Source organism: Odocoileus virginianus, unplaced genomic scaffold, assembly GCF_023699985.2.
Source record: "Odocoileus virginianus isolate 20LAN1187 ecotype Illinois unplaced genomic scaffold, Ovbor_1.2 Unplaced_Scaffold_6, whole genome shotgun sequence".
In the NCBI taxonomy this organism is placed as follows: domain Eukaryota; kingdom Metazoa; phylum Chordata; class Mammalia; order Artiodactyla; family Cervidae; genus Odocoileus; species Odocoileus virginianus.
Genome location: NW_027224268.1, coordinates 716 through 289,073, shown reverse-complemented (window position 1 = coordinate 289,073; position 288,358 = coordinate 716). Strand labels below are relative to the sequence as shown.

Sequence of the window (288,358 nt, the reverse complement as noted above, 5' to 3'; positions counted from 1 at the left end):
TCTGAGCCAACAGGAAGCTGTGGCTCAGAAGCTGTGGGGTCTCAGAGGAAAGAAAACAAGTGTAGCCAGCAACCCACTAGCATTTTCCACAAACTAATTAGACCTAGTCACTGTAGTGATTAGAACCTCAGAATAGGCTAAAGGAATGCTTTCTGAAGAAAAAAACCTTAAAGTATAAGCTCACTGCCAAATGCACATTATGAGTTCTTGTTAAATGATGAAAACTGCCTTTTAATTAATAGGAGAATTGGTAATTCGTTTTAAGAAGTAGTAACACTCCCTTGTTTAGGGACTGAAAAAGTTTGTCTCTGAGAGAATGTGCAATTCAAATCGATTCCCCTTTGTCTTATTCCTTTTGAGTATTTATTTGACTGCCCATACACTCTGATTGCCCATTTGAAAATATTTGGCAAAGTTACCACAGTAGTAGAGCTACTGTGGGCAAGAATCCCTGAGAAGAAATGGAGTATCCCTCATAGTCAACAAGAAAGCCCGAAATGCAGTACTTGGGTGCAATCTCAAAAATGACACAATGATCTCGGTTTCCAAAGCAAACCATTCAATATCACAGTAATCCAAGTCCATGCCCCAACCACTGATGGAGAAGAAGCTGAAGTTGTAAGTTGTTTTCATAACTTTTATTTGTACATGCTGCACCAATAGCCGGTTCACACATTCATTTATTTTTTCCAGCTGTAGTGAGGTGTAATTAAGAAAAAATTGTAATATATTTACAGTGTACAATGTGATGATTTGATGTACACATATACTATGAAATGATTAACATGATCAAGTTCATTAATACACCTATCACCTTTTTATGGTTACTTCCCCACCTTTTTTCTTAAGAATGCTAACATCTATTCTCTTAGCAGAGTTCAAATATACAATACAGAATTATTAACTATAGTCATCATGCTAGACATTAGATCCTCAGAATTTATTTATCTTATGATTTAAAGTTTATACCCTTTGACCAGTATCTCTTCATTTCCCTCAACCCTGAGCTTCTGGCAACCATGGCTGAACTGTTTCTGTGAGTTTTTTGTTTTTTACATTTCACATATAAGTGATACCATACAGCATTTATTTTATTTGTCTGGTTTATTTCACTTGGTATAATGCCCTCCAGTTTCACCATTGTTGTTGCAAGTGGCAGAATTTCCTTCTTTTTCATGGAAGTGTAATATTCCATTGTATATATATACATTGCATTTTCCTTATCTGCTTATCCATTAATGGACACTTGGGTTGCTTCCATAGCTTGGCTACTGTAAATAATGCTGCCGTGAACATGTGGGCACAGATACCTCCTCAAGACAGTGATTTCCTTTCTTTTGTATTTATATCCATAAGTGGGATTACTGGATCATGTGCTAGTTCTATTTTTTCCAGGGGCTTCCATACTGTTTTCCACAGTGACTGTGCCAGTTTACATTCTCATCAACAAAGCACAAGGGTTCCCTTTCCTCTATATCCTTGCCAACACTTATATCCTGTCTCTTTGATAGGTGACATCCTTATTTATTCACTTACGCATCTGTTCTTCACTTACCTATTGAGCAGGTACCAGAGCTGGGCACTGTCTTAGATATTAAGGATCCCAAGAAGGACAAGATAGACAAGGTCTCTCCCTCATAGAACCTGCATTCCTATGGAGAAGAAATTCAACAAGCAGATATATGAATGGATAGATTTTATACATATTTATTACATATATATTAATCATAACATCTATAGATAACAATAATATATATTATATCACAGATAAGGCCGATTTCATGACTTTTCCTGCCTCAACAACAGCCCTATATAAACATCCACATTCTACCTCTTTCAGCATTCAGTACTTTAGGAAAATTCTTGCTATTGGTGAACAAAAGGGCTAGAGCACAATAGAAGGAAACAAAGTTCATTAATGATTGGAAGACACATACAAGTGTCATATATTTCCATTTTCAAATTATTTTAGAATCCCATCCTCCTCGCCACCCGAGACAAGACACCAGGGCCCCAAGTTGTTGCTAGTTGAGTTGTTTCTCCTCTTCCCGTCACATGAACACAAATATATAGAATTCTAAAGGCCGTGAGAGATCATCTTCTCTCACCATGTTACTTTACAAATGAGAAGAGTTAGGTTTAGAAACAGGAAGCAATTTGCCTGAGATTACAGAAGTAGTTGGGGGAAGAGCTGGACTGGATTTCCATTTTAGTTTTACATCCCTGGGAGAGCACAATAGAGAGTAACAATCTATTATATAATACTAACGAGAAAACACCAGTGGACTCAGCTACATAAAAGACAACTTTGAGGTTGTAAACTAGAAAATTGAAAAGCCTATTGAAAGTCATTTTCTTTCTTTCTCTCCATGCCTCTTTTAAGGAAGGAGACAGATTTTCTTCACAAAGTTGAATGACTTTCTGACATGGTAGGGAAACTGAATCTAAGCTGAAAATTGAGAAAACAAGACACTTGAGAAAAAAATTAAAATCAGTATAGTCCCCCTAAACACAAGTCAGCTGGTGTTTTTCTAAACTCTACCTTCATAATGATTGAAATATTCAACACTTCATAAGATAGGTAAGAGGAAGTAAACAAAATTTAAAAGCAAACAAATAGTACACCAATGTTCATTGCAGCACTGTTTACAATAGCCAGGACATGGAAGCAACCTAGATGTCCATCAGCAGACGAATGGATAAGAAAGCTGTGGTACATATACACCATGGAATATTACTCAGCCATTAAAAAGAATACATTTGAATCAGTTCTAATGAGGTGGATGAAACTGGAGCCTATTATACAGAGTGAAGTAAGCCAGAAAGAAAAACACCAATATAGTATACTAACACATATATATGGAATTTAGAAAGATGGTAATGATAACCCTGTATGCGAGACAGCAAGAGAGACACAGATGTATTGAACAGTCTTCTGGACGCTGTGGGAGAGGGTGAGGGAGGGATGACATGGCAGGATGGCATTGAAACATGTAAATTATCATATGTGAAACAAATCGCCAGTCCAGGTTCAATGCATGAGACAGGGTGCTCAGGGCTAGTGCGTTGGGAAGACCCTGAGGGATGGGATGGGGAGGGAGGTGAGAGAGGGGTTCAGGATGGGGAACACATGTACACCCATGGCTGATGCATGTCAATGTATGGCAAAACCAATACAAAGTTGTAAAGTAAAATAAATAAATTAATTTTTAAAAAAGCAAACAAATAAAAAACAACTAATAAGTTATATAAGAGAAAGTCAACAAATTTCTAAGCAACACATGAGAAAACTTTCCCAAAGATAAGAAAGGGCAAATTAAAATATCAGGATATTATTATTATTTTACCTGTGAACATAGTGTTTCTAATGATAATTTGCGGTGCTTGTGAGGGTTGGTAAGACAGGAACACTCATGCATCCCAGGTTAGTGGTCTGTCTATTTGGACAACCATTCTGGAAGGTACTTCTCCAGGAAAAGATACCAGGAGTCCTGAAATGTTCCTGTCCTTTGACTCAGAAATGCACTCTTAGGCAATGATCCTTAGGAGATAATCAGAGATTCAACTAAAGATTTATATGCAAGGATATTCATCACTGTGCCCTCCATGATGGCAATACATACATATTTTTAATACATATATATACATTTATATAACAGACTAAACATCCAACAAAAAAGCCATGAGTAAATGAAGTATGATATCTATATTGCATGGATTTTTCTATGATTATTAGTGATATGGGAGAAAATGTTCACAATATAAAGTTAGATCAGAGATTCTCAACTGGGGGTGACTCTGCCTACCAAGGGACATTTGGCCATGTCTGGAGTCATTTTTGGTCACTAAAGCTGGGGGAGGGGCACCACTGGCAGCTAGTGAGTTGAGGCCAGGGATGCTGCTTAACAGCCCAGAACCCTCTCCCACCACGACAAAGAATTATCCTGTCAATAGTGCCACAGTTGAGAAACTCTGTCGGACAGCTAAGACATGCACAGTATTATGAATGCTGACAAATTTCAAGCTTTAAGAGGATAAAACGAGGACATCACCTGGTGGTAAAATGAGAGGTTTATTTTCTTCTTTACACTTTACTTTCTTAAACATTCTACCATGAACATGTATTATTCATACAGTCAATTTAAATTTTTAAAATACTCCCTCAAAAGCTCTCTGCAGCCTCTTACATCAAATAAAACTCTTCACCTCTACCCTCAGGATCATGCATAATTTGGCCCTGCCTGACCTCTGGAAACCTTACTCCTCCCCACTTTTCATGAAGAACTCTCCACTTTAATTAGACAGATTTCTCCCACATCCCACAATACACCCTGCTCATTTGCTCATCTCCTTGATCACCTGTGACACGGGATAATTGCCCACCTCATGGGACTGTTGAGAGGATCAAATGAGATAAAATGTGCAGAAGTATTTTATAATTGTTGAGTCCACAGATGTTAGTTTTCACTCTGTCACCAGGCCCACCTTCCCTCCAGCTGAACTAAACCCATCCATGATTCAGTTTCTAACCCATGAATCTCTTTTTCTATCAAGTATCTCCTGGTTTCCTCCAGGCTGTTTTGGGAAACAGTGAACCCTACAACTTCGCCACCCTAAGAAAAGAAAGGTTGAAATGAAAGCATAGTTTCCCAAAGTATGTTCATTGGAACACTAGTCTCATGAGACATCAGTCAAGGTTAAGTCAGGAAACAAATGGTACTTCAAATTGGGCAACTGGAGGGAAGTTTAACAATGGGCTAGTCACAAAGATAGGGGCAACATGTAGGGAAACCATCCCCAGGGGAAAGACTGTGGAATGATTTACTGAGAGGGAAACAGCCCTAGGGAGAAGGTTCCAGATAGGAACTGGGAGTTCTGTCCACAGACACAGCCAACTGTAAGTGACCCAGTATAGTGAGACCCAGAGAATAAATGCCATAACTCTATTCTCCTTCCTCCCTCTAATCACATATAGGTGGGCCTTACTGGCCAAGCTAACCCAGACATTAAGGTGTTTATCAATCAGGGTTCTCCAGAGAAGCAGAAACAATATTGAGAAACAGAGACTAATTTTAAGAAATTGGCTCATGTGGTTGGGGTCAGAGGTGGGGCGTGGTTAATACCAAAACCTTCCTCAGGAAACCTCAATATTTGCTCTTAATGCTTTCAACTGATTAGGTGAGGCCCACCCACACTATGGAAAGTAATCTGCTTTACTTAGAGTGCATGGATTATAGAAGTTAGCCACATCTACACAATACCTTCAGTAACATCTCGATTCACTGTAACCATGAGAGGGGTCAAGGCGGACCTGCTGATATGTTCATACCGGTCAGCCTCCCTTGTAGCACGAACCAGAGTGAAGGAGTGTTGAGGGCAGACCTGGAGGAGCAAAGAGGAGACTGAAGCTCTCCAGCACAGTTTTAACAGCCGTCTTGTAAGCAAAACTGCCACATGGTTAAAAAAAAAATTGAGAAACACTGAGTTAAACAAAGTTAAACCAATTATATTCCTGGTCAAATGACTATTACATTTTACCAGGAATGTAGAGGGGAGGCACTGTGAACAGGAGAGGTGGGATGTGCAAAGGCTTACGCGTTAATAGATGGGTATAAATATGCACTTAAGGATGCCAATGGGCTTATGGAGCTGGAGTAGGATGCCCAAGTGGAGGAGGGCAGGCAAGGGGGCCATTAAGTGGAGAAGTTTACAGGCTGAGGACTTTAGCATATATAATTAGGAGGTTTAATTTTATTCAAGAGGTAATTGAGAGTTATTCTGGGCTCCTTAGAATGGGAGTGACCTAATCCAAATAAAAGCCGAAAAAAGCATTTGTGTTGCTATGTGTAGGATGCACGGGAATAAAGACAAGAAACTAAGATGCCAGAAAGGAGGCAGCTGGTGCACTGTGGATCTAAGGTAGCCCTTGAATATTAGAGATTATGGTGGGAATGAAAACGAAGCAGGAGAGCCAGGAAAGTCTCCAGAGGAAAAAAAATGCTTAGCTAAAGGCTTGAAGTAGAAAGGAAAGGAGGGAGATACTTTGAAAGTTGGAAAATAATTGCAGTGTTATTTTATCATAATTAAAGATATAAGATACCCATGCAGTCCATCCAGCTCCAATCAGCAACCAGTTCTCTCATCCCCAATAAAAATTAGAAGATGCTTCATGAGAAAGGTCGAAATAACACAACCCCCAGCCATTCTATTGCTCCACTGGAGGACCAATTCTTATAAAAATATAATAACTGAGACCAAAGTTGCAGAAGCTTCTTGAGGAAAAATCTCAGAAGAGAAGAAACTCATAACAGGAAATAATTAGTGTAATTGAAGAAAACTGTAGAAGGATTGTGTTAATAGATGCAATAAGAGAGTGTCTTTCATGATTGCAATTGATGAGGACCTACACACTCCAGTGGGTTTCCTGGTGGCTCAGACAGTAAAGAATCTGCCTGCAATGCAGGAGACCTGGGTTCGATTCCTGGGTTGGGAAGATCCCCTGGAGAAGGGAATGGCTATCCACTCCAGTATTCTTGCCTGGAGAATTCCATGGACAGAGGAGCCTGGGAGTTGCAAAGAGTATGACACAATTGAGCAACTAACACTTCCCACACTCCAGCAGGCAAAAAATTAGGCACCATGGAAGAAAGGCAATGTGCATTTTTCCCCACAAAGTATTTTGGTCTCCCATGCTGGCCCCTGAGGCTTTCATGGAAATACATAAAGCTCTGTCCCATTCTCCATCACAGCCTCTGATGAGGACAGAGGTAAAACCCTACTCTTTCCAACCACCCAACCTGCCACAGTGGATAGGGAGGACCCGGGAAGGAGGTTCTTGCATCTACCGTGGCCCAGAAAAATAGCCATTGTTCTTAGAGTTGGATGGTACAAACCCTGGCTGTGCCTCTTAACACGAGCAAATGCTCTCACGTCTCAGAACCTGCTTCCTCACCTTTAGAATGGAGATAACTTAAGAGTGATAACATGATTACATAAGATAATGTAACTGAAAACATTTCATGGACTGAAAAATGCAATCCAGTTTATCATTACTCACTGGGATCAGTTTGCTATGAGTGGTCACCCCAACTTCCATTGGCAGCACCTTGAGCAGCAAAAGGCGTGTGGAGCTTGAGATTTGTGTACTGAGAGCCACAGCAAGATGCCACCCACGGATTCTCTAGGGTCCCCTGTGAGTGGGAGAAAAGTACCAGTGACCCAAGCTGCGTTTCCTCCCTTATTCCTACCTGGTTTCCATGGAAATCCCTAGTCATACTTTCAAAAGATTCATTTGACCTGCCATCCTGACATGAGAGACACAAAAATAGGCTTTAATATAGTTTGAATTAAGCATTTCCATTAATTGCTATTATAGAATTTTTCTGCCATTTAATAAAGAAAAAAGCAAACAGCAGTAATTTTCACCAAAGGTCAGTGATCAAGAACATACAGGTGTTTTCTCCTCTCTCAGAACGGCTTGAACTTGCCTGATAAAATACCATCTCCCCTGAGTAAGAAGTTACTGTTTTCTCAGAAGATGTGGCAGAAAACTAGAAAATGTCAACTGTGATGGAAGTTCTCTTTACAGAGGGCCTTAGACTAAGAAGAAATCATGAGCTCTGTCCTCTTGCCTCATCAATCACTAAAGATTAAGAGGGGTCCGAGACTCAGTCATTACCAAAGATATCAAGGTAGTCCAGTCAGCGAGCTATGTTAGCAACGCCAAGGGTTCTATAAAATTGAGAGTACATTTCAGACTCTCACAGAGTCTGTGCATGTGGTGACCACACAGAGAGCCCACTGAGCACAGACAATGGGGAGGCTAGGCACCAGGCGGAACCCTCCCTGCATCAGCTTACTGAATTCTCATAAAAATCTCCCCCCCTCATTTTTTTAATCTGTCGCAGTTTTATTCAAAATCACCCAAAACTGGAAACAACCCAGATATCCTTCAATGGGTAAATGTAAAACAAACTGCAGCAGATCCATTCAATGGAATACAACACGTCCATAAAAAGCAACATGTGTGAATCTCAGACATACTCAAAGAAGCCAGTCTCCAGAGGTTATATCCTCTATGGTGGTCTATATATGTGACCTGGAAAAGCAGAGGAACCAGAGATCAAATTGCCAACATCCGCTGGATCATAGAAAAAGCAAGGGAATTTCAGAAAAACATCTACTTCTGCTTCATTGACTATACTAAAGCCTTTGAGTGTGTGAATCACAACAAACTGTGGAAAATTCTGAAAAGAAATGAGAATACCAGACCACCTTACCTGCCTCCTGAGAAACCTGTATGCAGGTCAAGAAGCAACAGTTAGAACCGGACATGGAACAATGGACTGGTTCCAAATTGGGAAAGGAGTACGTCAAGGTTGTATGTTGTCACCCTGCTTATTTAACTTATATGCAGAGTACATCATGCGAAATGCCAGGCTGGATGAAAGCACAAATTGGAATCAAGATTGCCTCTTGATGAGGGTGAAAAAGGAGAGTGAAAAAGCTGGCTTAAAACTCAACATTCAAAAAACTAAGATCATGGCATCCAGTCCCATCACTTCATGGCAAACAGATGGGGGAAAATGGAAACAGTGATAGACTATTTTCTTAGGCTCCAAAATCACTGCAGATGGTGACTACAGCCATGAAATTAAAAGATGTTTGCTCCTTGGAAGAAAAGCTATGACAAATCTAGACAGCATATTTAAAAAGCAGAGACATCACTTTTCCAACAAAGGTCCATATAGTCAAAGCTATGATTTTTTCAGTAGTCATGTATGGATGTGAGAGTTGGACCATAAAGAAGGTCAGAGCTGAAGAATTGATGCTTTTGAACTGTGGTGGTGGAGAAGACTCTTGAGAGTCCCTTGGACAGCAAGGAGATCAAACCAATCAATCCTAAAGGAAATCAACCTTGAATATTCATTGAAAGGACTGATGCTGAAGCTGAAGTTCTAATACTTTGGCCACCTGATGTGAAGAACTGACTCATTGGAAAAGACCTGATGCTGGGAAAGATTGAAGGCAGGAGGAGAAGGGGGAGACAGAGGATGAGATGGTTGGATGGCATCACTGACTCAATGGATATGAATTTGAGCAAGCTCCAGGAGATGGTGAAGGACAGGGAAGCCTGGCACGCTGCAGTCCACAAAGTCACAAGAAGTCAGACACGACTGTGCAACTAAACAGCCACAAGGGGGAAAGGCAAATCTATAGAGATGGAGAACAGAGAATTGTTTACCAGAGGTTGGGGTGGGGCAAAGGGGTGGCATAGGGAATTTTGGGGGTGACATAATTGCTCTGTTTCCTGATTGTGGAGATAGTTACACAAATGTGTTAAAACACAGAACGTTATGTAGAAGAAAGTTCATTTCATGGTATGTTAACTTAAACATTTCAGAAACTGAAACAAAATATACCCAAATAAGCTTCTCTTTAAGAAGAATGCTTTCAAAGGTATTTTCCACCTGGGTTTCTTCCAGATAGGTTTCTTCTGTTTTGTGGGGCCTCCCCACACTAGCCCTAGCATTTGTGGGTCTCTTTATTCATGGAGAAAGTGAGATCAGTTTCCCTCGATCCTAAAATGACACCCATGGGTAGGCACTTCGTGGAAGTGGTGGAGGGGTGGGTTTGGAGAGGTGGGTTTGGAGAGAAGAGGTATTTGGCCTCCACTGGGTTCTGAACCCATACAGGGCTGTTGTGCTTTTGTTTGAAAACCTACGGGTTAGAATAGATGGTCTTGACCCAGATCCTTGCACAACTCGGGGGTTGGAACAACTCTGGACTTCAGTGTCTACTGATAGGGCCCACTCATTCATCCGTCAGGCACATGCCCCTGTGGACCCTGGAGGCCAGCCAGGCCAGTCCATAGCTCCAGCCTTCTGGGCCGAGGCCTGAGCAAAGAACCTCTGAGGCCCAACGTCAGACATGCCCTGAGACAGAGACCAATGCCATCTTTTGTCAAAAGCTGGAGGAGAACTTGCCATGTACAGTGGTGCTCAAAAAAAAAAAAAAAAATTTTTTTTAAATTTTATACAACTGAATGCTTCCTTTGAAAACTATCTTATGCATAAGTACAATCTAGAAAACCAGAGGTGGGTCCTGGTGGCTGAAGGTGGATGCAGGGTTGGCTTGGGGCCCCAGGGCTTCTGGAGCACTGCTTGAAGTCTACTTACCCAAGAGGTTGCACTTACTGTGAGAAGCATGAGAGGCTCCATGATGCTTAAGGCTGGCTTCAGGTTCAAAAGAATCAGACAGGGTTGTGGCAGACTCATTCCTGGGTTAGTTGGCCATGGGGAGGACTGCAGGACTCCAGGTTTGCCATATGCACTGGGCGCTGGTCCACTTGACCTGGGCACCACGTGGTTCAGCCCCTGTCACTCACTGGGTAGACTTATCTTCACTATCTTACATTTAATAAGCTGAATCTTTAAAAATATGAATAAGATTAAGAGCTACAGCACTCTTCCTTTTTCGTTGCCCTTACAAAAGGCATCACCTGGTTTTTCTGTATCAAAAGAAAAATGTTTAAGCAGAGATCTTGGTGGAGGATCAGTGGGATCAGAGGATCAGAGGATCAGCCCCTCTGACCCCAGGGCTGGCAGAATGGGTCACGGTGGAATATTCAGACAGACCTCCTTCTCCTAGATGTCAGGGATCATGCCCATGGGGGAGTTGACCATGGTCATGGTGTTCTTGCTAAACAGCTGGAACTCATAGTAGATGAGCTGTTCCTCAAAGCCATTTTTGGGCTCGAGGATGAGCCGGCAGGACTTGGTCCATGTGTGGGCGTCCAGCAGGGACATGGCCTGGTACTTCATGAGACAGGTGAGGCACAGGGTGGCAGAGCGGCTCAGCCAGCAGCACACTGCGGCAGGGTGCGGCCCTGCTTCCTCTCCACCTTGTGATGTCTGCCGTGGGGTCGAAGTCACAGAGCTGCGAAGTGGGTGTGTCGGCCACAGGCACCTGCGTGTAGTGGATGTCCTCAGATAAGGTGCTCACCGTCTCTCCTGAGAGGGTGATGACTGCGCTGATGTGGATGCTGGAGAGCATGAGCATGTTGTTGGCGGCCACCCTGCAGCTGCTGTACAGGCTGCTCCTGACAGTGAGAGGCCGCTGACCGAGGGCTGCGGGAACTGAAACAGGAAAGCCCATGGGGGTGCTGTCATCCGACTGGTGGGTCAGCAGCCAGTGAGACATAAAGGCTGCATCTTCCTGCTAGGCTGTGTCCACGGAAAACACTCTCACCTAAGCGGGAGGGTAAGTTCGCTTAGATAGCAACTTTAGGTGAGGGTCTCCGGGTGAGAGAAGACCAGACACGAACAGGGAGCCACTATCCCCGCCGCCCGCAGCTCCAGTTTCCATAGCACTGATCCCTTGTCGCAGAGAGGAATGGGCCGTACTGGGTCTCCAGAGAAACGCCGGCCTCGTTTCCCTGTCCTGGAGCTGCTGGGCCTGAATTCATCCGCCTTGGTTACCCGCCCTGCGATCATGCGGGGGACCGCAGCGGTCAGTCGAGAAGCGCGTCGCAGCCCACCCCTTCTCGCCCATTCCATCTCCATGGCAATGCTGAATTCTCACAAAAATCTCTTTAAGTGTGATTCTTTGCCTCCATTCTACAAGGAAGGAATCAGAGGTTGAGAGTTAAGTAAAATAGCTGACGCCCACCAAGAGAATAAGGACCAAAGCTACCATACTGGTGTGGGCAGGTAGCATGAGAATTCCAAGGTCAAAGTAGCCTGTCCATAAATTCAGGGTTATTATCACCAGCATCTCAAAGTTCTTGCATTTAACTCTTCCTGCTCACATAGACCCTCAAAAACATCCTCCTACCGCAAAGTATCAATAAAAGCCTTCAAAAGATGCCTCTCCTGGGCCCATGGACTATCTTGTCAGTCAGCCAGCACCTACCATTTTCACAGTCCTTTCTCCTGGAGAAAGGAATGGCTACCCACTCCAGTGTTCTCACCTGGAGAATCCCATGGTCAGAGGAGCCTGGCGGGCTTCAGTCCATAGGGTCAAAAAGAGTTCAAGAGACGACTGAGGGACTAACACACATTCCTGGCATCGATGTCTTTCCTAATGCAACCACTAGGGGGAGACTCAAAGCCGACATGGCTGATGAACATCTTGCCAGTTTTGAAAATGTCACTGTGGTCCTGGGTGCCACAGAGAAATGGGGACACTGGCTCTTGTCCTTTCACAGTGATGCCCGTTGTCACATGGACCTTGAAGCAGCTCACCCAGTGTCTGATTCTCCCCTTTCTCATGAAGATTCAAAACCTGACCCTCCTTTTAGCTTTCCCCAGTCCCCTCCACTGTACCTCAGGCACAAAAGAAAGCCAAAAGAGGATAGAATATCGAAGTCAGCTTTTACTAGGGTATTTTCCAGAGCATCTTTCATAATTAAAACTTATATAAATCAAGAATAACTTTCCTGTAGCACTGACAAAGAATAGCATCATGTAGTTCTGTTTATCCAGAGAAGGCAATGGCACCCCACTCCAGTACTGTTGCCTGGAAAATCCCATGGACGGAGGAGCCTGGTGAGCTACAGTCCACGGGGTCGCGAAGAGTCAGACACAACTGAGCGACTTCACTTTCACTTTCCACTTTCATGCATTGGAGAAGGAAATGGCAGCCCACTCCAGTGTTCCTGCCTGGAGAATCCCAGGGACGGGGGAGCCTGGTGGGCTGCCGTCTATGGGGTCGCACAGAGTCGGACACGACTGAAGTGACCTAGCAGCAGTTTGGAGAAATAAAGACAGATTACCCACCCCGACGCCCAAGTGTATCACAGAGAGTCAGATGCTGGGAGCACTAGTTTTAAGAAGACATCATTGTGCATGAACATAGGGATGGAAAAGGAGGAGGAAGTGAATGAGGGAATATCACAGTGATGAAGGGAGAGTTTAGATGACAGAACAAGAAACAGATCTTTAGCTCTATACTTGAGTGGAGACTCATAGTCAAGAGACCAAAAAGCCATGTCTTTTTGTTTCATGGAAGTTTTCAAAGACTATAGAGAAAATGGGAAGAGAACATTTTATATTTTCATGAACCACTTCCAGAGAGTTCTTAGGAGACTGCTGCAAGGCATTATAGAAAGACTGAGAACAATAAAGATGTCTGAAGAAGATGCACCCAAGTAGTGTGAATCACAACAAACTGTGGAAAATTCTGAAAGAGATAGGAATACCAGACCACCTGACCTGCCTCCTGAGAAATCTGTACACAGGTCAAGAAGCAAACAGTTAGAACTGGACATGGAACAACAGACTGGTTCAAAATCAGGAAAGGAGTATGTCAAGGCTGTATATTGTCACCCTGTTTATTTAACTTATATGCAGAGTACATCATGAGAAACGCTGGACTGGATGAAGCACAAGCTGGAATCAAGATTGCCGGGAGAAATATCAATAACCTCAAATATGCAGATGACACCACCCTTATGGCAGAAAGTGAAGAACTAAAGAGCCTCTTGATGAAAGTGAAAGAGGAGAGTGAAAAAGTTGGCTTAAAGCTCAACATTCAGAAAACTAAGATCATGGCATCTGGTCCCATCACTTCATGGCAAATAGATGGGGAAACAATGGAAACAGTGAGAGACTTTATTTTTTGGGGCTCCAAAATCACTGTAGATGGTGACTGCAGCCATGAAATTAAAAGATGCTTGCTCCTTGGAAGAAAAGTTATGACCAACCTAGACAGCATATTAAAAAGCAGAGACATTACTTTGCCAACAAAGGTCACCATCCAGTCAAAGCTATGATTTTTCCAGTAGTCATGTATGGATGTGAGAGTTGGACTATAAAGAAAGCTGAGCGCCAAAAATTGATGCTTTTGAACTGTGGTGTTGGAGAAGACTCTTGAGAGTCCCTTGGACTGCAAGGAAATCCAATTAGTCCATCCTAAAGGAAATCAGTCCTGAATTTTCATTGGAAGGACTGATGCTGAAGCTGAAACTCCAATACTTTGGCCACCTGATGCAAAGAACTGACTCATTGGAAAAGACCCTGATGCTGGGAAAGATTGAAGGCAGGAGGAGAAGGGGAGGACAGAGGATGAGATGGTTGGATGGCATCACTGACTCAATGGACATGAGTTTGAAGCTCTGGGAGTTGGTGATGGACAGGGAAGCCTGGTGTGCTGCAGTCCATGGGGTTGCAAAGAGTCAGACATGACTGAGTGACTGAACTGAACTGAAAGAAGATGCTCTTTTAAGCTTTGCTAGCATTAATGTACTCCCCCCTTTGGCTTTTCTTTTCCTCCAAGAGACTGAGTACAGGTATGAATTGCTGTCAATTATGTTTTTCTGCCACACACTGCTTTTGAAGACAACATTGCTCAGAGACTGAACCATATGTATTCCCAGTTGCACTCAGGTCATACAAAGTAACAAAGAACCCCCTCTCTTTTCAGGAAAAAAAAAATGGCCCTCAAGCATATCATACCTATAAACAGATATCAACCAAGATCAACAACTTTTAAACCTCAGTTTGATGTGAACTGGGATATATGCCATTTATGTTGAGTACCATCTAGAACTGGGACTATCTTCCTTCATACCAGTAGGTGTGTTTAAGATACTCAGACCAGGACTTTCCTGGTGGTCCAGTGGCTAAGATTCCATGCTCCTAATGCAGGGAACCTGGATTTGATCCTTGGCCAGGGAACTAGATCCCACATGAAGCAACTAGTAGATTGTGAGTTTCACAACTAAGACCCAGCACAGCCAAATAAACATATAAATAATAATAATAAAAAGATATTCAGACTCATTCAAATATTCTGAATTTTTCATAGCAAAAGCTGGCAAGAGATTTGTGCTTTCTGGGTAGTTTTAGATACATACATCTTCATATCCTTTTTCTTCACTTATTCTCCTCTTTGGGTCACAAAGTCAAATTTTATAGATTTCACTCCACTCTACTGCTGAATCCATCCCATTTTTCCTGTTTAAAAATAGTATCACAATCATTTCATATGACTGCTCATAGCAGTTCCTAGTGGATTAAAACAACTAGTTCATAGTGGATTAAAACAACTACTATTTATTTAGCTCATGATTCTGGGAGCTGGCTAGTTATTCTGATCAGAGCTAGCTCAGTAGATCCCTGCTGGACTTGTGTGTGCTTCCGGAGGCAGCTGGTGGACAGCTAATGACTGGATGGTCTAACGTGGTCTCGTTCATGTGTTTGGTGGTTGGCAGGCTGGAGTGACAGCCCATGTGCTTTTCATCACTCAGCAGGATCGCCTGGGTCACAAGGTCCCAGGACAGACAAAAGTAGAAGCCGCATGACCTCTTGATGCCTTACCTTGGAAGTCACTTGATGTCACTAGTCACAGCAAGTCCCCAGGTCAGCCTCAGTTTTAAGGACCAGGAAATAGACTCCATCTCTTGCTGAAATGAGCTGAAAAGTACTGAGGCCATTTTTTACAATGTGTTCTACTATTGCTATTTCTGAATTCACTGTGGCTTACTGCAGAGAGACACTGTAGCTAAAGCTGCATGCCATCTTCTTGCCATTTACTATAGGGGAATTTGTACAAGAGCCATTTACTGGCTGCTCCTGAATTGGGAGCAGTATTTTGGCAAAGTTCCTACCAAGAGTACTAAAAGGTAACCAGCCACATGGTGTGTATGTTTGGTAGTAAAAGCCCTGTGGATCTGCTAAATTCCATTAGCGTCACTAGCAGTGCTGTATGGCCTGCAGAGTGAATGTTCCCTTTTATGTATCTTCATTAACCGGTTAATCAAGTGGCAAAATGGCCCTTAGAGGAGGACTCTGCTATAGCAGAGTGGGACGGAAGACATATAGACGAGACATATGGAAAAGTTTGAATCCAGAGAATGGAGACAGAGATGGTCAAGGTCCCCCAGTGCAGAATGGGGATGAGGTTGGGAGGGAAAGGTTTCTTTACTAGTTACAGAGTGATAGAATGTCCTAGAAATTTGAGAGGGCAGCTACTAACAGATAGTATGCACATGAAATGAAAATTCCAATCACCTCACAACTTTGTCTAGTCCCTTTTTTTCTAGCCTAACTTCTCCCTGCCCACCTCCCCCATTCTCAACTCCAATTAATTGATCCTCATTGCAATTTGCTAATTGATGTCTTCTTTATCTTAATACCCTGCCAGTGCTTGACACACAGAGGTAGTCAGCAAGAATGAAGATGGCAAGACTCAGACCCCTGAAATTAGTGAGTTGATCCATTTCCTCTTTTCCCTGAAGTTTTCCCTAGGTCTGAGTGACGAGATAGTGCAGATCAGTATCATTCCCAAATTCATTGATTCTTCTATAACTAACTTCTTATAAGGTGGTGCTCAACAAAATCTTGTTGGATAGAAAGATGGATGAACAGACATTAAGAATCAACGCCAAGAGTGGGAAGAAATTCTGAGGACTGAATACAGCAGCAGTCAGAGTTGGAGCCTGGGACAGACAGGAAGGTTGTTGAGAGGCTTTCATTGAGGAAGAGACATGGGAACGATAAAAACATTCCCCCAGCTGCTCTAGAGCAGCCAGCTCACACAACAGCAAACCTGGTATTTTTATCCTCAGGATGTCTCCAAAAAGATCTAGCCTCATGATCTTGGGTTGTTTTAGTTTTCAACCTTGACTTCGCTAGGTAATATTTTAAAATACAAGTTTCTTTTGAGCAATTTTCTGCATAATCCTGTGACTACTCAGTGAGTTCTCGCCAAAGTTTTACCCTCATTTCCACATCTATGTCATCTACAACATCAACAACATTTGTATGCTATAATAGAAGTATAAGATCATGTAGCTTAAAGACATCTGTAGGCCACAGAGTTTTAGAAATGCAAATCTGTAGTATCAAAATTTTAAAGGATAAAACCTGTAACCATGTTTTTCTCTGCATATGCAGTCCAACAACATTATAAAAATCCCGTCACACAAAACAAACTGCAGCATCAAAAGATAACTTTAATAAAGAAAACAGTGTTCTATAATTCTGTGTTTAATTATGTCATCCCAAATTCAATTTTGGATTGAAAGCCACCTAACTGACTTTGAAACTGTATATTTCAGGAATAGTCTTTTCAAAATTATACTCAAATAAAGAAGTTAATAAAATAGACTTTTTTAAAAAAAAAAAAAGCAAAAGCTGCCCATATCTGGTATTTTCCTTCCGTAGAGTCTGACATTTGATAGCATATCTTATTATTTTATTTCAATGCAGTATTCAGGGAAAGCTTTTGAAACCATTTTGATTACCCTGACAGCTGAAATAAGATTTTTACAAGAACAGCATATTTGAAGCCAAAGATCTGGTTGACACAATGAATGCAATGATGAAAATCATTTTACAGCAGCCCAGCTTAGCATATTGGCTTCATTTAAAATTTATATCACACAGGTTAAAAAAATTTTTTTTCCTCTAAAAGAAAACAGTAGCTTTCAATTCTTTCTGATGGCCAAGAAAAGTCCTAAAGCTTTGGAGATTTGAATAGCTATTAGAGTCCCAGGAATCCATTATCCAGCATCTTAAAATTATTTTCAGAGGTTTTGAAAAGGAAAGATATCTTGGAAGCTGCACAATTAAGAAATTAGTCAATTATCAGAATAGCAGACCCCCGCAGAGACTTAATAAATTGTGCTTGAACATGTGTAATGTTCCCAGTAAAAATCCACCCTCTCAAAACTGTGTTCTAATAGGCATTGAGACAGCAGTGGTTGCAGATTCAAACTGGCAATCAGATTCAAGACACACTGCAGGCTTTCATCTCTATTTACATCCCTTCATAGAAGGTTAGAGGACAGGAAACAGCATCTTCATTTCATCTGGTACCTGCGGTAAGCAGAATCATGGCACCCCAAAGATGTCCATGACCTAATTCCCAGAACCTGTGAATATGTTATGTTAAATGGAGAAAGAGAATTAAAATTGTAGATGGAATGAATGTTGATAATCAGCTGACCTTAAAATAGGGAGATTATTCTGGATTGTCCAGATGGGCCTAATGCAATCACAGGAATCCTTAAAAGTAGAAGAGGGAGGCAGAAGAGATTAGAGTGATGCACTATGAGATGGACTCAACCTGCTGTTGTTGACTTTAAAGATGGAGAGACAACAAGCCAAGGAATGTAGGAGGCTAGGAAATGGATCCTCCACTAAAGCCTAGAAAAGAAGAGAGACCTGCTGACACCTTGATCCTAGCTCCATGAGATCCATGACAGACTTCTATATCCTATAAAACTTTACAGTAATACCTTTACATTGTTTTAAGGTACTAAGTTTGTAGTCACTTGGTACAACAGTGATAGGAAACTCACAGGACACTCATCAGGTATCCAACTGACCCATGTAGGAAATGCAAAGCTGCCACAGAACAACATCCAAGATGTGGATAGGTCACCTGGACACAAAGGCACCACACGTACAGCTTCCCAACAACTTTCATATGGTGCCTGTGATAAAAGCCCCAGTCGTGCACACCAGTGCCCAGCAGCCCCAGTCAGGAGCAGTTCCCCCAGACCAAGGCCTCATGACAAACGAAACAGACACAACATCCCACATTCATTGATCACTGCAGTCCGTAGGGACACAGGACTCTGAAGTCCTTCTGACAGGCAGACCTGGATCAACTCAGGGCTAAAATGAACATTTCCTCAAAGTTATGATCCCAATGTCATGATATTTACTACATTTCAGATTGTTCAAATCTGGAACATAGGGTACCCTTCCCACAGACATCAAAGACAGGGGACTTGCTTTCCCTGGACCCAAACAGTGCAGAGAAGGACACATCAATGTTTCAGTGCTCACTAATTCAGTGTTCAGTTCAGTTCAGTTGCTCAGTCATGTCTGACTCTTTGCAACCCCATGGACTGCAGCACGCCAGGCTTCCCTGTCCATCACCAATGTCCCAGAGCTTACTTAAACTCATGTCCATTGAGTCGGTGATGCCATTCAACCATCTTATCCTCTGTTGTCCCTTTCTCCACTTGCCTTCAATCTTTCCCAGCATCAGGGTCTTTTCCAATGAGTCAGTTCTTCCCATCAGGTGGCAAAAGTGTTGGAGCTTCAGCTTCAGTCCTTCCAATGAATATTCAGGACTGATTTCCTTTAGGATGGACTGGTTGGATCTCCTTGCAGTCCAAGGGACTCTCAAGAGTCTTCTCCAACACCACAGTTCAAAAGCATCAATTCTTCAGTGCTCAGCTTTCTTTATGGTCCAACTCTCACATCCATACATGACCACTGGAAAAACCATAGCTTTGAACTAGACAGACCTTTGTTGGCAAAGTAACATCTCTGCTTTTTAATATGCTGTCTAGGTTGGTCATAACTTTTCTTCCAAGGAGCAAGCATCTTTTAATTTCATGGCTGCAATCACCATCTGCAGTGATTTTGGAGCCCCCCAAAATAAAATCTGTCACTGTTTCCATTGTTTCCCCATCTATTTGCCATGAAGTGATGGGATCAGATGCCATGATCTTAGTTTTCTGAATGTTGAGTTTTAAGCCAACTTTTTCACTCTTCTCTTTCACAAGAGGCTCTTTAGTTCCTCTTCTCTTTCTGCCATAAGGGTGGTGTCATCTGCATATCTGAGGTTACTGATATTTCTCCTGGCAATCTTGATTTCAGCTTGTGCTTCATCCAGCCCAGCATTTCATATGATGTACTCTGCATACAAGTTAAATAAGCAGGGTGACAATATACAGCCTTGACGTACTCCTTTCCCAATTTGGAACCAGTCTGTTGTTCCATGTCCAGTTCTAACTGTTGCTTCTTGACCTGCATACAGATTTCTCAGGAGGTAGGTCAGGTGGTCTGGTATTCCCATCTCTTGAAGAATTTTCCACAGTTTGTTGTGATCCACACAGTCAAAGGCTTTGGTGTAGTCAATAAAGCAGATGTTTTTCTGGAACTCTCTTGCTTTTTCAATGATCCAGTGGATGTTGGCAATTTGATCTCTGGTTCCTCTGCCTTTTCTAAATCCAGCTTGAACATCTGGAAGTTCACGGTTCATGTACTGTTGAAGCCTGGCTTGGAGAATTTTGAGCATTACTTTGCTAGCATGTGAGATGAGTGCAATTGTGCAGTAGTTTGAGCATTCTTTGGCATTGCCTTTCTTTGGGATTGGAATGAAAACTGACCTTTTCCAGTCCTGTGGCTACTGCTGAGTTTTCCAAATTTGCTGGCATATTGAGTGCAGCACTTAACGGTGACTTTACTGAACCTCAAAGAATGAGAATCAACTGTATTTAAATTACCAAAATGATGCAGGAATAGAGCTGGGAAGAATGACATGCAGCCTGAAGATACATTTTTGTCAAGAAAGAGAGACCAATGCATCTGGAGTCAAGCAAAACAACGCAGAGTAGCAGATGGTAATGTCTGATGCAAAGCTGGAGAGTTGGAGGAGGAAGGAAGAAAATTCTGGAAGAATCAGTAAAGAGCAATTTAACGTAAGGAATGTGCTAATATCAGAAATGGGAGACATTAGGGGCAAGTCTGTGATAGAAATTTTTTTTCTTGCTTACTGACCAGCTTTAAACCTCAGCCTGTCTGTGGTCACCCTCTCCTTCTATCTGTCTGGGGGCCCAGGTTCTTTACACTCCACACAACAACAACAGCAGGTCAACCCTCTTCTCAGCCTCTAAGTTGGGAAAAAGAAAAGGTCAGCTGCTGAGTACACAAGCATAATTCTATCTCATGACTCAATATGTCACAAAATAGAATCCATTCTCCTTTGCTATTTCTAAATAAACACCTCTATTATGTCCATAGAAGACAAAGGTTACCTAGTGAGAGAAATCACTCATGAGAGAAAAAAAATACAATTTTGAACAAGGCTTTCAGGTGACCTATACAGACGTATGAAAATAGGACTAAAATCTATACTAGATGATGAATTTGAAAAGATGAAAACATAATCAAATTGCAGTAACATTTCTTAATTTAATTTAACCTTAGAAGGGCCTGGTCAATGGTCTCTTAAAATTAATTTCACCCAGTGATTCTTCAGGGAACAGAGAGAAAGAGAAATTATACTTAAATACATGCATGCATATTTATAAACATACTGTAGCTTATCTTTTTTTTCTACCAACAAATATTTCCAGATTGCTCATTAAGGCTTCTCAGCTTAAAAAAAAAAAAAAAAAGTCTTTGGCAAAGAGGCTTCATTCTGAAAAACTGGAGGGCTAGTGTTTAATCTTGAAGTACTTCTGAAAAAAATCCTTCACCAAAAAGTGTAACATTTACTCTGCCCTCATAATTATGCCAACTTGTAATGAGTTTTCTTTCGGGTTTTAGCAATTCTCTGATTATTGATTAAAAATTCACCAAAAGGTTAATATCCAACAATAACTTCAAAAAATTACCCAGACTCCCTTTCCTAAACTTATTTTTGGTTTGTTATTCAATTCCACTTAAAAAAAATGTTAAAGTGGAAATCAATAATGTACCAATTTGACAAGGTTCTTCCATCTTTAGGAACAAGAAAAACTTAATAAATTGTTAGCATTAACCAGAAAAGGAAATGAGTGCGTGCATGCACTGCTCACTCACGTCTGACTGTGAACCATGAATTGTAGCCCACCAGTCTCCTCTGTCCATGGAATTTTCCAGTCAAGAATACTGGAGTGGGTTGCCATTTCCTACTCCAAGGGATCTTCCCAACCCAGAAATTGAACCTGCATCTCTTGTATCTCCTGCACGAGCAAGCGAATTCTTTACACTGTTCTAACACTTGGGTCAATTGATGGGAACAATTGACTCATTGGAAAAGACTCTGATGCTGGAAAAGATTGAAGGCAAAAGGAGAAGGGGGTGGCAGAGGATGAGATGGTTAGATAGCATCACTGACTCAATGGACATGAATTTCAGCAAACTCCAGGAGACACTGTTCATGGGGTTCTCAGTATCTCAGAATCAAGGTAAATTGGAAGTGGTCAAACAGGAGATGGCAAGAGTGAACATTGACATTTTAGGAATCAGTGAACTAAAATGGACTGGAATGGGAGAATTTAATTCAGATGACCATTATATCTACTACTGTGGGCAAGAATCCCTTAGAAGAAATGGAGTAGCCCTCACAGTCAACAAGAGTCCAAAATGCAGTACTTGGGTGCAATCTCAAAAATGACAGAATGATCTCTGTTCATTTCCAAGGCAAATCATTCAATATCACAGTAATCCAAGTCTATGCCCCAACCAGTAATGCTGAAGAAGCTGAAGTTGAACGGTTCTATGAAGACCTATAAGACCTTCTAGAACTAACACCCAAAAAAGATGTCCTTTTCATCATATAGGGACTGGAATGTAAAAGTAGGAAGTCAAGATATACCTGGAGTAACAGGCAAATTTGGCCTTGGAGTACAAAATGAAGCAGGGCAAAGGCTAACAGAGTTTTGCCAAGAGAATGCACTGGTCATAGCAAACACCCTCTTCCAACAACACAAGAGAAGACTACACATGTGGACATCACCAGATGGTTAATACCAAAATCAGATTGATTATATTCTTTGCAGCCGAAGATGGAGAAGCTCTATACAGTCAGCAAAAACCACAAGACCAGGAGCTGCCTGTGGCTCAGATCATGAACTCCTTAGTACAAAATTCAGACTTGAATTGAAGAAAGGAAAAAAAAAATTGAAGAAAGTAGGGAAAACCACTAGACCATTCAGGTATGACTAAATCAAATCCCTTATGATTATACAGTGGAAGTGACAAATAGATTCAAGGGATTAGATCTGATAGACAGAGTGCCTGAAGAAGAACTATGGACAGAGGTTCATGACATTGTACAGGAGGCAGTGATCAAGACCATCCCCAAGAAAAAGAAATGCAAAAAGGCAAAATGGTTGTCTGAGGAGGCCTTACAAATAGCTGAGAAAAGAAGAGAAGCTAAAGGCAAAGGAGAAAAGGAAAGATATACCCATTTGAATGCAGAGTTCCAAAGAATAGCAAGGAGAGATAAGAAAGCCTTCCTCAGCAATCAATGCAAGGAAATAGAGGAAAACAATAGAATGGGAAAGACTAGAGATCTCTTCAAGAAAATTAGAGATACCAAGGGAACATTTCATGCAAAGATGGGTTCGATAAAGGACAGAAATGGTATGGACCTAACAGAAGCAGAAGATATTAAGAATACACAGAAGAACTGTACAAAAAAGATCTTCATGACCCAGATAACCATGATGGTGTGATCACTCACCTAGAGCCAGACATCCTGGAATATGAAGTCAAGCGGGCCTTAGGAAGCATCACTACGAACAAAGCTAGAGGAAGTGATGGAATTCCAGTTGAGCTATTTCAAATCCTAAAAGATAATGCTGTGAAAGTGCTACACTCAATATGCCAGCAAATTTGGAAAACTCAGCAGTGGCCACAGGACTGGAAAAGGTCAGTTTTCATTCCAATCCCAAAGAAAGGCAATGCCAAAGAATGCTCAAACTACTGCACAATTGCACTCATCTCACACGCTAGTAAAGTAATGCTTAAAATTCTCCAAGCCAGGCTTCAGCAATACGTGAACCGTGAACTTCCAGATGTTCAAGCTGGTTTTAGAAAAGGCAGAGGAACCAGAGATCAAATTACCAACATCTGTTGGATCATCGAAAAAGCAAGAGAGTTCCAGAAAAACATCTATTTCTGCTTTATTGACCATGCCAAAGCCTTTGACTGTGTGGATCACAATAAACTGTGGAAAATTCTGAAAGAGATAGGAATACCAGACCACCTGACCTGCCTCTTGAGAAACCTGTATGCAGGTCAGAAAGCAACAGTTAGAGCTGGACATGGAACAACAGACTGGTTCCAAATAGGAAAAGGAGTACATCAAGGCTGTATATTGTCACCCTGCTTATTTAACTTATATGCAGAGTACATCATGAGAAACACTGGGCTGGAGGAAGCACAAGCTGGAATCAAGATTGCCAGGAGAAATATCAATAACCTCAGATATGCAGATGACACCACCCTTATGGCAGAAAGTGAAGAAGAACTAAAGAGCCTCTTGATGAAAGTGAAAGAGGAGAGTGAAAAAGTTGGCTTAAAGCTCAGCATTCAGAAAACTAAGATCATGGCATCCGGTCCCATCACTTCATGGGAAATAGATGGGGAAACAGTGGAAACAGTGGCTGACTTTATTTTTCTGGGCACCCAAATCACTGCAGATGGTGATTGCACCCATAAAATTAAAAGACTCTTATTCCTTGGAAGGAAAGTTATGACCAGCCTAGACAGCATATTAAAAAGCAGAGTATTACTTTGCCAACAAAGGTCTGTCTAGTCAAGGCTATGGTTTTTCCAGTGGATGTGAGAGTTGGACTAAAAAGAAAGCTGAGTGCTGAAGAATTGATGCTTTTGAACTGTGGTGTTGGAGAAGACTCTTGAGAGTCCCTTGGACTGCAAGGAGATCCAACCAGTCCATCCTAAAGGAGATCAGTCCTGGGTGTTCATCAGAAGGACTGATGTTGAAGCTGAAACTCCAATACTTTGGCCACCTGATGCGAAGAGCTGACTCATTTGAAAAGACTCTGATGCTGGGAAAGATTTAGGGCAAGAGGTGAAGGGGATGACAGAGGATGAGATGGTTGGATGGCATCACCGACTCTATGGACACGGGTTTGGGTGGACTCCAGAAGTTGGTGATGGACAGGGAGTCCTGGTGTGCTGCGGTTCATGGGGTCTCAAAGAGTCACACACGACTGAGCGACTGAACTGAACTGAACTGAGCAGAAAACTGTTTTTCCCAATCACTATCAAGTGACTATCATCTTTCATCTGGACTATTGCTAAACTGCCCATTTAATTATTATTAATTATTCTGCCTACTTAATTTGTTCTCCTCACTGCATTCTTTTTTTTTTTTTTCTGAAAAATAGTCACAAGTTTCCCTTGTTTAAAATCTACCAATGCCTTCACATTTCTCTACAAATGAAAATCCAAATTCCTGGTGGTCAAGGGGTTTGTTTTGTTTTGGGTTTTTTTGTTTGTTTCTTTTGCACTGCAAATGCAAGATCTCAGGTCCTGGACTAGGGATTGAACCTTTATGCCCCCTGCAAGTCCCCTGATGGTCAAGGTTCAAAAACAGTACTATACAATGGAAATATACTGGGAACCATGTATTGAATTTTAAATTTTACAGCAGCCATGTATTTTCAGAAAGTTTCGACATGGTAAAAATAATTTTAATTCTATATTCAATTTTAGTCAATCTATCCAAAATATGATCATCTCAATATGTAATCAACAATTCAAGTACATTTTAAATGTTACCACTATAAAAATATAGTTATGTGTGGTGATGAATGTGTTAATGAACCTTATTGTGGTAATCATTTTGACACATATACATGTTTCAAATCATCGCACTGTACACCTTAAATTTACATGATGTTACTTATCAGTTATATTTCAAAGCTGAGGAAAATATTGAAACATTATTGAAATATATTACATTCAGGTTTTCATACTAAGTGTTTGAAGTCCGATGTGTATTTTACTCTACAGTGCATCTCAAATTGGACAAGCCACATTTCACATGCTCCACAGCCTCAAGTGGCTAGGGGCTGCAATACTGGACAATACAGCTTACAAGATCAAGACTATGCCAGGGCTTCCCTGGTGGCTCAGATGGTAAAGAATCTGCCTGCAATGCAGGAGACCTGGGTTCGATCCCTGGGTCAGGAAGATCCCCTGGAGAAGGGAATGGCTACCCACTCCAGTATTCTTGCCTGGAGAATTCTATGGACAGAGGAGCCTGGCAGGCTATAGTCCATGAGGTTGCAAAGAGTCGGGCAATACTGAGCGACCAACACACTCAGTCTTCTCAGGCTGTGGACCTGTTTAACCTTCAGGTCCTCAAAATCCAATTCTTCGAATTTTCCTAGTCCTTTATACATGCTGAGTTTTCATACAACAAAAAATTTGAAAGAACACAACAAAACTTTTTTTTAATGGGCAAAAGATTCGTATGACATTTCACCAATGCAAATACACAAACGGCCAATAAACAAATGAAAGCTACTCAACAGTCATTAGGAAAATTCAAATCAAAATCAAGATGAGATACCACTTCACATCCACTAGAATGAGTATAATTAAAAAATAGATAATAACAAGTATAGATGAGAATGTGAATAAGCTGGGACTCTCATATACTGCTGGTAGGATTGTACAATTTTGTGCTTGCTTTGGGAAATAGTCCGACAGTTCCTTAAAATGTTGAGTATAGTCACCATCAGTTCAGTTCAGTCACTCAGTCATGTCTGACTCTTTGTGACCCCATGAATCGCAGCACGCCAGGCCTCCCTGTCCATCACCAACTCTCGGAGTTTACTCAAACTCATGTCCATCGAGTCGGTGATGCCATCCAGCCATCTCATCCTCTGTCGTCCCCTTCTCCTCCTGCCCCCAGTCCCTCCCAGCATCAGGGTCTTTTCCAGTGAGTCAACTCACAAGACCCTACAATTCCACTTCCAAGTATTTACCTAAGAGAAGTAAATGAAGATATATGTCTACACAAGACACATGTCCATACAGACATAGAAATAACCTGTTAGGTAGGAAGTTAGGCCATGAGCAAGAGGGGTGGCCTAGCTGAAAAGGATGCAAGCTGATCTCTAAACCCCATCCCAGACACACCCAGGAGAGCTCACAGATATGCTACAAAAATAACCACAGAGACTTTTCCAGCTCCTGCACATGCACCCTAGGCACACAGTGGATACAAACTAACCACAGGGGCTTCTCCAACTCCAGCACATGTGCCCTTGAGATGCACAGCTGTGTCCTCAAGTAACCTTAGGCAGCTAGGAGCCCATTAAGGGTTCATAAATATTCTATACATACATACATCTGATTATAACAGACTGAATTATGGGAAAGACATGTGCAATAGAGCCTGTTGTTATGTAACTTGCAACTGTCAATCAAAACTCTCAGTCCATGCCCACCTAAATGAATATGTAAAAGCCCTATTTTGCATGTGCCCAGACACACCCCCTTTCCTGATTGGCCTTGAGCATAATATGCCCATTTGCATTTTGCACAGGGCAGAAACAAGAGAGGGAGACAGGAAGTATAAAAAGGAAAGCCAAGAAACACTGCCACTCATTTGGAGTTGGCCTACTCACATGTTTTGGGAGTGCTTAACAGAAGACTTGTTCACTAGGACTGTAACCAGTTTTTTGGTTTTTTTTTTAAATCACTGCTATTATGATATATGAGTTGAGATGTCCTGTCAGAGATATAATTAGTCTGTCATTCAAGGCCTCATAAGACAAGAGAGAGGGGAATAAACTAACCTGACAAACCCTAAAGGTCTGTCAACAAGCAAAAGGGTAAAGTATTTTATGTGTGTCTGTGCATATGTATGTGCACATACATGTCTGTGCATATGTCTGTGCATGTATGCATGCTTAGTTCCTTTAGCAGAGTCCAATACTTTGTCACCCCTCCCCCCAGGCTATAACCTGGGTTACCATTTGCTCACTCCAGGGATTCTTTGCAACCCAGGAATCAAATCTGAGTCTTATTTCCCCTGTACTGGTATATGGAATTTTTACCACTATACTACCAGGGAAGCCTACATGAAGCAATGCGTGTGCTGTGCTAAGTCATTTCAGTCATGTCTGACTCTTTATGACCCAATGGGTCATAGCTTACCAGACTCATCTGTCCATGTGATTTTTCTAGGCAAGAATACTGACTGGAGTGGGTTGTTCCCTTGTCCAGGGGATCTTCCTGACCCAGGGATTGAATCTGAGTCTCTTACATCTCCAGCATATTGGCAGGCAGCATATTGGCAGGCTACATATAGTCCATGGGGTCACAAGAGTTGGACACGACCTAGTGACTAAACCACCACACAGAGATGGAGAGTAAATAAATAGTTGCCTGGGGGCATGAGGATGGAGAGTGACTGCAAATGGGCACAGGGACTTTTTGGGAATAAGGGAACCATTCTAAAACTGGGTTATCGTGATGGTGGAACAACTGTATAAAATTATTAAAAATCAGGTGGTGCTAGTGGTAAAGAACTGGCCTGCCAATGCAGGAGATGTAAGAGACATGGGTTTGATCCCTGGGTCAGAGAAGATCCCCTGGAGGAGGGCATGGCAACCCACTCCAGTATTCTTGCCTGGAGAATCCCATGGACAGAGGAACCTGGTGGGCTACAGTCCATAGGGTCACACAGAGTCAGACATGACTGAAGCAATTTAGCACACATAAAATGAGTGAATTTTATGACATAAAATATTTATCTCAATAAATTTATTTTAAGTAAAATATCCACACAAAATTAAAAAATAAATCTGAGGTAGTGCATTGGGCAGTCCTGAGGATCTGTCTCTTGCTTCCACAGTGTTTGAATGGAACAGATGCAGAGATGCCCCTTCCTCCAACGCCTGTCCACCCTCCAATATCCTGGGCCTCCAACACCTTCTTTTGAGCTTCACTCCTCACTGATCAACCATGAGCTTCCAGATTCATCAGAGTGATGCCACCCAGGTAGAGGCTGCTGTCAACTGCCCAGTCAACATGTATCTGCATGCCTCCTACACCCACCTTTCTGGGCTTATTTCCACCACGATGTTGTGGCTCTGGAGTGCATGGGCCACCTTCACAAGGAATTTGAAACAGGCTGGAAACTGGTCCCTGGGGCCCTTTGCTGCAGAGCGTCCACCTAGACAAACCTCTCCTCTTCTGGAGCAACAAAATACAAAGAAACTATAAGGAACTAAAAATAACTGCAAGCATGTGCAGTTGGGGCAAATTATGAACAATAAGAGAAAAAGACTAAAAACCCAACTGCTACTTCTCAAGAATTGGAAGCAAAAACAGGGTGTCAGGAGCAAAAACAAGGTACTGCACATGATCCCTGTACTCAGCATCCCTGGACCCATCCCTACCCTTATTCCATTTGAGAGGCCAGCTCACTTCCCTGTCAGAGAGCCAGTAAGACAACCTGTTACTAGTTTTCCCTCCCTCATGCTTAGCCCTAACCCAAAAGGAGCAGGGTAAAACCCAGGGCGCTATGGAAGCCATCAAGCTCGGGGAAAAGTACCCGAAACCGGCCTTCATGGACCTGCAGGCCCGGGGCTCTGCCAGCGCAGCCCCCACCTTCTGGACTTCCTGGACAGCAGGAAGCCCCCCTGGTGTCAGGGCTTCTGCCTGAAGCCCCTTTCTACAGCTGCTAGGCAGCTTGTTAACCATGCTGGAGACTTGCCTAAGCCTTGCACCAAGTGGAAACAACAAAGCTTTTTGTAGCAAAACAAACAAAAAAAACACTTGAATGTTTACATCCTGCTGTAAAATTTTCATACCTTTTATATTCCCAGCCTCCTCCCAGCAGATCTAAGGTGCAGGCAGGGAAGAACCATTCATGCCTTGCTCCTGGTTGTAGCCCCATCATCCACGCTATGCCTTTCACAGAGCAGGGCTCAAACAGCTGTTGACTATACTGAATAAATTGCTTAGGCAATTTCAAAAAAAATTACAGACACTCAAAGTTCTTAAAAATCCTACTCAGCAATAAAACACACTCAACAACATGGATGAACATTATGAAAGAAGCCAGAAACCACTGAGTACATACTATATGATTCCACTTATAAAGTTCTAGAACAGGGAAAACTAGAAATCTGAACAGTGGTTACCTGGGTGACCAGGGGGCAGGCATTGAGCGGGAAGGGGTATAAGAGAACTCGCAAAGGTGATGGCAGTTATATAGGTGTTCAGTTCAGGTCAGTCACTCAGTCATGTCTGACTCTTTGCGAGCCCAAGGACTGCAGCACACAGGGTTTCCCCGTCCATCACCAACTCCTGGAGCTTACTCAAACTCATGTCCATTGCGGCAGTCATGCCATCCTCTGTCGTCCCCTTCTCCTGCTGTCTTCAAGATCTGTTCAAATGAGTCAGATCTTCGCATCAGGTGGCCAAAGTATTGGAGTTTCAGCTTCAGCATCCGTATTTCCAATGAACATTCAGGACTGATCTCCTCTAGGATTGACTGGTTGAATCTCCTTGCAGTCCAAGGGACTTCTCAAGAGTCTTCTCCAACACCACAGTACAAAAGCATCAATTCTTTGGCACTCAGTTTTCTCACATCCATACATGACTACTGGAAAAACCATAGCTTTGACTAGATGGACCTTTGTTGGTAAAGTAATGTCTCTGCTTTTTAATATGCTGTCTAGGTTGGTCATAACTTTTCTTCCAAGGAGCAAGTGTCTTTTAATTTCATGGCTGCAGTCATCATCTGCAGATTTTGGAGTCCCAAGAAAATAAAGTCTGTCACTGTTTCCGTTGTTTCTCCATCTTATTTGTCATGAAGTGATGGGACCGGATACCATGATCTTAGTTTTCTGAATGCTGAGCTTTAAGCCAACTTTTTCACTCTCCTCTTTCACTTTCACCAAGAGGCTCTTTAGTTCTTCTTCACTTTCTGCCATGAGGGTGGTGTCATCTGCATATCTGAGGTTACTGATATTTCTCTTGGCAATCTTGATTCCAGCTTGTGCTTCCTCCAGCCCAGTGTTTCTCATGATGTACTCTGCATATAAGTTAAATAAGCAGGGTGACAATATACAGCCTTGATGTACTCCTTTTCCTGTTTGGAACCAGTCTGTTGTTTCATGTCCAGTTCTAACTGTTGCTTCCTGACCTGCATACAGGTTTCTCAAGAGGCAGGTTAGGTGGTCTAGTATTTCCATCTCTTTCAGATTTTTCCAGTTTATTGTGATCCACACAGGTAAAGGCTTTGGCATAGTCAATAAAGCAGAAATAGATGTTTTTCTGGAACTCTCTTGTTTTTTCGATGATCCAGTGGATGTTGGCAATTTGATCTCTGGTTCCTCTGTCTTTTCTAAAACCAGCTTGAACATCTGGAAGTTCACGGTTCATGTATTGCTGAAGCCTGGCTTGAAGAATTTTGAGCATTACTTTACTAGCGTGTGAGATGAGTGCAATTGTGCAGTAGTTTGAGCATTCTTTGGGATTGCTTTTCTTTGGAATTGGAATGAAAACTGACCTTTTCCAGTCCTGTGGCCACTGCTGAGTTTTCCAAATTTGCTGGCATATTGAGTGTAGCACTTTCACAGCATCATCTTTCAGGATTTGAAATGTCTCAACTAGAATTCCATCACCTCCACTAGCTTTGTTCGTAGTGATGCTTCCTAAGGCCCACTTGACTTCATATTCCAGGATGTCTGGCTCTAGGTGAGTGATTACACCATCGTGATTATCTGGGTCATGAAGATCTTTTTTGTACAGTTCTTCTGTGTATTCTTGCCACCTCTTCTTAATATCTTCTGCTTCTGTTAGGTCCATACCATTTCTATCCTTTATCGAACCCATCTTTGCATGAAATGTTCCCTTGGTATCTCTAATTTTCTTGAAGAGATCTCTAGTCTTTCCCATTCTATTGTTTTCCTCTATTTCTTTGCATTGATTACTGAGGAAGGCTTTCTTATCTCTCCTTGCTATTCTTTGGAACTCTGCATTCAAATGGGTATATATTTCCTTTTCTCCTTTGCCTTTAGCTTCTCTTCTTTTCTCAGCTATTTGTAAGGCCTCCTCAGACAACCATTTTGCCTTTTTGCATTTCTTTTCCATGGGGATGGTCTTGATCCCTGTCTCCTGTACAATGTCACAAACCTCCGTCCATAGTTCATCAGGCACTCTGTCTATCAGATCTAGTCCCTTGAATCTATTTCTCACTTCACTGTATAGTCATAAGGGATTTGATTTAGGTCATACCTGAATGGTCTAGTGGTTTTTCCCCCTACTTTCTTCAATTTCAGTCTGAATTTTGCAATAAGGAGTTCATGATCTGAGCCACAGTCAGCTCCCAGTCTTGTTTTTGCTGACTGTATAGAGCTTCTCCATCTTTGGCTGCAAAGAATATAATCAATCTGATTTTGGTGTTGACCATCTGGTGATGTCCATGTGTAGAGTCTTCTCTTGTGTTGTTGGAAGAGGGTGTTTGCTATGACCAGTGCATTCTCTTGGCAAAACTCTATTAGCTTTTGCCCTGCTTCATTCTGTACTCCATGGCCAAATTTGCCTGTTACTCCAGGTGTTTCTTGACTTCCTACTTTTGCATTCCAGTCCCCTATAATGAAAAGGACATCTTTTTTGGGTGTTAGTTCTAAAAGGTCTTGTAGTTCTTCATAGAACCATTCAACTTCAGCTTCTTCAGCATTAATGGTTGGGGCATAGGCTTGGGTTACTGTGATATTGAATGGTTTGCCTTGGAAATGAACACAGATCATTCTGTCATTTTTGAGACTGCATCCAAGTACTGCATTTCAGAATCTTTTGTTGACCATGATGGCTACTCCATTTCTTCTAAGGGATTCCTGTGCACGGTAGTAGATATAATGGTCATCTGAGTTAAATTCACCCATTTAGTCCATTTTAGTTAGCTGATTCCTAGAATGTCAACGTTCACTCTTGCCATCTCCTGTTTGACCACTTCCAATTTGCCTTGATTCATGGACCTAACATTCCAGGTTCCTATGCAATATTGCTCTTTACAGCATCAGACCTTGCTTCTATCACCAGTCACATCCACAACTGGGTGTTGTTTTTGCTTTGGCTCCGTCTCTTCATTCTTTCTGGAGTTATTTCTCCACTGATCTCCAGTAGCATATTGGGCACCTACCAACCTGGGGAGTTCCTCTTTCAGTATCCTATCATTTTGCCTTTTCATACTGTTCATGGGGTTCTCAAGGCAAGAATACTGAAGTGGTTTGCCATTCCCTTCTCCAGTGGACCACAATTCTGTCAGACCTCTCCACCATGACCCATCCGTCTTGGGTGGCCCCACACGGCATGGCTTAGTTTCATTGAGTTAGACAAGGCTGTGGTCCTGTGATCAGATTGGCTAGTTTTCTGTGATTGTGGTTTCAGTGTGTCTGCCCTCTGATGCCCTCTCGCAACACCTACCGTCTTACTTGGGTTTCTCTTACCTTGGACGTGGGGTATCTCTTACAGCTGCTCCAGCAAAGCGCAGCCGCTGCTCCTTACCTTGGACGAGGGGTATCTCCTCAGGGCTGCCCCTCCTGACCTTGAACGTGGAATAGCTCCTCTCGGCCCTCCTGCGCCCACGCAGCCGACGCTCCCTGGACGTGGGGTAGCTCGTCTCAGCTGCTCCTGTGCCGTCTCACCCTGGCGCTCTTGGTCGCCGCCCCAACCTTGGGCGAGAGGTAGCTCCTCACCGCCATGCTTCTGCGGGTCCGTCGCCATCAAAGGCTTTGGCGTAGTCAATAATACAAAAGTAGATATTTTTCTGAACTCTCTTGCTTTTTTGATGATCCAACAGATGTTGGCAATTTGATCTCTGGTTCCTCTGCCTTTTCTAAATCCAGCTTGAACATCTGGAAGTTCACGGTTCACGTACTATTGAAGCCTGGCTTGGAGAATTTTGAGCATTACTTTGCTAGTGTGTGAGATGAGTGCAATTGTGCAGTAGTTTGAACATTCTTTGGCATTGCTTTTCTTTGGAATTGGAATGAAAACTGACCTTTTCCAGTCCTGTGGCCACTGCTGAGTTTTCCAAATTTGCTGGCATATTGAGTGTAGCACTTTCACAGCATTATCTTTTAGGATTTGAAATAGCTCAACTGGAATTCCATCACCTCCACTAGCTTTGTTTGTAGTGATGCTTCCTAAGGCCCACTTGATTTCACATTCCAGGATGTCTGGCTCTAGGTGAGTGATCACACCATCATAGTTATCTGGGTCATGAAGATCTTTTTTGTATAGTTCTTATTTGTATTGTTGCCACCTCTTCTTAATATCTTCTACTTCTCTTAGGTCCATACCTTTTCTGTAGTTTATTGTGCTCATCTTTGCATGAAATGTTTCCTTGGCAGCTCTAACTTTCTTGAAGAGACCTCTAGTCTTTCCCATTCTGTTGTTTTCCTCTATTTCTTTGCACTGATCACTGAGGAAGGTTTTCTTATCTCTCCTTGCTATTCTTTAGAACTCTGCATTCAAATGGGTATATCTTTCCTTTTCTCCTTTGCCTTATAGGTGTACATTTGTCAAAATTCAAAGCACACACTTAAAATCAGTACATGTTGCATACAAATTATATATCAATTATAAAATCTGAATACCACTGGTTAAAAAGTAAAATTAAAATTTATTTAATAAATAAAGCCTCCTAGTTCTTTAGTAGGAAATGGAAGGTTTTCCATGTCCTAGTCACTGCATGGCACTACAAACTCACTTCACAGAAAGTTGCCCCACTGCCCTCCCCAAACTGCACCCCCCAAGTCCATCCCCACAAACCCTGGGCTCCAGACTTATTAAACGACTGACATTTCCCCAAACACATCATGTCCATCCATTTCTCTGTGCCCTCCTCTCCTGAACCTCCTCTCCCTTCCCTGACAGCTGGGCACCTACTGATTTTGCAAAACTTCAGAAAATTGAGTCATGGTTTCCTGGATCTGTGGGCACTAGAGATCTTTTGGGGGTGATGGAGCCATTCTCAAATTGGGTTGTGGTGGTAACTGCAACTGTAAACTGACTGAAATTCATTGAATCGTACACTTAAAGCAAGTGGCTCTAATAGTATAGTATGTAAATTAAGCCCCAGTCAAGGTATTTGTTTTTAAAATATGCAACATATGTAAATCAAACCATCACACTATATACTTTAAAGTTATAATGTGATGTCTCTATGTCAATTTCTCATTAAAACTGGAAAAGAAAAAATTAAGCTCAAAGATAATCCCTCTGTAAAGACCTTCCTATCCCCTCCCAAATCCTCAAACCAAATACCTCTTTTCTCTGTCACACCTCTCTGTACTCTGTACCTACTCCTGTTAAAGGCTTCTGTGCTTCAGTACACTTTTTTCTCTAAATCTCTCTATTCTCAGATGCTGAAGTCCCAAGGGTGCTGCCTTATCTAAGCTTTTGTCATCCATGCCTAAAACCACACCTGACACATAAAGCAACGTAACTGCTGCTCATTCCAGGCTCCTCTATCCATGGAATTTTCCAAGCAAGAATACTGGATTGGGTTGCCATTCCCTTATTGAAAGGGTCTTCCTGACCCAGGGACTGAACCCAGGTCTCCCACATTGCAAGCAGATTCTTTACCACCTGAGCCACCAGGGAAGCCCCAGATAAATGTGTTGCATTTTAACTTCATAATTCCTTGCACTATAAGCCTAAGAGTTGGGTCCTGGTTAAAACTGAATGTTTCCCTATTTTGACAGTTATGGCTTTCAATCTTTTGAATGTATGAGTGTTGCTGGTAAAAACATGACAAATACCCCCAATGTGCATAGTTGTGATTCTTGCCCTTGGACTTGCACTTCAACCACCTAGATTCCCCCTACTCCTACCTGTATTTAAAATATTCAGTTCATTTACATGGACTTAAAAGTCTGCCAAGAACAGAATTTGGAGAACGCCATCCAATCTCATCAACTCCAATTCGCAGGCCCACAGTTTGGTTAGCAGCAGCCCTGTAGGCTTCAGAGTGTCTTAGAAACCATACTGTGTTCTGATTCTCAGCTTTCTTGTCCTAATGCGGTCATCAGTCAATTCAGTTCAGTCATTCAGTCGTGTCTGACTCTCTGTGACCCCATGAACTGCAGCACACCAGGTTTCCCTGTCCATCACCAACTCTGGAGCTTGCTCAAACTCATGTCCATCCAGTCGGTGATGCCATCCAACCATCTCATCCTCTGTCATCCCCTTCTCCTCTTGCCTTCAATCTTTCCCAGCATCAGGGTCTTTTCCAGTGAGTCAGTTCTTCACATCAGGTGGCCAAAGTATTGGAGTTTCAGCTTCAACATCAGTCCTTCCAATGAATATTCAGGACTGATTTCCTTTAGGATTGACTGGTTGGATCTCCTTGCAGTCCAAGGGACTCTCAAGAGTCTTCTCCAGCACCACAGTTCAAAAGCATCAATTCTTCGGCTCTCAGCTTTCTTTATAGTCCAACTCTCACATCCATACATGACCACTGGAAAACCATAGCCTTGACTAGATGGACCTTTGTTGGCAAAGTAATGTCTCTGCTTTTTAATATGCTGTCTAGGTCAGTCATAACTTTCCTTCCAAGGAGTAAGCGTCTTTTAATTTCATGGCTGCAGTCACCATCTACAGTGATTTTGGAGCCCAAGAAAATAAAGTCTCTCACTGTTTCCCCATCTATTTGCCATGAAGTGATGGGACCAGATGCCATGATCTTAGTTTTCTGAATGTTGAGTTTTAAGCTAACTTTTTCACTCCTCTTTCACTTTCATCTCTCTTTTTCAAGAGGCTCTTTAGTTCTTCTTCACTTTCTGCCATAAGGGTGGTGTCATCTGCATATCTGAGGTTATTGATATTTCTCGCAGCAATCTTGATTCCAGCTTGTGCTTCATCCAGCCCGGCATTTCGCATGATGTACTCTGCATAGAAGTTAAATAAGGAGAGTGCCAATATACAGCCTTGACATACTCCTCCTTTCCTGATTTGGAACCAGTCCATTGTTCCATGTCCAGGTCTAACTGTTGCTTCTTGACCTGCATACAGATTTCTCAGGAGGCAGGTAAGGTGGTCTGGTATTCCCATCTCTTTCAGAATTTTCCACAGTTTGTTGTGATCCATACAGTCAAAGGCTTTGGCATAGTCAATAAAGCAGAAGTAGATGTTTTTCTGGAACTCTCTTGCTTTTTCGATGATCCAATGGATGTTGGCAATTTGATCTCTGGTTCCTCTGCCTTTTCTAAATCCAGCTTGAACATCTGGAAGTTCACGGTTTACATACTGCTGAAGCCTGGCTTGGAGCATTTTGAGCATTACTTTGCTACCGTGTGAGATGAGTTCATACTAACTTCAATGGAAACCCCTGAAATTGAGTGTTGGCCCCAAATCTTCCCCACTCAGCAGGCACTGTTTCCAGGTTGTGTGAGATATCACAGGAAAGTGAGAAAACACTGGATTTTAGATCAGTGGCCCTGAGCACAAGCCCAGCCTCACTCATCATTACCAGGTGACCCCTGGAAGGTACCTACTATACAGTTCTAAGGTGTGGCCTCAGCTTCTGCAAGTTTAATAACTGCCTGTTCAAACTTACTGAGCAGCCCTGCACATCAAAAGAGGCAGAGTATGAGAATGTGCTTTCATTTAAAATGTTCCATCAGTCCAGAATTGCTAATCACTGCCTTCCTTGCTGGTTTTCTTTTGCACTTTGCCCTGATGGCTCAGTTAGTCCATTGGGATCTGTAAATTATCCCCCAGCTGCTGTAGAACAAAGAACCACTTGATACCCTTCAATCCAACTGGAGAAATGTACACGGAATAAAGTCTATATAAAGGGCACCTGGCTCAGCGCTCTACACGTTTATTCCCTGAGTGTCTCAGATGTTCTGCAACAGCTGATCATAGTAATCTGCTTTAAAATAAAGTGTGCTATTGCTAGGTCAGCACAAAATCTAAAGGATGGCATTTGTTCTCACCTTTAAGCTTTTCTTGTATTTTTTCCCCCAATTTTCCACAAAGAACACATACTTCTATACATTAGGGAAGAGAGTTTAAACAAAAAAAGAAAAGAAAAGGGGAAAACTTTTATGCCCATTCTATTTTAGACCAACCATATATAGGTAATACTTTCAAAATACTAAGTAGGAGACCCTATTAGAAAAATTTTATATACTGTCTTCTTGACAACTCTATGAAGTAGGTGTTATTATTTCTCTCCTTTTCACAGACGAGGAAACGGAGGCCCAAAGATGAAGTAATCTACCCAGAGTCACACAACTAGTAAGCAATGGAACTGGGATTTGAACCTAAGCACTTTGGTGTTGAAGTCATGCTTTCAACTAGTAGTCCAGAGGGAAAGACTGTGATTTACTGGTATTACCATCTACCACGACTTTAAGAGTCCAATACACAAGCAGGCTCCCTTGGGAGAAACCAGTGGTCTATTAGACTGTGGAATCCTGAAGGCAAAAATAATGTGTGATTCATCTGGTTTTCTGTACCAGTTAGCTTTTGCTGCATACCAAACACCCTGAAAACTTAAGTACTTAAAAACCACAACCAGCAGTTTCACTCATAATTCTGTGGGTTGGCATTTGGGCTGGATCTTTTTTTGCTGGTCTTCTGCCATGCTTAGTTGAGCCATGCCAGTTAACTGCTGGTCAGCTAGATGTCTCTGCCTCTGAAACTTGGCAGGCTGTCAGATGGGGCAGTAAGACCCCCTAGCCACAGGTGTCTGATCATACAGCAGTCTTGTCTGGGCTTCCTCACATGGGAGAGTGGCAGAGTCTCAAGAGTGGATAAACCTCAGTGAGCAAGAGTTTTTCAAGTTTCTGCTTGCATCACATTTGCTATTGACCTATTATCCAAAGCAAATCACATGGCCAAGCCCAGAGTCGGTGTGACAGGGGACCACTCAAAGGCATGGAGGCAGAGGAGTAACTCATCTGCGGTGATTTATGCAATCTACCAATATCTCCACAACCAGACACAGAATCTAGTAAAGAGTAGACATAAAATGAATGCTTATTGAACTGAATGCTATCTCTCTTTCATAAAAAATCAAAAGAAGACCAACAACCTCCCCCTTCTCTACACAAAAGACACCAGATCATGCAGGTGGAAGAGGCTGGCTGACACTTTCTCACAGAGGAACACCTCGCCCTGGATAATGGAGCCTACCACTTGACAGCCAGCTCATGGGGTGAGGGGTGTGTTCTTACTGGGAGGCTGCTTCCCTAAAGCTCTTAGAATCCCAGGCCTCATTCTCATCAATGGTTCCATCAAGCTTCCCAAGGGACCTTCCCTTCTCCACAGCTTCTGTGGTGTCTCTCAGGGACAAGTCTCTGAAGCTGCTCCAGTTTGCATCCCTGCTCACCCTCTAGTGGTTCCCTGAAGTTCTGCAGCCCTTTGAAGAAAAGGGCACAGGAAGAAACAATTGTGTGTGTTTTAGGTCAGTACTTTCCAATATGGGGCGATATTTTCCTCATGGGATACTTGGCACTGTCTAGACATTTTTGGTTGTCACCATTGGAGGAAGGGGACTGACATCCTAGTGGGTAGAGGTCAGGAATGCTGCTAAATATCCTATAATGCACAGGACAGCCCCCACAGTAAAGAATTATTCAGTTCAAAATCTCAATAGCCACAACTGGTAAAGAATCTGCCTGCAATGCAGGAGACCCTGGGTCAGGAAGATCCACTGGAGAAGGGATAAGCTACCCACTCCAGTATTCTTGGACTTCCCTCATGGCTCAGCTGGTAAAGAGTCCGCCTGCAATGTGGGAGACCTGGGTGTTCGATCCCTGGGTTGGGAAGATCCCCTGGAGAAGGGAATGGCTACCACTCCAGTATTCTGGCCTGAAGAATTCCATGGACTGTGTAGTCCATGGGGTCGCAAAGAGTCAGACACAACTGAGCAACTTTCACTTTCATTTCACGTTTGAGAAACCATGCCTAAGCTCAAAGGGAGCTCTTCTCCATCCTAAGGATGCACCCACTGTCCTGCCTGGGACTGTTACATGGCTGTATCCATCACCCACTCTGAGAAGAATCAATGTCTAAGCAATGCTAAATTCTCTGTGCAACTTAAATCTCAGAAACGGTTCACTGGGCACCCATAATTCCCCAGGTTAGACTGATAAACTAAGATCTAAATGGAAGGTTGGTTACATGCAACATGATCTTACTGTCTCTTTCTATTATCTATGCTCAATGCTACTGATTCTGCGGGTAATTTTCTCAAAAAAAGAAAGAGGAGTGCTTAAAGGTTTTTATTGTGAGCCACTTAATAGCCTCAGGAAAGAAAAATGGCTTCCTATGGAGAAGAGCATTGTGGGACTTCTGTGTGAACCATTCAAACCCTTTGATAAAATGCACATGAGTTGCAAGGAATAGATGACAGGCATTCAGTTTTAACAAAATGATACGTGTTCCGTGGAGGAAGAGAATTTCTTGCCGTCAGAGAGAACACCAAGAATCGAGGGAATAGAACTACACAGACATTGATTGCTTTGGCAGCTCCACGTACAAAAGGGACAGGAAATGAAAGCCTTGATTCTAGTCACCCATCTCACTATGACATTTTAGCAATGCTAATTAGAAGAAAGGCGCTGACATTTCCCCATCATGAAAGATAAACTAAAATTTACCCAGGAAATTTACTTCTGGTTCTCACAGAAGAATTCTAGAGTAAAGGTGCTTTTTATTAACCCTGGACTTCGTATCTTGCCTGTTCACTTTCTTGGACTCCTGTGTGCTAGGAACTAGAAACATCCTCTGTGGTCATTCCCCAGAGCTCCTCATTCAAGAGAAAGGCAGGGAAAGGAAGAAGGCAGTGAGGGTCCATGGCTCTAGCTGCTCTTTGATTTACTTTAAACCTTTTCTTTCTTCACTTCTTCCCAGGACCTGAGGCTTCTCAACACCCTCCTCCGCCTGCCCTGCATCTCCCTCTCCTCTCTTCTTCCTCCTGTTTCCCTCATCCCTGCCTCAGGACCCCAGAGCCCCTGGAGGGCACATGGGGACTAACAGGAATCTCAGGCAAGATGTGGAGGTATGACCCGTGTTGGGGGAAGGTACATAGCTCCCTCCACACCCCACTGAGTTTGTGGTGAAGCTCAAAACAGGATTTGGAACAAAAGGCCCTTTACCCTGGGTCATTCTCCTCAGGCCAGGCCAGTCCTGGGATTTAGACTCATCCAAGGAAGAGCCAAGCATCCTTCCCTAACCCCTTGCATGGAGAGCCCAGCTTCCCAAGTGGGCCATATCCTCTGCATCCTCTAAGCTGGCCTCTACTGTGATTGCCTAGACTTCTCCAGGTAAGCCTTGGAGCAGCAGGAAGGGATGCCCAGGACCAGGCCTTGGTGGAGGAGTTTCTCCAGCAAAGTTCCCCTGTGGATTCCTGATGAACATCCCACCGTTACTGGTTCTGATGCCAAAGTCCTCTCACTTCACAGGAGAAATTTTAAGGGACTGTGAAGCTGGGCTCTCCATCCAGGCTGGGAACCACCTTTGGTTGAATATCATTAATCTCCATTATGTCACAATGGAGTCAGAATCTGCATTGAGTGGTAACTATGGAGTGTAAGGCATAGAGACAGCTGACATGCTGGGATAAAAAATCCAAATGCACATTGAGAAAAAGATGGGCTTTTGAGTCATAAGTTTCTTTACTAAGTGCCTATTCTGTACTAGACACTGCACTAAGGACTATATATTCCTTGCCCCCAAAGGCTGTGTGACTTTGGGTAAGGTAGTTAATTTCTGTTTCTGTTTGCTTTACCAGATAGTGATAGCTACCTTGCAAAGTTGTTTTGAGGACTACTTGAAACAGCATGTGGAAAGTTTCCTGGCATGTGGAAGCTATCTTAGCTTAAGCTGCCATAACAAAATACCATGGACTGGGTGGCTGAAATAACAGAAACTTATTTTCTCACAGTTCTGGAAACTAGGAGGTCCAGTCCTGGCTGATGTGGTTCCCGGGGAGAGCTCTCTTGTTGAGCTGCAGGTCTTCACCTCCTCACTGTGTCTTCATATAGCCTCTCTTCAGTGCATGCGTGCAGAAAGGGAGGGCTCTCTTTCTTCCTCTCTTATAAAGCCACTAATCCCATCATGAGGCTCCTATCCTCATAGTCTAAAGTGAAAGTGAAAATGAAGTCGTGTCCGACTCTTTGTGACCCCATGGACTGTAGCCTACCAGGCTCCTCCATCCATCCATGGGATTTTCCAGGCAAGAGTACTGGAGTGGGTTGCCATTTCCTTCTCCAGGGGATCCTCCTGACCCAGGGATCAAACCTGGGTCTCCCGCATTGTAGGCAGACGCTTTACCATCTGAGCCACCAGGGAAGTCCACTCATAGTCTAATCTAACCCTAATTATCTCACAAAGACTCCTCTCTAAACACTATCACTTTGGGGGTTTAGGCTTCATATGGATTTGGGGGAGACAAACATTCAGTACATAACAGTAAGCAGTAGGTATTAAGTAAATGGTAGCTATTATTATCACTAAATTATTATTAATAAAACAGGTATTGACACTCAGGAAACAGCTACAATAGCATGACTTGGTCTAAGACAAAGGAAACCTGTCTCAAGCACTCACTCCCCTGAATCGGGACCAGCAGAAGTAAAGCATCAGTTTCTTTGTGTCCCTTCTCAGGCTCCCAGTGCTGGGGCAGCACCAAGCTATTTCTCCTTGCTCAATCTTGAGGCTTCTGGTAAAGCAGGGTCCCTCAGCACTGGTTGAGCACCACTGATCTGGGCAGACTGCAATTGTGGCTATTAACCATGATCACTTCAACCAACTACAGGGCATTCTCTGTGGTCCTCCCACATCTGAAGTGCTACATTCGTATTCACTTGGCTCCCTTCCAGTTGTGGAACATGCAATCCTGGTTGCTCTTCCTTATTCTGAGGATTCACAGCACCCAGAATCAAGATTCTCCCCTCTTGGTTGATTTCCAAAATATATAAATACCTCACACAACTCAATACCAGAAAAAGAAAAACCAATCCAATCAAAAAATGGATGGAATACCTAAAAAGACATTTCTCCAAAAAAGACATACAGATGGCCAACAGGCATATGAAAAGATGCTCAACATCAGTAATTATTAGAGAAATGCAAATCAAAATCACAATGAGGTATCACCTCACACCAGTTAGAATGGCCATCATCAAAAAGTCTACAAATAGTAAATACTAGAGAGGGTGTGGAGAAAATGGAACCCTCCTACAGTGTTGGTGAGAATGTAAATGGATATAGACATTATGGAAGACAATATGGAGGTTTCTCAAAAACAAGAAACAGAACTACCGTATGATCCAGCAATTCCACTCCTAGGTATATATCCAGAAAAGATAAAAATGCTAAATTGAAAAGATATATGCACCCGAATATTCATAGCAGCACTATTTACAATAGCCAAGACATGGAAATAACCTAAATGTCCATTGACAGATAAATGGATAAAGAAAATGTGGTTAATATATAGACAATGGACTATTACTCAGCCATGAACAGAAGGAAATATTGCCATTTGCAGTAACACAGATGGATCTAGAGAATATCATACTAAGTAAAGGAAGTCAGAGAAAGACAAATATTATATGATATCATTTATATGTGGAATCTAAAAAATAACACAAATGAATCTATTAGCAAATCATAAACAGACACAAACAGAAAAGAAACTTATGGTTACTAAAGGGGAAAGGGAGAGGGGAGAAGGATAGATTAGGAGTATCCTAATTATTTAACAGATGCACATTACTGTAATATAAAATAGATAAGCAACACAGAGTTACTGTATAGCAGAGGGAACAATGTTTAATAACTTGTAATAACCTATAGTGGAAAATAATCTGGATATATATATATATATGTGTATATATATATGTGTATATATATATATATATAAAACTATATACATGTGTGGGACTTCCCTCATAGCTCAGTTGGTAAAGAATCCACCTGCAATGCAGGAGACCCTGGTTCGATTCCTGGGTCAGGAAGATCTGCTAGAGAAGGGATAGGCTACCCACTCCAGTATTCTTGGGCTTCCCTTGTGGCTTAGCTGGTAAAGAATCCACTGCAATGCAGGAGACCTGGGTTCAATCCCTGGGTTGGGAAGATCACCTGGAGAAGGGAAAGGCTACCCACTCCAGTATTCTGGCCTGGAGAATTCTATGGACTGTATAGTTCATGGGGTTGCAAAGAGTCGAACATGACTGAGTGACTTTCACTTTCATATATATGTGTATATAAATATAACTTAATCACTTTGCTATACACCTGAAACTAACACAATGTTGTAAATCAACTATACTTCAATAAAAAAGAAAAAAATATGTGCAAGTAAGGAAAAGCAAAAAAACAAAAAGATTCTCCCCTCTTTAAATATCTAAGCAGAAGTCTCTACCCTCCACCTCCTCACATTCTTTGATAGCCAACCCAGTTACAGGTTGTGTTCAGGGCAGACTTCACACCTCCCAGTAAACTCTTCCTTTTCCATCCTGAAAAGGGTGGAAAGTATATTCATTTCTATCTTGGTGAATCTCAAGTTCAAGAAAATAAGTCAAAAATTAAGTTCTCAATTATTTCCTAAAATCATTTTCCAATGATTTTCAAAAGGATATTTCCTGATGGAAAGATAAATGCTATAAAATTTCAACAAATTCAGTTAAAGGGGAAATAAACATCCTCACGTGTTTTCATGGAATATGGACTTTCATAAGTTCTTGCGCTTAGCCACTCAGTTGTGTCTGACTCTTTGTGACCCCATGGACTGTAACCCCACCCAGACTCCTCTGTCCTTGTGATTCTCCTGGCTAGGACACTGGAGTGGGTTGCCATTTCCTGTTCCAGGTCATAAGTTCTTAGAGGTTATTTAATCAACATTCCCAGATGAAATATTAAATTCTGTGTCAATTACACCTTTTACCCCCAGCAAATGCAAGCAGAATGTCTGATGAAAAGAACATCAAGCTAAACCTCAAGGAATCTGGGCTCTGGACCAAACTCAGTGTCTACTGGGGGTTTCAGCTTCATCGTCATCAGGTTTCCTTTCATCATGAACATTCTGCATTGGTTCAAGAAACAGTTTCCTGAACTCTAAAGTAGCTACAACATTTAAACATGGTGTTCTGTTCTATGAGCCCCTTTTCCAAATGCCACTCTATTTCAAAGAGCAGAGAGAACCATCACAAACCGTTTAATCCAGCAAACACTGATACAGTGCCAACAGAATTCTTGATAGGTTCAAATACTTCAAAATTCCTTGAGTATCCACTGGCTTGAACCCTTAACCAAGCTTATATGAAATATACTTCTCTTATTTACCATTGCATTCTTAGGCATCAGTCTTCTGTTGAACCAAAGGGGGAAAGAGATAAAATTTCAATATAGACAGACTGAAGTTTACTTTCTTTGATATTGCCCCCTATTTTATCACCTGAATATTAAAGACTATAATATATAATCTTTGGGCTGAAAAGTAAAAATGGGACACAGAAGTGAAGGCTGTATGGATGAAATGTGACCTGTGCATTCCAATAAAATGTAAAGTAGAAGACGGTATGTGACATAAATCCTCTAATGCCTCTCCTGCAAGAATCTGGGAAACAAGAGTGTGATACTTCAGACTTCCATTTATCTTATCTGGAAAATGGGGATGAAATTATGGGTCTCAAAGGGAAGTTGTCACAATGAAAATACATTCAAATCAGGAGAATTTATTGAGCATCTAGTCTGTGTCCCATGCCATGCAGGGCCAAGAGGAAACAGAAGGGCAAGAAAGTCCCTGTGTTGACCATCACAGATTGCAGCCTCTGTTCTCTCAACACAAACAGGACTGAGCACATCTCTGCAGATGCCATGAAGGATCCATCTGACCAAAGAATTTGTGAAAATGTTACTGATCATCTCCACAGGAGATCGATTCCATTGCATAGCATACAATATTGTCCTACAAATATTTGGTTTTTATTCCTATAAATAACTCTTCCCACATCTCCTCTCTGAGCCATGTAATTCCACCATCTTCTTCTTCCACCTTACTTGTGTGAAGATTTTAGCCCTGTCCTGGCTTCTCTCTTCCATCTTGTGTCTCCCACCCAATACTGAGATCGTAAGCTTCTTGAAGTCAGTGTTTTATACTGAAGTAGCACAACCAAAAGCACTTTTATAAAAAAAAAAGAAAAAAAAAATCTTCCATTCTCTCCAAAACAACAGGCTGATGGTGGGTGGATGTGAAGAGCTGGAGGCACCCCAAATGCCTTATCCTCAGTAAAACGGCTTTCCCGTGTATGAGGAATACTGTTGGGTGAGCACACACAAGACTGGAGAAAGATGCCTGGACAGCAGAAGAAAGGAGAGGAATGGAGGAGGGTGAGTAGCCTGGAGCCGTAAGTGAGGTGGCTGGTGGTGTCTGGGCTGAATGGCTGAGAGGACAGACTTGGCAGGAGCTATTAATGGAGTTTTTGAGAGCCATAAATGTACACAGGCCCTGGCATGGAGTGCGGATTTGACAGAAGGAGGGGCGGTAGAAGTAAGGGCAACTGCCCTACTGTGAACTGTGAGGGCTTATGTACAGGTGGCAGCAGGGTGTGTTCTGAAACCAGAACAAAAAATATATTTTCAATCTAAAATTTTTAACATGACCGGATAACAATTCATAAATGTCTCCCACCCTAGAATGACCCTTTCATCCCTCTTTCAGTCTTCTTTGTACTTTTCAAGATTCAGATCAATTTCCATTCCACCCAAGAAGACTTCTCAGAATTTCTGGCCACAGCAGCTCTTTCCTTCTCTCAGCTTACAGGTATAATTTGTGTTGTTCAGCTGCTTTCTTTGGGTTCTCCCCATCCTGCCATCCATCCAATATACTATTGAATATTATCTAAGTAATCCTTAACCACAGTTTTCATACCTCTACTCAAAAAACTTCACTGGCTTCTCTCTGCCAACAGGAATTTAAAAATGGAAGGGGATCAGTCACTTACAATCATTGGCTCAGTACTTCTCATGTGTCAGCATTTTCCCAGAGCTTGAGTGAAAGTGGCAATGTGTCATAAATCATTCCTTTTTCATACTATTTTATAGCTTGTGATCCTGCCCTGCTCATCTGCATGCCAATTCAATAAAACTTCCAAAAATTCAGAGCCAGAGGGGACAAAATTTAAGGCAATAAATATATTACTGTTTTTCAAAACTATCATAACCTAACAATCAAAGGGTTATGCACTGTATCATCCCCAGAAATATCCATATGTTATTAAAAGGAGTCTAAAATCCCTTCTGGAAGGAATCATTCTGAAACTTCCATTGTTAGACCACTGTAATGCTACTTAAATATACCCAAACCTGTTGCCCTGATCCAGTCACACACTTCCCACTATATAATCTTCCTGAAAGTTTATCCTAACTTCCAGTGAATGTTCAAAGGGTTGGAACCAAAATTACAGCTGATTCAAGCTCTGTCTTCAACCCTGGCTATTCATCAGAATCCCCAGTGCTCCCTCCAGGTCAATTAAATCAGGACCTCAAGGGTTGGGCCAGACATCAGTATTCTGATTCTGATATGTGGCCAGGGTTCAAAGCACTGCTGCATCTTGCTCCCTCAGCAGAAAAGGGGGTCTTCCTAGGTCAGCTGGAGGGGGTTCAGGAGCCAAGTCAGTGCACCAGTTCTTGAGAAGGCTGGCCAGGGCAAAGAAGAATGCCAGCTTCGGAGAACCTGGGCACCACGCAGAGGACTGGGGCCAGGACACCCAAAAGGACCAGGACACCTACCCCCTCAAGAAGAAGGGAACCTTGGCCACACATGCTGCCTCCGTGAGGAACCAGCCACATTTCTACGGCCAGCTAGACATGCAGAATCTTTCTGGTATTCCGAGCATCACGTAGCAGTAAGGAGAATCAGTTAAACTTTCCTGCAACAATCTCTTGCTTCTAGAGAAAAAAAATCTATTTTATCTGTAATTCTGCAGAGAAATCCTGTTGTCCTCTGACTTAATTTAAACCACTATTAAATCACTTCTTCTCAATAGATTTTAAAGACAGAAAAGACATCTCAGAATGGCTATGTTTTAACACTGATTTTGGTACCAACCACTCCTGACTTTGGAACCAAGCTCTCAGAATGAATTTTCAGGGAGATTCAGGGTAAAGATCAGTGAACAAACACAACCTCAAACAATAAAATTGAAACAATTTGTCAGGCTCGCTTTAGTGCAATACTATAGGTGACACAGAGAGCTGGAGACCAGAGATGATACAACTCTTGTAATTAAAAATGACTCAAAGCTTCAGATAACATTATATTTTATCCCTGACAGGGTAACTTTCTCTCTCTACAACATTTAGTCTTTATAGCTTCCAGATATTTCTGCAACTTGAATCCAGTTATTGAAAAAGGACAACAGAGTCTTTACATCCAGAATGTAAATCTGCAGAGTGTTCAATGCTGCACAGTCCATCACCTCCTCCATAATATATAATAAAAACTAGCCTGGTCATATAAGTAAACCTCCTGGGCCCCATGACTAAGAGAAAAACAAAATCTTTGTGGCCCTCCTTGTCCCTGGATCCCAAGACCCTCAAACCCTTATTTCTGTCACACTCCTCCAACCACTCAAGCCACACCCCAAACACCCACCACACGGGCCTGTCCTCTCTCTTTAGCCTGCTGTGAGCATGGGCTCACCCCTGGGTCTCTTGCCCTCAAATTCAACTCCATTCTTCCCCAATGGGGAAACGTTCCTGCCCTGTTCTTCTTAGGAGGTCAGCGCTGGGCATATGAAATAGGGGTGTGCCTTACCCTGTGGGACCACTTTGTCACTGGCACTTTCATTCTCTTGCCCACCAGCCTCAGAACAAATGCAAGACATATGTCTAGATACAAAAGTAGGTACTTGTATGTATCTATATTTGTGTGTATGGATGTGAATGTGTATTACTATGAATCAGTGAAAGAAAATAGAGGATCCTCCCCCCAGCTTCCCTATTATCTCAGCCCATTCCTAGTGTGTAGCTGTGACAGAGAGTTAAAAGGAATAAGCATGCTCACACAAACCGAACAGACACCTCACTCCAGCACCCTGCGTCATTAAGCCAGCCTGCAGTTTTTGAGACCTCAAGGCTCCAGAGATAACAGAACTGAAACTCTGACAGGCCCAAACACTAGGCTGTCAACTTGCCATCATATGGAATGTGCAGGATGGCATGTGCTGGAAAGGGGTCCCAGACACACAAAACAGGAGGCAATTCCTTCTCCCCGCTACTGGCCTTGTCATGCGAGACATGGACAATCTGTCCACAGCTTTACCCACACCCTGGGACTCTCCTGCTTAGATCTTAGCATTTCCAAATCCAACTGTAAACGTCTGACTCTGTTACCGTGGAAATGAATGGTGGGAGTAAGAGAGGGATGTGGACGGAAAGTTGACTGCAAAGAGAAGGAAGGGAGGTATTGTCCTTTCCTAGACTCGGAAAAACTTGGGGCTGGAGGTTCTGGTTGGCTCATAATGACCTCAAATATGTGATCATCCAACCTATGATCAATGCCTTCTGAAGCAACCCATTCTATTCTCTTACTGCTTTAATCATCAAACCCATGAAAGTAAGTGTCGAGATGGTAAGTCTTACAGAGCATGGATCTTAGCCTGAGTTGTTCACTGATCCAGCTCCAGTGACTTAAACAGTACCTGGCACAGAGCTGTCACTAAACAAATACTTGTTAAATGAATGAGCGCCTCCCAGTGGTTCCCAACAATGATTCTATTTCTACTCTGCAAAATTCAGAAGACTGTTTTTCTTCACTATGATGGCCTGACACATTTTTTAAGACAACTATCATGTACCCACCACAACTATTTTCCTTTCCAAGTTTAAATCCCTGGTTCATTCAGCCATTTCTTATACAGTAGATCATGAGTCCCCCCAGGGAAGATTTATTGGATGCCTGTTGTGCAGTCACCACTGGAGAGAGGTGGGACCCTCAAAGAATTCTAGGTGTTATCTACTCCATTCATCAGAGGCTGACTCTCTCATCTACCACGTTGTTCTCCTTTGTCCATGAGGACAAAAACGAAAGGCTCTGGCAAATGACCAACATAAACCCAGGTCAACTGCAGTTTCTGCTCTGCCCCAATAAAGCTCTTTGGCTACTTCATCCCACAGGAGGAGGAGGAGGAGAGAGAGGAGGAAGACAAGGCAGAGGAGAAGGAAGAAATGAGGTTAACTTGGCACTATTTTCATGGCTACATGCAATGGTTCTCAACTTTGGCTTCATGTTGGAATCACTTGGGAAGCCTCAATAAAAGATGGACTCCTGGAAGCCCATCTCAGAGATTCTGACTGAATTGGTCTGGGATGGAGGCTGGGCACCAGAATTTTTCAAAGTTCCTCCAAGTGATTCTTTCGTGTAGCCAGGGCTGAGGGCCACTGTGCTTATGCAAACCCCTGGGGATCAACATATCTCTTTTAAAGAGCTTGAAATTTTTTTAAAGCTCATTTGAAGAGCTATCTAGCTCTTTACCCATTTTAAAAAATACAGTTTAGCTGGACCACAACCACACTCCTTCATGTACACATTGTCTATGGCTGCTTTTGTCCTTCAGGAGCAGAGTGAAGTAGTTGTGATGGAGACTATGTGGCCAGTAAAACCTAAAATATTTACTATCTGGCCCTTTAGAGACAAAATTTGCTGGCCTCTAGCTGAAAACCAATATCAAATTCAGTCTAGAGTTTGAGGAATTTATGGCTTTGCTCTTGGAAAATCAAGGCACTCTCAAGAGTCTTCTCCAGCACCACAATCTGAAAGCATCAATTCTTCAGTGCTCAGCCTTCTTTATGGTCCAGCTCTCACATAAAGAAGGCTGAGCACTGAAGAATTGATGCTTTCGAACTGTGGTGCTGGAGAAGACTCTTGAGAGTCCCTTGGACAGCAAGGAGATCAAACCAGTCAATCTTAAAGGAAATCAACCCTGAATATTCATTGGAAGGACTGATGCTAAAGTTGAAGCTCCAATACTTTAGCCACCTGATGCAAAGAGCTGACTCTTTGGAAAAGACCCTGATGCTGGGAAAGATTGAAGGCAGGAGGAGAAGGGGATGACAGAGGATGAGATGGTTGGATGGCATCACTGACTCAATGGACATGAGTTTGAGCAAGCTCTGGGAGATGGTGAAGGACAGGAAAGCCTGGTGTGCTGCAGTCCATGGGGTCACAAAGAGTTGGGTAAGACTTAGCGATTGAGCAACAACAACAAATAGTTTGAGGAATTTATGGCTTTTCTCTTGGAAAATCAAGGCACCATTATTTGTTTTTAATATTGGACCTTCCTACCTATTATGGCCCTGGACCCATTACTACTTCCCATAATTGAGAAACAATGCCAATATTTTGCCAGTGTCACCTATCGCAACTCTAAAGATGAGAAGCAATAAGTTTCATTCTGTTGTATGAATGTATATAGTATAAAACCTAACATTGCCTATGATTGCATTTGGTAATTCTCATTAACAGGTAGTTACTGACCAGAATGAGTATGCATTTTATACATGTTTACATATTTTCTATCTGAGCAGACTGTGTGCAGCCAAGCTTCCTACTCCATTCTCTAAATCTACAAGCTATGAAAACTTAAGCTTATAATATATAACACATATTTTATATACAACATGTACTATTTAGAATGTACCATATGGTATATGGGGCTTCCCTGGTGGCTAAATGGAAAAGAATTTGCCTGCAATGCAGGAGACACAGGGGACACGGGTTCAATCCCTGGAATGGGAGGATCTTCTGGAGAAGGGAATGGCTACCCACTCCAGTATTCTTGCCTGGAGAATTCCACGGACAGAGGAGCCTGGCGGGCTACAGTCCATGGGGTTGCAAAGAGTCAGACACAACTGAGCGACTAACACACACACACAGTATATACTAGGCAAGCTCTAGATGTGAGGCAGACAGCCCTGCTGTTGCATGGTCTCTTGGGTATTTCTGGATCCACTCTGCAGATGTCTCTAAAGCTTATGATCAATGATCCATGGGAAATGAGCCTTAAAATGAACGTGTTTCACTGAAACTTTAGGCATGAAGAATATACAGGAAGATACTCGTAAGAATATCTGTCCCACTCAATTGTCTCTAGATGATTTCCATATTGTGAATAATCTGAATCTCTAATATCATGCAACATGATCTGCTGATAGCACGGCCTGAATGTTTATGAGTAATTATGGCAATGCACTTCTGCCCCAGGTGAATTAGAATGAGTGATATCTTTCTCTATTATCTGCATAGTTGACACGAGCTTTCTCAGAGACTCATTTTCCATGGGACATTGGTAAGTCCTAGAAATTGCCAGAAACAGCCAGAGGAACTGCAGTGAGGCCTGGACCTGCCTCACTCCCAGACTTGCTGTGGTCTTAGGAGCTTGCCAGTTCAGAGGATGCAACGCTGAGCTGAGCTGAGCTGCTGGCACGCCTCAGAAATTAAGTGTGTAATCATGCTTCCTGCATCACAGTCACTCTTGTTTCAGTCAATAAGCCTGTAAAGAAAATGGAATCATTAACTAGAATAGTAAAATCAGAGGAAGCATTTTAATGCATTTACTATATGAAATGCTTTCACCACTGGAAAGTCCTTTGATGGAAGTGTAGAAAATTGCTGAGAATTTACAAAGGCAGAATGATCTTCAGAGCTACTCCTAAACATTATACCAATTTGCTTTGAATCACAAGTAATAAATGGCTGTACAGTGGGTCCCATGCACAAATACACAATTTATTAACATGTATTTTGACAAGACAATATGGGAAACCCATTTAGATTACCTTAAAGTCACAAACACAGACACCCAGGTGCACATTTACCTGGTCTTGGAGTGGCTGAGAAACCATCTCCCAGTTCTACCTCAGCTGAACTGACATCTCATTACTCAGCATTGAGTGGCCCCGCTTCCTGGTCTCTCAAGTGTAACTGTCAACATCATCACTGATTTCTGGAAATCCAATTCAAATGATCACAAAGAGCTGTTGCTGGACTTGTAGTCTCAAGTATGTGTTTTCTGTCATCTAATTATTTTCAAAAACAATCTACCTATGGTAGATTCTATCTGTCAGAATGTGCAATTAAACCAGAAGACCCCATTTTCACATGTAGCATAACATAGTACATCTAGTACATCAAGTTGCAGAAAAATAATTATTCTGATTACAGCCCCGGGCAGGGAAGATCATACTTTGTTCTTTCCCTTATAGAATGTCCCATATCTCAGGTAGCCATGGTAGAAAAGGATTTGACCCTAGCACATTACTTCTAAGCAGGGAACATCATGCTCTGTTTTTCTGCCTTGCAGAGTGGCCCATGTATCAGGTGAAAATGGTGGCGGTGGGATTTGATGTGGGCTAGACTGGCTCTAAGGCCACATTATTTGTGCTTCACAATAATGCTTACTAGTTAGGGTAAGAATGGGATAAATCTTTTAATAAGTCAGTTGGTCACCTGATACTCCCTCTGTTGGTCAAATCCAAAGTAAAACAGTCACCATATGACCCAGCAGTTCCACTCTGAGGTATACACCCAAGAGGAGTGAAAATGTAACACAATAGAATATTACTCAGCCATTAAAAACAATTCATTTGAATCAGTTCTAATGAGATGGATGAAACTGGAGCCCATTATACAGAGTGAAGTAAGCCAGAAAGATAAAGACCAATACAGTATACTAACACATATATATGGAACTTAAAAAGATGGTAACGATAACCCAATATGCAAAACAGAAAAAGAGACACAGATGTATAGAACAGACTTTGGGACTCTGTGGGAGAAGGCGAGGGTGGGATGTTCTGAGAGAATAGCATTGAAACAAGTGTACTATCAAGGGTGAAACAGATCACCAGCCCAGGTTGGATGCATGAGACAAGTGCTCAGGGCTGGTGCACTGGGAAGACCCAGAGGGATGGGATGGGGAGGGAGGCGGGAGGGGGGATCGGGATGGGGAACACATGTAAATCCATGGCTGATTCATGTCAATGTATGGCAAAAACCACTACAATATTGTAAAGTAATTAGCCTCCAACTATAAAAATAAATGGAAAAAAAAAAGAAAATGTAACTTCACACAAAAACTTGTGCATGAATATTCTTTCCAGAATTATTAGTAAGAGTCCAGCAGTGGAAACAACCCAAGTGTCCATCAACTGATAAATGGATAAACAAAATGCAGCATTTCCATACAATGCACTACTATTCTGCCACAGAAAGGAAGAAAATTCGGATACATGCTGCAATGTGGATGAACCTCAAAAATATTATGCTAAGTGAAAGAAGCCAGACACCAAAGACCACATGCCTGTAACTATGCTTATAGGAAATTTTCAGAAAAGGCAAATCTTTAGAGACAAAAAGTAGATTAGGGGCTGGGGGGACGGGGGTGGGGAATTGAGAGTGACTGCTAATGGGTATAGCGTTTCTTTGGGGGTGATGAAAACATCTGGATTAGATTGTGGTGATAGTTGATAATTTTGTGAACATACTAAAATCCACTGAACTGTAAACTGTGAAAAGGTGAGTATGGTACGTGAATTACACATCATATTTTAAGAAGGAAGGAAGGAAACCCGAGGAATAAGAGGCAATATCAAGGAAAAAGCAAACTTGGAATGGGGTGGGAAGATGGCTCTTCAAGGCTGAGATTCAGCCCTCACTGGAGAGAGTGTGGCTGCAGCCCACTGGGTGGCAGAGAAATTGGCCAGGTTGCCCTGGGCCACAGCTGATTTCTGAAACAAGCCAAGAGCCATGGCCAGGAGCTGTGGGCCAGGGCTGAGAAGCTGGAAATCCCCCCACAAGGAGCCAGCAGGACAAGATGGTGGGAAGAAAACTGGTCACTGGGTGCTAATGAAATTGGAAAGCTGCCCTTAGAGGTGCTGTTGAATTTGTAGGAAGCTGGCAAGGGCACTGGCTGGACTCTCCAGAAAGTCACTAGGGTGCTACCCACAGGAGATGCCACTGAGCTCATGGGGAAACCAGTCCTTCCATGGAGGGCCTGCCCCTGAGCCCCATGGCTGGGGCACCTGTAAAACTCGCCATGAAGCTGCTTGCAGGGGTGCCACCGAAAGTTGCTGGGCTGAGCTCCACCGGGGGTCCCACATGTCAGCCCAATACTGCAGGAACAAGAAGAAGCAAAGTACACACACAAACCAGGAAAAGAAGTCCCTTCCTCCTCCAGGTTCTCCCCAGGACCCTCTACCAACAGAGCTTAACCCAAGGCCAGCTGACAATAGAGCAACATTCCAGGACCACAACCAGGGCAACAAAGAGTGGATTTGGAGCTGAGAGGCAAGAGATTGATAATAGGCACAGGTCCTAATGGTTGTTCTTCAAAGATAAAAGTTCATATTCAAGTGCGTTTAGAAAACACTGCTTAATATGCCACCCTTAAAATACGTATTAGCATTTTAGCAGCACTGAGGCATGGGGAAGAGCCCTACTGAACTCTGCTCCACGTGGCATTTCCAAAACTCGTTTGATCACAACCATGTTTGTCCTGATAACTGACACACTGCAGAATCCTCCCTGGTAAGCCCTGGGTGTGGCATCGGGAGACCGGCGTGCAGTACCCAGAACAGGAGTGAAGCGGCACTGCTGGTGAGCAGCTTGTGTGCCTTCGCAGAATCACATGGAGCCCGTCTGCTATTGAAGGGACTCCTCTGGAACAGAGTGCACACAAATGGAGTCATCTGGCTGGGCTCCTTCGTGGCATTTCCATTGCTTTATTTACTGCACAAAAACCATAAGTTCTGCAGACTGTGGAAATACAGTTTATTTAGGTAACTAAAAATATCCCCTGAATGCCATTTGGCCATTGCTGTATTTCCCAACACCTCCTGCTCACCCAGAATTGGCTCTAAATTGTCCCTTGATGGTGCAATGGAAACAGGATGGGATTTAAAAGCTGGAATTGATGGCATTAGGGTCAGGGGCCTTTGAATGCTATAATCCTGCCTGACCACTCTCTCCATTTTCCCTTTTGGGGTTCCTGAGGGAACTAAAAACACAAAAAGGAATGAGTATAAATGAAAACACTTTATTATCTGCACACTGGAAGGGGCAGATTGCAGCTGGGGAAAGGTAAGCATAGGTGGGCTGGTGGGGGGAGAGCCCCTACATCATTCAGTCTCATGTTCAAAACCCAGTTCCACCCCTCTTTTGAACAAGGTAGGGAAGGAAAATATAATTTTTCCTCTACCCTTTCATATTTTCATCTGGGGCCCCATTAACCAAAGGCAGATTAGCAAGAGAAAATGAACAGGTTTGTTAACATGCATACATGGGAGAGATCTAGGGGAAAGTGAGTAACTCGCAGAGCTGGCTCAGAATTCAGGCTTGAACACAGGCTTGCATCAACTATACTTCAATTAGACAATAAAGAATTCAGGCTTAAATATCATCTTCGACTAAAGAGAGAGAAGGGTGTGGGGGGGAAGCCAGTTATGGGGAAGTAATAGGAAAAATACAGCGAATAAGAGTAAGCATTGATATGCAGATTTAAGCCAGTACGTCCTCTTTTGATAAGGGGACATAGGGGACAATTCAAGCTACCAGAAAGATTCAGATTATCTATATAGAATGTAGAGGATTTGAGTACTCTCTTGGGTTATTTGCTCTGGGAGAAGCCAGCTGCCATGTTGTAAGCTGGCCTATGCAAAGACTGATGTTGTCAGGAACTGATGGTGGCCTCTGACCAACAGCCATGAGTATCTGAGACCTCCTGACCACACCACATGAGTGGGCCATCTTGGAAGCAAATCCTCCAGCTTCAGTCAAGTCATCAAATGACTGAAGCCTCGGTGATAGCTTGGCTACGACCTCGTGAGAGACCCTGAGCCAGAACCACTGGCCAAACTACTCCCATATTCCTAACCCTTAGAAACCACATGATGATAAATTTTCATTTTAAGTCATTAAATTTTGAAGCAATGTGTTACACAGCAATAGATAACTAAGACTCTCCAAATGCTGCTGTTGCTGTTCAGTTGCTAAGTTGTGTCTGGTTCTTTGCGACCCCATGAACTGTAGCACGCCAGGCTTCCCTGTCCTTCACTATCTCCTGGAGTTTGCTCAAACTCATGTCCATTGAGTCAATGATGCCATCCAACCATCTCATCCTCTGTCGCCCCCTTCTTCTCCTGCCCTCAATCTTTCCCAGCATCAGGGTCTTTTCCAATGAGTCAGCTCTTCACATCAGGTGGCCAAAGTATTGGAGCTTCAGCATCAGTCCTTCCAATGAAAATATTCATTGGAATATTTTCAATATTCCAGGGTTGATTTCCTTTAGGATTGACTGGTTTGATCTCCTTGCAGTCCAAGGGACTCTCAAGAGTCTTCTCCAACACCACAGTTCAAAAGCATCAATTCTTTGGTGCTCAACCTTCTTTATAGTCCAACTCTCACATCCATACATGACTACTGGAAAAATCATAGTTTGACTGTACAGATCTTTGTCAGCAAAGTGATATAATTCTGAGGAAATGATTCTGAACTCTAGGATTCCATCTCATTTTTAAATACACACACACACACAAATAGTGTGCATATGTGCATGCTCAGCTGTATCTGACTCTTTGTGACCCCATGGACTGTAGCCTGCCAGACTCCTCTGTCCATGGAATTTTCTAGGCAAGAATACTGGAGTGGGTTGCCATTTCCTTCTCCAGGGAATCAAACCTGGGATCAAACTCTGCATCTCCTGCACTGGCAGGTGGATTCTTTACCACTGCACCACCTGGGAAGCCCTTAACACATACAGAAATAGCCTTGAGTACAATTCTCTGGTCATGATATCTGGTGAAACCAGGATTAAGATCTCCAAAATCTATTATATCACAACTACATTCCTTGCATTTATTCCCATATTCATTCATTCAGCAAATATTATCAAGCACTTACTATGTGCCAGGCAATGTTCTAGGCAGTGAGGATACAGCAATAAGCAAGACAGGTAAAAACCTCTGCCCTCATGGGACTTAGATACTTGTGGAGGAGAAACAACAATATATAGAATATTAGGCAGCAATAAGAACTAAGGAGATAGAACAAAGCAGTGAGTTTGATCAATTAAACTTCACTTCCGGCTCTCAGAGCAATCCAGGGCAGATTTCCTCTGTGAGGTGATTCAGAGAAAGGCTCTTTTTATCTTCTGGTTCTTCTGGCTCCACCTCTAAAGGGTCTCAGAATCCTCTAAAGATGACCAGCCAATGAGGACAGTAACAGAGGAGCAGGTACACTTGTATCTCAATCACCTCCAACCAAAAGTGGCCACATTCTTTCCATTCACAAACCACAGTGGCAAAATGTTATGCAGGCCCACGGAGATACAAAGCACTCTGGGAAATGTAGCCCCAACAAAAGCTCTTTGCTACAAAGGGGTGCCGAATCTGAAGTAGGGAGCCATTTTTCTCCAGTCCAGTCTCATTCATCTACTCCAGCTCCACCTGTTCTATCTATTGGGTCAGACTTAAGCCCAGGCCCTATCACACCAAGGGGGAAAAATGTCTCCTACCTTGATATTAAAATCCCATCACAGAAAATTCAATTCTTTTTCTGAGTCATTTCTCTATTATTTTAACATCTTGCCAAAAATGCAGTCTCCTGAAGTGGTGATGTATGTAGTTCTCAATCCTTAGAGCGGGTTATTGGATTTCCTTTTTTATTCCCTGAGATAAGAAATACCAGCTTAGCTGGGAACTCACGACTTTTAATGAGAGAAGAGAAGGGAGGCAGAGTGGACATGTGCCAATAACCACTCACAGCTCTGCTACGAGTGAGTAGTTGGGTTCTCCATCACAAACTTGAAACTACTCCTGGCATCTTCTTAACTGCCTGCCAACAGCACCTTTCCCAAGTCAAGGAAATACTTGACAAATGTGTATTAGCTGCATATAGTTCTTCTCAAAGAGAAAAAAATGAGCCCCAGTTAATTGCACAAGCAACTAAATGTCAGGAGTAATCATTGAGATGAGAGTGGTTCATCAAAGCAAGTCAGGAAAGAGGAGTCTATTTAAAAGCTAAATGGGGTTCTAAAAGGTAGATCCTGAAAAGTGTGACTTCCAGGCTGATTTTATTTTAATGCAAAGATCCACTCTTTCCTCTCACGCCCTATGATTATTTTATACAAATTGCATTATATCAATTGTTAGTGAAATACAGGTATAAGCTTCATTTTCGCTTCCTAGGACCAAAAATGACTTGGGAGTGGCTAAATTGTATTTTTTTAAAAAACATCTTTTAAACCTTCCTATGTTCTGGAAGTAACAGATGCAAACTCAGAGACACATTGCCTTAGGTGATACTCTCAGTGTTTCTAACTTCAACTTGCGACCTTCTATGCTAAAGAAATTTATTCACCCAAAACAATTTACTGGCTTCCCTTTGGAAAGGCTTATTTCTATAAAAGTGAATTAATTTGTTAACCCACAAGAATAAAGAAAAACTCCCTGGGTTTTTATTAGCAATCACATCTGTTTCAGTTCTGTCTTGGAAACAATGTGTAAAATGTCACTACACAGACAGAATGCTGCAGTCATTTTAACCCAGGCGACACTAGAATACATGCTGGTCTTGGTGTTTCTCTCTGTGACATTAGAATGAGACACTGCATGAGAATAATACTCTCATCCCAGTGATGCTTCTTCAAGTCATTCAAGGGCTCTTCCTTGGAAACCAGCTTGCAACCTGGTCAGGACTGTGTCTATCATTGACAAAGGCTTCAAGAAAGGGTACATCTAAAACATGAGGCTGATTTTCTTTAGGTGGCTTAAAAACCACCTTTGAAAAATGTATTGTTTTCTAGGATTTCTGTAAAAGAGTACCACAAACCTGATGACTTTAAACAGAGGAAATTTATTCTCTTCCAGGTCTGGAAGCTAGAAGTCCAAGATCAAGATGTTGGCAAGGCCATGCTCCCTCCAAAGTCTGTAGGAGAGAATCCTTCCTTGTCTCATCCAGTTTCCCATGGCCCCAGGTATTCCATGGTTTATGGCAGCAACACTCCAGTCTCTCTCTCCACCCTCACCTGGCCATCTTCTCCCTGGAGGTCTTGGTTCTTCACTCTCCATTTTCTTCTTGTTATAAGGATGCCAGTCCTAATGGATTGGGGCCTGCCCTAGTGACCTCGTCTTAACTTCGTTACATCACTGAAGACCCTCTGTCCACATATTCCACTCTATTTCCTCACATTCACAGGTACCAGGGATTAGGACTTACAATTCAACTTAGAAGGCACTCTAGAGAAGGGGTTCAAAACAACGTTGAAAGATCACAAAGCCCTCTAAACTACTGTGAAGGTCCTGCACTCAATATGCCAGCAAATTTGGAAAACACAGCAGTGGCCACAGGACTGGAAGAGGTCAGTTTTCATTCCAACCCCAAAGAAAGGCAATGCCAAAGAATGTTCAAACTACCACACAATTGCACTCATCTCACACGCTAGCAAAGTAATGCTTCAAAATTCTCCAAGCCAGGCTTCAACAGTATGTGAACCATGAACTTCCAGATGTTCAAGCTGGATTTAGAAAAGGCAGAGGAACCAGAGATTAAATTGCCAACATCTGCTGGATCATCAAAAAAGCAAGAGAATTCCAGAAAAACATCTACTTCTGCTTTACTGACTACGCTAAAGCCTCTGACTGTGTGGATCACAACAAACTGTGGAAAATTCTGAAAGAGATGGGAATACCAAACGACCTATTTCCTGAGAAATCTGTGTGCATATCAAGAAGCAACAGTTAGAACTGGGACATAGAACAACAGACTGGTTCCAAATCAGGAAAGGAGTATGTCAAGGCTATATATTGTCACCCTGCTTATTTAACTTATATGCAGAGTACATCATGCAAAATGCCAGGCTGGATGAAGCACAAGCTGGAATCAAGACTGCTGGGAGAAATATCAATAACCTCAGATATGCAGATGACACCACCCTTATGGCAGAAAGTGAGGAACTAAAGAGCCTCTTGATGAAAGTGAAAGTGAAAAAGTTGGCTTAAAACTCAACATTCAGAAAACTTAAGATCATGGCATCTGGTCCCATCACTTCATGGCAAATAGATGGGGAAACAATGGAAACAGTGAGAGACTTTATTTTCTTGGGCTCCAAAATCACTGCAGATGGTGACTGCAGCCATGAAATTAAAAGACGCTTGCTCCTTGGAAGAAAAGCTATGACCAACCTAGACAGCATATTAAAAAGCAGAGACATTACTTTGCCAACAAAGACTGTCTAATCAAGGCTATGGTTTTTCCAGTAGTTATGTATGGATGTGAGAGTTGGACTATAAAGAAAGCTGAGTGCCGAAGAACTGATGCTTTTGAACTGTGGTGTTGGAGAAGACTCTTGAGAGTTCCTTGGACTGCAAGGAGATCCAACCAGTCAATCCTAAAGGAAATCAGTCCTGAATATTCATTGGAAGGACTGATGCTGAAGCTGAAACTCCAATACTTTGGCCACCTGATGTGAAGAACTGACTCACTGGAAAAGACCCTGATGCTGGGAAAGATTGAAGGCAGGAAGAGAAGGGGACAACAGAGGATGAGATGGTTAGATGGCATCACCAACTTGATGGACATGAGTTTGAGCAAGCTCTGGGAGTTGGTGATGGACAGGGAAGCCTGGCATGCTGCAGTCCATGGGGTCGCAAAGAGTCGGACACGGCTGAGCAACTGAACTGAAGCTACTGCAAGGACTTTGCAAAATAATATTTATAGAGCCCAAAGCAAGAATACAAATGGAAGGCCACCTTCCATAATCCTAAAGAAATAGCACTTACAAACCAAGCTAGAGCCACAGCCTGGCCCACCATCCCACCTAACACCCCACAGCCCAGAGGCCACAGTTACCTCGGAGGGGCTCACAGAGCTGAGGCTGCCAGCAGCAGCCGTGCGGTTGAGTCCAGACAACAGAATGGTTCTCACTGGGCAGGGTGCAGTGGAAGCAAGACCCAGGGATGACTGGACCTGCCCCAAATCAACCAGGTCCCTGAGGAGCCAAGGGGAAGTTCTAAGCATTTTATGAAACTCCACCAGCTGAGCAGAAGGGAAGGAGGGAATGCAGTTATGTGCAAAACCCTGTTTGCCTAGTCACTCTTTTGGAATGACTGGGGCAGTCAAGTTTTAATGAAAGCAGCCACTCTTTTTCGGGTTTCCGGGGGCAGAGGCAGTGCTTCCCACCACCCACACACACACTTACAGGCTTTTAGCCAACCATTCTCTGGACCAGTGTGATGTGGGGGGTGGGGTGGTCTTTCTGGGGAGCCTAGGTCATCCAGTGCATCTCTCCCATAGTTCCCAGTAAAAAGTTACTGTACTTTTTCGATTGTTTTTAAAACTGCAAAATTCGTAAAACTTGTTTAAACTTTCAAACTTTATGAGTTCAAAAAATTCTATATGTCACCTTTCATTGCTTGTAATGTGTGGGGCCCAGAACAAGGGCCCCTCGTATCCTAGTCTAAGGGCAGCACTGAGGCCTGGTTGTTATTTGTTTAAAAGAAGAATCCTTGTTCCTTTATAAGCCCTAGTGTACATGCATGCTCAGTCATGTCCAACTCTTTGCGACCCCATGGACTATAGCCTGCCAGGCTCCTCTGTCCATGGGATTCTCCAGGCAAGAATACTGGAGTGAGTTGCCATGCCCTCCTCCAGAGGATCTTCCCAATCCAGGGATTGAACCTGGGTCTCCTGCATTGCAGGCAGATTCTTTACCACTAAGCTAACAGGGAAGCCCATAAGCCCCAGCTGCATGCTTTGTCACTCAGTCATGTCTGACTCTTTGCAACTCCATGGACTGCAGCCCACCAGGCTCCTCTGTCCACGGGGATTCTCCAGGCAAGAATACTGGAGTGGATTGTCATGCCCTCCTCCAGGGGATCTTCCCAAGCCAGGGACCGAACCCATGTCTCCTGCATTGCAGGTGGATTCTTTACCAGGGAAGCCCGTAAGCCCAGTGAAAGAAGTGAAAGTCGCTCAGTCATGTCCGACTCTTTGCGACCCCATGGACTGTAGTCCACGGAACTCTCCAGGCCAGAATACTGGAGTGGGTAGCCTTTCCCTTTTCCAGGGGATCTTCCCAACCCAGGGATTGAATCCAGGTCTTCTGCATTGCGGGCAGATTCTTTACCAGCTGAACCACAAGAGAAGCCCAAGAATACTGGAGTGAGTAGCCTTTCCCTTCTCCAGCGGATCTTCCCGACCCAGGAATTGAACCAGGGTCTCCTGCATTGCAGGCAGATTCTTTACCAACTGAGCTATCAGGGAAGCCCTAAGAGGGAGGTACAATTCCTGCAAGGCTCCCACATTGGGGAAAGGCAGCCCACACGCATCTCACCAGTAGGGGGCAAAGTGGTTACTGAGGCAAGTCTGACCCCGCTGACTGAACTGTCACTGGCCAATTCAGCCAGGTTCTTCTAAAAGCAAGACACCTGTTCCACTTGATTCTCGGGCAGGGCAACCCAGTTTGAAACACTTTAGTGGAGGCAGGAAAGTGCAGACTGGGCCAAAGTTGTGAGGTTATGAAATCTGAGGCTGATGGGCTTTTAGGAGACTTTCAGTTTTCCTTTGGTTCATCTTTTAACCAGTCCCACCATCCTGCTTTCTGCTCCCAGACTCGTTTCTCTCCCCCCCCACCCTGCCCCCACCAATTCCCACCAGTTCTTGGGCCCAGAGGCCTTTTGGGCTTGCCACCTACTATCAGGGAAGTACACTGTCTGATAAACGCATTTATGCTGACATGTTAGTACATTTAAACATTTTTCTTTCCAAGGTTATTGACTTTTAAAGTGAAACATGGGAAGAGGGGCAATGCTTAACCCAAAGGGAAAACTCTGGTAATTGAATTGTAGATGTCAGAAGATATATTATGCTTATATTGGGAATTTTCCCAGTACTTCTCCCTTCACGGCATATAAGTCATTACCAACTCTACTGAAAGTAAAGCTTGTCCTTGTTTTATTATTATTATTTCAGTGTTTATATGAAATATTAACTAATTATATTATCAAATAAGTTTATTCATATAATGAATTTATTAGGCTCAGTTGGTAAGCCATTCTAAAACTCTAACTCTTTGGACATACACAGTGTCCAAACACACTGTATACACACATATGTATACTGTATACATACACAGTATAAGAGCAGAAACAATAGTTCTTCCTGTCTAATAAAACCTTGCATTTCTAGTTTATACTTGGACATCTGATCCTGGGAGCAACCCTGGATAAGGTATGCTGGATAGTTAGTATGGTCTGTTATTCCCATTTTACAGAAGAGGAAATTGAGGCTTAGGGAACATAAGTGTCTTGCCGAAGTTCATGTAATTAAATGAAGGGAAGAGGTGAGGTAGGGCTCAAACTGATCTTTTCACTTCAAGCCTGGGAGATAAATATTAGCATACAGATAAGAAGGGAGAAATGAGAAAATGTGATGCCGATAGACAACTCCTAAAAAGCAGGCATCACAGTGAGAACTCTGTAGACAGGATTTTCAGAGGTGTAATAATATCTCACAAAGAAATTGAGGTATCCTCCTGAACTTTATCTGAAAGGAAAATCTGCAGTTACAATAAACCTACAAACTAGAAGAGCTCATAAAGTTCTCCAGCTTTGTTAGTGAAAATAGATCTGTCTTTCCTTTGTGGTTTAGTGGGTTAAGAATCTGCCTGCAGTGCGGGAGACCTGGGTTCAATCCCTGGGTTGGGAAGATCCCCTGGAGAAGAGAAAGGCTACCCACTCCAGTATTCTGGGCCTGGAGAATTCCATGGACTGTATAGTCCATGGGGTCGCAAAGAGTCGGACACAACTGAGCGACTTTCACTTCACTTCACTTAAGTGGCACAGGCCATGTCCTCCACTCTCAACTCAAAGTACTCTAGGACAATCAGAAAAAAATGGATATGGAATCTGATTACTTTTTTAAAAAAGAGAAAATCAAAAAGAAATGTGAAAGTAGCTTGCTGGGAACCGTCTATAGAGTAGCTCCTCTTAGAGACAGAAAGTGAGAAGAAAGTTACTGTCATTTGACACACATTAGCTTAGACCAGGCCCAAAGGATACTCTAGCTCCTTTTGAAAGGTACATTTCACCTGTAGTGCCATCAGCCACAAGATTAGAGTCTGATTGTTATGAGATTTTTGTAGTTCACCTCACTAATGATGCAGAGTTTATTTCTTCTCTCCCTTCAATCTGAGCTCACCCAAGAGTAAATGAAGCCTAGACCACAGGAGGCCTTGCATGTTCCCACTTGCTCTGCAACTGCCATGAGAACACACCCCTGATAACCTGCTGGAGGATGAGAGATACATGGAACACAGCCACAGTCAACCTGGCTGAGGTCAGTCTAAATCAGCTGATAGCCAGCTGACCCCTTGACAAGAGAGCAAGCCCCAGAGCTCTGAGATATGAGCGAGTCAGGTCATGATCAGCCAAGCCTAGCCTACAGGAACCTACAGCCAGCCAAGCCACAGATGTATGAGAAGCCCAGCCAAGAGCAGGAGAGCCACCTACCAAACGACCCCAAATCAGGAGCAATAGCTCTTGTTATTGCTCAAAGACTAAGGTTTGTTTGTCATGTGGCATTACTGGAATAGTAGATAACTGATACACAGTCCTAGCTTTTTGGCTCCACTCTTGTTGAAGGAGAGTCTAGAGAGCCAAAGACAGCTTCATGATACCTGACCACTCAATAGTTTCATGGGGCAGCCAACCAATCCACTTCTTGTAGCATCTTCCCTCTGTCCCTGAAAAGGATGCAAACCTGTCAGTAACTTTGTAGGTTAAGCTCTCTTGGTATCTTTCAGGAGTAGACCAGCCCTGACCACATGAATCATGGAGATACAAAAGAATGAGCAAAGCCTGCGCTTGTTAAGGATATTTGGTGGTAGCACAGCATGGTTTCATTTATGTGAACAGTTACAATAAAATATATATGTATGTATATATCCTTACATATACATGTGAGTATATATATGTATATATTATGTATATATACATACATGTGTATACATACATGTGCGTGTATACATACGTGTATATGTATATACATAATATATGTATGTATACGTACGTGTATATGTATATACATATATATACATAATATATATGCATGTATACATGTATGTTGGATCCTTACAGAAAAGGATCGGAAAGGACCTTACATACTGAGGCTCCAGAAAGGTTTTCTCCAAGGAGACTAGGTTGTATTACAGGTTAATATTCTTCTTTTGCTTGCCCGTAATATCTAATAATTTCCTGAAATAAATCTGAATTTGTTTAATTTTAACAAAGAGAAACATAAACCATGAAAGAAACAATAAAACTTTAAAAGAAAAAGAACAAATATTTAAATTTATTTTCAGGGATTGAGTGGATTATTATCATTTATAGTTTAAATCAATTATGCAGAATTGTCAGATGAAAATTAGCTGAGATTTTAAAAGCAGAAATCATGGAAAAATTCTGAAAAGCAGACAAAATTACTTGCAGACATATAAATAGTTGCCAGGTGCACCCAAATTAGCAATGATTTAAAAAACAAGAGAAAGAGACTGGGTATAAACTTTTTCCAATGAATTTCTGCCTAGAGCAAGAGTGAGCAAACTTTTTCTGTAAAGGGACTAATATTAAGAAAATATTTGAGGCTTTGTGGGCCAGACTGCCTGTTACAACTACTCTGCCATTGTTACACAAAAGTAGCCACAGACACTCTGTGAATGAATGAGCATGAGTGTATCCCAATAAAACTTTATTTATAAAGGCAAGTGGCACACCAGATCTGGCCCACTGCCATAGTTTGCCTATCTTTGGCATAGACAACTGCTGGCATAACAGTAGTAGCTAATGATCATATTGACAATAACTTACTACGTCATAGGGATGAAGTGTTCTCTGCGTCAGCAGGCCCTGTTCACCTTTGCCTGTTGTCAAATCCTTCTCCTTCTTTATGCCTCAACAACCTCTTCAAGAAGCCTGAGACCGTTTATCTGAGAAGGATGTTCTAATCACCTATTTATTGATATTTGTCCTTCTCCTCCACTAGGCTAAAAGTACCTAACAGCAAGATTATGCCTAAATAACTTTTATATCCCCACAGCCTTGTGGAGAACCTGGACCATAGTAGATGCTTAATAAATGAATGTGAAGTAAATGATTCAGCAAAACAACAGTCACATCAAGACAACGAGAAGACAAGCCACATACTGGGAAAAAACATTTGCAAAAGATATCTCTGATAAAGACTGCTACCCAAAATATACAAAGATCTCTTAAAGCCCAACAATAAGAAAATGAACAATTCAGTTAAAAAATGGGCACTAGATCTGAATAGACACCTCATAAAAGAAGATATACAGATGGCAAACAAGCATATGAAAAGATGCTCAACATCATATGTCATCAGGGAATTGCAAATTAAAACAACAGTGAGATACCACTATATACCTATTAGAATGGCCAAAATCCAGAATACCAACCACACCAAATGCTGATGAGGAAATGAAGCAAAAGGAACTCTCATTTATTGCTGGTGGACTTACAAAATGATACAGCCACTTTGCAGACAGTTTGGCAGTTTCTTATAAAACTAAACATACTCTCCAAATAATTCAGCAATAGTCTTTGGTATTTACCCAAAGACTTATGTCCAGACATACCTTATGTCCACCCAAAAACCTGAATACAGATATTTGTAGCAACTTTATTTATAATTGCCCAAACTTAGAAGCAGCCAAGATGTCCTTCAGTAGGTGAATGGATAAACTGTGGAAAATCCAAACAGTGGAATAATATTTAGCACTAAAAAGAAATGAGCTGTTAAGCAAAGAAAAGATATGGATTGAGGCTTAAATGCATATTACTAAGTGAAGGATGCCAGTCTGAAAAGGCTACATACTATATGACTCCAACTATATTATATTCTGAAAAAGGCAAAACTGTGGAGATGGTAAAAATATGAGTGGCTTCCAGGAGCTGGGGGCAAGGGGAAAGGATGAATAGGTGGAACACAGAACATTTTTAGGGCCGTGAAAATACCCTGCATGATATTATAACAATGGATACATGTTGTCAAAATCCATAGAATGCACCACACCAACAGTGAACCTCAATGTAAACTACGGGCTTTGGGTGATGATGATGTGTCAGTGCAGGTTCAGTGATTGTAACAAACGTACCTCTCTGGTGGGGGATGTTGAAAGTAGGGGAGGCTGGGCGTGTGTGGGGAAAGGGGTGTATGGGAAATCTCTGTACTTTTCTCTCAATTTTGCTGTGAACCTAAAACCAGTTTAAAAAATAAAATCTACTTAAAACACACACACAATTACATCATCATTGCAAGTGCTGTCTCAGCCTCTTCTGCGGTCCTTTAGGAGATGTTTAAAGCTAATTACGCATAGGCAATGGTTTTTAAGACTGACTCCAAAAGAAAAAGTAACAAAAGAAAAAAACTAATAAATTGGACTTTAGTCAAATTTAAAACTTTAGTGCTGCACATCAAGAAAGTCAAAAGACAACCCACAGAACTGGAAAATATTTTTTACAAATCATGTATCTAACAACGGACTGTTATGTAGAATATGTAAAGAACTCTCACAACTCAAGAATAAAAAGGCAAATATGTCAATTTTAAAGTGGGAAAAGGATTCAAATAGACATTTCTTGAAAGTGTACAAATAAGTATTTCCTAGTCCAAGAGTGAAATACTTCAATAATAATGACTGTCAGTACTATTAATTTTATGTTGCTGCTGCTAAGTCGCTTCAGTTGTGTCCGACTCTGTGCGACTCCATAGACAGCAGCCCACCAGGCTCCCCCGTCCCTGGGATTCTCTAGGCAAGAACACTGGAGTGGGTTGCCATTTCCTTCTCCAATGCATGAAAGTGAAAAGTGAAAGTGAAGTCGCTCAGTCGTGTCTGACTCTTCGCAACCCCATGGACTGCAGCCTACCAGGCTCCTCCGTCCATGGGATTTTCCAGGCAAGAGTACTGGAGTGGGGTGCCATTGCCTTCAAGCAATTATTAAATTCTCCCAAATAAATAAATAGGGAAAGGGACTGACAAGAAAAGTGACTACTGAGAGAATGCATTAAGTGAATACCTTTAGGAAAACCCTTATAATGGTTTATCCCCACCAATGTTATACAGTTTTAATAATGATTAGATTATATGTGATTCTAATTTCTGCAGAATTGTTCAATGGACATTCAGTCATAACATTAATCAAAGCAAGCTTTAAGAATTTAATTTTTTAAAACCATTACAGATATAAAAACACAGTGGGGAACTTTCAGGCCAACTTCTGCAGAAAAGTTTGACACTGAAAAGGTAAGTGGGAAAGCAAAGCCTCAAGATGCTTTAGTCCGATGGCCTGTAATTACTAACACAAATACTTGTCTTCAATTCCAAGGCCATTCCAATCCAGAGAAACTGAGCCAGAGTCCTGGATACAGAGAAAGGGGGGCCTGCGGTAGGCAGGAGTAGGACCTACCTGTCTCTCCCTTCCCCCACACCACTGCCACCAAACCTCTGTGAATGGCATGGATCTGGGCCAAAGCAGGAGGGGAAATGCACCCCAATATTAAATCAAGATTGGAGGAGCCAACTCTGGGGAACAATCATCTATTTAAAATTTTGGATGTTTTTAAAAATATCTGAAATTAAAGTTACCACCTGGGATCCCTTCTTAGCCATCTGTAATCCTTTTTGGACTAAGACAGGTTTAAACTGATATTTAAAATAAAATTTTCCTTTATCTATTTTTTAATGTTAGAAATGATAATATCAAATATTATCAAATGATAATACCGAATTTCAACTTTTCCTACCCACTTTGTAGGTTGTCGGTTCCATTTTGCAACAGGCATTCAACAATTAGTTTTTTATCAACCTCCATAGCAAAGTGAATAAATACAGAATTGTAAAAAAGAGCACTCTCTTGTTTTTACTGAGTCTGTCTCCAAAGTCCCTTGATTTAAACAGAAAAAGAATTTATTTCCTTTAAAAAGAAATAGCACTTTGAATAATCAAAAATAAGGAATGTCAGAATGGGAGAAAATAATTGCAAATGAAGCAACTGACAAAGGATTAATCTCCAAAATATATAAGCAGCTCATGCAGCTCAATATCAGAAAAACAAACAACCCAATCAAAAAATGGGCAGAAGACCTAAACAGATATTTCTCCAAAGAAGACATACAGATGGCTAATAAACACATGAAAAAATGCTCAACATTGCTTATTATTAGAGAAATGCAAATCAAAACTACAATGAGGTATCACCTCACACCAGTCAGAATGGCCATCATCAAAAAATCTACAAACAATAAATGCTGGAGAGGATGTGGAGAAAAGGGAACCCTCTTACACTGTTGGTGGGAATGTAAACTGATACAGTCACTATGGAGAACAGTATGGAGATTTCTTTAAAAACTAGGAATAAAACTACCATATGACCCAACAATCCCACTACTGGGCATATACTCTGAGAAAACCACAATTCTAAAAGACACATGTACCCCAATGTTCATTGCAGCACTATTTACAATAGCCAGGACATGGAAGCAACCTAGATGTCCATCGACAGATGAATGGATAAAGAAGTTGTGGTACATATATACAATGGAATATTACTCAGCCATGAAAAAAAACAAATTTGAGTCAGTTCTAGTGAGGTGGATGAACCTAGAGCCTGTTATACAGAGTGAAGTTAAGTCAGAAAGAGAAAAACAAATATTGTATATTAACACATATATATGGAATCTAGAAAAATGGTACTGATGAACCTATTTGTAGGGCAGCAGTAGAGACACAGACATAGAGAACAGACTTGTGGACACAGCAGGGGAAGGAGAGGGTGGGACAAATTGAAAGAACAGCACTGAAACATCTACACTGCCATATGGAAACTATGGGAATTTGCTGTATGATGCAGGAGCTCAACCCAATGCTCTGTGATAACCTAGAGGAGTGGGATGGGGTAGGAGGTGGGAGGGAGGTCCAAGAGGGAGGGAATATACATATACCTATGGCTGATTTGTGTTGATGTATGGCAGAAACCAAAACAACATTGTAAAGCAATTATCCCCCAATTAAAAATAAATTTTTAAAACTAAGGAATGTAAAAGTTATACTAAATCCAGTCAATCAAGTCAATCAATAGTCAAGCTTTTTTCCAGCTAATTAAAAAGTAGAAAAGAATCTGGTTTCCATTCCATTATAATTATATTCCTTTCAACAAAAGTGTGATAAGCTAAGAGATCATGACAAAATGCTATTACTTAATTCTAATATTTTCAGTCATTCCAAATGTGTTCAATTCTATTCTATACATTCCCAAAAGTCTTGTTTTTCTCTCAACACTTTAATTATTATTGGGAACTTCATAATTCCTAAAGTATTAGTTTCTGACTTAAGTGTACATTTTGCAAATATATTTTGTTCATATTAACTAGAGAAGAAAAACAATCCTATTACAATCACTTAGAACAATAACAAAAGAATACACAAAGATGCTCTTAGGAAAACTTGTCAAAGACTTGGAAATGGGCGAAAGATAACTGAATGTCCTTTCAATGGAGGGAGTGTTGAGTATTTTCCAGCCAACCTTCCCAGGATTATTTAATTTAATTCAACAGGAGTGTGCACTTTTGACTGACTGTCATTACATTGACTGGGCTATTTTACAACTCTACAAGGGTAGAATTTGTAGGAAACTGTAAATAATGCAAATTAATTGCTCTCCACTGAAATCCCAGTTAATTTTGTCTAGTAGAAATATAATGAATTTCTGTCCCATAGAAAGAATAATCTCAAACATTATGTTTTGTTGCCATATAGGATAGCACTATATCCATCTATATGTAAAACAAGCCATGTATCTAATTTTACATTTTCTAGTAGCACATTTAAACAGGTAAGAGGTAAAATTCATTTTAATATATTTTAAGTCAATATATCCAAAATATTATCATTTCAACAAGTAATCAACTTTTAAAATCCAGAAATATTTTATATTCTTTTTTACACTAAGTCTTCAAAATCTAGTGTGCAGTATTTTACAAGTACAGCACATCTCAATGCATACTAGCCACAATTCCAGTGCTCAACAGCCCATTATAGTTAGTGGCAACCATATTGGATGCCGCAGCTATAGTTTTTCTTTGTCTGCATAGGTCTGGATGGTTTAACTATCACATCTTCCCATGCAACTATTTGCTAAAACACTTTTGGCATTAACTCTAGATACTTCTTCAGCACCTGCTATGTGCCTGGCTGTTCATTGCTCACTAGGGCAAATATAAAAACTGTGTAATGGATTTCCTCTGCCCTTAAAGAGTAAGGTGATTATTATTTAATTATTATAAAAATAATTATATAAATGAATTCTTGAATTTAGAGGATAATAGAGAAGCAAGAAATCAATACAGATAGGCATAGTTGAGGATGAGGAGATTTGGAAGGGAAGAAGGGTGTTCTTCCCTTCCAAAAGGATATTCAAGGCTTAATAAAACAGGATGAGAAAGGAAAGGGGTATATTGGAACTTAGACAAAACAGGAAGTTACTGGCCTGATTTTGTCAAAGTATTTATTTGGTTTAGATCATGGTTTTCATAATATATCCTTGCTCTTTGGTGGATAAATTAAAGTAACTTCAGAATGAAAACAGATGTTCTATGTTGTACAATCTCAACTGTGTTCTACATATGCGTTTTAAAATATAGTAGGAAAACACCCAAAAATGGCCCTTGGATGACTAGATTGATTATGGTGGGGTATAGGATGATTCTGCTTCTTTGAAGTTTGTTACCCCTTTCATTTTTTTTCAATAATCATATGAAATTTTTGTAATTAGAAAAAATATGTATTATTTTGGAAAAAATGTATTCTGGAAAAATGTTGCACTTATTTGATGACTCCAGAAATTCTGAAACTAGACTAACAAATAGGTATGTCTAACCACTTGGTGGCGCTAGTGGTAAAGAATCCGTCTGCCAACACAGGAGACGCAAGAGAGGCAGGTTTGAGCCCTAGGTCAGAAAGGTTCCCCCCCTCCCAGAGTAGGAAATGGCAACCTACTTCAGTATTCTTGCCTGGAAAATTCCATGGACAGAGGAGCCTGGTGGGCTACAGCCCATGGGGTCACAAGAGTCGGACACGACTGAGCGACTGAGCACACACACACAACCACTCCAGTATGATCTCCTGAGGTTTTAGAAACTCGAACAAGAGTCCAGGGCTTTTCATATCACATATTTCATAACAAATGGCTATTGGACTGATATACAGTGGAGTAAGCTTTCCTCCATTTTCCATTAATTTTGTCTTGCAGCTATGAGAAAAGTCAAGCACTGCTCAAGTTAATAAGTGGCCATGTAGGGTTGATTTTACTTTTGGAAAAGCAGCTTGCTAAAGGTGGCCACCTCATTGTTTAATAAGGTTAATAGCTAATGGTTTTTACTGCGATGGTTGTACACTTGATCACTCAGCGTCTACTGGTCACGCAACTGATGGGGATGTTAAACACAGCTTTCAATCTTTAACCCTCAGCTTTACGATTTAGCTTATGGAACAAACTGTTGTCATATTTTCCAGTCAACTTGATCAAACAGCTCTTGAAGAATCACTGGATTATTTGCTTTCACTCTGTCCACCTTACCTCTAGCACCGTCATTATGTCTTATCCTTATTTGCTTTTGATATTTACTAATTACTATTAACCATTGCCCTTTGTCTACTCTGTTCTCTCATTCTGACTCTTTCCACCTACTCAGCTATTTCTCGTCCTTCCCACACAGTCTCCTGCTTTAGCCCAGTAGTTTCAAGTTGACTTCTTGAAATACGCCTGGCACATTTTCAAAGTGTTAGGACACTTGGTAGACTTACAATGAGATGGCTGTTTAAGTGTGATAACTCCTTATCAATCAATGAAGTTAGCAATCTTTACTGATCAACCACTGTATTTATGGTTTTATGGCACTATACAGATTTTTTTTTTAAAGCAAATGTGGCCCTAAAGAAGTCCTGAATAGCTTGCTTGTACTCATGGAATCAAGCAGAGAAAAGCATGAACTATAGAAAATAGCATATAAATATATGCATGTCTTCACTGTAATGCTCTTTATGCTATTGAAAACACTAGAAACAATCTAATTATCCAACAGGGGAATGGGGGGGAATTACGTATTTATGTGTGTGTGCGTGCATATATACATATATAAAAACAATGAAATATCATGCAACTATTTGAATAGTGATTGATATCATTTGAGTTACTAAGAATAGCCTTTTAACATGATTTGCTTTTACATCCATGATCCCACTCACTTTCCTGTCTCTGGATCTTTAATGGTCCTCTGTTACCTGGATGAGATACCTTTTCTCTCCCCTCCCTGCCAATCTCCCCATCTCCAAAACCAAGTGCTACACATGCATCAACAAGCATTTATTGTGCACTGTGCCAGTTGGCACTTGCTCTCATGGGGCTCATGGTCAAATAATTACACAAATAAATATATGGTTACATCTGGAATGACTGCTGTGAAGTACAGTAAGTACCCTACATATGAATGAGTCTCCTCTCAAGAATGTGTTTGTAAGTCCAATTTGTAAGTCAAAATTAGCCTAGGTACCCAACTAACACAATTGGCTATATAGTACTGTGCTGTAATAGGTTTATAATACTTTTCACACAAATAATACATTAAAAACAAACACAAAAACTAGATAAAACATTTATCTTACAGAACAGTACCTTGAAAAGTTCTGTACAGCACAACAGCTGGCACATAGGGGCTGGCATCGAGTGAACAGGCAGAAGAGTTCCTGACTGGAGGAGGGAGAGGAGGTGGGAGACGGTACAGGTGAAGGACTGTCAGCAGTAGGAGACGGAGGGCAAGGCCAAGTTCACTTACATCTGACGTGACTGGACATGTGAACCCAAGTTCACATCTTTGAGAGTTTCCAACTCCAAGGTTTGTGTGTAGGGGATTTTCTGGTAAAGCAACAGATGGAAAAGACAGTAATCTAGGGAAGGCTTCCCTGGAGAAGTGACACTTGAGCTGGGACCTAAAGAAAAAGTAAGATTTATGAAGCAGTGGGGGTAGACAGCAAGGGGAGCAATGTGTGCACGGATTCTGTTACAGAAAATGCATGGTGTTTTCAGAGAACTGAAAATAGGTCAGTGTGGCCACAAAATAGGGAATAATAAGGAAATACTTTGAAACAAAGTAGAGAAGTAGACAACACTGCAACTATATAAGACTTCCTGGTGTATATTTAACAGAGCAATGGGAAGTTACTGAAGGACTTGAAAGTTGAGAAGTAGAAAGGCGATGTCATCAAACTTGAACTCTGAAAAGATCATACTGGCTTCAATGCAGAGACTGGATTGGAAAGAACACTGGGTAAACACTGGGAGACCAGTTATGAGCCTAGGACATTGATCTGGGTGAAAGTTCTAGCTTGATCTAGGAAGCTGGCTGTGGAGATGGAAGAGAAGGATCTGAGAGGTGTCTAGAGGACACAGTCAGTAGGGCTTGATAATAGACCAGAATGGAAAATGAAGGGAAGAAGTGGCCAGGATGACTCCTGGGTTTCTGGCTTGTAGAACTGGATAGACAGTAGTGTCATTCATTAGAAGATGAGGTTCAGGATTGAAGATCACAAGTTTGGTTAAGTTTGGCCCTCCCATTATTGGCTTATAGATAGTTTACTGAAGTCATGGGCATAGATGAAACTGTCTAGGAGGAAAGGATATAGTGAGAAGAGAGGAGGGTCTGAACTGAGTCTTAAGGAACTCCAATATCAGATGGAAGATGCAACTGCAGAGGCAGAGAAAAACAAAAAGTTAGACAAGCAAAACCACAAGAGTGGTGTCTCAAAACCAAGAGTGCCAAAAGCCTTCCACAATCTTTCCAAACTGTGGTGATTTGTCAGCCCCAAAACTTTAGTTAAACATTTTTATAGCACCTTTTCACTTTATATTCCTTTCCACATATACATTATGGCTATTTGTGCACATATCATAATACCACCATTAGAGTGGAGGATCCTTAAAGGCAGAGGCTGTGCCTTTTTTAATCTTTGTGTCCACAACAAATAGCACAGTGTTGATTATATGGTATGTTCAATAATTATCTGTTAAAAGAATGAATGGACACGAACCTATGGTCACCTTATCTTCGACAAAGGAGGCAAGGATATACAATGAAAAAAGACAACCTCTTTAACAAGTGGTGCTGGGAAATACTGGTCAACCACCTGTAAAAGAATGAAACTAGAACACTTTCTAACACCATACACAAAAATAAACTCAAAATGGATTAAAGATCTAAACGTAAGACCAGAAACTATAAAACTCCTAGAGGAGAACATAGGCAAAACACTCTCCGACATAAATCACAGCAGGATCCTCTATGACCCACATCCCAGAATATTAGAAACAAAAGCAAAAATAAACAAATGGGACCTAATGAAACTTAAAAGCTTTTGCACAACAAAGGAAACTATAAGCAAGGTGAAAAGACAGCCCTCAGATTGGGAGAAAATAATAGCAAACGAAGCAACAGACAAAGGATTAATCTCAAAAATATACAAGCAAGTCCTCCAGCTCAACTCCAGAAAAATAAATGACCCAATCAAAAAATGGGCCAAAGAACTAAACAGACATTTCTCCAAGGAAGACATACAGATGGCTAACAAACACATGAAAAGATGCTCAACATCACTCATTATCAGAGAAATGCAAATCAAAACCACAAGGAGGTACCATTACACACCAGTCAGGATGGCTGCTATCCAAAAGTCTACAAGCAATAAATGCTGGAGAGGGTGTGGAGAAAAGGGAACCCTCTTACACTGTTGGTGGGAATGCAAACTAGTACAGCCGCTATGGAAAACAATGTGGAGATTTCTTAAAAAGCTGGAAATAGAACTGCCATATGACCCAGCAATCCCACTTCTGGGCATATACACCAAGGAAACCAGATTTGAAAGAGACACGTGCACCCCAATGTTCATTGAAGCACTGTTTATAATTGCCAGGACATGGAAGCAACCTAGATGCCCATCAGCAGATGAATAGATAAGGAAGCTGTGGTACATATACACCATGAAATATTACTCAGCCATTAAAAAGAATTCATTTGAACCAGTTCTAATGAGATGGATGAAACTGGAGCCCATTATACAGAGCGAAGTAAGCCAGAAAGATAAAGACCATTAGAGTATACTAACGCATATATATATATGGAATTTAGAAAGATGGTAACAATAACCCTATATGCAAAACAGAAAAAGAGACACAGATGTATAGAATAGACTTTTGGACTCTGTGGGAGAAGGCGAGGGTGGGATGTTTCAAGAGAACAGCATCGAAACATGTATATTATCTAGGGTGAAACAGATCACCAGCCCAGGTTGGATGTATGAGACAAGTGCTCGGACCTGGTGCACTGGGAAGGCCCAGAGGGATCGGGTGGAGAGGGAGGTTGGGGGGGGGATCGGGATGGGGAATACATGTAAATCCATGGCTGATTCATGTCAATGTATCACAAAACCCACTACAATATTGTAAAGTAATTAGCCTCCAACTAATAAAAATAAATGAAAAAAATAAAAGAATGAATGGATTGTGAGATGGTAAGTCATTAAAAATTTAGTCAAAGAACTATTGTGACATCCAATGATGTTAATGGCTCCTTCAAAACTGAGGTCTTAGAGATGTACAATATTGCACTCTACGGAAAGGATCTAAGATAGATGAGATGGCTTAGAATGTATAGCATTTTCAACAATACTCAGTAATGCCAGAGAAGTCAAAGTAAAGCCAAATCTGTAGTCTACCTATAATGACTATAGTTACGGTCCACAACATTTTTTGAAATGGACTTCTCCAATGTTGTTGGGACCAATAATCATTTTCAAATTCGCACTGATAAGCTACAGTGAAAACTGGATCTAATAGTCACATGGTCAATTTACATAACATTCCCTTCATTAAGAAACTTCAAAACTTGTGGTGGGAGCGGATTTCAGAAGTCATTTGGGGGGTTGCGGGGTGGGGTGGGGGCATCGTTCAAATCACTGGGAATCTATATCCAAAGCACTGACGTCATTAGACTAAACTATAAGAAGTTGTCAACAGGTTTTCATGCAAATAATCTGTTTCTTTCTCTGTACTCCCAGCCTTCTCTCCCCACTACTTAAGTCTCATTCAACCATTCAGAAACAAAGTCCAATCAACCAGTGTGGCTGGAGCACTTATGGACAGCTCCATGAAACAAGAAGGACCTGAGTGGGACCTTAAAGGATGGACAAAGCTTTGGTAGGCAGTATATGAGGAAGAGTCAAGCACATTTTTGCTGAGCGGTGGGGCTGAGAAGGAGTCTGAGGGGCCTGGTGTTCAAGAGACCCTAACCTGGCCACAGTAGTGAGTTCAGCTAGGAGGCAGGGCCATCGATGGTCACATTAAGAAGGTTCTCAAATGCCTGATGCCTGAGTTTAAATGTTATTCTGAGCTGGTGGAGAATCTGTATTGCAACTGGATATGAAGGGGGGTGGGAGGAGGAGAATGTCAGCATCACACATGGAACTCTTTCTTTTTTTTTTTTTTTCATTTATTTTTATTAAAATAAATGAGGAGGCTAATTACTTCACAACATTGGAGTGGGTTTTGTCATACATTGACATGAATCAGCCATGGAGTTAACTCTTTCAAACTACACACAGTCTCGCTTCACCGCAGCTGCACGCTATTGCTGTAAGAACACAGCATTCAACTCAAACTCTCAAAGGCCCAGAAAAACTTGCTAGCTGTGATAAGAAATTAACCCACTCACCCCGGGGCTTTGCATTCACCTTTCTGTTCCCTCATTCTGATGGCCTCGGGAGCTTCTCCCTCATCCTCTTTAGCTGAAAACAACTCAAGAGTCTTTTTCTTTGTATTTCCATGACAGAGTGGAGACAGACATTTGCCAAAATTACATTAGCAATCACTAAGATAAATCAAACAAAAAAGGTAAGAATAAGACAAAAAGTCAATCTTCTCAAGTAAGGATTTGAAGTCTAGAATTACCTAAGCTAGATAATGTCACTGAAGCAGTATGCTTGAAGTGTCCTACTGTGAAAGGAGCATCTTCCACACAGGAACTCTGATCCCTACATAAGGGAATTCAATTCAATACAGAGCATATAGGGCTTCCCAGTTGGCTCAGTGGTAAAAAAAAAATCCACCTACAATGAAGGAGGCGTAGGAGATGCAGGTTCAATCCCTGAGTTGGGAAGATCCCCTGGAGGAGGGCATGGCAACCCACTCCAGTATTCTTGCCTGGGAAATTCCATGGACAGAGGAGCCTGGTGGGCTACAGTCCGTGGGGCAACAGAGTCAGACATGACTGACGTGACTGAGCAAGCGCATACAACTCTCACTAAAACCCCCTCTCCTCTCCAACTCTCAGCATCCCCAAACTCCCAGGAGCTTTTCCCTATCGAACCTGAGAAGTTACTCTGTCATCTGTGCTGTCCACTCCCACCATCCTTCTCCCTTGACCACTTCTCTTTTCCATAAACCATCCCATGTATCACTCCACCACACCAAATACCACAAAGTCTGTGCTACAAACTCTGTTTTAGGCAAAAAAAGACCAAAGGCTATGCCTAAATGTCACGCTTTCATCTGAAACCATTCTTCCAATTCCTTACCTGACCCTAAGCTCTGTGGTCATCAAGCTCTGCATGTTCTTCAGCACCCAGGAAAACTGTCAATATTCACAAATCCAACCTTATTCTTTTTCAAGCCTCCTTTATCTGCTTGAGGCCTGTTGCTAAGCTCCAGGTTCCTGACAGAGGAACATACATACTTCACACCCAAAGAAGAATACCCAGTAAACAACATTTATCATGTCCATAAAACTACTTGGTCTGCCATCCTTGAAATGACCCTCTCAGCCTACTCCTCTTCCTCTGCTTCCAGCTTCCCCGCTCTTAGCATGTACCTGGAGAAGATGTTCTCATACAATTTCACAATATAACACTTTCTTAACTTTATTAGAAGACTAAGATAAATTCTGAAAGAAAGCTGGCAAATATTAAGAGGAAGGAAAAAGAGAAAATTAGGTAACAACTAGTGCCAAAGGTCTGTTTTAAAAAGGTCCTAAAAGTGTTTACGAACTTCCCTTTCAGTAGACTTATTTGGCAAAATATATTAAAAGTTCTATGAGTACAATGCCCTCAAGAACTCTTAGTATTCACCTGGAAGTGAGGACCAAGCATAATGTCCTGCTTGAGTGTCCTGCGGAAGACTGTAAGTACTTGTGGCCTAGTTGAAAAGAGAAATCCATTCCTGTGGATCATTTCCAAATTTGGCCACCAAAAATTTCCTTTTTCTTGTATACACATGGCTCTCCTCCCATCAAGAGGTGGACCCATTTTCTCTTGGACTGATCTTGTAATTTGCTTTGGCCAGTAGAATGAGGCAGAAGTGACTTCTAGTACTCCTAAGAACTACAAGAACTTTAAGACCTTAAGAAGAGTTGTAATTTCGGCTTTAGCCTTTCGGGGAATCAGTTGACAGGTTAAAAATCTCAGGCTAGGCCACTAAATGAGAAGAAAGAGGCCCAGCTATTCAACCCCCAACCACTCCAGCTGAATACAGGAACATCATATCTAGCAGAAGAACTACCCAGCAAAGCTCAGGCAACTCAGAAAACCCATGAGAAATACTAAATTGCTATGGTCTTCAGCCACTTAAGTTTTGAGGGAATCTATTATACTGCCATAGAAAACTGAGATCTGTTTATCAATTCAACCCACTTCAGTCAAGGATATCAACATATCTGGATCCCAGATAACCTCTTAGTGTTCCTAGTTTTTATGTTTGAACTGTCCTTTTGTTATTGGAGTGTTCTATATTGATCTCAACCACGCAGGAAGCCTGGCGTGCTGCAGTGTATGGGGTCGCAAAGAGTCGGACACAACTGAGCAACTGTACTGATGCATTCCAAAGAGTTTCAGTTTCAAATATTATGCCCCATTGTTTCCATAAGAACAGTCAAAGTTATTAGAGCTTACTTTGAGTTCACAAGCTCTGACCATTTTATCTATATTACTCCTTTAATATAATTAATCCTCTAACTTACTCTTCGATTCCGAAGATACTTTGGAGTTTATTATTGAACTGAATTTTAAATTTTACTTTCAAAGCGTCCTGTGCCTATATTTGCTGTGATAATTTCCTCTTGAATGTGTTTTGCAAGTTTATTCATGCTTTTCAAATGTAAATCAATGATGTGAGAGCAACGTGTATTCAGACAATAGCATTCATCAGATGTCACCAGTGAAATGAAAAGATTCTCCAGGGATTCAACTCTAGTCCTTCTCTCTTCCTTACATTATAGAATCTCAGCATGGCTTTATCAATGTCAATGACTTAAAGTAGCATTTGTAAAATAATGACTCACAAATCTAGACTTTCCATTTGGACTTCTCTCCTTAGATTCAGATATCATTCCAACTGCCTATCAGGTACCTCTACTCAGATGCTCTAAGGCTTCATAAACTCGCCATTCTCAAAATGGAATTCATTGTCCCCCAAACTTATCCTTCCTTCTTTAATCCTTCACTCAATGAATGATAGCAGCATTCTTCCAGAAATCTGGTGTCAAGAAGGAAAAAAATTCCCCTCTACCTTTATAGGTTCTTCTGACTGGTTTAAGAACTAAATTGACATGAGGCAGATTAATAGGAGAAAATTGAACAGAAGTTTGATAGCATTTATACGTGGAAGAGACAGAGGAAAACTGAGCACCTAATCAAAATGGCTGAAACTCTTAAATTTTGTGCTATCTTCAGCTAAAGATAAAAGATGTTGGGGGTAAGCATTTTGGACATCAAAGGGGAGAAAGGCAATTGACATGGAGATGGAAAAGCAAACATTTTATAAACAAAGGTTTGTTAGGCCATGCAGAGACATAGGGACAGAGAGAAGAATTTTTACAGATTTGCTTCATTCCTCCCTGTCTACATACGTGGTTCATACTATAGTTGTCTATAGAGATAGTTTTCTTCCTGGAACAAGTCCTCTATCTATGATCTTTAGGCAGCTAGAGGGAAGGTCAAAAGTTCCTCCTGAGTCTTTTGAGCCTTGATTGTTTTCAACTCAAAATGATCCACATGCCAAAGAGATATTTGGGGGTAGCAAGTTTTGTTCCCCCCCACAAATGTGGGTCTCCCCCAGCAGACCAGAAGCCCTAAGATCCATTCATCCCTACATCTCCATACTCTAACATATGATCTAATATATTGTAGTGCCCTGTGTTTCTTTTCAATTAATAATTGAATGAACAATATTTCCACCTGGTTCTATTAACCCCATAAGAAATATCACCCCTGTCTAAGCCAACCAAATGTGCCAATATTTTCAGCACCATCTAGTCATGTTCAAGGTAAGACTTCATGAGGAACCTTGTTACCACAAGCAGGAGGAGTAGGAGCCAAATGAGCCACCACTGGCCACATATGCTTGGGAAAATCTTGGCCTCTACATGCCATGACACATAGCCTTCTTTACATGGGCTTGCCAAGTGGCACTAGTGGTAAAGAACCAGTCTGCCAATGGAGGAGACTTAAAAGACACAGGTTCAATCCTTGGATGGGAGGAGATCCCCTGGAGGAGGGCATGGCAACCCACTCTAGTATTCTTACCTGGAGAATTCCATGGACAGAGGAGCCTGGCAGGCTACAGTCCATGCGGGTTGCAAAGAGTCAGACGTGACTGAAGTGACTTAGCACTCACACGCACCAGGACTGACAGAATACCTTTGAACCGGTTGCATGATGGACCCACTGCCTCAGTGCCTGAGCCCTACTGAATCCAAGCTCCTTTCTGAGCAAAACACATCACCTTCCTAATTACAGGAATGAAACCTCTTCCCAGTCACTCATATTGCCATGCCCCCAAGATATTCTTGTAGTTCACAGTTGTGTAATATCAAATGCCTCTATCTTATGGAAAACAAGTTTTTTTAAAACATTTTTTTTCCCTGATTACAGAAGTCCAGCCAGTTCTAAGTAGTTTAATGACAACTCAGTTCAAATCTATGTCCTTTTTAATGCACCGTGTTGCAGATGTTAATCCCTCTTTCCTTTTGGGTCACATATACAAACCCATGTCCTTCCTGGTTCATAATGCCCCTCTTCCTCTCTCTGTAGGCTCCTGGAGGTCCCACCTGCTTCAAACCCAAAACAGTCTGGGTCACAGGTGTTTTCAGTCTGTCTTGCTAGCCTAAATGTCTTTCACTTTCTTGGAAAGATCATGACTGACAGTTTTGCGAAAAATATTTTTAACATTTATGTCTGTAATAACTGCTTTTTTATTCAAGACTAATAGCATCTTAAATAATTATTTGATCTGGCAATTTCTTTATGAAATCAAGCACAATTTCAGATATATATGAAATATCCTCTGGGTTTATCATTCTAGACTCTAAAAAGTAACTATTTTTTTCATTCAAAAACATTTGCCTTTCTGGAGTTTGGGGTGATTATAGTGGGTTCATTCAAAATATTCTATTAATACAGCACTTCCCATTTCATAACATCTGAATAAAAAAGCAATTTAATTTCCCTGAAAACAATTTTTGGCATTAAAATTCATTATATCTATTTACATAATTGTAGCGAAAGCTCAATGAAAACCACCAATCTATTTAACATCTTCTGCTTGATGAAGCACATTAGAACATGAATATACAGTCAAAAGACAGGTTTCTTTTATTACCAAGCTGTGTTACGCTATTTCTATAACAAATCTTACCACCCTCTACCCATCCTTTGTCTTTCTGTACGTAATTTATAAAACTATGCTATTATAAGTTGAACTAGGGAGGGAGATTTAACATTTGTGAAATGTGGATTATAAATAAATCAATGCCAATGTGCTATCAGCAAAGGTCTTAACATATGTACTTTACTTAATAAAGTAAAATAAACGTATTAATAGTTTATAAGAGAATGGATAACACTCAAACATCAGAAAAAAATAATTCAGTCTGGCAAATCTTTTCACTTAAGTCTGAAAGTAATGTTTGGATTTATAAATTTAACACAATCCCTATCAAAATTCTAGCTGCCTTTTTTTGTGTGTGTTTTTGCAGAAATTAACAAACTGATCTTAAAATTCATATGGAAATGCAAGGGACCCATAATAACCGAACAATCTGAAAAAGAAAAACAAAGCTGGAGAACTCACATTTCCCGATTTCAAATTTTATTACAAAGTTACAGTAATCAAGATAGCATGGTACTGGCATAAGGGCAGATATATAGATTAATGGAATACAATTTAGAGCCTAGAAATATGCCCTTACAGTTATGGTCAACTGATTTTTTATAAGGGTTCCCAGACAATATGCAAAAGAATTAAGTTGGACCCCTACCTCACACTACACAGAAAAATTAACTTAAAATGGATCCCTAAGAGATAAAACACTTAGAAGAGATCATAGGAGTACATCTTCATGACTTTGGGTTAGAAATGATTTCTCATATGACACTAAAAACACAAATGACAAAAGAAAAAAGTAACAAATGGGACGTCATCAAGATTAACAATTTTGTGCTTCAAAGGAGACCATTAAAAAAGTGAAACAACCCACAAAATGGGAGAAAAACATTTGCAAATCACATATCTGTTATCTAAAATATGTAAAAATCTCTTACCACTCAATAATAAAAAGACTAGAAACTTATCTAAAAAATGGGCAAAGGATTTGAATAGACATTTCTCCAATGGAGACATACAAATAAGCAATAAGCACATGACAAGATATTCAACATCATCAGTCATAAGGGAAATGTAAATCAAAACCACAGTAAGATATCACTTCATACCCACTAGGATGGTTATAATCAAAAAGATGGACAATAACAAGTGTTGTAGAGGATGTAGAAAAACCAGAACTTTCTCACACTGCTGGTGGGAATGCACAATGGGAATGCTTTGGAAAAAGTTTTACTGTTCTTCAAAGAGTTAAACATTGTGTTACAATATGACCCAGTCATTTTACTCTTGGGTATATACCCAACAAAAATGAAAACATATTTCCACATAAAAACTTGCACACAAATGTTCATAACAACACTATATCAAAATAAGCAAAAAGTGGAAATATTCTAGATGTCCATCACCTGATGAATGGTTTAAAATTTGATGAATCCATTTTTTCAGTGTTCTTGGACCCAATTCCAATGTGTGTCAGTTTCCCACACAACACCACACAAGTCTTGGACACCAGCAGTGTGCTCGAAAACTCAACTCAATTCCATCACTATCTGCTCAGAGATAGCCTCAGAGTCCACAGGTTAGAGGTTCAGTCCTACAAGAAGCCTCCTGTCCTCCATTCCAAACACCATCTGCAACCCCAGGTTATCTGTGCTTCTGAGCAACTGACTATAAATCAGACATCTCCATGACTTCCTCCTTGGATTCAATTACTTTGGTAGAGTGGCTCACAAAACTCAGAGAAACGTTTTATTTACTAGAGCATCAGGATATCATAAAAGGATAGAATTCAGGAATAGCCAGATGGAAGAGTTGCATAGGGTGGGGGACGAAGAAAGGGCACGGAGCTTCCCTGCCCTCTCCAAGTGCCCTCCTACTCTCCCCAAATCTCCATGTGTTCACCAACCCAGAAGCTCCTCAAACCCAATCCTTTTGGGGTTTTAAGGAGGCTTCATTACATAGGCAGGAAACCATTAACTAAAAGATTTAACTCAATCATTGGCCATTGGCAATTGATTCAGCCTCCAGCCCTACTCCCTTCCCAAGAGATCAGGGGTGGGACTGAAAGTTCCAACTCTCTAATCAAGTAGTTGGCTCCACTGGCACCAGTCCCCATCCTTAGGTGCTTTCCAAGTCATTTAATTAACATAACAAAGACCCTTTGCTACTCTCATCTGTTAGGAAATGTCAAGGGTCTTAAGAGCTCTGCAAGAAAACAGCTGAAGACCAAACACGTAGTTCTCCTAACTCAGCATATCATATCCGTGCAATGGAATATAATTCAGCAATAAAAAGAATGAAATACTGAATAGTAGAAACATGCAAGGGCTAATGAAAAATCCACTCAGAAAATACCACATACTACATGATTCCATTTATACAAAATATCCCGAATAGGCAAACCTATAGAGACAGAAAGCAAATTAGTGATTTAGTGCCGGGAAGGACAGATGGGGTGAGTAATGGGAAGTGACTATTAGTACAACCCAGATTTCTTCTAGAGGGAATGAAAACTAGATTGTGATTATGGTTGTGCAACATGGGAATATAAGCAAAAAATGAATTATACACTTTAGGTGAATTGTATGGTATGTGAATTGTATCTCAATCCAGCTGTTAAAAATAAAAAATTAAAGTAATCTTTATCCCATCTCATGTCAAAATTCATTATAAAATCTGAATTAGGAAATAACAATTAGGAAAGGTTTATGAACTTCCTTTTTTTCCCTTAATAGTTTTGATCTTTAGCTGAACATTTTGTAACTGAAGTGTCTGCTAAATTGATCCTATTCCTCTCCCCAGTGCTAATTTCATCAAATTTCCCTTCATTTGTTCTTTCCCCCGTTGAGATCAGTACTCTTGTACTTAAACGATGCAATCCCAAATGACTCACTTATCTCTTGAGTGGCAAGCAGCATTGCCACAAGAAACCATTTTTCTTTTGATTTAGAAGACTTGGCCAGTCTGCAATCTACATTCTGCTTCCTGATAGACTGCTCAGATAATATTTCTTTACTTTTGTCGGGAAAACTTGTGAAAGACTTTGAAATGGACCAAAAAAATTATTTTCTGGGTGTGCCACTGGTACAACTTTCCAGGTTATCTGATTCTGTAGAGGCTTGTGCCTTTCATTGTCTTTGAGATAGTTTACAACTCTATGCTCTATTTGTTGTTGTTTAGTCTCTAAGTCATGTCTGACTCTTTTGTGACCCCCATGGACTGTAGCCCACCAGGCTCCTCTGTCCATAGAATTTCCCAGGCAAGAATACTGGAGTGGGTTGCCATTTCCTTCTCCAGGGGATCTTCTTGATCCAGGGATCTAACTTGAGTCTCCTGTATTATAGGTGGATTCTTAACCGCTGAGCCACCAGGTAAGCCCTTTTATTGTGTCATAGCTGGCCATATAATGTTAGCACAATAGCTAATATACAATTGATGCTCAATAAATTTTTGTTAAATAATCTTTTTTCTCCTTTACTACATATCTGGAAGTCATATCTATCATCAGAGGAGTCCCCTGATGTAGTTAGTTTGTGTCTTCCTAAATCAGGTCTGTGTTTTTGGCACTGCCTTTCACCAAGAATACCACACACAGCAGATCTGGCCTCAATTCATGTGATTTGAGGACTTGCATTCTACACACAAACTCCATTATTTTCAGTCTCAGTAAAAAATGTCAAAATAAACAATTCTATAATTGAGTAACACACCGGTCAGCCCACTGCCCATCTCCCCAGTCATCACTAGCAGGCATGGGAGGATGGTACAATTTCCCATCTAAGAACTTCATTGTGCCTTTGTAAGTTAATTTCCAGTCTTCATGAAGCTAAAGGAGTTGTTATTAAGAGTATCAGTGATTCAGCCTTTTCTCACTCTTGTCAGGTTTAAGGCATAAAAAGAAGGCAAGGGGTGGATGCATAATAAAATGAGGTGCTAAGTCTATTATAAAAAAAGAAGAGCAGCTTTACAATTATGAGGCAGTAAAGAAAAGTCTCTCTTCCTCATCACCAAGTTTTCACTGTAATCTAGGAACTAAGGCTTGTCCTTAAATGATGTGTGTTTACTCATTCATTCATTCAATCAACATTGATTAAGCACCTGCTAGGGGTCCGGTACTGTTGGGCAATGTAGCAGATACCAAAGGTGCCCTGCAGAGAATTCCCTTATAAGCTAAAGGACTGTCCCAATGGCCACTAAAGGACTGCACTCACCTGAATATCCTGGAGGTGCCAGGATGGGAGTGGGTAGATAAAAGACCCCAACTTCCTACTCTTCAGGACACTGCACCACAGCCTCTCTCAAAGTCTCAGAGGGCTTGGGCCTCTGTGGCCCACAGTGGTTTCCTGCTCATCTGTGCATCTTTTGATTGCCTTTCCACCTTCCCTTTCTTCCTGGAATCAACTCCAAAACAAACTATCTGCACCCTAATCCTTGCCTTGGGGTCTGTTTGGGAGGAAACCCAAGCTAAGCCAGAAAATGTCTGTATCCACGTGTGTGTGTGTGTGTGTGTGTGTGTGTGGTTGTTACCAAACAAAACTTGGGTCCACTCTCCTGCAGCCCAGCAAAGCCAATCTACTGACACCAGGCTGTGGTGAAAGAAAGTACAGCATTTATTACAGGGCCAAGCAAGGAGAATGGGCAGCTTATGCTCAAAAGACCTGAACTCCTCAATGGCTTTCAGGAAAGGGTTTTTAAGGGCAATATTTGGGGTGAGGGTTGCAGCTCATGGAATTTCTTTTGATTGGTTAATGGTAAAGTAACAAGGTAATGTTTCTGGAATCTTAATCACAGCCTTCTGGTTTAAAGGTCCTTCCTTCACAGGTTGTAATTCCCTTTAGTACTCTTTGACCCTTCAGGAAAGCCTGATTCACCTACAAATCTACTTGTAAGGGGGTGCTGTGAAGGGCAATGAGGAACAGGATCATGAATGGAGGTGAATCCTCACCACAGCCCTCCTCCTCCCTTCTGAGGACACTCTGGTTAGAGGCAGCAGTGTGGGTATATCCAGGAGGACTGCATTTTAGTACAGATCTTCAGTTCAGGTCATGCTCAGCTATGGTTCACAATGGCACAGCCAGTCACAGCGCTTAGAGGATAACAAGAAGGGACCAAGGGAGCCTCCCCTATTTCTCAAATGCACCTGAGCAGTACTGCCCAACAGAAATAGAATGTGTACTTCAAATGCAAGCCACAGATGGAATTTAATGTTTCTTGTTAACATGTGAAATTTAAAAATTTTTTAAAGGTGAAAATAATTTTAATTTTGTTTCATTTAAATAATATATCCAAAATATTATTTCAACATGTAGTCAATATAAAAATTACTATTGAGATCTTTTCCTTTTTCTTCCTAAGTCTTTGAAACCTTGTGTGTATTTTACATTTACAACACATTTCAATCCAAACTAGGCACAATTCAAATGCTCAATAGCCACATGAAGTTCACGGCTACAGTACTGGATGTTGCTGGCCTAAGGGAAGGCGACCCTGAAAAAGAATAGGCCCTTAGATAATAACCCCTCATACACAATGTTTCATGTAGCAGCTCAACGTAGGCTCTCAGTAGCAATCGGAGACCATGACAAGCAGGAGTAAGCCATGGAAGAGGAATAAGGAATGAGCCAGAAGCCAACCCTCCTCAGAGAGATAATTGTGTGTGTAGGCAGCCCCACTGTCTGGGCCACATCTGCTGTGTCAAAACCCAATTTGGATTCCTACTTTCTACTGTGTCAGGAACAAGTTGTACTTCTTGGTCTCTTTATTTCCTGCTACTATTCCTTCTATAAGTTTCTTTTTTAAAATAAGAAAAAAAAATCTTGACTCATTCTGCTTGTTTGCTGTGAGCCATGAAGTTCCTTGCCTCTGACCTGGGGGTCTTATACCTTCTGCCAGCATTCACGGAACTATGTGTAGGCTAGCTTGTTAGGAAGGTAAACTCCCAGCCCCTCTACAGTTCTTGATATTATCATCCCATCCTTCAACATCTAAGGAAGTTTTGACTCCTCCAATTTGACTTACTAACCCGTAGAGCTCTTAACACTTCTTATTTCTACTTAGTCTTTACCATTTACCATAGAGAATATTTTGTTTTAATTTTCCATGTGTCTATTTTAACATCTCCAACTCGCCACCACCAATGTTGCTCTATGCACAATATTCCTTTAAATGTTTGCTTGCTGACTCATTGATTTCAAATGTAAAATGTGAAAGAGACATTTTGCACCTTGTGATGATGGAGTCCTCCCTGCTCCTTTCTACCATAAGATATGAGGATGATGCACATCCTCCTTTCCTCCCTCATATGCTCTCCTTCCCTCAACCATCCTCACATCCTTCAGCATCCCTTTCTCCTAGAGTCACTTACCACACTTTCCTTTTCATAACGCTAAAACCCATCAACTCAGTGAAATCCAGCCTACTGAATCTGGAGTTATGGGACACAGAAGCTAAAGAAGATCACTTTTTAAAATGATCAGTGAATGCGCAGCACACATTCATCTTCAGAATGCCTCAGGAAAAAAATTTTCCCTTCACCAAAGCAAATCCCTTTGGAAGGAGGCTGCACTATTCAGACTAAGGTTAACAGGCCTCCAGTCCTTTTCCTCATAGGAAAATGAATCATTATGGCATGAGTCCATCAGCAGACACAGGATGTTAACCATTTTATGGCAAGTAAAGTGGAAAGGAAAGTGAGTCGCTCCGTCGTGTCTGACTCTTTGCGACTCCATGAACTGTAGCCTACCAGGCTCCTCCATCCATGGGATTTTCCAAGCAAGGGTACTGGAGTGGGTTGCCATTTCCTTTTCCAGGGTATCTTCCCAACCAGGGATCGAACCCGGGTCTCCCACATTGCAAGCAGACACTTTACCATCTGAGCCACCAGGGAAGCAAGTAATTACAGCAGAAATTTTCAATTAATTTAAGCTACTCAACACTTAACACTTGAAAAGGTACAGAAATAATTTTTTATTCTCTAGATTTAAGTGATACTTGTCTTTCTTTCCTTCTTACCTCTTCTTTTTTCCCCTCCCCTTCTTCCTTTTTTTCAAGCCCACAGCATTAAACATGCATTTTTCAGAGCTTTTCAAATTGCAATGGACAAATGTGTAATGACCTAACTGCCTGGATGGAGTACATGGTAAGCAGCTCAGATTAATCTGTAATATCAAAATATTATAGATTTTCCTGGGTTTCCCTGGTGGCTCAGTAATAAAGAATCTGTCTGCCAATGCAGGAGATGCAGGTTTGATCCCTGGGTGGGGAAGATTCCCTGGAGAAGGAAATGGCAACCCACTCTAGTAGTCTTGCCTGGAAAATCCCATGGACAGAGGAGCCTGGTGGACTATAGTCCATGGGGTTGCAAAAGAGTCAGACACGACATAGAGACTAAACAACAACAAATAGGTTATCTCAGTGGCACAGAATTGCTCACAGACCATGAGATTCGTCTATAATCTGATTAAGGGTAAACATATCTATGTGAAATGGAGCACTGTTGTCTGTAAAGGGAGTGGGAAGTTAAGGTAGACTGAAGTGAAACTTCCCCTTACTCCCTGCCTTCATTATCAGGGTTAGAGGTAGGAAGAATACTGAACTTTAGAGAACTTCACTGTAGTGTGGTTCATCAACACTGTCATGGAGAGGTTGTACGCTGAAGTTCAAGATGGGTAAGCACTGAATATAGCACTAGCATGTTAAGGAATAGCTCCAAAGCCATGTTGCTATGGATGGAATTCCAGCTAAGCTATTTCAGAGGACAAGATGGTTGGATGGCATCACCAACTCCATGGACATGAGTGAACAAGCTCTGGGAGATGGTGAAGGACAGGGAAGCCTGGCGTGCTGCAGTCCATGGGGTCACAAAGAGTTGGACATGACTGAGCAACTGAACAACAACAACATGTTGCGATTACTGGGCGATTTTCAAATCATCTTTGGAAGGTGATTAGGGCCTTAGGTGAAGAATGGTACTCAATTTTTAGGAACCTAACAGGGAAATCATCTGCAGTTTGCCATTTATTTTGCCCACCCCATTCATAGGACCAGAGCTTCCCACACTGTCGTACCAGCTGAAGTGGAGAGAAAAGCTCCTCACATCCAGTACACTACTGGGAAGTCTGAATTCAAAAGTCCCAAGAAGAGATAGGGGTTTTATTATTCTACATGGAGGGTTAGCAATCCCAAGGCATGTGCCAAAAAGGAGACCTTCAATGGAGATGCTTTTAAAGAGAGAGCATTTGAGAGGTAGGAAAGCTAGAGAAGAAGGGGCCATTCACGTACTCCAATGGCTTGGACAGTGAGCACTTTACCTCTATGTATAATACAAAGGACCAAGCAAGCCTCAGGCACAGTTCAGTTCAGTCACTCAGTCGTGTCTGACTCTTTGCGACCCCATGGACTGCAGCATGCCAGGCCTCCCTGTCCATCACCAACTCCCGGAGTTTACTCAAACTCATGTCCATTGAGTCGGTGATGCCATCCAACCATCTCATCCTCTGTCGTCCCCTTCTCCTCCTGCCTTCAATCTTTTCCAGCATCAGGGTCTTTTCAAATAAGTCAGTTCTTCCCATCAGGTGGCCAAAGTATTGGAGTTTCAGCTTCAGCATCAGTCCTTCCAATGGCTATTCAGGACTGATTTCCTTTAGGATGGACTGGTTGGATCTCCTTGCAGTCCAAGAGACTCTCAAGAGTCTTCTCCAACACCACAGTTCAAAAGCATTAATTCTTCGGCACTCAGCTTTCTTTATAGTCCAACTCTCACATCCATACATGACTACTGGAAAAACCATAGCTTTGACTAGATGGACTTTTTTGGCAAAGTAATGTCTCTGCTTTTTAATATGCTGTCTAGGTTGGTCATAACTTTTCTTCCAAGGAGTAAGCATCTTTTAATTTCATGGCTGCAGTCACCATCTGCAGTGATTTTGGAGCCCAAGAAAATAAAGTCTGTCACTGTTTCCATTGTTTCCCCCATCTATTTGCCATGAAGTGATGGGACTGGATGCCATGATCTTAATTTTCTGAATGTTGAGCTTTAAGCCAACTTTTTCACTCTCCTCTTTCACTTTCATCAAGAGGTTCTTTAGTTCTTCTTCGCTTTCTGCCATAAGGGTGGTGTCATCTGCATATCTGAGATTATTGATATTTCTCCCGGCAATCTTGATTCCAGCTTGTGTTTCATCCAGTCCAGCATTTCTCATGATGTACTCTGCATATAAGTTAAATAAGCAGGGTGACAGTATACAGCCTTGACGTACTCCTTTCCCAATTTGGAACCAGTCTGTTATTCCATGTCCAGTTCTAACTATTGCTTCCTGATCTGCATACAGATTTCTCAAGAGGCAGGTCATGATCATGACAACATATTCTTTTTCAAATGTTAATTTGTTCCTCAATACAGGCAACTTGGCACACCTTGGAGATACTGTGGGTTCAGTTTCAGACAACCACAACAAATCAAATATCTCAATAAACAGAGTCACACCTGTTTTTTGGTTTCCCAATGCATGTAAAAGTTATGTTTAAGCTATACTATAGTCTATTAAGTGTGCAACAGTATGATATCTTAAAAAAAACTATATTCAATACATACCTCCATTACAAAATACTTCACTGCTAAAAATGCTAACCATCATCTGAACCTTCAGTTAATTTTAATCTTTTGCTGGTAGAGGGTCTTGCCTTGATGTTTATGGCTGCTGACTGATCAAGGTGGTGGTTGAAGACTGGGGTGGCTGTGGCAATTTCTTAAAATAAGACAACAATGAAGTCTGCCACATAGATTGACTCTTCCTTTCATGAACAATTTATCTGCTGCTGTCTTACACAGGTGCAATTCATGGTGCCCCAAACAATTCCAATAGTAACAAAGATCACTGATCACAGATCACCATAACAAATAATAATAATGAATGTTTGAAATATTTCAAGAATTACCAAAATGTGAACACAAAGACACAAAGTGAGCAAATGCTATTGGAAAAAATGGTGTCAACAGACTTGCTCAACAAAGGATTGCCACAAACCTTCAAATTATAAAATACACATTATTTGCAAAATACAATATAACAGGTATGCCTGTACATAGAATAGTGTTAAAAAGACATTATTCTGAGTCTCCCTTGTGGCTCAGTAATAAAGAATCTGCCTGCCAATGCAGGAGACACAGGTTCGATCCCTGGTCCAGGAAGATTCTACATGCCATGGGGCAACTAAGCCCATGTGCCACAACTACTGAGCCTGTGCTCTAGAGCCCAGGAACCACAACTACTGAGCCCACACACCTAGAGCCTGTGCTCCACAACAAAAGAAGCCACTGCAATGAGAAGCCCATGCACCACAACGAAAAGAGTAGCCCCTACTTGCTGCAACTAGAGAAAGCCCACATGCAGCAATGAAGACCCAGTACAGTCAAAAATAAATAAAAATAAAAATATACTATTCTTATTTTAGACATTAGAAAAAATGAGGCACATAGCCTAAGAGTGAAGTGGAAAATCAAGGAGAATGGAAATGCATACAGAGTGGGCAGTAGAAGTTTCCAGGTTTGTTAGCAAGAAAATCCATCAAACAATGTCAAACAGCAAACCAAAACAATGTCAAACAGCAGACAAAGCTAGAACTTCCACACCATTGGTGTAGCAGATGCCATCTGCAACCCACCCATATCCCTGTACTTACCACTTCCATGCACACCAATCTGGCTTCTAATGCCCGTGCCTGCAATTCTCTTCCATGAACTTTCTTTGGCTGCCAGAGCAGCCCTTTCCACTGGAGGTGTTGAGGGATTAACATCGCCCTGGGAATAACAAGAGTGGGTGGATGAATATACCAGCTCTCATACCTCTCAGGAGAGCTGACACTGAGGTATGTGTTTTATATTGGTTTCCCAGGATTTCCTCAGTGATACTGCACACAGGTTGACCACAGTCATAACTAGCATAATCACCCATCCTGTATTCGCTACCTTCTTTTCTCCAGCTCACTTCCCCACTCCCCAGCAGTGTTTCTTAGAATTAACTTACTAATTTGCACAGAATTTTGGTCTCAAGATCTTCTTCTTGAAGGGAACCCATACTAAGAAAACAGCCTATCCTATGAAACTAGAACAGTGACAAACCTGTATTGGTGTCATCTAATTCCAATAAATTCATGTAATAGAATTCATTCAAGAACTAGTCTGCCAAAGATCAACACGAATCAGCCATAGGTATACATGCTGATGTTTGGCAGAAACCAACACAATACTGTAAAGCATTATCCTTCAATTAAAATTAAAAAAAAAGAACTAGTCTGGAAAAGATTAGTTTCTATATCACCCATTTCCTGGGCTGTACTAGCTAGTGGAAAATCTGCAGAATGTGACCTGTATCTCACTCTCTCTCTTTCCTATATTCCAGGCCATACCCCACTAAGTTATTTCCAGGAATCTCTATAATGTGTCTCATGTATGCTGCAAACAAACCAGTCAGGACCCTGCCACTTGAGCTGGCTCTATCCCCTGCCCAATGTCCTCAGTAAGGGGTCACCATCCCCAAAGAGGCAAGAATATACAATGGAGAGAAGACAGTTTCTTCAGCAAGTGGTACTTGGAAAGTAGGACAGCCACATGTATATCAACAAAGTCAGAACACATTCTCACACCATACACAAAGATAAACTCAAAATGGCTTAAAGACTTAAGACACCATAAAACTCCTAGAAGAGAACATAGGCAAAACATTCTCTGACATAAACTGTACCAATGTTTTCTTAGATCAGTCTCCCAAGGCAATAGAAATAAAAGCAAAAATAAACAAATGGGACCTAATCAAACTTAAAAGCTTTTGCACAGCAAAGGAAACCATAAACAAAACAAAAAGACAACCTATGAACTGGGAGAAAATATTTGCAAATGATGTGACCAACAAGGGCTTAATTTCCAAAATATACAAACAGCTCATACAACTCAACAACAACAAAAAACAAACCAACCCAATTGAAAAATGGGCAGAAGACCTAGGGAGATATTCTCAAAGAAGACACACAGATGGCCAATAGGCACATGAAAAGATGCTCAACATCGCTAATTATTAGAGAAATGCAAATCAAATCTTTTTTTGTACAGTTCTTCTGTGTATTTTTTTTTCTTCTGTGTATTCTTGCCACCTCTTCTTAATATCTTCTGCTTCTGTTAGGTCCATACCATTTCTGTCCTTTATTGAGCCCATCTTTGCATGAAATATTCCTTTGGTATCTCTAATTTTCTTGAAGAGATCTCTAGTCTTTCTCATTCTATTGTTTTCCTCTATTTCTTTGCATTGATCACTGAGGAAGGCTTTCTTATCTCTCCTTGCTATTCTTTGGAACTCTGCATTCAAATGGGTATATCTTTCCTTTTCTCCTTTGCTTTTGGCTTCTCTTCTTTTCACAGCTATTTGTAAGGCTTCCTCAGACAGCCATTTTGCTTTTTTGCATTTCTTTTTCTTGGGGATGGTCTTGCTCCCTGTCTCCTGTACAATGTCACAAACCAAAAAGATCTTCATGACCCAGATAATCATGATGGTGTGATCACTCACCTAGAGCCAGACATCCTGGAATGTGAAGTCAAGTGGGCCTTAGGAAGCATCACTATGAACAAAGCTAGTGGAGGTGATAGAATTCCAGTTGAGCTATTTCAAATCCTAAAAGATGATGCTGTGAAAGTGCTGCACTCAATATGCCAGAAAATTTGGAAAACTCAGCAGTGGCCACAGGACTGGAAAAGGTCAGTTTTCATTCCAATCCCAAAGAAAGGCAATCCCAAAGAATGCTCAAACTACCGCACAACTGCACTCATCTCACACGCTAGCAAAGTAATGCTCAAAATTCTCCAAGCCAGGCTTCAGCAATACATGAACCGTGAATTTCAGATGTTCTAGAAAAGGCAGAGGAATCAGAGATCAAATTGCCAACATCCGCTGGATCATCCAAAAAGCAAGAGAGTTCCAGATAAAACATCTATTTCTGCTTTATTGACTATACCAAAGCCTTTGACTGTGTGGATCACAATAAACTGTGGAAAATTCTTCAAGAAATGGGAATACCAGACCACCTGACCTGCCTCTTGAGAAACCTGTATGCAGGTCAGGAAGCAACAGTTAGAACTGGACATGGAACAACAGACTAGTTCCAAATAGGAAAAGGAGTATGTCAAGGCTGTATACTGTCACCCTGCTTATTTAACTTATATGCAGAGTACATCATGAGAAACACTGGGCTGGAAGAAGCACAAGCTGGAATCAAGATTGCCAGGAGAAATATCAATAATCTCAGATATGCAGATGACACCACCCTTATGGCAGAAAGTGAAGAAGAACTAAAGAGCCTCTTGATGAAAGTGAAAGAGGAGAGTGAAAAAGTTGGCTTAAAGCTCAACATTCAGAAAATTAAGATCATGGCATCCAGTCCCATCACTTCATGGCAAATAGATGGAGAAAAATGGAAACAGTGGCAGACTATTTTGGGGGGCTCCAAAATCACTGCAGCCATGAAATAAAAAGACGCTTACTCCTTGGAAGGAAAGTTATGACCAACCTAGACAGCATATTAAAAAGCAGAGACATTACTTTGCCAACAAAGGTCCATCTAGTCAAGGCTATGGTTTTTCCAGTAGTCATGTATAGATGTGAGAGTTGGACTATAAAGAAAGCTGAGCGCCGAAGAATTGATGCTTTTGAACTGTGGTGTTGGAGAAGACTCTTGAGAGTCCCTTGGACTCTCAAGGTTGGATCACGAGATCCAACCAGTCCATCCTAAAGGAGATCAGTCCTCAATATTCATTGGAAGACTGATGCTGAAGCTGAAACTCTAATACTTTGGCCACCTGATGGGAAGAACTGACTCATTTGAAAAGACCCTGATGCTGGGAAAGATTGAAGGCAGGAGAAGGGGATGACAGAGGATGAGATGGTTGGATGGCATCACTGACTCAATGGACATGAGTTTGAGCAAACTCCAGGAGTTGGTGATGGACAGGGAGGCCTGGCATGCTGCAGTCATGAGGTCACAAAGAGTCAGACACGACTGAGTGACTGAACTGAACTGAAATCAAATCTACAATGAGGTACCACCTCTTACCAGTCAAAATGACCATCATAAAAAATTGGGCAAATAATAAATGCTGGAGAGGGTGTGGAGAAAAGGGAACCCTCCTACACTGTTGGTGGGAATGTAAATTGGTACAGCCACTATGGAAAACAGTATGGAGGTTCCTCAAAAAACTAAAAATAGAGTTGCCATATGATCCAGCAATCCCACTCCTGGGCATATATCCAGACAAAACTATAATTGAAAAAATACATGCACCCCTATGTTCATAGCAGCACTATTTACAATAGCCAAGACATGGAAATAACCTAAATGTCCACTGACAGATGAATGGATAAAGATACCTTACATATACAATGCAGGATGACTCAGCCAGGAGAAAGAATGAAATAATGCCATTTGCAGAACATGGATACAACTAGAGATTATCATACTAGGTAAAATAAGTCAGAAAGAGAAAGACAAATACAAATGCTATCACTTATATGTGGAATCTAAAAACTAACACAAATGAACATAGCTACGGAACAGAAAGACTCAGAGAGAACAGACTTGTAGGTGACAAGCAGGAGGGGAGAGGGGAGGACTGGGAGTGTGAGATTAGTAGATCCAAACTATTGTACGTAGGGCAGATAAACAACAAGGTAGGCTCAACTGTATAGCGCAGGGAACTATATTCAATATCCTTTGATAAACTGTACTGTAAAAGAATATGAAACATAATATATATGTATAAGCAAATTACTGTGCTGAAATTACCACAGCTTAAATTAATGGACTGCAAATCAAGTGTACTTCAATAAAATTTTTTTTAAAAATAAAATTAAAAAGAAAGGATCACCATCCCTTCCCTGGTGTTCTTATCACACTGAGGTTACACTGAGCTCCATAGGAAGGGAGAAGAATGCCCCCTGTCCTGTCTTAGTCATACTTTTGTCACTTGGGCACCTACATGGTATTGTGTTCCCGAGTCATGTAAGCTCTTTGTGAAAATGCCCCTCTGGCATCTGCTGCCTGCAGCCCCTTCAAGCAATTACCTCAATCATTGCCTGCAGCCCCTTCAAGCAATTACCTCAATCATGATCCCCTGGGGCCATTATGGAGAGCATCTCCAAGACTGGATCATGCTGCCCTCTCGAAAGTCTTTTTTCATAATCATCCCTCAGCTCTCTTGATCTCATTCCTCCCCAAACTTCTCTGCCTATAGCCTTTGGTGCCTCATTAGTTATCTCTTCCCAGAAATATATGAATTGCAGGACTGCTCACAGCTTGGGCCTCAGCAGGGATTCACACTTCATTTATTGTCTAACACAGACACATACATATCATCCACACTCTCTGTCTTCACTCAGTCCATCTCAAAAATCAGAGCTAAAATGACTTTGGGCCTGGAATCAATTGGATACAGTGATGAATTGGTCTGATAATTCCCATCATAAAACCAACTCTATAATGTGTGGTCACAGACTCAGTCACTTTTCATTCTGTTCCGTCTGAAATTCTATAACCTTTTCTAAACAACATAATGTACCTTTACTTTGCCCTGGAAAATTTGCAAAGACTATTATTGGTCCAAAGTCATGAACTGCTGACCTGATTAGATTTGAGTAGCTGATGGGAAAAAACAGAGGTCCAGGAGTTCTAAAGTATTTCAAGCAGAGTATAATTGGAATGTTAAGAAAAGATCAAGAGGTAACAAATTGAACATAAAAACACATGAAATCTGAAAGACGCTCAAATGCCACATCCTCTGTAAACCCCATCCTGTTCCCTTCACACACACACCCGTAGTCATGCACGAGCACAAGAGACCACTGGCTCACTTGAATAGGCACATAGCGCTTGGCTCAATGTGGACAGGGTAGCATCTGATTCTGAAATCAGACTCACTAGGATCAAATCTGTGACTTGGATGAATTACTTGACCTCTATGTGCTTCAGTTTCCTCATATGAAAATGAAGATATAGTCCTAATGAATTAACTATTTTTGAAGTGCTTAAAAGAGTAGCTCACAGAGTAAGCACTACATACATGGTATTTATTTTGCTATCTTCTGTTTTATTTTTCATTACCTGAACATTTGTCTTAACCTTTCTACCAGATTTTAGATGTCAGAGGACAGAAATCACATCTTCATATTAATATTTCTCTTGCATTTGCAAGATGCTTGACAATAAATGTCCACAGAATTTGACATGATTTAGTGTCCACCAAAACTGAGGCCTCCTCCAGGCCCACAGGGAATATTTTTATCACAGCATGATGCCACAATAATGAAATTAATTCAGCATAACAGAAGTAGATAGAAATGAAGTTTGAAATAATATGCAAATGTAGGACTAGGATGAAGGATTTACTGACACTAAACCCAAGTAACGGAAAGGACCAACTGATGCCACCAAGATCCCTCTAACAATCCCAGCAACGCTTGAGGGGATCCTGTTTCCTTGTATTTCTCACAAGATAAGCCAGAATCTTCAAACTGGATACTCATTACAAAACTAAGAGGAAGCAAATAATCTAAAAATTCATTAAAGTATAAGAAATGTGTGTATTTTGCATGTACCAAAGAGAATGAAGAGAAAGTGTTAGTTGCTCAGTCGTGCCCAACTCTTCACGACCCCATGGACTGCAGCCCACCAGGCTCCTCCATCCATGGGATTTTCTAGGCAAGGATACTGGAGTGGGTTGCCATTTCTTCCTCCAGGGATCTTCCTGACCCAGGGATCGAACCTGGGTCTCCTGCACTGCAGGCAGATTCTTTACTGACTGAGCTACCAGGGAAGCTACCGAAGAGAATAGGCTCATCCAAATTTATCAAAGTTCCTTCATACATTGGAAGGAATGAAATACATAAATTCCTACTGCTCCACCACCTGCAATAACAGGGACCATTTATTTCATACTTATTCTGGGCCAAGCTATTTAAACATATATGTTGGTACCTTCCAGGTGATAGATTAAATACATATCTAATTTTGTTCCTTCCACCGAATTACACTAAATTTTTTTTAAAAAAATCCCTTTTTGGTAAGTATGGGGAAAGAAGAGAAAATAAATTTTTGAAAGTTGGCCAAGCAAGGTACTGGAGGACCTCTTTAAAAATCCTACTCTTCAGAGTGAATTTGAGTGGATAGGCTAAGTAACTAAATTTATCCATTTCTGATTTCATTCACAGTGATATGTTCTATGGTGTGAAGCAAAGTTTTTGACGCCTCAATGGAAAAGTAATATTTAATGGCTTATCAGAAAATGTCAATTTAATTATGAGTGAAAGTAATTGTCTTTTTGTCAGCATCAATACATCATTTAAATATCTCTAGACGTCTGTGATTGCATAGGCAAAGTTCACAGCTTAGGGAACTATTAAAAATGTCCTTTGCTTGCTTGCTGAGTTGCTCAGTCATGTCCGACTCCTTGTGACCCCATGGATTGCAGCCCCCAAGGCTCCGTCCATGAGATTTCCCAGGCAAGAACACTGGAGTGGGTTGCCATTTCCTTCTCCAGGGATCTTCCTGACCCAGGGATCAAACCTGCATCTCCCGTGTCTCCTGCATTGCAGGCAGATTCTTTACCCACTGAGCCATCAGGGAAGCCAAAGATATAAGCTACTATGTCCAGCAAGTTTAAATGATCAGAAAGATTAGGTTGCAGCCCCCAAATGTATTTGCCAATAATGAAATATAATTTCTTATTTTTCACTTTTGAGATATAATTGACATATACACCACATAAGTTTAAGGTGCTTAATGTAACTAGCAAAATGATCTGATTTACATACATCATGAAGTGATTACCACAGTAAGTTTAGTGAACATCCATTGGAAAGATGATTTTTTAAAATAGCATGATGAATTATTTGATCCCCTTGTTTAAAATCCCTAGTGGCCACTAAAATATGAGAAATATATTATCTATGAATTAACAATCAGGTTTTTCGGTGACAAGAAATTTTCCCTCTCATGAATAAATTTGTAAAAGTAGTTTATAGTCTAGAAAATAAGTTGGTCTACTTATAAATATATGTCTACTTTCTCAGTTCCTAACACCATCATCCTGGGTAAGTTTACAGATAATACTTCAAAATGGAAGTGGAGCAGAATGTGCCAGCTCAAAATATGCCTCTTTGGTATAAAAATTATCCTGAGGCTGATTATTTTTAAGGAACAGCAGACACACAGAAGAGCTCTAAAAAGAGAGCAGAAGTTACTGCTTTGTTGGCGACATTTACATTTATAAGGGAGACCTCCATTTTGAAGGGCATTTCCCTCTCTGTACCAGGAAACGGATGGTGACTAAAACTCTAGAAACTTATTAATGGAGAAGGCTTGGAGGTCAATCTGTATTAACAACCTTACTCGTGTTTGCTGTACTTTTCCTAACATCCTCCTGTAACTGGCTCCCTTCTCCCAACATCTCATTTTGTCTTTAGTTGGAGATGGTGTTTATAACAGCATGGGCCATGCCAGGGAGTTACTCAGTTCCTCTGGGTCTCTCCCGTCTATCCAGCAAGTGTACATGTCATCAAACTTCTGTTTGCTTTTCTCCTGTTAATCTTTTATTACAGAGAAGTTTCTTCCCTTGTGGCTCAGCTGGTAAAGAATCCGCCTGCAGTGCGGGAGACCTGGGTTCAATCCCTGGGTTGGGAAGATCCCCTGGAGAAGGGAAAGGCTACCCACTCCAGTATTCTGGCCTGGAGAATTCCATGGGCTGTACAGTCCATGGGGTTGCAAAGAGTCAGATACAACTGAGCGACTTTCATTTTCACTTGTCAGCCAGGAACCTGGAAAGGTAGAAGGAAAATGACTTTTCCTATCCTATAAAATAATATTTATTAAATATATATATGCTGTTTCAATAGGAACATTTCTCACCACAAGTGATAATAAAGCCAACTCAAACTCATTTATACTAAAAAGGAAAATTGTTGACTTAACTGAAAAGTAAAGGGATGGAATTCTAGTTTCAATTACAGTTGTATAAAAAAATAACAGCAGGACTCACTACAGTCCATGCCTTAACTTGCTAACATCTATACACACCTTTCTTTTCACACCTAATTTTAAAAATGTATCCTTCCAACATTATGCAACTATTTGATGACCCACCAAAAATGTACTCACTCCCTTCCTAAAAGGATATAGCCCAATGTTAAGTCTCATTAAGTTATTATAATCAAGATGCCCGGGTGATGTCTCCCAGACAAGTCCACATGTAGCGCCTTATCGTCTGTAAGTCTATGGAGAGAATCTTTAACCACCCCAACAGACCCAATATACAAAGGTTGGGGGGAGACCAGAGTATAAAACAGGACCATTGTTAGAAAAACAACTCCCATTTGGGGAAAAAAAGGAAAGGAGGAAAAAACCACAGTGATTATGAGTAATATATTCTACTTGAGAGGGATCTCAACAACTCCCTTCTGTAGAGGGTTTTGCTCTCTGGGAAAACCCCCCTTATTCACTGTCCTCCATATATGCATCTGAGATGGGCTTTGGTGGGAGAGTCTCCTTTTAAGGGGCTGCACCTTTAGCAGTTTGATCCCCATTGTTGCACATTTGGGAGACTGAACATGATGTTTCAGGCCAAACAGGAGATTTTTGCTCACAGAATTAGGGTTTCACCTGTAATACAACCTTCTTAAAAGCTCAATTAGATTTTTTGCTTATACTCACTCAATTCTCTGAGCTAAGAACATTAAGTGAGAGATCTTATCAAGTCAGAGCCCATGAATTTTAGACCCTAACCAAAGAATGACTATCTTTCAGTAATAAATCTCAGTGCCCTGCCTAGCCTCCAGTTTAATAACCTCCATCTTGATATCTGATTCAGAAAAACATAAAACAGTAGCAGGATTTGGAAGGCACAGGTTCTCTGGATCCCCAGGCTGCCTGTTCTAAACCTTTGTCAGGCAGGAAACACACTGCAGAAGATGCCCAAGAGGGGCAAGAATGTGGTGTGTTTCCCAGGCCCCAGTTTCATTACCTACTGTTTCCTGCCTCTATTTCCACTTTAGCCTCAACCAGAAAATTCACCTTTTCCGATCTTGCATGGGTCATGATACACCAACTCTCAGACAACTGCAATTGCTGGCTGCAGGCAGAAAGACCTCTGTTCTGAAAACAGCCCCGAGTTGAGATGCTTTTCTCTTTCTTGTAAGAACTATCGGAGACCACACAAAAGCACCTGTATATTCTAGCCCCCTGACTTGTTTCCCTACCAATTTCCCCTAATCTTCAGCCTCCGCACATAGAAGAGCTGAGTCCTAATATGCCACGGGCAACAATTTAACCAACTGCTTTGCTAATGGAACACTGAAACTGCCAACTTCCTAGCCAAGGGTAGAGACAGCTCACATTCATCTTCATCACCCAATTCCACTTGGAGACTCTGTCACTCATGGTCCCCATTTACTGGTGTGTGTGTGGACTCTTACTCTGGGTAAGGTACTCAATAGGGCTAAATAGAAACCACTTGATACACTAATTTACCACAAGTAGTTCCTGTTTCAATTCAACTTTCCCATTACCCCATTTCAAAGAAATTTGGGGGAGCCACAAGTGCCCTCAATTTGGGAGCAGGCTCCTTCAGCCCAACTTACTTTTTCCTTGCAAGATTTCTTCTGATTTTCCCATGTTCACATCCCTCCCACCACTCCATCACAGATCTGCATTTAGGACAGGGGTCCCCAACCTCCAGATCTAATGCCTGATGATCTGAGGTGGAGCTGATGTAATAACAGAAATAAAGTGCACAATAAATGTAATGCACTTGAATCATCCTGAAACCATCCATTCCCCAGCCCCCTCAACCCCAGTCTGTGGAAAAATTGTCTTCCGTGTAACTGATCCCTGGGGCCAAAAAGATTGGAGACCGCTTATTTAAGGTCCTCCATGGAACCTTCAGGCAGCAACCACTGTATTCCCTTCCCTCTTCATAATCCCCACCTCCCCACACACACACAGGGAAAGTAAAATCCATATTGCAATCCCAGTATGTAATGACCTATTTATTGCTTTACTTGGCTTCCTACCCTCACACATAAATAGGTATCTAACATGGTAGTTCAAAAGTCAAAAATTCAGTCAAGTTCTTTAAAATCAATAAAAGAGATCTATGCTATTTTTAAATTATTAATATGTAGCTGCTCTGTCTTTAGACCTAATCAACTTTTCAGCATCCCCTAATTGTAACTTCCCTTCTAAGATATGGATAAACAGGCAGATAAGTAGACAGAAGTACTAACTATATACCAGAATAGCAATGAATTTCTGTAGGTTGTGGAATGAAGAGAATTTTTATTTTCTTCTGCTTTTCTATACTTTCTAAATTATCTGAAAAAATACTTCTCTTTTCAGACACACACATGCAAAAAAAAAAATACAAGGTATGAAAATTTCTGAATAATTCAGTTAGCCCAAGAGATCTTTTCAGGTCATGAGACTCCTCTAAAATTACATTGTGGTGATGGTTAAAGAACTCTATAAATTTACTAAAAATCATTGGATTATACGCTTAATGAATGGAGTTTATGGTGTGTAAATTATACCTCAATAAAACTATTAACAAAGAAATAATTTCCATTTGGCTAAATTTAAGGAGCAGTAATTCCATCAAAATGCCCAGGTAACAACCTCACAGAGAGGTGGTAGAAGGTAATAAGGAGAGGTCAGATGAGAAAGTGAATACATACAAAGAAAGGAAGGGAGAAAGAGAGAGAGAAAGGAGGAAGAGAAAGCAGGTGAGAGGGAGAAAATTGCTCAGAAATTAAACAGGAGAGTCCTACTCTACCATAGCTAAGTAGAGCCTAGCTGTACAACTCCATCATTCCCACTGTGTGGGATATAGGTGGAACATCAGTGTATTGGTAAATGAACTTTTCTTGGCCCTCCAGCACAGCAGCAGAAGACTGGTACTTTGATGATGTTGATATAATCTGGACATTCTACCACCAATTCTTTCAGGTTATCCCATGTATAGCAATTTTGGCTTTGTGTCTTTGAAAGACAAAGTGTACACAACAAACAAAATGCTCTCATGGTGTTGGTGTATACCACATGGATACAAACAACTCAAAGTGGTTTTTTTTTTTTTCTGCCTAAATGGTTAAGTGCTATCTTCATACAATTTAACTATGTTTCTTGAACATCTGTTGGATACAAGGAAATCTGTTTTTTATTTTGAGGGATGTAGAGATGAACAAAGAACAAGTACAAGTTCTTGTCCTCTAGGAATTAACTATCAAAGAAAGTAGATACATCCTATTTTAGAGGAGCTGCCACACTTTATAAAGAAGGCAAGGCTGGAATTTTGAATAGAATTTGAAAAGAAAGAGCTGAGAGAGGACCTTCCAACCTGGGAAACAGCATTCATGAAGGTACAGAAGATGACAGATTTAGGGTATGATTAGGAAATGGTGAATCATTTGGTTTGATTACATGTAGGATTCATAAGCAAACGATGAAAATATTCATTAGGGTCAGATGATGGAGCATCTGAAGAGATTTTTTTTTTTTTAATTTTTATTTTATATGGGAGTATAGCCAATTAACAATGTTGTGATAGTTTCAGGTGGACAGCACAGGGACTCAGCCATACATATATGTGCATCCATTCTCCTGAGGAGTTTGATCTCTTCTGCATATATAAAGTGGAGTCAGTGAAAATATTCAGAACAAACATATCTTGAGATACCAGTTTCTGTGACATGAAGGTGGTATGGTAGTTTAAAAGACATGTACATGTCCATAAATTCTTTGACATGAATTTTGCATGTGGGAGGAAGATAAATGATTAGTGGCCAGAGGACAATTTGTGATGGCTTTAAAGAAACATCCACAGATTCCTCAATACTCCTCTCCCCAAGAGATAAAACTTAATTCCCTCCCCTGGACTTCGGGCTGTACTTAGTGACTCTCTTCTAACCAATATGGAAGGAGTGATGGACATCACTTTCAATGTTAGGTTACAAAAAGACTGCAACTGCCATCTAAGGAGAACGTTCACTCTTTCCAATGGCTCTCTGGGAGAAGCCAGCTTCCATGTGCTGCATGCTAAGCGGCCTGGGGGAGACGTCCATGTGGTGAAAAACTGAGGCCTGCTGAACACCCTATGAGTCAACTTGGAAGCAGATCTTTCCCCAGCCAAACTTCAGATGACTGTGACCCTGGACAACACCTTGATCGCAGCCTCTCAAGAGTTCTCCTGATCCAGAACCACCCAACAAAGCTGCTTCTGGGCTTCTGACCTATAGCAAGTGGGAGCTTTAAGCCAATATTGGGGGAGTTTGCTCTGCAGCAATGGATAATTACAAACGGCCTAGAGAGAAGGGCAAGTGGGAAAGGCAAAGAGCTACGTTAGGAGAGATGGCATTAGGCAAGGCAAGAGATGATAAAAATGTTCATCACAACAGTAATGATGAGTAGAGAAGAAGGGATCTATGCCCAGGGCCTGAGAGAAATTTAACTGACATGATTTATGGGCTGATCAGATTGGGATGAGGTGCGGAGGAAGTACTACTCAGTGAGAAAGACACTATGATGTGCTTTCCATGTCCAGCTGAGGGGACCAAGAAGACAGCAATGTTGTTCATAAAAACGGTCTTCAGAGGTGGGAAACACATAAGCGGCAATGGTGAGTTGACTGTGTCTTGCCATGTCTCCGTGTGTTCTGGGTTTCAACACACCGGCTCTGACACACGAGCTAACATCTGCACAGAGAGATCCAAAAAGCGACTGCAGAATCATACCTGGCACACTGAGGGCACGCTGATTCAGACTAGAAATGGAGATTCAAAGTTATTAACAGAGATGGAGCAAAAGGATCCATACTTTGAGCAGCAAGGTTTTAAGGCACCTTTCACACTTTCAGTCCTGCCATTGCCTGAAAATAAGGGAAGGTTGTTCAATATAATAAAAGCTCAAGGGGCCCAGTGGAAGGGAATTTGGAAAGCAGATAAGGAAAATAAGAAAAGGAATGCTTCAGGACACTTTGTCCCACTACTAATAACGTAGTGGCATAAGTAAATGATTTAACAATAACATAATCAAGAAGCCAGAACTCAGAGAAAAAGTAAATATGCATGACTTTCTTCCGACACCTTATATCATGAACAGCTTCCTACAGAAGTCTGTTTTACTTGAGTGAAAATACACATTTGTATATTAAATAGAATACATCTAGATAGCTAATTTATTCACTTAAATAATAACCTATGACGCTTTAAGGCAATATTTCAAAATACATCAAAGATCCAAAGTTTATATAGGAGACTCTAAGGAAAGAATTAAAAGCCTCAGGGGAAACCATGCAGCCAAAACTAGAATGATAATGAGCTGAAATTTCAAATTTTATTCTTGCATTTATTAACGCATTCGGGCAGAAATGTTGCTTAGAATACATTTCTTTCAGTGCTTCTAATAGCCACGTCTGTCTTTCTCAGCCTCTGCCCACTGCAAGATCACAAGTCTCGCCATGCCCTTCTTAGGTCAAATAACCCTACAAGCATGCCTTCTTGCCACAAGGATCTTTATCTCTTTGCTTTCTCTGCAGTCAGCAGTGGTCACATTCATCCTGGAAATCCTGTGCATTCGACCATTTCTGCTTCAACAGCTGAGTCCCTCAGCACACAATGCCAGATTCAGGGAGCTAGATCATTATGGACAGTCCCCACACTAAAAGCTACAATTTACTGGACAGTTTTTAATAGGAGACAGTTGTGGATCTCGGCTAACAGACTTAACTGTGCAAGAAAGGCCACATTTCTTTGTTGTCTTGAGGTCAAACTAAATTGGACTCTGAGCCCTAGTTCCTCCTGACTGGTAGGAAATCCAATCTGAATCATTTGAGCCCACCTCCCTTCCCTTTCCCCTGGGTTGTAAAATGTCCCACTTCCAAATCAGTCATCAATCATTAGTCTGAGGCAGTTATAGCTGAAAAGTCTAGTGACCCATGAGTTACAATTATTTCCTACCTCCTGGGATGCACACGTTCATCAGTGAGTAATAAGGGCTGGAGGAAACTCCCTTTGCCCCTAGAAGCTGCCTCAGTGACAGCACCGTAATCTTTGTTCTAGTTCATACGTTCCATCTCAGCCCTCTGCTGCCCCGACTCCACATTTACACCTAGGAAAATATCCAAATTCCTAAGCCCGTGTTGCCATATCATGCAGAATGTAGATAACACTTGTCGGGAGCTGAGGCAAGACTGAATACAAAGGGCAGAGTTAAGGAACCAGCCAGACTTTACACAGGGACCCGGAAGTTCATAGTCAAGGTGTAGGTAGAGGTCTTGAGCTAAATGAACAAGTCAGTGGTGGTGCCAGAAGACTTGGAAGAGTCCAGTGGATTGAGCAGTCAAGAAGGTCATTTGGTCACTTTGATAAAAGCCATTCCCAAGGACTAATAGGAAGGGAAATCTGTTTGAAATAGGCTTAAGGATCTTTGAGAAGTAGAAAATGGACCCAGAAAGTTTAGTCTGTTCTTTTGAAAATGTGAGGGCTAGAGGTGATTTGGAGGGCTCTGCCAAGGCTTGTTATAGTCTTTTTAAGGTAACAGCAACCTGAGCATCTTTAAAAGGTATAGGACAAAAAAAAAAAAAAAGCTATAGGGAAGGAGCCAGGTTGAACACATAAGCCAAAGCTTATCAGAGAAAGCCATAGCTTTCTTCTAGTGGAGATGTGAGGGAAGAGACTCAAAAGCATAGGGAAAGGGGTTTGTTTGTAAAAGGAGGAAAGAAAAGGACGCCCCCTATGAATAGAAGAAAGGAGACAAGGGTGAAGGCCGACTGAAGTAAGTCTGAGGTCACACGGTGAGGCAGTTGTGGAAACTCAGCTCAGAGCCTCTCTTTCCTCTGTGGAGCAGGGGACCAGGTCCCCTTGCTGCATGATGGGGTGGACAGTGGGTTTGAGGCGTGAGGCAAAGATTTTAGCTTAATTTGTTTTTGTTCTTTATATAAATATGCAGGACCTTACAAAATCTACTAATTATTCCTAAGAATGTGAGGATTCTTGTCGATTTTGTAGATAACACAATCATAGAACCTAGAAGTAATGAGTTTTGTTTCTTCCTTTATAAAAGTACCTCATTTCTTTTACTTGCCTTATGCCATTGGCTACAGTTGGGCTTATATTAATTCTTCCAGCAGGGATTTCCATATCTGTGGCGACTATAAATTTCTCCACACCTTATATAATGCAGGTTTGGGGTTTTAGTTTTTCACAAAATATTTATTTTTCCTCACTCCAAACCACAGCTGGGACAGGATTGCTTCTCTCTTAGATCTATTGGTAGAGTGTTCTAGTTACCCTTCCACACAGGGCAGCCTTTCCTGGGGGGCAGCTTTAGTCTGGGATTCCAATTCCCCCTCCCCACGTCAACAGAGACCCAAGGACACCTCTCTTTATGTAAATAGACTAGCCTCTGATGGCCCTAGGTATTTTTCTACATTGTGGATGTTAAACTTTAGCTCCTGCATGTGGGGTTCACATCCAGTCCTCTGGGACACCAGAGCATCAGCTTGGCCATTACCGCGGATGTTCACCTCCCCCACAGTAGAGAAGAATACATCTGGCATGCAGTGATTTTGTACATCAAATATTTTGCAGACTTTTAACTTGGGAATCTTGTGCTAAATAAACCAGAAAGCCCAGGAAGGTTAAGACAGCACCTGAACTAGGTGGACAAGTTCACTTTGACTCTTGTTCAAACACAAAAACCTCAAGCACCCACATTTATCTGGTGGCAGAGCCAGGCCTAGAGACCAAGGGTTGTGGCTCTCAGTCCAGGGCCCTTCTGTGCGTCCCATATTGTGGCACGGATCTTGGAGCCGTGATGTATTGAAAACTGCTCAGCGGGTAGAAACCTCAGGGGATAGACAATTCCACATTGAAAAAAGAAATGACTTGAAGAGCTGAAATTCACATCCATTATTCTACATCAGTTACTTCATCTCACAGTGGAGGAGAAGCAGCACTATGTGACCTTGCCTGTCTGAAACTGGGAACTCTTTTACGGCAGCATATTTTGTTTGAGCAAAATCTTTTTTACCTAGTACTCACGGAGTCCTGATCTCATTTTCCAAAGTGTTCCCTCCAAACATCATCAGCTGAAAGAAATTTATCTCTTTCCATAAATTAATTTTGTAGACAATTTTTCACGAACAGCTACCTTAAAGGCTAACACTAAATGAGATACACTTATGCTGGCAACTACAATTTATCTTGCTTAATGGGCAATTTTGCTCTCTGGGAGTGAATTTTCATCTTCAGTAGGAGCAAAGCAACCTGGGAGTGAGGATGTATGTCAAACTGTCAAAGAAAAAAACCAAAGAAACCAGTGTAAACTAATCCAAGGACATAAGGACTATGAGAACCACTGGGCTAAGTTGCCACCTGATGTAAATTTTTTTTAGCTCTACCCTTGTGATGAACTCTATGCATTATCTGTCAATTTATTTGTTCACTGTTATAAGTGATATCTCCTAGCAAAGATTAGGAATTCCACCAAACAACCAGATTTATCAGGAAGATCTCAAAATCGGGTTATTAAATTCAAAAGTGCTCCCATGTCAAGTGCAAAAGAGCCGCTACTCCAACCTCCTGGAGTTCTCCCTCCCACAGTGACAGGACTGTCCAGGTCTGGGGAGTCCCACGTGGGTACTGCCTGGACACTTGGTGCCTACTGGTCTTCCAGCTAGCACACCGCAACTCCCATGAACCAGCACCCATTCTGACCTGTCCTTTCAGCCTGAGAAGGCTCAGTCCTCAGCTGGGACGATGCCACCCCAGTTGGCAGTGCTGGATGGGAGTGGACAAATGCCCAGGGCCTCTCTCGCCCCTAGGCTCTGCTGCTGCTGCTGCGTCACTTCAGTCGTGTCCGACTCTGTGCGACCCCATAGACAGCAGCCCACCAGGCTCCCCCGTCCCTGGGATTCTCCAGGCAAGAGTACTGGAGTGAGTTGCCATTGCCTTCTCCGCATCCCTAGGCTCTGACCCACCCTCACAGGCTTGTACTCCCTTGTACTAAACCATCTCATTAATCTGGTCCAACTATAACTTCAGATTTTCTGGTTATTTTTAGTCACCATATAACATACTAAAATAATGTAGTTTTCTGACACTTAAATATTTGTGTTAACTAACTTCTAAAAAATAACTATCACTGAGCAGTTTTTATATAATACAACTCCCAAACTATTGTTTCACCTAGACAGTAATTTTGCACTGACTTTGATTTTGTTCTTCATCTGCAATCAATGTTTCAGAAATGGAGTTCTTTGCTGCAATCATCACTCAGGCATGTATGTTCCTGGCATTGTATTCATACACTTAGTACAGGCAGACCTCAGAGATTGCAAATTCAGTTCCATATCACTGCAATAAAATTAATACTGCAAAAAAGTGAGTCACACAAATTTTTTGCTTTCCCAGTACATAGAGTGTACTGTAGTCTAGTAAGTGTGCAACAGCATTGTATCTAAAAATAATGTATATACCTTAATTTAAAAATCTCTATTGCCATAGGTGGAACTAGAGATGATCATACTACATGAAGTTAGACAAAGAAAGACAAATATCATATGATATCACTATATGTGGAATCTAAAAAAATGATACAAATGAACTTATTTACAAAATAGACTCACAGACATAGAAAACAAACTTATGGTTACAAAAATGGAAAGGAGTGGACTAAACCAGGAGTTTGGGATTAACATGTACACACTGCTATATATAAAACAGATAACCAACAAGGACCTACTGTATAGCATAGGGAACTCTACTCAATATTTTGTAATAATCTATAAAGGAAAAAAACTGAAAAACAATATATATGTGTATAACTGAATCACTGTGCTGTATGCCTGAAACTAACACAACATTATAAATCAACTATACTTCAAATTTTTTAAATCCTCTATTGTTAAAAAATGCTAACAATTATCTGAGCCTCCAGTGAGTTAAAGTAGTAACATCAAAGATCACTGACCACAGATCACCATAACAAATAAAATAATAATAAAAAAGTTTGAAATATTGCCTGAATTACCAAAATGTGACACAGAGCCACAAGTGAGCAAATCTTGTTGGAAAAATGACGCTGATCAGATAGACCTGCTCCACTCAGAGTTCCCACAAAACTCCAATTTACAAAAAGCAAAATCTGTGCAGTACAGTAAAGCAACATTCAATAAAACAAGGCATGCTTGCATAGGAATCAAGAAAGCCTTAAAAAAACAAAATCAAATAGCCTTTGACTCCAGGAACACAGACAGCTAATAATAACATAAGCAGAAATATTGATGATTAAAAAACCTCCTATACATATAGCTACAAACTATTTTGTTGCAATATTACTCCCATCCATATATATAAAGCACAAGGAATTCGGGAGCATTTTTACTGCCTTTGCTTAAGATGTGAAGGGTCATGGCTTTTCAAGCTCTAAACTCAAGAGACAAGAGTGACAAACTCACCCAGAAATAAACCCACACACCTACTGTCAATTAATCTTTGACAAAGGAAGCAAGAATATACAATGGAAAAAAGACAGTCTCTTCAGCAAGTGGTGTGGGAAAGCTGGACATGTAAAAATCAGTAAAAACATGTAAATCAGTGAGGCTAGAGCATACCCTCGCACAAAAATAAACTCCAAATGGCTTAAAGACTTAAACATGACAAGATACCATAAAACTCCTAGAAGAGATCATAGACACAACATTCTTGGACATAAATCATACCAGCATTTTCTTAGGTCAGTCTCCCAAGGCAATAGAAATAAAAACAAAAATAAACAAATGGGACCTAATCAAACTTACAAGCTTTTGCACAGCAAAGGAAACCATAAACAAAAAGACAACCTACAGAATGGGAGAAAATATTTGCAAATGATGTGACTGACAAAGGCTTAATTTCCAAAATATACAAACAGCTCATGCAACTGAGCTTCAATAGTAGCTCAGCTGGTAAAGAATCAACCTGCAATGCAGGAGATCTGGGTTCGATCCCTCGGTTAGGAGGATCCCCTGGAGAAGGCAACAGCCACCCACTCCAGTATTCTGGCCTGGAGAATTCCACGGGCTGAATAGTCCATGGGGTCACAGACAGTTGGAGATGACTGCACAAACTTTCATTTTCATGCAACTCAATAACAACAAACAACAAACAAAATAACAAAATAACAACAACAACAAAACCCAATCAAAAATGAGCAGAAGACCTAAACAGACATTTCTCCAAAGAAGAAATACAAATGGCCAATAGGCACATGAAAAGATGCTCAACATTGCTAATTATTAGAGAAATGCAAATCAAAACTACAATGAGGTACCACCTCACACCAGTCAGAATGGCCATCATTAAAAAGTCTACAAATAACAAATGCTGGAGAGGGTGTGTGAGAAAAGGGAACCCTCCTACACTGTTGGTGGGAATGTAAGTTGGTGCAGCCACTGTGGAAAACAGTATGGAGGTTCCTCAGAAAACTAAAAATAGAATTACCATATGATCCAGCAATCCCACTCCTGGGCATATATCCAGACAAAACTATAATTCAAAAAGATACATGTACCCCTATGTTCACAGCAGCACTATTTACGATAGCCTAGACATGGATGCAACCTGAATGTCCCATCAACAGATGAATAGATAAAGATTATATATACATACACACATATGTATATTTTACATATATGTATAATGGAATATTGTTGTTTAGTTGCTAAGTAATGTTCGACTCTTTGCAACCACATGGACTATAGCCTGCCAGGCTCCTCTGTCCATGGGGTTTCCCTGGCAAGAATACTGGAGTGGGTTGCCATTTCCTTCTCCAGCAGATTTTCACAGAGCAGGGATGAAACCTGCATCTCTTACATTGGCAGGCAGATTCTGTACCGCTGAGCCACCAGGGAAGTCCATTATGGACTATTACTCAGCCATAAAATAGAATGAAATAATGCCATTACAGCAACATGGGTGGACCTGAAAATTATCAGACTCAGTGAAGTAACTCCGAGAAATACAAGTATCATACCACTTATATGTGGAATCTAAAATATGACACAAATGAACCTATCTATGAAACATAAGCAGAATAAGGGACATAGAGAATAGACTGGGGGTTGCCAAGGAGGAGGAGGATGGGAGAGGGATGGATTGGGAGTTTGAGATTAGGAGATGCAAACTAGTATATATAGAATGGATAAACAATAAAGTCCTACCATACAGCCCAGGGAACTAAATCAATATCCTGTGATAAACCATAATGTAAAAGAATATTTTAAAAAATAACATGTATGTGTGTATAATGGAGTCACTTTGCTGTACAACAGAGGCTGGCACAATATTGTAAATCAACTATACTTCAATAAAGATTTTAAAAAGTGACAAATTCAAATGACAGTCAAGTACTTGGGATCCCTTGATTTCTCTAAAAATATCAATAGTATTTTTAATAACTACCATCTTTTGGGCAAATATTATGACAGGAATAATGCTAAAGAGTCATTGCCTCATTTAATTTCTCACAAGCCTATGCTTAGATGCTATGCCGTTCACATGGTGAGGAAAGAGGGTCAGAAAGGTTAACTGACTTGCACCATCCTGCCTCAGGTTTGTCTGACTCTTATCTATTCTGCCACATTGGCATGTGTCCTCCCATTCAGACATCTCACACCAATGCCAAAAGGAAACAGATGCTCCGAACAAAATTTGAAATTTGACCTTGACTAGAGTACCGGGGGGAAAAAAACCAACTCAGTCTTGTTCTCAAAAAGAAAGATTTCCACACAAATAAAAAGTCTCATTCACTGGACAAATACTCCTTGAATACTTATAGTGTGCCTACCTTTATTCTGGGAGCTGATTATTAAAGTAAAACTGAAACAGCCACTACTCACTGGGTAACTCAGAACTATACTAAAGATGATGAAAAAAAAAGGAAAAATGTAATTTAGACTATTCTCCTTAAGTATAGCAGGGAACTCTGCTTGAATCTAAATTTTGTTCACCACAGAAATGAGGTATACTTAGGGCTTGGGAGGTAGAATATGAAATCCTAATGCATGTAGAGAAATGTGCCATTTAAAGAAACTCATTGTAAGGGAAAAGAATCTTAAGAACAATTTGGGTAGCAGGACAGCAGACGAGATCAAAGAAGAAGGTTGGTCATCCAGATCATCTGGCTTGGTGATGCAGTCCCAGAACCAGGAAGTAAGCATAACCCACAGGAGCCGACTCACCAGGTGTCAAACCTGGCAGTTCCATTCATAGGCAACAGGACCACCCACGGCTCTTGCAGCAAAGGAAGACAGTGCCCTCCACGCAGACAACCGTGTCCTCAGCACAGGGCTTGGGCAGCCTCAGGACAAATATTGGCTCTGGCCTCATCTTTGAAAACCACCAAAGGGAGTGAACCGACTGCTATCTGGGGCATTAACAGTGTGAAGAGACCTTTCCACAGGGGTCTGGAGCAGGAGAGGGGGAAAAACATTGGTGATTCAGGTCAGCCAAGGGACCTCATTCCTGGAACCTTCATGAGACTCCTGAGACCATCTGGAAGTAACTGGGGAGACCAGAGTTCAAACAGAGTGCTAGAAGTGGAGGCTGAGCATGGGAATTTAAGGGTTTTCTCATCTTCTGCCAATTTGTTTTAAGCACATTTATAATATTGCAGTATGAGAAGATTAATGAAGTCTCATTTTATATGTGAAATAACTCATCCATAGTTTTTAAAATTCAAGAATCTCATAATTCCACAGCTGCATGACCAAGTGATTTTCATAATGAGTTTATCCTATTGTCACATAGCACAGCCACCTTTGTCATTAAACAGAAATAATGTTCCTATTAGAATATGTATTTATCTGAATTACATGGGTTTTTAATCATACAGCTGTAGGAACTTTGTCTCTGTTGTTTTGACCTATACAAACTCCAGGCTAGTGTGGCTGGGATGCTTGGGTTACATAAACAGCAGAGACAAAGAGGCTGATGAATCAGCTACAGTCATTCCAATCAATTAAAAAGCGTCTTTTCCTTTCATTCCAATAATTATTAACACCTATTTTCCTGCAACATGGCATTTTCTAAGAAGGCTCCTGAAAATATATTAAATAGGAGTTGCATTCTAAGCCAGTTCCCGGAGACTTCCCACCTAAGTAACCATTATACTGACATGGCTGTTAATACTTTCATTTTTCAATTCATTGGTGATTACATCAATTTATTTTTCATCTCTTTAATGGGCTTATATTCTGTCCACCCACTCAGAAGTCACCCATGGCCGTAAGCAGTTCATGAGCCTTTTGCAAAGACAGTCTGCTGAAACTGAGAAACCGTGTGTGCTTTAATGCATTTTTGTGTGTTTTTTTTTTTTTACTGCAAAGATAAATGTAGTCATTGAGATAAGCAGGCTCTTACAAAAAGCTCTATTTGTTTGCTTTTCTAAATGGCTTTGAAATTATTTTAGTAATCACTGAGTATAAAGAGTTAGATTTGCACAGTCCACTCTGGAAGCCATTAACCACGTGTGGCAATTGAGCATTTTGCCTGGTTGCTAAGCTGGGTTGAGATGTGCTTTAAATATAAAATGTATCACTGGATTTTAAAGATTTATATGCAAAAAATGTAAAACATCTCATTAATCAAATTTTATGTTCAGGAAACACTGAAATAATAGTTTGGAAATATTGGTTAACTATAGTACTAAAGTTGATTTCACCTGTTTATTAAATGAGAGTAATAGAAAATCTAAAAATACATATGTAGCTCACAGTATATTTTTCTTCAGCAGCACTGAGTTAGATGCTGCCATGACTCCTCCACCATCATTTTCTTTGTCCATCTTTATGTGGAGGGCACGCTGGGACTGGGGAATTTATCATCTTTCCAGGAGTGGAGGTTTAGGTATCTCCAGAATATTCCTGAATATTCTCAGGGAGTGTCTTTCCTGGCTGTCACTCTGAACTGCCTTCATGCTTCTGCACTCTTGGACAGACCATCTTTTTCCAATTTCCCTTATCCCTAGTTTCAGTCCCTTAAGAACTCATATGTTTCTAGCCTCAGCAAGAAATTCACATCCCCCAAAATTTGTTTTTCATAGACACATGCTTTTCTTTCATGAGACAGACTTCTAAGGAGTAATTTAGCTCCCTATTATCTCAATCTCTCTCACCAGATTCAGCTCTGGGCCTTTATTTGCATAACCAAAAATCCTCTCAAAATGTTTTCCCAATCTTTCTTTGCACCCTGACATAGAATGTGAAACAGCCACTCCAGCCAATGCTAACATTATTCCCACCATGCCTTGCTGCTCCCACTGCACAGGCTGGGTAACACCTCAGTGGGCAGGATGTGAAGCCAGTGAGAGCTGTTGTAAGAGCTACATGTTTACCATGGTTACTTCACTGGGTTTGCTCATTCAAGCCTTTTTGCTTACTTACATGTATTCAGCCTCCACTATGGATTATCTGTGTACTTTTGAATAGCTGGTTGTGAATTGTTAACTTTGATCAAAGACCTGTGCATTTCCCCCTTCCTGTGAGCCAGGCATTATACTGGGTCAGAGCAATGCTGGAGACCTCGGGACAGGCTTTGTCTCTGCCTCCTACTCTGGGCACTACTGCCCAAGGGAGTTTCACTGAGCCTCACAGAGTATGGATACACCTGGGGTAGGGGTGGCTCTTTGGGAGAGTCCCAGAATCCCCTCAGCTAGATCTAAGCAGAGGGAGGGAGGTGTCTCTGTGACATGGATGGTGGAGGCCCATGTTACCCTGTGGTTATAAGAAAAATAGGACCAGGTCAGGGCTGGGTTTCAATGACGACTTACTAAGAATTCAATAACACATTTTTTTTTCAATAATACATTTTAATGTAACTTTTTCCCAATAATTTAAACACTTGCCTCAGAGAAATGGCTGTTTCTAGATCTGAAGCAGGAAAAGGACAAGATGTCACGTGAAGTCAGAAAGTACATTTTCAAAGATTAATGGGAGGAGTCCACTAGATACAGAAGTGAGCTCCTACTGTCCAAAGTCATCAAAATTTGAAAATTAAGAATAATGGGCTCTGCCAGAAATGAACTCATACGTGCCAATCAATCTTCGACAAAAGAGGCAAGAATATAAAATGGGGGAAAATCTCTTCAGCAAGTGGTGCTGGGAAAGTTGGACAGTTACATGTAAATCAGTGAAGCAAGAACACGCCCTCAACACCATACACAAAAATGAACTCAAAATGGCTTAAAGCAAAACACCACAAACTCCTAGAAGAGATCATAGGCAAAACATTCTCTGACATAAATCATACCAGTGTTTTCTTAGGTCAGTCTCCCAAGGCAATAGAAATAAAAGCAAAAATAAACAGATGGGACCTAATCAAACTTACAAGCTTTTACACAGCAAAATAAATCGTATTTTTAAAAAGAAAAAAAAAAGACAACCTATGAAATGGGAGAAGATATCTGCAAATAATGCAACAAAGGTTTAATCTCCAAAATATACAAACAACTCAATAACCAAAAAAAGAAGAAAAAGCCCAATTGAAAAATGGGCAGAACTTAACAGACATTTCTCCAAAGAAGAAATACAGATGGCCAATAGGCACATGAAAAGATGCTCAACATCACTAATTATTAGAGAAATGAAAATCAAAACTACAATGAGGTACCACCTCACACCAGTCAGAATGGCTACCAACAACAAATGCTGGACAGGATATAGAGAAAAGGGCACTCTCTCACGCTGGTGGTGGGAAGGTAAATTGGTACAGCCACTATGGAAAACAGCATGGAAGGTTCCTCAGAAAACTAAAAATAGAATTACCATATGATCCAGCAATCTCATTCCTGGGAATATACCTGGAACAAAACTATAATTCAAAAGATACATGCACCCCTATGTTCATAGCAGCACTATTCACAATAGCCAAAACATGGAAGCAGCCTAAATGTCCATCAACAGATGAATGGATAAAGATGTGGTACATATAACAATGGAATGCTACTCAGCCATAAAAAGGACAAAATAATGCTATTTGCAGCAACATGGATGCAACTAGAGATTATCATACTAAATGAAGTCAGAAAGACATATCAAGGATATCACTTATATGTGAAATCTAAAATATGGCACAAATGAACTTATCAACAAAAGAGAAACAGACTCACAGACATAGAGAAGAGACTTGTGGTTGCCAAGGGGGAGGGGCGAGAGGAGGGGAGGGATGGACTGGGAGTTTGAGGTTGGTAGATGCAAACTACTTAGACTGGATAAACTACAAGGTCTTAATGCATAGCGCAGGGAACTATATTCAATATCCTGTGATAAACCATAAGGGAAAAGAATATAAAAAAGAATATATATATATTGTGTAACTGAGTCACTTTGTTATAAAGCAGAGATTGGCACAACATTGTAAATCAACCATACCTCAATTTTTAAAAAAAAATGTTTAAAGAATAACAGACTCTAGTTCCACTCAAAATGGAGTAAGGATATTCCATGCCATCTGAGACAAGAAGAGTATAGCCATTTTGGAAAAGGACTAGAGGGCGGCCTTGGGCAGAACAGGCCTTGCAAGCTAAAGAGCCAAGGCCATGGGGGCCTGAGTCACAGAAACAAAAATCAAGCTGATGGGAATAAAAAATTAACTTTGTTATACTAACGAGTATACCTAGTTGCCACAAGACAATAAAAGTGAAAATGAAGTCAAAACTCAACTATAAATATCCATTACTGTGATTTCTTGCAAAAAATACTCAGGTACTCCGTCCCCTTCACAGCAGTACTCCCTACTCCTGATAGTCACCCCAGAGCCACCTGCTGCAGATCAAAGCAGTTTCATGATTTTTGGAAATTATCAGTGATGATGAGACAAACCCTCCCTTTTGTTATAAAAGCAACTCACCCCTTCTACTTGGGAAGCTGGCACTTTTTTGCTACCTTCTCCCCTGTGCACAAGCTCTTTTAAGAAAAAGCTTTGTTTGCCTAAGAGTCTTGGGAAAGCAATATTCACTTCTATGGTTATGCTGCCCAAGGATCTGGAAATGGCCTGGTAACACATCTCTCCCTCGGATTTTAACAAAAAACCCTAGACAAGATCCAAAAAGCAACTACCAGAGGACTCTGAAAGGTGAATGAATTAGTTTTCTTTTGCTGCGTAAATAAATAATCACAAATTTAGTGGTTTAAAACAACACAAATTGGGAATTCCCTGGCAGTCGAGCGGTTAGGCCTTGACGCTTTTGCTGCTGAGCGCCGGGATTCTATCCCTGGCTGGGGAACTGAGATACTGCAAGCCATGTGGCACAGCCAAAAATAAATAATAAAATCAAACAACACAAATATATTATCTTACGGTTCTAGAGGTCAGAAACGTAAAATGTGTCTGCAGGGAGTTGTTCCTTCCAGAAGTGGCCTGCATTCCCTAATCATGGTCCTTCCTCACATCACTCTTCTTCTGTTATCACATCTCTGCGCAGTCTCTCTTGGCTGTTTCTTACCAAGGCCTGATGATTTCATTGGCCCATCCAGATAACCCAGGTTGATCTCATTGCAACATCATTAAGCTAACTAGGCTCGCAAAAGCCTTTTTGCCATGTAAGATAATATACTCACAGGGGCCAGGAATTAGAACATTGACGTCTTCTTGTGTGGAGTTTGGGGGTGGGGTGTGGGGAGGCATTATTCTACCTACTACGGTGGAGAAAAAGCAGTGGGACTGGGTAAGGAACCCAGGTCTTAAATGATGACCTGGAAATGAGATTCTAGGTGTTTTTCCTTCTATACATCGCAGCTCAAGCTCTGGGGTCACCCATAACTCAGGATTGAGAGCTGGAGAGGGCACAGACAGAGGGAACCCTAGGAAAAACCTGCCTTCTCCAGCCATGGGTGGGGTGGCAGGGGGTAGGAAATCCTGCAGGGTGATGCCCTTGGGACTTTCCCTACTCTATGTCAGGGGAGAACCAGCCATAAAGCAGAATCAGGAAATCTCCAAATATCTAAACATAAATGCCTTTTTTTTTTTTTTGGGGGGGGGAATCCAGAATCAAATCAAGCAAAACATTACCAACAGATACAGAACACCATTGAGTCCTATAGCAATGGTCTTAGAGGACCAGCATAAATTGTCGGGATATCAAGGGTAGATAAAAATTGAATTCCAAGAAGGCTCTTGGGAAATTAAAAACAAGAAAGAAAAGAAAAAACTCTTCAGGATGAAAACAAGGATTAATCACGGGCATGAAGAACAATATGACTCATGAATTTCAGATACAGGCAGAAAATGAATATTTAACAATTATACAGAAGTTAAACTAGAATTAGGCAGTTGCTAGATAAGATGCTGAAAACAGAACCCCTAGTCAGCTAAAGCCTTGCCTATTAGAATCAAGAACATTTTTCAAGTAATTAACAACTGCACAATTTCAGGCTCCTTTTGAAACAGGAGGGAAGCAGAGCAGGGCACAACCCTTAAAGAATGACATAGCCATTGAGGCTATGATATAACTGGTTAGAACCAACTAGGTCCAAAATGGTGGAAGAGTCAATTCCCAGTGAACCTTGGACCTCGACATTCGCTCATTTTAACACATCAGCATGCCAAATGACATACTGACAGGTCCCATGACTGTTCCAAAAGTGAAAGTGAAAGTGAAGTCACTCAGTCGTGTCCAACTCTTTGTGACCCCATGGACTATAGCCCACCAGGCTCCTCTGTCCATGGGATTTTCCAGGCAAGAGTACTGGAGTGGGTTGCCATTTCCTTCTCCAAAGCCTACTATAAAAGGGCAAAAAGTGGGTGGTGGCCTAATTCCTTGAAATTTCTGTCCCTTCTCCAAAATAGTTGGAATACTCCCATTTGTTAGCCTATGAAATTATCCAGCTCTTAAAACTATCCCATATTTGGGGGCCTCTCACCTTCTGAGATGGTCCACACTCTGTCTGTGGAGTGTGTTTCTCCCAGGGTCACTCTCGCCTCTTGAGGCGGGCCACATTCTGTCTATGGAATGTGCTTATCTACTTTTTACCTATCACATTGCCTCTCACCACCGACCCAGGGATCGAACCCAGGTCTCCCACATTGCAGGCAGATGCTTTACCTCTGAGCCACCAGGGAAGCTTGAAAGGCCAAGATATGACTTCAAACAATGACAAATATGAGGGAATGATGATCATTTGATAGAAATATTATTTCAGTATGAAAAGTCCAACTCATAAAGAATAGCCCTCTAAAGTTAACTAGCAGGACCCTGGTTGTTCTGTAAGAATAAGCAAGGTAAAATAATCTACTACTTTGTATTGGCATGTCACTTAGCAATCTCCCGCCAAATCTGGCTGTGATTTTATTTCACACATTGTTTAAAAAACAAAACAAACAAACAAACAAAAAACTGAAAATAAACAAAAAAATGATCCTCCCAAACCTTTGGTAATTTCTCCAAAACAGTGTTCTCATCGACTCCACATTAGGACTTACTGGAAGTCTTAAAAAAGACCCAGGCCCACAGCTAATCCTAGGCCAACTGAGTAAGAACTTGTTGAGGGCTGGACTGAGGCACTAGCAGTTTCCGTATCATCCCAGGTGATTGTAATGTGTAGCCTGGGTTGAGATCCACTGCCACACATGAGCCCTACTCCACCTGTGTGACTAGAATCCACTCACATCTTGCCTGAACTACAATATACTGAAAAGTAACCCCAGCATCCCTTCCTTCAAACACACCATATTGAGATGTCCCCCCTCACATTCTCATGTCCTGCTTCATTTTAGATAAAGGTATGAAGAGAAGTGCAAGGAGATCCAACCAGTCCATCCTAAAGGAGATCAGTCCTGGGTGTTCACTGGAAGGACTGATGTTGAAGCTGAAACTCCAATACTTTGGCCACCTCATGCAAAGAGTTGACTCATTGGAAAAGACCCTGATGCTGGGAGGGATTGGGGGCAGGAGGAGAAGGGGACGACAGAGGATGAGATGATTGGATGGCATCACCGACTCAATGGACATGAGTCTGAGTAAACTCCGGGAGCTGGTGATGGACAGGGAGGCCTGGCGTGCTGCGATTCATGGGGTCGCAGAGTCGGACACGACTGAGCGACTGAACTGAACTGAACTGATCAAGAAAAGTATTTTCCCAAAATAGTTCCCTTTCACAGTTTTGCAGTTTCTGGTTTGGGTACTGTCTTCACTAAATAAAAATGGATTTGGGAGTCCCCTGGCAGTCCAGTGGTTAAGGGGCTTCCCAGGTAACACAGTGGTAAAGAATCCACCTGCCAGGCTGGTGCACTGGGAAGACCCAGAGGGATGGGATGGAGAGGGAGGCAGGAGAGGGGATCGGGATGGGGAATACATGTAAATCCATAGCTGATTCATGTCAACGTATGGCAAAAACCACTACAATATTGTAATTAGCCTCCAACTAATAAAAAGAAATGGAAAAAAAATTAAAAAAATAAAAATAAAATACTGACTGCAACAGCAAAAAAAAAAAAAAGAATCCACCTGCCAATGCAGAGACGGGGGTTCAATCCCTGATCAGGAAGATCCCCTAGAGGAGGACTCCAATAAGGGACCACTCCAGTATTATTGCCTGGGAAACCCCATGGACAGAGGAACCTGGCAGGCTACAGTCCATGCAGTTGCAAAAGAGTAGGACACAATGTAGCAACTAAATACACACAGACACACCAGTGGTTAAGACTCCCCGCGTCCACTGCAGAGGTATGGCCAAAAAAGGGGGGGATTTGTGTTTGGCAAGAGTTAAGGAGAAGCTGAAACAAAACAAGGTAGCTATAAAGGACTCTTGACCCAGACTGGAGACAGAGGGAACAAAACAACACTCTCTTCCCCTTCACTTACTTCTATGTCTATCTCCAAAGATCCTCTGCCTCACGTAAGGATACAAGCCTGTTGGTGTTTCCAGAACTATTTCTATAGGGAAACCCAAACAATAAATATAGGCTGCATCTGTCAACTTACTCTGCTAAATGAAAATCTCACAGAAACATAAAAAAAAAAAAAAACCAAAACACTCATGTTGATAACCACTTTTAGATTATTCCCACTCACTGGGAGTCCTGGTATTTGAAAATAGTCTCTTTCCTCTCTAAGCATCATGGTGGTGGTTCCAGAGGCAGTGGAGGATGTTAGATATACATGTACCTTCTTTACAGACTGTTGAATAATTCTGGATGAACTTCTAAACCTGATTCACCCAGAAACTATGAAGATAATTTGATTCAAACCCCAGACCTGATCCCCTATGTCTTTGCTACATGATGAAATCAAAAGCCAAAAAGAGACAATGGTGTATAACATATTTGAAAGTTACCTGTGTCTGCTAAGCTATATTAAACTAATTAATCTAATTTATTGTTTTTAATAATTTGTATTGATGTACAGTTGATTTATAATGTTGCTTTAGTTTCAGGTATACAGCAAAGGGAATCAATTATAAACATACATATATTCACTCTTCTTTAGATTATTTTCCCATATAGGTCATTACAGAGTATTGAGTAGAGTTCCCTGTGCTATACAGTAGGTGCTTGTTGGTTATCTATTTTATATATATATAGTGTGTGTATATGTCAATCCGAATCTCCCAATTTATCTTTCCCCAACCGATTAATCTAATTTTAATACTTTTCCTTCTCTTCCACCTAATCATAAATCAAAGGTTTTCAGTAATTCTCAGAGCAAGAATTTCCATATTCAACATGACAACTTGAAATGTTGGAAATGCTTAGACTATTAAGTGATTAACTAAATGAGCACTATTTGCTTATTAAACTGCATAATGTAAAATGAATATTACTTTCAAATAGTCAAATAAAAGACATAAAATACTGAACATAATTGCTGTCAAGTTTTAATTATCTATACTCGTGGCAAAGGTAACCTGAATAAATGGAAAGTTAGAACATGTTTCTGGAAAGGAAGACAACTGTCAATTCTAAAAATAATATACAAACGCCATTCCAATCAGCATGAAAATAAGGATTTTTAAAAAGGTGAAATAATTTTAAAGCTTATATAGAAGAATAAATGTAAGAAAATAAAACCAAGGAGAAACTAAAGAAAATTTTGAGGAGAGTAATTTATCTTTCCACATATTAAAACTTACTGTAAAATCTGCTGTATAATATCTGCATGCTGTTGCTGCTAAGTCACTTCAACCATGTCCAACTCTGTGCGACCCCATAGACGGCAGCCCACCAGTCTCTGCCGTCCCTGGGGTTCTCCAGGCAAGAACACTGGAGTGGGTTGCCATTTCCTTCTCCATAGGAAGAGACAAATTCATGGTAGAACAAAGAATGCAGAATTCAGAAACAAATTCAAGTAAATGCAGAAACTTAATTTACAACAAGGGTAGTATTGCCATTTATTTTTAAATGAGTTGTATTAGGTTAAATGGTTTTCCATCTGAAAATAAATGTCATAGCTCTACCTCATACTGTATTCTTTTAAAATTCCAAAGATTATAGTTTTAAGAGTAAAAATAAAACACTAAAAATATTCGAAGAAAACTTAAGACAGTAAATGGATAACTTTAGAAGGTGAATGTCCTCCCTAACAAATAAAAGCTACCATTACATCTTTAATCATTACATCTGTAATACCTGGATTACAGCAATAAAGTCTTAACTACTCTGCCTGCATTTGCTCAAGTTCCTCTATAATACATTCCCCATCTTTGGGAAACAAAATCTGTGCAGCTGAACATGGTTGGACCTCCTGTAGCTATGTCATCCTTTTTCATCCTTACATTTGTTTATTTGTGTTTTTCTCTTTTTTTGTTTCCTTGAGTCAATTTTTGGTCTTTGTTGAGTTTTTTAAATTGTCTTTGCTTTCTATTTCATTTATTTTTGTTATTGCTTTCTGTATCTTTTTTTAAAAAAGGTTTTATTGTTATCTTTGGATATGTTACATATTTATTAGTCTTTCTTCTTTTCCAATGTAAATATCTAAGAGTATAAATTTCCCCTATAGTACAACTTAACTTGAAAGTTTGGGTATACAGTTTTGTCATTACTATAGTTATATTTCCATCTTGGCTTCTTTTCTTACTAATGATCATTTAGATACGTGTTAATTTCCAAACATATGGCATTTTCAAGATGATTCTTATTGAAATGTCACATAAGTACCAAAAGGTACACACCTCGATGAACTTCCACAAAATGAATTTACCCACGTATTCATTCTCAGAACAAGATAAAGAATGTTATTAGTTCCAGAAGCACCCAGTATGTCCACTGCAAGTCATCGGCTTCCCCAAAAGTAACTAATTATCCTTACTTCTATCACCATCAATCAGTTAGTTCTGTCCATTTTGAGATTTTATATTAAGAAAATATAGAATGTTCTCTTTTGTACTGACTGTCTTTCATTCTTCCCATGGTTGTGAGATTTGTCCATTTGGTTGCATGTATATACAACTCTTGATGGACATTTGGGCTATTTTTTCACTGTTTGATGGATAATGCTATTACTAACATTTTGTAGGAATTTCTGTTGGAAATTGAGTTATGTGTTATAGCTATGCCTAGATTTAGAGTAGAGACTACCAATTTTCCAGTATGATGGTACTGAGATACATGAGCACCAGCAGAGAACAAGAGTTTTGGGTACTACCACATCATTGCCAACACTTAGCATGATCCATTTCCCTAGTGCTAGGATTTGAGGAGCACAAAGCGGCTTCTCATTGTGTCTTAAATTTGCATTTCCCTGAAGAACTGAGCCAAGCACCTTTTGATATGCTTATTTGGTATCTCAGAAATCTTTTTTTATGAAGCACCTATTCAAGTCTTCTGCCCATTTTGTTTTTCCATTTTTTTTTCCATTTATTTTTATTAGTTGGAGGCTAATTACTTTATATCATTACAGTAGTTTTTTGTCATACATTGAAATGAATTAGCCATGGATTTACATGTATTCCCCATCCCGGTCCCCCCTCCCACCTCCCTCTCCACCCGATCCCTCTGGGTCTTCCCAGTGCACCAGGCCCGAGCATTTGTCTCATGCACCCAACCTGGGCTGGTGATCTGTTTCACCCTAGATAATATACATGTTTCAATGCTGTTCTCTTGAAACATCCCACCCTCGCCTTCTCCCAGAGTCCACAAGTCTGTTCTATACATCTGAGTCTCTTTTTCTGTTTTGCATATAGGGTTATCGTTACCATCTTTCTAAATTCCATATATATGTGTTAGTATACTATAATGGTCTTTATCTTTCTGGCTTACTTCGCTCTGTATAATGGGCTCCAGTTTCATCCATCTCATTAGAACTGATTCAAATGAATTCTTTTTAATGGCTGAGTAATATTCCATGGTGTATATGTACCACAGCTTCCTCATCCATTCGTCTGCTGATGGGCATCTGGGTTGCTTCCCATGTCCTGGCTATTATAAACAGTGCTGCGATGAACATTGGGGTGCACGTGTCTCTTTCAGATCTGGTTTCCTTGGTGTGTATGCCCAGAAGTGGGATTGCTGGGTCATATACTTCTGCCCATTTTAAAAAATTGAGATGTCTGTATTTCTCTCACTGATGTGAAAGAATTTTTAATAAACTGATATCAGTCTTTTATTCAATATTTGTGTTGAAAATTTTTTCGTACATGTCTTCCTGTTTCACTCTATTAATGTTATGTTTTCATGATTAAAGGTGTTTTGTTTACATGTGGAGCAACAAAACTAATAAATTGGCAATGGGGGTAAATATTAGAACAAGAACTTTGGAATATAATAGGGTATTACCTTGTAAAGTTGAAGATAATCCCTGTCACCCAGTTATTCTTCTTCCCAGTTATCTGTCCCAGAGAATCTCCAGCACAAATGCACACAGAAATTAGATAGCAATACTATAAAAAGGTAAAAATGACAAATGTCCATTGACAGTAAAATAAACAATTTCTAGCATATACGTACAATGGAACAATATATGGCATCATAAATTAAATAATATATATCAACTTGGATGAATCACAAAATTATAATGTCAAGTATAAAATCAATTCTCAGAAGTCTATATGCAAACTATGGAAATACAGTTGAAACTATATCAATGCCAAAATCATAATAAGTTTGACAATACACTGTTTAGGAATATGTATATATTCAGAAATAATGAAATTATAATCACAAAGAAATGATAATAAAGTTTAAAATAATGGTTATCCTTCCTGGGAAGGAATTCAATTGGGAAGGTTCCCACAGTGTCCTGAAGTTTTGGTAGTGTTCTAGTTCTTAAGCAGGATGAAGGTATACAAAAGAGTTTTATTTATTATGACTTTTATATTATATAAATGTAACATCTATATAAGTCTATTTTATAATCAAAGGTTTTTTAATATTAAAGTGAAAGTCACTCAGTCCTGTCCGACTCTTTGCAAACCCCATGGACTATACAGTCCATGGAATTCTCCAGGCCAGAATACTGGAGTGGGTAGCCTTTCCCTTCTCCAGGGGATCTTCCCAACCCAGGGATCGAACCCAGGTCTCCCGCACTGCAGGCAGATTCTTTACCAGCTGAGCCACAAGGGAAGCCCAAGAATACTGGAGTGGGTAGCCTATCCCTTCTCCAGCAGATCTTCCCAACCCAGGAATCGAACTGGGGTCTCCTGCATTGCAGGTGGATTCTTTACCAACTGAGCGATAGCCCTTTTAATATTAGGTACCCATCAAAGTGATATTTTTGGAGGAGTTTGAAATATCATGGAAATTACGAAGATCAACATATATGCTTCTGTATGCATAGCATACCTCTGGCAGGCTATATAAGAAAGCGGTAATTATAGTTCTTTTAGATAGGTTATCTGGAGAGGCTCCATCAGCCCCTCTTTTCATCCTTCTCCATCCTGCTTTGTATCTCAGACTCTTTAAATACTGTTGCTACTGTCTCCATTGCTCTAGAATTTCCAGGTGAGTTCAACCAGTTAGAGGCATCAAGGAGAAGAGTGAGACTTAAGTATTTATTCCTTCAGCTCCTTCCCTGCCCATTGGCTAGGACTGTCTTAGGTGCCTCTAAGAAAGGCACCTGTTGCCTTGCCCTTTGTATTAGTCAGAGTTCTCCAGAGAAACAGAACAAATACGATGTGTGTGTGTGTGTGTGTGTGTGTGTGTGTGTATGTGTGATAAAGAGAGATACAAATTTGTTATACTGAATTGGCTCACATGATCATGGGGCTGAGAAGTCCCAAGATTTGCAGGGTGAGTTAAGCTGGAGAACCAGGAGAGCTAATGAGTAGTTGCAGTCTGAGTCTGAAGGCCTGAGAACAAGGAGAGCCAATGACATAAGTCCCAGTCCAAAAGCCAATAGGCTCAAGTCCCAGGGAGAGCTGATGTGTTAGGCCAAGTGCAAGGCCAGAAAAAGGCTGTTGTCCCAGCTCAGCAGTCAGACAGGAGGAGCTCCCTCTTGTTGTTCAGTCACTCAGTCTTGTCCAACTTTTTGTGACTTCATGGACTGCAGCCCACCAGGCTCTTCTATCCATGGGATTTCCCAGGCAAGAATACTGGAGTGGGTTGCCATTTCCTCCTCCAGGGGATCCTCCTGACCCAGGGATGGAACTCATGTCTCTTGCATTGGCAGGCAGGTTCTTTACCACTGAGCCACCTAAGAATTGGCAGTTCCCTCTTACTCAGCGCTTTTATTCTATTCAGGTCTTCAATAGAGTGGATGGTACCCACCCACATTAGAGAGGCCAAATGTCTGGCTATTCCATGGCCCAATCACTCTTTTCTATAGCTGCAGCTGCTTCACTGTACCGTGTTTTCCTTAACCAATGCTATTATAAATAGTCCCTTAAGAAACCATTTCTCAATTTATCCTATTTGAGTATGTCATCTGTTTTCTTCTTGACTCCCAACTGATACTCATATTTTTTAAATATTACTACTGTTGTTCACTCACTAAGTTGTGTCTGACTCTTTGTGACCCCGTGGACTGCAGCATGCCAGGCTTCCCTGTCCTTCACTATCTCCTGGAGTTTGCTCAAACTCATGTCCATTGAGTCAGTGATGCCATCCAACCATCTCATCCTCTGTCACCCCTTCTTCTGCCCTCAATCTTTCCCACCATCAGGGTCTTTTCCAATGAGTCAGCTCTTCACATCAGGTGGCCAAAGTATTGGAGCTTCAACATCAGCCTTTCCAATGAATATCTAGGGTTGATTTCCTTTAGGATTGACTGGTTTCATCTCCTTACAGTCCAAGGATCTCTCGAGAGTCTTCTCCAGCACTACAATTCAAAAGTATCAATTCTTTGGCACTCATCCTTCTCTATGGTCCAACTCTTACATCTGTACATGGCTACTAGAAAAACCATAGCTTTGACTATATGGACCTTTGTCAGCAAAGTGATGTCTTTGCTTTTTAATATGTTCTCTAGGTTTGTCCATAGCTTTCCTCCAAAGAGCAAGCATCTTTTAATTTCATGGCTGCAGTCACCATCCACAGTGATTTTGGAGCCCAAGAAAATAAAGTCTCTCACTGTTTCCATTGTTTCCCCATCTATTTGCCATGAAGTGATGGGACCAGATGGCATTGTTTGAATGCTGAGTTTCAAGCCAGCCCTTTCACTCTCTTCTTTCACCCTCATCAAGAGATTCTTTAGTTCCTCTTCACTTTCTGCCATTAGAGTGGTATCATCTGCATATTTGAGGTTGTTGATATTTCCTCTTGGCCCCCAAATGATACTCTTACTTTTAAATATTAGTAAATGTGGTTAAAATTTCTAACATATAGTAGATTCTGCAAGCTTATGGGTAAAGGGTTTTTCAAACACATTGAGATCATAGGCCAGCTGAGTGGCTCAGAAGGCCTTTGATGCCCAGTTTCTCTCTCTCCCTGGCCTTCTGGTGTGAATCTCCAAGTGCAGCCAAGGACCAGAGGAAACCTCAAATGCTAACACCCAGACAGCACTGACTGTTCATGGTATCTGACCCAGGATCTTTGAACTACGGTCTGGCCTCATCTCCTCTAGGACACAGCTGGCCACTAACAAGCAATCCAACATGACATTTAAAATTCAAAATGTGAAACACAGAATAATGAAGCCATCTGGTCGATATTGTTGTCCAACAATTATAAGTAATGTGAGCTATAAATACAACAAGCAAAAGGAAGCAAACAAGAGACCATTAATCAATACAAACAATTTGCACGAAATATGATGACTCAAGTGTATTTACACAAACAGAAAATCCTTTTTCAGGAGAATCTTTACAAATGGTGCACTAAAGCAGGTCTAGATGGAAAAATACGACCTGCTAATGTCCTTCAGTCATGTGATTTCTCTCAAGTAATAAAAAGCTGCATGGGAATTTCACACAGAGCACCCTGATGTTGACATTTAATAACTCACAGTTATATATTAAAAGTAACAGGACCATTCTCGGTTCAGAATCCAGAATAACTTAACAAGAGTTACATCAGAAGGACACCTTAGTGACCAGGACTCTAAGAAACTAGTAACACTTGTCATCAGCTCCACTAATAAAACCTGTAGGAGCTTGAGTGAGAAAATAAACAATCACAATAGTTTGCCTCTGGATCTATATCTCCAACAGTCTCATCTCTCTGACTATCCCATAGTCAGCTCAAATTCAGCATATCTAAAACTGAACAAATGCTCCTCCCTTCCCAACCTGGACTTTCTCTTGTACCCTAGGCTTCTGACATGAGCAACTGAACATATGATGCAATCTGCAGAGATAGAAAACACATTTAAACTACATGGTTGATTTCTCAAAAGAAAGGGGAGTGTAGGAGAATGTGTTATTTGTCCTCAATTCTTCCTTCCTTCCCTTCCTTTACCCGGGTTTACTGTGGGCCAAGAATAAATGCCAACCCTCGCTGATTTAGCCAATGGAATTAAAGGTTTTAGCTGTGCTTGCAGGGTTTGGGTTGGTCTCTTTGGCACTTTTACCATTGGCCATGAGAACAGGCCTTGAGTAGCCACTAGGGATATATCAAACAGATCAGAAACCAACCTGCAGCCAGAGCCAAGTGTTGCAAAGCCACAACCACTTGCAGACCCATGGGTAAGAAATAAGTGCTTGCTTGCTTTTGTAAGCCACTGAGATTGGAAGCAGGGTGCTTAGTTGTTATGTAGCATTATCACAGCAGAAACCTGACTACTGGTTTCTTCCCTGGGAAGACAAAATAACAAGTGTATATAGCACAGTCTATCCTTGGTAGTTTATTGTTTGTACACACACACACACACACACACACACACACACTCCTTTACTCCTGCACATATTTTTTAATGCTACTACCTACTACAGCTAATCCACATACAACCAAAAAAGAACTGGCCCCCTTCCCCAATAGGAAGCAACTCAAAATCATAGTTACCCCATCCAGCTCCCAAGTCAGATATCTATTGGTGATATCCATGACTCAGGTAGAATGAGATGTGACGTCTCACGGTCTTGCCTTATGGTCTTGCAATATGTGGCCTGAATGATATCCACTATATGATGTGAACAGAGAGGGGCCAAAAATGTTCAATAAAAAGGAAAAAAAAGAAAAGTAACGTGTCAAACATGGACATGACCCTCCCTAGAACATCTTTAGTAAAGTGTCTACTTGTCAGTTTGCCTCCCTGGCAGTGGAGAGAAAGTTTGTGTTCACTGAATTTCCTTCACCCAGTGTCTTCCAAGGCCCCACCTGAGTGAGGTGGCAGGAGCTTCCCCTACTACGCATGGCACCATTTTAGCAGCCTGCTTCCCAAGGGAGCATGCCCTTTATTATAGAAAAGAGGGAGGGCTCAGCCATTCACTACAACTCAATCCGCTTCACATTCTAGGATCTGTTCCTTGCAAAAACCCCTCCTTGAGGTACAAATTTATGACTTTGCTTTCTCCTGGCTGCAAGCAAACAGAAACCAATGCTGGCAATAAGCACAGAGTGAGGGAGTGGGCTGTGGGAGGCTCCATCGGAAGAACACACGCTCCAAAACAAGCTGAACAACCAAGCTGTGGAAGACAGAAGCCAGGGCCTCAGTGACCAGAGTGCATGGACCTTTCACCCAGGCCTGTAAGATCAGCAAGGTCACAGGGAATGCCCAACATAAACGTGTCTCCCGGAGCTCAAGGAACAGCCACTTTGGGGGCTGATGAAAAGGTTCTAAAACTAGATAGTGGTGATGGTTGCACAACATTGTGAATGTACTGAAAATCTGTGAATGCTTTTTAAATGGGTAAATTGTATGGTATGTGAATTATATCTCAATAAAGCTAGTATAGATATGAAAAATTTAAGTCAGGAAATCAAAGAGAAACAAAGATTAAGAAAAGGCAATTCACAAAGGTGGAGATCAGAATGGCTAATATTACCAGCAATTAGAGAAATGTTAAAACAAGAAGATACCATTTTGTACCCATCAGACAAAAATTAGAAAAGTGAGTAAGACTCAGCAGGTAGTGTGGGGGATCTGGCCCATTCCTGATCTGCTCATAGAAATGTAGACAGGCAACCTGGCTGGTCGTGACTCAGTTAGGTGTGCCTATTTCCTGTGCATGTGTGTTTAGTCGTGTCTGACTCTTTGTGACCCCATGGACTGTAGCCCACCAGACTCCTCTGTCCATGGGATTTCCCAGGCAGGAATACTGGAGCAGGTTGCCATTTCCTCCTCCAGGGATCTTCCCGACCCAGGGATTGAACCTGCATCTCCTGCACTGGCAGGCAGATTCTTTACCACTGACCCTCAGGGAAGCCCCATTTCTTCTGTGGTATGGTCAACCACAGAGTCTGACATACCGCAGAGAACCACTGCTGAGCACTGGAAATGTGACTAGTCTGCACTGAGGTGTGCTGTCAAGATCAATAGACCCAGACTATATACTAAATTTAAAACAAATGCCCAATAAACAGTAAATCTCACTTCTAAATTAAGATATCGTTTACACAGCCAGTTGAAGAAATTTTCCAGTTCATAGTCATGTTTTTCCTTTATCAACTGTCATTTTTAAACAACTTTGATTGGGTCATCAGCGTTAGGAGCAACTTTCCTGCTACAGGTTTCCTAGGTTGCCTTCATTCTGTTTCAGATTAGAAAAGAATTATACTAATATGCAATTATTTATTATCAAGCCAGAAACAGGTAGGAATCATGAGAGCCATGGAAAGGGATTTGAGTGTAATTTACAAATTTAATAAATTCCCAACTGCAGAGCATGACTGCATTTCCAACTGTTCATCATTCAACAGCTGAAAGCCCAGTATTATAAAACCCTTCATGAAACATGTCACAATCCCATATATCTACCCAATTCTACCCTAAGTTGGAGGAAATCATCCTTGAGCATGTTCACATGTGTGTACAGCTTCTCTCAGTAGAGGAGAAAGCCTCACATACATGTCATCACCTCCCAGGAAAGATGCCATGACATGATTCTATTTCTCCATTAAAGAACTCTTGAAAGACTCAGATGTTACTCATGTGTGAATCTCTTCCAATCTGCCCTAACATCAGAATTAATTATCTGAACATAGGGCTCAAAGTCTACTGTCCAGCACACTACTGGCAAAGTTGACTCAAAAATGTTTGACGAATTGAATTATCCATGTGTCTCAAACTTTCTTTTTTAAGAATTCCATTTTCTTCAGTCCTTATGATTAGAAAGGCCAAATCTGCTGATCAACAGTAGCTTCCACCTGAAGCTTTGACAGGTGGTCTGGTTATTTTCTAAACTATACCCAAATCAAGGCCAAGATGTAGAAGTACGACACTGGCAATCAGTAGATTTTGCTGAAAATATTTGTTTTCCTTTGAATGCAGAAAATACTCATTACTCGCAAATGTTATTAAGGGGAATGTAAAAGAACCTGTCAAGTAAATTTCCCCTATGATGGTCCTGGGTACAGAGTTGGAAACCCTAGAAAAGTAAAACCAACTAACCTGTGTCTTTCCTCTCTTAAAAATACTGTTCAGTATCTGGAGAGTTCTAAGGAAGAGTGAAGCAAGCACTTTCTCAAAACACAGAGGCAGAGGTAGGGCTCAGGTACCTGGGGGCCACCAGAAAAAACCAGTCAGATGGCAGACTGCCAAACCCAACAGCAAGTCTCACAAGTGGCTATACTATACTGGTTTCACCCCAAACACAAAAATAAGCAAATAAGCATATAGGAGATGCTTTATGATTTTAATATTATATTTATGCTCTCTGAATTACACCCAGGGATTCCACCATGAGCAAGTGGTGGATGTACATATCCCCTTTATACAGAATCTAGAGCTGTGCTGTCCAACACCACAGCAACTCCCTCATGCAGCTACTGAGCATTCAAAATGTGGCTAGTCTGACGTGCACCCCAATGTTCATCGCAGCACTGTTTATAATAGCCAGGACATGGAAGCAACCTAGACGCCCATCAGCAGACGAATGGAATGAGGAAGCTGTGGTACATATACACCATGGAATATTACTCAGCCATTAAAAAGAATTCATTTGAATCAGTTCTAATGATATGGATGAAACTGGAGCCCATTATACAGAGCGAAGTAAGCCAGAAAGATAAAGACCATTACAGTATACTAACACATATATATGGAATTTAGAAAGATGGTAACGATAACCCTATATGCAAAACAGGAAAAGAAACTCAGATGTATAGAACAGACTTTTGGACTCTGTGGGAGAAGGTGAGGGTGGGATGTTTTGAGAGAACAGCATCGAAACATGTATATTATCTAGGGTGAAACAGATCACCAGCCCAGGTTGGATGCATGAGACAAGTGCTCGGGCCTGGTGCACTGGGAAGACCCAGAGGGATCAGGTGGAGAGGGAGGTGGGAGGGGGGACCGGGATGGGGAATACATGTAAATCCATGGCTAATTCATTTCAATGTATGACAAAAACCACTGCAATGCTGTAAAGTAATTAGCCTCCAACTAATAAAAATAAATGGAAAAAATAAAAATTAAAACAAAAACAAAAACAAAATGTGGCTAGTCTGAATTAAGATGTGTTTGTAAATATAAAATCCACACCAAACTTCAAAGACTTAATAAAACAAAAAGAACATAAAATATCTCATTAAAATATTATATTGACTACATGTTGAAATTATATTTACATATATAGTAGCAAAATATATTATTAAAATTAATTTCACCTGTTTCTTTTTACTTTGTAATATAGCTACTACAAATTTTCAAATATTACATATGGCTCACATTTTATTTTTTTGGATAGCACTGGCTAATATTTGCTTAATGTATTTATGTGCTCCTATGTTGAGTGCATATATATTTACAATTGTTATAACCTTGCTTTGATTTATCCCTTTATTATTATGAAATGTCTTTTTCTCTTATTATAGTCTTTGTTTTAAAGTCTATTTTGTCTGATATGAGTACTGCTATCCCAGCTTTCTTTTCATTTCCATTTGTATGGGATAGCTTTTTGCATCCCCTCACTTTCAGTCTACATGTGTCTTTAGATCTGAAGTGAGTTTCCTGTAGGCAGCATATGTATGGGTTTTGTATTTGTATCCATTCAGCCAGTCTGTCTTTTGATTGGAACATTCAGTCCATTGATATTTAAACTAATTATTGATAGGTATGTACTTATTGCTATTTTGTTCATTATTTTCTGGTTGTTTATGTAGTTCTTTTTCCTTTCTTGTTTTGTGTTCTTTCTTTGTAATTTGATGACAATCTTTAGTTTCATGTCTGTGTATGTGTATCATAGGTTTTTGATTTGTGGTTATCATAAGATTTACATATAACAACGTATGTATATATACACACATATATATACATACACATATATGATTATAATAAGTTGATAATCTCAAGTGTAAATACATTCTAACAACTCCATATTTTCACTCCCCCCAGCCACCTTTAAAGTTTTGTCTTCATATTTTTCATCTTTCTGTTTTGTATATCCCTTAACTACTTATTGTGGATATAGATGATTTTACTACTTTTTAAAAAAATTTATTTTCCATTTATTTTTATTAGTTGGAGGCCAATTACCTGATTTCACTACTTTTATCTATTAACCTTCCTACTGTATTTGTAAGTGGTTGGTTAACTACCTTTAAAGTATATTTGCCTCTACCAATGAATTTTTCCTTTCATAATTTTCATATTTCTAATGTGGTCTTTTCTGCTTAGAGAAGTCCCTTTAACATTTCTTGTAAAGGCTGGTTCAGTGGTGCTGAAGTCTTTTAGTCTTTTAACTTTTGCTTGACTGTGAAACTCTCTCTCTCCTTCAAATCTGAATGAAAGCCTTGACAGGTAGAGTAATCTTGGTTGTAGGTTTTTCCCTTTTATCACTTTGAATATATTGTGCCACTCCCTTCTGGCCTGCAGAGTTTCTGCTGAAAAGTCAGCTAAAGTTCTTATGGGAGTTCCCTTATACATAACTGGTTGCTTTTCACTTACCACTTTTAAGATTCTCCGTCTTTAATTTTTGTCATTTTAGTATCATGTGTCTTTTGGTGTGGCTCTCTTGGTTTCCTCTTGTTTGGGACTCTCTGTGATTCTTGAACTTGGGTATCTATTTGCTTTCCCAGGTTAGGGAAGCTTTCAGTCTTGCCAGTATTTCTAATACAAAGATGCATCTACTCAATTCCTACTCATGCATCAGGATTTGGTTCAAGAACCCAGCTAGATCACAGGTTTTTCCATATTCTCAGCCGCATCAATTCAGGGTTGGGTAGGCAGGGTGTGCACAATATCTGTGACAAATTGAACTAAAAATTGACCTTTCCCTTGTACATTTTTTTGTACTCATTTTTTCACTAGAGAAATATAACCACATCTGAAATAAGAATGCTGCTTAAATATTATAGTAAAACAAGAATTTTTGCATGATATGCCTCTGAAAGAACCCAGAACCATTTGATAATATGGTCTCCAGGGAAGGGAACAAGAATTCTTTTATAATCTTTTTAAGAGAATATCCTCATTATGTAGAAAAAGGATTTTTAAAATTTAGGTTCCACTGGAGACTTGTAAATAATTTTTCTTGCCTTGTACCTTTTCGATCAGTAGTCAATAAACTTTTTCTGTAAAGTGCCAGATAGTAAATATTGTAGGCTTGTGGGTCTCTGCGGCAACCACTCAACTCTGCTGTAGTAGCTTGAAGACAACCATAGATAATATGTAAAGGAAGGTGAGTGACTACATGTAAATAAAACATTAATTAAAAAAAATAGGTGGAATTTAGCCAGTTTACCACCCCCTCCACCACAAACCTGCTTTAGATAGTGTCTCCTTTGAACAATACAGAATGTGTAATCATATTCTTTACTTTTTCATTCTTAAATAGGTTAAAACAAATCTCCCTCCAACTCAAGTTAAGAATTATGCTAGGAGTGTTGGAACAAAAAGATAAAGATAATGGGGACAGAAGAAAAACATCTAGTTTATTATATAAAATCATAGAGTTATGATACTCACTCAGGAAAGCAAAGGTGTTTCAAAAGCCATGATAACTCTCTCCTATCAGAAATCTTCCAGGTAAGAATCAATGGTGGCAACAAAAAAGTCATATCCTGGGTTGAAAATTACTTCTGAGTCTCCATATTTCTCAAGTTGGAGACTAAAATAATGTATACTTGTGCAAATAAATTCAGAAATTGCTACTCCAGAAATGCAGATAATCTAAATTAACTACATACTGACTGCTTACCATTAAATTCTCTACAGAAGTGACCACTATAACAAGTAGTTTCATCATCCTGGCCTGTGGCACATGATGAGGATTCTCTAATTCAGAGAATCTCCCTGAAAGGGTGATTCAGTGTGAGAAAGTTTAGTTTACTGGGACATTGGCCCCAAACCCCAGGTTCTAGGCTTCCATCTAACTCTTCAGAATACTCCCAGCATATTAGCTGAAATCCTAGTCTCTCCCAGAAAAAAAATTAAAGCAATATTCTGTTTTCAAGACAATTTCTTCTTCAAGAAAAAGAAGGGAAGTTTAAAACTTACCATTTTGGCTATAAATGAACTATACAACCAAACAGTGCCAACTAGATTCCCCTGCTTTACACTGGTATTCTTCTCAGAGGAAGCAGGTAATACCAAAGAAGTTTTAGGGATAGAAAGTGGGCCCCATAGAATTTGCCACTATCTTTTAGAGATATTCATGGGCATAAACCTAGAAGACCAAAAGCTGCATAGCAAAAAACAGCTCAAAAAATTCAATTTGTATTTCCATCAGTGTCCATATGTCACATATGGAAAGCCTATGTAGAAATAGGGTAGGATGTCTACTGGACCAGTGAAAAACCCTGGTGTTTAGCAAAATTCAAATTAAGATGGAAATCCAGTTGCTTTGTTCAAGGGCAGTATGAGTCACAATCAAATGAGCTGTTTTCCAAAATGGCTCACCTATTATTACTGATAATAGAAGAAGCAGTGATATATGCAAAACAGCAGCTCATCATTACATTTGGCTTATTAATAAACCCATACTCAAATGTAAACACAAATGAAATAATGGTATCGCTCAAGAAAAGCCTACCTCTAAACTGAGAGGCTGGTTACTTGTCCAGAGCTAACTTTCTGGCTAGTACTAACTATGCCACTCAGATTAATGATGAGTATAGAGCCTGCTTCCTTACCACTGACCCTAAGAGTACAAGTTTGATTCTATTTTGCAGATTCAAAGAATCCTACATCTTCCCATCCACAAGTGAAAGAGTTAGAAGGGAGACTCTCAGAAGGGTTTGGCAGCCTAGGGAGAAAGCAATCCAGACACAATGCTGCTATATGATCTTGAGCTCTTTCTTGCTCCATTCAAGAAATTCAACCAAACCCCAAAAACACTAACTCAGAACCCACAGACGTTTCACTACCTCTGGATTTCTGGGGCTGTCTCTGTGTATCTCCCCTCTTGTATGGCATCTTCAGGGTGCAGAACTTCAACTCTATGGGGAAACGGTGGAGTGTAGATATCTGGCACTGACCTTAACAGAGCACAGATGTGCATGGAACTGGTACTTTTTACTACAACAAATAGAAAGTCCAAGTAAGAAATATAGCAACAAAAGTGACAATCAGGAATGGAGCTGGAGAACTTATGGAGAAAACAAAGAAACTGAGTCCCTTCAGCTTCAGTTCAATCCAAATTTCAATAAAGGAAAAGTGTGGGCTGATACCAAGCAAGTGATGACACCAGTGAAACACTATTACCACTCACCCAACTGCCTGCCAGTCTGGGAAACCACACCCCCACTGGATCTTGGAGCTCTCTGCCCACTATTTTTGCACTGTGAGACCATGAGCATAAATTTGTGTAAAACATTTACCTGCTTTGCTCAAAAGGCCTTTCTTGGCTCACTAGTTTGTCAGAGGATCCCATTTTACACTCTCCCATAAGAGTCTTTGTCCTTATTCTTTGACATTCATAGCTCCCTGAACATATCACAATTATAATTAAATGGTTATTTTCCTATAGATTTGTGTAAAGCCTGCCTTCCCTGAAGAAAAGGTCAGGGGCAAGAGGGTAGGTTGCTTCTGCAGGGGAAGAAAAATCATTTTGCCTCTGCCCTTCTAGGTTCTTGACTGAGAACTTTCTGTAATAACAGATTAACAGGAGAAAAACAAATTCTGTTGTTGAACCAAAGACTGTGTGCATGTGTCTCCTGAGGCCAAACAGACTGAAACGTTGGAGTTTGAGGCAGAGAAAGGTTTATTGATTGAGAGGCCACCAGCAAAGATAGGAGATGTAGGCTAATCTCAGATCCATCTTACTGGCTGGCCAGGGTGTAAGATCTTCAAAGGCAAAAGGGGGTAAAAGCATGCGTGTCAGCTCATGCACAGTTCTCTGACTGGTGTGTGAGGCAGCGACAGGGTAATGTTTTGGGAATCAACATCATCAATCTGGTTTCAATCAATCTGAGGTCTACTGCTTATGCTCAACAATTAGTCACCATCCATCACTAGGGTGAGGGTCTTAGTTTTTCCTGACGCAGGGATTGAATCCAGGTCTCCTGCATTGCAGGCAGATTCTTTACCATCTCAGCCACAAGAGAAGCCCTCATTTTCTGCAGAACAACTCAAAGATAAGCATCAGATTGTCATGCATCCCTGGAAGAGGAACTAGGGCTCTATATCATCACTGAACTATTGCTGCCCAATATTTATTTTGGGGGGCTCCAAAATCACTGCAGATGGTGACTGCAGCCATGAAATTAAAAGACACTTGCTCCTTGGAAGAAAAGCTATGACCAACCTAGACAGCATATATTAAAAAGCAGAGACATTACTTTGTCAACAAAGGTCCGTCTAGTCAAAGCTATGGTTTTTCCAGTAGTCATGTATGGATGTGAGAGTTGGACTATAAAGAACACTGAGTGCCAAAAAATTGATGCTTTTGAACTGTGGTGTTAGAGAAGACTCTTGAGAGTCCCTTGGACTGCAAGGAGATCCCAACCAGTCCATCCTAAAGGAAATCAGTCCTGAATATTCATTGGAAGGACTGATGCTGAAGCTGAAGCTCCAATAATTTGGCCACCTGATGTGAAGAACTGACTCATTGGAAAAGACCCTGATGCTGGGAAAGATTGAAAGCAGGAGAAGGGGACGACAGAGGATGAGATGGTTGGATGGCATCACCGACTCGATGGACATGAGTTTGAGTAAGCTCCGGGAATTGGTGATGGACAGGGAGGCCTGGTGTGCTGCAGTCCATGGGGTCGCAAAGAGTCGGACACGACTGAGTGACTGAACTGAACTGTTGCCCAACTGCCTGTCCTTTGTTTCCGCATCCTCTCACTTTCCTAATTACTAACTGACTAAGTCTGCTCTTTGGAACTCGGGGAAAGTATAGGACACTGAAGCCTTTTTCTACAAGAAACAGGACACGGAAAGTCTTTGGTATCCAAGAGGGTCCTGCTTGGTTTCAGTTTAATAGCATGTATACCTGCTGGAAGAGACCAAGGAAAATTGAGCAACTTCTAAACAGCCCAAACCATCATCTTTGCTACCATCTCCAGCTAAAGAGAAAAGATGTTGTGGGGGAGGCCAGTTAGGGGAGGTGACCAGGCAAAGCCCAGGAATCCAGGGTGAGGTTGTTATGCAGATTGAAGTCATTGCCTTCTTCACTGAGAAGCAGTTCCGGAGATTTACAGTCATGGAGGTTTCCCTTATAAATGTAAATGTCTCTTAAATAGGGCAGCTTCTATTCAGTTTTCAAAGCTTTTCCTTGTCTGCTGTTTCTTTAAAATCAGCCTAAAATAGTCCTTTTGCCAAAGAGACACACTTGGGGGGCAGATTCTGCTTCCCCTCAATTCCCCCAGCACCTACACCAGGTGTTACTCATCCAGACATATTTGCCACATGAATGATTTAGAATACCTTCCTGTGTGTGCACAGCCACGGCTGCTCCACTATCCTAAGCAGGTGTGCTACCACCTTTCTGCGCTTCGCTGGATTCCAAGTTCAACGGCTGTCTCCAAAAGAGAAAATCTCCTGGAGCAACAACACAGAGGCTGGTTTGTTGTTTTTTAAGTGCCCTTCCTTCCGGTCCTATTTACATGCATCATTAGCCCAAAGCGTAAGCACTCTATTATAAGTTATTTTAGAAGTCATAATCATTACAATCGTAAACGCCCATTGAAACCAGACTACCCCTTGTGCTGTTCAAGAATCCCCTCGGTGCTTACGTATCTCTCTCTAGGAGGCCTATTCCAGCTTTTAACCTTCCCTGTGGGCTTTTCATTTGGAGTCTCTTGTGATCTTCAAGCTGTAATTTTCACAAGTGGCGCCCTAAAGCTCTTTAATATTTTTGTTTACCAGAAGTATTCATTTCATTTCTGCATGTTTGGTAGATGAATTTTCTGTAGCAGTTCACAAAATAATGTTTTACAGCATTAAGAGAAAAAAGTTAAAGGCCAAAGACAACCACAAAAAAATCAAGTGAGCAGTTAAACTATTTATATTAGTTTCAGAAGGCTCAAATGTAAGCAACAACTAAGTCATCGCAAGCACATTCAACAGGGAAATCAGGAAGCATACTGGATAAGAATGCTGTACAGTCGGCCGGGGACTGGCGCAGGTGAGGGAGATGCAGGGCTAGATTCTATCTTTATTTTAAAATCTGGTATTTTGCTCTTTGTGAATTTTTTAAAATGAGTTTTGGTTTTTAAAAATTCTTACATTAAAATACTACTGATGCTTCCTCCAAAAGTCAAACAGAATTATCATAAGTAATTCCACTCCTAGGTATAACTGTTTACCAAAAGAGCTTTTAAAAAAACAAACAAACATATTTAATTATTTACAGAACTTCCGTGGTGGTCCAGTGGTTAGGACTCTGTGCTTTCACTGTCGTGGGCCTGGGTTTGATCCCCAGGTCAGGGAACTAAGATTCCACAAACCTCACGGTGTAGCAAAAACAAAAACAAATACATTTACACATGACTGTTCACAGAAGCACTATCCACAAAAGACAAAAGGTAGAAACAACCCAAGTGCCCATCAATGGATGAATGGATAAACAGATTGTAGTTTAATCCATACCAGGAAATTCTATTCAGCCATAAAAAGGAAGGAAGAACTGACATAGGCTACACTGTGGATGAACTTAAAAAACATCAAGCTCAGTGAAAGAGGCCAGACACAAAAGGCCACATGTTGTCTGATTCCAGTAATATGAAATATCCAGAATAGGCAAATCCACAGAAATAGAAAGGAGTTGCAGAGGGCTGGGAGGGAGGAATGGACAGTGACTGCTAATGGATGTGGGGATTTATTTTGGAGGAATGGAAATGTTTTGGAACCAGATAAAGGTGGTGGTTGCACAACACTGTGAAAGTACCTAATGCTATTGCATTGTTCACTTTTAAATGGTTAATTTTATGTTATATGAATTTCACCTCAATTAAATATGTGTGTGTATGTGTTACTGATCTTGACTCCTGAATTTTTTTATGTTCCCTTAAATTCAATGCCTGAGGCCAGGGTCTTACTTACCAACCCTAGTCTTGGATCTGTTTCATTTTACTTTTTAATAGAAATAAACAGTGAGAAATTGAAATAAGCTTGGGCCACATGTAAATCCGTGGCTGAATTCCAGGTAACAGAAGGACTCATTTTTGACTCAAAACTAGTCATTGTCTGTGCCCTGCCAGCCTTCCCATATAGCCTGGAGAAGCCTCAGTTACCTGGATCCTTGCTTACCACCTGGACATCACCATATGCCAGACAAAACACCAAAACACTTTCTGTCCACTGAGATAGTTGGGAAATGTTTAATCGGCTGAAGAAATCTGCAAGAACCAACGGTCGCCTCTGGAGGAAAAAGAAAAACCACCCCTTTGATTCTGGTTTATTGAAGTATGTATTATTAAATTCCCCTTGAGGCTGGACATCCCATGTTTGGTGGAGAACAGAGTGATTCTACGAGTGTGGTGATTTCATCAGATAGTTCCTTCATCTTGGCTTCAGTTACTTCAGAGCCTTAAAAAAAAAAAAAAGAATATACATATTAGCCACATCAGAAGCTGAATAATGTAAGTCTTTAAAGTATCTCCAACTGATCTTTGCATCATTTTGGTTTGCTTCTGAAAGGCTCCATGTTTGAGGCAAACCTAAACAAACCTGGATGTGCCTTCCCTGGTGAACAGCAATGTTCTGCCCCTAAGTGAAATAAGAAGAGAAATCATACTGGAGTGACTGACTCTGTGCAAATTTTCCAAAAACTGCTGTCCCTACTAAAGAGCTATGGTGCTAGAGAAGACTCTTGAGAGTCCCTTGGACTGCAAGGAGATCCAACCAGTCCATCCTAAAGGAAATCAGTCCTGAATATTCATTGGAAGGACTGATGCTGAAGCTGAAACTCCAATACTTGGGCCACCTGATGCGAAGAACTGACTCACTGGAAAAGACCCTGATGCTGGGAAAGATTGAAGGCGGGAGAAGAAGGGGATGACAGAGAATGAGATGGTTGGATGGCATTACCGACTCGATGGACATGAGTTTGAGCAAGTTCCGGGAGTTGGTGATGGACAGGGAGGCCTGGCGTGCTGCAGTCCATGGGGTCACTAAGAGTCAGGCACAACTGAGCGACTGAACTGAACTAAACTACTAAAGAACAGGAACACTTTAAGACCTGTCCTACTCCTAGGGATGTCCAAGCAGCAGCAGCCTGTGAGCGTGAATGGAATAAAGCCATCCAGGCTGCTACCTTCTCTAATAAAACCTCCAGAAGCTGCGAGGGACATAAGCTGCCCTTGGAAGCCAAGCCAGTCTCTGACATCTCCCTACAAAGAAAGAAAACACTATTTTATTTTCTACAAATTCAAGGAAGTCTGCTTTTTCATGAGCGACCTAGATCACGGGTCAACACACTGTGTTTGGAAATAAAGTTGTATAGGGACATAGCCCTGCCTATTCATGTGTGGACACCCAAGCCTGTTCTCCATCTCCAAGGCACTGCAGGGCCTGAAAAGCTGAAAACAGCTCCTGTCTGGCCCTTTCCAGCACAAGTCTGCTGACCCCTCAGCTATGCTCGTACAGCTCTAACCACCACAGCCTTCATTATCCATTCATAGGTACTCAGATATGCGTATTCCTGGCCTCATGCACATTCCTAACTGCCAGCTTTCCCAGGGGTGTTCCAGATTACCGGAAGCATAGTCAGCTGTCAAGTTTGTTCTGCTCACTATGCCAGTCAAACAGGAGCATCCCGGGATCCTGTGAGATGAGTCCTGTGATGCTCCCTTCTGCACCAAGACGACAGCTTGTCTACATAACAAACAAGAACTTCAAGGCTCCATCTCACCCTCTCAGGTTGTCCTGGTGATTCCAAGTCATGGGTCAGTTTCAGCTGATTTCCAACTCAGCTAACCTTGGCTCTGAAAAGCTGTCATCACTGGCATCACTGTATCTGTCACTAGAGCAAAAGATGAATGGATTCAGCAAAATGTAAAAAATTTTGCACAATTATTCTATTTATGATCCCAAACACTTTCCACAATTACTCCCCCTCAGAGAAAATACTAAGGAATATTCTAATACTACTTAGTCACTCCAGGAAGACATTAATCCAACCATAACCAATGGTCTCCTTCTTTTGTCAGAGGAACTGATCACTTGCTTTTATTTTAAATTGGAAGTACTTTATTTAGAAAATTTATAAAAGCATTTCAATTTAGACTGAAATGTACTGAAGACCACTAATATAGGCCAACAACATGTAAGTTTTCCATTTCAATAAGCATTCTCATAGGTACAAGGGTTTGAGAAATAATTTGTACAATTTTGCTATTTTCAAATTAGAAACTTTATGTGTTGCTCCAACTACGTCGAGTTACATGTAGTATTCAAAGTAGGACTGATTATTGACATAGATGCTGCCATCTTGAGTTTCTGTAGAAATAAAGCTTCTCCACGAGATAGGCCTACAATTGTACTTTGACTTGGAGTCACAGGCTCAGTTTGGGGTTCCTCTTGCTTGGTTCCAAGTAAACAAGCCGGCTGATCAACCCCTCAAGAGCTCTACTGATCTATGCAGATGGCTTTGCCAGGGCATAAGTGTTTTACGCCTGAGCTACTCCTAGCCTTGGCCAAGTTTTTACTGACTTATAGCAACAGAAATCTGAATTCCATAAGAGTTCAAAATTCACTTTTTTTAAAAGAGAGAAGAGGAAGCAATTGGAGAAACCCTATGCTGACAGGCTAGAAAACAAAGATTTACACTAAACATATTGAGTAAATATCAATAAATACATAAACAAAATCAACAAAACCTCACTCTCCTCCCTGACTTCTGGACAAAATACTGGAAAGGGGGAAGGTGGGGCTACAGTATGGCGAAGACAAAGAAAAAGCTCAAGAATGGCAAAAAAGATAAGATTTGTTAGATAAACAATCAAGTAGAAAATATCTCCTAGTTAGATTTTAATCCAGGAAAACCACTTTTACTGTTATCAAAGGGTTTTCAATAAAGAAAACACATAATAACCAAAGAATATTTTTTCAAAACAAGAACCCAGAAAAGTTGATATATCCTTATCCATGCACTCTCACTATACAAACATACAGTCCCCTCTGGTTCTCTGCAACAAAAGGGGATTTGGAAGATGCACTCAACTTCCTATGTGAGAAGAAATGAAGGTCAAGGATGTTCAAGTGATTCACCAGGCACACAGCTTGTTTGAGGTGGGGCCAGAATCCCCATATCATGCTAACCCAGGCCACAAGTAGTTCAAGTCTCAGCTGTATGCTACAGTGGGCCCAAAAGGTGTGTACCCTGACACCACAAGTGAGAAGGTTCAAAGAGCCAAAGGAACTCCATTTTCTCTAGTAGTTCAAGCTTCCTTCCCTGCTGCTAAACTCGGGAAAGAGAGGGGTGGGCCCACATCTTACCCCTCACTCTCTTGGTTGTAGTAGTTATTAGCTACGTACCTTCAGACTGGTCACTTGACCCCTTGAGAGTCCAGAAAAAATTACTAAGGATACCTACAACACCTCACCAAAATGTTATGAGGGCCAAAAGAGACTGCACAAATGTACTCTGAAATTACATAAAAATATAAGCCATTGCTGGTTATGAGGGTTATATGTTTTTATAACATGACATCTCTCAAAAAGTCATGGAAATAGAAAGAAGCAGTGAAAACTGCCAAGTGCATGATTTTCCTGTACCAAGAGTAATTCCCTCCCCACTTTAACAAGTGGACTTGGGTGGCTCTAACCTAATGGCTCTCATTTCCTGTCTGCTGGCTATCAGCCCTAAACTCTGCCAATGCATCAAAATGGCACAGGGTAAGCCTAACAAAGGGAAGCTCCAAGGCAAATGACTGGGTTCACTCATTTTTTCATATGTGTTCAGAGACAGAGATAGAACAACAAAATAAACCACAACACTCAAGAACAGAATTCTCAAAATAGGCAACGCTGCTAAGCATGCTGATTTTATGGCATTCATGTGCCAGCAAAACACAAGTGCTAGAAACACAATTCTGCATGCAGAACAGCAACAACTCCTGCAAATGCAATAAAATCTGTGCCACGTAAGACTTAGGGGTTCATTTTTTGTTTCACATAGAGTAGACTTAAGTCATAAGATATACTTCTCTGGGGATATTTTCACTTAGTTCAAGACATCTCAGCTCTATCTTAAGACTAACCTATCTCTTTAAATAATCTCTGTACACACACATACACACACACACATACACACACACTTCTCAGTGGGGAGAGTTATTAGGTATTAGGGTCTTACATGTTAAATTTTTTGAAAGGCCACAGAATATGGAACTATTCATGTGAGCCTTCTTACATTTGAGGAGCAGACAGTTTTAAACCTGCACTGTCCAATATGGTAGCCACAAGCCACAGTAGCTATCTGAATTTAAATCAACTGAAACCAAATAAAGTTTAAAATTCCATTCCTCATGTGTATACACTGAGCCATACTTCAAGTGCTCAACAGGCATGTGTGGTTGGTGACTATGATACTGGACAGTGCAGATTTTTTTAGGGTAAAAGCATTCTTTATTACTAGTTTCAAATATTACACTTCTATGTATAATATAAGAAACCAATACATATATATATAGGGCTTCCCCAGTGGCTCAGGGGTAAAGAATCTGCTTGCAATGCAGGAGACATAAGAGACATGGGTTCGATCCCTGGGTCAGGAAGATCCCCTGGAGGAGGGCATGGCAACCCACTCCAGTATTCTTGCCTGGAGAATCCCATGGACAGAGGAGCCTGGCAGGCTACAGTCCATAGGGTCACAAAGAGTTGGACATGACTGAAGCAACTTAGCACACAAATACATAAAAACTTTGCCAATGCTAGAATTAAAATAGAGCTAAGATTAAAATTGACATAAGGACAGTGCAGATTTTAGAACATTTTCACCAGTGCAAAAAAGTTCTATTGGATAGCACTGATTTAAAACAAATGAATAATGATTTTAACAAAAACAAACTATAATCACCATGCAATGGTTCTCCTTGTCACTCTCTAAGAAAGGTTTTTGTAAGGTCCGGCTATGTACAGTCAAAATCACAGCAAATCTCCCTCATGCATGCACCCTCCAAATAATGGAAGTACTGTTTTCTGAAAAGCTGTTTACTCAAAAAAAAAAAAAAAGCTGTTTACTGTACTATTTCCAAGACAAAATCAAAATCACCAGCGGCAACACACAGGACTTGCCATCCTTCAACACTAGCTCAACTCAACAAGACTTGACCACCATGGTCTACATGTGGTTCTTTGACAAACGAAAGGCTTGTCATAGTCAAGTTTGTTTGTCAAAGACTTCTGGTTCCTAATAAATTCCTAATACAAGAAAACATATATTCCAGGGCACCAGGGCAACGGTAGAGTACTGCCTCACATAGTCCACATTCTTTGTTACCCTGAGGCAGCTGTTAAACCATTTCTTTTCCATTAACAGAAAGAGGTAGTTGGAATTAAAAAATTCTAATAGCATACTTAAGATCCCCAGCATGCATAAATTCCTATAATACTTTATAGCAAAACCCATTTCGTGTGGAGAAAGCATGTTTTAAAACAGGTTGCCATGCACACAGTTTTCCCCAAAGCATTGTTATCACTATACTTACTTCCTTCTCAAAGAGCCCCTGGAAGCCATAAAATATAAGAGCAAGGGAATGAATAACTTAGTATGTTTTGAATGAGTCTTGCATTGAATAGTAAATGGTAGAACACAACCCTGGCAGGACATTAAAAGCACAGTAGTCTATATCAGTATTAACTCCATCCCTGGCTGACACCGCATCATCAGCAGACAGTGAATCACAATCAATAAAGAGCACCTTTTCAGCAACATTTAATCCCTTAGGGAAGGCATACTCAAATGGTGCTTATCAGCAGTACTTTACAAGAAATAGTCTCAAGGTATGGTTTTGGAATCCAACAATAAGCAAGGGAGCTGTTTTAAAGATGTCTGAAAAAGCTGTTGAAAAAGAAAGCAAAAAAGAATCTTCTTTTCCTGTTCACTTTTGCTTGAAATGTAACATAGAGGGAAAAATAGTATTTTTATATCAGGTGAAAGTTTACAAAGCACCATCTCAACTGTTCTTCACAGCAACCCTAAAGGATGAGAATCCTGCGGTTTAAGAGTGGGGACTTGGAAAAAAAAAAAAAAAAAGAGTGGGGACTTGGAAAAACATTACCCAGGAAGTGGCATATCCAGAAAATAAACCCATAGCACCTGCTCTATTTGTCCACACTATCCCCACAAAAATAAAATATTTGCACCTTATACGGCAAGAATGGTCCCTGGCAACATCAACCATGCAGACCAAAAGTTAAAATAAAAAGCAAGGTGATTCCAAGTTTAAAACACTGCTGGAAAATGGACATTAGATTCACACAGGAGAAAAGGAGTATCTTACTCTCCTAGTCAAAGAGAAAGAATCACCCCAAGTGGGATAAGGATGCCTTAGAAGGATAAATGTACACTCTAATCAGCAGAGAGGCCACGCCTACCTCTAATGGTCATCATCAGTAACCATTTGGGGAACCAGCATCCTAACAGGCTACAGATTGCCTTCCACCAGATTGCCAGCAAAAGGTGGATTGAGAAGAGGAAAGCTGGAGGCATGGAGACCAGGTAGGAGGCTTTGCAGGAGGCAAGAGATTCATAATAATAATAGCACAATAATAATTCCCATTTAATTTCCTACCACAGACCAGACACTGTGCTAAGTGCTTTCCATTTAGAAAAAAATGCACACTTCGTTACTACCTTGTGAAGTGGGTACTATTACCATCTCCTTTTTATAAAAACCATCTTAGCTGCCGGTCTGTATCTGAGAAGACTCTTGGAAGAATATTGATGGATGGGAGGTTTCTGGGATGTGAATACTGGAAAATGATGTTCCAATTGCTATGTGTGTGCACTTTTACAGGAAGTAGGTCCACAGCTTTAATCACTTTCTTGGAAGGTGATCCGTCAGCCCCAAAACGTAGAGAAGCATTAAGCTACCCGTTAAGTCCCGCAGGACAGGGCATGTGTTCTTATTGGACTAGTCCTTGATTCTCTTGTGCCCAGCACCATGGCTGGGGTGGTGTAAGCTCCAGCACATGTGGCGCGTTGAGTAGATGCTAAAGCGTGCAGCCATCAACAGTAGGAACATCATGCAACTTGGAAAACTGGGTATGAGGTGTTCAGTTCAAAAGACAAGCTTCTGTTATTAATAAAAACTGTGGTGATACTTTGAGAACATATGAATATCCCACTTTCCAAAACCTTTCATCTAATGGTTTTGGCATCCACTTATGATCCTTATTCGACTCAGTTATTACATCAGGGGTGGCATCTACATTTTTAAAATTGGCCTTTTTTTTCCTGAGTATTATTATGTAATTTTAAAAACATATAATGTGTTATAATCCAATTTTGTCACTACTGTTTTTGATGTTCAAACTGTCCAAATGAGGCCAGCAGGAATCCTTTCAAGCTAGCTTCTTTGACCTTATACAAAATCTTCCCCTTGGTTTTTAAACTCTTCTTTCCTTTAAGTCCAGCAACACCTTCTGGCCTCATCCTGTACTTTTCTTGTTCCAGACTTGAAACCAACCATTTCTTCCAGGAGCCCTAGTTCATTTCAGTGGGGGATGGCATCTTAGAAACTAAAATGGAGAAAAGTGTTTCTTTACAAAAGAGACCTCCAGACAGTCACTATCTTAACCAGGTGTTAAACTCAGCACCATTCACTGTGTGACTAAAGAGGGAATATTATGTGCCTCACGTGCCTCCTGATGTGTCCTTATGAAGTCCACAACAGCCCCAATGAACTATTCCTCCAAAAATGCCTAGCCTGAATCGAATCAAGACAAAATATGAATCAAATTCTGGTCATTGCTATAACCGGCCTGGCCTCTTTATTTTAAAAGTCACAATATTGTAAAGTAATTATCCTCCAATTACAATAAATTAATTTTTTTAAAAAAGTCATTGTTATGAAGAACTGAAAAAGAGAGGGTGATTACCCAGATTAAAAGAAACTAGGAAACATAACCAAATGAACCTCAAATTCATCACTGATTAAATTTTTTAATTTCAAAAAAAGCTAAAGAGACATTTGGGGATAAATGGAGAAATTTTAATATGAACTGGATATTAAATGATGTCATGGAATTAATGTTAATTTTCTCAGGTGTGATCGTGATACTGCAGTTATGTGAGACAATGTCTTCAATTTTAGGAAATGAATGATAAAGTATTTAGGAGTGAAGTGCTATGATGTTTGCAACTTATAAGTGCTTCTGAAATAAGTTTATACAGTGAGAAAGAAAGAGAAGCAAATGTGGTAAAAAGGCAACAATTGATGAATCTAGGTGAAAGGTATACAAGTATTCACTGTACTATTCCTTCATCTTTTATATAGGCTTGAAAGAATAAGAGAATAAAAAAGAATTGGGAAAAATACACACACACACTCTCTATTCTGATTACAACCATGAAAGGAGTCATATATGAGTATAAACTAAAGACTGGAAGGAAAGACTCAAAAGCGAGGACAGTGACCTAGTTAGGTTTACAGGTTTATGGATCCTTTTTCCTATTTTCCAAATTTTCTCTAATGCCTCAGCTAGAAGTCAACAGAAAACAAAGTTTTCCCAGGCTTGAAGACAGCATATCACCTCAAAGGAAAAGCCCAGTAGTCACAGGACACAGACCAGAGACAATGGTGAAGGAAATGAGCGCCTTCACTCCCTGACTGCAGAGATTCAAAGAGAAAAGTGAAGAGGGAAGCTTGAGCTTGCAGGAGAGAAGGGACTCAATGCTAGGAGGACACAAAGAATCAGGAAATAGAAAGCACTGACTGCAATTCTGTACTTCCTGTAAGGCCCTCTGATTATAGTTTCAACTCTTGAGTTTGGTCTGAAACGATCAGGCAAATACAGTGTGCCACGGAGTTAACTTTCCTCCCATTTCTATACTGGCCTGCCTTCCATTTCAACTCAAATAGATGATTTCTCTGCACAAGAGATAGATTGTGTTGGGTGGAGACATGGAATCTAAGATCCTAAAACCTAGAATAAAATGCTACTCACATGTCTTAAGATTCTGCTTTTCTATTTTAAAAACATGTTTTCCCAAAGAGCTGCATTTCTGTGAACTGAACCCCATCTTGGTTCTTGCTTCCCGACATAGAACAAGCACTATTTAAGCAAGAGAGTTTTAGTCTGACCTGACAGAGGAGCATGAAAAATGCCAGCATCACAAAAACTGGAAGTCATTCCTGACCTCAGTGTGGGGTGACTGCACCTCAGGGCCTTGTAGGGCAGCCCGAGACACACAGGCTGAGAAACAACCTATGACTTTAGACTCTTATCCCTCTTCTCTTTCCAGTTGCTTAAAAATGGAATTCTGAAACTGTAAGGACCTACTGTATAGCACAAGGAACTATATTCAATATCCTTTAATAAACCATAATATAAAAGAAAATATATATAAAACTGAACCATTTTGCTATACACCAGAAACTAAAACTAACACAACACTGTAAATCAACTATACTTCAATTTTTTAAAAAAATGGAGTTCTGGACATAAATCATGTGCTTTGTTTATACATACTGAAGAACTCACAGTTATAAGAATCTTTGGATCTTCTATTTCATATAAATCTACAACTTTTTATTGCAATTACATGAAGCAGTCTCATTCCATTACATCATACACCAGCAAAACCATGCAAATTTGTGGTTACTGTTTAAACATGGGACAAATTATACTTAGACACCAGGAGAGAGATATCAGCAAATAATTATAATGATTTATTTAATGGACCATAATTTCCCATTGGATTTTTTTATTCTAAAAATGGTTTCCTGGACTTGTGCAAAAGAGTTAACACAATAGGCCTGAGGCTGACATCTTTAGAAGGGCCTGTTGCTGGGGAACTTGGCTTTCAGAATGTTTTCTCCATTACTAACTGATAAAGTCATTTTGGGGGGCCTAGGCTGTTTGTACAGGCAATGTGATTGTGGTGAACGCTTGCTTTCCTCCTGGGAGCCTGGAATTTGGGTGGTTGCTAGGCAGAGAATGCCCATGTGACCAGCCTCCTATAGAAACTCTAAAGCCTGAGTGTCAAATGGGCTTCTCTGGGCATAAACATCACACACTGCATTTGTACTGCTGGAGGGAGGGTGAGCTCTGTGTGACCTCTCACGGGAGGGAGAAAGCATAGGAAAGCTGCAGATAGATTTCTCCAAGCCCTACTTACACCTCTTTCTCTGCCTGAGCAAGCTGTGTATGCTTATTCTGTCACTGAAATGAGTTTTAGCCATGAGTACAACTATATTCAGATTCCTCCTAATCAATCGTTAAATGTGTGGGTGGTCTTAGAGAATCCTCCAAACAAGATTTAGTTTGATTTTGCAAGTTCTTTTGAGTAGCTTATAAAAACCTAAAAAAATAATATCCTAAAACCATTATGCCTCTTGAACAGACCCCCACAAGTCTAAAACCAGGTGGACCTGGTCTTTATAACTGCTACCATTCTAGAAAATACCAGAGTAGCTAAGAGTTCAGCTCACCAGCTCGAGATCCCAAAGTAATATTCTTACTGCAGTAAAATATAAACACAGTAAAACATAAAGGTTCTCCACAAGGCAGAAAGCAAAAGTTAGAGCCCAGGTGTATTTGCTCAAAGCCAAGGATTTTTACATTGTGGGTTTTTCAAGACATCGGTGGCACATATGCCATACATTTAAATAATATCAGCCAATTTCTGGGAAAGGAAGCCATTATTCTAGTGTTCAAATTTTTTGTCACATTTGTTTAGGATTGATTACAGACAGTAATCTTGTTTGACAGAAATACAGTCCCAACTCAGCTCACATTTGAGCCTGGCTACCAAAGCAGTTACTTGTTTTTCAATGCTCACTAACACCATGGATCTGGGCAGGGAGAAGCTGAAGTGCAAGGTTCCTGTGGAATTTTAGTGTCTGCCACTGGATTAAATCATGGGTACCATTCTTAGTCGGAAGGCCCCCTGCAAGGTGTCAAGGTTAGACGAGACTATATCCTCCTGGCGTATATTTAGTATAGTAGGGGATATATCCTCCCCTACATTTAGTACTGTAATGGGTAGTAAACAACCACTGCATACTGGGGAGCCAGAGAGATGAAGATAAATAAGATGCTGGCTTCTCTTAAGGAATGCACCAATTGGTGGCTGATACACAGGAATTCTCTGATCACTGTGGAAGCCTGCTAGTCAGCTGTGATTCCAATCTCAGCATCAGAGTCTTGTTAAGAGACACACTGTGTCTTGCTCAGGAGTTGCTAACAAGCAGTCACTTTTCTTAGAAACTACCAGTGAACTTTACTCAGAGACTACCAGCCCCCAGGTGGGAATTGATGGGCCAGCCAGTACACAGGTAGGCAAGCCACACAAACCAGATGTCATTTATATATTAGTTGATACTTGCAAATAACCATATAGTTATATGCAAACAATTATGCACATGTTATTTCTCCCAGTCATCTAACTTGTTCCACTGTCATCCTCCTTTCACGTGTGAGCACCTGAAACAATGGAGAAAACAGAGTGGCAGGGAAGGGTCACAGCATACATGCAACAGGGACCACACTGGAATATCCAATCTGCTGTGTAAGCTGTGCAGCGTCACAGCACAGGAAACTCATCTTCATATACAGTCTCATGCAGAACCAAGCCATGGGAAGCAGGACAAGTGGAGCTGATGCTTCACTGAAGCAGGGAAGAACCTGAAACCACCCACCCCAGTCCATTCCTCAGAGCAACCTGGATTCCAGCTCCACAGGGCATGGTGTGAAAACCACTGCACTGGTTCAAGAGAGCAGGGAGTGATCATTAATTCATTAACAGGTCCAACAGGTCCAATGTAAAGCTGTTCCCATCTGAACACACAGTTAAAGGAAATTCTAGGGAACTGTGAGTCTCTCCTAGCAGGTAATACTGCAAAGGAGCAGGCTCATGTAACAAAGTACACACAGACACACCATGCCACAATCCTTTACTCAGTTGCTAAGTTGTGTCTGATTCTTTGCGATCCCATGGACTGCAGCACACCAGGCTTCCCTGTCCTTCACTATCTCCCGGAGTTTGCTCAAACTCATGTCCATTGAGTCAATGATGCCATCCAACCATCTCATTCCTCTGTCACCTCCTTCTCCTCCTGCACTCAATCTTTCCCAGCATCCAGGTCTTTTCCAATGAATCAGCTCTTCACATCAAGTGGCCAAAGCACTGGAGGTTCAGCTTCAGCTTCAGCATCAGTCCTTCCCATGAATGTTCAGGATTCAGTTCCTTTAGGATTGACTGGCTACTTCCTTGCTGTCCAAGGAACTCTCAAGAGTTCTCTAGCACCACAATTCGAAAGCATCAATTCTTCAGCGTTCAGCCTTCTTTATGATCCAACTCTCACATCCATACATGACTACTAGAAAAACCGTAATGCTTTGACTATACGGACCTTTGTTGGCAAAGTGATGTCTCTGCTTTTTAATATGCTGTCTAGGTTTGTCATAGCTTTTCTTCCAAGGAACAACCATCTTTTAAGCCATGCATATGGCTTCAGTCACCCTCCGTGGTGATTTTGGAGCCCAAGAAAACAAAGTCTGTCACTGTTTCCATTTTTCCCTGTCTATTTGCCATGAAGTGAGGGATTGAATGCCATGATCTTAGTTTTCTGAATATTGAGTTTTAAGCTAGCTTTTCCACTCTTCTCTTTCACGTTCTTCAAAAGGCTCTTTAGTTCCTCTTCACTTTCTGCCATAAGGGTGGTGTCATCTGCATATTGGGGTTATTGATATTTCTCCTGGCCATCTTGATTCCAGCTTGGGATTCATCTAGCCCAGCATTTTGCATGACGTACTCTGCATATAAGTTAAATAAGCAGGTGACAATATACAGACCTGACATACTCCTTTCCCAATTTTGAACCAGTCCATGTTCCAATGTCCAGTTCTAACTGTTGCTTCTTGACCTGCATACAGGTTTCTTAGGAGACAGGTAAGATGGTCTGGTATTCCCATCTCTTTAAGAATTTTCCACAATCCTGGCAGTCCTCAAATGCAGTATCACAAGACTCATTTGCTACAATGAGGGTCCACAATGGTAACTTCTAAACAAGATATATCCGGTTATTGTGGGAGTAACTCCTACCTAAGCACATGATTCTGGCCAGTTCCTTTCAGTTTTAAAGTTATTACATACAATATTCTTAGATGAGAAGAAGTAAAGATGTAAATTCTCACCAAACTAGTATTTAAATGTAAAGAACTTTTAATGAAATTTAGTGAAAATTAAATTTTAATGAAAATCCCTAAGGGATTTTTAAATTCAAATTAGACCTTAAAAATCATTGTACAGGTCCTCCAGAAGAAGAGGTAAACACATTTTTTAAAATAGTAAATAATAATAAGAGTAGGGTAAATAAGGGCTCAACTTACAATAATGCTATGACAATAAAAAGGGTGGTAAGGATTCAGAAAAAAGAGATGAAATCACCAGTGGAACAAAACAGAAATCCCTGAAACAAATCTAAATTACTTAATTGGTGAGGGTGGAGTGGTGTCAAGGGGACGGAGATCCCTACCTCACATACCACACCAAAAATAAAGTCCATGTATATTACATATTGAAACTATAAAACTGAAACTATATCAGTCTCCCAAGGCAATAGAAATAAAAACAAAAATAAATAAATGGGACCTAATCAAACTTACAAGCTTTTGCACAGCAAAGGAAATTATTTAAAAAAAAAAAAAAGAAAGAAAAGACAATCTACAGAATGGGAGAAAATATTTGCAAATGATGTGACTGACAAGGGCTTAATTTCCAAAATATACAAACAGCTCATACAACTCAACAACAACAAACAACCCAACTGAAAAATGGGCAGAAGACCTTGATAGACATTTCTCCAAAGAAGACATACAGATGGTCAACAGGCACATGAAAAGATGCTCAATATCACTCATTATTAGAGAAATGCAAGTCAAAACTACAATGAGGTATCACCTCATACCAGTCAGAATGGCCATCATTAAAAAGTCTACAAACAACAAATGTTGGAGAGGGTGTGGAGAAAAGGGAACCCTCCTATACTGTTGGTGGAATGTAAATTGGTACAGCCACTATGGAGAACAGTATGGAGGTTCCTCAGAAAACTAAAAATAGAACTACCATATGATCCAGCAATCCCACTCCTGGGCATACACCTGGACAAAACTATAATTCAAAAAGATACATGCACCCCAATGTTCATAGCAGCACTTTTCACAATAGCCAAGACATGGAAACAACCTAAATGTCCATAGACAGATGAATGGATAAAGAAGATATGGTACATATATACAATGGAATACTACTCAGTCATAAAAAAGAATGAAATAATGCCATTTGCAGCAACATGGATGGGACCTAGAGATTATCATACTAAGTGAAGTAAGTCAGAAAGAGAAAGACAAATACCATATGATATCACTTATATGTGGAATCTAAAATATGACACAAATGAACCTATCTACAAAACAGAAACAGACTCACAGACACAGAGAATGGACTTACGGTTGCCAAGGGTGAGGAGGGAAGGGAGAGGGATGGACTGGGAGTTTGGAATTAGTAGACACAAAATATTACATTTAGAATAGATAAACAACAAGGGCCTACGTATAGCACAGGGAACTATATCCAATCTCCTGGGACAAACCATAATGGAAAAGAATATTTTAAAAAGAATATATATATATATATATATACACATATATATAAAACTGAGTCACTTTGCTGTACAGCAGAAATTAGCACAACACTGTAAATCAACTATACTTTAAAATTTTTTCCTCTGAAACTATAAAAGTGCTAGTGGAAAACAAATGGGTAATTATATAATCATCTTTTGACAGGGAAAGAGTTTAGGCATGATACTAAAGACATAATCCCTGACCACGTTCAAAGAAAACATAAATAAGGACTACATAAAGTCTTTATTTAAAGTTCTTTAGTGAAAATAAAAACGAAGATAAATCTAACAAAAACTATTGAAAACCATTAACAACTTAAAAACAAAACCACTCTGAAAAAGTATGTGTAATCAAACAAAGGATTAATGTCCTTTATATACGAAGAACTTACTAATCATCAAGAAGAAGGGTAATAGCAAAAGGAAAATTAGGGCAAAGGATATGAACAGGGTATTAATAAAACAAAAAAGCCAATAAACATATAAAATATTCATGTACATGTATTACTCAGAAAGTCAACAAAAGAAAATCCCTTTTTTTCACCTACCAAAATGATAAATATCTGTAAAATAATACTCAGCATCAGCATGATTTGGAAAACTGACATATTACTCTTGTAGATGTGATTAAATCACTTTCATTCAGAGAAAAATGTATGCTTATTAAGAGGGGAAAAAATGACTCTCCGCTTTAAAAAAATAAATCCTACAATGATATTAAATTTTATGAGAAGCCTACAATGTTGATAATTGTATCTTGAGTCACTGCTAAGGACACAGTAAGCTGGTTACCTTGAAGACAGCTTGCATCCCTGTAGGAGGTAGGCATTCAGATTCCCAGTTGCTGCAAGTAACAGCCCCAGGTATGGAGGGGAAGGCTTCATTGGCCTAGAAGAAAACTCGGGATGGAACTGGACACCAACAAAATAGGGATGATCTGAAATGAGAATAATTACAATGCAATTGAAGCTGATAAATCTGAGAACAGCCTTAAAAACCTTATCTTTAAATAAGAAAACTCATTACATGGTAAGATTTAACTTGTTACCTATATCATAGCCAGATATTTTCATGATACAACTTGGTAGTAGAATTTCAAATTGTAAAACACATCTCGCTAACAAGAGATTCCGCATTTTATTTGTGAAATAGATCAAGAAAAGTTAAGCAAAAGTTTTGAATGGGAAGATGATCTGCGGAGGCCCTTCCAAGACTTGCAATAGTTCTATTTCCATGGGTGGGGTCCAGGGCAGGCTACTCCAAAGTATGTCTCAATGGCATACTGATTATTTTGAATTAAAATTACTTAAGATTGAGCTGATGTAAGAGGGACACTTTGACACACACTCCACCCAGTCTCCCTAGAAGCAGGAAATAACCCTCTCATGTGAAAGGTACACTCTCAGCATATGGAGGTGGAAGGACATCCTTATCACTAGAGACACACATCTGGGCAGAGAAGCCTATATAAACACATTTTGTGACTTCTTTCATTTATTACCCAAGCTCAAATTTCATTTAGATTCTTCACTAATTAAGCACTCAAAGCCTAAGTTTCTTTGTCCTGTTAATTCCTCATATATTGTTTCTGTGTCTAAAAAGTACAAAACCTACCTACTTTCTCCACTTTTTAGGTTCCATTTCTAAGAGACCTCCATTTGTACAATTTTTTTCTTTTTCTCCTGTTTATCTGTCTTGCATCAATTTTATTATTAGTCCAGTCACAAGAACTCAAGAGGGTAGAGGGAGAAAGTTCCCCTCCCCCAACAGCCTGATATCCTCATACGTCAGGCTAACTGTAAGTCACTTTCAGATGGCTTCAGGCCATTTCCTACAAGTTCTCCTCTCCCACGGGATGGGTCCCCTGGGAAAGAAGCAGGTATAACTGCTTTTCTAGTCATAGCTCTGGGCTGGATATTAACCACAGACAGCACCATGAAGCTAATCAGGCACTCATACTTCAGCTATGTCAGTTTATCTTCCCCTTCATGAATCACAGCCTTGTCGTGGCAAAGGGGCTTGCCTAACTCAATGAAGCTATGAGCCATGCCCTATAGGGCCACCTAAGATGGACAGGTCATAGTCAAGAGTTCTGACAAATTGTGGTGCACTGGAGAAGGAAATGGCGAACCACTCCAGTATTCTTGCCACAAGAACCCCATGAACAGTATGAAAAGGTAAAAAGATATGACACCAGAAGATGAGCCCCATCCCAGGTCAGAAGGTGTCCAATATGCTACTGGGGAAGAGTGGAGGACAATTACTAATAGCTCCAGAAAGAATGAAGTGGCTGGGCCAAAGCAGAAACAATGCTCAGTTGTGGATGTGTCTGGTGGTGAAAGTAAAGTCTGATGCTGTAAAGAACAATATTGCATAGGAACCTGGAATGTTAGGTCCATGAATCAAGGTAAATGGATGTGGTCAAGCAGGAGATGGCAAGAGTGAATATCAACATCTTAGGAATCAGTGAACTAAAATGGATGGGAATGGGCAAATTTAATTCAGATGACATGTATGGATGTGAGAGTTGGACTATAAAGAAAGCTGAGCACCGAAGAATTGATGCTTTTGAACTGTGGTGTTGGAGAAGACTCTTGAGAGTCCCTTGGACAGCAAGGAGATCCAACCAGTCCATCCTAAAGGAAATCAGTCCTGAATATTCATTGGAAGGACTGATACTGAAGCTGAAACTCCAATACTTTGGCCCACCTGATGCAAAGAACTGACTCATCTGAAAAGACCCTGATGCTGGGAAAGATTGAAGGCAGGAGAAAAAGGGGATGACAGAGGATGAAATAGTTGGATGGCATCACTGACTCAATGGACATGAGTTTGAGTAAACTCCAGGAGTTGGTGATGGACAGGGAGGCCTGGCATGCTGCAGTCTATGGGGTTGCAGAGTCAGACACAACTGAGCGACTGAACTGAACTGAATGGAACTGACCATTATGTCTACTACTGTGGGCAAGAATGCCTTAGAAAAAAATGGAGTAGCCCTCACAGTAAACAAGAAAATCCGAAATGCAGTACTTGGGTGCAATCTCAAAAACGACAGAATGATCTCAGTTCATTTCCAAGGCAAACCATTCAATATCACAGTAATCCAAGTCTATGCCCCAACCACTGATGCCAAAGAAGCTGAAGTTGACTGGTTCTATGAAGACCTACAAGACCTTCTAGAACTAACACCAAAAAGAGATGTCCTTTTCATCATAGGAATTGGAATGCAAAAGTAGAAAGTCAAGAGATACCTGGAGTAACAGGTAAGTTTGGCCTTGGAGTACAAAATGAAGCAGGGCAAAGGCTAACAGAGTTTTGTCAAGAGAACACACTGGTCATAGCAAACACTTTTCCAACAACACAAGAGATGACTCTACACATGGACATCACCAAATGGTCAATACTGAAATCAGACTGATTATATTCTTTGCAGCCAAAGATGGAGAAGCTCTATACAGTCAGCAAAAACAAGACCTGGAGCTGACTGTGGCTCAGATCATGAGCTCCTTATTGCAAAATTCAGGCTTAAATTGAAGAAAGTAGGGAAAACCACTAGGCCATTCAGGTATGACCTAAATCAAATCCCTTATGATTATACAGTGGAGGTGATGAATAGATTTAAGGGATTAGATCTGGTAGACAGAATGCCTGAAGAACTATAACACTGTACAGGAGGCAGTGACCAAAACCACCCCAAAGAAAAAGAAATGCAAGAAGGCAAAGTGGTTGTCTGAGGAGGCTTTAGAAATAGCTGAGGAAAGAAGGGAAGTGAAAGGCAATGGAGAAAGGGAAAGATATACCCAACTGAATGCAGAGTTTCAGAGAATAGCAAGGAGAGACAAGAAGGCCTTCTTAAATGAACAATGTAAAGAAATAGAGGAAAACAACAGAATGGGAAAGACTAGAGATCTCTTCAAGAAAATTGGAGATATCAAGGGAACATTTCATGCAAGGATAGGCACAATAAATGGATAAGGATCTAAAAGAAACAGAAGAGATTAAGAACAGGTGGCAACAGCAATCCCACTCCTAGGCATATACCCTGAGGAAACCAAAACTGAAAAAGACACATGTACCCCAATGTTCACTGCAGCACTATTTACAATAGCTAGAACATGGAAGCAACCTAGATGTCCATCAACAGATGAATGGATAAAGAAGCTGTGGTACATATATACAATGGAATACTACTCAGCCATAAAAAGGAAATGCATTTGAGTCCATTCTAATGAGGTGGATGAACCTAAAGCCTATTATACAGAGTGAAGTAAGTCAGAAAGAGAAAGATAAATATCATATACTAATGCATATATATGGAATCTAGAAAGATGGTACTGATGAATTTATTTGCAAGGCAGCAGTGGAGAAACAGACAGAGAGAACAGACTTATGACACAGGGAGAGGGAGGAGAGGGTGAAATGTATGGAGAGAATAACATGGAAACTTACATTACCATATGTAAAATAGATAGCCAATGGGAATTTGCTGCATGTCTCAGGGAACTCAAAGAGGGCTCTGTAACAACCTAGAGGGATGTGATGGGGAGAGAGACGAGAGGGAGGTTCAAGAGGGAGGGACATATGTATACCTATGGCTGAATCATGTTGATGTGTTTTTTTTTTCATGTTGATGTTTGACAGAAAACAACACAATTCTGTAAAGTAATTATCCTTCAATTTAAAAATAAATAAATTTTTAAAAAATAAATAAAAAAGAAGTGGCAAGAATACACACACAAAAAAACTGTACAAAAAAGATGTTAATGACTCAATAACCATGATGGTGTGATCATTCACCTAGAGCCAGACATCCTAGAGTGTGAAATCAAGTGGGCCTTAGGAAGCATCACTATGAACAAAGCTAGTGGAGGTGATGGAATTCCAGCTGAGCTATTTCAAATCCTAAAAGATGATGCTGTTTAAGTGCTGCACTCAATATGCCAGCAAATTTGGAAAACTCAGCAGTAGCCACAGACTGGAAATGGTCAGTTTTCATTCCAATTCCAAAGAAAGGCAATGCCAAAGAATGTTCAAACTACTGTACAATTGTGCTCATTTCACATGCTAGTAAGGTTATGCTCAAAATCCTTCAAGCTAGGCTTCAGCAGTACATGAACTGAGAACTTCCAGATGTACAAGCTGGGTTTAGAAAAGGCAGAGGAACCAGAGATCAAATTGCCAACATTCATTGGATCATAGAGAAAGACAAGAGAATTCCAGAAAAACATCTACTTCTGCTTCATTGACTACACTAAAGCCTTTGACTGTGTGGATCACAACAAACTGTGGAAAATTCTTAAAGAAATGGGAATACCAGACCACCTTACCTGCCTCCTGAGAAACCTGTATGCAGGTCAAGAAGCAACAGTTAGAACTGAACATGGAACAATGGACTGGTTCAAACTGGGAAAGGAGCACGTCAAGGCTCTATATTGTCACCTTGCTTACTTAACGTATATGCAGACTACATCATGCGAAATGCCAGGCTGGACAAAGCACTAGCTGGAATCAAGAGTGCCAGGAGAAATATCAATAACCTCAAATATGCAGATGATACCACCCTTATAGCAGAAAGCAAAGAGGAGAGTGAAAAGCTGGCTTTAAACCAACATTCAAAAAAAATATGATCATGGCATTTGATCCCATCACTTCATGGCAAATAGAAGGGGAAAAAGTAGAAGCAGTGACAGATTTTATTTTCTTGGGCTCCAAAATCACTGTGGACAGTGACTGCAGCCATGAAATTAAAAGATGCTTGCTCTTTGGAAGGAAAGCTGTGACAAACCTAGACAGTGTATTAAAAAGCAGAGACATCACTTTGCTGACAAAGGTCTATATAGTCAAAGCTATGGTTTTTCCAGTAGTCATGTACAGATGTGAGAGTTGGACCATAAAGAAGGCTGAGTACTGAAGAACTGATGCTTTCGAATTGTGGTGCTGGAGAAGACTCTTGAGAGTCCCTTGGACTGCAAGGAGATCAAACCAGTCAATCTTAAAGGAAATCAACCTTGAATATTCATTGGAAGGACTGATGCTGAAGCTGAAGCTCCAATACTTTGGCCACCTGATGTGAAGAGCTGACTCACTGGAAAAGACCTTGATGCTGGGAAAGACTGAAGGCAAAAGGAGAAGGGGTGGCAGAGGATGAGATGGTTAGATAGCATCACCAACTCAATGGACATGAATTTGAGCAAACTCCAGGAGATAGTGGAGGACAGAGGAGCCTGGCATGCTGCAGTCCATGGGGTCGCAAAGAGTCAGACATGACTTAGCAACTGAACAACAGCAACTTATCACCTGTAATGAAGTCTCCAAGTGATAAAAGGATGGCCTTTCAATATGTTAATAGTGGTTATGGCTCAAGGTGACAAAAGTTCAATATATTTTTATTTTCTTCATTATAATTCTTTGTATCATGTGAACCTTTACAGTGAATTTCTTACATTGGGCTTCCCTGATAGCTCAGTGGGTAAAGAACCCGCCTGCAGTGCAGGAGACACCAGTTTGATTCCTGGGTTAGGAAGATCCCCTGGAGAAAGGAAAGGCTACCCACTCCAGTTTTCTTGGGCTTCCCTTGTGGCTCAGCTGGTAAAGAATCCACCTGCAATGCAGGAGACCTGGGTTCGATCCCTGGGTTGGGAAGATCCCCTGGAGAAGGGAAAGCTACCCACTTCAGTATTCTGGCCTGGAGAATTCCATGGACTGGTATAGTCCATGGGGTTGCAAAGAGTTGGACATGACTGAGGGCAAATAAAGCTGTTACATATTGAGAGTTGTAAGAAATCCCTATATGAGCAGTTCAAGTTCTCCTAGATGTAATAGGAACAGAAAAATCGCTTTTCTCAGGTATCTGGAATCCCCTGTTTGTGAATGGTAAAAATTAATGGGCAACATTTTCAAATCTGGGTAAAAATTTTCTAGGATTACAAATTCCTTTCCCCACTCAGAACTCTCAGAAACTATGTTTATTCCCAGGTTAGGAAGCAACTCCTAATTGGAGATTGGGCAACTCTCTATTCCCATAACTCCCATAGTAAAAGCATGGTTTGTATGTAGTCCTTACTTTAAAAATAATTTTAATGGCCATATATATATATATCAAACTGAATATGATAAAATATAACTTTTATAGGAAGAAGTAAATATAATTTTAAATCTTTTAATGGGACGCTCTATCAAATGATCTGAAAGTCTAGTACGGAATTCAAAATCACAAATCCCCATCACTTACCACTGAAGACCCCAAACTACTGCTCAGTAGTGAGGAAATGCTGGTTGAATGGCAATATCCATTCTCCTAAGATTATCATTTAAAGTTTAGTCCTTATTGTAATGAAATAGATAACAGTCTAGCAGATTGTTCTCATCTAATGGTTATAAAGCTTTAGAATAGGAAAGGACTTCAGAAGTAGGGTAAATGTCCAGGTATAGATGCAAAAGCCTGGAGAAGCTTTGTTCTGGTCAGCTAGCTGAGGTTTCAGCTTTCATCATCTGACTATTAGCTGATGCTTCCCTTTGCACCTGTGGGGCCAGGTGTGTCCTGGGGCACTCACTACCCGCTTCAGAAGCCTTGATGCAAGATCACCGTTTGTTCCCTTCTGCAAGGATTGATCTTTCAGTTTTCAGATGATGATCCTTCTCCTATTTTGAGTCTCCTTTATAAAATAGTGGCAGTATCAGATAGTTTTTGTGTCTGTTTTCATTTTTGCTGTGCTCTGCTCAGTCGCTAAGTTGTGTCCAACTCTGCGACCCCATGGATTATAGCCTGCCAGGTTCCTCTGTCCATGAAATTTTCCAAGCAAGAATACTGGAGCAGGTTACCATTTCCTTCTCCAGGGATCTTCCTGACCCAGGAATCGAACCTGCATCTCCTGTGTCTCCTGCATTGGCAGGCGGATTCTCACTCACTGAGACACACCTGGGAAGCCCGTTTTCATTTTTACTTCTTACTTACTAACTAAACAAAGGTTGAAAATCCCCCAGAATACCCCCCAGAATAAAGCTTTGCTATACAAAATGGTAGCCCTTGGCCACAGGTGACCATTTAAATTCATTCAAATTAACTGAGCACATTTTAAGTGCTGAAGTGAAGTGAAGTCACTCAGTCGTGTCCGACTCTTTGCGACCCCATGGACTGTAGCCTACAAGGCTCCTCTGTCCATGGAATTTTCCAGGCAAGAGTACTGGAGTGGGTTGCCATTTCCTTCTCCAGGGGATCTTCCCGACCCAGGGATCGAACCTGGGTCTCCCACATTGCAGGCAGACGCTTTACCATCTGAGCCACCAGGGAAGCCATTTTAAGTGTGAAATAGCCCCAAACAGCTAGTGGCTACCATACTGAACAGGGCAGAATACTCCATCATTGCAGCAGGTTCTACTGGACAGCTCTGAATTCAGAAAATTCCAGTGTATAAATCCTCTATAGCATATCTAGGAAGAAGCCTCCTTGAATTAGAGGGACACTCAAGTGTGAAAGCTTGGTGAGAGGAATGCCCTCTCCTCTCAGGAAAGTGTCCCCTCAAGAAAAGAAGAGAAACCATTTGTCCTTAGAAAAGAAACCAGTGCAGCTTTTAAAGACGTGATGAATCCTGCAGCACAGCATCTAGGGATGTCTCCGAAAGAAGCTGACAATAATTGTGTTTTTGTACCACTACGGACAGAAGGTGAGCAATGGATCGTGTCATAGCCAAGGAAAGAATATTTGAATGAATAGACCATTGCTCTGAATCACTTTATTAAAAAAATCCCCTATACCAAAATGAGGAAAGAGACTGAAAAGGTTTTATTTTAATGATATTCTACCAGTCAAAGTGTCTTTTAAATAATGCTCTTAATTGCTTTGAAACATACTCTGACATTATACTAATCACAAGTTTTGTTGTTTCTTTTAGAACTCCTTCAGGAATGTAGAGATTCATGGATATGGTAAGAGTAGCTAAGATCAAAGTCTTCTGGGAAGTTTTCCTTAATAAAATGAACTCCCTTGCAGTCAGCTTTTTTAAAATTTCAAGGTTTTATGGCGGGTCTCATTTCCTTTCCAACCCACATGAAATTTGAAACTGTCAATAGGAAATGAAACCCTTACAATGAAAGAAGCTTCTAAGTGTTTGCTGATAATAATGAGAGTCAGGAGAATTAAAGAGAATAATGTAGTTGAACAAAGTAAATAAACAATAATTTGCTTAAGAAACTTCTCTGCCCTCTCACATACCAGACTTACGAGACTTCCAACACAAAACAGCGATCCACACTATAAAAATTATAAGTGATGGACATTTTTATCAAAAGAACTACAGAAAATATATCCTCATATTCTAATTTAAAACTTCAGGCATGGATTGATAATCTTAGGTGGAATGTCCACTGAAAACAAGAAGAACAACAGTCCCACAAAAGTGGTGGCAGAAGGCGGCTATGGCCTGGTTTAGATCCAGCCCCTCCAGTGACTAGCTGGATGGCCCTAGCAGGTTTCTTAACCTCTGCACTCCAGTCTCCTCTCTAAAGTAGGAATAACATCACCTGCCTTGTAAGTTACATAGGCACACGGAGTCCCTAGCAAGGGGTCTGGTGAGAAGCATCCAGTGAGTGCATGCTCAATGTCCACTGCTTGCCTTCTTTCTGGGTCCAGGTAACATGCCACTGTGGTCAAAGAAGCCTTTCCCAACTTCAAGTGTCCTCCCTGCTTGGAACTCTGAAGTACCTGAACAGTTTAGAGACAGAAAACGAAAGGGACAGAGAAAAGGAATCTGAAGTAGAAGAACAGTGACATGGGTTAAGATGGAAAAAGAAGTAGAAAAGTTAGAAGAGTAAGTAGCCCACGTTATCTGGAGCCCAAATATACAGATTGGAAAGGTAGGTTCTAGAAAATGATGTTACCATTTTTAGAGCATCCTGTACACACTAAGCATTCAATAAATGAGGGCAAGTTTATCCAATAGATCACTGTCATATGTACTGCACAGTCGGTTACCAGTAGTGAGGAGAACATCAGGCCATTCTTCCTCAGAGGTGGGAGAAAGCAGAGTGCTCCTCAACAGTGGGCTGCCTGCCTTTCCCAGACCATTGAACTCAGAGGCTAGGAACAAGAGACACCCCAGGAAGCAGGCAAGGATGCTAAGGAAGCATACTACTGAAAAAACTGGTAAGGCTCTGAACACTACATCATTTTATGGCAGTTCACATAAACAGAGCCCAAAATAATTAGTATTATAAGCAATCTGTTTTTTCATACACCTTATATTTAGTGCATATTATTTCTATTTAATTGAATATTTATTTCAAAAGAGAGAGGAGAAAAGAACAAACAAAATGGGTCTCAAGTTATATCTTTGTATGCACACAGCTGACAAACAGACATTAGCTCACAGCAAAAAATTTTCAAAAATGAAGACCCCACTTACTTGCCAGTTCAATGATTTCCATCCTCTCTCCATCAACATCCTGACCTACAAAACTTAAGTCTTTCTGCTCAAGTTGGCTGATTAGGCTAGGATTCACCTGGAAAAACAAGAAATTAAGTGTCTTTGGACAGCAGAGCAATACAGACATATCTTATGAAAATGATTTTCCATTTTGGTGATGCTCTAACTAGTAATTTCTATTTATAGTCAAACCTCAAAGCCTATTTTTAAACTCATAATGAACCTGAGAAATAGTTTAATCACAGCCCTTAAATCTGGAAGGCCCATCTTCTGTTGCCCAAAGATAAGTTTCAAAAAGTAGGACTCTGAGATTACACCAAACTAGAAAGTTTCCACACGTGAAGGAAACCATCATCAGAATAAGGAGGCAGGGAATTTCCTGGCAGTTCAGTGGTTACAACTCCTAACTTCTACTTCAGGGCTCCTGGGTTCAGTTCCTGGTTAAGGCACTAAGATCCCTCAAGCCCACAGTGAGGCCAAAAGACTAACAAACCAAACAAAACAAGGCAACCTACTGAATGGAAGAAGGTATTTGCAAATCATACATCTGATAAAGGGTTAATATCCAAAATATATAAAGAACTCATATCCTTCAATACCAAAAAAGAAAAATTTTTAAATGGGCAGAGGATCTGAATAGACATTTTTCCAAAGAAGACATACAGATGGCCAACAGGTACATGAAAAGATGTTCAACATCACTAAATGTCAAGTAAATGTAAATCAGAACCACAATGAGTTACCAGCTCACACCTGCTAGAAAGGTTATCGTCAAAAAGATAGGGAATAACAAATGTGAGAAAGGATGTAAAGAAAAGTCCCACAATGGTGATGGGACTGTAAATTGGTCCAGTCACTATGGAAAACAGGATGGACACTCCTCAAAAAACTAAGACTAAAACTACCATATGACTTAGCTATTCAACTTCTGGGTACTTATTCAAAGAACATGAAAACTCAAATTCAAAAAGATATATGCACACTATGTTCACTGGAGTATTATTTACAATAGCCAAGACATGGAGACAACATAAGTTTCCACTGATGGATAAAGAAGATGTGAGAATATATATATATATATACATATATATATATGTGTGTATATATATATATAAAACAGAATACTACCCAGCCACAAAAAAGAATAAAAACATGACTTTTGCAAAACAAGATGGATGGACCTAGAGGCTATTATGCTAAGTGAAATAAATCAAAGAAAGACAAATATGATTTCATTCACATGCTGGGTCTAAAAGAAAACAAAACCAATGAACAAACAAAATAAAACAAAAACAATTCACAGAGAACAGAATAGTAGTGACCAGCTGGGAAGGGGGTTGGAGGGTAGGCAAAATGGGTGAAGGGGATCGACTGCATGATGATAGATGGTAACTAGACTTTCTCTCTTGAAACCTTGAGACTAGCTTTTTATAGCCATCCTCCTACTTGCTTCTTCCCTTGAATTATGTGTAATAAACTATCTCTCCCCAAATGACAAATCTACTTGAGGACTGAAACTATCTTATTTCTCATGTGACTAAACCAAAATCTTTCTTTATATATAGTTACATAATCGCTCTAAAGAGAAGCTTGGAACAAGTTTTCTACCAAAACACTGGTTATAGATGACACCTTGATGACATGATTCACAGCCCCTTCCCTCATTCATGTCATCAGTGGCCCTTTCCCAAACTTTTCAGCCTCTCCTTCACAGAAAGTGTTTCCTCATCTAAAATCAAAGTGGGGTCCCACCTGTTTGTCTCAATCTTAACCCCATATGCATACATGTGTGCAAGCTCAGTCGCTTCAGACACGTTCAACTCTCTGTGACCCACCAGGCTCCTCTGTCATGGGATTCTCCAGGCAAGAATACTGGAGTGAGTTGTCATTCCCTTCTCCATGGGATCTTCCTGACCCAGGGATCGAACCCACATCTCCTGAACTGCAGGTGGATTCTTTACCACTGAGCCACCGGGGACAAGCCCTTACTCCACAGTAATTTAGTGTGACAGATGTACCTCATATCGATGTCTGTGTCTTTCTTCTATGAAAGGTACATCACCATAAAGTTTCCCTGTAAAGATATGAAAGTGAAATTAATACTGGAGTAATCACCTTTGGAACCACATCCATGGCATCTGTGTGGGAGAAATCTCTTTGATCTCTGTCTATCAAAGGCCTAAAAATGAACTAGACTTTAGATAGTAATCTCGATTTTCTTTTCTTATAGGACAGTGAGAGCTCCTTTGAAACCCTGAAGCAGTTCTCAAGTAAGCCATTACCAGTGTGCAAAGGGAACCGCAGCGAAGACTCTCCTTTCACACGCCTGCCTGCAGGGCCGAAAGCCCCAGTGACGTCTGCACCATAGTACCTGAGCAGATTAGTTAACAGGGCTCCTTTTACAAAAGAAGAAAATGAAACCAGGGGAAGGGAAAAGAAACCAAAGGACTTCCCCAAAGCCCAGGCCCGCTGGCTGCATAGTCCTGTCTGGAGCCCAGACCTCCTTACTCCTGGTCCAACGCTTTCTCCACTATGCCAGCCACCTCTGCTTTCACATGGTACTGGCCACACTGGTTTACATCCCACTTTAAAAATATGCCTACACTTTGACTAAAATTTGACCTCTAAGAATTGACCCCAGAAAACAGAAACAAGGACACAGAGGTAACCATGAGGATGTGACCTGCTGCGTTCTTAGCAGGGGACAATCGGTAAGCAGTGTCACCTCAGGAACAGAAGGCTGCTGGCATGAATGAGGGCACAGTGCCATGCACAGTTCTCACCCAGGGGTGTGTAGTGCGAATCACACACGGGCCTACTTAGACAGGCCTATGTTGCAGTGGGGGCCGCAGCCCAAGGCAGCAACTTGGGAATATCTGTCTGGGATGGACACAGGGGTCAGTGGGATGCCCAGTGACCCAGTGTAAAGTAGCCAGGAGCAGGGTCTGTCACCAGACACCTCTCTCTCAAGAACAGGCCCCAGGGGGCACATGGAGAAGCAGGGTGGCCAAGTGGGTTACAGCACCGGAGCCGCTGCAGCAGCACTAGCCCTCAGCATGTAGAGCCCAGGCTCAGAGCCCGCGGACAGGAAGACCCCGTGACGGTGCTGGAACACGCGGCCTAGCCCCAGCAGAATCAGGAGCAGGTCTCCACTCCACAGGCAGGGGGTTACCAGACTCTCCAAGATGTCATCAGGCCACGGAACAGGATGTTTCAACCAAGAAAGACCCAATGCCTCACATCTCATTTGAGCTTTTGACCTGGATAAAGAAAACGCAAACTGACTGTATTCTCTATGACTTGGTATGATCAATTATCGTTCCTGAACTTCCACTTGCAATTCTGTGCATATAGACTGAGTTCCCTGGTGACGATGTTAATGACAGTGAATGTTGAAGGTATGTGCTTTAGAAGAAAAATGGGCAATAGTAGGAGCCAGGAACTCCTTTGAGAAAACTCCAACATGCCTCTGCCAAGGAGTCATTTGAGACAGAGCCTTTGTACTCAAACTATTGGTTCATAAAAATGAAAGAAAAATTGGAAGACAGTAGCACGATAATGCCCAGTTTGAAAAAATGGAGACACATATCATGAAGTTACAAGAAAAAGCAGCTGAAAGATCTGAACCTAACTTTGGGAGGATTCTGATTCTCCTCTAACCTCTGATTTTGTCTTTGATATTCTTCTAGTTCAAAATGTCTTCTCTGCTTCCTTCATTAGAACAGATGGCTAAGCAAATCCAGTAACAGAGTCAGCCAATACTAACAGGTGGTGAAGAAAATGGAGAACCCTCCAAAGATAAGGAATTATATTGAAGAGTTATACTTGAGTCATTGCGACTAGCAGGATATGGTGCAAACTTTTGAACCTGTGTGGCTTGTGCCTCCTGCCTGGCTTAAGGCAAACTTTTGTTTGCTATGAAATCACAGAGGTGATAGGAAGAGAGGAGGTAGAGTGACTCTGGAGCCAGACTGCCTGGCTTTAAATTCCACCATATCATGTAATGGATGTGTGCCTTGGGCAAATTACTTCACCTCTCTGCCTCAGCTTCCTCATCTATAAAATAGGGGTAATGATAGTCTCTACTTCATGGCGTTGTTGTAAGGAATGAATAAATCAAAACATGTGATGCACCTAAAACAGTAAGTAAACCATGTGATTGCTATTGTTATCTCTAGACTATGAAATCTAAACAGAAAGAATAGAAGCTAGAACATAAGTTCTACAAGATAACAGACAATATAGGGACCCGTTCCCTCAATTCTTGTGACTAGTGTCTAGCACATAGGCAGGTACTCGATAGATATTTGTTTAATGAATGAAGCATATATATGGGAGGGTGTATATGGTACATGATGGAATGTTTACAGAACTTTGGAAATGTTCTGTGCACTCAAAATCTTAATCACTGACAAATCTATTAAGAATGAATTGATGAAATTAATCCATTGTCATATCTATAAAAAAAGAAGCAAGTAGCAGCAAAATTTTAGAAAAAAAAATCTGATAGTCTTAGGACCTACAAAATACTCTCAATGTAGGCAGCAAGACCCCAACAATGCATATAACAGCATCATCAGAAACAAAAACTGCCAAATGACACCATCTCCTTCTCTAATTCACTACTGGGTAGATTCTGGCTCATATATAAAATATATTTAACCACTAACAGTCCTGCCAATCCCCACCCTCCTGTTAGTAATCCTAGCATCTGAACCTGAACCTTTCTCTTTCCTTTTCAGAGCAAAAACCTCCCCCCTCCCAAAAGCTATACAAGCTGAAAGGTGGGAACAATCCAAATGTCCATGGACAGATGAATGGATAAACAAGAATGGTATATACATAGAATGGAATATTATGCAACCTTAAAAAGGAAGGAAATCCTGACACACGCTACCCATATGGATGAACCCTGAGGACTAAAAGCTAAATGAAATAAGTCAGCCACAAAAAGCAAATGCTAGATGACTCCACATCTATGAGGCACACAGAGTCGTAAAATTCTCAGAGAGAGAAAGCAGAATGGTGGTTGCAGGGGTTGGGGGCAAGAGGAATCAGAAGTTGTTAAATGGGTAAAAGTTTTAGTTTTGCAAGATGAAAAAGTTCTGCAGATCGGTTGCACACCAATGTGACTATACTGGATTGTACACATAGAAACGGTTAAGACAGCAAGTTTTCTGTTATGTGTATTTTAGTACAATTAAAATTTTTAAAGTAAAAGGTATACATCCTCATTCTTGCCCCCATCATTCCCGCTTCTTCTGAGACATCCTTTATCCAAACCCCTCATCCCTACCCTTTGCAACCCAGCTTTTGTTTCTGTCATTTTACTGAACTGCTCTCTAAAACCCAGCAGATCTGTCCTCAGTGGGGACCCGAGTAATGCCCCATCCCCCATCTGTGACCTCTGCTCCTCTCTGGACTCCCCTTGCCCCGCCTACCTGATGTGCATCCGCCACTGGGGACAACTGCCCAAACTTAATGCCCTCCCTTCCTCTCCCACCTTCACTACCCCCAGGAAGCTGTCAGTCTGTCAGTCGTATGCTCCCTTTCTATACCTCCTGATCCTTACCTTTCACCTGGCCTACACATTCCCTATTCTCAGAGGGCTGAAGGAAATCTCCCAGAGCGTGTTGCTGTTCAGTCGCTCAGTCATGTCTGACACTTTGCGACCCCATGGACTGCAGCACGCAGGCTTCCCTGTCCTTCACCATCTCCCGAAGTTTGCTCAAACTCATGTCCACTGAGTTGGTGATGCCATCCAACCATCTCATTTTCTGTTGCGCCCCTTCTCCTCCTGCCTTCAATCTTTCCCAGCATCAGGGTCTTTTCCAATAAGTCAGCTCTTTGTATCAGGTGGCCAAAGTATTGAAGCTTCAGCTTCAGCATCAGTCCTTCCAATGAATATTCACGGTTGATTTCCTTTAGGATTGACTGGTTTCATCTCCTTACTTTGCACCCATAGTGTGCAAAAGCTAAAATCACTACCTGATAAGCTAGAGCTCTCTATGTCTATGCAAGAATTTGTTACTGTTTGTCTAATTCAGAGACCCCAAGAGGCTGCCCAGAGTGCAGATTTTTGGTATATTTGGCTTGCACAGTGTTGGCAAACACAAGTGTTTTTATTTTTCAAATAAGTTGCCAACATTTAAAAATCAGGAAGATTTCTCATAAAACTCTGGATTTCCAGATTCTCTTAAAAATTTAGAAGCCTGGCAACAGTGAATCCACAGTTCTTCATGTGACTATCAGCTGTAGCAGTTACTCTTTTGATGGGTCAAGTGCTTGTCAACTTGTCCCAGGCCTGACCACTCCCTATGGCCTCTCCAACTCTGAGGCCCACTATAATAGCCACTGATTGTTGAGCGTAAGCCATGGCATTTCCTACACTTGGCCATGTGACTCATTCACATTCCCTACCTGGACCTACTGGCCCAGCTGCTCAATCCAAGGTTGATTCAGTGTCCCTCTCAAGCCAACCACCTGGTTTCGATTGGCTTTCAGAAGCCAGGGGTGGGTTCTTCACTCCCTGAACCTCCAGCTCTCCTCCATGAGACACTCCCCATGAAACCTGTGGAAGCCTGTTTTGGGGCTCTGGGCATGAGGAGGCTCAGCTCTGGGAGCTGTTCAGGGGTTTCCATCCCTTCTTTGACTAAGGTCTATCCATTTGTCAAAGTGAGGTGGTCAAGAGTTCAGGCTCTTAAATCAGCTCAGTCACTTTCGAACAGGTGACTTCACCATGCTGCAATGCTGTTCTCTTGTGCAGAACGCATCTGGATCCCAGGGGTATCGAGAAGGATAATTGAAAAAGATGCCCATCGTGTCCTAGTGACTAGTGCTTAGAAAGTGCACAGTCTGGGCCAGTTGCTATCTTTCTCCTTCTCCATTTTTCACTTTTGGATTTTAGCAAATCAGTCCTTTAATTTTTAGAAAACATCTGATTTTATTTTTCATTATCTGCTTTTATCTCAGTTTTCTATCATGAAAATGCAAATTTTCTAGTTTAATATTTTCAAAACTCTTTCTGAGATTTTCTGCATTCTTCTGCTAGACCATAATGGCAGGTTGGGAGCCAGGAAACCAGAACAGAGGGGCTGGAGAGAACACGCAAGATGAAGGGGCTGCCTGCCCACAACTCCTCAGCTGGCCTCTCCTTCCCTCCCACCATCCCCGTGGGAGTCCATTCTTAATGCAAGCCACTCACTGAAGTTTACCCCAAGCACTGAGAGAATCATAGGTCAATACAATAATCTCTCCCCATTCGTGATCCTAACACCACACTTGAGTAGTGTTTTTTGTGCCAGGTGCTGTTCTAAGGACCCAGACATAACTAAGTTAGCCCTCACAAGGCCCCCCATGAGGCAGCAGCTCTTCTGATGTCGATTTTCTACACACAGAACAGAGGGTAAGCAGCCACAGCCAGTGACTGAGAGCTGGGGCTAGAGGGGGCTCTGATGGGGTGGTGTGCTCCAGGGGCTGGGCTGTAACCACTCCCGGAGTTCCCACGGGTAAAGTGCTCAGGAGAGAGCTGGGCCAGTAAGGGAGACATAAACGCTTTCATCCCTTAGATTATGTCCCAGCCCTGTGAACCCCCCTATCCACAAACACACTTTGCTGGGAAAGCCCCAGCAACAGGCAAGAAGCAGCCAGAAAGAAAAGGGACTCCTAGTGTGTGCTATCCACGGAGTGGCGGGGAGGCTGGCCCACCCCTCTCCCAAAGCCCACCATGCTCCTTTCAAACTCCTGTCTCAGTACAATATGTTACCCTGGCACAGTCTTTCCGGGTCCCTAAATCCCTGGTGATTTCTTTCAAACTGTTTTATAAATCACCTCATTAACCCAGCCAAGGTTTTTTGTGTGGCATGGTTTTTTTTCTCAAACTTCCTAACAATCTAATCACACCACTAACTGGAAGCTGTTTTTCTCTATCAACACTTGGATAAGAGATAAGAAAGCTAAAGCAGTTTTTCTGGCCTGAAAATTTCTCCCCCTTATCCCCATCTCTTTCAATTCTTTCCAATTTGAGATTGAACCACTCTGCATCTCTAATGCCATGAATTTTACCCAGATCCTTAGTACAGGGACTCATGCAATACCTTCCTAACTGGCCTCTTGCCTATGTTCTCTCAAAACAAAAATCTCTTTCTCTTACAGTAAAGCAGAAGTAAGCCTTTCAGTGAAGTCATCGTCCTTATTATGAGGAAATACAGACAAGGTCCCCAGAAGCAATTACGTCTTTTCCTAAACTATTCAATTTCCACCTGCTGCATCCAGACAGCTTCCCTGGCCTCCTGCAGCCTAGACTCTGCCGCACTGGCTAGCGGCTGGGGTCACCGTGGGGAGATCTCCCCAGTCTCCTAGGCCAGCTGACGTCTGCCAGCATCATCTCATCGTCCCCGTGTTGTCTGTCCTGAGGATGAGGGTCATGTTAGAACTCTGCTGGGAAAGCATCAGGATCTGGTCTCCAGTTGCAGGCACTGTGCTGCTCCTAATTCCTTCCAATATGTCATGCTGTGTCCACTACTGGACTGGACACCTCTGGAGGGCAAGATAGCATCCACTCGATTTTAACAACTCCACAGCCCTGCACACACAGTGCTCGATAGCTGGCTCTCTCCCTCCTCTGCCTCCAGAGTGCCTCCTCAGCACTCTCCCTGCTTCCAGCCCTGTGCATTCCTGATTCTAAAGGCCAGGGTACTGTCTTGGAGGGCAGAGTTACATGGACTGCTTTAAACCAGGTTAACTCAAGTACCCCTTGCATCGCACACCCACACCAGATTGTGCAGTATTTAAACATCCTATGTGAATGGTTGAAATAATGAGTACCTTCTGCGGGATGGCAGTTTGGTTTAAAGACCACACTTGACATAGACAAAACAGGCTTCCTTTCCTGGATGTCTTAGCAACAGGTCTGGGACCTGACCAAAAAAATTAAGTCGGGGGCCTATAATATTTTGGAGACACTATCTAACAAGTTGTCAGCTGTCCCCTGAATAAGCTCTGAACACTGTCTGAATTGCTTTGTCCTTTATTATGTCCCCACCTCTCACATTCAATTGAGAGTCACAAGCAAAATGATAAAGTTTATTTCAGAAATCTTAAAACCCTCTCATATCAGAGAGTGCTCTCCCCAGCTCTCCTCTTACCTGAGCCTGACCCCTCTCTAGCCACACCTCATTCTACGTTTCTCACTCTTCAAAGCACCCCATTTAACACTTAACTGCTCTGCACTGTATCCCCCTACTTTTCAAAAGTCATCTAATGAGTTAATCAACCAAGTAATGTTTCACTATAAGCAGACAAGTCCTACCATTGACATTCCCAGATAAAATATGTGTGGTTTTTTAAGTGAGGTGTAATTTACACCTCAGTTAAAATATAACATACAGATCTAAAATGTTTAAATAAAATACACAGATCTAAAGTGTCTGACAAGTCTAACAATCCTGAAATACGTAAAGAGTCACATTTTTGGAGAGTGATCATAATGGTGGGTTGTAGAGCCAGGGCCATGTGTTCCAGTAGAAGACTAGAAATGGTATGAGAAGAGCGGTTGGGGCCTTCCACCCCACACACCCACAGTGAGCTGTTTCACCTCTGGGCCCTCCACTTCCTCAGGTGATCAATACAAAGACTGGACCAAATGGCTTCAGAAAGCCCTCTTGAACTTATTTTGTCACTAAACAGGATACGTAGGCAGACGAGCAGGGAGCTGTCCATGCCCGAGGAGGGCAGCAGCCTTGAGGCCTAGGCCTCCCGCTTCAGTTAGCCTGTGCTTCTTTTGTTTAGATCAGGTTTCTGTAAGACATGGCAAACCCTGAGGCAGAACAGGATTTCCCTAACTTTGTTCAGCCCTCGAACCAAGAATGGGTTTTACATTTGCAAATGGTTGAAAAAAGCCAAAAGAAAAATAATATTTCATAATGCATGAAAATTACATGAAATTCACATTTCAGGTCCCATAAATAAAGGTTCATTGGAATACAGCCAAGCTCACTTATTTGCATATTTGCCTATGGCCGGTCTCACAGTACAACAGAGTTGAGTAGTTGCATCAAAGACCACATGGCTCCAAAATAGAAAATACTTACTATCTGACCCTTTACAGAAAAAGTTTAACAACACTTGCTTTAGACCATCTAGGTAATAGACTGTGGGCTGGTATTACTCTCTCTTCCCGTGTTTAAGTAGAGACTTCAGGATAGATTTCCAGGAACTCTTATTTCTAAAAACCCTTGAACTAGCAATGGGCAATTCCCTACACACTGTCATTAGTCCCTTAATAAGAAAAAGCCTTTGCAGACAAAGACAACACATATATACAGAATACAGGGCAGGAGTGATCCTCTGGGAACACATTTCTTATAAACAGAGCAAATGATGATTAGTAGTACATTTGTCCAAATCAGTTCACTCCTATAACCTCCACTCTAGAAAACTCAAGTTCAACTCATTAAGTGCATACATGAAATATGTACAGCTTTTCTGTATGTCAATCATACCTCAATAAAATGGTTTAAAAAAAGAAAAATCAAGTTCATAATTTCCACAACACTTAAGGAACTAACATGTGACTAAGGAAGAACAAGGAATTGGTCTTGATGAATGTAAAAATGAGAATTATTACTTCCCTGGTGGTACAGTGGATAAGAATCTGCCTGCCAATGCAGGGGACACAGGTTCAATCCCTGGTCCAGGAAGATTCCACATGCCTTGAAGCAACTAAGCCCGCGAGCCACAACTATGAGCCTGGGAGCTGCAACTACTGACACCTGCACATCTGGAGCCTTGTTCCACAACAAGAGACGCCATCGCAATGAGAAGCTTGTGGACCACAACAAAGAGTTAGCTCCAGCTTGCTGCAACTAGAGAAAGCCTGAGTGCAGCAATGAAAGAAGACCTAGTGCAACCAAAAGTAAATAAATAAACAGACAAATTTTTAAAAAATAAAAATTAGAATCATTTTAGTAATCCAGCCATTCCTGGATTAGGAATCCACCTATTCCTGGATTAGGAATCCAGCTAATCCAGTCTATTGATACTGTTAGGCTTTGGTCCTACTTCAAATACTTCTTCTTTTAGACGTCCTAAGTAGGACTAAAAGAAGTAGGACTAAAAGAAGTCCTACTTCTTTTACTAAAAAAAAACTTTACCTTTCTGTTTTTCCATTTAATCCACAGCATTTCAATCACTGGCCTATAAATCAAATTTAAATAAAGAATGAATAGCATCAGGAATTCCCTGGCAGTTCGGTGGTTAGAAGTCTGGGCTTCCACTGCTAGGAGCCCAGGTTCAATACCTGGTCAAGGAACTAAGGTCCCACAAACCATGTAGCACAGCCAAAACTAAATAAATGTATTTATTTTAAAAATGAATGATTGGCATCAAAATGCTTTCCATCAAAACTATAAATTATTCTCATAGGCAATATAGGCAAATGTATTTTTTTTTAATTCATTTATTTATTTTTGGCTGTGCTGGGTCTTTGTTGCTACATGGGCTTTTCTCTAGTTGCAGTGAGTGGGGGCTACTCTCTAGTCGTGGCGCGTGGGCTTCTCATTGCAGCGGCTTCTCATTGCGGTGACTTCTCTTGTTACAGCGCACAAGCTCTAGGGGTGTGGGCTTCAGCAGCTGTAGCACATAGGCTCAGCAGTTGCAGCTCCCAGGCTTCAGAGCACAGGCTCAGAAGTTATGACACATGGGCTTAGCTGCTCCTCGGCATGTGGGATCTTCCCAGACCAGGGATCCAACTCATGTCCCCTGCATTGGTAGGTGAATTCTTCACCATTGAGCCACCAAGGAAGTCCTGTTCATACCATTCTTACAGAAATGTGTTAATTAGGGAAAACAAAAACCTACAAATAAAGGGGCTGACTAGAGGGGGAAAAAAGTCCTTCAAAAGAAATATGCCAGCTTGGTTAAAAAAAACAACTCCTACAAAAGAAATATGCCATAGGGGAAAAAAACACTATGGTGATATTTATTTTTATATTTGTATGACAATCAACAGAGCCATGGTCACATCTCCAACACAACCTTTATGGAGACCTGTGGAAAATCTCACACAGGTGGGAAGGCAAAACAATATGTCTCCTGGGGACCACAAGTTCATATACTCATATGCCTTTTGCAAACTGTGAAGCATAATTTAAATTTAAGGCAGGCCTGAAAGCAACCCAAATGTCCATCAACAGATGACTGGATAAACAAAATGTGGTCTATCCACACAACAGACTATTATTCACCCATAAAAAGGAATGGAGTACTGACACATGCTACAATGTACATATATCTTAAAACATTATGCTAAATGAAAGAAGTCAGAAAATCCTGTTCCATTTATATGAAATATCCAGAATAGGCAAATCTATAGATTGTTAATAGATTAACATAATGGGCTTAGGGCCAGAGGTGGAAGGGTGGTGATAGCTAAAGGGAACAAAGTTTCTTTTTGAGGTGATAAAAATGGTCAAAGCTTGACTGCAATGATGGTTACCTAACTCTGTGAATACAATTTAAAAAAAAAAACAGTGAATTGTACACTTTTAAAAGATGAACTGTATGATATTTAAATTATATCTTAATAAAGCTGTTTAAAATTTTTTCAAGGCAAGCAAAAGATGTTAATTAAACAACAAGTTTTTGGGATGTGTTTAAGATTCATAAAAACTGTCAATGCTATTTTTATGTCTACTGTAAAGAAAAACAAATCCTAAATCAGTCTTATTTCCATCAAGACAGCTAAAAATTTTAAGTATACTGAACACAATGCTCTTTTTAAAAAGCTTAGTACAATTATAACTGATCTTTTACAGCAGATACAATTTTAAAAGATGAAATTCCCCACCATCCATCTTTGCCTCTTAGACCACTATTTGAACAAAGTTTCAGAGTATCTGGAAACATCTGAAAGCCAAAGAATCTCTGCTAATACCTATGAAGAGAAAAATTTTTTATAACACTGGCTTCTCATCCAGAGAGAGAAGGGAAATGTGTACACTTTGAAACTTGTCCTTTTTAAAATTTCTTTCTTGCTAGGAAGCTTTATATTTCTTAGAAGTTTGTTTATCAGCCTTAAAGGAGAAACTCATATTTCTAGTCTTATTAAGCTTCAGGTGAAGAAGGCATTTTCCTAAGGTATTCTTATAACTTCACAGGAACAATGCTGGATGCCCGAGATATCTGGGTTCCTGCCTCGGCATCCGCCCAGGGGTGGTGGGGGTGTGGGGGGAAGGCAAGCAGCGGTGGTCTGTCCTGGCCACCACTCAATTCTCCATAATCGAGCACAGTGCACAAGGTACAGAGTAGGCACTGTGATATATTTATCAAGGTGAATCAAGAGCTGGGGGTTACATCAAGTTATTCTCAAATCATTTTAATTTATGGGGAAAAGTTGCACAGAAATTTGAATAATTTCTGTGATCAGGATCAGCAAATATCAGCAATATATAGAAGATCAGCAAATATCAGATGCTAAGGCACATCATATTTTCCTTGTCCCATGCTGGAGCTACTCAGGGAACAGAGAAATAGACTTCTGATACATAACTGCCCCTTCCCAAGAAGTTCGGAAATTTAGTGGCTCAAAGCAGTCAGACATGAAACAGTTAAACAGGGAGCCAGTTTCCAAGTAGTGGAGAGAACAGTGGCTTCACAAGAATTGAGCTGGAATCAGGACTGCCCCAGTGCAGGGTCATCTCCAGGAGCATGGGTAAAACACAAAGCAGCCCACTGGCCAAGAAATGAGCCCACTGGTGGAGAAGAAATGAGAAGGGGCAGGCACGCGTGTTCTACCAACCCTTCCAGGGAGAGGAACGGGGATGCAGGAGAGGCAGGGAGGGCAGAGGCAGGGAAGGGGTGAGGGGGTGGAATGGAAGAGCTCCAGGAGGGCTGTGGCCTGGCAAGGCCTGCAAATGATGCCTGCAGAGCTAGAAAACAAATAATCTGAGAAACTTACTTAATATTGAATTTTCAGTTTTGAAAACAGTTCTTCTTATTCCCAGCCTCATCGTTCCTCCCAAATTGCCAGGGTTGTGCTCCGGCATATCAATCACCTTAGGAAACAAAACAAGCCCAGTTTTGGATCTTGCAAAAACATTATTTTCCAAATTTCAAGCTTTACTTTTAGGGGATGCTCACCGAGTAAGGATGTTCCCTAAAATATAAAATTCGATCATTCCTTCCAGTTTTCCTATTCAAACACGGTTATGCTTTTATACACTCCTCACAGTATGCTGCCTTTTCGTCTCTGCTTCTCATCTTTCATTCAAATCACAGGTACAAAATTTATTGGGAGCGTCTTCATGACCTCCCTCCTGTCATTATTCAAACTCAGTTTTGGTCAATGTTCACACTTCAAGTTCTGGCCTTCTGGGACCTTCCACGTTGGTCTTCATGTCCCTCATAATAATAACCCTCTCCTGCCGCCCACTCTGTTTCCTAAAGATTTTCTAAAAGCAAATGGCATTAATACAGTCAGCTATTGGTATCTGCAGATGCCGAACCCATGGACATGGAGGGCTGACTGTACTTATCTGCAGAAAATCTTTAGAAGGATTCCTTTTTCTTGGCCCGTGCTGCAGCATGCAGGATCTTAGTTCCCTGACCAAGAATCAAACCCGTGTCTCCTCCAGTGGAAGCACAGAGTGTTTAACCACTAGACTTCCATGAAAGTCCTCTAGAACGATTCTTTTTATTAAAAATATATATCATCTATTCTAGCATATCCCATAGCTCAGAAACCTAAGCATCACCCTGGATCTCCCTCTCCTTCATCCCTCACATCCAACGTGTCGAGTTGTATCCACTTAGCCACTCCAGACTTCCTGCATCCATTCACACAGTTCCTACTACACCCATTACCATAGCCTTTCACCCAGGCTGAGGACAAAGCTCACCAACTAGCCACACCCCACATTTACACACCCCCCACTACCCTGCACACTGCAGGCAGAGTGGTCATGGTATTTCTCCTGCTTAAAATCCTTGACTACGTGGTATTGGCTCAGCCGAGCCCTTCGGCCTCATTTCCCATGACTTTACCCTCCCACCCCAAGCCAGTCACCGAGCCCTCCGGCCTCATTTCCCATGACTTTACCCTCCCACCCCAAGCCAGTCACCGAGCCCTCCTTCAGTTCAAGTGCATCTTCTTTCCTGCCACCAGGAGGACTCTGACCATCTCTCACTCCCCTACTCTCTTTTCCTAAATTAATCCATCCTTAACTTTAAGATCTTAGTTCAACTGTCCAATCTGAGCTTCCTGGGAACTGATCCTCCCAGGCATCACAGCCTAGTTGGGGTCCTCTAGCAACATGTTCCCTGTCACTGTGTCCCCTTCAGTTTGTGTGAACATTGCTTTGTGTGCCAGACTGAATCTCCAGGAGCTGGGCTGCTTTTCGCTTTTCCCGTTGCATTCCCAGCCCCCAGCACACACGGAGCTGCAGCTGGTGTGCGCTGGATGGATGCATGGAGGACTGCATGAACTCAGAACTTCAGATTTCAGATTTGTCTTCAGGATTAATTCACAGAAACGCAGAAACACGTGATTTTTATGAAAAGCCTGTTCTTGTTCATCATCGGTCTATTTTCTCAGTTCTGTTCACTACAATCTCATGGTTTTACTTCACCTTTTAAAAGTTGTTAAAAAAGACTATAGTTGGGTGATTTAACCTGTTCTAATGGAATTGCTCAAGTTTCCTCTCATAAAACCTTTCTGTCCTTGTTTTTTTCTATACCTTAACTACCACCTAGTGCTCTACAGGAAACCTTGACAACTGGAATTTTCCAAGAACTTGTCTGATCTTATCAATGCCCCAGGACTTTCTGAACCACCTGAACCCTGTGGCCCCAGTATACTGTAAGAGTCATTGAGGGGAAGGGGTGGAGAAGAAAACTTGACTACATGCCTTGGCAGATGAAGCGCTCAGTTCTGAAGTGCTCTTGGCCTTGGCATGTCTTTCCTATCTTCCTGGGTCAGCTAATTACAGCTAGATTAAGTATTATGGGAGTGAGGTGAGAGAGGGCATTAGCTTCCAGTTCAGAAAGCTGCGCTGCTAATAAGTGCCCAGCCCTTTGGGTATTTTCTACAAAAGAGCAGATAAGACTATAGTACCTGCCACAGACTCATAAGAAGTCCTAGACTGATTCACAGCTTCAATTTCCACTTCAGTTGAAGACAATCTGAATCCTTTAGAAAGACTACAGCAATAAACTCCCCTGGTTTCTTCTTGTAAGTGTAATGTGATGCTTCAAGTCACCCTTACTTACTGTACTGGGTTTTTCCACTCAGGAAGAGTGTTTTTTTCAGTTATTAGCATGTTTGGAATTCAAGGACTGTTCTGATATAAATCACTGAGAATGGTGTCAAATGACCCAACTAAGAACAGGAATCCTGCCTTACTGCTTACTTACTTGGGATGAATCTGACAAACACAAGGCCAGAAAACACTTCCAAAAGAGATATTTCCAAAAGCTAAATGCAGTGGGCACAGGGCTGCCTAAGGGTCTTAAATATTCCTCCAACATAGGGGGAAGTCTGGAAATTCCTGAAAGAGCAATATAAGAATATTACTTAGATACATGAAGGTAAATATCAAGAGAAACAGCTATAAGAGTTGAGGGTGGTAAAGAGAAGGTGCGGATTACTGAATTTTTTCATTATAGACTTTTTGCAATTGTTGGCTCTTTCAACTTTGAACACAGCATTACTTTAACGAAAATACAAATTGAAGGCCCAAATGTGAAGGCCCAATTTCACAATATATCATGTAGGCCTTCCACTAGGGTATTTGTTCACATTATCCCCACTGTTTTCATAGCAATAAGTAAGACCTTCTCCTAAAATGATAGCACAGAAAGAAATCCCAAGGTGTAACTGCCATGGTGACCCTCCAATTAAAATGTGCTACCATAGAAACCACTGGAGAGGCCAAGAAAATGTTATAGAAAAGATGGGGGAGCGGATGGAAGTAGTTTTCCAACTCTGAATGATGCCCTGAACAGCATTGAAAGAAGAAAAGCAGAGCGAGAACCGACAGGAGGCCTCATCCAGTGGATGCCCATCATACACTCACTAGAAGAGCATCCAGGCCAGGCACCAGCTGGGGGACACAAACACACCAGAAGGGAACAGCCAGGGAAGGCAGAGACACAGGGCATTCCTGGCCACACCGGGCCCAGCCATCTGCCTTGCAAAGTTGTCAGGCTGTCCTACCAGATCTAAAGATGACAATAAGACTGCCTCTCAGGTTACAGGTGACCGGATTCAGCAACAAAATTAAGGAAACCATCTTTGTTCCTGGCATTCCTTCCACAAAAAGCCTGAAGAAATAGGAGAACATATCTTTTATCATTACTAGGGTGGTTAAAGAAAAGAATCTCAGAAATCCTTTAGTTTAATCCCCAACATTTCCAAAATACCCTAGATTTTGCATCTAAGAGGAAAAGGCTTCTACCGTTGCAAAAAGGGTCGCCTTTGCCCATTCTGAGCTTGCCTAAATACAAGCTGTCACATGATCCCCACTATAGATCCATCCTTTCTTGGAACGGAGCCACAGACCAGAAGAAAAATAAAAAAAGATCAATAAGTAACGAATATTGGCGGTGATAAAGCTTTAGGAAATGTAAAAGTGTCATGTAAGGATAAACATGGCCCTAATTAACTTTTACCAAAGTTTCTGTAGCCTATGATAAAAGTGTAATGTGTTTAAGACTTCGGGAGTCCTGAGTGCCTTACACAAGAAAGTCTAGGGAAGTTAGACTCCCTTATCAAAAATGAAATTCCTTTTTTTTTTTTGGCCACACTGCATGGCTTGTGGATCTTAGTTCCCCAACCAGGGATTGAACCCAGGCCCTCAGCAGTGAAAGCACAGAGTCCTAACCACTGGACCACCAGGGAATTCCCAAAGATGGAATTTTTAAATGGCAGTGTGAGAAAGAATGCAAGCCTTCTGACCTACCTGACAGAGCCCTGGTAAGCCCAGCTTCTCCCATGTCCCTGGCCTCTGGACATTTCATCTGAGGACACTCGGGGAGGCTATCTCCCAGCAGATCGTCTCCAGTAGCTAGCCAGCTATAACAGCCTCCATCATTGCAGATCAAATATAAAGCCTCCCATGTGACACTCAAGTTCCACCTCATTCAGGAACCATCTATGCTCTTCCTACATATTCTAACTTATGGTTTCTACCTCAGCTTGGACAAGTCCATGGCCAATGGCACCTCTGCTTCTGTCCCTACAACTCTACTACATACATATTGCCTCTTCACTACTTCCCCTGAGATGGCTGCTCCCCACCATCCCACATGGGCTCATGCTTTAGGGGCACCTTCCAGTTCTCCTTATCACACCATACTTAATACCAATGTTATGCTCACCCTATCAAAGAAATGACCTACACATTGCTAATTCATTTCAAGTAAGCGGTAGGCTGAATAATGGCTTCCCAAAGATGTCCAAGTCCTAGTCCCCAGAAACTATGAATATGTTGCCTTCCATGTCAAAAGGGATTTTGCAAGCCTGATTAATTAAGGCTTCTGAGATGGGACGATTACCTGGGGTTATCTGGGTAGGCCCAATGTAACCACAAGGTCTTCATAAGAGGAAGCAGGAGGGTCAGAATCAGAGATGGAGATGTAACAATAAAACAGAGGTCAGAGTGAAAGGGAAAGAGGGAGGTTGGAAGAGGCCACATGGTTGGCTTTAAAAATGGAGGAAAGGGCCATGAGCAGGCAGTCTCTAGAAACTGGAAAAGGCAAAGAAATAGATTTTCTCCTAGAGCCACCAGAAGAAATGCAACTCTACCAACCCACTTCTGAGCTCCAGACCTGTAAAAAAAGTAAAGTTGTCACTACATTGGTGGTAATCTGTTACAGCAGTGACAGGAATCTAATATAGTCCTTTACTGTATACAACTTTAACCTCTTCAATCATTTCATATATGCATCTCCTCTCAGAAACTAAAGTATGGCCTTCTCACACACAAGGACTAGATCTTTTTTTAGCTCCACCAGAGTTCAGCACAGTGTCAGGTTCGGATCAAGCACTCCATCATTAAATCTCCCTGAATTTTAATTAAAAATTAACAGAGGAGGCCCAGGGACTGGTCAGTGAGCCTACATGGAGTAGAGAGTCTCTGAGATCAAGTTGCAGACAGAAGGGGAGGGGCAGTGGGCTGTTCTGAGCCTGAGGCACACTGGGCCCAAGCCCAACTCCCACCTGATACACGTGATACAGGGCCAGCACTTTCCTGCAGCCTCAGGGCACTGTGAGGACGGAATCTATAATGAAGAAAGTATCGAGCAGTCTTAGAAACATGTACATATTTTCCAGCTTTTGAAATCTGTTTTTTTCCATCAGTAAAGAAGGTCTGTTATTTACACCAGGAAAAGAAGACTCATACTTTCAGGTGTGATTATGACACAAGTCTAAGTCCTACCTCTGAGCCTCACACTAACACTGTTGACCAGCTTTCCTCACAGAAGCCTACTCCTGAGACTGGGCAGGTGGCATGGTGGCTGAGAGTGCAGCCTGGCCTTGGACTTAAATCCCAGCTCTGCCAGTTCCCAGTGATGCGACCTTGACTGGGTCCTTGCCCATCTCCATACACGAGCATCCACTTCGCAGGGATGCTGTAGGACTTCTGGAGCTAACAGGTCATGTGTGGAGGCAGCTTCCCTGGTGGCTCAGTGGTAAAGAATCCACCTGCCAATGCAGGAGACACGGGTTCAATCCCTGGTCCAGGAAGATCCTACATGCCATGGGCTTAGTGGAGCAACTAAGCCCATGGATACAACTGCTGAGCCTGCGCTCTAGAACCACAACTACTGAAGCCCACTAGCCTAGAGCCCGTGCTCAACAACAAGAAAAGCCACTGCAATGACATGTTTGAGCACCACAACTAGAGAACAGCCCCCTACTCATCGCAGTTACAGAAAAGCCCATGCAGCAATAAATACTCAGTAGAACAAAAAATAAACTAAGTAAATAATTTTTTAATTAAAAAAAAGAAAGAAAGTCACTCAGCTGTGTCCAACTCTTTGCAACCCCATGGACTATACAGTTCATGGAATTCTCTAGGCCAGAATACTGGAGTTGGGTAGCTGTTTCCTTTTCCAGGGAATCTTCCCAACCCAGGGATTGAACCCAGGTCTCCTGCACTGCAGGCAGGTTCTTTACCAGCTGAGCCACCAGGGAAGCCCAATTAAAAAAAAAAAAGGCAGCCTTCAATAGTCATGGGTTAGGAGGAACCCAGGGCAGAGGCTGGAAGTGGAAGGTGAACTCCATCATGGACGTGTCCCTTTTAGGGACAACAGTGCTCTGGAAGTCAGGATCTCTTCCAAACCTCAGCATCAAAGACAATATGAACCCAGAGACAGCACCTCACACCCATTTTGCTACGGGGAGCCCAGAGGTGCTCTCTGAGGCACTGCTATTGTGGTCTTTGAGTAGAGTAACCCGGCCACCAAAGCCTGTAGTAGCCCGAGCTTGTAAAATAAGTTACTCTCGGCTTTCCTAGGAAAAACTGAAGTCTGTCCAAAGATCAAGCAATTGAACAGTCAGGTGAAATAACCTTTGCCTCTCCATTTTTCCATTACCCATCTTGTGCCTGTCATTTTTTCCGCTTTCTCTGGTTTCAAAATGCACTCTTTTGAACACACCCTATATTTATCGCCCATCTCCATACATTATTAGTTAATGTTTCATAAGAATATTTATTGGTGGATTTCATGTTTCCCACTTCAGGTTCACCCCCAAGCTTGAGTCTACAGGTGAAGAGAAAAATAAGAGACAAGAGAGGTCACTGGCAGAGGTGAGCAAGTAACAATACAAGAGGATCAATGGGGTGTTTTTCCAGTTCTGTTAGCATTTGCTGTTTAGTCGCTAAGTCGTGTCTGACTCTTTTGCGACCCCATGGACTGTAGCCCACCAGGCTCCTCTGTCCATGGGATTTTCCAGGCAAGAACACTGGAGTGGGTTGCCATTTCCTTCTCTAGGGGATCTTCCCAACCCAGGGATCAAACCCACATCTCCTGCATTGGCAGGAGGATTCTTTACCACTGAGCCACCAGGGAAGCCAAACCCTCCATCAGCGTTTACCACAAGCCTAACTTCTGACAACAAGCAGCACTGGGCCTATTTTAATCAGAGGTCCTCCCTTGAAACTAGAGATATGAAGCCTAAAAGATTGTTAACCAATACTGTTTCAAATGTTTTTCTTAAGAGTTAGTTTTATATATACACACGCTCACACATGTGTAATATATACAATATGGCATGTGTTATAGATAATATATATTATGTCATACAATATATACTTGTTAAAATCATATAGATATACTGTTATTAAGATCATATATAATTATTAAAATCATTTCTTTGGGATGTCCCTGGTGGTCCAGGGGCTAAGACTCTGTGTTCCCAATGCAGAGGGCCCAGGTTCAATCCCTGGTCAGGGAAACAGATCCCATGTGCCACAAGGAAAAGATCCCGCATGCCACAAGGGGAACGAAGTAAATATTTTTAAAAATCATTTCTTCAATATAGACTCAAGAAATAAAACAATTACCATGTTGATTTTAGCTCACAAGTGCTAATTTGAGAGAACAGATGATTTAAGATGCTATATCAACAATTGACAAGATGTGAATACAGGCTGTGATAATGAATGGCACTGTGGTTGTGCAGGAGGATGGCCTTGCCCTTAGTAAACAAGATGCTGAGGTATCTAGTGGATGTCTGGATATCTGTAACTGATTCTAAAATGGTTGAGGTGGGAAGGGTTGTCCATAGAAAAAGAAAGCAAATGTGGAAATGTTAGCAATTAGTAAATCTGAGCAAAAGTTGGGTTGGTATTCATTGACTTTTCTTAAAAATTTTCTGTAGATTTGAATTTTTTTTAAAAAAAAATGTGTTATATGAAAAACATATTTCTTCTCATAATCATTCAACAAAAGCCTCCTTCCTCCCAGGTAAAACAGAGCATAACTATAAAAACCTGAGAAATTCTCTAAAATCTTGATTAAAATACATTACCAAAATCAGAACACTATTTTTTTATATTTTACAAGTAAAAGCAAAATGCCTGTCTTTACGAAGTGAGTTAGCACACAGTCAGTATTATGCATGGAAGTGTCTCAGTCACTCAGCCATGTCCAACTCTTTGCAACCCCATGGACTGTAGTCTGCCAGGCTCCCCTATCCATGGAATTCTCCAGGCAAGAATACTGGAGTAGGTTGCCATGCCCTTCTCCAGGGGATCCTCCCAACCCAGGCATCAAACCCAACGTCTCCTGCATTGCAGGCAGATGCTTTACCATCTGAGCCACAGGGGACCCCACTGATGCATACCATAGTCAAATAATCTGTAATAAAGGCTAGAATAACATACACAAGACAGCTAAAATGCATGGAATGATCAAGTCTCAGGATTGGTGGAAGCTTTCAAGAATCTCTATACATAAGATTTCACATTTGTTCTTCAAGGTAAATAAGGCCTTAGAATTTTAGAACTGAAAAGCATACAGAGAAGTATAGTGCAATATTTCAATCTTGAATCTGTACATAATTAACAAAGGGTCAGAGAAAAATAAATAAAAAATAGAAAAGGTCCATAAAAGTATGGATGTATACAAGTATTTAAATGCTTGTAAGTGCTTTTAAAGTTGATCTGGAACCCCTTCTTGTGAGTTACGATCAGTATTGGAATAATGTTCCTGGGAAATGTCCTAATTCTTTCATGAAACTCTTTCCAAGAGAAATAAAATTAAGTTACCAAATTTAAATTTGGCAGTTCCAAAAGTTTTAAGTAATTCCAATTGAATAAAAGTAAGTCAACTGTTTTCACAAGTTTTTAGAATGATTAACAAAATAGATTTGGCAAGGAAAAGCAATGAAGAAATAAAAAGCACATATGGGAACAATAAATAATGAAAAAGTTGAAAAAAAGACCATGCTACTCGGCAATACTGCTTTGCCAAATGAAACCACAAATTATTGTGTATCTTCCCCCCCACCCACTTCTTAAACCTGCTTCTTGATGATACTTTACTCATTATTATTCAAAAATTTAAGCCGCTTCCGGTGGCAGGGTCTGGGGAAGGGGCGGCAGGCGCCATGTCGGGCCGCGAAGGTGGCAAGAAGAAGCCCCTGAAGCAGCCCAAGAAGCAAGCCAAGGAGATGGGCGAGATAAGGCATTCAAGCAGAAGCAGAAGGAGGAGCAGAAGAAACTAAAAATAAGAGCTAAAAGCTAAGGCATCGGGGAAAGGCCCCCTGGTCATGGGTAGAATTAAGAAATCCGGAAAAAAGTAAACTGTCTCTTGCACCTGAGGCAATGATGACCCTTAGTTCCATTTCTGCGTAAACATGTGAATTCCTTGCCATAACATCTGTTGCCATCTATAACTAGAATAAAGTATTGTCTTGGAAACCATTATACATTTTAGAATAAACTTTGTAAAAAATAAATACAAAGGGACTTTAAAGGCTATAAAGAAATTTTTCAAACTATTTCGTATTTGATCTTTCATTTCAGCATTTTTTCTTAATGTACAGAAAATTATTTTTTTCAAAAATAAATAGGAAAATAATTTATAGGAATAATTATTTTGAAAATTGTTTTTTCAAAAATAAATAGGAAAATAAATAAATAGGAAACTAAATTAAAAAAAAACAACCCTCCATATTTGAGCTTTCTGAAATACGAACAGTGAGAAAATATCCTAATTCCACTTTGGAGAGAAAATATAATCTAAGGAGTAAAGAATCCAAGCGTACTCTTGGGACTCTGAACCATTAAGTAACTATCAAGGTGGCCCTTTATTGGATCTTGCCCTTAATTATGAAGTTCATGCAGTTTTAAGACTGGGTTTCAAAGACCATTAATAATTACCCTTAAATGGTAAACAAAAGGAAAATTTCACAATCAGGGTGGTGTGCCTGTTAAGACTATAAAAGTCACAGGACCCGGCTCAGCTCCTCACACTTCCATTTGGCTCTCCTAGCTGCCTGACTGCTGAACGGCCAGGTAAGAGTGCTTCTGGTACTACCTGTAGTTCCTTCTGCTTCCTTTCAGAATGGTGTGAAAGATCATGGTCTAGAGAAAAAGTGGATTTGTGCCATCTAAAGATATTACCAGTAACTTAAGAGGCTAGAAGCTGTGGTCAGGTTTCTTTAAGAACACAGCCTACGGTGTGCAGATCAGGTACAAGTGAAGAATGTCATAATTACTAGTAAAAGTATTTGACTTCAAAGCCTATCTTCTAAAAGATGTACTCTTAAGAACAGACATTTCACATACTATCTAAGATGATTATTTTAAAAACACATTAGCAATCACTGGTACATTGCCATTTCCACAGCTCCCACCCTCCTCCTCCTTTTTATCTCCTCCCCTCCCCTTTTGTTTATTCTCTCTCACCTTGCCCAAAAGCCCTCAACTCCTGCTGGCTATCATCAGTATAAAATACTCCAGCTTTCTGATAAGTTCATTGTTTTCCCAATTTACAGGACACCAAAATGAGTGCCAAAAAGTCTCCGGAAGAACTGAAGAGCATTTTCGAAAAATATGCAGCCAAAGAAGGTGATCCAAACCAACTGTCCAAGGAGGAGCTGAAGCTATTGATTCAGACGGAATTCCCCAGTTTACTGAAGGTGAGTGCAGCATCACAGTGTCCGCTGACGGGGCAGGGATGGTGGGAAGGGCGGGGAGAAGAGAGGACTCAGGGAGAGGCTAAGGTCCTCGATGCCACTGATCAGAGCTCCATGTGGAGCAGAGCAGCCAGCAGCCAAGGTGTGGGCATCGCCTGAGAGAGGACACTTGAATGCGTGCCTTCCTCCTACGGGGCAGGCTACATTTCAGATGGCAAGCTCCTAGAAAGAACGGGCTTGGCCGTCTATTGCCCCCAGCCTTGACACACAATTCCCGAGGTGCCCAGTCATAGTAAACAAAGCCACAATTGTACTTTTACTAAGATAGGTTTGGAAGACCCCCAGGTTGCCAAGCAAACATACTAAGTCCTTCAGTCTGGGTTCGGCACCTCTGTGTCAAGCTTTAGGAAAACAAAGAGACCTGTACAATTATAGAAGATGGACTTGGATGTGCTTCTCTGTTATAGGTAGGATCTCTCAACTAGACCAACACTTACTTGGCAATCTGTTAAGGAAACCGGCTTCATGCTAATAAATTGCCCTCCTGCAACACCCATTTCTATTTCAAAAGCATTTACATTTGTGTTAGTTTGTGTTAAGCACCTAAGTTTGTGTTAATGAGCAACAATACATTTCTAAACTTTCAGGAAAGGATTACATTTCCCCAGCCATAAAGTTTCTCATCAAAACCATCCCAGAGTTGTCAAAATCAAAACGCATCTACAGGCAATAAGAAACAGGGAAAAACTGATTCTCCTTGCTCCTATACCCTTTCTTTCCCTTGGAACTAAAACTCATCTTCAAAATGGAAGCAACTGTGCAACTAACTGTTACATTTGACTTGATCCCTATTTAGCTCTAACTTCAGGATCTGGTTCTCGTATTTTAACCAGAAATGTCCCTTTTGCCAATATGACATGTGAGGTTTCTAGTTTTAGTTGTTGAGGTTTCTGTTTTTAGTACTAAAAAGCGAAGTAGCTGAATTTGATGACCTTATAATCAATTTTCTTACAGTTAAAACGTGAAATAACTTTTTAAAAGTTAAAGGCACTAGCAGAAAAAGAGTTTCTAATTAAAAACAAACGTTTCTGAGAAAGATTTAACTCTTCAAAAAACTCTTAAATTTTTCCAAAAGGAAGAAAAAAAATAATAGGAATAATTTTAAAAAATAAGAAAAAGAAGAAAAATAATAATCTGACAGGAAAGCCTAGGCAATCTAGTCAAGTTGTTTTTAAAGGTAAGATTGGTGAACTTTTCTGTATTTTTCTATATTTTATGTATTTCCTATAAAAAGCACATATGACTTTTCTAATTTGGATAAAGGCAGAAAGACTAGTGGTAAGTTGTGAAAAATCTACATATGAAGTCATGTACTGACTGTATTTCCATACAGACTTTTTGTAAAACAGATGTTGAATAGCTAACTTATAAGTTCGGTCTTGTGAGCATAGCTAAGTGTCAAATGTCTTTGTAGGAATCTTAGGGGTTAAAACATACCTTGATGTAGAGATTGGCTGCACAACAATGTGAATATACTTAACATTACTGAACTGTATACTTAAAAATAGTTAAGATGGGGAATGTTATCTTATGTGTTTTCTACAAGAATTCAAAAAAAATTTTTGAAGCTGACTTACAAACTAAACTGCTATTTCAATAGGTTTCCTGGATGCCATTTTGCCAAAGAGACTCCTTACCTTAAATTCAGAGTGGTAATGGTTTTATGATTTGAGTTTTATGGTAGTGAAGGGGTTCAGAACAAGTCTCCCCAAAATATATCACTTAAGCATGGAGATTATTTTGAACTAACAGGAATCAAAACCCGGAAGATTCAAGGAAAGCTCTTTACCTCCCACTCAACTGCCTAAATTTACATTGGAAAGGGAAGCCTGTCCCAGGAAGAGAGTTCTTGCTATAGATTCCTTTTTTCCTTAGAAATGTATCTGTATAACAGGCTAAACTTTTGTTTTCCAAACATCTCTACCTTCCTACGAATGGCCTTCCTTCCCTCTGTATCCTTAGCTCAGGATGTTATATAAGCCTCAGTTACCTGGTTGCCCTTTGGGTCTCAAATTTTTATGGGGCACCCCATACGTATATAATTAAACTTGTTTTTCTCCTGTTAATCTGTCTGTGTCTATTTAATTAATAGACCAGCCAAAGAACCCAGAAGGAAAGGAGGGAAATTTTTCCACCCCTACAGCAGGGACAAAATTAAGTCTGCTTAAGTCACTACAGCAATACCAGTAGTCAAAAGGGAGTCGGGCTGAACATGATCTGATGTTCTGATAACAAGCAGTGGTTCTCTGAGTGGTTGGTTCTCAGCATCAGCACTGCCCAGGAACTTGTTGGAAATATAGATTCTCAGATCTGACTCCAAGCCTAGTGAACTGGAAGCTCTGGGTAAGACCACCAATCAACTTGGGTTTATTACAGTCAACAAGCCTACCTACCTGGTTTAAGAACCACTGAGCCAAAGTCACCTTGCGTAGAAGTGGGCTGCAACACACGATTTGGGGAGAAAAATGGGATGCTTGCTAATCAAGAGGTTGAGCTCTAGAGTCAGTGTTTGAACCCCAATCCCCTTTTAACAGCTGGGAGCCCTGGGCAAGTCAGTAGCCGTCTCAAAGCCTGTTTTCTCATCTGTAAAGTGGATCTCCCCCACAAGGCAGCTGGGAGAATTACACAGCTAAGGAAGCTTTGTCACAGAGCTGGCCCACAGCAAGCCCCTGGTCATATGCTGGCTCAGCCCTGGAGCTGGATGCCAAACCAGCTCTCAGGGAAACCTTAGAGCAGGGCCCCTCGGCAGCCAAGTGAAGCCCTGGGACTTCTCAAAAGAATGATTTAGATTACAAAGGAAACCAAATATTTTTAAATATATATTATTAATTTCAAAATAATAAATGTGATATAGTTGGTTGTTGTTTTTAATAGGGGGGTGGGTAGCCAGCTCTGTGAAATGAAGCAATGCTACAACTAAAGTTGTTTTTTCTTCATCTCTCACAGTCAGTAACATGTGACTGTAACATGTAACAGTAACTGTAACATGTGACAGTTGCCTTCTTGGAACATCCACGCAGTGTCTCTAATTTAATGTGCAGCAGTAACTGATTTGTTTCTCCCCCTCTTCTATTCCCTCCTTTTTGTCTAAAACCAGGGTCCAAGCACCCTTGATGAGCTTTTTGAAGAACTAGACAAGAATGGAGATGGAGAAGTTAGTTTCGAAGAATTCCAGGTGTTGGTGAAAAAGATATCCCAGTGAAGGAAAGAATAAAATATCATTCTCAGTACCAGAAGAATGCCTGGGATATGGTCCTACTCTGTACAAAACCACCAATGTTGCCACTTAATTCTTTACAATTGTAATGATCCAACACTAAGGTCTAATTACTAAATAAAGAAATCCTCAAACATGTCTCAACTTGTCAAGTACTGACTCCAGTAGCTTACTAGATTTGAAAGTAACCTTAGCCCAGGCTGGATGCATGAGACAAGTGCTCAGGCCTGGTGCACTGGGAAGACCCAGAGGAATCGGGTGGAGAGGGAGGTGGGAGGGGGGATCGGGATGGGGAATACATGTAAATCCATGGCTGATTCATGTCAATGTATGACAAAAACCACTACAATAGTGTAAAGTAATTAGCCTCCAACTAATAAAAATAAATGGAAAAAAAAATTTAAAAAAAAGAAAATAACCTTAATTTGATGCATCTAATTTACAGATTTATAAAGAAAAAAAAAAAAGAGGCCCAGAATAGTTCCATGATCTTGACCAAGACCACAAAAATGGTGGCAGAGACTTGGAAAGAATTCTGATGAGTCAAACCAACTCCCTCCCTCCACTTGTCCACCAGAAAAACCCTCTCCTGCTCTCCCTCTGCAGCCACGCAGGGTATCACATCATTCCCAGCATCAACTCACATTTCACTCTAGTCAATGGCTAGTAAGAAACAGACTTCACAGAACAGGCACTTGTCTTTAAAGTCATATCCTATCACCAGCTGTGCCTTTGCAATCACTGATCCTTTGGGGAAGCAGAAGGAACACATGTCCAGAGAGTCAGTTTTACTCCATGACCGAACAGGTGGCCTTGGTTCTGGTATGTCATGTGAAAAATAAAAAGGACAGGAAGGCAGGGCCCTCTAGATCTGGCATCCTGTGCTGCTGGGATTCTGGGTATCTGAGAAGCAGCTAGCCCTCAAGTTCCACAAGCTGAGTCCAGTTCAGGGGAGGGAGGGAGAGAGTGGGGAACGTGGGAGGAGACTAACTTTCTTCTGCCCCTCACCTGACAGTTAAAATGACAAAGTCATATGAGTACAAGCTGGCCATGATAGCCCACGACAGTGGTGCATGGAAGCCAGGTTTTTATTCTGACCCCCACTCTCCTCTCCTCAGAAACACCAGCAAATCATCAGTGTTGCACACATTCTCTTTGATCAGCATCTTGACATTTCTGTTCATTATCACCCTCCTAATGAGCCTCATTAAACATTTTTTTCCCAATCATCCTTCCAATGAACATGAGCTAAAAAAATTCTCTGAAAGGACACACACACAAAAAAACTAGTATCAGTGTTTACATGTTAGTAAGTTAGTGTTTACATGTTTAGTCCCCCTAAAACTGAATTCCCCTACTGACTTTATGATTAACCTATTAAAATCTTTTTTTTCCCCGGGGAGTCCCTGGCAGTCGAACACTCTGCACTTCCACTGCATAGGGGGAAGGTTCAATCCCTGGTTGAGGAACTAAGATCCCACGTGCTGAGCAGTGTGGCCAAAAAATTTAAAAATAAATAAATAAGTAAAGATAAAGCAGACATAAATCTTAACAGCGGTAGAACATTTTTTAAAAAATCTTTTTTCCCTTTCTCATCCCTTCTGACCTCAATCCTATGCTGCTACTGCTGCTGCTGCTAAGTCGCTTCAGTTGTGTCTGACTCTGTGCGACCCCATAGACGGCAGCCCACCGGTTCCCCCGTCCCTGGGATTCTCCAGGCAAGAACACTGGAGTGGGTTGCCATTTCCTTCTCCAATGCATGAAAGTGAAAAGTGAAAGTGAAGTCGCTCAGTCGTGTCCAACTCTTAGCGACCCCATGGACTGCAGCCTACCAGGCTCCTCTGTCCATGGGATTTTCCAGGGCAAGAATACTGGAGTGGGGTGCCATTGCCTTCTCCCAATCCTGTGCTGTCTGAACACTAATCAACCAGAGTCAGAGGACTACAAGTGCTCCTGTGGATAACATCCTTAAAGCACTCAGGTTGTTTCTCCAGGGCAAGATGAGCTAACAGATCATCCCCTCCCCAGGATCAGCTGGCCAAAGACTCAGAAACCTTAGACATCCTGACTTCTGAAAATGTGATTAACAAATGTCACAAGACAATTAACTCCAGTATTTTTTTTTTTTTTGGCCACACCAAACAGCATGTGGGATCTTAGTTCTTAACCAGGGATTGAGCCCAAACCCCGTGTAGTGAAAGCGCCGAGTCCTAAGCACTGGAGCACTAGGGAAGGTCCTAACCCCAGCCTCTTTGTTCTTGCCTTTTAAAAGGAAGACCAGGTTGGAGAGGATCTGAGGTTTCTCTCCCACTCCCTTTCCTGGCGCCTGCAATAAACCCTTGCTCTTGAGAAACCTGTATGCAGGTCAGGAAGCAACAGTTAGAACTGAACATGGAACAACAGACTGGTTCCAAATAGGAAAAGGAGTATGTCAAGGCTGTATATTATCACCCTGCTTATTTAACTTATATGCAGAGTACCTCATGAGAAACACTGGGCTGGAGGAAGCACAAGCTGGAATCAAGATTGCCAGGAGAAATATCAATAACCTCAGATATGCAGATGACACCACCCTTATGGCAGAAAGTGAAGAAGAAGAGCCTCTTGATGAAAGTGAAAGAAGAGAGTGAAAAAGTTGGCTTAAAGCTCAACATTCAGAAAACTAAGATCATGGCATCTGGTCCCATCACTTCATGGCAAATAGATGGGGAAACAGTGGAAACAGTGGCTGACTTTATTTTGGGGGGCTCCAAAATCACTGCAGATGGTGACTGCAGCCATGAAATTAAAAGACACTTGTTCCTTGGAAGGAAAGTTATGACCAACCTAGACAGCATATTAAAAAGCAGAGACATTACTTTGTCAACAAAGGTCCATCTAGTCAAGGCTATGGTTTTGCCAGTGGTCATGTATGGATGTGAGAGTTGGATTATAAAGAAAGTTGAGTGCAGAAGAATTGATGCTTTTGAACTGTGGTGTTGGAGAAGACTCTTGAGAGTCCGTTGGACTGCAAGGAGATCCAACCAGTCCATCCTAAAGGAGATCAGTCCTGGGTGTTCATTGGAAGGACTGATGTTGAAGCTGAAACTCCAATACTTTGGCCACCTGATGCGAAGAGCTGACTCATTTGAAAAGACCCTGATGCTGGGAAAGATTGAGGGCAGGAGGAGAAGGGGACAAGAGGATGAGATGGTTGGATGGCATCATCAACTCAATGGACATGGGTTTGGGTGGACTCCAGGAGTTGGTGATGGACAGGGAGGCCTGGTGTGCTGCAGTTCATGGGGTCACAAAGAGTCAGACACGACTGAGTGACTGAACTGAACTGAACTCACAGCAAATACTTACTGTCAGAGTTTGGCTTTCTGTGCAGAGAGCACACAAGCCCTTGTTTGGTTTAAAGGAAAGGACTGGGCAGATGAGGGACAGAGGTGTGAGAACCACTTCTGACTTGATATTTTACTAAACATTTTTGATTTTTCAATCCTGTGGATGCATGTCCCGTCAAAAAGAATGTGTGCTCAGACACTCAGTCGTGTCCAACTCAGGGATCAAACCCACATGCGACTTTTTGTGACCCCATGGACTGTAGCCTGCCAGGCTCCTCTGTCCTTGGGATTCTCCAGGCAAGAATACCAGAGTGGGTTGCCATTTCCTTTTCCAGAGGGTCTTCCTGACCCAGGAATCAAACCCACGTCTCTTACGTCTCCTGCATTGGCAGGGGGATTCTTTACCACTAGTGCCACCTGGGAAGCCCATCAAAAAGAATAAAAGAAAATTGTTAATAAAAAGACAACTTTTGTAAAATACCATATTGCTGCTTTTCATAATGAGCTTCTTTGCATCCTTTTTATTCGGAATAGTCAGAACATACAACTATCTAAATTCTGGGAAATGTATCAGAAGCTATTCCAAAACTCAGAAATTTAACCAGAGGAAAAGAAAAACAAGTTATAACCCTTCCACCAAGAAACAAAGGTTTTTATACACCATGAGGGAATGTTTAAACACAATCTGTATCATTCTAATTCAACACAAGAGCATTCTCATAGCATCAAAAACCTTAAACAGTTCTAATGACTAATTATAGTCCACTGTAGGGATACCCCTTAATGGTCTCAACTATTTCCCCCACTGTGGGGCATTAGGATTACTGTCATTTTTGATTCTTCTAACTAATGCTATAGTGAATACCTGTTCACTTCTTTGTCAATATATCAGATTTTCTTAGCAGAATTTCTGAGAAGTAAATGTCTGAGGCAGATGGAATGAATATTTTTATAGTTTGTGAGACCATCTAGTTAATTCCCAAAAAGTTGTATTGATTCATATTTCCACAAACAGGTGGGAGAGCACCAGCTTCACTCCCCAGACAGCATTCGTCAGCTTCATTTTACCTACTTCATTAGTTGCAACAATGTACATCTTTTATTCATTTATGGTTTTTATAGGAATCTCCCAACTACAGATGGTACCCAAATTACCATGGTTCAGCTTTCCATTTTTCAACTCTAAAATGGCACAAAAGCAATGTGCATTCAGTAGAAACTGTACTTCAATTTTTGAATTTTGATCTCAATATGCAGTATGATCCTCCCGTGATGCTGAGTGGCAGCAGTGACAGCTCCCAGTCAGCCACACCATCAAGAGGGGCAACAACTGACACACTGACAACCATTCTGCAACCAGACAACCATTCTGTTTTTCACTTTCGGTACAGTATTAAATACATTGTGAAACCAAGCAGGACTCTGAAAGGGCCTCCTGGGTACAAGTCCCCCTGTGTTCCCTGTTCGTTTGTATAAAAAGCTTTCATCTCCTGGGCCTTCCTCAGATTTCAAAGAGAAGATCCAGTTAATGATTAAAGAAGTGGAAAATGCAGAAACAGAAAGCAGTCAAGCAAGGAAAGTAATAACAGCTTAAACAATAGTCACAGGACTCCTAGTTCCCCCTGAAGGGTACAGATAACAATCTGATCCATATCTTTGAGTTGTTCTGCAGAAACTAAGTGGAGGATGGTGAGTACATGCTGACCACAGAAGCACGTAGACCTCAGACTGGTTGGAACCAGAAGACTGATGACTGAGATTACCGAAACACCATCCTGTTACTTTACCACAACCAATCAGAAGACTGTCCACAAGCTGATCAGGCACCCTATGACCCTCACCCATAATGTTGGCTTTAAAAACCCTTGCCTAAAAGTCACCAGGGAGTTTGGGTCTTTTGAGCACAAGCTGCCCATTCTCCTTGCTTGGAGGCCTGCAAATAAAAGCTGTCCCCATCCTTCACCACAACCTGGCGTCAGTAGACTGGCTGTGCTGTGCATCAGGCAGGTGGACCCAAGTTTGGTTCAGTAACAATTTAATGAGATTTTCAACACTTTATTATGAGATAGGCTTTGTGTGAGATGGTTTTTCCAACTGTAAGCTAATGTAAGTGTTCTGAACACATTTAAGGCTAAACTGTGATGTTCAATAGGTTAGGTGTATTAAAAGCATTTTCAGCTTCCAATACTCAGGGCATAACCCCAGCATAAGTCAAGGAAGGTCTTTATTTCCCCACTGAGTTTATGGTTGGGTACAGTTTTGTAAAAAATATTCAAGTTTGTTATGAGACTGTGACTACTAGGGTGTAGATACTATACATTGCCTATTGAGTGTTTGTGGTGATATGGGGGTTCACTCTTTTGTTTGATCAATATGATGCATTAATCAATTTAATTCCTAGGATAAACACACTATCCAGTCATGACTGATTATCCCTTAAATGCTGTTAAATTAGACACTTTGACATTTTATTTAAGGTTTTTACATCTTTATTAATAACCAACATTAGTCTATAGCTTGGAGTTTTATTTTTTGTTGCATATGCCTTGTTGAGTTCTAATATTTAGGTCATGCTACCTTCCCATTTTTGTCTATGTTTTCAATCTCAATCAGCCCCTCACACAGTAAATACACACTATGTCTTTCAACTCCAACATACGTAAAGCACCTATTACAGGCAAAGCATTATACAAGATGCCCTAAGATATACAAATTTCCAGACCTCTGAGATCCTAAGTCAATGATTCTGGAATTATGTCAGGGAAAGGCTTAATCTAAGAAGTAGTATTTCAACTGGGATTTGCAAGAGCAATGTTAAAGAGAACTTGCAGGGAAGTTGAAAAAGAGAGAAAACACATCAAATCAACATCATGTTGTTAAGAAGGAAGCCATTTTCGTCTGCCCTTCTAAGATCTTCTGGCTGGTCTAAGAATTAAATTGACATGAGACAGATTAACAGGAGAAAATCAAGCAAAAGTTTAATAACATGTATACATGGGAGAGACCCGGGAAAACTGAGTGACTCACTAAAATGTCCAAAACCCTCACCTTAAATACCAACTTCAACTACAGACAAGAGGATGTTGAAGGTGGGGAGAGTCAGTTATGGGAGGTGACCAAGAAAAGCAGTCAACAAGGGTAAGATTGTGATGCAGATTTATGCCCTGCCTGGAGTCTTTTCTTCCCTCTCATCCCTCTGTTTTCCACACCAGTTGAATCTTCCTAAAGCATCCATTTCTATTGGAAAGGCTTCAGCAAGAGTTCAGTATTTGCAAGATATGTCACAGCTGATAGGCATTATTCTTACTCATTCCCTGTTGCCTTCAGGACTAATCTTGACAGTAGTACTCAAGGACCTCCACAAATTAGCACCAATCTCCTTTATTTCCTTCCACTTCCCTACAGGAGCAATGTGCTTTGCTCACACTATTTTATGGCCAGATCTTAGACATTCCAGCCTACATATGCCTCCCCTCCTTTCAATGAAGTCTCCCAGTATTTGACAATCTTCCCTTCTTACTTTAATCCACAGCATTTCCCCCGCAAACCCTGAATTCTTAAGTATTCAAGGCCTACTGGTGCTGTGCAATACCATGGCCACTAGATTAAGTGGCTATTGACATTTAAATCAATTAAAATTAAACAAAATTTAAAATTCAGTTCCTTGGCCACTCTAGCTAAATTTCAAATGCTCCATAGCCCGGTGTGGCTAGTGGCTGCCGTAAAGGATGGCACAGATCCAGCACACTCTCTCATGGCAGAAGTCCTGGTTGTCAGGGCTCGTAGCACTGAGGGTGTACTCACATTCTGTCCACACATTTGTTTCTACGTTTCACAGGTTTATGTCTTATGTCTCTAACTAAACTGTAAGCAGGGTTGTGGCAGCTGCTCATTTGTAATGCACTATATTTAGGATGGTACTTAAGTGGATGAGCGCCAAATGCACAGTGAGTTTTTTTCTTCTTAATAATCTCTTTTCACTAGAATCCAGTTATTTCAACTGCAAAAAAATATATATATATATATCTTTCAAGTTGTTGAAATATCTATTCCCAAGGCATTTCCCATTGAGCTAAAGGTACAAAAGCTTTAAAATGCATTAGCTTTGAAGTACTCATTTAGTCATTTGGTTATTGTTAAAATTATGGACTACCCTTGTTGATTCACTAATGGGGGCTTACTCCCAAGAAGCCTTAGCCATTAGGCAGCAGCCATCAAGCCTGGAAGAATTTTCTTCCCCAGATCGAAAATAGTTACTAGAGCCAACCAACAGCCTGATATCAACTCTGAACCTACAGTCCCCACAGAGACAGGATTAAATGACTATTAGACTCCCAGACTGGTCCATAAAAAAACATTTTACTCATAGTATAGCTGTCTTCCTGACAGCTACTTTTATGGGAAAAAACCTCTTTAGCCCAAACTAAGATCCAAATGACTTCTTTAGGATTGCTTTGTTAGCTGGGAGATGCTCATTATAATGTTTGAAATTAAAGCAGTCTTCAAAGTTATAAAAGTTGCCTGGAAGGTTACTCTAAGTGACTGGGTTTTTTAAGCCTCCTAATTTGCTTTCCATATGAAATTGTTGAAAAATAAATGAAAGTAGAAAATAATTCAAACAGGGCTACAACTAAAGGTAGGAAAATGTTATGCATCAATTATGCTTAATATATAACACACCTGAATCCATTTTTTTATTATATGTGTCTATCACAAATCCACTGTGTCAGATATAAAATTAATTTTGACTCTGAAAATCCTTGGATCAAAAAGGGGTAAAAGAAGTCAAATCAATAATAAAACTGAAATAATATCAAATGCCACAATCTCAAGTCTCCATTTGCATCTGCTTAAAATGATTCACATTTCTCCCTTTTCCTCACCAAGACCACCATCCAAGTGTACATGTGTGAAAGGAAAATCAAAATGGAGTTAGTACCGCAAAGAGAACTCTCTAAAATGGAGCTAGGAGGCCATTAAGGAAGTATGACTTATGCACATGTCAGCTTGGATGGAATCTGACCTTTTGACCTGATGAAGTCATCAGAACTGATACTGAACAGGACCCTTTGGGGCTCCTTTTCTGTGTTCCCCATTTCTTGATTACAGGAAATAGGCTTCATTCAGTCTCCATGACCTTCCCTGAGTTCCAATGAGCAGGTTCAAACAGCTGCTAATTAGGGAAGGGAGGGGATGCAGAGAGAGGGATTCAGTTCAGTTCAGTTCAGTCACTCAGTCATGTCCAACTCTTTGCGACCCCATGAACCACAGCACACCAGGCCTCCCTGTCCATCACCAACTCCCAGAGTCCACCCAAACCCATGTCCATTGAGTCGGTGATGCCATCCAACCATCTCATCCTCTGTCGTCCCCTTCTCCTCCTGCCCTCAATCTGAGAAAGAGTCAAAAGAAACAATAGTGCAGCCTTGGGCAGGGTCCTGGTTCCCCCTCAGGGATACACAGAACAATATCTTTGAGCTGTTTTGCAGATACTGAAACCCCCACCAGGTGGGAGAAGTTAACTGTATGCTGCCCACAAGCACACAGACCCCAGACCTGTTGGAACCAGAAGGTTGATGATGCTGACTCCCATTTACCTCACCACCAACCAATCAGAAGAATGTCCACGAGCTGATCACGCCCTCTTTGAACCATTACTGTAAAACTCCTCACTACTCCCCCTAGATCAGAACATAGTTTTGAGGGCATTAGCCCACTGTGGCCCCCTTTGCCTGGCAAAGCAATAAAGCTATTCTTTTCTACTTCACCCAAAACTCTGTCTCTGAGATTTCATTCATTGTTGGGGTACAAAGGCTGGATTCAGCTTCAGAATATCTGCCAGAACTTATTGGACCCCTGCCCTAAAACAACTCATGATTCCTCAAGGGCAAATATTCTCGGACTCATATCAGAGGCCATCACAATTCTTACCAGGCAACTTTTAACATCTTGGTTTTTTGTCTTTATAAGCCCTGACTCTTTCTCTTCCTCGTAACACACTTTTAGGGTTACCCAAATCTATGTCTCCCAAATTGGAAATTTTTTTCGGCCACACCACACAACTTGTGGAATCTTAGTTCCCCAAAAAGGATGGAACCCAGGCCCCCAGCAGTGGAAGTGTGGAGTCCTAACCATTGGCAGGGAATTCCCCTGAACTGCAATTCTTAAGATTCCAAAGAAACTCTTATTTGAAATCTCCTGAATTTTCTTTTAGTTGACACAAGTCTGTGTTGATGTGTTTGAATGTGGATTCTGTTTCCAGATTCTCTTTCCATATCTAATGTAAATTCAAATGTTTAAAGTTACTATTTTTAATAAATAGAAAAGAAATGCTAAAAAGTACGCATATCCACATCCCTAAACATCAGATTGAGATCATTCTTCCTATATATATCTCAAAAGTCAAAAATATTCTAAATAAAAACTCTAAAATGCCACAAGCTATCTTCTACATGAACTGGAGAGATCTGAAGGCAAATTCAAAGTCAAGGGTGTCAGCAGCAGCCATGTGATTGAGACAGAGTCAGAATACAAATCAGCTACAGCTATTTTCCTGGTACACATCATCTAGAAGGCAGGTGAAGCTACTTGGAAGAAAAGCAATAACAAACCTAAATAGAGTATTAAAAAACAGAGACATTACTTTGCCTACAAAGGTCTGTATAGTCAAAGCTATGGTTTTTCCAGTAGTCATGTACAGATGTGAGAGTTGGACCATAAAGAAGGCTGAGTGCCAAAGAATTGATGCTTTCAACTGTGGTGCTGGAGAAGACTCTTGAGAGTCCCTTGGATAGCAAGGAGATCAAACCAGTCAATCCTAAAGGAAATGGGAGTCAGCATCATCAACCTTTTGGTTCCATCAGGTCTGGGGTCTAGTGCTTGTGGGCAGCACTCAGTTAACTTCTCCCACCTGGTGGGGGTTTCAGTATCTGTAAAACAGCTCAAATATATTGTTCTGTGTATCCCTGGAGGGGGGACCAGGACCCTGCCCTGAATATTCATTGGAATGCCTGATGTTGAAGCTGAAGCTCCAATACTTTGGCCACCTGATGCAAAGAACTGACTCACTGGAAAAGACCCTGATGCTGGGAAAGATTGAAGGCAGGAGGAGAAGGGGGTGACAGAGGATGAGATGGTTGGATGGCATCACCGACTCAATGGACATGAGTTTGAGCAAACTCCGGGAGATAGTGAAGGACAGGGAAGCCTGGTGTGCTGCAGTCCATGGGGTCACAAAGAGTCGGACATGACTGAGCAACTGAACAACAAGAAGTCAGACTTGCTATAGAACCTAAATATTCTGCAAAGTCCCAGAGCCTTCTATTTCACCATGTGGATTAAGCAGAGGAATGACATAATGAAACAAATCTTACTCATTCTCTCCTGGGACTTCCAGACTCAGAGTCTACCTTCATTCTTAGGAAACCATTTCTCATTTGATGTGTATAAGAGACGCCTCTTCTTAGATATCCTGTATGCCAGTGTCTGCTGATTTAGTAAGCAACCATAAGACTAATCATGCACGCCAAAGGAGGGTCACAATGGCCCATGAAGGGGAGTAGAATTTGCCACCCCAAAATATGTCTCTTTGGCATAAAGATTATAGTGGGATGATTCTTTTTAAGAAACAGCAGACAGAAGAGAAGCTCTAACAACCTAGTGGGAACTTCCCTAGCAGTCCAGTGATTAAGACTGCGCTTCCACTGCAGGGAACTAACATCCCACATCCCACATGCCCTAAGGCAAAAACCAAACCAAATAACATTAAAAATAAAAAATAAAAACAGAGTTGAAGTTACCCTTTTGTCAGAGACATGTGCATTTATAAAGGAAACCTCCATTTGTAAGGGCTTTCCTTGTGGCTCAGCTGGTAAAGAATCTGCCTGCAATGTAGGAGACCTGGATTCAATCCCTGGGTTGGGAAGATCCCCTGGAGAAGGGAAAGGCTATCCACTCCAGTATTCTGGCCTGGAGAATTTCATGGACTGGTCCATGGGGTCGCAAAGAGTGGGACACGACTGAGCGACTTTCACTCTCCATTTGTAAGGAAATGGCAACCCATTCCAGTATTCTTGCCTGGAAAATCCCATGGATGGAGGAGTCTGGTAGGCTACAGTCAGTCCGTGGGGTCGCAAAGAGTCAGACACAACTGAGCAACTTCACTTTCACTTTCACTCCCTCACTGTACCAGGAAGAGAAAGATAACTCTAAATCTCTAGAAACTGTTAACAATGGAGAAGGCATGGACTTAAATCTTCATGACAACCTTACCCTTGTTTACTGTGCTTTTGCCTTGAAAACCTCCCATAAATACCCCCACCCCCAACATCTTCTTTACTCTTTAGCTGGAGATGGTATTTAAGATGGTGGCTTGGGGCATTCTGGGGAGTTACTCAGGGTTTCCTGGGTATACTGGAGGTATCCATGTTATTAAACTTCTGCTTGTTTTTTTTTTTTTTTCCCCTGTTAATCTGCCTTTTGTTACAGGACTCTCAACCAAGAATCTAGAAAGGTAGAGGGAAAATTACTTTTTCTCCCCCACATCCGTGAAACAGATTTCAGCCGCAAATATATCCTAAAGGAGGCTCCTGGTTTCCAAATTATTTACTTTTTTAGTGAGAAGGGCCAGAATGGCTATTACCCTCTGTAAGTCACTGTTATTTGCTCAAGTTTAAGAGATTCCTGAGGCTTCCTGGTGTTTGCTGCCTGGTGATTCTATTACCTTAGTCTTTTTCTTTAATAAGGCTTCTCCCCATCCTCACAAATGCTGGCTCTTAAGGCTATTTTTCTCCAACAAACTGATTGTAGGCCATAAAGATGTTCAGTAGCAATTAGGTTTTATTGTTCTCATCTCACTTATGAGTATAGAAGCTATCAGAATGTAAAATGTACATTTCCTCCAACTTCTCAATTCCTCTTCTAAGAATTCATCCTATAGAAGTGTGCATGTGTGGCTACAAGGACATATGTACAGATACTAATTTGCAGCATGATTTAAAGCAGCAAATAATGGACACAACCTAAATATTAATCAATATGAGACTGTTTAAATAAAGAATGATGCATATATTAACAGCAAGGCAAGCATTTGGAAGATCCCTGTGCACTGAAGTGGAGTGATGAGTACAATGCAAGGGGAATGATGTCTTAGGCATGCCAGCATATGTATTTTTAAAGGAACATATATCCATATATGTGAGCAGGTAGGCATTTGTATACACACACACACACAATCTTTAGCAGAATAACAAAAGAAACGGATGAAGGTAGTCACCTCTGGGTAAGGGAACTGAGGTGAGGTAGGGTCATGTAAAAGGCAGTTTTATACCTTTTCTTTAGGGCTTTACTTTTTTATCCTGTGTATAAATGTTTTAAAAATACACACACACACAGTAAAGGATAGTCAAGGAATAAACCTTGCCAAAGCTATCTAACAGTGGCACCTACTGGTAAAGTCAGTTCCTACCCCAAAGTATTCTCTAAGAGAAGAAATCCCAATGTTTGCCTGGCACAGCCATTTCAGCCATTAGTCAGGAAATATGTTTCTATTAAAGCCTTATAAGGAACTCTTCACTTGTATTAAGTCTTCTGAGCATAAGACTTAAAAGTACCATCTGGCTGGGAAGTTATGGTTCATTATAGTCTGAATTGCAAGCTATAAAAATGAGTGGAGAATAGCTCTATATCCTTCCACAGTGATCTCCACTCCAGCAGAGAATGTTGAGTGAAAAAAAGCAAGGCAGAAAAAATATGCAGTCTACTGTCATTTATCTAAGAAGGGGAGGGGCTTAAAAATATATGGGTTTACTTGTATTTTTTTAAATGGAAAGATAACTCTTTAAAGAGAAAGAATTAATGGGTGCCATAAGGAAAGGAAGGGACTGTATTGAGGGGAGAGGAAAAGAACTAGATTTCTCTATCGTATGCTATCTCTTATATGTGAAATCTAAAAAGAAATGATACAAATGAACTTACTTACAAAACAGAAACAGACTCACAGACTTAGAGAACGAACTTATGGTTGCTTGGGGGAGAAAGGAAGGGGGAAGGATAGTTAGGGAGTTTGGGATGGACATGTACACACTGCTATATTTAAAATGGATAACCAACAAGGACCTACTGTATAGCACATGGAACTCTGCTCAATGTTATGTGGCAGCCTGGATGGGAGGGGAGTTTGGGGGAGAATGGATACATGTATATGTATGGCTGAGTCCCTTTGCTGTTCACCTGAAACTATCACAACACCATGTTAATCAGCTATACCCCATATAAAATAAAAAGTTACCAAAAAAATACTAGATTTTTCTAAATCAGTGCTTCTCAAAGGAGACTATTTTGCCTGTGTCCCCAGGGTATGTTCTGCAATGTCTGGAGGTATTTTTAGTATCACAGTTGGGGGTTGGGAGGAAAATACGACAGATATATAGCGGGTAGAGGCCAGGGATGCTACTGAACATCCTACAATGAACAGGACAACTATCTGGCCCCAAATGTCAATAATATATCTAATAAGGAACTTGTATCTAGAATATATTAAAAAATACTTCCAACTTAATAAGATGACAAATAACACAATTTAAAGTAGGCAAAGGATCTGAATAGACTGTTCTCCAAACATGATATACAAGTGTCCAATAAGCATACGAAAAGATGTTTAACAACCTTAGACATCAAGGAAATGTGAATCAAAGCCACAGTGAGCTATAACTTCACTCCCACTAGAATTGGTATACAACTGACACTTGAACAACACAGGGTTTAGGGGTACTGACCTCTCAAGTAGTCAAAAATTCAAATATAACTTTACAGTTGGCCCTCCATATCCACAGTTTCACACCCACAAAATCAACCTATTGTCAACAGTGTAGTACTGTAGTATATATTTATTGAAAAAAAAAACATCAAAATTGAAAAAGACACGTGTATCCCATTGTTCATTGCAGCACTATTTACAATAGCTAGAACATGGAAGCAACCTAGATGTCCATCGACAGATGAATGGATAAAGAAGTTGTGGTACATATACACAATGGAATATTACACAGTCATAAAAAGGAAGGCATTTGAGTCAATTCTAATGAGGTGGATAAATCCACAGACTTCCCATAGCTCAAACAGTAAAGAATCTGCCTGTGATGCAGGAGACCAGGGTTCAATCCCTGGGTTGGGAAGTTCCTCTGGAGAAGGGAATGGCAATCCACTCCAGTATTCTTGCCTGGAGAATTCCATGGACAGAGAAGCCTGGTGGGCGACAGTCCGTGGGGTGGCAAACAGTCGGATACGACTTAGCAACTAACACACATACACACAATGAGGTGGATGAACCTAGAACCTATTATACAGAGTGAAGTGAGTCAGAAAGAGAAAGATAAATACCATATTCTAACACATATATATGGAATCTAGAAAAATGGTACTGAAGAATTTATTTACAGGGCAACAGTGGAGAAACAGACATAGAGAACAGACTTATGGACATGGGGAGAGGGGAGGAGAGGGTGAGATGTATGGAGAGAGTAACATGGAAACTTACATCACCATGTGTAAAATAGATAGCCAACGGGAATTTGCTGTGTGGCTCAGGAAACTCAAACAGGGGCTCTGTATCAACCTAGAGGGGTGGGATGGGGAGGGAGATGGGAGGGAGGTTCAAGAGGGAGGGGACATATGTATACCTATGGCTGATTCATGTTGAGGTTTGACAGAAAACAACAAAATTCTGTAAAGCAATTATCCTTCAATAAAAAATAAATTAATTAAAAGAGAGTTACAAAAAAAAAATCCATGTATATGTGGACCTGTGCAGCTCAAATGCATGCTGTTCAAGAGTCAACTGTAATCATTTCCCAAGGAAAGAATATACGTGGATCACAGTATGTTTGCAGTTAATATGTGCTGAGTAAATTAACATTGAAAGGGGGGAAAGTTTCCTCAAGTGTTTCTAATGCAAACTAAAGTATAAGAACCACTGTTTTCTCTAGAAAAATAAACTGAAGTTTTAAAAAAAAGTCAACTGTAACAAAAAAGATAACAACAAGTGTTGAGGATATGAAGAAATTGGAACCCTCATACACTGCTGACAGGATGCTGCAACCACTTTAGAAAACAATCTGACAGTTCCTCAAAAAATTAAACATACAGTCACTATATGACCCACAACTCCCCTCCTAAGTATAGACCCAAGTGAAATGAAAAAATACGTCCACACAGAAACTTGTAAACAAATGTTCATAGCAGCATTATTCACAGTAGCCAAAAGATGGAAACAACAAATGTCCATCAAAGTATGAACAGATAAATAAAATGTAATCTAGCCATATAATTAAATATTATTTGGCAATAAAAAGAAGCAAAGTACTGATAGATACTACAACATAGACAGACCTTGACAACATTATGTTAAATGAAAAAAGTCAGTCACAAAAGGCCACATACAGTATGATTCCATTTGCAGTGGATCAACACAGGTCTGAGATGTACAGGTCCACTTAAACAAGCCTTTCTTTTCATAGTAAATACTACAGTACTACATGATCCATGGTTGGTTGAATCTGCAGATATGGAGGAATGCATATATGGAGAGGTGATTAGCAGTTATAGACAGATACTTGACTGCACGGAGAGTCACACCTAACCCCTGCATTATTCAAAGGTCAACTGTATGTGAAATGGCCAGAATAGGCAAATACATAGAGACAGAAAACAGATGAATGGCTGCCCAGAGCTGGGAGCATAGGCGGCTTGGGGCTGTCAGCAAAGGGTGTGGGATTTCTTTTTAGAGCAATCAAAATGGTCCAAAATTGACTGTGGTAATGATTATAGAAATCTGAATGTGCTGAGTCATTGCATTACATACTTTGAATGGCTAAATTTTATGGTATGTGAATTATATCTCAATAAAATTGTTAATAAAAAACAAATCACAATGATGAGGTGTATACTCTGATAGAGGTGGTATAAGGCATAAAAGGCAGAGGTCAGGAAAGGCTTCCCAGGATCAACAGGAAGTCATCAGTAATCAGATTGGGTTTACTTATGTAATTAAATTCTTCACTGGTTTTGAGATTCCAGGGGTAGGGAGGCTGCAGGACAGGAGAGATCTCAGGTGTAGGGAATGTCATTCAGATTGTCCAACTCTAAAACTCCAAGTATGGAGGGACAGGGATGCCATGGGATGAGTTAGCAGGGTGGCAGGTGACAGAGCACAGTAGCCTTCGCTCCTGGCCAAATCCTTGGACTATTTTATGGGAAAAGGAACTGATAAGCTGAGGAGCAGCAAAAGAACAGACAAGGATGGGTCTAGAGACAGGACAGCCTGTGTGTTTACATCAGTTCTGATAAACTGTTGTCAAAGTCAACTCAACCTTTTCCTGAATGTTCAGCTTGAAAACTACTGCAGAGAAACCAGTCTAGGACCGTTTCTTCCTGCAAGACACAGCTGACAAAATGGACGATGGAGAATAAAGTGGTTTGATCTAAACTAATAACAATAGAGTAATAAGAATAAGCAAAATCATATATAATTAAAATGTCCTGATGTCATAATGAAAAAAAAAATAGCCCCTTAAGAGCATAGGCTAGAGCCAGAAACAAAATAATGACCCAACCCAAAAAGATAAATAATCCACTTACCACAGGAATATGGGCATTTGGCTCAAATTCTGTGGAATCAGCATCTGAAGATAAAGAAATGAGTTCAGTAACTCACCATTATGTAACTGAAAAATAAGTAATAAGAATGCTTTTCACTAAGAGGTATTTAGAAAATCTCAGACTTACCTTTCAAGTTAAGGCAGTTTCTTGCAAACTCTATCACTGCCAGCTGCATCCCAAGGCAAACTCCTATTTTAAAAAGCACATATACAAAACAAATGAAACTATTCTGTACTGTGTCATATTTTCTGTTCATTTGTTTGCTATCTTCTCCATCTAGAATGCAGGCTGCAAGAGAGTAAGTTTGCTGCTGAAGCTTCTGCCCTCAGAACAGGCGTGGCAGGGGCAGGGAAGGGGTTTGGACGACCCAAACTGAAGTAGGAATAAATAAATGCGAAGTTGGAAAAGGGCAGGAAATGAGAAGGCAAGGTCCAAAAGGCCAATCTGCCTACCTCCAAATGTGTCTCTAGATTGAGGCGCACGTGTGGCCTGCAGGGCTGCCCCAGAGCACCCAACTCCTTCAGAGAATGTCTAACAACACCTCAATTCACAAGGGAGTCTCTGTGGGCTGAGTCTTCACACTCTCTCTTCTCTAGATAGTTTCATGGCCTTAAATGTGGGCTCTGTTTGCAGGCAGCCCCTGCCTGGCAGCAGGCTGGGCTCCAAGGAGCGCCCACAGGCAGGCAGGGGAGTAGGAGGTCTGTGCCCAGCTGCTGAGCCCAGAGCAGGCTAAACCTTCACTACAAGGAAGCAGCAGCAGCCGGGCGAGCTGGTACCTCCACTGCAGGCTGGAGCATGATGGAGAAGCCAAACGGAACTGAGCAGAGAGCTCAATGAGGACAGAAAGGGACCTGCAGAGGCCCGGGCCTGTTGCCACAGGGATGCACCCCTTGCCCATCCCCGCATTCACTGTGGCCTACCAATACTCTCCAATAAACAAACGTCAAGGAGCATTCCAGATGCTTTTACAGATATATCCAAGATACACAGGGACTCAAAGGAGAGAGCAATCAATACATCAAGCATGCCAGAACAAAAGTCAAAAAGCGTGAAACAGCTGAGTGCTTTGGAGGGACTTCAGAAAGTCCCACAAAGCTAGGACACACAGACAGTGTGTTAAAGAGAAAGCTATAGAGCTGCAAACTATTCTGTACAGTGAAAATTATCTGAAGAATGCTAATCATGTTCAGACAGAAACTAAACAAGATTACTTCAAAAGAAAACAGTGGCCCAGGTGAGCTTAGATGGATAAAACAAAGCAAGGTACCAAGGTAAACTACTCCTAGCTTCTCTTTTGAAAATGGATCCCTAATGGAGAGTGTCTAGGAAGTTAAAGAACAGGCAAGTGGGGGAAATGAACCTGTTGATATTAAGTAAATGGTACCAAAGCCAGTCCACTCAGTTTATAAACCCAGCAGCCCATGCAAGCACTGCATGAAACACAGCCTCTCCCCACTCCCTCTTCCTTCTGGACCCCCAGTCGCAGAGCTGCTTGTTATCCCATCAATGTTCTATTACATCGAGTTTCATTGCTAAGGAAGCCATGCTTTGCAATTTCAACAAAAGCATTAAAAACACCCAGCTCTAATTCTTAACAGAGCTGTCTCTGTAATGTTAGATGATTTTTCTGTATTATCTTTTCTAGAAGGAATATATACATTTCAATAAGCTTTTTTTCTGATTAGAAGTAACATTGTGGCATCCTACTGAGATGTTCTCTGCTTGAAGTGGCAAAAGATATAATCAGGTGGGAATCGGAAAAGGTAAGGGCAGGTTTGAACACAGGTTCTTCCCAGCCTCTTGCTATACAACCAGACCAGTGGTAAGTTCTTGTAGGTTGACAAACTTTTTGGTAAAGGGCCAGAGAGTAAAGATTTTAGGCTTTGCATGCTGTAGGGTCTCAATCTCTACCACTGCATTGGAAAAACAGCCACAGACAATATGCAAACAAATCTGTGTGGCTATATTCCAATAAAACTTTATTTACAAAAATGCTGTGAGCCAGGTAGGGCTTGTAGAATATAGTTTCCAGACCCTGTAGTAAACTATTTGGCACCTGAATGTTGAAATTCAAAATCACACTTTTCACATTAACAAACCCTATTATGTGTTATCTGAACTAGGTATCAAAAATCTAAAAAAACTCATACTCAGGATTCATAAACATCAGTTTTACCCAGAAAAGGAATCTTCCTTGACCGTGCCCAAGAAATTGCCTGGAGTTTTCCCAACGTTCCTCTGATTCCAAAGCCTCCTGGCACAAGAACACCACTGCAATCAACACAAAAGGAGGGGAAATTTGACATTTTTATTTGTGAAATTCTTGTTTTCAGATCATGCTTATTGAAACCAAATTCAACATTTGGCACAACTGCTAGAGAATACGCTTGGAGTCTATTTTCAAAATTGATTACATAATTTCACATCCTGAACTTTCTTCTTGAAATCCTCCCAATGTTATAAAGCAGTTGTGACAATTTCTCACAACTGACCTTGATATATATTTCCTGACAGGTCTCTGCAGCACATGACCATATAACTAAGAGACTCAATTCAGTTAAAAATGCCACTGAAAGAATTATCTGAAGAAAAATAGGTTAAGGTTCTTTTAAAAGTACTGTTATAAAAATGTTTTAAGACCTCTTACATAATCAGATAGAGTTAAACTGGTGAAATAGACCTTTTGATTGCTAATCAAGTTGTGGCACAGGAAAATTTCCTGGCGAGGAGCCACTTTAGAGACTTTCTGGATAAACACTCTCATTTGAAAACATAACAGTTCAAGAGAAAACTGGAGGGTAATGTTATCCTCACAATACAATGCCACCCCCAAGAGTTATATTGATTACTTACAAAATAAAACCTTGAATCAAAAGATGTGGAAAAGAAAACAAAACCAAGAGAGGAGGGAAGACTGTCATTCTTGCACTGTAACTTTGTACATGGAAAGTCTGTCTCTGCATCTTTCTGTAGCATCAACTCACTTTCCCATAAATATGGTAAAAACTTGCCTCCATTTCCTTCACTGAGCCAGAGTGATTCTAAAATCACTCTCTGTTCCTTCAGACCTTTCAGTGGCTTCAAGTCTCTAAAGTGGCTCCTAGCCAGGAAATTTTGCTGTGCTACAACTTAATTAGTCATCAAAATCTAAGGCCTATTTCACCAATTTACTTTGAAACATGCCATGTTAGTGTTAGTGGCATGTGCAGTGAAGGTGGTCTTATTCTGGGGAGGAGAAAGTGAGTTGATGCTATGGAAAAATATAGAGACAGACCTTAAATATACAGTTACAATGCAAGAATGACAATCTTCCCTCCTCTTGGTTTTGTTTTCTTTTCCACATCTTTTGATTCAAGGTTTTATTTTTTTAAATAATCAATATAACTCTTGGGGGTAGCATTGTTTTGTGCCATGAAGGGTAACATGACCTTCCAGTTTTCTCTTGAGCTCTCATGTTTGCAAATGAGAGTGTTTATCCAGAATAAAACCATTCCCATTGCATGGGCTACTAATACTAACATGGCATGTTTCAAAGTAAATGCAATGTGAATGCAGTACAAGCACCCAGAATCACAAGTACTCCAAACTATCTTTCAAATGCACAAAAATCAGTAATTGGGGTAAGTTGAATCATTATGGAAAAATCAGTGGCATTCTCCTAACTGGCATGGAAAGTCCTTGGTACTTACTCAGCTTTGCAGAGCTTCTGCCAAGCTTCATGAAATTTCACAGGGTCCTCAGTTTCAGTAGTCTGCTCCAGATCAATGGAATCTATGTACTAAAAACATCCAACAAATTTAAAGATTTCAGAAAAATAAAAACTGGAAAATACTAGAACCATCTAACACACAATTATTCAATAACTAGTTATGCAAACACTGTACTGGTCACTTAGCATAGAAATCTTGTGGCTCTTACAATCTTTTAGGAAGATTACAAAACCAGATAAATAGGCACCCACAGCACAGGGAGATAAGAGTTACTATGGGCAAAGAAGAGAATACTGCGGAACAAAGAGCTGGAGAGAAGGGAAGGAGCACCTTCATGGAAGCTTTTGGGGGAGGGGATGTCCAAGAAGCTAAGCCCTGGAGCTGATGCAAGCCGAGCGTGTGTGTGTGTGTGTGTGTGTGTGTGTGTAGTTGGGAGGCAGGTGGGAAGGGATGCAGGGTGGGGGTGTAGAGAGGGGTGGTGGTGAAAGAACAGCTTGTATGAAACTGCAGACAAAAGACAGGAAGTGGTGACCACTCTGGAGACACCAAAAGAAGTTCCATGCAGCGACAGAACACTTGAAGTGACTGAAAGGTCTGAAGGAACAGAGAGTGATTTTAGAAAAATTCAGTGAGGGAAATGGAGGGAAGACTGAAAACCAGTTGGGAAACAGCCGCAAAAGTCAGGCAAGATAAACATAGCACAAGCCCATGATTCAAACAAGACTTAGTAGAGGCCACCATCAATGAACTCTATTACAAGAAAAACAGTTATGACAATTCCTGTGTACATAACAGTCCCTATATATGTGTTATTTTAGTATTTATGTTATACAAATTACTATCTGAATATATCTTAAGATACAAAATTTTACTTTATAAAATTTGTATTAAAACAGATTTTCTATTATTGCTTTCTTTTTTCTATGAGGGCCTGGGGAAGCTGAATGAATAGGAAGAATAGGAAGGGAACAATTCCTTTAAGAGTCAAAAACAATAAGTGTTTAGAGAAAGAAGCTACAAAGAGATGAGAGAAAATCAGATAGGTCCTAAGCTGGAAATTACTCAATTTCCTGAACATGTAACTGTATCTTTTGGTTTATTATATAAAGGTTTTACCATTTAAATCAAGATAATAAAGCCTTCCTAAATTGTGATATACCCAGAGAGAATATCATTAAATATACACATTTATATATAGAGAGAAAAGTTTGGAAAGATATGTGTCAAACTGGGAATGACAGGTACAGCAAGAGAAGGATTTCAGAGAGGAAGAATCTTCTACTTTCTGGATTTTGCATTATGCTTTGCTTACATTTTACACGCTGAGCATAGACTACTTCTATATCTAACAAAGAGTATAGTCAAGCTATATATATATAACTTCGCCTCTGCTATCCCATATGTGCATGTGTGTGTATGTGCTCTGTTGTGACCAACTCTTTGCAACCCCATGGACTGTAGCCCGCCAGGCTCCTCTGTCCATGGGGATTCTCCAGGTAAGAATATTGGAGTGGGTGGCCATGCCCTCCTCCAGGGGATCTTCCCAACCCAGGGACTGAACCTGCATCTCCTGCAGCTCCTGCATTACAGGCAGATTCTTTACTGCTGAGCCACCAGGGAAGCCCCATTTTCTTATTAAGTAAACACAAATACAAAAGTATTTACAAAAGTAAATACTTAAATGAGCATGGAGTAGATACGTTCCTGAATGTGCAAAGCCTAATTTCAGAAACTGTGCCTTAAACCTGCATGCAGAAAAAAGTTAACATGGCAGGCCTGACCGCTATCCTTGGAAAGGCCTGCTTACAAGGTTGGCCCTTGTCTGGCATCTGGAAACTTGGATTTGGGGAGGGTTCCCACCATAACCAGGCTTCCCTGCTGGGTTAGCAGTAAAGAATTCGCCTGCAATGCAGGAGACGCGGGAGATATAAGTTTGATCCCTGGGATGATAAGATCCCCTAGAGGAGGAAATGGCAACCCACTCCAGTATTTTTGCCTGGAAAATCCCATGGACAGAGGAGCCTGGCAGGCTATACAATCCATGAGGTCGCAAAGTTAGAAACGATGAGAGCATGCACACACGCCCACTATTAACAAGAACCGATAAGAGTGGCTCGCTGTGCCTACAGTGTTGGAAGAAACAATATGATTTATGTAGAGCACCTGCTTTCCTCCTGGGAGTCTGGAATTTTGACACTCTGGAGGCAGAGGGCACCTATGTGACCAGCCCTCAGTAAAAACCTTGGGTGCCAAGTCTCTAATGAGCTTCCCTGACAGTCAGCACTTCACCAGTGTTGCTACAGCTTGTTCCTGGGGGATTCAAGCACGTCCTCTGTGATTTCGCTGGATGAGGACCCTTGGAAGCTTAAAGGTGGTTTCCCCGAGACTTTATCCGACTAGCCTTTTCCTCTGCTGATTTGGCTCTGTATCCTATCACTAAAATAAGTTATACTCATGAGTACAGCTGTATGCTCAGTCCTCTGAGTCCTGGTGAATCACTGAACTTGGGGGTCCTTCAACACAACCTGCCTCTGTACAACACAAGATTTCACAATGAATGGCTAAAACATGCAGAAGACCAGGCAGGGGCTCACCATCAGATTTAACTTGTGGTTGATGGCCAAGGCTGAGTGTTCCAGGGCTTTGAACACGGAGGCATAGCAGTCTCTGAGCTTGGTGTATTTGCCAACCAGGGCAATGGAACATGTTTTCTGTAACCTTTCATACCTGGGAAGGAAAACAAGTTTAAAGGTTATATGCATGTAACAGCACATCACAAGCATAATGACAGCCACTGTTCTTATCCCAAGGCACTCTTTAAAACCTGAGGAACAGACATGCCTTGTATTTGATGTACTTGACTTAAATTTTCCACCCTACCCCCAAAGAATAAAAATCTGTACTCCAAGATATTTGAAAATCATGAGAAAGCCCAACATTGGCTTATATGAGCAAGCACAGACATAAATCCAAGGAGAAAAAGAAAAAGTTAAAAGCATTACAAATAAAAAATAAAAAAGTCTCCCCATCTCATCAACATGAGCTGTCCTTAAATTCACTTATAATGTGACACTGTATAAGAAAATGCATTCTCAGTGTCAATAGGAGACACTATAATATTAACTTTGTAAGGTGACATCATATGAGAGAATGCATTCAAAATGTCTACATTAAAAATTGTTACATTCCCAGCTGACCCACAAAAGCCAAGTTATTTATGACATTCCTGAAGAATGGTGCTGAGAGAACTATTTAAAATACTATAAGCCACTTACATCATTTTTATGAGAAAATTCCATTCTACATAAGATGCTCAATCACAATTTGCCATTAGAGACACAGTCTTTACTGTTGCTTCTGCCAGGAGATCTGTTCAAAGTACATGAAAAACGTGTGGTCTGGTACTAAGTATGTGGAAATGTCACTCAGGGCTTGAAGATCTTTTAAGGCTCTGAAGCAAAGTCTTCCCCCAAACACCTTAGAAAAATGTTACTGGGATGAGGAATATTCCTCTTTTATATCTATATCTGCAAAGAGTGAAAGAGAAGTGTGATGGAAGTGGTAGGAGGAGAAAAACACACGAAGAGCTAAGAAGTCAAAACTGACAGCAGAGGTGACTTTCTAGGAAGGTGACTGAAAAACGTCAGAGAATGCTGTTAAACCTTTAACTTGCCACTTAATTTTATGTCGCTCTGGAGACTGCCTGCCTGCGCTTCATTTCAGCTGTACAAAGGACGTAGGTAACAAAGCAAGTTGGTACCAAGGCAACATTCCAAGATGACGTGATGGGGTGGGAGCGCATCCTGTCCCAGAGTTTGGCCCAGGTGAGCACAGCAGTCTGGCTGAGGCTTCACCCCGCTCTCACACCTCCACTGCCAGAGGGACACAGGGCTGCAGTCAGCATGGCCAGTCCCTCCTTCCACACATCCCTCTCTCCACTCACTTGTGGCTTGTCTTCCCAGGGAACGAGGAGTCACGCAGCAGCCGGGTGGGACAGGGGAGGCCACTGGTCAGCCCAGCTGCCGTCCGGGGAGATATGCTAAGCCTACACCCCTGTGCCCTCTTTCGCTCCTGAACCTGCACCAGTCTACTGCCTCCCTCCCCCTGTGCTCTCCATTCAGCCATCAGCTGGGTATGAGGCCTCTGAGCAGCACTGGACCTCCACAATCAAGGCTGCCCCTTTGACTTCTGTTTGCCTTCTTGTATCCATCTCTCCAGAGGCTGGACTGAGGGGACGGGGTCTGAAGATATGGACACTTCACACCTCTATGACCAACATCACAGCCAACATGACACAGAGAGACTATTGCTCAATATTCCCTTTGCTTGAATCCTGAGCTCAATGGTGGCTCAAAAAAACATATGTCCCCCAGAACCTACGAATGCGTCCATATCTGGGTGGGTGGGGGGGGACACTTTGCAGATGCAATTCAGTTAAGGATCTCCAGATGAGATCATTCTGGATTAGAATGGGCCCTGACTGCAAAGACAAGCATCCTTATAAAAGAGAAAGGAAGAAGACACAAATGAGAAGGACATGTGGCAAGAGAGACAGAGAATGGAATGACATGGCCATAAGCCAAGAACACCAAGGAAGCTAGCCCACAGAGGCCAGGAGAAACACATGGGGCAGATTCTACCTCAGAGCTCCAAAAGGAACCAACCCTGCTCACACCTTGATTTCCTACTTCAAGACTCCACAACTGTGAGAGAACAAATTTCTGCTGGTTTAAGCCACCCATTCTGTGGTAACTTGTTACAGCAGCCACAGGAAACTAGTACAAAAACCAAACTCTGGCTTTAAAAAGCACAGAAGCATAGACTACAGTTTAGAACTAGTTTCAATACAAAGAGTTAAAATATTAAAGTTTCTCATGCTTAAAAAGGATCAGCCCCAAGTACCCAGAAAATTCCCACAATGTGACTGATTCCTTAAGCATTCTAGAGGACAGGGGCTTAACTGTATCACCAGTCATTGGAGCACCTAAGTTCAGAAAATGCACTTCATTCCTGGTTCTACTTACCCCACAAATTCTAAAATGCTTTTTAAATTTTAAAATGAAAGGGCAAAAGAACTTTCAATCTACTAGTTATCTATCAAAGGTCAGTGATTTTGTCACCATCAAATCACTTGTTTTATATTTTTATGAATTTGCTCATTTAAAAACATTTCATGGGTTTCGATAAATCAAAATTATTATCTGTTTGGAAGCTCAAATTGTCCCATTTCTGACCAGTCAATGCTCTCGGTCACTCAGTCATGGCTGATTCTTTTCAACACTATAGACTGTAGTCCGCCAGGCTCCTCCGTCCAGGGGATTTTTGTAAGCAAGAATACTGGAGTGGGTTGCCATTTCCTCTCCTCCAGGGATCAAACCCTAGTCTCCTGCATCTCCTGCACTGCAGGCAGAGTCTTTACCACTGAGCCACCAGGGAAAGTGAAAGTGAAAGTCACTCAGTCGTGTCCAACTCTTTGCAACCCCATGGACTATACAGTCCATGGAATTCTCCAGGCCAGAATACTGGAGTGGGTAGCCTTTCCCTTCTCCAAGGGATCTTCCCAACCCAGGGATCGAACCCAGGTCTCCCGCATTGCAGGCGGATTCTTTACCAGCTGAGCCACAGGGAAGCCCAAGAATAGTCCATCTCTTCTCCAGCGGATCTTCCCAACCCAGGAATCGAACTGGGGTCTCCTGCACTGCAGGTGGATTGTTTACCAACTGAGCTATCAGGGAAGCCCCCCAAAAATATTTTGATTATTGTAACAGACATCAGTAGCCAACAGTGCCTGATGTGAAGTTAAGGCCCAATGTATTTTCTCTCAAAATTGCCACAGCGTGGAACTAGCATCCCCCAGTTATATATAGATGGGAGAACAAGCCCAGAGAGATGAAGTAATCTGCCTAAACTCACACAGCTAGTGAAAGGAGAAGCTAGGGTCTGAATCTATGGTGCCTGACATCAAAGCTTACATTTTTTAAATTGAGATATGTGATATATAACATTAATTAGCTCCAGTCACACATGATAATTCAATATATTTATATATTACAAAATGGTAACCACAAGAATTCTAGTTAACATCCATCACCACACAAAGTTATAAACGTTTTTCTTATGATGAGAACTTTTAAGATCTACTCTCAGCAACACCGAGCCTACATTTGTAACTACTGCACCAACTGCCTCTACCTCAGCTACATGAGAAGTGAAACAGCCAGGAGTTTATGAAGTCATGCCTCATCAACATTTAGTGTAAGAAAATAGGCGATGGGGATTTCCTCTGTATACAACATCAAATTAGACAAACCTTGCTGAAATTAATATGATTGTCTTAAAGCGAAAACCTATCAGGGGTTTTTAATACCGACACTGATAATTCATGACTGCAGGACAAAACAACAATGCCATAGCCAAAACTCTTAAAAATAAGCAAAACAAAACAAAGCCTATGGCATTTTAAACTGTTTAAAATATTCAGAGACTAAATAATAAATCAAAATGCTTCCAAAATTTTTTTTTAAATTCTGGAATCCAAGTTCTTTCAATTCAGTTTTCTTTAAGTAGAGGAAAATCAAAGGCCCTGTCAATCTTCAGAGTACAGCAAAACACCCTGACAATATGCTAGGGCTTTAGATATTTCCCAAACCAAACATGCCCATGTGGAAAGCAGACTGCTACATAGTTACCTTCTAAGGTAGACCTCAGTCCTACCCCCAAAGTCAAGAATTAAGAAAGATTACATTAGTAATTCCATTCACAGTACCTGTCAGCCATATTTCTCCACTTGAAAAGCAAACTACTTGCAGAATCCCCAATGGGCAGATCCAATCTCTCTTTAAAATATTTAACGATGCCTTGTTCCTCCAAAAGCACAGGCACTCGGTAGGTGGAAGAAACATCATGGATACATATGACCTGATTAATGATGATAAAACACCATATTTAATGGAATGACTCAAATATGCCACAAAAACATACACAAGAATGAGCCAAAACTCAAGAGAGATGGCAGTTTATTTATACTGACAGAAAAAAACCAAGAACTCAGCAACCTAAACAGGAGTCAGAATTAACACAAGGTTAGTTTCATCTAATTACAAAACACTGAACCATATATAAACACAACCATATATAAAGAAGTCATTATTCTACACCTGGAACCGTGGATGCTATGGTAGAAAATACGTATCTCCTGTGCCACGAACTGGGAACAAAGAATACATACACACACATACACGCATATATATATTTTAAACGTTTGAAATTTCTTGAGTTACAGGAATAACTTTGTTAGGTTAATGAGGCTGGCACTGAGATGACTTTAGGATTGGAGTTGGTTAAAGCCAGAAAGTCATTAGAAGGCTGGAACTTTCAGCCACCTGACCACTAGGGAAGGGATGGGGGTTAGAGACTGAGTTCAATCAGGTGACCAATGATTTACTCAATCATGCCAATGTAATGAAACCCCAATAAAAATGGTGAACACCAGGCCTCAGGGGAGCATCCTCGTTTGTGAATATACAAATGTAATGGGAAGGTGGTGCCCCCTAACTCCACAGGAACAAAAGCTCTTGTGCCTGGGACTCTCCTAGACCTTGCCCTATGTGTCTCTTCATCTGGCTGTTCACTTACACTTTTCATAATAAAATAGTAATCATAAGCAGAGCACTTTTCTGAGTTGTGAGTCATTCTAGAGAATTATCAAACCTGAGGCGGTCACGAGAAGCTTCAACTTTGTAGTCAGCCAGGCAGAAGTGGGGTGGCTTGGAACAATGGAAACCTGTGGCTGGTGTCTGAAGTGCAAGGCAGTCTTATAAAGGCCTGCAGAGTCTGATGCTCACTCCAGGTACTGAGCGTCTGAGTTGAAGTGCAGGAACCCCAAGGGTGTCAGAGATTTGGTGTTAGAACATGTATGCTTTATATGTCAGTATCCAAGACACATGGCCCAAGGCACCATCTCCTCAGTCTAGGTTCAGACAGTAGACTTAGAATACATACACCTTGTCCTCTAAGTATGGGTATGTGGTTTGTTCGTTCACTCATTTTTTGTTGTAGCTGCTACTATAGTTGCTTTTTTTGTCTGCCCTTCATTTGGTAAATTTATAACCACATATTGAACACAGTCAAGTTAATTACACCTATGAGGGGAGAAAGGCTCTTTTAAATGCCAGGTGGTACGGTTGTTTTTCACACCCTAATGAGCTTTCACCATCCTCTCAAGTACAGATAAAGGGCTACTGGCAGGCATTTAAGGATCTGCCACATCCTAAACAAATGCCAAGAAATGTTCTGCAAACTCTGTGTGTTCAGTCTTTCCAAATCCATAGCTATCCAACCAAGGGTTCTTAAGCTGTTTGGACATTGACAACTTTATCTTTAAGACAACTGTGTCTCATTTGTGCATTCTTTGATGCAATTCAAAGTGCCAAGATGTCACTGATATGATGCTCCATCCCAATTATTAATTAAAATTAAATTTCTGGACAGCCACAACTCCCAGAAGTAGAAGGCATGGGATGTGGAGCTATTTACTCATCTATCCTCCAGGCCTGAGACATTTTTTCAAATATCATGGTAACAGAGCACAACAGAGAAATGCCTGTGACCTTCCATTCCCTCCTCGGCAATCCGGGTGAGAAAAGCACTAAACGCAAGTTCACGAGGAACTAAGAAATGGGAGAATTAACTCATGTTTAAAAAGGCAATGTGCTGACAGATGTAGACAGCAAACTTATGGTTACTAGAAGGTAAGGCAAGGGTGGGGGCAGGGGAGAGAGATAAATTGGAAAACTGGGATTGATATATACACACTACTATATATAAAACAGATAATAACAAGAACCTACTGTATAGCACAGGGAACTCTACTCAATACTTTATAATGACCTATATGGGAAAAGAATCTAAAAAAAAGTGGATATATGTATATATATAATACACATATATAACTGATTCACTTTGCTGTACACCTGAAGCTAACACAACCCCTTAAATCAATTGTACTTCAATAAAAAAATTTTTAAAGCAATGTGCTAAAAAAATGACTAATAAGCTAGCCTGTGGACTAACAAGATAGAACATTCTTCAGAATCTATAGTTATAAAGAAAATAAACTCGGGAATTCCCTGGTGGTCCCGTGGTTAGGACTCCGTGCTTTCACTGCCCAGTGGCTGAGGTTCAGTCCCTTAGTTTAGGGAACTAAGATCCTGCAAACCATGCAGTGCAGCCAAAAAAAAAAAAAAAAGAAAGAAAAGAAATTCCACATGATTGAAAGTTTGGACTGTATCATCTGTTCTCAGAAGTCTTAGCAACCCAACTCTAAAAGCTGCATCCTCCTCCTATTTCAGAAACCAGTTAAATGTGTGTGATATCCATACCAAGTACTATTTACAAAACAATTAAACAAAACCAAAATGGCTTGATGACATACAGATACAGAGGAGTGCTTTAAATCTGCCATCACATTTTTCAAAGGTGTTCAGACTTGTGCACTGACCCTGAAGCATCAGCCAGTGAATACATCAGCCTGACTCCTGAGACTCAAGAAATCTGAGTAGGTAGTTTTTAGGCTTCAGAAAACCTCAAGATAATCTGAAGGAAACAAAAGATTTTTGCTAAACCTCACCCTTTTCCTGAACATCCATCAAATCACTTTTAAACTCCAATCCCTTGTGCCTGAGCCTTATTACAAACAAGAGACAGAGATAAGTGGATAAAAGAAAAAAGAAAAGCCAGTTCTCAGATACACAGGTGGAAAGTCCTACAGAACAGAGGACCTGAACCCACATCACAGTAGTTTTTGTAGCAATGAATTGAACTGAGGCCATTGATGTAATCAGAAGTGATAGTGTGAATGTCACTGTAATGTGTGGTTTGAGGTGAGCTAAGCTGTAACAAGTACAAAGGAGAAATTGAAGTAAAAGCCGTAAGTGTCCTGAAAAGACAAGATAAAGAGACGATAAGCAGGCTTCAAATGGTTCTCTCCAGAGGTTGACTGCAAGTTAAAAAAAAAAATCTGCCTGGTGTTATACCTATAATTAAAATTTAAGGAGTGAAATACACAATCTATTTAAGGAGTCAGTAGTCTCAAGACTGTTCACTTAAAGGCAAGGAAGCCATAGTTGCATATGAGTCCCCCAAAACTTTTATAAATGTTGTGAAAAGTATACAATAATTTAAGAGGTATAAAATGCTGGCATCAGCAGAAGTGCCTGCAAGGCAATCAAATCTAAAGAGCAGCACTAACCTGTTCAGGGTTCACGTGACAAAACATAGAAATCTTTTCCTTCACAGCCATTTCGATGGGCGTTGAACTCCGGCAGACAATCTGTCAAAGTCAATCATGCACAGGTTAGCAGGCAGGAATTATTGAGCTGTTCACACCGCCACTGGTTTTCAGGAGGAAGCTATGTTAATTTTGCTCCAAGAGACTTGACCAAGTCTTGACTTAACTTTATGGAGACTTGACTTCTCCATCCTTGGCACCCCACTGGGTTACTAGAAATTGGTCTGAGCACTAATAGGAGCAAGTGTAACCAAACTCACCACAAATCCACTGGTAATAAATGTCACAGCATATGTGGTGAACAGACATGAGGCTCAGAAATGTTACTTCCTAAAACTACAAGAAGAAAGCTAGACCAAGGGTTGGCACTCTTCTCTAAAGGGCTAAATGGTAAAAGCTTTAGCTTTTGCAGTCATGCAGTCACTGCCCTGACTCCTCAATGGTTCTGCCATGGTGCACAGGCAGCTATGAACAAATGTGGACAATGAGTGGCAGAGAGTCACAGAACAACTTCCTTTACAGGCAGCAGGCTTGCAGGCCCTTACTTGCCCACCCCTCATCTAGACTACTGGCCATAACTGGATTACTGCTATAAACAAAAGAAGGGCTAACCCGACCTAGCAGGTTCAGAGGAAAATCTCCCAGGTCCCAACTCTCTCCAAAGGACCCAGGGATCACACAAATGACCACACAATGCACTTGCCCAGATGTCAGTGTGGCCAATCAAATGAGGGCCTGGAGAAGAACAGATGGCCAATTTAGAAATGTGTGAAGCAACAGTTGATGATGAGGGAATAAACCTTCCCCAGGTCCCAGACACAATAAGTTCAGTCACTGAAACCATTTGAGAGCTAGGACTCAGATGATGCTACAGGTTAGGAGATGGAGGTCCTAGTCCACAAAACTTACCCACTCCCCTTAACTCACCAGATCGGGAGACAGGCCTAATCCCCTCAGCGCACGGACACTGTTTTGTGTGGGTTTGGTTTTTTGTTCTCCAGTAGCACTGGGCTGAAAAGAAATGGGTCACTGTCAGTATGCTGGACATCAGGCTCTTCTGGATAATGAATGGCTTCCTGATTTAAAAGGTGGAATAAACAGAGCATCACAGGAAAACCTATAGGAGCTGCTGTCTACATACTTATCTGGAAAGCTCACCTGCGGGACAAGGCTAACATGGATATTACAGAAATTCTCTCTTTTTGCTTTAAACTGGAATTGTCTGAATGCTTCCACAAACGGCATTCCTTCAATGTCTCCAATGGTGCCACCCAGCTGGGAATGGGAAAAAAAGAAAAGGAGCACTTTAAGAAAAGAGAAGGGAGTTTCTAAGCAGATAAAAAGACAGAATATACACCACCAGGAGTGAGATCAGTTAGCTTCTACCAGTGGTCCCATTGGAAGGGAGATTTCAAATCCAGTGACAATATGAGAAAGCAGAGAGCCATCTGGCTCTGCCCGGTGCGAAATAGCATTCTCTCTCCATCTCTGCATGAACCCACACACACACACCCACACGCAGCCTTGTGTGTAGCTGAACAGCCTCCTTGTAATGGTAGTACTACCAGAATTAAATCACTACTATTAAAACATGCTGGCTCTCTGAAACAAGTAGTACCAAAAGCCCTGAGAATATTCCTGCCAGTGTAATCCTTTGATAAATGTTAACTTAATTTACATTGTACTGCCAGTAAAGTTACTTAAGCATTTTACTTTAGACGAAGATAAAATTCACTCTAACCCATTCATCCTCACCATATTTAAATACTTAAAGATTATCACATGGATTTTTAAATTAATTCTTTAGCATTTGAGTATCTACTACAGGCTCAACACTATAAAGAAGCCCCCAGGAAGAATTTAAGACAAGCCTGCTTGCTCCTGAGAAGCTCAGAAGCGAGTGAGAAAAATAAGGCAGAGCTAAAGAACAATAAGCAAGAATCCAACTTAAGCGCTAAGTGGAATGATCTGGATGTGGAGGAATAAGAGATCTTGGTGGACCCAAGCCCAGAACTCACCACCTTCCCTGGTTTCGGGGACTTGACTGGGTCTAAAATCTCCTTGTAGCCCTGACCTCTCTTTCCACTGGGCTTTGAAACCAACTTGCCCTTGATGTCTCAGATGGGTCAGTAAGTATTCAAACTTACCATGTCCCACACTGAACTCCTAATCCCCACAGCCCTGGGCCTGCTTGTCTTGGTGTTTCCTCCCTCGTCTCAGCAACAGCATCTCTTCCCAGTAACTGGTTGAAGCTAGAGGTCTGGAAATCATCCTCGATCCACCTGCTTTTCCTTATCCAACCCTGTCCAGTGAGCTGTACCTCCAAAACATTCTTGCAAACCTCTCCACTGTTACCACCCTAGACACCCAAGGCAACATGACCATTTGCAGGGATTACTGCAATCATCTAAGCCCTGGGTGGCTGAGATGGCCTGCTGCCTGTTTTTACACGAAGCTGTACCAACACACAGCCCCGCCCACTCACACACCACCTAAGGCTGCTTGGGCACTACAATGGCAAAGCGGAGTAGTTGTGACAGAGACTCTCTCACCTGCAAAACTAAACATATTTACTATCTGCTGCTGCTGCTACTAAGTCACATCAGTCGTGTCCGACTCTGCGCAATCCCATAGACGCCAGCCCACCAGGCTCCCGTCCCTAGGATTCTCCAGGCAAGAATACTGGAGTGGGCTGCCATTTCCTTCTCCAGTGCATGAAAGTGAAAAGTGAAAGTGAAGTCGCTCAGTGGTGTCCGACTCTTTGCGACCCCATGGACTGTTGCCTACCAGGCTCCTCCATCCATGGGATTTTCCAGGCAAGAGTACTGTCTAGCCCTTTACAAAGTTGGCTGCCCCCAATTTTAATGGCCTCCTAGCTTCCACCCTCTCCTATCCTACCAACCGTTTGTCATACAGCAGCAGAGTGACCTTTTAAGATTCAGAATACCTCTCTTCCATGGTTATATCTTTCGGCAACTCACTGCTTCACTAAAAATAAAATCTAAACTCCTTTAGGCAGCTAACAAAAGGACCTAAATGATCTGGCCCTTGCACATGTCTCTAATCTCATCTCATGTCCCCACTCCCATCTGCCCTTTTCCCATCCCCCTACTCTCCCACCCCCACCTCTGCACTTCAATCTCACTGGCCTTTCAAGTCCTCAGACAGGCCATGCTCTTCCTTCCTGCCCCTTAGGCCCTCCTACTCACCTTCTTCATATACACCTACTTCCCTTTTATCCTTCAGCCCAGGGAGCTGCATGTCCCTCAGAGAGTGCGACCTTGACCACCCACCTGAAGCACCCTGTCTGTGCCCTTCCTAGTAACACAGCACAGGGTGCCATTATTTTATTTGAGTTCTTATCTCCTGTCTCTCGGGCTTCCCTCGTAGCTCAGTGGGTAAAGAATCTGCCTGCAATGCAGGAGACCCAGGTTCGATTCCTGGGTTGGAAAGATCCCCTGAAGAAGGAAATGGCAACCCACTCCAGTATTCTTGCCTGGAGAATCCCATGGACAGAGAAGCCTGGCAGTCCATGGGGTTGCAAGAGTCAGACACAGCTTAGCAACTAAACCACCACTCCTATCTCTCTACCCCACTAGGCTGTAAGGTCCTTGAGGGCAGGAACTTGCCTGCCGTATCTCCAGCACTAGCCCAGAGACCTGCAGGCAGCGCTGAGAATTTAGATTAATAGGACAGGACAGAAGGTCTTGAAATTTAATATAAGCCCTAGGTCACAGCATTCTAGTACCTGTTACCATAAGTACAACAGGATCAAACTAAGATGTACAAGGATTTCATTATTACGGAAGAAATTATTCTTTACTAACTTTAACTAAGATAACAAAACAAAATTAAAATTCAAGTCTTCTGGCTATGGAACAGATAGAAATATATGGTCATTCTGTAAGTGAATGACAAACTTAATTACGAAAATCCAAGAAATAAAACATGCAATCAGGAAACTGGCAGGGGGGTGAGGGGTGTAAGTGCTCCCTAACTATAATGCATCAGAAGCTAATGGGGGAAAAAATTAGGGGAAAAAAAGAGGTCTGCACTTTATTTATTTATTTTTTTGAGGTCTGCACTTTATTATTTTTTTTTCCATTTATTTTTATTAGTTGGAGGCTAATTACTTTACAACATTGCAGTGGTTTTTGTCATACATTGAAATGAATTAGCCATGGATTTACATGTATTCCCCATCCCGGTCCCCCCTCCCACCTCCCTCTCCACCCCATCCCTCTGGGTCTTCCCAGTGCACCAGGCCTGAGCACTTGTCTGAGGTCTGCACTTTAAACCATAAAGAGACATTTTTTGGTTTTTGATGGGGGCGGTATTCTGGGAATAAGAAGGGAATCCAGAAAAGGAAGCAAAAACTTTAAACATTATCTGCTTTTGCCCCCATATGGCCTATACTGGTACTGCATTCTCTCTGCTAATTTGGAAAGTACCATTACCTCTCCTTTGGTTCACCATTGTCTTCACTGTGACCAGAAACTTTCAGTATTATTACTAAAGTAGTCCTAAGTTAATTCTCTTCCCGTACAACAGGAAAAATATCACCCATAACAACATTTTAAGATCTATGCAAAGCCGAAATTGAAGCAGCAGCAAGCAAAACTATGAGATGTGCCATGTCCACTTCACCTTTAAGGAAAGGAATCTTTCTCTGAAAGTTGCTGAGAGAATAAATCTTAAGAATTCTCATCACAAGAAAAAAAGTTTAACTATGTGAGATGATGGATGTTGACTAAATTTATTATGGTCATCTATTCACAGTATATACATACATCAAATCATTATGTTGTACACCTAAAACAAATACAATGTTATATGTCAGTTATACCTCAATAAAGCTGCAGAAATTTTTAATTAAAAAGTAAAAATAAAACTAAAGGAGTCCTTATATACATGTATAACTGAATCTGCTGTACAGCAGAAATTAACACAACACTGTAAATCAACTATACTTTAATAAAATTAAATATATATATACAAGAAGATTAAGACAACTTAAAAAAAAAAGTAAAGGAGTCCTTTTGGGGGAAAAGAAGAAACCTTTTATTCCTTTAAGTCCAAAAATTGTTGAGCACAACTTAAAATGAACCCAAAAGGATACCTGATTTGTGTCCAGTAAGCAAATATAAACAACAAGGTTGTATAGAGGAGAAGGGATTTTCCTGAGGACAATTTGGCACAGTATAAAAGCTTTGTTCAAAGAGGATGCTCAAAAAACAATAGCTAGGAGAGCTAGGAAGATGAAAAAGAAGTGTTAAGAAGACTTCTCCCATGGTTAAATAGGGCTTATATTTTTTGGTGAAGTTCAGCAGCAGCTCAATTACATTTTAAAAAATACATTTCCTCTTCTCTTTTTTGTTATTATTATTTAAAACATATATATTTTTATAAAAGCAGAATCAAGGAATAAAAACATTCATATACATGACCATTTGGAACTTTTCCTGGGATTAAGAAAAAGCTATTCCTTCATCTATCAAAACCTAAAAGTGAGAAAAAAAATCAATAGAAAAGTTATAAAAAATGTTCAGGTTGGTCATTACTTTTGAGCCAAGGGACCAATTCTGGGAAGATCCTTTCTCTTTCCTATTGCTTGAACAACAGCAAAAATCAGTGAAAGCATTAGACCAGCACTGTTCAACAGAAATGTAACGTGAGATGAGTCACATACATAATTTTAAAGTTTTTAGTTGACATATTTAAAAAAGCAAAATTAAACTGGAGAAATTAATTTTAACACTACATTTTATATAGCAGAGTATATCCAAAATATTATAATTTCAACATATTGCCAATTTTAAAAAAAATTATTAGGTGCTTTACACCTTTTTTTTTAATACTAAGTCTTTGAAGTCCAGTTATATTTTAAAGTCACAGCACACCTCAGTTTGAATGGTCTGCTTTCATGTGTTCAACAGCCCCATGTGGTGAGTGGCTACCATACTGGACAAGGTGGTACTTTGCAACAAATAATCAGTGTAAACCAAAGGAGTGAGGGCTTGTCCAACCCTCTATTGAGCTTGAATAAAATCAGTCTTGGACTGATCTTTAAGATATTGATATTGTTAAATGGGACCTTCCAGTTGCCATTAATTTGTGTTTTTTCAAAAATTAAAACAATGCATGCACATGGTTAAAGAAACAAATTGTACAGCAGAACTTACAATAAAAAGCAAGAGTTCCCTGCCCCACTCTTCCCTCTCCCAAGTCTGATTCCCCAAACCAAGTACTTTAACTTCTCTGTTGGGATTTTTTCTGGCGACCTCCATATCTCTAAACCAAACTTCATCCAGCTCGGCTCTTTCTTGACTTAGCCATTTCAGACACCCTCTTAGACTTCCCAGGTGGTGCTAGTGGTAAAGAACCCACCTGCCAATGCAGGAGACATAAAAGATGCAGGTTCGATTCCTGGGTTGGGAAGATCCCTCACAGGAGGGCATGGCAACCTACTCCAGTATTCTTGCCTGGAGAATCCCATGGACACAGGAGCCTGGCGGCCTACGGTCCATAGGGTCGCAAATAGTTGGACACGACTGAAGCGACTTATCACAGCTAAAGGATGTAAGTGTACTTCCTGCTGTGACAGATGAGGCTACAGCTCTCTGGTACCCCTATCCCCAGATCCCAATCTTAACTGTTAATTCTACTGGTTACTAACCTGAAATACTTTTGCTTCTTTTTTCAGCCAGCTACTAACAGTACCTATAGACCCTCACAGGGTTAAATGAGAGTGTGCTCTCCCTCTCTGCCCTCCAGCACTCCTTCTCACTTCTACCTCACGACACAATTTTTTGTGTGTGTCAGTGCCATGCTGATAAGTGATCCAGCTGGGCTATGAACCCAAGCAGTCTGGCTCCAGACTCTTAACCACTAAGCCAAACACTGTTTGGGGGCCATGATAGAAATTTGAACTTGGGCAGTCTGCCTCTAAGAAACAAAAAAATGTTCATTATTCTCCTCTCCTGCCTGGCAGTTAGATCAACCGACATTTAGATAAGGAGTACATGGATATTATTCTCATTCTGCACATTGAGAGGAAGGGAAGCAGTGAACAAGTGGCAAGGGAGAATACTATGCTCTTTCTTTAAACAGCTAATACTCACTTCTCACCTCCAAATCACCTCTACAGTTGGACTTCCCTAACTCCGTCTTTACTTTCAAAGCATTTTGCAAATAGCACTGAGTAGAATGCATTCTGCAACTGTTTAGTCCCCACTTACAGACTGGTGCATGCCCATCCCAGGAGTACTCATCCAGTTTAAGCCAGTCTTGCCCACTGACTTGTGACCAAAAGAGCAAAGACCATCTATATCGCTGCATGCTGTAATCCCACCTCCTAGCTGGGTGTCCAGCACACATGATACCATCTATTCACATTCCTTGAATGAAGGAAGATCAGCTGCTTAAAAACCCATAAGGAAGGGACTTCCCTGGCAGTCCAACCATTAAGGGTTAAGACTTCCTGCTTCCATGGCAGAGGGCACAGGTCTGACCGATGGTTGGGGAACTAAGATCCCATATGCCCACAGGGTGCAGACAAAAAAAAAAACAAATAAAATAAAAATCTCAGTAGTTCCATTTAAAAAAAAGTTTTTTTAAAAAAACTGATAAGGATACAAACTTATAAAGAAATAAAGTTCCATGCTTGCCTCAATAACGCATATTTGGGGCTCTTCCTTATGACCATCCACAGGCACCATGGCTTGATTCATAACCCACTCCTGGACAGCATCAGTAATGTGAGGGACAACTGCAGAAAGAGGTAATAATTAGCACAAAAGCGTATTTCAGTGTCACGGCTATGAGAAATGAATTAGTGTCTGTTGACCTCCCAAATAACCTGAAAGCCACCTGGCAAATGAGACAAGCTCCAGTCCTAGTGTTACTATCCATGTCACTGAAATTAATATTACTGAACCAACATAGATTTAGTCATTTAAATGTTATTCCATCTCTCTTGAAATCTACCAAGCCCAGAGAAACACAGAGCAGAAGTGCCATCTTTGAAGCAACTAGAAAACACCTAAAATGCCAACTAAAAACTGTGGAAGGAGGGCTGCTAAGGGTGCTGAACGCCGAATTCCTAGAAGTGGCCCAGAGTGGCCCAGCCCTGCAACCCCCGGGCAGCCCGCCCGCCAGTGGGGAGGAGTCACTGAGAGGGCGTGGAGGAGGCCTGCGGCGGCTACTGTCAGCTGAGGAGGCTAAAAGGTGGTATCTCCACACGCACAAGGCCCCGGGGTACCTAAGTGCTGAGCAGGCCTGCAGCTGCTGGCCTCAGGCAAAGAAACAAAACAGAAAAAAATGTTTTTGTTTCTAGTTAACTGACCTAATACGACGTAAGGAGGAGAAATGGTGGCCTCTGTAAAGCTGACGCAGAGCAGCGCATGTCACGTCACTCGCCTGCCGCGACGGCCCCTGCGGCTCCCAGGCACCGCCCCACCTGCCTCCAGGCGGGAGGAAGTCGCCTCTGATTGGTGCGTTTGGAACGACCCATTGCAGCATGCCCAGCCCAACCCCTTTCCGTGAGGACTGCGCAAGTCAGCTCTCCCTACACGTGGGCAGCACAGGGACTCAGACTCCAGGCCCAGGTTTGGGACCTTGCCCTTTCCCTAATTTTGCGGGGGTCACTGGTATGAGGCAGCAACTCTCCCTCCCGCGGGCTTTCCCAATACATACACTTGGAGGAAAACTATTACAAAGCACAGCTGCATCAATAGTTGAGATCTAAGCCACACCGTCCAGGGTCAGCAGTAACATAGCTGATCTTTTGAGCTCCATCTGTCCAATTTCTTTATCTACTTCTCACCTGTTTTTCAACCTGAAGGTGATTTAAGCGGGGTGGAAAACTAGCATCTTTACCCTACCATGCAGTTCAATTCAGTTAGGTTCAGTTCAGTTGCTCAGTCATTTCCGGACTCTGCAACCCCGTGGACTGCAGCAAGCCAGGCTTCCCTGTCCTTCACCAACTCCCGGAACTTGCTCAAACTCATGTCCATCCAGTCGGTGATGCCATCCAACCATCTCATCCTCTCTCATCCCCTTCTCTTCCTGTCTTCAATCTTTCCCAGCATCAGGGTCTTTTCCAATGAGTCAGTTCTTTGCATCAGGTGGCCAAAATACTGGAGTTTCAGCTTCAGCATCAGTCCTTCCAATGAATATTCAGGACTGATTTCCTTTAGGATTGACTGGTTGGATCTCTTTGCAGTCCAAGGGACTCTCAAGAGTCTTCTCCAACACCACAGTTCAAAAGCATCAATTCTTTGGCACTCAGCTTTCTTTATGGTCCAACTCTCACATCCATACATGACTACTGGAAAAAACCACAGCTTTGACTAGATGGACCTTTGTTGGCAAAGTAATGTCTCTGCTTTTTAATATGCTGTCTAGGTTGGTCATAGCTTTTCTTCCAAGGAGCAAGCGTCTTTTAATTTCATGGCTGCAGTCACCATCTGCAGTGATTTTGGAGCCCCCCAAAATAAAGTCTGTCACTGTTTCCACTGTTTCCCCATCTATTTGCCATGAAGTGATGGGACTGGATGCCATGATCTTAGTTTTCTGAATGTTGAGTTTTAAGTCAGCTTTTTCACTCTCCTCTTTCACTTTCATCAAGAGGCTCTTTAGTTCTTCTTCGCTTTCTGCCATAAGGGTGGTGTCATCTGCATATCTGAGGTTATTGGTATTTCTCCCAGCAATCTTGATTCCAGCTTGTGCTTCATCCAGCCTGGCATTTTGCATGATGTACTCTGCATATAAGTTAAATAAGCAGGGTGACAATATACAGCCTTGACGTACTCCTTTCCCAATTTGGAACCAGTCCGTTGTTCCATGTCAGTTCTAACTGTTGCTTCTTAACCTGCATATAGATTTCTCAGGAGGCAGGTAAGGTGGTCTGGTATTCCCATCTCTTGAAGAATTTTCCACAGTTTGCTGTGATCCACACAGTCAAAGGCTTTGACATAGTCAATAAAGCAGAAGTAGATGTTTTTCTGGAACTCTTGCTTTTTTGATGATCCAGCAGATGTTGGCAATTTGATCTCTGGTTCCTCTGCCTTTTCTAAATCCAGCTTGAACATCTGGAAGTTCATGGTTCACATACTGTTGAAGCCTGGCTTGGAGAATTTTGAGCATTACTTTGCTAGCATGTGTGTGCACAGCTGTGTCCTCAAGTGACCTTAGGCAGCCAGGAGCCCATTAAGGGTTCATAAATATTCTATACATACATACATCTGATTATAACAGACTGAATTATGGGAAAGACATGCACAATAGAGCCTGTTGTTATGTAACTTGCAACTGTCAATCAGCCTTATGTGTATGCCAATTTGCATTCCCTTTCCTGATTGGTGGTGGGTCAAGCCCTATTTTGCATACAGCAGAACCAAGAGAAGGAGAGAGAGTGTATAAAAAGGGAAGCCAAGTGGGAGTTGTTGCCACCCCTTTGCCGTTGGTCTGCTCCCATGTCCTGGGAGTGTCTGCTTAATAAAAGAACTGTTTCCACTAGAATCAATCTGATATTTTGTAGAAGTAAACCAACCTGACAGAAACATGTGACCAATGAAAAAGGTTGGTGAAAAAAGTCATCATGTTGCCCTCCTGTTCAATCCCATGTTCCTTCCCACGGCTATTCTTCAAAAGGAAGTAATCATCATCAATGCAAAGATTCAAGAAAAAAGTAGAAAAAGAACATATTAAGGACAGACAAAAATTGACTCAGATCTACACCCAATCAGATATGTGATGAAGATTCCCTAAGGATTTCATAAATAAAAGCTAAAGAGAAAAAGATAAAGAGGGCAGAAAAAGGGGCTAAAGGAAACAATGACATCAGTAACAAAGAAAAGACTGATGAAAATACAATCACGAACATGGAGGATAAACTTGAAGTTTGCATGGTGACATGGTAATAGACACTGTAGTGATCATTTTGAAATGTACAGAAATACCAAATCACTATGTTGTATAACAGGAACTAACATAGTGTTGTAGGTTGTGAAGTTGCTCAGTCACGTCCAACTCTTTGCAACCCATGGACTATAGCCTGCCAGGCTCCTCTGTCCATGGGATTTTCCAGGCAAGAATACTGGAGTGGGTTGCCATGCCCTCCTCCAGGAGATCTTCCCAACCCAGGGATCAAACCCAGGTCTCCCACATTGCAGATGGATTCTTTACCGTCTGAGCCATCAGGTAAGCCCCATAGGTTAGTTGTAGGTTAGTTATATTTAAAAAACAAACAAGGAAAAAAATACATCAGATTTGTGGTTATGGGTCAGGGGAATGGATGTGTAAGTGTGTGCTCAGTCATCTTGATTCATTATGATGCCATGGACTGTAGCCCACTAGGTTCTTCTGTTCATGGGATTTTCCAGGCAAGAATACTGGAGTGGGTTGCCATTTCCTCCTCCAGGGAATCTTCCTGACCCAAGGATCAAATTGGTCTCCTGTGTCTCCTGTATTGCAGGCAGATTCTTTACCACTTGAGCCAATGAAAGCAGACAAAAGGTACAAAATTCCAGTTATAAGATAAATAAGTACTAGGGATGTATTGTACAGCATGATAAATATATTAATTATATATATTAATAATTAACATGGTTCTGTGTTATGTAAAAGAGTAAATCCTAAGAGCTTTCATCACAAGGGAAACAATTTTTGTCTATTTCTTTAATTTTGCATCTATATGAAATGATGGATATTTACTAAAGTTATTGTGGTCACCATTGTATGATGTCAAATCATTACGCTATACACCCTAAACTTATACAGTGCTGTATGTCAATTAGATCTCAATAAAATTGGAGGTGGGGAAAAAGAAGGAAAGAAAAGAACAGAGGGATTTGAGCAGGACTGAAACTTGTAAAGCACAGGGACCTCCTCATCTTTAGGTCTATTTTAAGCAGAGTGTTTGAGTGCTCAGCCAACAGGGCCCTCTAGTGTTTGTAGAATATAATACCTTGTACTGTTTTCCCCAGGTAATCGCCACGCCTCTCTTTATTGATCACATGTTGATATATCTTCCCAGTAGTGATGTTGTTGTCTTTATAAAGATTAATATCCAAGAACCTTTCATAATTTCCAAGGTCTAAATCAACTTCTCCACCATCGTTTAAGACAAACACTTCACCTGGGATAAAAAGGCAATGTAAAAATTAAAAATTTGCTTCCATTAGATTATTTTCCAAAGATGAACACAATATGTTAAAAAGCTGGTAAAAGACATTTATAAGCCATAGTCTATCATCATTTCCTTATTTTAATGGAAAAATTGAGTAATTCTAATCTACCCATGATAATGCATTAGAAAAATTCTAGTATTCTATAATGGTAGTTTTTAAATGCTTACTGAAATTCTGTCTTCAAGATTTAGCTTTTCCAAACTCATCATATACCATATGAAAAAGGGACTTTCAAACAGCAGTTTTTTTAAAAACAAATAGCAAGTGACTTTGAAGCATCAGTATCCTAGACTCTGAAATTGGCCTAAGAAAATTTTCATTGACTCCCATCTTGAGTTAAGACACTATTAAACAGACAGTGGATGAAAAGCAGAGCCTCCATTAGCCCACAGGGTGACTTGGTGAAACTGAGACCAAAAAGAAACTGAGCAATAAGCCACCACCTGTACAACAGCCCCGTCAAGAAGGATATAGATGAAGACTTAATCACACTATGGGCACCTGTGTTGACTACTGGTTATGCGTCTGTGTCTCCAGTGTTACTTAAGGGCATCAATTTGGAGGACAATGTCCTAACGCCACCTGGTCAGAAATGAACCTCTCCCTGATTAATAAAATTCTATCATTTACTTCTATTGCTAGATGTTCACAACATTAAAAAAAAAAAGGAAGGTTGGCTAGCTTCTGAACCTAATCTGAAGCCTTTTATACTCTCATTTATGTATTCATAAAGTACCAGTGTGATCGGAAAGATCTCTAATTTTAAAGACAAAAGAACAAAATAATGAAACTCCAATATTTTGTATTTCCCAAATTCCATTTCTAGTTCAAATTCTACTTTCCAATATTTATGAGGAATCACTGATCTATGGGAAAGTCTTTGTACTTTGATCATTTTAACTTCTGACAAATAGGGGAAGATCTCTGAAATCTCTTAGTTAATTCAGGCCAAGTCCAGTTTGGTAATAATCCAGGTATACAACAAAGGTCTTGAAATTTTAGATTCTTAAATTTTAAAAGTAGTATCTAAAAAAAATAGAATAAAATAAAAGTAGTATCTATTATGTTCCTAGGAGAAAAAGAAGGGCTTCCCAAATGGCACTAGTGGTAAAGAACCCGCCTGCCAATGCAGGAGACATAAGAGACGCAGGTTCAATCCCTGGGTCGGGAAGATCCCCTGGAGGAGGAAATGGCAACCCACTCCAATATTCTTGCCTGGAGAATCCCATGGACAAAGGAGCCTGGAGGGCTACAGTCCATAGGGTCACAAAAAGTCAGACATGATTGAAGCAACTTAGCATGCACGCAGATGAAAAAGAAAAGCTGTAGATCATGTCTTCAAGAAGCTTTTTTTTAAATTTAATGGAATTATAATAAAAATTCCAACAGGTTTTTTTTAACTTGACAGTGAAACTTAATTTGGAAGAAAAACATGTGTGAGTACCAAAATAAAACACACAAAAAAGTAAATAAAAATAAAAGCCCTTATAAAATAACAATGAGTACAGGAAGATTGAAATATATATGTATATATATTTATATATTTCAATATATACAAATATGAAATAAAATAGCACAAATTCTACACAAAACCAAAATAAATCCAAAAGGTCCCTATTACATAAAGGAATTTAATATATGACTAAAAAAAAAGATTTCATTACAAATCAAAGTAAGTAAAATACACAGAAATAAACTTCAAGAAATGTATAGGACCAATAAGAAGAAAAGTTTAAAATTTTACTTCAGAGACATAAAAGAGGTATGAATAAAATGAAAGCCACTTATAAAGTTCCTGAATAGGCCAGTCAATAATTTAAGTGTTTACTTCTTCCCCAAATTAATTCATAAATTTAAAGGGCAAGTTTGATAAAAGGTCTCTGAAGTTAGTCTTAAAGACAACTAACATTTTGAGGTTAAAAAAAAAAGAAGAAAAGGCATAGTGGGGAAAGTTCTGACCTATTTGATAATAAAAAGCTATAGCTATTAAAATGGTGTGTGTGTGTGTGTGCATGTTCAGTTGTGTCTGACTCTTTGCAACTCCATGGACTGTAGCCTACCAGGCTCCTCTGTCCATGGAATTTCCCAGGCAAGAATACTGGAGTGGGTTGCCATTTCCTACTCCAGATAATATGGTGGGCAGGAATAAACAAAGAGATCTGAACAGAACAGAATAATAAGAGAGAAATTTAATGTATATTAAAAGGTAGTATTTCAAATCAATGGAGAAAGGATGAAATCTTTGATAACTGTGATTAGGAATAGTGACTAACCTCATCTTCATCTTTCATCAAATTAAATTCTAGATGTATTAACAATATTAAAGTAAAAGCAAATGGTGGTGATCATTTTGAAATCTATGAGTGTTGCATGCAAAGGTGCTTCAGTTGTGTCCAACTCTGTATGACCCCATGGACTGTAGCCCGCCAGGCTCCTCTGTCCATGGGATTCTCCAGGCAAGAATACTGGAGATGGGTTGCCATTTCCTCCTCCAGGGGATCTTCCCAACCCAGGGATCGAACCCACGTCTCTTATGTCTCCTGCATTGGCAGACAGGTTCTTTACCACTAGTGCCACCTGGGAAGCCCTTGAAATGTATAAAAACATCAAATCATTATGTTGTGCACCAGAAACGTAGTGTTGTAAGTCAATTATACTTCAAAAACAAACTCATAGAAAAAGAGATCAGATTTGTAGTTACCAGAAGCAGGGGTAGGACTGTGTGTAATTGGATGAAGGCAATCAAAAGGTACAAACTTCCAGTTATAAGATAAATAAGTATTAGATATATAAATGTAAAACATGATAAACATAATTAACACCACTCTACGTTCTAGATGAGAGTTTTTAGAGCATAAATCCTAAGAGTTTTCATCAGAAGGGAAACACTTTTTCACTATTTCTTTAAGTTTGCATCTGTATGAGATGATGGATATTCACTAAACTTATTGTGATAATCATTTCATGATGTATATAAGTCAAATCATTATGCTATATACCTTAAACTTATACAGTGCTGTATGTCAATAAAACTGGAAGAAAAAATAAAGTAAAAGCAAATGAAACTCTAAAAATGCCAAAAGAAAATACAGATATTTAAATATTTCTGGGACAGAGAAGCTAACAGGTGATATCAAAGGCAGAAACCATAAAGGAAACAGTGGATACATTTAGTTTACATAAACAGTAAAATGAAATTTATCAGCAGCAAACAGAGGTAATATTAAGACAAACTGAAAACAGGGTAGAAATATATTCATGTGGTAAGTATAGGTTAATATGCTCTGCACAAAGTATTCTTAAAAATCATTTTTAAAGATCCAAAGGAAAATTGTCCTAACACATGGCGTTAGTCAATTTTGCTGCCTACCAAACAACCTTAACATCTCAGCAACTTATAAAACGTCTATTGATTTCTCCCTCATGTGACATAGGGGATGTGGGTCAGTTGTGAGTCTACCCTGTGTTTTCTTATTCCAGGACTTGGGTTGAAGGAGAAATCTCTCTATGGGGAAGGCAGCTCGAACAGCAGAGGGCAGAAGCACAAGACGGACTGAGCGAAATCATGCCATCACATATGCTTCAACAAGGCATATGTCATATTCACTAAAACCCTACAGAGCAAAACAAATCACATGGCCAAATAAGATGACCAACCTCTCTGGTTTGCCCAGGAGTAAAAGTATTCCCAGGATTCAGGACTTTCAATTTCAAAAGCAGCAAAGTTCCAGACAAACCAGGAAGAGTTCCTTACCCTATGCGGCCAAAGGCCAGAGTCAGTGGGGCGTGGAGTTTGCTCACAGAAGGAAGTTAGGTGATGGTTTCAATTAAATATATGATTTACCATAAACTTGAATAAGCCATTCCACCAACAAAATGAAAGTCAAATAAATCTAAATTAACATAATGAGATACCCTTTTTTGGTTTGTTTTTTCATGTACTCTCAGGTTAGTAAAGTTTAAAAAGAATAGTATTCAGCAAAGGTATAAAGAAAACTAAAAAACCTGAAAAACATATCTACCCACCAAATCAGAAATTCTGTACCTAGACATTTATGTTAAAAAAATGTTTTAAGTTTCTTGTCACAGTGTTGCTTATAACATCAATAAATTGGAAATGAATTCCTATTATTGTACAGATTCTATGCAACCTTTAGAAGTACAGAATCTATTAAAATGTCTTCAGGATTAACAGGTACACACTACTGTATATAAAATAAACAACAAGGAGCTACTGTATAGCACAGGAAACTGTATTCAATATCTTATAATAACCTATAATGGAAAAGATTCTGAAAAAGTGTGTGTGTGTGTGTATGTGTGTGTGTGTGTGTATAAAGGGTATGGCAACCCACTCCAGTATTCTTGCCTGGGAAATCCCATGGATAGAGGAGCCTGGTGGACTACAGTCCATGGGGTCAAAAGAGTCAGACATGATTTAGTGACTAAAGCACCACACCACCACCATAATGTATAACTGAATCACTTTGATGTACATCTGAAATACTGTAAGTCAAGTATATTTCAATTTAAAAACTAGTTTGACTGTAAGATTCAGCTCATTTAATGTTCAAAAATAAGCCAACTGATCTATGATGTCAGAAGACAGGATAGTGGTTACCCTGGTCATCTTAGATGGGGAGAAACTGGAAAGAACATAAAGGGGGTTTCTGTTTCTTGATTTTGGGGCTGTTAACACAGTATGTTCATTTCATCAAGTGGTACACATATGATTTATACACTTTCTTGCTTGTATGTGAAAAGTTTAAAAGGAAAGTATGTAAGGGCTTGTGCCTTTTTAAAAATAATAAGTATAGAGAATTCCCTGACAGTGCAGTGGTTAGGACTCCATGCTTCCAGTGCAGGGGTACAGGTTCAATCCCTGGTCAGGGAACTAAGATTCTGCAAGCTGTGCAGTGTGGCCAATAAATAAATAAAAATAATGAGTATATACATAAAAATTTCAACAATAACAATAATTATTCCAAGTGGTGGGAAATGGATGATTTTTATTTTCTTTAGGTCATTCTATATTGTCAATATAGTCTATATTGTCTGATTTTTTCTTAACAATGAAATGTTGAGAAATATATTACCTTTAAGATAAAAAAAAAAATAATAATCCACACTACAAAAAGTACAGTGAGAATGGTATCCTCACATACTGCTTTCCAAAAGTGTGGACTAATTTGGAATGTCATCAGCAATCTAAAAAACGTATCAATAACCATGAGAACCTTCACAGATCCATAATGATCCTGCAACTCTACTTCTGGAACACTATCTTAAAGAAATTACCCAGATACAAGAAAGAACTGCAATTTGACCCAGTGCTTTATGGGGTGGGGGGGAAGGGGTTCTCCCTCATACCGTGCTCATAAGGTGAAAAAGTGCCCGCATCGATGTTTATATAGGGGTCAATTTTGATGGCAGTCACTCGGAGTCCACATGATTTTAGAATCGTCCCAATACTGCTGGCAATGATCCCTTTACCAATGCCCGAGATGACCCCACCAGTGACCAAGATGTACTTCATTGGCAGAGGAGTGGCTGGGTGCCAGCACCCAGGTATAATCTGAAAGGTAACAAAATTAATGGTCAGGGAAGAGAAACATGATCTTAAATCAGTAAAGCAGAGAGTGTGTTGAACCAAAATTTCAAAAGCCCACAGCACTTTTTCTAAGTATTTGAAACAAAGTCTTATCGTCTAGGTTTTTCTTTCATGTCAATATTCAGGAAGCTGTGGATACTTTCTGCAAGCAAAATATCTGGCTCCATTACCCTGATGTTATATTTACCCCAACTTTCACGTGACAAACTTCATCATAAGAAGCCAACATTTTCTAAGATTCAGAGGCATAGTAAAATGTTTAAGAGATCAGGCTCTGTACTCAGATCTGTACAAGCTGCACCTGTTTCTTCATCTGTGAAATGAAATAAAAAGTACCATTCCTTTGGAATATTATTCAGCACTAAAAAGAAATGAGCTATCAATCCACAAAAGACATGGAGGAAACTTAATGCACGTTACTAATTGAAAGAAGTCAATCTGAAAAGGCTACATACTGTACAATTCCAACAATATGACATTCTGGAAAAGACAAAACTATGAAGACAGTAGAAAGATCAGTGGTCTTCAGGGGTTACTGGGGAAGGGTGAATAGGAGGAGCATAGAGTGTTTTTTTAGGGCAGTGAAACTATTCTGTATGATACTATAATGGTGGATACAGGTCATTATATATTAGACCAAACTCACAGACTGTGTAACACCAAGAGTGAATTCTAATGAAACCTGTGGACTTGGAATGATAATGATGTGTAGGTTCACTGACTAATGAATGTTCCTCTCTGGTTCAAGTTGTTGACAATAGGGAACACCGTGGGTATGGCACAGGAGGTATATGGGAACTCAGTACTTTCTGGTCAGTTTTGCTGTGAACCTAAAATTGCTTTTAAAAGAATAGTCTATTTTTGAAATCAATATTCAAATATGCCAACATTTTAAAAAATCTTGCAGGTGGTTGTGAGGATTAAATGAGCTAAGGTATAGCTCAGAGGTCAGGAAACCAGGGCCCACAGGTCACATCTGGCCCACTGTCTATTTTTGTACAGTCCCCAAGCTAAGATTGTTTTTACATTTTAAATGATTGAGAAATGATCAAAAGAATATTTCATGACACATTAAAATTAAATGGAACAAAAAAATTATATGAAACTCTAACTTCAGTGTCTATAAATCAAGTTTCATTAGCATGCAGCCACACTAATCATCTACATACTGTCTATGGTGCCTTTCTGGCTACAATGGCAGAGTTGAGGAGCTGGGAAAAGAGAGGCCACTGGCCCACAAAACCTGAAATATTTATTATCTTTCATGGAAAATGTTTGCTGATATCTGGCTTAGAGGGGGTCAAGTCGACTCCTATATTAACACGTTGTTGTTGTTCAGTCACCCAGTCATGTCTGACTGTGTTTGACCCCATGGACTGCAGCACGCCAGGCCTCCCTGTCCCTCACCATCTCCTGAAGTTTGCCCAAGTTCATGTCCATTGCATCAGTGATGCCATCCAGCCATCTCATCCTCTGACGCCCTCTTCTCCTTCTGCCCTCAATCTTTCCCAGCATCAGGGACTTTTCCAATGAGTCAGCTGTTTGCATCAGATGACCAAAATACTGGAGCTTCAGCTTCAGCATCAGTCCTTCCAATGAGTATTCAGGGTTGATTTCCCTTAAGATTGACTGGTTTGATCTCCTTGCTGTCCAAGGGACTTTCAGGAGTCTTCTCCAGCACCAAAAATTAGCTACTAATGTTACTATCAATTAATAATAAATGTATCCTCCTTAACTAAGCATGTGGAACACTGAATCTGTTCCTTACCCATCCATTTCATCATACAGAAATATTCAAGCAGGGAAAAAAAAAGAAAATATTATGTCATAAAGAAATTTTATTTGACTTTGCCGCTGCTGTCTGATCCAAACTCTTTTGTTTTAAAGGCAGACAGGGAGTCCATGAGCTACTTGGTTTTCTCTACTCTGAGTACTGTTGTTTTTCTCTTAAGCATCGCCAGGGGCTGTGGGCCTCTGCCATTTCACCATGCACGTGAAGGTGAGCTGTATAGTCCTGGCAGGCCAACTGCCAACAGAGTGAAACTATTAATATAAAATTGCAAGTCAAAAAAAAAATTGCAAGTCATAAAATTTTTTAAATAAACTAAAATTTAAAAATTCAAAATAATTAGAAATTGCAAGTACAAGAAAAGACAGTCACTTACAAAAACTAATAACTATAAATCCCACTTTCTATTGCAACTTACAATTTTTTAAAATACCTGTAAATCAACTGTAAGTGCAATGAGGTAGGAATAATTTCAGTTCCGTGCTTATCCTATGTCTGTCATCCCCAACAAAATGCCCATTCTGATTTTGTAGTTTCCTCTACTTGCAAAACAAACTAGCTTAACTTAAGAGATGTAGCGTTATCTCACCTCAGAGCTGTGAGTTCTCTTTGATCACCATCAGGGTGAGTAGACTGAAGTCATCCAAAATACAGAAGTCCCATCCCAAACGGCTTCCACAAGTCTCTGGGCCTGCCCTTCTCTACACACTACAATTGATCACATTCAATGTCATCGTTTCTCTTTACTAGCCACCTGGCCATCCACCCACTCACCTGAGCTAGATTTAGCCCTACAAGATTCTCATTCCAAACCCAGAATGCTCCTTCTGTGGATCCAAAATGTATCTAAATCTTCCTCTTACCACTCCTACTAGCCCAGGTAGTTGGTAGAGTGGGAATTTCATCACAGTCTTCCGTTACTCATCCCACTGTTGATTTTTTTTCTATTTTGATCAATGCCCCTCCTCTGGAGCCAGACAGCCCAAGTTCAAGTGCTGACTCTGTCACTCATAGCTATGACCCTGGGCACCTTCTCCAACTTTTGAAAACTTTGATTTCCTCCACCTGGGCAGTACACAGAAACAATACCAGTGCCTGCCTTATAGAGTTGTGTAGGCATTTCCAAAGAGAGCAGCACCCAAGTGCTGAGTGAAGGTTAGCTCTTATTTTTCAGAGCCACCTATGCATTGATTTAGTCAGCTAACAAATGTTTACTGAAAATCTGTTAGGTAGGGGTGGAAAATCTGCCACCCCAAAATGTGCCTCTTTGGCATGAGGATTTAGTTTGATTATTTTTAAGAAACAAGGACTCAGTAAGTCTTTTTTTTTTACTGCCCCCCCCCCCCGCCCCCGCCACCGCCTAAGGAATTTAGATAAAGAACCTGTTCCCAGAATAGAGCTTTTCACCAGAGATATGGGTTGGCAAAAAAAATTCCTTTGGGTTTTTCTATAACATTTGATGGAAAAACCCGAACGAACTTTCTGATCAACCCAATATTTTCAGACTATGAGCTAGATGTAGTGTCAGAAGCTCTCAGAGATCAGAATCTACTTTGGGTCCCACTGTCTCTGCCTGGCCCAGCACACATTTGTTTAGGGAAATATTTGCCTTTCTGTCTCCAGATTAAGTGCCTTCTTCCCTCTTCAAGTCCCAAGACACTACCTCCAACACCCTCTTTCATCTTGAGCTGAAGATGCTATTAAAGGCGAGGGCTTCAACCCTTTTGGCAAGTGACTCAGTTTTCCTGAGTCTCTCTCAAGAATTATTAAACTTTTAAAAATTTTCTCCTATGAATCTGTCTCATGTCAATTTAATTCTTAAGTCAGTCAGAAGAACTTAGAAGGACAGAAGAAAATTTTCTTCCTCAAGAACAATTACATGCTTGATGTGTTCCCAGATCCTGTGTGTATGGGGGTGAATATAAAATCAAGGTTCCTGCCCTCCTGGTTTTCGCCTTTTCTGTGGGATGAAGGGGCAAATAAGCGGCACTTTAACTACCTCATTCCAGCACTGTCACACTATTAAAATGACTTCCCATTTGTAAAAGTTAGCAACATGGAAAAATGCTATAAAAACAGAAGAGTATTCATGAGAAGGTACATTATGTGGTTGTCAGAAAGCCTAAGAATCTTTCATGTAAAATATGCTTACATTATAAGCATTATATTATCTATTATATAAGACATTATATCATCTCAACTGCTTTTTAAAATTAAGACTGCTCAAGTCACACTAAAATGCTACATTTTAATATATTTAGGTGGTTGGGTTGTAGGTAATTATCAGTTTTCCACATTTTCAAAAGCACAAGATAACTTTTGAAGCACATCAGATATTTTGCAAAGTTCTTTTTGAAAATGTAACTTAAAAATAGAAAATATAACAATATCAAGGAGACACCTAGTCCTTTCCATCTCTTCTAAGCAAATAAGTAAGTCTGAAGCAAAATTTTAAAACAGTAGAAAAAACCAGATTCTTCACGCTCCTTCTAGAATCAGGACTTTTTTTACTCTTGTGAATTACGTTATTTACATTGACTCACAGGCAGTAGGCAGAACCAACTGTCTGTAAAATAGGGGTGTGTAGAGCTGTCCGCTATCCAATGAAAACATAGCATTTGTGTAATTTTAAATTTTCCAGTCGCCATATTAAAAAATAAAAAGAAACAGATTATGGTCATTTTAATCATATCTTATTTAACCCAATGTATCCAAAATACTATCATTCAACACATATATCAATGTAAGAATATTTTGGTGAGATAATTTACATCCTTTTTTTTTTGGTACTGTCTTTCAAAATTATGTGTCTACTCAAAGAACATCTCAGTTCACACACTTGCCACATTTCCTGCTCTCAAGAGTCACAATGCTGCGAGTGGCTACCACACTGGACAGCGCAGGACTAGAGCAACTGAAAAAAAAACATCAGAGGCAACAAGAGACACCTTCTCGATGACGGCCATTTAGAAAGCAGTCAAAAACAAAAGAATACTTACTGAATGAGCCCACTTTATGGAAATTCTAGAACCGGCAACACTAAGCTCTGATGAAAATCAAGGGGTGAGGGCAGTTGTGGATTGACTGGGGAGGAGCACGAGGGAACTTTCTGGAGTGATGGAAATGATCTAGGTCTGCGTTTGGGTAGTGGTTACGCGGATGTATAATTTGTCAAAATCCCTTATCTGCACACTTAAAATGGGGGCATTTTATTGAATGCAAATTAGACACCATATGTGGAGACACTGTTGAAGAAAGCAAGCTATGTTGTAGCAGCAGCGGACTAGGGCTCAGCGCGCCCCAACCAGCTAGGAACCGGGAAACGAGAGTCGCGGGGCAGAGGAGGGGACGAAAAGGCCCTCTCCCCCGGCGCTGGGGTGCACTTCCGCCAACGCCATCTCGGGGGCTCCCGGGGCCCGGGAGAAACCGTGCTGGGGGCGCGGCGGGCCCCGGCGCCCGATTCCGAGGCCAGGCGCGCGCAGAAGCGCCTCCTGGGGACGCGGCGCTCGGGAGCCCGGGCCGCTGGCCGCCCCAGAGCGGGCTCCCAGGGCCCCGGCCCCGCCCGGCCGCTGTCGGCCCGCGGGCAGAGCGCGCGGGGTGCGGGGACGCGCGCGGCGGCCGCCCTCGGAGGAGACAAAGGCGCTCGGCCCCACGTGCGCGCCGGGCCCGGGCGCAGGCGGGCAGGAGGGCGGCCCCGGCGGGGGATTACCTGTGAGCCGGCGGCGGCGGCGCAGAGGACGGCCTCTGAAGCCGCCGGGCTCCGCCTCGAGGCCCGCCCGCGCTCACCTGTCGGCTGAAGAAGAGGCCGCCGCCAGGGGTGTCCCGAGCCTCCCTCAAGATCCCTCCCGCCTCCCGCGCGGGCCTCGGGGTGCGCGGCGCCCTCCTAGCCCACCTTCCCCTCTCCTGCCGCCGCGGGCCCCGCTGACTCACTCCGCTGAGCTCGGGGTTGGCACCCGGGTTCGTGCCACGCTCCGAAACAAGCGGCCCCAAAGTGAGTCCTCTGGCGCTGGCGGCTTCCCGTCACCCTCCGCCCTGGACGCGCTCGGCCCCGGGCCTGGCTCAGCCCCGGGGACTGCCCCTCCCCTCCGCGGCTGGCTGAGCACCGGCACCTCGGGGACGCGGGTGAGCGCCACGTCCCGGCGCCCCGGCCCCTCGGCACGCCCCGACCCCGCTCGGGTCCTCGCGTCAGGCTCTCGACGCCGGAAAGGACTTCTGGGTCGCGGAGAGGGACTGCGGGAGCGCCAAGCGGAGGACGACGGTCAGACGGAGCGCGGGGCTCACGCCATGGGGAGAGGGCTACACCTCTACTGCCATCAGTACGGTTCCTGGCCAGTACGCGTGTAGCAAACATTAAAATTAAAAATGCTAGGGGCTAGGGGGACGACAATCAGGGCTTCGCCAAGTGACTTTTTAAAGAGGATGGTTGGTGCCTTGGTGCCAAGAAAGGACACAGGAGGTTGGTTATTAAAGCGAAGGGAAGAACGTGCACAAACCACTGAAGGAGGATCTAACAGGGACAACAGGAGGGTTTGGAGTGAGATGGAAGAGCTGGGAAACTGGTGAAAATTTTGACTAACCAGCCAGGTGAGTCACTAGAGGGCCCAGTGAGATGAGCATCACTGAAGACCCAGTGGAGTCTAGAAGCCATTCATGTACAATGAGCTCCAGCTATAGTTGTGCAAGGTATCTATAGGTCGACATATAAATACTGATATTGTGATAAAACCAGACTTCGCTGATTAAGTAGAAGGATAAGGGTGAGGAAGTTAAGGGCACTGAAAGAATGTGACGATGGTGACGCACCAGGGGCCTAGTCTCCAGAAGAAAGGAAGGGAGAGGAGCAAGGGAGCAGGTAGACTAGAACTAAGAAAACAGATGGGGACTTCCCTGGTGGTCCAGTGGTTAAGACTCCACGTTTTCAATGCAAGGGGCAGGGGTTTGATCCCTGGTTGGGGAACTGAAATCCCACATGCACCACAGCGCTGCCAAAAAAAAAAAAGAGACCAAAAGATGAGGGCCTGTGGGGATGAAGGGACTGAGGAGTTGTCACCAGACTCTGGGTGTCAGCGATGTCAAAGGGGAAGAAATTCCAGGAGATGACCCAGTTTAGGGTCTGACCCTGAAATGAAGTCAAGTGAGATGGGCGTCACTAGAATTGGGCCTAGGGCTCGCCAGGCCAGTGTGGGGAACATTGAGGACCCCCAGAAGGATGTCAACAATTGGAGGAGTCAGTCGAGGCCAAGGAACCAAATCTTTGGTGAACGTGGAGGAGCAATGAGGAAGCTAGTAGGTAACAGCAACAAGGAAGGTAGAGGGATGCATTGGCAAAATTCAATTTTTTTCTTTTTTTAAAGGAGGAAACACCTTATAAAAAGGCAGGAAGCACAGAGGACTTTGTTGTAAAACAAGTCTTCCAGAGGACCCAGCACAAAGGATGCTTGTGAAACAGGTTCACACTGATGGTAAAACTTAATGCCACATATGTAAGGCTTCCTTCTACATTTCAGTATTTCATTTCCTTTTCACAACCAGGACAGTTGTTAAGATCCCCTTTTTTAATCTGTAGAATCTGAGGCTTAGAGATGTAAAATACCCTGACCAAAAAGTCTGTCCCCAAAGCCGGACTCTTCATCACAGGATATAAGGACTCATCTTAATTCTATTAACCTATGAGGCCAACAGATGATGGATACTCTGTGAATACAAAGGGATTATTATAACTACGGTATCATTAATCTAAAATGGGAAAAGATTTGAGGAGAAAAACAAATTTGATGAGACGAGCAAGACTGACTGACTTGTGTGGAATCAGAGTGTATCTTCCCTCACCAGGTGCTTATATAGCATTGGGGATAAAAAAAATTCTTTTTAATGAGAAAAGGAATTCCCTGGCAGTTCAGTGGTTAAGACTCCACACTTCCACTGCAGGGGACACAGGTTCAATCCCTGGTCAACTAAGATCCCACCAGCCGCATGGCAAAAAAAAGAAAAATCTGTTATTAAGTTGACTGCTCATGTTCTTTTTTTTTTTCATGTTCTTTTATAATCTTTTATTTTGAAAAATTCTACCCTTCAGGACAGTTATAACAGGATGTGTGGCATTTGCTTCAAATTAATACAGGATAGGGGGAAATAGGTGGGGATACAGATGATACAAACCTGGCCAGGGATTGATGACTGTTGAAGCTCAAATTTTAGGTTGGTTTTCTATATATTTAATTTTCCCACAATAACATGTAAACTCCAACTCTTTTAAACACATACACACAATAAAATTAGCACAATTTACAAATTAATAATCCATATGTTCATCACACATGAATGGGTAAATAAAATGTGGAGTATACACACAATGGAATACTATTGTCTTTTTCAAGATAGCTTTTTTTCATCATATTCAATGATTTCAATATTTAGATTTCACATATAAGTGATGACATACAGTATTTGTCTTTCCACATCTGGTTTATTTCAGTAAGCACAATATCCTCCAGGTCCATCCATGTTGCTCAGCAAAATTCCGTTCTTTTTTATGGCTGAGAAGTAGTCTCGTGTGTGTGTTTGTGTGTGTGTGTGTGTGTATACATGTATACATACCACATCTTTATTCATTCATGTGTTGATGGACACTGAGGTTGCTGCCATACCCTGGCAATTGTAAACAATGCTGCCATGAACATTGGGGTGCATGTATCTTTTTGAATTAGTGTTTTCATTTTCTTTGGATATATACCCAGGAATGGAATTGCTGGATCATATGGTAGTTCTATTTTTAGTTTTTTGAGGAACCTCCATACTGTTTTCCACAGTGGCTGCACCAATTTACATTCCCACCAACAGTGTACAAGGGTTCCCTTTTCTCCACATCCTCACCAACATTTGTTATTTGTGGTCTTTTTGATGATAGCCATTCTGACATGTGTGAGGTGATATCTCATTGTGATTTTGATTTACATTTCTCTGATGATTAGTGACATTGAGTATCTTTTCATATGCCTGTTGGCCATCTGTATGTCTTCTTTGGAAAAATGTCTCTTCAAGTCTTCTGCCTATTTTTTAATCAGGTTGTGTGTTTATTTTTGATATTGAGTTGTATAAGCTGTTTTTGTATTTTGGATATTAACCACTTATCAGTCATGTCCCTTGCAAATATTTTCTCCCATTCAGTAGGTTGTCTTTTCATTTTGTTGATGGTTTTCTTTGCTGTACAAAAGCTTTTAATTAGGTCCTATTTGTTTATTTTTGCTTTTGTTTCCTTTGCCTTAGGAGACAGATCAAAAAAAAAAAATATTGCTATAATTTATATCAAAGAGTGTTTGAAGTAGCCTTTTAAGCCAGACTATTAAGGAAGTTCTAACACATGCTACAACATGGATGAACCTCAGGAACATTTGCTCAATGAAATGAACCAGTCACAAAGACAGTTGTGGTATAATTCCACTTATATGAAGTTCCTGGAGTAATCAAAAATCAGAGACAGAAAGTAGCTTTGTTGCCAGGGACTAGGGGAAAGGGAGATAGGGTCGTTTAGTGGGTAAAGAATTTCAGTTTTGCAACAGAAAAATAATTGTGCAGGCTGGTTCCACAACAATGTGTATGTAGTTAGTACTATTCAATTGTACACTTAAAAACTGGTTACAGTGGTAAATTTTATGTTTATCTACCACAAGTAGGGGCTTCCCAGGTGATTCAGTGGTAAAGCATCTGCCTGCCAATGCAGGGAACGTAGGTTTGATCCTTGGGTCAATAAGATCCCCTGAAGAAAGAAGTGGCAACCCACTCGACTATTCTTGCCTGGGAATCCCGTGGACAGAGGAGCCTGGCGGGCTACAGTCCATGGGGTTGCAAAAGAGTTGGACACAACTTAGTGACTAAAAGAACAACCACAATAAGAATTTTTTGAACTTAAGTTTCTTAATCTCATGAACAGTGCCCACATATTCAATTCTTACGTCAAAAAGTTTTCCCCATTGTGTTTGAGGATCTAAATAAAATCCACAAGTTGCCATGGGTCCTCTCTTAAGCCATTCTTAATCTATAGAGTCCCCTTTCCCTTTTCCTTACAATTTATTTGAAAAAACGAGGTCGTCTGCCTGTAGTTTCTCACAGCCTAGATTCTGCTCCTTATATCCTGATGTGTCCTACAATAGTTTCCTCCATCTTGAGCTAGGTTTGATGGGGACTCAGGAAGAGCTTAGGGCTTCCCTGATATTTCAGTTGGTAGAATTCGCCTGTAATGAATGATACCCAAGTTCGATTCCTGAGTCGGAAAGATCCACTCCAGTACTCTTGGGCTCCCCTTGTGGCTAGGCTGGTAAAGAATCCGCCTGCAAAGCGGGAGACCTGGGTTTGATCCCCTGAGAGAAAGGAACCGTTACCCATTTCAGTATTCTGGCCTGGAGAATTCCATGGACTATACAGTCCATGGGGTCTTGAACAGTTAGACACGACTATGCGGCTTTCACTCACTCACTCAGGAAGAGCTTAAAAACATCCATTTTCAAGGGGCCAGCCCAACTGAATCTGAAAAGGCGAGGCTAAGTCACCAGCAAAGCTGCTCTGAGTGACAAAGACGCTGTTTACTACCCTACATCAGGAAACTACAAAATTCCGGGGGCGGAGGAAAAGGGGCGGGGTTGGGAGACGTGGGGAAAACCCTTCGTCCGGTTTCCACGCGCGTAATCGAGTTACGAAATAAGGGGAGGGCGGGGCCTTTGTCCGGAAGTGACGCCAGCGCGGCCGGTGGCGGAGTTGCCGTGGAGGCGGGGCGACGCACGGAGCCGCGGCTCCGTGTCGCCCTTCCTGCTATCTTCCTGGGAGATATTTCTTGTGGAATTGAGAGTAGGCGGCACCCTCAAGGGTCTCCGGTGACCCGGACCGCGGTGGCGGCCCCGCTGACGGGATGTTCCGCGGTTTGAGCAGCTGGTTTGGATTGGAGCAGCCGGCGACGGGTGGCCGGCAGTCCCAGGGAGACGGACAGCCCATGGGACACTCTCCACCCGATCAGCGCTCCGAGGCGGTGGCGGAGTCAGCGGAGGGGGAGCCACAGTTAGCTACGAACCAGGAGCTCCTTCATCAGGCCAAGGGCCTAGGCAGTGAGTCTCCCCCGGGACCGCAGGGTTTCGGGAGCTCCCGCATCCCTCCTGCCGCCCCTGGGTGTGGACCACCAATGATCCGGAGTGTGGGGTGGGGAGAGGAAGGTGTCTCTGTCGATCGGTCGGTCCTCACAGGACCGGAGAGGTTGGTGAGGATCTTGGCAAGACCGAAGCCTCATCTAATAGTCAAACCCTGTGCCTGAAGTCCCTAGTGGCTAGTGACATGTCACTCTGCAGTGTGTCAACACTGAGAGCGGAGGCGCAATAAAGCAATGGGGCCCGACATCTTTAGGTTTGACGGGGAATCTTTTTTATTAAACTCGCCAACTTTCACTTCCACGGCCTCCCAGCCATAGAGGACAGGGGACGTTGAGGAGCTTTTTGCCCTTAAATCAGAATGTGTCGTCCCAGTTAAATTGAGGAAGAGTTGCTAAAGGCCTGTGACAAGTAGGCTCTGTCCTTTTAGGTGCAGCTGAACCTTTTTCCTTAAGGCGGGAAAGTAATTAATTGCCAACTATTGTCTGTATTCCAAGTGTCAGCACTAGATGCTTTGTGAACGGATGCCTCATCTGTTAACATCCCAGTGAGTTGGGAGAACAAGCTCCGAGTTAGTGACCCAAAGTTAGGCTGATATGTAAATGGTAGAAGTGAAATTTGAATCTGGGGCTGTCAATTTCAAAACCCATGCTCTCTCCCAGCTTACAGTCTTAATTCAGGAGGAGGGTATAAGTAATAAACATGCAAAATAAACACAAGCTGTAGTAATTCTGCTCCTGGAAAGACCTTGTCAGGCTTAAATAATCAAACCGTCTTTGAGAAGGTGGCCCTAAAGCAGACAACACTACAAGTGAGAGATATGAAATTTAGCAAACAGTTTTAAAGGATTTAGTTCAAGATACTGAAAGGCAAGAGCATAGGGCAGGCTGGAGCCAGAGAGTGGAGAAACACATATTTGAATAGGAAAGGCTCTAACGTTAAAAAAGTTTACTGTGGGGTGGAGAGGCAGGGAGAACAGGCATCATCTCACATTGTGGCTGTACACAATCTCAGCCCCAAGCCTCTAAACAGTGTACAAGAAAAATAAAACTAAGTGCTGTGCAATGAAATCACTGAAGAGGGAACAACTATTTCCTCTGTGGAAGATTGGGGAAGAAATGAGCTTGGAATATTTGAGAGATGTAAGAAGATGAATTTGACTAGAGCAATTTGCCTCTCAGCTATGTTAGGTAGCTGGGATAAATAAAAGTGGGACCACGTTAGGAAAGGCTGTGTATGTTTGTTTCCTTGATTTCACAGAACATAGAAAAGCATTTTCCTTTATCTTCAGAAGAGTATCAAAAGTGACTTCTTAAAACTCAGGGCTTTATTGAAGCTTCATGTTTATATTTAGTAATAAAGACTTCCAAATATTTTTAGTAAGTATGTTTTCAATATGAAAACTTTGAAACCAAATACTGCCATCTTTTTCTTTCCTCACCAGACTTTCTTTAGGTTTAGGAGGCTAAGGTTAGATGAAGGACTTCCCTGCCCACACACACATTGTGAATGCAAAGTTTCCAAATAAATTAGAGCTCATTTGGCTCTGAAGTTTGTTTGTTTGTTTATTTTTTGGCCAAGCCACGCGGCATTGTGGGATCTTACTTCCCTGACCTAGGATAGACCACAGCAGGGATCTTAACCACTGGACCACCAAGGAAGTCATTTGATTTTAAAAAGATGTAAAGGTCCTAGTTTGTACAAAACCCCTCAAAAAGATGAGAGACAATCAAATATTTTTTATTTTACATAGTGATCCTAAGAGGTATATTCTTTAAAAAAAAAAACCATCTTTGTTTTGAAAACTTTAAACATCTCTGTGCCTGATTCCCACTGAGTAGATTAGTTTCTTTGGGGCACCAGCTTGCCATTTAGAGGCAGGTAGCCTGTGTTTGTGTTCCTTGTACTTCTTACTACCTTTATTGTGATGTCATTTGCAAATCATAGTAAGTCCAACAAACAGGCTTTTGACAGAGAGGACAAAGACCACCCCCAGGTTTCATGAGCACCCACTGAAATTTTAGTTTCTTTGGCAAGGAGGAAGAGGATAGGCTATTGGCTAGGCAACAAGGTCTTCCCCATCTTCATGGACAAATCATTTATCCTCTGTGCCTCAGCTTTCCTATCTGTAAACTAGGCTAATTATACCTACTCTTCCTGGGATGCTTGTGACATGATGAAAATGAAGATAAGATATTAGCGATCTGCCCCCTCCTTCCAGAAAGTTGCTATGTCTATTCACTTGCAGACATTTTACTTAGACTGTCTTTTCTTTGGTCGCTGCTTCAGTTCAGATCCCCTCCTCCTAAGTCCCTGAAGTGGACTTTGTACTCCTGTTACTTCCTGTTAACTCTTATCTGCATCTCAATTTTTCTGTCTTTAACTTGGTGTCAGCCAGTCTCTGCACAATTCCAGACTTCTCGTCTTTATGAGCATCTCTCCTGAGAATCTCTTGCCCTGTCTCCCACTGCCCCCTCCTTCTGACTTAGGAATCCAGGCCTCTCAGTAATTAACTCTTGGGAGATATCCCTCCCTTTTGGAGAGCCTCTGTTTAATGAATAATCTCGCTCCTCTTGTTGTCTTTCAATCTTTCTTTGTTGGTTTATTTGTTTATCAATGGACATCCTTTGAGGGCAAGAACTGTGCATTCTCGGAACTTCCCTGGCAGTCCAGTGGTTAAGACTCTGCATTTCTAATGCAAGGGGTATGGGTTTGATCCCTGGTCAGGGAACAAAGATAAAAAAAAGCCCAAAATGACAAGTCTATCAATAATTCAAAAGGTATTCCTGAGAAAATCTTAGAGGGAACCCTGCTCTTTTAGAAGTTTGGATTTGTATATCTGCAGAGAATATTTTTACAAAGTAATGTGGCTGTATTCTCATTTTATCATACTACTATGGGTAAATAAGCTAGTCATAGCCAAGGAAATCAGGGATCTCCCTAAAGCTCAGCATTTAGTCACTCCCCATTCATGCACTCAGCAAGTACTTACTGGTCACTTTCTGGGGATACACTGAGTCAGCCAGCCTCGGTCCCTGCCCCAGTGGGGCTTAGGATGGGTCTTGAGTCTAGCTGAGAGGACACATTCACCACGTAATGGATATAGTGTCATGGATATTGTTGATCTGGCACCACAGGTAGTGAGGGAACACCTCTTGGGGACACCTATGCTGGCCAAGGAGCCGGCGTCCATTTGCTGAGAAGTGATGTGTAAGTGGAGGTTCACAGGATGTGTAGCGTTAGCTGGGTAAAGAGAGGGTGACCAATAAAAGTGTTTCAAACCAAGAAATGACGTATTTGGGGCTTCCTTGGCGATCCTGAAGAATTTCTTGTGGTCATGTGAAGGGGGAGAATGGTGAGAGAGAAAGAGACAGGGGCAAGGAGTGTCCTGAGGTATAGTCACAGTGGATGTGACTACCAAGAACAGATGAACACCTCCAGACACAGTGGGGAAGGGAGACTGTTGAGTGGTAAAGGAGGCGGTAAGTGGGCGAGATGTCACTTGATTTTCCATGGTACCAGCCACAGAGTGAGGATTTAATCAGGTGTGCTGAGCTCCCTGGGGTGTTCTTACCAGGGTCTCCTCCCTGCTGGTGGTGTGAGTCAGCCCTCCTGCCCTCTCAGCAGGTGTGTGTCACAGAGGAAGACCGCCCTAGATTTTGGAGCATTTTCTGTGAGATGAAATTTGAAAGCCAGTTGCCTGGGAGCATCCTCCACCATGACCTTCCTGAGGTCGCTTCCTGTGGCCCAAATTCTGTAGAATGTGAACTTCAAAATGTTATTTATCTACAAGTACACCTTTACATCGTAGTGCAAAAAGAGCCCTGATAACAAATGTGTTTTCAGGGCTTTAGAAAAGTTAATTTTGTGTTTTCGTTTTGTCTTGTGAAGTTTGTATGTTCCAATTTGAATTTCATTCCACATATTTGCTCATTATATTAATGAAGAATATTTACATTAGGGCTTGCTAAGATTTCTATTTATTAAAAACTCCCCCAGATTTATCATGGGATGAGTTAATCTAGGAGAGGAGGGGCTTTTTTCTTCTTTTTTTGAATAAGAGGAAAGGAGAAAATTAAGATGGGATACTTAAGGTCTAGAAAGGAAAGAAAGTAAGAAGGAGCCTTGATCTTATTGTAAAGTAGGAGAGGAGATTACTTGCTGAGATAAATTAGAACTAGAGGCTGGAGAAGGGCAAGATAATTTTGAAACAGCTACTGGGGTGAACCGAGGAGCATGCTAACAGTCTTTGAGAGCAGTGAACTAAAGGCCCAGTGTGGACGGCCTGTCCGCTGAGAAAGTGGCGTACTATTGGTGCTTCTCACTCCTTAAGTTTTAAGTCCTAATTAACAAGAAATGTGTCCTGTGGTTTTAGTCTTACAAGCACTATTTAGGGAGAAATTTACAAATATAATAGCCATCATACTTGAATGGAGCATAGACTTTTTTTTATTCTTTACAGACTATCTGTTTAACTTTGCAACCGCTGCTACAAAAAAAATAACTGAATCAGTTGCTGAAACAGCACAAACAATAAAGAAATCAGTAGAAGAAGGAAAGATAGATGACATCATTGATAAGGTATACTTAAATATCTTTTGGAAATATAAGTTTATGAAATTCATTAGCAGCTAATGTAATCATCCCTTTTTATTAACTTTATTAATCCAAATAGGGTATCATATTCTGATAAAAATGTTCAGATTCTTGTTTTTTTCTCTCTCCCCTCTCCTTTTTGTATAATAAGTAACTATAAGTTACCTGATTTGAATAACCTTTGTTTTTATTTTAATATATTCTAAAATACATTGATGCTTTTGGGTAATACTAAGCTTTTCATATTGTGAGTTTAATTTTCAACCATAACCATTTCAGAATACATTTATGCCTTTGAATCATTTGAGTTCATTCAGTTGAATCTTTTTAAAAGTCCTGGACCAATAGGAACAACCCTTTTAAGACTCTAGGGAGTGAATTTTTTCATTTTTTGCAGTGGTAGGATACAGGCCTAGGGAATGTCATTTCTGTTGGTAACTGTTTGAACTAAGGAGGTCATCAATCAAACTTAAGACAGCTTGTTATTTAGATATTTTCATTGTGTGTACTATTTGTTAGAATGAGATTTGACTTGTCTTTTATTGTTTTATAGAATAACATAAAAATTCTGTCTTTAACTCCTTTTATTTTTGCATTTGAAAAGATCGTCTATCATAAAGGCAGTTGAACACTTAGAGTTCAGAAATGTTGAAGATTCCCTCTTATTGGGGAAGGGAAGACATACCACTTTTTTGTCTCATTATTTGAAGAAAATGAATGAGATGTCCCAAATGAACTTCACAAATCTCGAGTGTGTTTCTTATCTAATAAGCTTTTAAAAGTAATTTAACTCTATGTATTTTTTAACAGACAATTATAGGAGATTTTCATAAGGAACAGAAAAAATTTGTTGAGGAGCAGAATACAAAAAAGTCAGGTATGGTATAGGTTTATACGTGACTTACTTGCTACCAAATTTTACTGAACACTGGTTATGTGCTTGACATCCCACTAAGGCTATGAGATTACAAAAATGTCCAAGTTAGGCCCCCATCTTTCAGGTAGCATAAGGATCAATGGAGACAAACCTTCAGGACTTGAAGGAAATCTCTCCCCGTGGCTAGGATGTGGGTGAGGTAGCCCTTCTGGGGAGCTGGCTCTGAAGGAGAGAGAGTGGGCTTTTCTTTTTTACTTTCTCACATGTCCAGCAGAGTCTCTGATGTATACCTAGCGGGCACTTAGCAAATGTTGGCTCCCTTCCTGAAAAAAAGGAAGGGCTTTCCAGGGAAGTGACAGAGGGCTGTGAAAAATCACAGGGTGTTGGAGAACTTACTCAACACATTTCTTTACTGACAAATGTTTGTTTAAATGTTTGCAGTTGCAAGATCTCAAAATGCCTGCTTTTACTGTTCGGTGGTTTTCAAACACAAAACTGACCTCATATCTTTGAATTTGGCAAAAGTAGTGTAAAATACTTCAGTTGGTTTGAGCAGTACCACAAATTCCAAAACAACTAATTAGTCCTGTGCTGAGTTCCCGTCAGGCATTGTTGCCCCTAGGTACCCAAAACTGGGAAGCGGCTCTTTGGGACAAGTCAACTACTGGACAGGGCAGTGTAACCTGGTGATTTGTGGGAAGCAGTAAAGTTGACCCTGGCTCAGGAACTTGGTACAGGAGCTAGTTGGTGCCTCTGAGATGGGAACTGTGGACGGATTGGGAGTGAAAGGTTTGGAGGCAGGTTCACTTTTTTTTTTTCCGTTTCATTCAGTATGCATTTCCTAAGAAATAGGGATATTCTCTTATATAATCACCAATGGTACAGTTACCAGTTTTAGGAAATTTAACACTGACATAATATTCATAGTCTAATTTTGTCACTTGACCCAGTAACATCCTTTATACATTTTTCCCCCTCAGTTCAGCATCCAGTCTTGGATACAGTCCTGCACTTTTTGTTGTGCTTCTTCTTTTAAAATAGACCATTCCTCATCTGGGCTTGGTCTGATACTTCCTCATGATCAGATTCAGATTATGCATGCTTGGCCAGAAGACTACCTACATGATGAATCCTTCTCAGGAGATCACATCTGGAGGCCTACAGTGGCCATCTCTCCTGGGTGATGTTGATTTTGGTCACCTAGTCAAGGCATTGTTCAACTTTTCCATTGTATGATGCAAGTCCGTTTGTTACCAAATGCATACGTGCATAAGATTCATAACATTAACTCTGAGGATTACAATGAGTGTTCGTGTTTGGAACTTATTAGTAAATTGCTAAAATGGTTATGTGGAAACTTTCTCATTCTTTCAAGCCACAAATGGCAGTGTAACTCTCTCCCCGCTGCCCCCCCTTTGTAATTGTAGTATAGTTGCTTTACAATGTTGTGTTAGTTTCTGGTGTCGCAGTGTAACCCTTGTAACCTGTTTTTACTTCTTTGCCATTAAAAACCTTTTAGAAGTAGCAGTGCCACCATGGGTTGATAGTAATGATGAAGAAACAATTCAACAACAAATCTTGGCCCTGTCAGCTGTAAGTATCTCGTGATACCGTGTACTGAAATACTTTCTTCCTATCATGACTTCATCCTTAGCAGAATGTTTTTCTTCTATACAATTTTAAAAATATTTTGAGATGTTAGGAATGTACACATCAACTTTCACTATTTTTTTCAATGTCTTTAAGTTTGCTTTTCTAGTCTTTCACAAAATAATTCTTTCAGCCTTAAAAGGATTTCTTTTTGTTATTAAGACAATCTTTTTTTTTAAGACAGTCTTTTGAGATGTGCTATTACGAAGTTTCTAGATAGTATTCTGATTCTTCCGAATGAAATGATCATATTCTAAATTTGCTCTTTAACTACTGTATATATTTCTCTGAAACTGAAATTGAAAGAAATAAATCTCCATATGCTGCCCCCAAAATATTAGAGTGTTACCACCTAAGAATCATGTAGCACCTGACAGTTTCAGGAAGTACTTTCTCACACATTATCTCTTGAGCCTCCTGGTATGTCTGTGAGGTAGGTAGGGGCTTTTAGCACCACTGCGCAGGTATGGAGACCGATACTCTCAAATGGGACCCTCACTCCTTATCTTTGTCTGTACTGGGCTATGAACTCTCAGCAGAGGCTGGCTTTGAGCTCTGTCCTCAGCACCCAGCATAAGGCTTTCACTGTATCAGTGATTTTCAAGCTTTATTTTTAACCTGCTTTTTTTTTAACTAAAGTTGTAAATGGAACCTTGGTCTAGAAAACAAATGTAGAGCGGGGCTTTCCCTCCCTTCCACTGCCCCAGGGCATTTAAGATTTTTTTTCTTCCCATTAGTAAATCCTGACATCACACATCTGCTTGCTTCTCCCCAGAAGGGGGAGACTTGGAGTGTTGGGTGGGGGCCCTGGCCCTATCAGCCAAGGTTCCCCAAGTGACCCAAGGACAAGCCTTTCCTTGCCTGGCACTCTGTGGAGAAGCTGCACTGTCTGTCTCAGTCACCATTGAATTCTCATGCCCTCAGTGCAGGGACTGACCTTCAGAGCGTCCCAGAGATTTCAGGCAGAGCGTAGGCACGTACGTTCCATCAGAAGGTCTGGGACTAAAGTGTGGTTTGTGCACACTTGAGAAATGACTTGGGTTTTACTTTTATGATAAGACCATCATGGTTAGCTGACTCCAACTTTGGGTTCTTTTATACTAGTTTTCACATACTAAAACAGAAGTCTTTTTCTATGGTTTCAAATTATATAGTTTCAACAAGTTACATGGTTGAATCTCCTGACCTCTCATGACGCTCTCTCCAGTTGAAACTATTAAAGAATATATGAAAAGATTGATCATTCTCCACTCTCTCTAAGGCAGACAAGTTAATGACAGCTCATTGCACTTGGTGGCTGAAGCATTTAGGGAATTTAATGTGTCATATCATTGATGCGTTGTTACCTATTCATTGCAGTCTATGGTTTCCCCTGTGTTTTTCCTCTTTTTATCCAAGGACAAGAGGAACTTCCTTCGTGACCCTCCAGCCGGGGTGCAGTTTAACTTTGACTTTGATCAGATGTACCCCGTCGCACTGGTCATGCTCCAAGAGGACGAGCTGCTGAGCAGGATGAGATTTGACCTTGTTCCTAAACTGTAAGCATTGGGTTCTCGAGCCTGATGGGAAAGAGACATGGGCTGGGAGCCAGGATGTTCTCAGACATTCTTCATGGAAACGGGCTCTACGGCTCTTCAGCAGTACCCACCTCCCCACCTCCCCCCACACACAGTGCCATAGAATCAAAACTCAGGGTGAACTTTTGGGGAATTTTGGAGTACAAATGAGATGTGCTCTTTTATCCCCAGTTAGATGGTGGAAAGAATTTTCCTATGAAAAAAGCATATGCACCTGCACCCTCCTGAATAAAACTAAGATCCCCAAGGTGCATCAGAACATGGCGCTGCCTTTTCTCTACTCGGGCTCCTGTCTGTGGCAGTGGTCTCTTTCTCCTTCCCATCCAAGGCTTCTCCCCTCCACAAATCCCTGCTTGTCCCTTAAGCTCCAGCACATGTATCATGTCTTCTGTGACGTGGTGATCAACAGAGGCCCCCTCCCTTCTCCTCAGCCACCGTGAGTTCTTCCTCACCTTTTCTACCTTCTTTTGAATCTGCCCCATTTTTAAAGTCAGTGGTCTTTGGTGTTCGGTGAGTGTTCCTGTTTAATGCCTCTCTCTCCTAGTGTGGTGGGGTTATCTTCCTGTTCTCTGAGGACATGAAGTCTGGCTTTCTTAAGATACCCTTCTCACTCTGCCTTCTCTGCATCTTGACTTTGGGTTCTGTGGTTCATGCTGGTGGCTTCTCTTACCCGTTCTTTGGGGCTATGTACTCCTCTGGGCCGTTGAGGCGGGGCAGCTCGGTAGCCGTAAGCAGACTCCTCAGCCCGGGCTGGCTGTAGACGGAACAGCGAGTTGAGCCTGAGCCCCGTGGCTTCAGTACAGCCAGGAGCCCCTGTTCTCAGCCGCGCCAGCGTCCCTGAGTGCAGGGACTGCGACTCTTGGTCTCTGCCACTTGATGAAGGTGGTGTCTGCCAGCCTTCTTGACTATAAAGTTACTCCTTTCCTCTTTGAAATTAATAACTATTTTCTGGGGAGGCACTTTGAAACTGTAAATACGTCATTTCTCCTCAAATTTTCCATGTATTAATATATGTATGTATATCTGTATGGACTCAAGGTCCTGTTTTATGCAATGGTTATAATCCATTGCTATCATTATTTGTTTTGATGCTCAAATCATCACCTATTTGCCAGTGGAAGCCCATTCAAGCTGGCTTCTATGTCTTTTTAACTCATCCCGTTCATTCATTGAGTCCTTCCTTTCTAGCATGAGATAGTCCTCCAGGCTCGCCTTGTACTTCCCCTGCTATGAGCCTGGAATTGGCTGTTTATCCCAGGGGTTCTGGTTCCTTTTAGTGGAAAGTGGTGCGCATTAGGCATGCTCTTTGTTATTGGGGTCTCACTACTCATTGGCCCACTCAGTGGAAGAGCTATTGTGCTCATATACACACAGATGCACTTGTTTGCATCTCTATCAAATAAAAACCATATGGTCACAGTGATACTTCACAGCAAGGATCATTCTAGAGTTTTCCCTTTCCATGATTGTAACTCCCTTTTCTGATGGTGAGAAACCCAGTTTCCACTATCCTTAGTATTTTTATTTAAGCAGTCAATCCCCTTGCGAGTGAGCAATCGTCCTTTATCACCACCACCACCTCCCCAGCTTAGACACCCTCCTGTCCCTGCTCAGGCTGTCACTCACCATTCCAGGCCACCGCCATGTGGATGGATACTCACCTTACCCTTCTTGGGTGCCGACACCTCACCCCAGGTGACGAGTGTGCAGCCAAGTTTGAGAACCACTGAAGAGTTCTCAGGTTGAACTGCATGTCAGTCTTTTTATCAGTCATCTGCCACTTCATTACTGTTACTGATTGCTAGTTATATGCAAGCTGCCAAATATGTCCTCGCATAAGGAACAACACCCACAATCCTTTATTCTCACTGCTTGAAAGCATTTAATCCTTTGGGAAACATAATTGGGGGGGACCTGGCTCTACTTCCAGTCTCCCAGGCTGCTCATGGTGCTTTGACAGCAGTCCCCCACTTCCCTCTGCTGAGGGCAGTGTCAGTATATTTGAAACACCAAGAAACACTGAGGATTCATTGGTGCATTATAAACTTTACTGCTGTGGAGAAAATAGTTTTCTTCTTATCCTATTACTCAGCTTTCAATTCAAAAGCAAGTGAGAATTTCCTTTGAGCCCCATTCCGATTCGAAACTTGTCTGTAAAAACCACCTATTCCAATCTCCACTGCAACAGATAAGCCCTGCACACATGTATGCATGCATTCTCAAGTGCATTGTTGTTTGTCTTTGAAAGTGTGAAGGAAGACGTGTTTTGGAGGAACTACTTCTACCGCGTCTCCCTAATTAAGCAGTCGGCCCAGCTCACAGCCCTGGCAGCCCAGCAGCAAGCTGCTGGGAAGGAGGAGAAGAACCACGGCAGACAGAATGAGTTGCCGCTGACAGGTATATTCAAGAAGACTTCACTCTGCAGGGCAAATGTCACAAACGTTCCTTCACAAATACTGTGAGATTCTCATGAGCCTGTCATTGTGCACATACCAGAAATGTCATCATCATCTTAGGGAAAGTCCTTTTCCTTCCAGAGAAGATATTCATTCTTCTCTTGTTGCCTTCTCCCTGACCCTGCCCACCGTCTTCCCTCCGTTTTCGTTTCCTTTGCTTTTCTCATTCTTCAGGTTTTTTATTTCTTCCTTTGTATTTCTCCCTCCATCACCAGTCATCTTCCCATCTCTCTCCTTGCCCTTTTCATGCTTTCTGTTCTCTGCTGACTCAGCTCCCCACTTTCCTTTGGTTCTCAGTCTTCCACTCAGCCTGCTCATTTCCCCAGTTCTCTGGTCTGTAGAGCTGAGCTCAGCCAGCCAGCCTGGAGCCAGACCTCAGTCAGTGACACATGTGACTCTTCCTTATTGTGGCAGTTTTACCCTGGTTGTTGGGGAAAGTGGTTTATAATATCAGCAATGATTTCATACAGTGGTCCCCAACCTTTTTAGCACCAGGGACTGGTTTCATGGAAGACAGTTTTTCCACAGGACCAGGAGGGGGTGATGGTTTCAGGATGATTCAAGAACATTACATTTATTGTGCACTTTATTTCTAATCTGATGCTGCTGCTGATCTGACAGAAGGTACCAGTCCATGGGCCAGAGGTTGGGGGCCCCTGACTTAATACCTGTAATAATTATTAAAATAAGATATGTATCTTGTGTCATATTTTTAATGTTTAATGAACACTTGCTTTTTTTGTATAGGTACCTGTTACAACTGGAGACTTATCCATACATGGAATTTTAAATGATTATATAAAACAGTGCATCCTAAGGCACCAGTTGTATGGACCACTAGGAGGGCACCTGACAACTACATTTAGGGTCAGGAAATGTAATGAAGTTGCTCTCACAAGAACATTTAGCACTTTGCATGCAGATGTTAATATGAATCCCAGTTGTCTCTCATACTTTAGTATTTATTTATTAATTTTATTGGAAAATGCCATTTTACCCAAAACTGCTTGTGTATCAAAATGGGCTTAACAGGAGAGCCGCTATGACTGAGCGTTACGTTTTATTGATACTTTGTGCTTTCTAGCATTTGGGACAAAAGGAAAACTTAACTTAATTCTCTTTATCTTAAAAGAAAGAGCAGAATTATTCTTCAATGCATTTTGCTAATAATCAAAACTCGTTTCCTACTGGAAACCTTACATAAGGGGTATTAGAATATGATGATATATACTAAACATATCCCCAAAAGAAAGAGGTTGAGATGGTTTCATCTGGGTAGTTCCTATGATAATTACAGAAAAACAGAAAGCATAACATTAAAAACTCATTTCTGAAAATTACTTAGTATCATCATGTGCTCATGAATAATTTAGTTGTTATCATCATATGTATTCAGAATTAAATCAAGCAATTCTTGACTCTCTTCTTCTCACTTCTTAGAGGCAGTACGGCCCAAAACACCACCTGTCGTAATCAAATCTCAGCTTAAAACTCAAGAGGTAATACAGTCTTACATTTTACCTAGTAGTTGATGTCTGGAAATGAAGTAACTGTCAGCTAGCTCAGATACCATTTCAAAACTGCTTATGCATACGGGTCTTATCTGTTCTGAAGAAGAGGGATCCGGTACTTAAAGGGTTAAAGACCTACAGCTGAGACCTGAGGCGATCCTCCAGAACTAGACAGAATGACTGGAGTGATCCAAACTGTGAGTGAGTGGAGAGACTCAGGTGGTCACTCCTGTGGTCAGCGAGCCAGGGTGCAGGTTAGGAGTTAGAGCACAGCAACCATCTGGGGAGGGGAATGAAAGTGAGGCTGCAGTAAGTCATTAGATGACCGTAAACACGAGCTCTAATCTCTGTGTGTCGTTTCAAAAACCATTTCCAGGGCTCATGTATTGCCTTTCAGGATGAAGAGGAGATTTCTACCAGCCCATGTGTTTCTGAGTTTGTCAGTGATGCCTTCGATTCCTGTAACTTGGATCAGGAGGACCTGAGGAAGGAAATGGAGCAGCTGGTGCTGGACAAAAAAGAGGAGGGGACAGTCGCACTGGAAGGTACAGAGCCAACGACATCACTGTTCTCATCCCCAGTGCTGAAGTTGACCTTAGAAAATTTTGTTATTTTGGAGCAGATATACAAAACTAGGTTGTAACTTTTGCATCAAAACTGCTCTGTGTTCCGCACTAGAAGGTGGATTCTGGCACACATGACCAGACTTCCCATTCCTCTGCCCTAAGCACAGAAGCATAGAAAGGAGACCACAGAGGCTAAGTGACTCTTCTGAGGCATCTCAGCGCCAAGGATATGTGGCCAGGAGTGGGCACCAAAGCCACCCCTTCCCCTGGAGATGCTGCCCTCTGGCCTTCTGCTTTCAAAGCTGCATCCTGCTGGAATTTATACTGTAGGTTTAAGACTCTTTCCAGCTGCTGTGTGCCACGAGCACATCACTTCTGGGAAGGAGCAGGCTGCCTTTTAAAAACCAAATTAACTTAAAGTAATGTAGGAAAAAAGTGCAAATGATGGGGCTGCTTTCTTTGCCACATCAGCACAGATTGCTGGCTTCCTGTTGGATGACAAACAAAGGCTTCATCATTCATGAAGCTTTCAGAGACTTACCATCAAGGAAGACAGCTGTTCCCACCATTGTGCAGAAAGCACTGGTGATAAAGCTGGCCTCCCAGAGGTGAACCACCTGCACATCAGGTTCCATCCATATGTCTGTCACTGTCACGCTCTGTGATCTTGGACAAGTCACTTAACCTATAAACCTCCATTTCCCCATCTGTCAAATGTATATAACTGTCTCCCTAGTCCATGGACTGTTCTAAGGTTAAAGAATGATATTCAGAGAGCGCTTAGCCCTCGCCTGGCTGAGTGAGTGCTCTAGAAACATTAGCTGTTTTTGCTGCCAATATTAATTATCAATTATCTATTTAAATAGAAGGAAAATCAGAGGCCTAGGTAAAGGAAAATAACACTCAAAATTTACTGACAACATCTGATACCTTTCCTTCTGCATTTAATAAATGTATCTTTCTTATCATATTTCTCTTCAGTAACAGTTAAAATCTGTTCAGTTTCTTAGCATACACAGTGCTGAACAAAGCCTGAGACAGTAAATATTTCTGTGGTTAGGACGTAACACAGGTAATTATAGTGGACTGCATTGTTTAGACCACCATGATGAATTCAGAATCTTTTTCTTCTCATTTGTTTCTTTTAGAGGATTCTGTAGATTGGGAGAAGGAACTACAACAGGAACTTCAGGAATATGAAGTGGTGGCAGAATCAGAGAAGCGAGATGAAAACTGGGATAAGGAAATAGAGGAAATGCTGAAGGAGGAAAATTAACTGTCTGTCTCCCGAAATAAAAGAATAAACCTTAACATTCTATAACTGACATTAAATTCTAGATGTTGAGACTCACTTAATCGGAAGGCACAAAGGAATATAACTTTATTAAATTCAAAATTATTCTTTTTTCAAGCTGAAACTTGCCTCTTCTACTTAAAAAAACAGGACACAGGACATTTATTCTAATCAAAAAAGGATGTTTTAGGTAATGTTCCTTTAATATAAATCTAGTTAGAGATGTTCTTATAGTCAGTACAGACATCTTTCTGGTAGTCAGTACAGACATGTTTCAGAAACATAAAATCTTAGAGTACAATTTTCTGTGAGGTCAAAAATATAATTTATTTTTCAATTGTGGTTTTCTAAACATTTGTACTTCTTGCATTTTTGTTGATACATATATGTTAAAGTACTTAATGGATTAATAACTATCAAAATGACCAAATTGTACCAAGAACTTGAGAGGAAGCACTTTCTGAACTATTTTCTTGCAGATATTTTCTAAAATTCCATCTGGAAGCCAAAAGATAAAATAATTATGTTGATTATAATGAGTAAGCGTCTCACAGTTTGACACTGAGAAATACTGTGTAAAAATTTGTTTTTCTTCGGGGCCTTTTTAAAAAAAATCTATGCCACATTTAATAATGGTTTCCTAAATCTCACATCATAGTTTTTGTAGAAACCAGGGTCTTTCATCCTTTAAGTATCAATGACTGTCAGAAGCCCCTTCACCTTAAAGTCTCATGTGGTTTAAATCTTCTCCACATATAATACATGTTTTTGCTTTTTTCTCTTAATTAAAGGGTCAGTCTTTATAAAATTGTGTTCCCTGAGTACAGCTTTTGGAACTTTATTAATCAATCCTCCCTGGATTCTGCACTACCGCAGGACTGTTCACAGAACGTGGTTACTTGAAAAGGATAGATGGCTGAATACCAGAACACTCCATAGTGTTTCCTTCCTGAACCTTTCAGGTTTTTCAAAAAGCCTTTATTTCATAAAGGGGAGCAGAATTAACACAGTTCTTCTAAGAAACATGTACTTATTTATATTCTTGATCCCATAAAAATTAGTCTACAGACCTCTGGCAGATATAGTCAACGAGAATTAGGTGTTTAGGTTTGTAGTTTGGGATATGCTCCCACAAAGAAACCAGGCTTCCTCAGCTAGAATCACTTGGGTTGTATTTGATGAAACCACTGACACCATCATCAAGAGACTTCCACTTGTGGGTCTGCAATTGCTGATTACTCAGCGGTGGTGTCTGGCAACTTTTGGGGCAATCCTGTTGAAAATTTTTAAGGATTTAGAGTTGACTGTAGTGAAACAAATGTTAAATGTTTTTAAGTAGTTAAAAATCCTAGATATAAGCAGCTCAGAATACGACAGTAGTTGGCTCTTAGGATATGCACTCAAATTCTTATTGACGAATGTTGAATAAACATAAAAAAGGAAAGGTTTCAGAGAAAGTTAAAAACCTGGGGCTTCCGTGGTGGCTCAGTGGTAAAGAATCCACCTGCCGATGCAGGAGACGGGTTCGATCCCTGATCCGGGAAGATCCCACATGCTGCGGAGCAACTAAGCCCCTGTGCCACAACTACTGAGCCCATGTCCTAGAGCACATGCTCTGCAACAAGAGGAGCCACCACAATGAGAAGCCTGCGTACTGCAAGCAGAGAGTAGCCCTCGCTCATCGCACTTAAAGAAAGCAGGGCACTCTCCAACATAAGTCACAGCAAGATCCTCTATGATCCACCTCCCAGAGTAATGGAAATAAAAACAAAGGTGAACAGATGGGAACTGGCTGAACTTGAAAGCTTTTTGCACAATGAAGGAAACTAAGCAAGTGAGAGGACAGCCCTCAGAATGGGAGGAAATAATAGCAAACAAAACAACTGACAATCTCCAAAATACACAAGCAGTTCATGCAGCTCAATACCAGAAAAATGAACAACCCAATCAAAAAGTGGGCAGAAGACCTAAACAGACATTTCTCCAAAGACATACAGATGGCTAACAAACACATGAAAAGATGCTCAACATCGCTCATTATTAGAGAAATGCAAATCAAAACCACCATGAGCTATCACCTCACACCAGTCAGAATGGCCATCATCGAAAAGTCTACAAACAATAAATGCTGGAGAGGGTGTGAAGAAGGGGGAACCCACTGTTGGTGGGAATGCAAACTGATACAACCACTATGGAGAACAGTATGGAGATTCCTTAAAAACTAGGAATAAAACTACCATATGACCCAGCAATCCCACTACTGGGCATATACCCTGAGAAAACCAGAAAAAGACATGTGTACCCCACTGTTCACTGCAGCACTGTTTACAATAGCTAGGACATGAAAGCAACCTAGATGTCCATGGGCAGATGAATGGATAAGGAAGCTGTGGTACATCTACACAATGGAATATTACTCATTTATAAAAAGAAGCATTTGAGTCAGTTCTAATCAGGTGGATGGACTCACAGCCTATTATACAGAGTGAAGTAAGAAAGAAAGACAAATACTATTTATTAACATATATATATGGACTCTAGAAAGATGGTACCTATGATCCTATGTGCAGGGCAGCAAAGGAGCACACACGCTAAGTAGCTTCAGTCATGTCCGACTCTTTGTGACCCTATGGACTGTAGCTTACCAGGCTCCTCTGTCCATGGGATTCTCCAGGCAAGAATACTGGAGTGGATTGCCATTCCCTCCTCCAGGGGATCTTCCTGACCCAGGGATCATAGCTGTATCTCTTCTGTCTCCTGCCTTGGCAGGCAGATTCTTTACCACTAGCACCACCTGGATCTTACATACAGGGCAGCAGACGAGACACAGAAGTAAAGAACAGACTTTTGGACTCAGTGGGAGGAGAGGGTGGAATGATTTGAGAGAACAGCATTGAAACATATACATTACCATATGTAAAATAGATAGCCAGTGGGAGTTTGATGTATGAAGAAGGGCATCCAAAGCAGGTGCTCTGGGACAACCTAGAGGGATGGAGTGGGGAGGGGGGTTCAGGAGGGGGAGTTCAGGACAGGGGGGGACACATGTATACCTATGGCCCATTCATGTTGATGTATGGCAAAAACCATCACAATATTGTAAAGTAATTATCCTTCAATTAAAATAAATAAATTTTTTTAAAAACCTGTGCAGCAACAAAGATCCAGTGCAGTCATAAATAAATAAATAAATAAAACCTTAAAAAATTAAAAATGTAAAATGAAAATAGAAATGTTAGTTGTTGCTATTAGTTTTACATGAAAGTCTTAATGCTTAATTGTGTGTTAACCTGTGAAAATAAAAGGATAAAATAAGATGTTATACACAGGGTATAAGTAGATTAACCAATTGCACCACTGGAGCTCCTATACGCAGCACAAAAATACAGTTCGGCTACAGTTTTATGGATCCATCAGTGGGTGAAATGTTCTGCTTTTCTAAATTACACAGGTAACTGAAGTGTTATTCTTTTTTCTTCTTTTCTTTTTCTTGCTGTACTGTGGGGCTTGCAGGATCTCACTTCCCTGACCAGCAATTGAACTTGGGGCCACAGCAGGGCAAGCTCAGAATCGTAACCACTAGGTCATCAGGGAATTCCCTGAAGTATTGTTCTTTTAAAGGGCAAAATAATTTTAACCTGTTTGATGGGAAATTTTTCAGTATTTATTATATGCTTGGGGGGTCAACTGACAAGTTATACTGTGCATAAAAATACATGAGCTTCACGAAAGGGAGTTTCATAAAAGGAAACAGAATTAAGGGGTTAGATACACAGGGACTCAGGCCCCTCCCTTCCCAGACCTGCTGGCTCAGGGTCTTGCGTTGTACCAAGACCCCCAGGGATTAGAATGGACCTCACGAGCTGAGAGGAGGAACAACCCACTCCAGTATTCTTGCCTGGGGAGTCCCATGGACAGAGGAGGCTGGTGGGCTACAGTCCGTGGGGTGGCAGAGTTGGACATGACTGAGTGAGCACGCAGGAATTGACGGCGCTGCACCAATGCACTGATGCGCTCAGGGCAACAGAACTTTCTGGTGCTTTTTACTCTTCCTGTAGCATCCTCAGCTGACACTGGCTTTCTAGTTGTAAGTGCCTCCAGTTGTCACCCGTTGCCCCCTCCCCTTTCCACAGGCCCCAATTAAGCGGATCCAAGTTCCCAGGGGGACAATGAATAATCCTGCTAAACCAGATATTTCTCACAGCACATTTCAGAGTGTGCGCTCTACCAACCACAGAGGCAAGGCTCTCTGAGAACCACGTTACCTTTTCACGAGCTTTCTCTGAGGTTCTCGGGCGGTATCTAAGGCCTGATGTGCCCACCCTGAAGGCCGGATGATATGTTTATGCACATAAACCTAAATAACAAAAATCATTTAAACGGTAAAGAGAGCATCGAACCATACTAAGTCTTTATAGCCTACTTTAGGTGCATGGCGTCAGTATTACACAAGAATGAACAATATCCGTCTCTTTTGCGATGACAGCAGTTGATGGCAAGTAAGTCAAACCCTCAGCTGACCTTGCCAGTCTCAGGAGGCTGTGCGCTGCCACCACGGGCGCGTCCCAGTGGCAGAATCTCCTATACGCAGAGGTGCTAACTTACACAAAGTGACGAGTCTCAATGTGTCATATCCGAAAATTTTTAAAGCTTTTCTTTTAGGAGATAAAGCAAGTGTTGGTACTCATTGTGCTTTCAGATGCCCCGTTATAACCAAGATGGTTTTGCACAATCAAAATAATGTTACAGTGCTAGAAGCTTCAATAGCCCATATACTAAACTCGAGTGATACAGAGATTAGCATGGCCCCTGCGGCAGGGATGACAAACAAATTGGGAGAAGTGTTCCATACTTTTTACAATTTTGAGCATTAAAAAAAATTAATAACATTATGAATAGGATTCACAGAATATTTTTAAAGTTTACCAAAAGAAAACAAGCTTACATCCAACTTGCAACTTTTTATTTGCCTTCTTGACTGCTTGAGATATTAAAAAATAGGACTCTGCATGTGCTTCTATAGTGTGCATTACTTTGTAGGTTGCTCTTTCTGGTAGACTTTCCCACCATTGTAAGTAAAGTAAAGATACACATCTTTCAACCCTGAAATTAGGTACATTGAATTTTAACAAATTACTTTTGAGTTGTAAAAAATATGCGGTAGAAATTTTGATATAGTTAATACAATCAATTAGTTTAACTCATTGGGAGAACAGGCTGTTTTAATGAATGATTAGTTCATGAAAGTACGGAACTATGTTGGTAAGAAGAAAATAAAATTACAAAATGCATGTTAGAGTGCCCCCAAAGACGCTTGGAAAACTAGTAAGTCATGGCACATGACATATATATTCATGAAGCTTTAATTTCATGCAGTTACGCATTTCTCACAAGTCACTTTGGTTATGTGATATTCACACTGAGGGATTTGTTTAGATAAAGCCATTTATGATTTCAGTTGTTAAACTACAATATTTTATAGCATTATTTCCGTGCATCCTGATTTCTTTAAGGTTAAATGTTGCCGTTCCTTCTGAAAACTAAAACTTCTCCTCTGGTATAGAGGACCCGTCAGCTCCTGTTGTTAGAACTGAAACTGCCCTGAGATAGTCTTGAGTTTGAAGAACACATTTTACTTTCACTGTAGACTTCTCAAATTCAGTAACCTGTCCTTCATTATAACAGATCACTGTAACCCAGGCACCATCATTTTTTTGGGGGGTGGGGGGGGGCTTCACTCAGCTTGTAGGATCTTAGTTCCCCCAGCAGGGATTGAACCCGCTCTCTTGGCAATGAAAGCACGGGAGCCTAACCACCAGGGAATTCCCTCCACACAGTCCTTTACTCTAAATCTGTTGTAGCATTTTCCCCTCCTCCAGTCGTGATGATATATATTGACCCATCTTGTTCCTTTCTGATAACCATGATGAGCAGTGACTATACTTTTTGCAGGCTAAGGCTACAAGGCAGGAAGAATCACCAGCCCCTCTAAGAATTAAGCCTGTTCTCAATAACACTTTGCCGGAGGAGGAGGCTGATATAGTGCATCCGTGTGTGCTCAGTCGTGTCCCGCTCCTTGCGACCCCATATAGACATTGGATCGATTCATAATAATGGAGGGTTTTGGTGACTACGACTCAAGTATCCACATTATAATCACAATCATAGTCATTAAGACCGTAATATTCTCCACCATTACTGCACTCCAGCAATGCAAAAATCCAGATACAGTAGAAAGGCCACATCACTGGACAGTTTTCACTCTGTCATGGCGACTTCCCGCAGAGTATAAATGTGCTGTGAGGACTGAGCTAAATCCTATGCCTCTGCCAAATGAGTGTGGCACGACAACACTATGTTAATGGTGTGTGCTTCCTTACTCAGATTAACAGAAGACATGCTTATGAAATTAAAGCATGAAAATAGACACTATTCAGAATCTAGGCAACACACAAAAGTAACTGCACAACAAGAACACGGGATGGATTACGGTCCAAATATTGCCATGCTGTTATAAACGGGCTAAACCAGTGAGCTGCTTAGCCGAGAACAGTGACTCTGCACTCCAGAACCACTTAAGACCTTTAAAACTGCTGATGCCCAATCACCACACACAGAAAAACTTACCTGGCCCAGGGTGGAGTCCTGGGCATAGGATTTTTAGAAACTCCCCGACTCCTTTGGTGGACCGCCACCATTGTGAAGCACTGGGCCCTGAACAAAGAGGCCCCAGGGAAAGTCAGACTGCTCTGGGCAAGATATTCCAGCAGGGGCGCTCAGCTGATTCCATGTTTCTTAACATCCATCCCTGTCCCAAGTGTTAACCGATTTTCAGAGAGGCCTTTCTAACATAGATACTACTCTAACTGTTTTCAAAGTTTTAAAAAATTTTCTAAGTAACGGAAATTCCCTGAAGGTCCAGTGGTTGGGACTCCACTGCAGGGGCAGAGGCTCAATCCCTGAACGGGGAAATAAGGTCTCCCAAACCCTATAGTGTGACTAAATAATAATAATTATAATGATAATAAAATCTACAGTATCTTCGGATTTCACGTTGAATATGGCAGATTAAATATATCCATTTATCTCTACTCTCTCCACAAAACCCCACTAAATGACAGTAAAGGAATAAGAAGAAGAGATGTGCTCTTATTGACAAAACAGGAGAGCAGGTAACTGCAGCCAAGTGGGGACAAGGACATTTTAATGCTTCAGAACCCTGGAAAGCTCAGGAATTCTAAGCTACCTCTGAAGGTTGAGGACAAACTGATACCAGAGTGGGCATCTAGCCTGTCTGATACAGTTTAAAACAAAACGAGGAAAGAGCAGTATAAGCATATTATGAGTTATAGACGCAAACAGATGAAACCGCTAAGGATTTAAAATAGTTGTTTCTGGCAAGTGGGAACTGGGATGGGAAAAAGAAATCCTGAGGTTTTCTCTTCTGAGAGCCTTGTGTCATTTGGCCTTTAAAGTTAAATTCTGAAAGCAATCATCCTTCAATTAAAAAATAAATTAAAAAAACAACAAAAAAGATAATATTAAGTATATACAAAACTTAGATTTTTTTTTTTAAAAGCTGCTGTTGAAACGCGTTTGGGAGTAAGGTATGCAAACACTGTAGATAAGAACGTAAAATTGCAAAATCTTTCCAGGTGACAGGTGGGCAATATGGATCAAAAATTTCAATGTGTGGAACATTTAGTCCAGCGTGTTCACTCTTGGAATTTGTCTTGAGGAAGTAATTTGACAACCACTGCTTTGAGTATAAAATAGAAAAATTGGAAACTGTCTACACGCCCTACACCAGAAATTTGATTTGAACAAGTGATGGCTCCTCCATGCAGTGAACTTATAGGCAAATACTTTAAATGATGGATTGCACACATCCCAGACGGTCAGATATTCTAAAAGCCTGAAAACAACGAGTTGCTGGGCATGTGAAACAGCGAAATGTTGATATAGTGCCATTGAGTGTGTACTGGTACACTCTCTTTGGAGAAAAAGCAAAAATTGGCAAAACATAAATGAAAAGTTAACTATACACCTTGATCAGCAATTCTCATAGGGAGTCTAAAATGACTCCCATGAACTATACAGTGCATGGAATTCTCCAGGCCAGAATACTGGAGTGTGTAGCTGTTCTCTTCTCCAGGGGATCTTCGCGACCCAGGAATCGAACCCAGGTCTCCGGCATGGAAGGTGGCTTTTTTTTTTACCAGCTGAGCTACCAGGGAAGCCTGAGACCTTCTATGGATTGTTACAAACATTACATGCTGGGGCGGGAAGGGGGAGAACAGAAAAACACACCTACCTACATAGGTTCACGAACTACCTCCATAACTTTATGAACAAAGAAAACAAACCTATATGAATAATGCAACTATGAAAGCTGACTACCTCTAGCTCCAGTAGCAATGCCTGTGGCCTAGGAACAACAACAACAACAACAAAAAAAAAAAAAAAAAAAAACAAAACAAAACCCGTGGCTCACATGGTAAACAATTCGCGGGCAGTGCCGGAGACATGGGTTCGATGCCTGGGTTGGGCAGATGCCAGAAAAGGGGAAGGCTAACCACTCCAGTCATGGCATCTGGTCCCATCACTTCATGGGAAATAGATGGGGAAACAGTGGAAGCAGTGTCAGACTTTATTTGGGGGGGCTCCAAAATCACTGCACGTGGTGATTGCAGCCATGAAATTAAAAGACGCTTACTCCTTGGAAGGAAAGTTATGACCAACCTAGATAGCATATGAAAAAGCAGAGACATTACTTTACCAACAAAGGTCCGTCTGGTCAAGGCTATGGTTTCTCCGGTGGTCATGTATGGATGTGAGAGTTGGACTGTGAAGAAAGCTGAGCGCCGAAAAACTGATGCTTTTGAACTGTGGTGCTGGAGAAGACTCTTGAGAGTTTCCCTTGGACTGCAAGGAGATCCAACCAGTCCATCCTAAAGGAGATCAGTCCTGGGTGTTCACTGGAAGGACTGATGCTGAAGCTGAAACTCCAATACTTTGGCCACCTCATGCGAAGAGTTGACTCATTGGAAAAGACCCTGATGCTGGGAGGGATTGGGGGCAGGAGGAGAAGGGGATGACAGAGGATGAGATGGCTGGATGGCAACACCGACTCGACGGACGTTGAGTTTGAGTAAGCTGCGGGACTTGGTGATGGATAGCGAGGCCTGGCGTGCTGCGATTCACGCGGTCGCAAAGAGTCGGACGCGGCTGAGCGGCTGAACTGAACTGAAACCACTCTAATATTCTGGCCCGGAAAATTCTACGGACTGCATGGTACATGGGGTCGCAGAAAGTCGGACACGATTAACCGACTTCCTGTCTAAGAGAATCGACCGAAACCAGTTATTTTCAAGTTCTACTTTTCAACACAAAATTATTGGTCTTGTTTGGTCTCACAAGACCTCCAAAAATTGGTTGGTGAGGGAAAACTTCTTTCTTGGTTCTACTTCACTTAGTCTACACGGCAGTACCGGAGACTAAGCGCAAGCAGAAGCAAGAAAGAGCATGCTGCCACCTCACTCAGGCTGGGGAACGTACCGATAGGGGGAAGTTGACTCCTAATACACCGAGGATGAGGAAAAAATAAAAACGGTAAGTCCCGTTAAAGAGGTTGTAGCAGATCTTTTCACATTAGTGGATGAAGGCTCATCCCTCGAAATACTATGTTTAAAGGAAATCTACGCTAAATTCAAATAATAAACTGAACATATCGCGCGCAGTGCATTCTGGTTATGCAGATTAACACTGAGTCCCGCCCCCGAGATTCGCGCCTTTCCCGCCCCAGCTCTCGCGAAGCCTGCTTCCAGTCCCTTGTCCCCAGGCCCCTGACTCCATGTCTTCTCCTCGACGCCCTGTGTCTGATTTCTTTCGAATAAAGGATTTTCTTGACGGCTTAAGAAAATGATATAGGAGGGCCGCATTTGACACAGAGAAGCTTCACTATAATGTCAAATGAAACAGAGTGTCCCGAGTGCACAGTCGTGCCAAACTATTTGCCACCCCTTGGACTGTAGCCCTCCAGGCTCCTGTGTCCATGGAATTCTCCAGGCAAGAATAGGGCAGTGGGTAGCCATTCCCTTCTCCGGGAGAAGCTTCCCCAGGATCGAACCTGGGTCTCCCTCGTTGTCAGCAGACTCCCTACTGTCTAAGCCATCAGGGTGGCTGTAATCAGTAGGGGATTAGAATGGACCTCACGAACTGAGAGAAGGAACTGGCAACCCACTCCAGTATTCTTGCCTGGGGAGTCCCATGGACAGAGGAGGCTGGCGGGCTACAGTCTGTGGGGTGGCAGAGTTGGACATGACTGAGCGAGCACGCAGGAGTTGACGGCGCTGCACCAATGCACTGGTGCGCTCAGGGCAACAGAACCTTCTGGTGCTTTTTACTCTTGCTGGAGCATCCTCAGCTGACACTGGCTTTCTAGTTGCGGGTGCCTCCAGTTGTCACCCGTTGCCCACTCCCCTTTCCACAGGCCCAAATTAAGAGGATCCAAGTTCCCAGGGGGACAATGAATAATCCTGCTAAACCAGATATTTCTCACAGCACATTTCAGAGTGTGCGCTCTACCAACCACAGAGGCAAGGCTCTCTGAGAACCACGTTACCTTTTCACGAGCTTTCTCTGAGGTTCTCGGGCGGTATCTAAGGCTTTTTTCCTTACCAATAACAAACATTAAATTAAAGCATGAAAATAGCACTATTCAAACTAGGAACACACAAAAGTAACTGCACACAAGAACGGGAGGATTACCCAAATATGCCATGCTGTTATAACGGCTAAACCAGTGACTGCTTACCGAGAACAGGACCTGCACTCCAGAACCACTTAAGACCTTTAAAACTGCTGATGCCAATCACCAACACAGAAAAACTTACCTGCCCAGGTGAGTCTGCAAGGATTTAGAACTCCCGACTCCTTTGGTGGACCGCACCATTGTGAACATGGCCCTGAACAAAGAGGCCCAGGAAATCAATGCTGGGCAAGATATCCAGCAGGGGCGCTCAGCTGATTCAGTTTCTTAACATCCATCCCTGTCCAAGTGTTAACGATTTCAAGAGGCCTTTCTAACATAGATACTACTCTAACTGTTTCAAAGTTTTAAAAAATTTCTAATAACGAAATTCCTGAAGTCATGGTGACTCACTCAGGGCAAGGCTCAATCCTGAAGGGAAATAAGGTCTCCCAACCCTATAGTGTGACTAAATAATAATAATTAAATGATAATAAAACTAAGTATCTTCGGATTCACGTTAATATGCAGATAATATATCCATTTACCTATCCACAAAACCCCACTAAATGCAGTAAAGGAATAGAAGAGAGATTGCCTTATTGAAAAACAGAGCAGTAACTGCCCAAGTGGGGAAAGACATTTAATGCTTCAGAACCCTGGAAAGCTCAGGAATTCTAAGCTACCTCTGAAGTTGAGGACAAACTGATACGAGTGGCATTAGCCTGTCATACATTTAAACAAAACAGGAAAGAGCGTATAGCATATTATAGTTATAGACCAAACAATGAACCGCTAGATTTAAAATAGTTGTTTCTGCAATGGGAACTGGATGAAAGAAATCCTGAGTTTTCTCTTCTGAACTTGGTCTTTGGCCTTTAAAGTTAAATCTGAAGCAATCATCCTTCAATTAAAAAATATTAAAAACACAAAAAAGATAATATTAAGTATATACAAAATGATTTTTTTTTAAAAGCTGCTTTGAAACGCTTGATAAGGTATCAAACACTGTAGATAAGAACAAAATTGCAAAATTCCAGGTGACAGTGGGCAATATGGATCAAAAATTTCAATGTGTGGAACATTAGCCAGCTGTTCACCTTGGAATTTGCTTGAGAAGTAATTTGACAACCACTGCTTGAGAAAATGAAAATTGGAAACTGTCTACACGCCCTACACCAGAAATTTGATTTGAACAAGTGATGCTCCTCATGCAGTGAACTTATAGCAAATACTAAATGAGGATTGCACACATCCCAGACGGTCAGATATTCTAAAGCCTGAAAACAACGATTGCTGCAGTGAAACAGCGAAATGTATATGGCCATGAGTTGTACTGTACACTCCTTGGAGAAAAAGCAAAATTGGCAAAACATAAATGAAAAGTTAAATACACCTTGATCAGCAATTCTCATAGGGAGTCTAAAATGACTCCCATGAACTATACAGTGCATGGAATTCTCCAGGCCAGAATACTGGAGTGTGTAGCTGTTCTCTTCTCCAGGGGATCTTCGCGACCCAGGAATCGAACCCAGGTCTCCGGCATGGAAGGTGGCTTTTTTTTTTACCAGCTGAGCTACCAGGGAAGCCTGAGACCTTCTATGGATTGTTACAAACATTACATGCTGGGGCGGGAAGGGGGAGAACAGAAAAACACACCTACCTACATAGGTTCACGAACTACCTCCATAACTTTATGAACAAAGAAAACAAACCTATATGAATAATGCAACTATGAAAGCTGACTACCTCTAGCTCCAGTAGCAATGCCTGTGGCCTAGGAACAACAACAACAACAACAAAAAAAAAAAAAAAAAAACAAAACCCGTGGCTCACATGGTAAACAATTCGCGGGCAGTGCCGGAGACATGGGTTCGATGCCTGGGTTGGGCAGATGCCAGAAAAGGGGAAGGCTAACCACTCCAGTCATGGCATCTGGTCCCATCACTTCATGGGAAATAGATGGGGAAACAGTGGAAGCAGTGTCAGACTTTATTTGGGGGGGCTCCAAAATCACTGCACGTGGTGATTGCAGCCATGAAATTAAAAGACGCTTACTCCTTGGAAGGAAAGTTATGACCAACCTAGATAGCATATGAAAAAGCAGAGACATTACTTTACCAACAAAGGTCCGTCTGGTCAAGGCTATGGTTTCTCCGGTGGTCATGTATGGATGTGAGAGTTGGACTGTGAAGAAAGCTGAGCGCCGAAAAACTGATGCTTTTGAACTGTGGTGCTGGAGAAGACTCTTGAGAGTCCCTTGGACTGCAAGGAGATCCAACCAGTCCATCCTAAAGGAGATCAGTCCTGGGTGTTCACTGGAAGGACTGATGCTGAAGCTGAAACTCCAATACTTTGGCCACCTCATGCGAAGAGTTGACTCATTGGAAAAGACCCTGATGCTGGGAGGGATTGGGGGCAGGAGGAGAAGGGGATGACAGAGGATGAGATGGCTGGATGGCAACACCGACTCGACGGACGTTGAGTTTGAGTAAGCTGCGGGACTTGGTGATGGATAGCGAGGCCTGGCGTGCTGCGATTCACGCGGTCGCAAAGAGTCGGACGCGGCTGAGCGGCTGAACTGAACTGAAACCACTCTAATATTCTGGCCCGGAAAATTCTACGGACTGCATGGTACATGGGGTCGCAGAAAGTCGGACACGATTAACCGACTTCCTGTCTAAGAGAATCGACCGAAACCAGTTATTTTCAAGTTCTACTTTTCAACACAAAATTATTGGTCTTGTTTGGTCTCACAAGACCTCCAAAAATTGGTTGGTGAGGGAAAACTTCTTTCTTGGTTCTACTTCACTTAGTCTACACGGCAGTACCGGAGACTAAGCGCAAGCAGAAGCAAGAAAGAGCATGCTGCCACCTCACTCAGGCTGGGGAACGTACCGATAGGGGGAAGTTGACTCCTAATACACCGAGGATGAGGAAAAAATAAAAACGGTAAGTCCCGTTAAAGAGGTTGTAGCAGATCTTTTCACATTAGTGGATGAAGGCTCATCCCTCGAAATACTATGTTTAAAGGAAATCTACGCTAAATTCAAATAATAAACTGAACATATCGCGCGCAGTGCATTCTGGTTATGCAGATTAACACTGAGTCCCGCCCCCGAGATTCGCGCCTTTCCCGCCCCAGCTCTCGCGAAGCCTGCTTCCAGTCCCTTGTCCCCAGGCCCCTGACTCCATGTCTTCTCCTCGACGCCCTGTGTCTGATTTCTTTCGAATAAAGGATTTTCTTGACGGCTTAAGAAAATGATATAGGAGGGCCGCATTTGACACAGAGAAGCTTCACTATAATGTCAAATGAAACAGAGTGTCCCGAGTGCACAGTCGTGCCAAACTATTTGCCACCCCTTGGACTGTAGCCCTCCAGGCTCCTGTGTCCATGGAATTCTCCAGGCAAGAATAGGGCAGTGGGTAGCCATTCCCTTCTCCGGGAGAAGCTTCCCCAGGATCGAACCTGGGTCTCCCTCGTTGTCAGCAGACTCCCTACTGTCTAAGCCATCAGGGTGGCTGTAATCAGTAGGGGATTAGAATGGACCTCACGAACTGAGAGAAGGAACTGGCAACCCACTCCAGTATTCTTGCCTGGGGAGTCCCATGGACAGAGGAGGCTGGCGGGCTACAGTCTGTGGGGTGGCAGAGTTGGACATGACTGAGCGAGCACGCAGGAGTTGACGGCGCTGCACCAATGCACTGGTGCGCTCAGGGCAACAGAACCTTCTGGTGCTTTTTACTCTTGCTGGAGCATCCTCAGCTGACACTGGCTTTCTAGTTGCGGGTGCCTCCAGTTGTCACCCGTTGCCCACTCCCCTTTCCACAGGCCCAAATTAAGAGGATCCAAGTTCCCAGGGGGACAATGAATAATCCTGCTAAACCAGATATTTCTCACAGCACATTTCAGAGTGTGCGCTCTACCAACCACAGAGGCAAGGCTCTCTGAGAACCACGTTACCTTTTCACGAGCTTTCTCTGAGGTTCTCGGGCGGTATCTAAGGCCTGATGTGCCCACCCTGAAGGCCGGATGATGTGTTTATGCACATAAACCTAAATAACAAAAATCATTTAAACGGTAAAGAGAGCATCGAACCATACTAAGTCTTTATAGCCTACTTTAGGTGCATGGCGTCAGTATTACACAAGAATGAACAATATCCGTCTCTTTTGCGATGACAGCAGTTGATGGCAAGTAAGTCAAACCCTCAGCTGACCTTGCCAGTCTCAGGAGGCTGTGCGCTGCCACCACGGGCGCGTCCCAGTGGCAGAATCTCCTATACGCAGAGGTGCTAACTTACACAAAGTGACGAGTCTCAATGTGTCATATCCGAAAATTTTTAAAGCTTTTCTTTTAGGAGATAAAGCAAGTGTTGGTACTCATTGTGCTTTCAGATGCCCCGTTATAACCAAGATGGTTTTGCACAATCAAAATAATGTTTCAGTGCTAGAAGCTTCAATAGCCCATATACTAAACTCGAGTGATACAGAGATTAGCATGGCCCCTGCGGCAGGGATGACAAACAAATTGGGAGAAGTGTTCCATACTTTTTACAATTTTGAGCATTAAAAAAAATTAATAACATTATGAATAGGATTCACAGAATATTTTTAAAGTTTACCAAAAGAAAACAAGCTTACATCCAACTTGCAACTTTTTATTTGCCTTCTTGACTGCTTGAGATATTAAAAAATAGGACTCTGCATGTGCTTCTATAGTGTGCATTACTTTGTAGGTTGCTCTTTCTGGTAGACTTTCCCACCATTGTAAGTAAAGTAAAGATACACATCTTTCAACCCTGAAATTAGGTACATTGAATTTTAACAAATTACTTTTGAGTTGTAAAAAATATGCGGTAGAAATTTTGATATAGTTAATACAATCAATTAGTTTAACTCATTGGGAGAACAGGCTGTTTTAATGAATGATTAGTTCATGAAAGTACGGAACTATGTTGGTAAGAAGAAAATAAAATTACAAAATGCATGTTAGAGTGCCCCCAAAGACGCTTGGAAAACTAGTAAGTCATGGCACATGACATATATATTCATGAAGCTTTAATTTCATGCAGTTACGCATTTCTCACAAGTCACTTTGGTTATGTGATATTCACACTGAGGGATTTGTTTAGATAAAGCCATTTATGATTTCAGTTGTTAAACTACAATATTTTATAGCATTATTTCCGTGCATCCTGATTTCTTTAAGGTTAAATGTTGCCGTTCCTTCTGAAAACTAAAACTTCTCCTCTGGTATAGAGGACCCGTCAGCTCCTGTTGTTAGAACTGAAACTGCCCTGAGATAGTCTTGAGTTTGAAGAACACATTTTACTTTCACTGTAGACTTCTCAAATTCAGTAACCTGTCCTTCATTATAACAGATCACTGTAACCCAGGCACCATCATTTTTTTGGGGGGTGGGGGGGGGGCTTCACTCAGCTTGTAGGATCTTAGTTCCCCCAGCAGGGATTGAACCCGCTCTCTTGGCAATGAAAGCACGGGAGCCTAACCACCAGGGAATTCCCTCCACACAGTCCTTTACTCTAAATCTGTTGTAGCATTTTCCCCTCCTCCAGTCGTGATGATATATATTGACCCATCTTGTTCCTTTCTGATAACCATGATGAGCAGTGACTATACTTTTTGCAGGCTAAGGCTACAAGGCAGGAAGAATCACCAGCCCCTCTAAGAATTAAGCCTGTTCTCAATAACACTTTGCCGGAGGAGGAGGCTGATATAGTGCATCCGTGTGTGCTCAGTCGTGTCCCGCTCCTTGCGACCCCATATAGACATTGGATCGATTCATAATAATGGAGGGTTTTGGTGACTACGACTCAAGTATCCACATTATAATCACAATCATAGTCATTAAGACCGTAATATTCTCCACCATTACTGCACTCCAGCAATGCAAAAATCCAGATACAGTAGAAAGGCCACATCACTG

General features: G+C 41.3%; 3 protein-coding genes, 5 non-coding genes and 1 pseudogene across 14 annotated transcripts; 5 read left to right on the top strand and 4 right to left on the bottom strand.

Moving 5' to 3' along the window:
- Positions 1 to 10,613: 10,613 nt before the first annotated feature.
- On the bottom strand, positions 10,614 to 11,457 carry LOC139033428 (dual specificity protein phosphatase 18-like; annotated as a pseudogene).
- Positions 11,458 to 62,196: 50,739 nt separating this feature from the next.
- On the bottom strand, positions 62,197 to 62,267 carry TRNAC-GCA (transfer RNA cysteine (anticodon GCA)). The gene has a single exon. It is a non-coding gene; the product is annotated as a tRNA-Cys (tRNA).
- An 82,323-nt stretch (positions 62,268 to 144,590) lies between these two features.
- CTPS2 (CTP synthase 2) lies at positions 144,591 to 252,014 on the bottom strand. 6 transcript variants are annotated; one of them, XM_020886770.2, is made up of 19 exons: positions 251,931 to 252,014; positions 245,971 to 246,175; positions 240,378 to 240,548; positions 236,077 to 236,177; positions 229,568 to 229,684; positions 229,337 to 229,420; positions 228,371 to 228,451; positions 224,888 to 225,039; positions 220,716 to 220,848; positions 218,101 to 218,189; positions 216,588 to 216,682; positions 214,538 to 214,600; positions 214,391 to 214,434; positions 183,461 to 183,557; positions 171,522 to 171,577; positions 169,483 to 169,579; positions 159,875 to 160,019; positions 146,137 to 146,247; positions 144,591 to 144,812 (listed from the first exon to the last, which is right to left on the bottom strand). In XM_020886770.2, exons 2-18 carry the CDS (start codon positions 246,134 to 246,136, stop codon positions 146,178 to 146,180), a joined length of 1,761 nt encoding a protein of 586 aa, XP_020742429.2. In that variant the 5' UTR covers positions 246,137 to 246,175; positions 251,931 to 252,014; the 3' UTR covers positions 144,591 to 144,812; positions 146,137 to 146,177. The 6 variants fall into 6 exon arrangements, with proteins under 6 accessions (XP_020742429.2, XP_020742430.2, XP_070318738.1 ...); XM_020886771.2 differs by having other exon boundaries at positions 251,893 to 251,987; XM_070462637.1 differs by lacking the exon at positions 251,931 to 252,014 and adding an exon at positions 251,710 to 251,771.
- On the bottom strand, positions 187,327 to 187,399 carry TRNAE-UUC (transfer RNA glutamic acid (anticodon UUC)). The gene has a single exon. It is a non-coding gene; the product is annotated as a tRNA-Glu (tRNA).
- On the top strand, positions 190,888 to 190,960 carry TRNAG-CCC (transfer RNA glycine (anticodon CCC)). Its single transcript has one exon. It is a non-coding gene; the product is annotated as a tRNA-Gly (tRNA).
- S100G (S100 calcium binding protein G) lies at positions 193,441 to 197,564 on the top strand. Its single transcript, XM_020886774.2, has 3 exons — positions 193,441 to 193,526; positions 194,009 to 194,152; positions 197,307 to 197,564. The coding sequence occupies exons 2-3, from the start codon at positions 194,018 to 194,020 to the stop codon at positions 197,409 to 197,411; spliced, it is 240 nt and encodes a 79-aa protein (XP_020742433.1). The 5' UTR covers positions 193,441 to 193,526; positions 194,009 to 194,017; the 3' UTR covers positions 197,412 to 197,564.
- A 4,728-nt stretch (positions 252,015 to 256,742) lies between the features above and the next one.
- Positions 256,743 to 271,696, top strand: SYAP1 (synapse associated protein 1). 2 transcript variants are annotated; one of them, XM_020886775.2, is made up of 9 exons: positions 256,743 to 257,095; positions 261,594 to 261,712; positions 262,538 to 262,604; positions 264,124 to 264,197; positions 265,653 to 265,792; positions 268,080 to 268,228; positions 269,728 to 269,786; positions 270,175 to 270,343; positions 271,513 to 271,696. In XM_020886775.2, exons 1-9 carry the CDS (start codon positions 256,903 to 256,905, stop codon positions 271,638 to 271,640), a joined length of 1,098 nt encoding a protein of 365 aa, XP_020742434.1. In that variant the 5' UTR covers positions 256,743 to 256,902; the 3' UTR covers positions 271,641 to 271,696. The 2 variants fall into 2 exon arrangements, with proteins under 2 accessions (XP_020742434.1, XP_020742435.1); XM_020886776.2 differs by having other exon boundaries at positions 256,744 to 257,095; positions 270,196 to 270,343.
- A 4,710-nt stretch (positions 271,697 to 276,406) lies between these two features.
- On the top strand, positions 276,407 to 276,514 carry LOC139033440 (U6 spliceosomal RNA). The gene has a single exon (XR_011486019.1). It is a non-coding gene; the product is annotated as a U6 spliceosomal RNA (small nuclear RNA).
- A 10,341-nt stretch (positions 276,515 to 286,855) lies between these two features.
- On the top strand, positions 286,856 to 286,963 carry LOC139033439 (U6 spliceosomal RNA). The gene has a single exon (XR_011486018.1). It is a non-coding gene; the product is annotated as a U6 spliceosomal RNA (small nuclear RNA).
- The last annotated feature ends 1,395 nt before the right edge of the window (positions 286,964 to 288,358 follow it).

Coding starts and splice junctions, on each gene's coding strand:
- S100G (XM_020886774.2), top strand. CDS start 194,018: ATGAGTGCCAAAAAGTCTCCGGAAGAACTGAAGAGCATTTTCGAAAAA. Junction 194,153..197,306: donor AATTCCCCAGTTTACTGAAG/GTGAGTGCAGCA, acceptor GTCTAAAACCAG/GGTCCAAGCACCCTTGATGA.
- CTPS2 (XM_020886770.2), bottom strand. CDS start 246,136: ATGAAGTACATCTTGGTCACTGGTGGGGTCATCTCGGGCATTGGTAAA. Junction 236,178..240,377: donor CCTGGGGAAAACAGTACAAG/GTATTATATTCT, acceptor CTCTTTCTGCAG/TTGTCCCTCACATTACTGAT. Junction 214,601..216,587: donor AAGGAAGATTCCTTTTCTGG/GTAAAACTGATG, acceptor TTTTTAAAATAG/GAGTTTGCCTTGGGATGCAG.
- SYAP1 (XM_020886775.2), top strand. CDS start 256,903: ATGTTCCGCGGTTTGAGCAGCTGGTTTGGATTGGAGCAGCCGGCGACG. Junction 257,096..261,593: donor TCAGGCCAAGGGCCTAGGCA/GTGAGTCTCCCC, acceptor TATTCTTTACAG/ACTATCTGTTTAACTTTGCA. Junction 269,787..270,174: donor CTCAGCTTAAAACTCAAGAG/GTAATACAGTCT, acceptor AACCATTTCCAG/GGCTCATGTATTGCCTTTCA.